This window comes from Balaenoptera borealis (genome assembly GCF_965194805.1).
Source record: "Balaenoptera borealis genome assembly, chromosome: 20".
Lineage (NCBI taxonomy): Eukaryota > Metazoa > Chordata > Mammalia > Artiodactyla > Balaenopteridae > Balaenoptera > Balaenoptera borealis.
In genome coordinates this window covers 16,074,656-16,363,013 of record NC_138879.1, presented here as the reverse complement: position 1 = coordinate 16,363,013, position 288,358 = coordinate 16,074,656, and the positions used below count along the sequence as shown (strand labels likewise).

At 40.8% G+C, this 288,358-nt stretch overlaps 5 protein-coding genes and 1 pseudogene across 25 annotated transcripts in view; 4 read left to right on the top strand and 2 right to left on the bottom strand.

Annotated features, from left to right (window-relative positions):
* KANSL1 (KAT8 regulatory NSL complex subunit 1) overlaps window positions 1-33,713 on the bottom strand; it is a 191,422-nt gene extending 157,709 nt beyond the window's left edge. For 4 of the 7 annotated variants that reach the window (XM_082373770.1, XM_082373772.1, XM_082373769.1 and 1 more), the window contains exons 1-2: window positions 32,900-33,100; window positions 31,636-31,774 (exon numbers count right to left, since the gene is read on the bottom strand). The gene's annotated coding sequence lies outside the window, so the exon portion shown is untranslated. Of the gene's footprint in view, window positions 1-4,875; window positions 5,060-31,635; window positions 31,775-32,899; window positions 33,101-33,152; window positions 33,384-33,692 lie in introns of those variants that run through there. The other 3 variants (XM_082373766.1, XM_082373768.1, XM_082373767.1) reach the window with 3 other exon arrangements.
* LOC309619073 (protein farnesyltransferase/geranylgeranyltransferase type-1 subunit alpha pseudogene) overlaps window positions 1-52,040 on the top strand; it is a 127,478-nt pseudogene extending 75,438 nt beyond the window's left edge. Inside the window, exon 2 of the transcript XR_014249840.1 lies at window positions 48,661-52,040. The product of XR_014249840.1 is annotated as a protein farnesyltransferase/geranylgeranyltransferase type-1 subunit alpha pseudogene (transcript). The remainder of the gene's footprint in view (window positions 1-48,660) is intronic.
* A 6,962-nt stretch (window positions 52,041-59,002) lies between these two features.
* On the bottom strand, window positions 59,003-116,456 carry CDC27 (cell division cycle 27). 13 transcript variants are annotated; one of them, XM_082373811.1, is made up of 19 exons: window positions 116,175-116,456; window positions 104,686-104,761; window positions 96,131-96,278; window positions 94,457-94,582; window positions 88,770-88,867; window positions 87,848-88,002; window positions 87,531-87,742; window positions 86,457-86,571; window positions 84,009-84,142; window positions 77,966-78,065; window positions 76,528-76,735; window positions 76,149-76,321; window positions 73,198-73,350; window positions 72,088-72,296; window positions 70,115-70,232; window positions 67,744-67,872; window positions 64,239-64,313; window positions 63,265-63,421; window positions 59,003-62,061 (listed from the first exon to the last, which is right to left on the bottom strand). In XM_082373811.1, exons 1-19 carry the CDS (start codon window positions 116,199-116,201, stop codon window positions 61,979-61,981), a joined length of 2,496 nt encoding a protein of 831 aa, XP_082229937.1. In that variant the 5' UTR covers window positions 116,202-116,456; the 3' UTR covers window positions 59,003-61,978. The 13 variants fall into 13 exon arrangements, 11 of the variants coding, with proteins under 11 accessions (XP_082229937.1, XP_082229938.1, XP_082229940.1 ...); XM_082373812.1 differs by having other exon boundaries at window positions 84,009-84,124; window positions 116,175-116,454; XM_082373814.1 differs by having other exon boundaries at window positions 76,149-76,318; window positions 84,009-84,124; window positions 116,175-116,454.
* An 18,792-nt stretch (window positions 116,457-135,248) lies between these two features.
* MYL4 (myosin light chain 4) lies at window positions 135,249-147,031 on the top strand. 2 transcript variants are annotated; one of them, XM_082373874.1, is made up of 7 exons: window positions 135,249-135,454; window positions 138,665-138,692; window positions 143,442-143,591; window positions 145,052-145,225; window positions 145,711-145,788; window positions 146,360-146,404; window positions 146,845-147,031. In XM_082373874.1, exons 1-6 carry the CDS (start codon window positions 135,332-135,334, stop codon window positions 146,386-146,388), a joined length of 582 nt encoding a protein of 193 aa, XP_082230000.1. In that variant the 5' UTR covers window positions 135,249-135,331; the 3' UTR covers window positions 146,389-146,404; window positions 146,845-147,031. The 2 variants fall into 2 exon arrangements, with proteins under 2 accessions (XP_082230000.1, XP_082229999.1); XM_082373873.1 differs by having other exon boundaries at window positions 135,298-135,454; window positions 146,858-147,031.
* Window positions 147,032-163,822: 16,791 nt separating this feature from the next.
* Window positions 163,823-219,420, top strand: ITGB3 (integrin subunit beta 3). Its single transcript, XM_082370980.1, is given in 16 exon segments — window positions 163,823-168,643; window positions 168,645-168,972; window positions 184,220-184,305; window positions 191,948-192,143; window positions 193,467-193,719; window positions 194,932-195,094; window positions 195,726-195,887; window positions 197,729-197,824; window positions 198,236-198,325; window positions 199,049-199,188; window positions 200,457-200,881; window positions 206,629-206,851; window positions 207,791-207,891; window positions 209,971-210,090; window positions 214,900-215,066; window positions 216,551-219,420. Coding segments are annotated over 16 exon segments (2,643 nt in total). The 5' UTR covers window positions 163,823-168,616; the 3' UTR covers window positions 216,617-219,420.
* Window positions 219,421-226,815: 7,395 nt separating this feature from the next.
* On the top strand, window positions 226,816-282,403 carry EFCAB13 (EF-hand calcium binding domain 13). The gene is given in 7 exon segments (XM_082374471.1): window positions 226,816-232,863; window positions 237,010-237,170; window positions 252,314-252,364; window positions 252,366-252,429; window positions 254,968-255,089; window positions 255,879-255,961; window positions 281,779-282,403. Coding segments are annotated over 7 exon segments (765 nt in total). The 5' UTR covers window positions 226,816-232,833; the 3' UTR covers window positions 282,033-282,403.
* Window positions 282,404-288,358: the final 5,955 nt, after the last annotated feature.

Sequence of the window (288,358 nt, the reverse complement as noted above, 5' to 3'; positions counted from 1 at the left end):
GCCGGCACACCACAACGAAGAGTAGCCCCTGCTTCTCCACAACTAGAGGAAACCCACATGCAGCAACGAAGACCCAACACAGCCAAAAATAAATAAATAAATGTATTGAAAAAAATATATATAAAGAAATTAAAAGGTCAGGGACTCTATTAAGTTTGATGCCACTCAAGCAACTTTTTTTCCAAACAAGGGTGGAATCTGCTGTACTTAAAATTCAGAGTGAGATCTCATTTGGGATTCCTGGTTCAAGTAACAAGAACCAAAGTTTTTGATAACATTCAGATAAAACTGCACTGAATTTACCTCCACCTTACATTTCCTCACTCTCAAAAGCTTGGGGAGAAACTATTTTTAAAAAGTTAGAACTGGAGGAAAAAAAGGAAAGTTTACAGTCAACAACAATATATAGCTAAATAATTCCCTAGGGGGCTAGGGCATGCAAATGTTACAATTTTATAGAGCTAGTTTAAAATCTTAGAAAAGCAAGGCTTGCAGAAGGTAACATTTATTAAGCAGCTAACCGTTGCCAGAGACCACTACCCAACAGAGAAACAAGAATTTAAAAGGTATCTACCTTGAAGGGCCTCTCTTGACATAATGGTTTAAAATCTTCATATACAATCCTTAAGTTTTTCTTTCAGACTACCCAAGTTTGCTTTTCATTCATAAATATGAACTGTGCTCTCTACTTTGAAGTCGGTTTCCTCACACCCTACATTTTTGCTTTACTTTTATTTGATTAAAGACAAGAAAAGCTTAACACACAAAGAGAAAAAACATCTACTTCAGTTCTTTTTGGAGACCAGGCTTTTTGGTAAATCATACCTATCAGCTTATTTTCTCCTATACATTTTACCCTACATCCTAAAAGACAGGCACAGGGCATAATGCAGGAACAAATGATAACCGAACTAATAAATAATAGTGACCCTCCCAATCATATATACTGGTCTTTTCCTATGAGCCACAATTCTCTCCACAACCTGCAAGTGACCCAAGGACACCACTTTCTTATCTCTTCTTGTGGCCTTCAAATATTAGTGACCTCTATCACAGTGTAATATTTGTCTTTTTAAATTCATATTGTCTTTTCTAAGCATTACTGCGGTTCACTGAGTTTTGATCTCACATTTCAGGGAATGGGAAGTACTGATGAAAGTGTCTTGTTTTGTGTCATGAATTATCACTCTGGCAGGAATATTTTTGCACGGCTTTTAGTATGCCCAGAGACTAACATGCAATTTATTATGATAGAAACTATAATTTAAACATACATCTTCAGAAGCAACATGAAGACTCAAAATCCAGACTTAATATAGGTTTCCAAGAAATAGTTAAAGTCCTTTTTAGGGAAAGGACGTGGTCCAAGTACTCTCTGCACTGTCACAGTAAAAAGGCCAGGTGTTTGGGGCCATTTTATTTGAGTCACCTGCACCTGTACTTTTTTATAAAGTGATCAAGTAAAAAGGCACTAATGTAAAATATGCTTTCTGAGACCCAGAACAATCTAACCAATCAAGGCAGAAACTTACTTAAAATAGAGAAAGAGGGCAAAGAAAAGGTGCTTTGAAACTCTAAATAAACTACTCAATAATGAGATTTGCTCTGGGGCAATCAACCAAAGACCACATACTTGGTCTGCACTAGTTCCTCCTTTCCAAACTCAAGGGGATGGAAAGATGCTTGGGGTTAAAAACAAAAAAACAACAAAAAAAAACAATTAATTAAAAAAAAAAAAAGTCTCTCTCTCTCCAGGAAGGAAATCACTTAATTTCTGTGTCTAATGACCTCGCCAAGAAGAAAAAAATAACCCCTACCAAACCCCCCGCCCAAGGAAGATGACAATATAAGAGGAATAAGCAATATTCTTTAAACACAGTACTTTCAATGACTATTATTTAAAATATCCAACATGGATTACTAAGTTTTTTCACATTTTAAAATTGCTTTTCTAGTACTATAACAAGGTAACTAAGCTTTACTCAAAAAAGTTTCTAACTAGAACCACTCAATAGTAAAATACCCTCTCAAATCAGCATCATCAACCACAATGGCCCTATGTTTACAGAACATGAGTCAGGTTATATCAAACAGAACAAATCTATAACTTGTAACTCACTTTAAAATACAATTAAAATCTGTGATCAATCCAATAAAATCCAGAATAGTAGAGACACTGGTTACAGTGTAGCATGACTAGAAATGGAAAGGTACCAGCAGTGCTTGAAGAAGAAAAATAGTTACTTTCCTTTCTTCTCACCTTGATAAAAGTTAAAAGTAAACTAAGGCTTACTCATTTTCTAGCTTCCAGAATTTTCCTCAACAGGATAATGATAAGTCACCTAACAATCAATGTGTGCTCTGCAGGTTTAACCATAGGAATAACGTGTGTAGGCAGGAAGAAAATCATACAAAGATTTAACATCTCACTTTGGTAAAGCACAAAAGTCAAACACTGAAATTCTGAATAAGGCTTTCAGGAAAGATGCAGCAACACTTCTAAATACTTCACTTAAGTAGATTCACAAAGATAAAAGGACCAAAACCCCACCATACCTCAAGGCTCTATCAATACTTAATTGATCACTCTTTTAACTGTCTACAGACGTAAATCAAAAATACTTTTTATATACTTAAATTAGGCAGTCATCAGAGACCAATCATCTTTTACCATAATACAGATGTTAAGAATCTTTGTCACATCTATGTTTCCCTCCAAATGGTATACACTTGAAAATTTAAAAATTGACCACCTCAAATCATGAGATCACTAACAAATACATCAAATATGCTAAAGGTCAAAGGAACTGCATACTTTGTAGGATAAACCTAGCAGAAATCGAAATCAGAATTCCATGACTGAGGATAGTTATCCCACATTTATAATACATTTTTTAGATTCCCAAGGGATGAGCATTTTTACCTTGCCTTATTTTTAGAACTACACATCACACTGCACATATCACATGACATGATGTAACTGTTAGCAAAGAAAATGGCCCAAAACCATTGAAAATATACATGGTAGAGGAAACGAATCAATGCACACAAGAATCACTATATTTCATATTTACTTTTTGAAATTTTTTGAACTCAGAACAGACCTTTTTTCAAATTGGAAACGCGGTTAGTAAGCTCTGTAGAAACAACACAGAAATGTATTCGGTATTTTATAAAATAGGAATTTACCCAACTATGGGGAAAACTGATACGAAGAAACATAATAGAACAACATTCTTCTAAATCTACAGGATTAGTAGTAAAAATTCTCTGGATCAAAAACGCAACAGAAACATAATGAAATACCTTCAGGTAGAAAACAATTATTACTCAAAACTGTTCAGTGTTGTTGCGAGAAAAAAAAAATAGTTTTAAATGACAAGCATGTAGACAATTGAAAATTTCTAAATTGGTCAGACAGTATGCTAGAAAAAGAACTAAGTATAGCCTGTAGAAGGGGGGAGGGGAAAACACACCCACTTAAGCCCTTGTAAATAGTGGTTAAAGGACCCAAAAAGCAGGGAAAATACTACAGACTATTCTGAGAAATGGAAAACATATTCCAATGTTCTACTTTCCATACTTGAAAGTGCTTTAGAAACGAAGTTCAGTAACAACCTATAACTATATCATGATTATGCAAGGCAAAGATTATGTAATTTTATCGTTTATTATAAATGTTCTCCGATTTTAAAACTAAAAAAACTAAAACGTTTTGATCTCTGTAATAGGGAGGAGAGAAGTTCTTCTGGGCTACAATTTAAAAATATAAACACACACCCCAAAACAAACAAAAAAACACAATGATTGCTAGCCACGTGACAAAGGAGATGGCAACACCAGGATTGTGAATGGAGGGGAGGGAGGCGAGGCAGGAGGACTAGGAAGATTTCTCGGAACTTTGGGGACCTCGGGATTCGGGTCTCCCGACGCTTAAGGTACCAAACTCTAGCCCGACTAGTTGTACTGTTAACATTCTCAAGTAGTTTATTAATAGGTCACGAAAAATGCTCCAGTGACCTCCAGAATAAAGGGGGGAAAATCGGAGGAGGAGGAAAGAGAGCAATTTAAAGTGGCGCCATCATGTCACCCCTTCTCCCCTGAGGCAATCAATAAGCAATAGTTAAGTAACGTGTTTCTCCAAAAAAACCACACTGGGATCCCGACAACGGAAAACAAAAGGATTTTTAAGTAAAACATGAGGGTAAGGCTGTTTATCCTATGGAAAACAATCAAATTATTTGCTGAGAATCAAAAGACAGTCAGCCGGAAAACAGGCCCCCCAAACTCACTTAAAAGCAAATAAATGTCTCTTCCTCTTTAGTTTAAAAAAAAAAACAAACACGTCTGCCTGAGGGAGACTAGATCTGAAAACGTAAGTGACCTCAATTTACAGGCAACAAAAATAATAAATAAATGAAACAAATAATCATCTCACTAAACAATCAGAGTTGTGATACACACCGTGAAACGCGCAAGACGTGTGTTTCGGCCAGAGAAAGGCCTTTTGCAGTCAAGAGAAGTTCAAGGCGAGAGCAAGAGTTTGTTTGGGTTTTTTTTTTTTTTTTAACCGGAATAAATCGTGTTCTTAAGGCCGCATTTTTAAATAGAACGCCAAAGGAAAAGCTGGCGAACGAGGCGGCAGCTGGTGGGGAAGGGCCCCCGCACACCCCCGCCCTTGGGGCGACTCCCAGCCTCGGACCCGCAGCGGGGAAGCCCGGAGAGGCCATTTAAAGTTCCGGGGATTTTTCCTGCCCTGCCCTGCCTTTCTAGTTACAACTAACAAAGAGAGGGAGAAATGGGAGCCACAGGGAGAGCGAGGAGAAGGAGAAAGGGCAGCGGGAGGAGGAGAGCAGCAGCAGCAGCAGCACCTACCACGTGATGGAAGAGCGTTGCCCGGGCGGATTCAGCCCCACAAAATGGGCGCAGTTTGCAAACAGCCCCCGGCCTGGGCGCCGAGGGCCGGCGGCGGCGGCGGCGGCGGGCGGGGGCGCGCGGCGGCGGCTCCGGCCCGGGCCCGCCGCTCTCCTCCCCCCCGGCGCCCGGAGCCGCCCTGACTTTCCGGGCGGGGGGGCGAGGCGGAGGGGGAGGGGAAGGCGGCGGCGGCGGGGAGCGGCCGCTTTTTCTTCTCTTTCGGGCTCTTTCTCCGGCCTTCCTCGGCTCCGGCGGGGCCTGGGCACGGCCGGGGACCACAGCCCGGCCGGGAGGACGGGCGGGCGGGGGCAGAGAGTGAAGCCGCCCCCCCGCCCCGCACAAACAAGCGCCGCCGTCTGCAGCCCAAGCCCGCACCCCGGCCGCCGCCCCCGGACGCCTCTTCCCGGCCGGGGAGAGCGCTCCGGCCGCCCCCCGCACCGCCGCGGCGAGACGAGTCGGCTTCGCTAAGGTGCTCGGTTCTCCCGCCGGCTCGGCGAGCGGTGGCGGCGGTGGCGGCGGCACTGGGAAAATGGCGGCCGAGCTTCTTTTCCCTCCCCCCCTTTAATCTGAAGCGGAGGGAGAATGGAGCGAGCGAGCGAGCGGGCGAGCGCCGGGGACACGGGGAGGAGGGACAGCAGCGCCTCCGCCGGCTGCGGCTGCGGCGGCGAAGGGCCGCTCCGCCCCGGCGCGCCGCCAGGGGGCGCCCACCGCGCCGCCCCCGCGAGCCTCCAGGAGGCGCGGCCGCCGCCGCCGCCTCAGTCATGGCTCCTCGCCGCGGCCGCTGTTTCTGCACCTCCAGCTGCGGAGGCCGCGGCGCCGGGACCCAGCCGCTCCCAGACGTGCGGCGGCGGCACGCGGCACTGCGGCAGGCGGGAGCGGACCCTCGCTCCGGCTGGGGTGAGGCTAACCTGAGGCACTGACGCCGTCACATTCCTTCCGCGCTTGGGCTGACAAGGCCGCGCGCCGGCTATGAGGGGCAAGGCAGGCTGGGGCGAGAGAGCAAGAGGACGTGAGCGAGGAACTGTTTGTACTGGGTAGTAAATAGGCTAATGCCGTCGGTACCACATTATTCCAGGGCTAAACGTGCGCTGAATCAAGTGGGGAGCTCCCTGACCAGTGAACCGCTTCCTGCCGCCCTTTGTCCTAGCAGCCTGCCTCCGTACACTGCAGCACGCCTGGGCACTAGCCCCAGTGCCGCGATCCGCAGCCGCCAGGGTTAAAAAAAAAAAAAAAGCGCACGTCTTCATTGCGCAGGCGCGGGCCAGGGCCCGCGCCGGGCCAGCCCGGGAAGGGACAGCCGGGAGCAAGAGGGGAAGTGATGGCCCACCAGCGCCAGGCCCGCTGGGAACTGTAGTTTTCGTTAAGAAACACGCGTCTGGTTTTGGGTGTCACGGCTTGGCGGATCCACCAAAGCAGGCAAATGGCATTACACAATGAGTATTTATGCTTCCTGTCTCCACCAAAAGGAAGTTCACTGCTATGCTAAAAGTTTAACAAAGAACTCCATAGAGAAACCCAAATCTCACAACAAAAAGCAAACTTCCACTTTCCTACCAGAGTTGGTTTAAAGTGGTGGCACTTTATCATTTCTCATGACCAGTTTGTCAGTACAATATCTTATTCCTTTTCCAAAATAGGGCCTTAAAATAATGGAAGATTTTCTAGATTAAAAAAATTCAGCAATATAATGCAAAGTGTCACATTTACATAAATTATAATCCACTATCCTTTAAAACTAAAGAAAAAGTTGCCAAAAGATGAATCCAGTGCTTAGAGGCTTAAAAAAGGAACTCTGGTATTCATCAAAATATTACTTTAAATTACAGAACAACAACAACAAAAAATGTTTCCAACAATTAAATCATCAAATGCAGCAGATGAGAAAGATATGCTCTACTACCAAAAAGGAAGATGAGAAACGCTCAATACTTTTTTGTGGCTTACCAAAACCAATATCCGGTGGTATGCGTCACTTCTGTTAGGCCAAAAAACAGCCCAACAGCTTGTCCTCCCACAAACTTTAACTCACTAGCTCCTACAGCATCTACACCTATATTTCCATTTGTACCCTTAAAATCACACTCTCAATCATAGTCATGGTTCTCAAATATCAAAAGAAAGTCACAGGGTCAAATTACACAAGAATAAAAAAAATATGTATACATATTTGTATACACATCCAAAAGAGATCCTAGTCTTGGCTTTTTAAATTATAATCCTGGGGGGGTGGATTTAGTTGATTGAAAAATGTATACACACATCTCCACATAGTTATTCCACAAAATACAGCAGATAGTGTTGAACACAATTCTAAAACCAATAGATGGCGAACTAGAGCCCTAATGTGAGGATTCTGAAATCCAAATGAGCAGAATGAAAATACCAAATAAGGCATAGCCCTTTGCAGTGTATACTTAAATATTATGTTCAAAGACACTCACCACAAAATAATTAATTTTACTACTGCTTCGATTCTTAAAACTCAACTGTCAGATTTAATTAGGCCCCCAAATAACCAAGGTTATAAAATACATTCTTTTCAAATGATTAAGAAAGAGGTGGAAATGCTCATTTTTAAATATGCATTTTGGGTAAAAATAAATCCCCACTTTCCCCTTTTCTCACTGCTTAGCCCAAGAGTAGGGAGTTCACAGTGTTTATGGCACTTAAATCAATTTGTTTTACATTGTTATCTCGAATCAGATGTCTTTCTGCTCAGACACCAATTTTTCCAAATAAGGACATTCAAAGGTGAGCTACTACAGACACAAAAATCTTAGACAAATACATTTTCTTAAAATTTCCCCCCAAAACACAGTGGATGTCAAGGCTGATTAACACACACACACACACACACACACACACACACACACACACACACACACACACACACACACACGCTTCCCTGGTGGCGCAGTGGTTAAGAATCCGCCTGCCAATGCAGGGGACACGGGTTCGAGCCCTGGTCCGGGAAGATCCCACATGCCGCTGAGCAATGAAGCCCATGCGCCACAACTACTGAGCCTGCGCTCTAGAGCCCGCGTACCACAACTGCTGAAGCCCACGCGCCTAGAGCCCGTGCTCCGCAACAAGAGAAGCCACCTCAGTGAGAAGCCCGCGCACTGCAACCGAGAGTAGCCCCCGCTCGCCACAACTAGAGAAAGCCCACACACAGCAACAAAGACCCAATGAAGCCTAAATAAATAAATAAATTTATTTTTTTAAAAAAAACATACTACTCATTTTCCTAATCATTCTTGGAATAGTCATTGTGATTGACTGTCCTCCAATATCCACTCTATCCTAGTAGATTAGTTTCAACCCATTCTCTTTGCCAGTGATTGGTTGGGAATGGGCATGAAATGTAATCCTGGCCAATGTGACACAAGTGGAAGCCCACTGGAAGGCCTCCAGGAGAGAATTGTGAGAAAAGATTCTTCAGTCCTAAAGATGAGATGAGGAAGAAACAGTCCCTTTTCAGGTAATGCTGAACATGACACTTCACACTGCTACAGTCACCTTAACAGCAAGCCTGAAGATGCCACCAACATCAAAGAGAGCAGAATGGAGAACTGGCAAGTACCTTGATCCTTGGTGACAGCATTAAATGATTATATCAAACAATCCTGACATCTGCAAGACTTCTGGACTTCCAGCTACATGAGACCAAGGTAACAACAAATATTTCTTTATTGTTTAAGCCAATTTGAATTAGGTTCCTATACCTGAAGTCAAAAACATACTGATTATTTTCTCATATTTTAGAGTATTTGTATACTCTAAAATACTTTATGGATAATTTATATTGTCATATTTTATATAACCTATAGACCAGTCCTTTCCTCATATACACAACTCTGTACCCATCCATGTCTTTATGTGTTCTTTCTGCCCTGAAAAAGAGGACCATCCCTCCTCACCACCAATCCTTGTTCATTCCTCTCCCCCAATCCACCTCTAATTTACTTTTCCTGCAAGAAACAGTAATAAGAGAATTCCCTGGCAGTCCAGTGGTTAGTACTTGGCACTTTCACTGCCATGGGCCCGGGTTCGACCCCTGGTTGGGGAACTAAGATTCCACAAGCCGAATAAATAATAGAATAGGAAAGAAAGAAAAAGAAAACAGTAATAATAACAATAATGTAGATAATTGGCACCGTATTACCCTGCTCTTGGTTAAATGCTCTCTGTAATTCCTCTGAGGTTGTTTTCATATACCAATCTTGCCTCCTGAAGCCAGCCTCAAAGCTCTTAAAAGCAGGAACTATGATTATTCCAACTTCTCTGATTTATTACCCTGGTCTATATAATAAACATACTCCAAAAAGGCACTTTAACTTCTTCACCATATATCTTCTAACAACCCAGAAATTCCTAAGCAGAATATTCTATCACAAATTCAGTATTTCATATGTCCGAACCAATCTCAAAAGGACAAGGGATTATTCTGTGTTGTACTTAAAAAAAAAAAAAAAAAAAAAAAAAAAGCAATTATTAAAGTAACTCAGGAGAGAAAGTCCTAAAGCCTAAACCATTTAGTTTCAAAAGGACAGGGACCCAGTTTTTCTTATTTGCCATTGCATCCCAGGGACCTAGTCCAGATATCAGAGAAATGAACACATCAATCTATATAAGACAATTATTAAAATTATATCATGGAAGAAACATCTTTAAACTGAAATTGGTGCACGCTCTCATGTTAATATTCAGCCAGCTAAATATTAAGTAGAAAGCCAGGATAAACTGAACCAAAACTGGGAAATTTAAATAAAAGAATTTTGGATATTAGAAGGAATACAGAAGGCCATCTAATAAAAACCTCCAGATTTTATTATCAGGAAAATGAAACCAAGAGAAAATAGTTAGGAGACTGGCCAAAGCTAAAGCTGGAACACATGCTGGAATCCAGGTGTCAGTCTCCAATTCTCACTTTCCCCACTGTATCACCTGCCTTCCAGAGTTAGAGCCTCCCAACAGAAACATGCTACTCACCTGGAGAGTAAGAAGTGCAAACATGACAAAGGTATTAAACCTGAACAATACTACCAATTCAGTTTCATCAGTATCAAGACTTGGTCAAAGGTAAGTAGGAGAAAATCCTCACATTGATTACAATAAAGCGCCTCACATTGTTTACAATAAAGCACAAAGATCAAGATTTTTTTTCACTAAATGGAGGTCTCAACTAATTCACAATATCATATATTCTTATGTATTCAGTCCAATAGCAACAAACTTGCAGTAAGATTAAACAATTTAAGGCATTTGAAAAACTTGTCAATGACAAAGTATTATAAGAATGCATGGTATTCCTTAGTTTCAATCCCACCCAAAAACAAGATAATATTCTTCCTCATACTAAAGATATATAGGCTCTGGAATTTAGAGAAAGATATTATCTTACCATCTCACCACAGAAGTGATCCAATAACTCATTGAAAAGAAAAACTAATCTTTAGGCAGACTCATGATTTAACCGTGTTAGTACTGAGAATAGTAACTAAAGTTACAGATTAACCCTGAAAGCACTCCTCAATCTAGAAATAATTTATTTGGGGATATTTAAGAAGACAATACTAAAATTCAACTGAATACAACTGTATCACTTAAAGAAACAAGTCAGGTTCTCCCAGGCCATCAGCTATGTTAAGACTTAACAAACAGGATTGATGGTTTTCTCCTCTGCAGTCCCAGATTTCAAAGTAGCTACACAAGCACTGACTTCTAATACACGCAGTTTAACCAGAACTTTACATGAATATTTTAATAAAGTTTCTCAAGGAGTTAAATTAAACAAACATACAAAAAACTACTGATTAAATTAACTGATTATTTAGGTGGATTTTAATAAATTCTAATGCTTTGAACTTTAGTATAGAACGTTTTAAAATTCTCCAATAATTAGAATTAACCAAAAAAGTTAATTGACCAAACGTAACAGGAGTATTTTAATATACTGATTTTGCAGATAAGGCAATGTCAAATAAAGGAATCTGCCTAAGACCTAAACACTGTATCAGATAATAAATGTCAGAACATGCCCCAAATTTACCAAAAAACTGCCTGGCTTCTTTTCCAAATGATACGTAAAGGTAAACATGGAGAACTTCAAGGCAGCTGTGAGCACCCAAGTTGTGGAGGGCCTGATAGAGAGTCAGAAGGGGAAAAAATGTTCACAGAGAAAAGGAGGCAACAAGTGCACAAGGCAAAAGGCATTCTAAAAAAAATTTTTAAGTGAGTTGCTGAGTCCAAAGTTAAGATGCAACTTCTAAAATCTTGCTCTGATGGCACAGTGAACCTAGGGATTATGGAGATAGCACATCACACCTGTTCCCTCCAATAGAGAGGCACACCATTCTTGGAAAGGACATTACTTTTTAATCCACTGATTCCTGGATTCCTGAACTGGGTTCTCATGTACAGTGTGCAGCATACAGCTATGGACTAGGAAGTAACTGAAGCCACTCAACAGACAGGAGACATCTTGCTGGAGTGTCGATTTAATCAAAGATTATAGTAAAATCGGATACACTTTTGTTAAAATAAACACATATATTACAGAACAAAATGCAAAATTCTCATTTTTTCAAGATAGAGAAGGAGTCTTCAGAGAAATGCTCTTTTTGTGACAAGCTGCTTTGGACAACCCCAGATCTTGACAGTACTTTAGGAGAAGCATTTGTAGATAAATATGCATGCCCAAAAACCCTGAATGTAGTCCCTTTATACAGATGATGAAACCTGAAAACATCTAATGTAAAAATTGTTGTGGGTACAATATTATAAATGAGACCATAAGCTACTGAGAGAACATGACTGGAATTCAGGAAATGCTGAAGTCCCTGTCTTATCTCTGTCACTCATTTACTAAGAAATCATATATAATTTTCTTAACGGCAATCTTTTTTCATTTCTGGATTAGACTGACAAAAATAATAGAACATAATATTCAGTATTTTCAGCCATATTCCAAATTAATTCTCACAATCAAATTTAGAAACAAATTTATCTAACAAAATTGTCTCAAATGATCTAGCTCTAGCTTCAACTAATAGAACAACAACAACAAAAAATAGCCTAATGAAACTGTATCTTTTATGGTATAAAGAAGAAAAAAATCCTTCTGTGTAGAGGAGGAGAAAACCTACTCACACGTCCTAGAATTTCTATGGTGGCAATGTCAAAATGTGATCTTGCTGGTAACATTTAGGCTAGGGCATTGAATTTTTATAACATGACAACAGTAATACTTGTATTCCTGCCTTGAATGACTTTCTTTGATTTTTCAATAAAACTAGATATCCCCTTAAAGCCCTATTATTAATTCCCAATCATTCATAAACATTTACTGAGTGTCTACTGGATGCTAAACACTATAGTACCTCTGGAAAAAAATGCTAAGTCACCATCATAAACTATGTGGTAGCCAAAAAAAAAAAAATCCTTTCTATTCGCTGATATTTTAAACAGTAATTCAAAGCCAAGAAGTAGTAAGAGAACAATCAGCAAAATTTTAGTGCTTTATGCTTCCAATTCAACTCTCTTCTGGCCCTTTTGGGAAGCTTTTGTAGACTACCCTAAGAATGCTAAAATTAGGTGTTATTTATGGCATAACTAGAATGAGGTAACAAAACAAGTACCTCAAAAATAAAACTAAGAGAAGAGGTTAAGGGAACCAAGTAGGAGACAAGGATCTGAAGTGCCAGACTTGGAACCTCTACCCTGAATGTCTCAAGATAGGGAAAAGGTCAAGAAAAGGAAAATTTGTGACCTAGTCCAATTGTATTTAATTCTACATCTTTGTTTTTATTTTTTTAATTTTATTTATTTATTTTGGCTGCGTTGTGTCTTCGTTGCTGCACGTGGGCTTTCTCTAGTTGTGGTGAGCGGGAGCTGCTCTTTGTTGCAGTGCGCGGGCTTCTCATTGAGGTGGCTTCTCTTGTCGCGGAGCACGGGCTCTAGGCCACAGGCTTCAGTAGCCGTGGCACGCGGGCTCAGTAGTTGTGGCACATGGGCCCTAGAGCATAGGCTCAGTAGTTGTGGTGCATGGGCTTAGTTGCTCCGCGGCATGTGGGATCTTCCCGGACCAGGGCTCGAACCCATGTCCCCTGCACTGGCAGGCGGATTCTTAACCACTGCGCCACCAGGGAAGCCCTACGTCTTTCTTTCATTCTCAAATATTTGCTCTTGCCCCGTGGGAAGGCTTCTAGATTTCTTGTGATTGCCACAAATTTAATAACTCATAATTTCTTAAACATTAGTTGTATTAACTATTATCTTCATTCAGTAATTAGGCAATTAGAATTTACTATTGCTAAATGAATGTCCAAAATTAAACCAAAATTATTTCAAGATGAAGTCAGAATACATCTCAACTCATTTGATAAGGCTGTTATTACCCTGACACCAAAACCAGACAAAGACATCACAAGAAAACTACAGACCAATATCGTTCATGGATATAGATGTAAAAACTCCTCAACAAAACACCAGCAAGTGAATCCATCAACATAAGAAGGATTGTACACCTTTGCTAAGTGTGATTAATTCAAGGAATTCAAGGTTGGTTTAATATCTGAAAGTCAATTAATGTAATACATCATATTAATAAGGAAAAAAAACCACATGATCATCTCAATTGATGCAAAAAAAGCGTCTGACAAAATCCAATACCCTTTCTTGATAAAAACACACAGGAAATGAAGGAAACTTTCTTAACCTGAGAAAAGGCATCTATGAAAAACCCACAGCTAACATCATACTTAATGGAGAAAGACTGAATACTTTCTCCTTAAAACCAGGAACAAAACAAGGATGTCTGCTCTCAACACTTCTATTCAACATTGTACTAGAGGGCTTCCCTGGTGGCACAGTGGTTAAGAATCTGCCTGTCAGTGCAGGGGACACGGGTTTGAGCCCTGGTCCAGGAAGATCCCACATGCTGCAAAGCAACTAAGCCCATGCTCCACAACTACTGAGCCTGTGCTGTAGAGGCCACAAGCCACAACTACTGAGCCCATGTGCCACAACTATGGAAGCCCGTGTGCCTAGAGCCCATGCTCTGCAACAAGAGAAGCCACTGCAATGAGAAGCCCACACACTGCAACGAAGAGTAGCCCCTGCTCCCTGCAACTAGAGAAAACCCCACGCGCAGCAATGAAGACCCAATGCAGCCAAACATAAATGAATAAATAAAATTTTTAAAGAAATATTGTACTAGAGATTCTAGCCAGGACAATTAGGCAAAAAAAAAAAAGAAATTAAAAGCTTTCAGGTTACAAAGGAACAAGTAAAACTAGTACAATTTGTACATGACATAATCTTGTATATAAAAAATCCTAAGGAACCCACAAATAAACTATTAGAGCTAATAAACATATCCATCAATGTTACAGAATTCAAGATCACTATACAAATAAATACCAATTGTATTTTGATACAATAGCAACAATCTGAAATGAAATTAAGAAAACTCCATTTATAATAGCATCAAAAAGAATAAAATACTTAGAAATAAATTTAACAAAGAAAGTATAAACCTTATAATTTGAAAACTACAAAAACTGTCACAAGAAGTTAAAGAAGTCCTAATTAAGTGGAAAGGCATCCCATGTTCATGGATCAGAAGATGTAAATTTGTTAAGATGGCAATACTCCCTAAATTGATCTATATATTAATTCAATTCCAGAATATCCAAAACAATCTTGAAAAGGAAGAACAAAGTTGAAGGACTCACACTTCTTGATTTCAAAACTTAATTCAAGGCTATAGAAATCAAAACAGTGTGGTACTGGCATAAGGATAGACATATAAATCAATGGAATATAGTTTAACAGTCCAGAAACAAACACTCACATTCACAGTCAATTGACTTTTGGCAAGGGTGCCAAGACAATTCAATGGGAGGCAAGTGAGGTAGGAGTAGGGGTTGGATAGTCTTTTCAGCAAAAGGTCGTGGGGCAACTGGATATTCACATGCAGTAGAATAAAGTTGGACCCCTATCTCACACCATGCACAAAAATTAACTCAAAATGTATCATAGACTTAAATATAAGAGTTAAAACCATAAAATTCCTAGAAGAAAACAAGAATAAATCTTCATTATCTTGGATTACACAATGGTTTTTAGACATGGTACCAAAAGCACAAATGACAAGAAAAAATAAGTAGACTGAACTTCAAAATTATAAAATTTTGTGCATTAAAGGACACCATCAAGGGACTTCCCTGGTGGCACAGTGGTTAAGAATCCCCCTGCTAATGCAGGGGACACAGGTTCAAGCCCTGGTCCAGGAAGATCCCACATGCCACAGAGCAGCTAAGCCCGCAAGCCACAACTACTGAGCCTGCGTACCACAACTACTGAAGCCCATGAGCCTAGAGCCCATGCTCCACAACAAGAGAAGCCACCACGATGAGAAGTCCGTGCACCAAAACAAAGAGTAGCCCCTGCTCGCCACAACTAGAGAAAGCCCATGCACAGTAACAAAGACCCAACACAACCAAAAATAAATAAATTAATTTTTTAAAAAAAGGACCCCATCAAGAAAGTGAAAACAGCCCATGAAATGAGAGAAAATATTTAAAATTCATGTGTGACAAGGGACTTGTATCCAGAATATATAAAGAACTCTTAGGACTCAACAATAAAAAGACAATGGAGTTTAAAAATGGCAATGAGGGCTTCCCTGGTGGCGCAGTGGTTGAAGGTCTGCCTGCCAATGCAGGGGACATGGGTTCGAGCCCTGGTCTGGGAAGATCCCACATGCCGCGGAGCGACTGAGCCCGTGAGCCACAATTGCTGAGCCTGCACGTCTGGAGCCTGTGCTCCGCAACGGGAGAGGCCATGATAGTGAGAGGCCCGCGCACCACGACGAAGAGTGGCCCCCGCTTGCCGCAACTAGAGAAAGCCCTCACACAGAAACGAAGACCCAACACAGCCATAAATAAATAAATTTAAAAAATTTAAAAAAAAAATGGCAATGAATGTGACAGAAATAGACATTTCTCTGAAGATACACAAATGGCTAATAAGCATATGAAAAGGGCCCATCATCATTTGCTATCAGAAAAATTAATTCAAAACCACAATGAGATACCCCTTCACACCCACTAGCATGGCTATAATCAAAACGATAGACAATTACAAGTGTTGACAGGATGTGGAGAAACTGGAACCCTCACAATGGGGTATATCCATACAATGGAATATTACTCAGCCATAAAAGGAATGAAAAGCTGATATATGATACAACGCAGATGAACCTTGAAAACATGCTAAGTGAAAGAAGCTAGTCACAAAACAGCTCATACTGTATGATTCCATTTATATGAAATGTCCAGCAAGGACAAATCATAGAGACAGAAACTAGATTAGTGGCTGCCAGGGGCTAGGGGACAAAAGGAAATAGAGAGTGACTACTAATAGATATAGGGTTTCTTTTGAGGGTGTTGAAAATGTTCTAAAATTAGTTTGTGGTGATGGATGCACAACTCTGTGAATACACTAAAAAAAAATTGTATGTTTTAAATGGGTAAATTTTATGATATGTGAAATGAATATCAGTAAAGCTATTAAAAAAAAAAAGATGAAGCCAAAATAATACTTAATTTCTAAACAACTTCACTGTGCAAAAAAAATGTTAAACTACTTGTAAAAATATCAGAAGACAAGCGTAATTCTGCAATTTATTTCCACTTGAGAGATTACCTCAGAGCACTAATATGCTTTCATGTTACACTTGCAACCTCATTGCAAGCAGTATATATAAGCAAAAATTAGGTCCTCGTCAAACTCAAGTTATTCAACTTACTCAAGTAAATTATTCTAAATTACTTTATGTAAGAATGAAATGAGGAAGATACAACACGTCATAGATAAAATCAGTCATCTATAGGAATGATACAAACTAGGACATCAATAAGCCAGTGAAGAGTTTAAAGAACACAAAATCCTATTCCTGGAAGGGTTATCTTCAGTGAGATAGGATTGGAATGTATTATTATTTTAAAAGCTTAAACAAAAGTAGCAATATTATACTCTGCCCAAAGAATATTATAACAGATGGTTGGCAAGGCTTCTGTAAAAGGGTAGTTCAAAGAGAAAAAACTTGGCATTGTCATTCCCAGTTCTACCTGGAGTATAAAGAAAACTGCCCTGGTTCACAAATACAGGATCTGAGAGGAAGAGTATGTGCTGAACAGGAAAGAGTATGCTGATCAGTCAACTCATTTCTGAGCCAGATTGATCATTTTATTTTTGCCCCTATAAATCAACAATTTATTTTTGTTTCATGGTCCAATCAATATAGATGTGATTAGCAGATGAATCTATCCCCTAGCAATCAACAGACTGATGTGATTAATGCTGGACTGGCATTCAAGTTCTAGTTCTACCACCAAGCAGCGACGTGACTTAGGGCAAATGACTTCACTGCTCTCAGTTTCCTCATGTAGAAAACAAGACAGCCTGACTAACTTAAAACCAAGGTTTCTTTTCAACTCTAAAGCTCAATGATTCAGAAACCTGAAAACTACAATAGTAACAATGATGTGTGGGGTTCAAGAATCTGTGTGTTCAACACTACAAAACTTCTTTGAAGGGAACTGATATAAAAATTTAAATAACACAATAAATGCTTTCTCAAAAAAAAAAAAATTAGAATCTACTAAGACATACACATATAACAGAACTTGGTTCTAAATTATAATCAGAAACTGACATATATGACTCACTAGTAATAGAGATAAGAAACACACTTAACCAATATTCTGTAAAGTCAGGAAAAACTAAAAATGTATTATATGGTTACCCAATTTTAGAAGGAAGATCTAGACTTTGGCTAGATAAAACTAAAGTTATGTTTAAAAGGCAAATGTGTAATACAAAGCATAGAGATGGACTTTAAAAATACTTGACTATAAGAAAGCAAAAAAGTCAGATGCTCAAACAAAATGTTTAAATTGCTAAGTAGTGTGGGGGGAGCGGAGGAGAGTAGGAGTGGGGAGAGGAAAAGGAAAATAACTTTTCTCAAAATAGACAATAAAAATGAGGGACTTCCCTGGTGGCACGGTGGTTGAGAGTCCGCCTGCCAATGCAGGGGATACGGGTTCGATCCCTGGTCCAGGAAGATCCCACATGCCGTGGAGCAACTAGGCCTGTGTGCCACGGCTGCTGAGCCTGTGCTCTAGAGCCCGTGAGCCCGCATGCTGCAACTACTGAAGCCCGTGCACCTAGAGTCCATGCTCCACAACAGGAGAAGCCCCCGCTCTCTGCAGCTAGAGAGAGCCTGCACGCAGCAATGAGGACCCAACGCAACCAAAACACACATAAAATAAAAATTTAAAAAAAAAAAAAATGAGGAAAAGCAATAAAATACCATAAATTATAGCAGATCAGGAGAACTAAGGCCTATGTAGGCAAAACAACAATTAAAACCTTGCAAGAGGGACTTCCCTGGTGGTCCAGTGGTTAAGACTCTGAGCTCCCAATGCAGGGGGCCCAGGTTTGATCCCTGGTCGGGGAACTAGATCCCGCATGCATGCTGCAACTAAGAGTTCGCATGCTGCAACCAAAGAGTCCGTGTACCACAACTAAAAGATCCCGCATGCCAGCAACGAAGATCCCGCATGCCGCAACTAAGACGCAGCGCAGCCTAAATAAAATAAATAAATAAATGTTTTTAAAAATATAATAAATAAATAAATAAACCTTGCAAGAAAATGCAAAGCCACAGAGAGGTGGTTTAAATATATAAAAAGCCAGATGCTGAATAAAGACTGGATGGAGCACTTGATAAACAGGGTATAAACAGTGACAAGAGCAAGACAACTGACAGGCCTAACTGTAATTTGCTTCAATACTTACTGAAGAAGATATAAGGAAGAAATCTATTTCTACTTTAAAGCATATGAGTCACTGACAGTGAATTAAATTCATCATTAAACAAACAAGATGCTTCCAAACTAATATATCACATGTTAGGTAGTCATGAAGTCCCAAAGTACTCGCATTTAAAAAGAATTTATGTATAAAATTATAAAATTGCAAGGAAGAACCTACTGACAGTCATCTGAGAGAAGTGACATCCAATAAGACCCAAGAGGATGGAATCGAGATCTCTTTCCTTTATCAACAAAATTTACCCAGCCCCTTGCTCAACTCCTGGCATATTTTGGCACTCAATAAATATTCGCTGAACAAAAATGAACAAAAACATGCCATCAATATAACTCCCATCTATTCAAGAGAAAGGCTCTGGCTGTGAGCTTCAAATCGGTCAAACTGGCAAACCTCTACTAGAGGATGAGATCAGAAAACATATCAGCATAAATAACCTTCTGAGGAAAAGACAAACATGGCTTCTAAAAGAAGAAATCACACCACACCAGTCTACCCAAACTCTCTGAGGAGAAAGTATGTGAATATAACTTATTTAGGCTTTTATAAAAGTCTTGACAAGAGTCTAAATAAAAGGCTATTTTTAAAAAGCCTGAGTGGCCACAGAGTTGAGAATATTTCCCGTGGATGGGGTGTGGTTTATGAGACTGACACACTGTGTACTGCGCAAAGGGGGCAGGTTTACACAGGGCATGACACATAGAAAACTATGGGTGGACGGACGCTGAGGTACTTCCCCGGGAAGTATAAGCAGACGATTGATCTTAGGTAATGTTTCAGAAATGCTATATTTAACATTTTCATAAATTATATGAAAGGTATACAGAGAATTCCCCATTTTGCAGATGGAATGATGAGCTTCCTGACAGTGAAATATTGCACTAAATTGGAAAAATAAGGGAACTGAGAGGTGGAGAAAAATTTTAAGTATATCAAATGAGAAACATTTGCAAAAACTAGGATGTATTTTCAGTTTAGAGAATACTTTGCAAGCATGAAAGGTGTCTAAATATCTGCAGGGCTGTCCAGCAGAAGAGAAACTAGAGTTGCTCCAGGCAGTTCCTGTGTAGACAAAATTAGGCCCAAAGTGGAAACTGCAGACGGACACATTTCAACTAACATAAGGTCAAGCTTTCTAAGCACCAGACCAGACCTAACTGAAAGGGTGATTCTTACTCTGAATTATCTCTTAAGAGCCCACTGAGATTACAAGCTCCTAAAGTACTGCAGGCAGGAAAACAGCAGGTATTAACAGCATGCAGCATGGAAAAATGAAAAGTAAAGCATTTACAGGAAAAAAATCTAAGTTGTACCTAAAGGATGCATGGCTTCTAGTTAAAAAAGAAATTTTTGAATAATTACAGAATGTTACTTAAAGACAATGTGATTTTTGTATGCAAAGCGGGGAGGGATTGCAAATTCTACTGCCAACAAGGAAAAGACTGTGAATAGAACATATTTTCCTATCCTTCTAACAAATCATAATTTAGCTGTATCTGAAATGCAGTTATGATTGGTTACCATAAATCCAGAAAGGCAAAGCAGTGCTGACAAAGATCCAGAGAAGTATACGTAAATGGAATGACTAAGAGGCTGAAGGAGATGTCACTGGAGATTACATTTTAAAGTCAATCATCTTCAACTGAGAAACATGAAAGCCAAGGGGCACTATGATCAAAATCAGAAAATGTATCAATATGGTAAATACTAATTTATTCACCAAATCTTGGTACAATACATTAAGCTTTTAAACTTGAAAAGATAGATCTTTTTTTCCACAAAAGATAAAAAGAAAGTTGTAGAACGTGTTATCACCAAGCAGTATTTAGGGTTAAGAATACTCAAGAAGTATACAAATTTATGTATATTAAGTCCATTCTGGGCTCCTATAGGATAGAAGTGACATCTGAGGTGAGGCCTTAAGTTTCTGAGGTTAACATCTTATAATTGCCTCACATCAAAACATTCCTTGGTGCCATCTGAGACATGACAATTGGCTGACAGCTCCCTAACAGACTCAGTAAGGCTTGCTGGTATAGTTCTTGTTATTTTTATTATAATTTTTAAAATTTATTTATTTTTATTTTTATTTATTTTTGGCTGCGTTGGGTCTTTGTTACTGCGCGCGGGCTTTCTCTAGTTGCGCGGAGCAGTGGTTTCTCTTGTTGCAGAGCACGGGCTCTAGGCTCGCGGGCTCAACAGTTGTGGCTCGCAGGCTCTAGAGCACTGGTCAGTAGTTATGGCGCATGGGCTTAGTTGCTCCACGGCATGTGGGATCTTCCCGGACCAGGGCTCGAACCCGTGTCCCCTGCATTGGCAGGCGGATTCTTAACCACTGCGCCACCAGGGAAGCCCTATAGTTCTTTTTAGTCCTTTATCTATGTATGTACAGTTGTCCCTTGAACAACACAGGTTTGAACTGGTCCACTTATACTCGGATTTTTTCCAATCAATACATACTACGCAATGCTCAATTGAATCCCTGGATGTGGAACTGCAGATACAGAGGGCCTACTGTAAAGTTATATGTGGATTTTCTACTGCACAGAGGTCAGCGCCCCCAATTCTTGCATTGTTCCATGTGTGTAATATATATATATATGTATATATATATATATATATATATGTGTGTGTGTATCTTCTTTATCTTTTATATATTTAGAATCCTTATATATCTCTATATCCTGAATTTTTCATTTATCATATACTCAACATTCTAAAACATTAAAAGTTCTTTAAAAATATTGTTTTATGGCTGTATAATAATTCACCATTAAATACGCCATAATTTACCCATTAATCTCACTGCTCATTCAAGTTTATTCCCAATTCTCACTTGTATAATGCTACAATGAATATCTTTAGTCACAAATCTTTCTATATATCTCTATATTTTCCCCCTTAAGATAAATTCCTAGAAGTGGAATTACTGAGTTAAAAGACAGTTTAAGGTTTTTTGATATATGTTGCCAAAATACCTTCCAGAAAAATTGGGCCCAATGCACACTTCCACTAGCAGTTTTAGAGACTGCCCCCTCACTACCTTTGACCATACAGTTCAATTGACAATTTGATAGGCTAAAAAAAAGTAGTATATCATTTTTATCTGAATTCCTTTGACTACTTATCAGAATAAAAATGTTTCTTATATGTTTCTTGGTCATTTGTGTTTCTTCTTTGTGAACTCTGATCATGACCTTTGTCAATAAGGCATTTTTACTTTCTTTCGGCCTTGACAAACTGAAAACCAGCTGAGATGGAGTCACATATCAGTGACTTCAGCTCCCCCTGCTGGCCAAAAAATTACTACCATGATCAAGACCTAGATTAAAGTACCACGTAGACTACACTTAAAAGCTTGCCATTTTCTGGGCTGTTGCTACAAACGCAATTTATACACGGTGATAAAAGATAAAACATTATGTGTCTAAACCCATACTTAACAGAGCTGTGATGGGAAAGGAGAAAGGGGATACCTGATCACTAATGTTTAATGATTAGTGTCACAAAAAATGTTTAAATTATAATCAGTTCACTGCCAAATTACTACCTGGATGGAACATTACAAGCATAAAATTCATTTCTCTATACTTTATTTTATTTTATTTTATTTTATTTTATTATTATTATTTTTTTTAATTTATTTGGCTGTGTTGGGTCTTCGTTTCTGTGCGAGGGCTTCCTCTAGTTGCGGCAAACGGGGGCCACTCTTCATCGCCGTGCGCGGGCCTCTCACTATCGTGGCCTCTCTTGGTGCGGAGCACAGGCTCCAGACACACAGGCTCAGTAGTTGTGGCTCACGGGCCCAGTTGCTCCGCGGCATGTGGGATCTTCCCAGACCAGGGCTCGAACCCTTTCCCCCTGCATTAGCAGGCAGATTCTCAACCACTGCGCCACCAGGGAAGCCCTCTATACTTTATTTTTATTACTGTTATTTTTTTTTATGGCCGCACCGCGTGGGCGCTTTCTGTATCTTAGTTCCCTGACCAAGGATTGAACCCAGGGCCACAGCAATGAAAGGGCCAAGTCCTAACCACTGGACCACCAGGGAAGTCCCTATACTTTATTCCAACAATGTAAAAACATTCTAGTTGCCAGATGACACTGGGTTGTCAGCACACTGGTTCTCTTTTTTAAAAGGAAAAATAAGAAAACAAAAACACCTATGCGCCCTTCATCATTCAATGAACGATTTAAAAACAAAAAACAAAACCCTCTTTGTAACCCTTATTCCAAAGCTACAAAGCTGCTCACACTAAACAGATTGGGTCCTATAGTTCCAAAGGGTAAGGCCAGGATTGGCAAATGGATGTAACTAACTCAGCTTTCCCACTGATACCCTCTTAAAGATGCATTTCACAGGTTGGGCAGTGCAGTGCTCAGACCATTCATTCATTCAACACATTTACTACATGTCATCACTTTGCAAGCAGTGATGATGGAAGACAGGACACAGCCCCTACTCTCAAAGAACTTGGAGACGAGCTGCGTGGAGAAGCAAACCTGCAATCACTGTACAACAGAAGTGCTAGGGATGCACACACAAAGGCAAAGCCTGGGTGCACAGGAAGCTCTCCACGTCAGTTACTGCTGTTACTACACCTCACTGTTATTCAAGAACTAGGACAAGTATGTTTCTAGAACAGGGCAGGAGGTCACTTTAAACAGTGGCAACTGCTTGTGTGAAGGCCCAGGGGCAAAGGAGCAACAAGGTGTACAGAAGGAACTACAAACAGCAGCTCAACGCTGCTGAGCGCAGAGAGCTCAGGAAGGAGCAGAGGAAGTGATCTGGGCCAAGGGCCTGTGTGCTTGGCAAAAGCGTGTGAACTTCACCTCGAAAGCCAGGTAAGCCATGGGGAGGAAACATATGGTCATATGAGGAGACCATTTAGCGCTGGGAAAAACACATTTGCAGATCATCAGTATATGGATGTGGGACTCATACAGAGTGAGACACAAACTTATCTAAGATGTCACTCAGGAATTACACAGGCTGGGAGGAGAGAAGGCCAAGGCAAGGCAAACACTGATTGAAAGAGAAAAAATGTCTGCAAAGAAAACTGAGAAGGAAGAGCCAGAGACGACAGCGACGACAGAAAGAGGCAGCGCTCAGACCACCTGTACTGCACTGTGCGCCAGGCACTCACCTATGTGCTTTTCATGTATTAACGCATTGCCTCCTCACAACAGTCCTGTAATGTTCAGTGCCATTATTTTTAATATTATTTTTCTCATTTTTCAGGTGAGGTAACTGAGGCACAGAGAGGCACACAGTAAGTGCAGAGCTGAAATCTGAATCTAGGAGACTCACTGCAGAGTCCACGTTCTGTATCATGACTCTACAGTGCCTTTCAGAAAGGACGACAGGAAGCCAGGAGGGACCACTACCACCACAGCCGGGGAGGACGGTCAAAGACCACAAGGAGGCCTCAGAAGATAAGGGCAGAAAGGGCAGGTACAGTAGAACACATAGGAAGAAGCTACAAATACTTCATTGGCAAAGGGACCAGTGGTCGCAGTTTAAGCGTTTTGCGTTCGTAAAGCGAGAGACTTGAGTGTGTTTATAAGCTGAGGGACAAGAGCCAACAGGGAATGGGAGGGTGAAAATGGGTTGGGAAAAGGTACAAATGACAGTCAGAGGTCCCTAACAAGGAGGAAGAAAACAGCTCAAGAGACCAGAGAGGTGGCCTAGTATAAGAAGAAACAAATACAGGGACAGTGTTGGGCCCAAGAAGAGTCCCTTCCCTGACAGGCTCTGTGCTCTATGACCGAAGAGGCAAAGTCACTGGGGGAAAGAGGTTTTCTTTGTAAGCAAGGCAGATGTTCCACTTCTGAAGAAGCCCCCACAGTCAGATGCTTTTAGAGGGACTACCCTGGTGGTGCAGTAGGTAAGGCTCTGCGCTCCCAATGCAGGGGGCCCAGATTCGATCCCTGGTCAGGGAACTAGATCCCAAGTGCATGCCACAACTAAGGAGCCCGTGTGCCACAAACAAGGAGCTGGCAAGCCGCAACTAAGGAACCCACAAGCTGCAACTAAAGAGCCCGCCTGCCACACCTAAGGAGCCCGCCTGCAGCAGCTAAGACCCAGTGCAACCAAATAAATAAATAATTTTTTTAAAGATGCTTTTAGAATTATAACATTAATTTATATTCTTTATTTGATTCTTTTACTCCTGTTTTCACTCTTATCTAGCTGTCTCATTAAATTATGATCTAGGTTGCAAACATTTCACAAGATGATTTCTAAGCAAGAAAAAAATCTAGCAAAAACTAAAATCACTAGACTGTTCAGAATAGAAAGATAATTTTTTAAAAAGATAATATTTTTCCATTTCTTCAAGTCAAGTACGTGAATATACTCTCTGAGCTTCCAGAACTTACTATGGCTACTCCCATTGTCCTCTGGAGCAAACCAGCCAACAATGCCCAGAGCTGCTCTCCCGCTCACGGCTTGACTTCTCTCCCCAGTTCTGCCTCAGCCTGGTCAGCACTCTCTCTGGCCTAGTCAAATGGCCCCTCGGCCCACAGTCCAAACAGTTATCCAATACCATGAACTCCTTCACTTCAGGATAGGGACACAGGAAAAGGAATTTGGGAACTAGCCTCTGATGACAACTAACAAAGCAATTTCATGACACATATTTATCTAAAGCAGTTCCAGACCACTGTAAAAATCGGATGAAAGCAATGGACCCTTCCTCTCCGTAAAATGCACACAGGCAAAACCACATCATTTTGCATCAGACTGTCAAAAAGCTGTCATCTTCATGTTATCCTATCCACAGAAAAGTCCCTCCAGCCATCGTTAAAGATCTATTTACTCTTCCTTGGCAAATAATTTATATAAGCTTAGTTTGCTGATATCCTAACCTACCACAGAAAGAAGGCATTAAAATAAAGGGGAGAGTTTCTGGAGGCTGGAACAAGGCCAGTAACAGCCGGATACTAAGGTAGGAAATCAGGAAAGTAGATAATCACAGACTAAAGAAAATGAAGACTAGCCCGAGAGTATGTAATACGTGCACACTACTCCATGAATACAGTTTATTTTACGGCCTCCAAAGGCACGTTACATTTCAGCACAGTACAATAAGTGGTGGGCATAGTGTAGATCTTCCATAATTTTGAATTATTATTAAAAAATAAAATTTTGTTCAGAGCACTTTTTTTTTTTTTTTTTTAATTTGGCTGCGTGGCTTGTGGGATCTTAGTTCCCCAACCAGGGATCGAACCCAGGCCCTCCGCAGTGACAGCAAGGAATCCTAACCACTGGACCACCAGGGAATTCCCCAGAGTGCCTCTTAAAGAGGCAGAAAAGCATGTAAAAGCACCTTTTAGAAAATTTTTCACCTAAGTAAACTTTTAAAGTTGTAACACTAGTTTCAGGAGAGGAAACCATCAAACAAAGGTACATACAGGCCAGTTGAGAAAGGTAAGATTTTAAAACAAAACAGAAAGGTCAGCAGCAGCCAGATTATCATGTGTCTATATGCTACATCAAAAAGGTTGAACTTTACCCTAAAGGCAAATAGGAGGGGAATGGAGGCAGAGGGCGGGCCAAATCAGTCAGGCCAGAGAAGGAACTTCCTCAAGGTCCTGCTATTTCTGGAATGACCCATACTGTCAACCCCCCAAAGAAGCTAAATGCTGGAGGATAACCATGCCGGCTTCTTCAAGTACGGCACCTGACTGAACATAAAACATCTCTTTATTCACACAGAGAATGTGTTAATTCCACATTACTGAGTATCCTTAGCTCCCAAACCCCTCGAGAGAGATACCTGGGCTTAATTCTTACGTAGTGAGGAAATCCCAAGGTTTCATCAATTTCCACAAAGGATGAGACATGGAGAACAGCCTGTAATCCTGACCTTAATTTTTCAAATCAGAATTTTACTGATAGCTAAAAGAAAAAGAATATTACCACCTTCTAAAGTTTCAATTTTATATAAATCTAAAGCTTCAATAACAAAATCTATATATTAAAGACAATTGAGATAAACAAGGCCCTACTGTATAGCGCAGGGAACTATAGTCAATATCTTGTAATAAACAATAATGGAAAAGCATCTGAAAAAGTGATTCAGTTATATATCACTTTGCTGTACACCAGAAACTAATACAACATTGTAAATCAACTATACTTCAATAAAAATTAATTAAAAAAATTAAGAAGACAAATGCATGAGACACCTAAAGAAATAATCTACTTCTTTAAATCATATGACCAATTTGCACCAAAATTTTCATTTCCTATGTGTAGGTGTTGACGGTCTGCTACCCATGATGAGTAACATTAGTCTATAGGGCTGATGAGGCTAATGGATGTTGTCATGGGTTGAATTTTGTCCCCCACGAAGAAGATATTTTGTACCACTAACCCCTAGTACCTCAGAATGTGACCTTATTTGGAGAAAGAGTCTTTACAGAGGTAATCAAGTTAAAATGAGCTCATTAGGATGGGCCCTAATCCAGTACGACTGCTGTCCTTTTAAAAAGGAGAATTTTTGAACAAAAAAGACACATACACAGAGAGAACTCTGTGTACAGATTGGAGTTATGCTGCCACAAGCCAAGGACCTACCAGATGCTAGAGGAGAGACCTGGAAGAGATCCTGCCCCAGCACCTTCAGATGGAGCATGCCCCTGCCCTCAGACTTCTAGCCTCCAGAACTGAGAGACAATACATTTCTGTTGTTTAAGCCACTTAGTTTGTGGCACTTTGTTATGGCAGCCCTAGCAAACAGATGTCATGAAGAAAATTAGCAGCTTGTGTTTGTTGAGCACATACCAAGTGTTATTCTAAGCACTTCGCATCAACAAACTCATTTAGTCCTTACAAAATCCACCATAGGATCTAGGTACTACAATTATACACTTTTCACAGGTAAGGACACCAAGTCTCTAAGAGGATGAGACACTTGCCCAACATCAGGCAGAGCCCCCCACTATGACCACTAGCTACAAGGAACTATTATTTTTAGTAATTACTTTAATAACAGTAGTAGTTCACTAAGCCAAATCGCAGATATAATATACACAAAGATCCTCTGAAGTAAATGTTAATTTCATTTCCAGTACAAAGGAGGACCCTGAACCTCGGAGAGATTTTTAAATTTCTTAAAATTGCCCCACATCACATAACCAAGAATGTGATAGTGTATCTAATTGCCAACTGGAGGGAATAAACAATGAAAATCTTTTTTTTACTAACTTTAAGAGCAAGTGAAATTTTTTAATGCCTGACCTTGCAATTCAATACTAGAAATATAAACCTACAAATTTGAAATTCTTCAAGATCCCAGGAGAAAATGTGCCCTAGATTACAGTACCCTTTGTATATGCACCCCTTCAACCACTGTTCAAGAGCTATTGCCCTCTCATTTGTGGCTCCTTGACATTTCTCTGACTTCCAGACACAGAAGAAGAAAAGATGTAAGGATTGGAAGTTTTTAAAAACTTTTTTGTATTTTTTGATTTTGATACAAACATCGGAAAGTGTGAAAAAAAAATATAATACAGCGAGAAGTCTCCTTCCCACTATGTCCTCTACCTGACCAGTTTCTAGACTTAACAGGTAACTGATGTCACCATTTTCTTGTTTATTCTTCTGAAGTGTTTTTTAATGCATATACAACAAGCCAATACAAATTTTCTTTTCTCCCTTCTTTTTTTTCAAAAAACACAAAGGGTAACATATCATACACACTTTTCTGCATCTTGCTTTTATTGCCTAAACGTTTATCCTGGAGATCTTTCCATATCCTATTGAATCATATTTTAATTATGTCCTTTTGTTTGTCAAGAATACTTTTTACTTGCTTTCATCATAGTTCAGTCTAGCACACAAGGCACTAGCACACAGGCAACCAGCAGTCCCTGAGAGCTACCTGAGACAACTGATGGTGGCACCATATCACACACCAAAGACCTTGTTATCTCTTCTCTCCATCTCATCTTCACTTTGATCTTTTCTCCAACTCACCCAATTCTCCTCCTCCTCCTCCCTGTTCTTCTCCCATCTCACACATACCCTAACCCTGACAACTGTACATAAAAACACCAAACATCACTGATACTGCTTAGTCATGGCTAGCAATAAAGAAGCTGCAGACCCCTGATATAGAGAAAGGGGTAAATAACTCCATGGGAACTAATTAACAAGAGTGCCTTAGGGACTTCCCTGGTGGTCCAGAGGATAAGACTCCTCACTCCCAATGCAGGGGGCCCAGGTTCGATCCCTGGTCGGGGAACTAGATCCTGCAGGCATGCCACAACTAAGACCCGGAGCAACCGAAATAAATAAATAAATAAATGTTTTTTTGTTTTTTTGTTTTTTTAAAAGAGTGCCTTGGGCTTCCCTGGTGGCGCAGTGGTTGAGAATCTGCCTGCCAATGCAGGGGACACGGGTTCGAGCCCTGGTCTGGGAAGATCCCACATGCCGCGGAGCAACCAGGCCTGTGTGCCACAATTACTGACCCTGCGCATCTGGAGCCTGTGCTCCGCAACACGAGAGGCCGCGATAGTGAGAGGCCCGCGCACCGCGATGAAGAATGGCCCCCACTTGCCGCAACTAGAGGAAGCCCTCGCACAGAAACGAAGACCCAACACAGCCAAAAATAAAATAAATAAGTAAATAAATAAATAAATTTTAAAAATGCAAAAAAAAAAAGAGTGCCTTAAATTGAGGAGCTTTTGTTTGGAGTTATTTTTCCTTTGTTATTTATGTTTCTTTTTGTACTTTCATTCTTGGAAAGGGTGAGTATTGGTACTATTTTCTATAAGCCTGGGAAAAGAAATAAGCACATAATGAGGTCTGACGTTTAAGTAATGCCTTATAGAACTAGAGTTCATGCTGAAATAAGATAATCAGAAACAAAGTGTAAGAACTATAGAAAATAAATATTTTGGCTCCAAAGTATACATTTTAATTAGCCTACCTTTTTTTTTTTGACTTAAAAATAAGCAGTTGCAATCTGAAAACACATCTCAGAAACATTTTAAAGGTATTCACAAATGAAAAAGAGAATAAAGTTCCCTCTCTCTTTTTTATTTTCCATCCTGCAAGTTCAGTTATCCTTTTCCCATCCCCCCGCAAAAAAGTGCCTTTTTCCCCTGCCCAGATCACACTACAGTTTTTAAGGGTTTTTCTTAAGTCATAAAAGGAGGAGGAAAATGTTAGCAAATAAAAAATTTGTTTAGACTCAGAAGAGGTCTTCCATTGAGCAAAGGGTTAAATTAAGGCAGTCACATAACTACATTCTTAAGTAGTTAACAGGTGGTAACACACAGTATGGAGTACTGACTTCACTCTGTATTCCTGTCATTCCAGAGGGCTTTGGTGCAACTTCAAGGGTTAGTGTAGAACTTGCCCAGGTTCAGAGATTTAGAGGTAAAATGTCATATATATAGATATATAGATATCTAATCTATATCTATAGATCTTAAAAAGCAGGTCTCTATGTATCTAATCCATTAGTTAAAACTGTAAAATAAAAATCTAATATATTGATCCCCAGTTCCTTGGGTTTCTACGGAACTAGAACCTGTGGATATCCCCTTGCCTGCTTCCTAAAGACAACAAATGCCACCAGGTCGTGGCACTAAACACTCAATACCAAAGAGAAATATTCTTGTACAAGGTCCTCCAGTTCCTATAGGTTCAGGACTTCTGGCTGGGTTTCCCATGCAACCCCTCCAACTCTACAGGGAGACTGGCTAGAAAAACTGTGTCTCTCTGGCTTCCTTTATACTAATATAAGCACTCCTCATCCAACAATAGCAGCTGCAACATAAATGAAGATGAGAACTCAGTCTACATTTACCTAAAGATTTCCCACAATCCAAATATTTAGTTTACACAGACTGCATTAATATCTGATTTATTCACTGCATTAATTTGGAATTCCACAGGACAGATTACCAGACAACAATCTTAACTACACTAGTATTTAGCTCTGAAGGAAGCAACCTGTGCCACCCCATGAAGCTGGTGGGGGTCTTCCATCACTCCTTATCTTTCCCCATCCTTCCTCCCATTTTCCTCCCTACGTGTATCTGAAGCTTTGTCCTCTGCTTAGTCCTAATGGAGACATATATGTACAAGAACTTGAAGTAGCCAAGAGACTGGAGAACCACCACATCACTGAAAGCTTTTTAATGTAAAGATCATCTGCCCACACTGCCCCCAAAGAGGCGCATCTTGTGAGATGAAACATGGCACAAAGTGCTACCTGTTGAGAAAAATGGTGTAAATTCGCATGCAAAGGACCAGGGAATAGCAGGAGAACTCTCCAACAGAGCTATACACATAAACGAACAGGTCTTAGAATGTTCTAACATACTAAATGAAGTTTCGGAGTAAATAAATGGCTAGTGACACATCTTTTGTAACACATGAATCAGCTACAGATTTGCAAGAGTGGGACACACCCTAGCACCTATGACACTAAAGTACCTGTTTGAAAGTGGACCTGGCTGTCTGAATTGCCAATCCATCCTACTGAGATTGGAACAGAATTTTACAACTATGTGGGTTGTCATAATTTAAAATTAAAAAATAAACACATCATTTTCATGGAAATTAATTTGAGAACTTCATTAATATTTTAACACCAATGATTAAGAACAGTAGCAATACAAAGTAAGGAGTAACTAATCAGTCCTAGGAAGCAAACACAACAGTTTTTTTGAGGGGAAAGGAATGTCGGGTAAGAGGGTTGACGAACTGCAAATTCAAGAACTAGAAAATCCTCAATTGTAAAGAAAAAGAAATAATATGAGGCCTTTAATTAAAAAAAAAAATAAAACACATCTTACCTTAAGAAGCATCCAAATAGCATTCATAGTGTCAGGAATAGTTCAGACAATACTCAGAAATGAGCAAGAAGGGAGTCTTAGTAATCCCCCAGTCACCAAGTATGAGCAGGAAGGAAAATCTTTTGTTTCAAGAAGGTATCTGAAAGAGAGGACTTTCATTTAGATTTAAAATAATCAAGAATAAGCAAATAAAAAAGAATAAGCAAATAGTTTAAGCTATCTGGACAGAGATTTGAAGTACTGTTTGCCTCACCATCTTGAAAAGATGTAGAAAATACCATCCCCTTTGGAAAAGGACAAATGTGTGTGGTATAGGTATCTCCGTATGTATGTAGAAATATATTTTTCCATAAAATTGGATTAAATGTATAACACATATTTTAGATAATATAAAATTGCTTATCAAATAATTAGAAAGCCAAAACCATTTTTCCCAGATAGAAAAATGATTATCCAGGGTACTTCATAAACACTATTAAAAAATGATTTGTTAACTGATCACCTAAAAAAGCCCCTTACGGGGACTTCCCTGGTGGCCCAGGGGTTAAGAATCCACCTGCCAATGCAGGGGACATGGGTTTGAGCCCTAGTCCGGGAAGATCCCACATGCTGCGGAGCAACTAAGCCCGTGTGCCACAACTACTGAGTCTGTGCTCTAGAGCCCATGAGCCACAACTACTGAGCCTGCGTGCCACAACTACTGAAGCCTACACGCCTAGAGCCCATGCTCTGCAACAAGAGAAGCCACCGCAATGAGAAGCCCGTGTACCACAACGAAGACCCAACACAGCCAAAAATAAGTAAATAAAATAAATTTTTTTAAAAAGCCCCTTGCCACGTTTAGTTTTATTTAATAAATTAAAACCTCTCTGATCATTCTGATTGTCCTAAATTTTCTTGAGTTTAAGTTGCAGAGCCCATTCTACATGAAAAGTAAAATCCATTCTTGACTAAAGTGCTACAAACAAAAGACTCTTCTTTCTTAGAGATCTTTAAAAGCAAACCAAACAACTTAATTTTGAGGATGGGAGGGAGGCAAGTTTGTCTGGAAGTAGGAGGATGGATTAAATGACCTCTTGTAGGATCCTTGCCCACGTCCCAGGCCTGAATGAAAATTCCAGCTTAACCAGTTACTGCTTCGCTTAAAATGGAGGCTTGCCCGAGTAGGGACAAAAATAACAGCACCCACCTCTGTAAAATAAATTTCAAAAAATTCAAAGAATATACAGTACCCTCATTTTTAAGAAAAATTAAAAATAAAAACCTCTGGAGTGGATTTGTTCTTCCTATGCGTTTGTCACTTCGGCTTCAAAGACTTGGCATCACTTTCCTTACCGCTCGTCGGATTTTTTTTTGAGGGGGGGGAAGGTAGGGGGGAGTTTGACTCTTGACCCAAGTCTCGGGAGGGCTTAAGAGCCCCTCCATGATCCCCACCGCAAAAGCCAAGGGGCGAAGAGAAAGGGGAGAGCCCGAGTTCCCACCCCTCCCCCCACCCTGGACCCCAGTCCCAAACCTACCCCCCTTCCCACAGTGGTGCGACTCCTTCTGCCCCAAACCCATTGTTAGGGAGGGGGCGAAAGGGAGAGTGGGCTCAAGCAGGGGCGCCTGCGGCCGTTGCCCCGGCTCGCTTCAGGAGGGGGCGGCCCGAGGGATGCAGCTTCCCTTCCTCTCCGCGTCGGTCCGTCCCACCTCGGCTCGGCCTGGCGCCCCGGGCTCTGCTCGGCGCCCCCGGCCCCGGGCCCGGCCCAGCCCGCCCCCAGAGCAACAGGCCCCCAGCCCCTCTGCCCGCAACCTGGGGCCCAGGCCTGCGGGTGGGCGCGGGGCGGGGGTCCCTGTGCCCCACACACGCGTCCCCGCTCCCCCAGCCCAGCCGCTTCCAGGGCCCTCGGCGGCGCCCGCTCCCCGGGCCCGTCGGCCCCCCGCCTCCCGGCCGGGCCGCCCCCCCAGGTTCCCGCGGTCGGGGCCGCCTACCCTTCCCCACCATCACCCCTACCGACTCGTGCCCCCACCCCCTCGGGCACCAGTGCCAACGGCGGCTCCCCCAGCCCCGGACCTACCTGCACGGCTCAACCAAGCCTAGAAGTGGGGGCGGGGAATCTTCCGCCCTCCTATGTCTCTCATTGGCCCTTCCGAGGAACATCGGGAGCGCCATTGGCTGATGGAGGATGTCCGTCAGAGCGGTGGGGCGGGACAGAAGCGGAGAGGGATGCTGGTGCCTCGGCGTCTCTGTCTCTGGGTATCTCTCTGTCTCTGTCTCAGCTCCTGGAAATGAGAGACATTTGGATGAGAGGACTGGAAAGGGGCCTCAGGTGGAAGGAATAGAAATAGGAACCCTGGCAGAGCTTCCCACCAGTCTGCCACTCCGAACCCCCTACCTAAGTCCCCTTGAGATCCTCTTACCCATCACCCCCAACCCCGGCCCCTCACCCTTGTAGGTTCTTCATCCAGGAAGCGATGTGATGAAAACTCGAGGCCGGAAGGCCACAGAGGGAGATTTTATATAGGTATATAAAATATACACATACAAATACTTATATATAAAGTCAACCAGATATAAGGTCACTAGGGCCTGGAGAGGGAAGGGCACACATCTCACAGGCAAGGAAGGACTTGAGATATAGCCAAAATAAGAAAGAATCAAAAATCACTCTAAGAGCTGAGAACAGTGGTTTCTTCCTAGGAGGGGAGCTGAGACGACCGGGTGGGAGGAAGACTTACATTTCACTGTATATCCTTTTGTATCTTTTGATTTTAGTACCGTTCACAAAGATTCCCATTTTTTGAATTTAATTAGCTTAAATTTTAAAATAATTCTAAGGTTTCAAAACCAGGGGGACAGATAAGATGGTCGTCCAGGCAAAGCGGGACAACATGCAGATTTAGAGAGGAATTTTAGTTTTTAATATGTTCAGTTCCAGATACCAGTGGTAAACCAAGTAGAGGTGTCCCAGAGGCAAGTGGAGTTAGGAAACTTGGGAGAGGGTGGATAATCTGGACTAGGGGAGATTTGGAGTTCTCCGCCTAAATATGGTGATAAGTGACATGCTAAAGGATAAAATCCCCATAGAAATGGAAAGAGACACCCATAGTAAGGTCAGGAGCATGAAAAGAAACAGAAAGAGGGTCAGTGAGACAAGAACAAGAGAGTGAAAAGGTATGAAAGTTAAGGGAGGAAGGGTCTCTGGAAAAATAAAATAGTAAAACTATGAGAACCTCACAGGTCTTACGACTCACTTCAGAGACCCTCTTTAGCCTCATTCAATAAGAATGAAAACTTGCTGTACACCTGAAACTAACACAACATTGTAAATCAATTATACTTCAATTTTTAAAAAGCTTTTTAATTAAAAAACAAAAAGAATGAAAGCCAAGAGAATACTCAAAAAGCAGAGTTCTTAACTTTTTCATACATGCACCCTTCTCAGAATGTTTTTAAATGCGTGACAAATATACACAGAAATTCAAAGGAAACCAATTACATTAAAATACAATTTTCAAGATATTTTTTAAAGTGTAACATAGCAATATATGTGCTTTGTATTAAATCTATTAAATAATAAGATCTAGTGGCAGGCCTAATGACCACCATAATTTTGAGGTGGTAAATGAGTAAAAATAATATTTCAAGATACCCACAACTGTCATATAATAAGAAAATACCTGTGATTTCTATTGGTGACAAGATCACAGGTACTGCTAATACTACTTGGTTTGTTATCTCCATTCATAATTGAAGGAAATACTAATTTCCTGTTTTTAATTTTCTGTTAGACTTTTGCAAAAATACAGGCATATTACCTTTTCCTGATCCAAGTTCATGGATTTCCTAATCTATGGACCCCAGGTTAAGAAATCCTATCGGAAAGAAATCATTCTTCCCCTACCCACATAGAGGTGTGACCGTGCTTCCCCCACCCCCATCTCTGTCTCTCTCTTACCCTTCCCCACTTGCTCCAAGCACCCTCTGGTCCCCAGTCCTGCCTGCAGATGTTTGATGGCTCTGTGACACTAAGAACAGGGGTGATGAATGAGGGTTGGAGGAAAGATATATATACACCTTATCTGTCTTCAAAGAAAAAAGAGAAAGCTCTGAGGTGTATTGCAGATCCGAAAAGATGAGGAAGAGGAGCCCAGGATGGGGTATCATTCACTACCAAGAGGGAAAAAAAATTATAAAAAGAAAACATCTTTATCAGTTAAGAAAGAATCTTTTCTCTGAGTTTATTAATATTGCTCAAATTAGCCCTAGAGAACATCTGCAATTCAGTATCTTATTTCATAAATCTGTAAAATTGGGCAAAAAATAGTAACTACCTCCTAGGGGTTTTGTGAGGATTAAATTAGTTAATACATATAATGGATTTAAAATAGTGCCTGACACAGGCTAAACACTCAGTTTTTTGTTTTTTGTTTTCTTTTTTTTAAACATCTTTATTGAAGTATAATTGCCTTACAATGGTGTGTTAGCTTCTGCTTTATAACAAAGTGAATCAGTTATACATATACAATATGTTCCCATTTCTCTTCCCTCTTGCATCTCCCTCCCTCCCACCCTCCCCATCCCACCCCTCTAGGTGGTCACAAAGCACCGAGCTGATCTCCCTGTGCTATGCGGCTGCTTCCCACTAGCTATCTATTTTACATTTGGTAGTGTATATATGTCCATGACACTCTCTTACCCTGTCACATCTCACCCCACCCCCTCCCCATATCCTCAAGTCCATTCTCTAGTAGGTCTGTGTCTTTATTCCCGTCTTGCCACTAGGTTCTTCATGGCCTTTTTTTTTTCCCTTAGATTCCGTATATATGTGTTAGCATACTGTATTTGTTTTTCTCTTTCTGACTTACTTCACTCTGTATGACAGACTCTAACTCCATCCACCTCATTACAAATACCTCCATTTCATTTCTTTTTATGGCTGAGTAATATTCCATTGTATATATATGCCACATCTTCTTTATCCATTCATCTGTCGATGGACATTTAGGTTGCTTCCATGTCCTGGCTATTGTAAATAGAGCTGCAATGAACATTTTGGTACATGACTCTTTTTGACCTATGTAAACACTCAGTTTTTAACTATCTTTATTATTATATTTGGCATGCTGCTTTCCGGCGCATTCCATGAAAATTTCTGGTAAGATTATTTGTATTAATGACATATATAGTAGCAAATTGAGTGCTAAGAAGGTTAGCCCAGAACTCTTGCTTTTCATTTAAATCCTTCAAAATTAGAATACTCCATTTTTTCCAGGTACATTTTCATTCCTCTAGTGGGGAATAATATCAGTGTCTCTTTAAAGTGATTGTAAACTTGGAAAAAAATGTCTGGCTACTCATATTACAAAGGACTAATTTCCATAATGCTGTATATAAAGACCTCCTACAAATCAATAAATAAAGCCCAGCAATCCTTGTACACTGCTGGTGGGAGTGTAAACTGGTAGAGCCACTTTGGAAATGACTTTGATATAATCCAATAAAAGTTAAGATATACATACTCTATCAGAGCAGTCCCACTACTACATATACATTATTAGGGAATGCAGAATTTCAAGTGTCAGGATGACTATACAAGAATATTCATAGCAGCGTTGTTCCTCAGTGACCCAGAAAGGAAACAGCCCAAATGTCTACCAAGCATAAATGGTTAAATTGTGATATATTTGTACAGTGAAAATTAATAAATGATGGTTATATTCAACAACATGAGTACCTTTTTGCAAAGGTAATATTGAACACAAAAGAAAGCAAGATACAAAAAAATATATCTAGTATTATTCCATTTATATAGAGTTTAAAAGCAGGCAAAAGTAAACTATATTCTTTAGGGATGCTTAGATAGGAGGTAAAATAAGGAAAAAGAAGGAAATGAACACAATAAAAGTCAGGAGAGCCGGTCGGGGGCAGAAGGAGTTTTGTTTGATTGGGAGTAGGGGTTGTTCTTAGGGGCTGGCAGTGTTATACTTTTGATCAAGTGACGGGTACACAAGTATTTGCTCTGTAACTATTTATTAAAATGTACCCCAAAATGTATATATTTTTTCTGTATGTATGTTATATTTCACAAAGAAAATATTTTTTTAAAAAATCTCTGTAGAAAAAAATGGACAAAAGATACGACAGAAATTTCACATAAAAGGAAAATAAGAATTGTTCTTAAACAAATGAAAAGATGCTAAACTTTACTAAAAGACGTGCATTTAAAACTCCACTGAGGGAATTCCCTGGCGGTCCAGTGGTTAGGACTCCGTGATTTCACTGCTGAGGGTGAGGGTTCGATCCCTGGTCAGGGGACTAAGATCACATGAGGCATGACCAAAAAAAACGAAAAACAAAAAAAACTCCACTGAGATACTAACAGGTCATGAAGATAACGCTTGCTAACACATTGTGTTGGCAATGGAGAAGGGAATAGCCATTTTTTGCATCACTGGTGAAAATATAAGTTGTTCCAACATCTATGGAGGGCAATTAGGTAATAGCCATCAAAATTATAAATGCAAATAACCTTTAATTTAGCAATTCCATCCTTAGGGATTTATTCATTCATTCAAATATTTATTTAGCACCAACTATGTGGCAGGCACTGTTTTATGCTCTAGAATTTATCATATATTCTATGAAAAGTCTGGGAACATGGGGCTGTTTATTATTATCATAGAGTTGCTCACAAGAAAGAAGGCTTGAATCTCAACCAGAGAATACAATTAAGATTATATCAGAGCACATTAAATAAAATGAAAAAAGTGTAATAAATGTTTCCCTACTTACAAATCTTTAGATAATCTGTGTATACACGGCTATTGGTTTGTTTTTGAAACATTGTAAACGATGAGGAGAATAAAATTTAAATGCACTTCATTACAGGAGTGGTTAAATAAATTATGATTTGCATCCTGCTCTGTCACCAGGGCTGTCTTCATGGGCATGTGAGCTATGCAGTCACACAGGGTCCCACACTCAGAAGGGCCTCATGATTTGCTGTTGCCTCTTGAAGCAGAGGAGCTATGAACAAATTGGGTGTCACCATTCCTTGCCACCTCATTCGCAAATAGCATCTGTGATGTTCCATGAGCACAGAATTCTGGTGGACTCGTGATACGTGGGAAATTCAGCAAATTTGTACAAGGTAAGTGTGTTACATGTATGACTGACTAAGCATTGAGAGGCCATGCTTTCCTTTTGAACTAGAACTTGCTCTGAAGCCAGAAAGAAGACAGTTTTCTAAGAAACATGGAAGACCAAGGAGCCATATCATATCATTTCTTACTTGCATTACTTCTCCGTGTTAGCCAATCACTTATGCTGAAAATGATGACATAGAAGGCGACAAGGCAACCCAGAGTTCCTTTTCCTTTCAGTCCTTCCTTGCTTATCAGGAAGCTGAAAGTAAAGTGTTGGTAGAATGTGCACATATCAAGAAGTGAAATCAAAACATTTGAGTTCATTTATCTAGAGTTCCCATTGTTCTGGTAAGAATAAATTAGACGTGCGAGTACAAGTTACAAAATACAAATTGTATAATTTCGGTGATTCAACATAGGAGTTAAATGCTCTTTAAAACTGGCATTGCACAATATAAAGAAGGATGGTAAATTTCATAATAACGATTTAAATTTAAAATTTCTCTTTACTTAGATGACATTGAATAGCAAATAAAAAGCACCATGGTGAGACAAGTTAGAGACCATGAAAGAATGGAAAAAGCTTTATATTTTAGTGCCTTTAATGGTACTTTCCCCCTGCTTTTTGAATAAGGGACCCACATTTTCACTTTACACTGAGCCCCTCAAATTAGATAGCTTGTCCTGTTCATCACTTATGAATTTTGTGACATTGGGCAAGTTATTTAAACACTCACCTCTGCAAAGTGGGAAGAACAATCATACCTATCTAATAGTATTGTTGAGAGGATTAAATATGCTAATAAGTAAAACTCTTAAAGTTTAGCTATTTTATATTTAATATTATTATCATTATAGCTGTGTTGCTATTATCAAATAGACCATAGAAGAGTATCCAGTCTTAAAAAAGAAAGAGGAAGTCTTTCTTTTACTACATGTACTGCTAGAGAGTGATCTCCAAAATATATTAAGTGAAAAAACAAAAAAAGGTGTCAAACAATGTTTTTGACATGCTTCCATTTGTGTAAGGAAGGAGACAAAAAAAAATGTCTTACATATGTACTTGCATACACTTAAAACGTGTTTCTGGGAGAGGTCACAATTAAATAACACTGGTTGCTTTCAGGGAGGGGAACCGAGCAGCTGGAAGATGAGGTGAGAGGGGAATTTTTCTCTCTTCAAACTTTTGAACCATGTCAAAGTATCACTTATCAAAAAATAAATTAAACATTTTAAACATCTTCTATATTTTATTTTACACAATGCGCTGCCAGGCACAGAAGCCTAAATAAATAACTGTTGGCTAAAATATTTCTTTAGAATTTAAAATGGGGGCTTCCCTGGTGGGGCAGTGGTTAAGAATCCGCCTGCCAATGCACGGGACACAGGTTCAAGCCCTGGTCCAGGAAGATCCCACATGCCGCGGAGCAACTAAGCCCGTGCGCCACAACTACTGAGCCTGCGCTCTAGAGCCCGTGAGCCACAACTACTGAGCCTGCGCGCCACAACAACTGAAGCCCACGCACCTAGAGCCCGTGCTCCGCAGCAAGAGAAGCCACCGCGATGAGAAGCCCGCGCACCGCAATGAAGAGTAGCCCCCACTCTCCGCAACTAGAGAAAGCCCGCACGCAGCAACGAAGACCCAACACAGCCAAAAATAAATATAAATAAAATAAATAAATTGAAAACTATATATTTTAAAAAATTTTTAAAGGGGTAAGATCAGTTATAAGCTCTTTTTTTCTCAGTCAGACACAAAGGCGTCTGATGTGACATTCCAAAGTAAAGACAGTAACTACAGTATCTAAAGTAAGCTTGTACTTTTCATCCTTGTTTGTCCATACATAGAACCCTGTGTGACACTTTACAGAGAAACTAGAGAAAATCTTGGTGATTAGACAGACCAGGCGAGGTTAAGGAGCTTGTGCTAGTCCCAGATGGGCTTGGTTGGTGATAGATTGGGGTGCTTTCCACCTACCAGGTGCTGTACTGGAGGGGCAGCAGTGAAGAGGAAAACCAAATTTCATTTTCACCAAGTAATTACGATACCCTGTGATGAGAGTTAGGGTAATGGAGGTTCCTGTGACCATGGGTGCACATATTAGGGGGACAAGCAAATTCTGTCCCTCAGTTTTATTTCCCCAACAACTGCATTGAGATCTTATAATAACAGCTCATGTGTTCTAGTCAAAGATGATACACCAAACCATTATCCAAAAGCCATGTTCCTTAAGTCTGGGTGATCCGTTCACCCGCACCTATGGGCCTCATTGTACACAATTGATCTGTGAAGATCAGGGGTGGGGATGTAATTTGGGGCCATGTGACTCATGAACAGGAAGTACCAATAACAGTGGTTTTACCATGTAGGATCTTAGGCAAATATTTAATGACTTGATTTCTCAGTTTTCTCAAAATAATACCTACCTCCTAGGGTTGTTGTCAATATTAACACAGGTAAAGCCTTGCACAGAGTAGATGCTCAGTAAAGGTGGCCTGATGCTATTGCTGTTACTGTTCAGTCCTTAGGACTCTGGTCTTCTGGTTTAAAATATGAGAAGAGATGAGATCCTGAGTTGTATGCACTACTCTCACATCCTTTCACTTGTGTTGATTTTCCTTCACAGTATCACATATTTACCACTTCCTTTCCTTCCCACTGTCATCAGCTTAGTTAAGAGATCACTGGATGGTGATATTCAGTAGGACTGGAGTAAAATGCAAGTAGGTATATGTTGACTCTATTTATTCCTAAGTAATAGCACAAGACACTGGGCTGTCCCTCATGAACCCCAGCAGCTGGTTGCTGACTGCTGTTAGCAATTAGGTTTCTGTACATCTAAATCTCTATAGTCATTAAGAAAATAGTTATTGAGCACCTGCCAAGGTGCTAAAGATGCAATGATGATTAAGATGGTGTCCCTGCCTTCAAAGTTTACATGGAAGTGGGGAAAACAGCCAAAAACAGACAAAAGCCTTACAATGGAATAAATGCTGAGATAGAAGGAAGCATGGGCGTGAGGTGGGCAAGCAGGGAACAGAGGGAACAGCATGTGCAAAGCCCAGAAGGTGAGAGACAGCAACCACTTTCCAGAAACTGATAGTTCAGTATGGCTGAAGCATGGCGTTCAAGAAAGAAAATTAATTAATCTGGAATAGTGGTCTCAAACTTCAATATGCATTGAAACCACCCTTGTTAAAAGAGCCTCCTGGGCTCCATCCCTGGAGATTCTGATTTAGTGGGTAGGAGTGAGGTCTACTGACCAGAGTGGCCAGTCTGAGGGCCACATTCTGAGAACCACTGATCTATAGAAGATGAGGGGTAGGATCAACCTGCAGAGAGCCTTGAATATTATGCTGAGAGGTGTATGCTCCACACTTGGGGGCATGGAGAACTTTTTAAAAAAATTTATTTTATTGACGTATAGTTGATTTACAATGTTGTGTTAGTTTCTGCTGTACAGCAAAGTGATTCAGTTATGCATATATATATTCTTTTTAAAAAATATGGAACGCTTTGCGAATTTGTGCGTCATCCTTGCATAGGGGCCTGCAGGGAGAGCTTTTGAGGAGTTTAAGCCTTCAAGAAATACAGTCACATTTACTTTTTAGAAAAATCACTCTGGATGCAATATGAAAAATTGTTCAGAGAGGATAAGACTGGAGTCCAGGAAAGCAGTTAGGAGGCTGCTGCAGAACCCAGTTGAGAAATCACAAGGACCTGAAATAAGACAATTTGACCTGGGTTATCATTTGACCTGGGTGGCAGCAGCTAATCCATTTGCCTTTAAATGTTTTTGGCTAATGTCTCCTAGGTAGCAGCTTCCACTTTGGGAGAGTTCTGAGTTAGGGAAATAAAGGCAAGTCCTTTGAGCTAGTCCTTCAGGGAGCCACTGGGCAATCAAAACAAACAACCAAGTAGAGTTATACATGTAGTAAACAATCTTATGGTTACCAGGGGGGAAGGGGGGGAGGAATAATTTGGGAGATTGGGATTGACATATACACACTACTATATATAAAATAGATAACTAATAAGGACCTACTGTATAGCACAGGGAACTCTACTCAATACTCTGTAGTGGCCTGCATGGGAAAGGAATCTAAAAAAGGAGTGAATATATGTATATGTATAACTGATTCCCTTTGCTGTACAGCAGAAACTAACACAACATTTTAAATCAGTTATACTCCAATAAAAAACAAACAAACAAACAAGTACAGTTCTTTGAGAATAAGGTCCATTCTTCTTCCTTTGGTACTAGGAGATTATACTGGGAATGCAAGCCGTTGTCTTCTAGATCAACGCTGAGCTGGAGAGAGAAAAATGGGGCTAGACTAAGTTAAAATACCACAAAACTCTCTTACCAAGATCCAGCTGTTTTTTTCTTGATTACTCATTCCCTGGGTTGCTGTAAACTTTTGATTCGTTTTCAGAGTCCCAGTGAGGTTGATTCTGACAGTTTTTGTCAGGTTATTCATTGCTTTTGTGGAGGGACAGACTTTTAGAGTTTGCTACTCTGCCATTTTTGCTGATATTTTTTAGTCTCCAATGAACAAATCTAACACTTCTTTGGTTAAATTTATTCCCTAAGATTCATTGTTGTTGTTTGCTGCTATTGTAAATGGAATTGTTTTCTTAATTTCATTTTCAGGTTGTTCATTGCTAGTGCATAGAAATAGAATTGATTTTTGTATATAGATCTGATATCCTACCACGTTGCTAAACTTGTTTATTAGTTCTAGCAGCTTTAGGATTTCCTCCATGTCATCTGCAAATAAAAATAATTTTACTTCCTCCTTTCCAACTTGGATGCCTTTTCATTCTCTTTCATGTTAATTGCCCTAACTGGGAATTCCAGTACAACGTTGAATAGAAGTGGTGAGAGTGGGCAGCTTTGTTTTGTTCCTGGTTTTAGGAGAAAAACGTTTAGTTAGTATTTCACCACTAAGTATGCTGTTAGCTGTGAGGTTTTCATTAGATGCCCTTTACTGGGTTGAGGAAACTTTCTTCTATTCAGAATTTGTTGAGTGTACATGCTTTTATTTTATGTATGTATTTATTTAAAAGTATTTTAGAGGGGAGGGATAAATTGGGAGACTGGGATTGACATATACATACTACTATATATAAAATAGATAACTAATAAGGACCTATTGACCAGCACAGGGAACTCTACTCAATGCTCTGTAATGGCCTATATGGGAAAAGAATCTAAAAAAGAGTGGATATATGTATTTGTATAACTGATTCACTTTGTTGTACAGCAGAAACTAATAACATTATAAATCAGCTCTACTCCAATAAAAATTTTTAAAAATATTTTATGCATTTAAAATGTTATTTTAAGAAGTGGTTCATAGGCCTTGTGAGATTGTCAAAGCATTCCATGGCATGATTATTGTAAAGGACCTCTGCTATACGGCAACATCTTCTGGGGATGAGTGGCAGCTCTAGAGCAGGCTTATGCTTCTCTAGTTTGTCATGGTCCCTACCATCCCCTGTAACATTTTTAATACCTGGGTGCTATGGATTGAATTGTGTGTGTCCCTCCAAAATTCATATTGAAGCCCTAAACCCCAAGGTGACTGTATTTAGAGACAGGGTCTCTTTGGAAATAATTAAGGTTAAATGAGGTCATAAAGTTAGGTCCCTGATCCAATAGGTTTAGAGTCCTTATAAGAAGAGACACTGGGACTTACCTGGCAGTCCAGTGGTTAAGACTCTGTGCTTCCATTGCAGGGGGCAATGGTTCGATCCCTGGTTGGGGAACTAAGATCCCGAATGCCTCTCGGCCAAAAAAAACACAAATAAAAACAAAAAGAAGAAGAGACATCAGAGTGCCCCCTCACTCTCTCCCTCTCTCTCTCTTTCTCTTAATTTCCCTCCCCTGCCATGTGAGGACATAGCAGGAAGGTGGCCAGGAAGGTGGCCATCTACAGGCCAGGAAGAGAGTCCTCACCAGAAACCAAACACTATCAGAATCTTGATCTTGGATTTTCCAGCCTCTGGAACTGTGAGAAAATACACTTCTGTTGTTTAAGCCATCCACTCTATGGTATTTTGTTATGGCAGCCTGAGCAGACTAAGACACTGGGTCTGCATCACTCAATTTGTATTCTAGTTTGTGACACCGCCCCCAACCCCACCTGGATTAAATGATCGTGAAGGCAAGATCCAAGATTAGTTAGGAAGGAAGCAAAATCAGGATGGGTTTTTAGGGCTTCCCTGGTGGTGCAGTGGTTAAGAATCCGCCTGCCAATGAGGGGGACACGGGTTTGAGCCCCGGTCCGGGAAGATCCCACATGCCGTGGAGCAACTAAGCCCGTGCACCACAACTACTGAGCCTGCTCTCTAGAGCCCGCATGCCACAACTGCTGAGCCCGCAAGCCACAACTACTGAGCCCACGTGCCATAACTACTGAAGCCCGTGCACTTAGAGCCTGTGCTCCACAACAAGAGAAGCCACTGCGATGAGAAGCCTGAGCACTGCGACAGAGAGTAGCCCCCGCTCGCCGCAACTAGAGAACGCCCACGTGCAGCAACAAAGACCCAACGCAGCCAAAACTAAAATAAATAAGTTTTTAAAAAACCTTAGGGCTTCCCTGGTGGCTCAGTGGTTGAGAATCTGCCTGCTAATTCAGAGGATACGTGTTCGAGCCCTGGTCTGGGAAGATCCCACATGCCGCGGAGCAACTAGGCCCATGAGCCACAACTGAGCCTGCGCGTCTGGAGCCTGTGCTCCGCAACAAGAGAGGCCACGATAGTGAGAGGCCCGCGCACCGCGATGAAGAGTGGCCCCCGCTTGCCGCAACTAGAGGAAGCCCTCGCACAGAAACGAAGGCCCAACACAGCCAAATAAATAAATAAATAAATAAATAATAATTAAAAAAAAAAAAACCTTAAAAAAAAAAGATGGGTTTTTAAAAAGATTAATAGGATTTTGCCTCTATAAGATGGAAGAACTGAGGACAATGGAAAGAAGTAAGAAAGTTGGAAAGGGTTAAAGTTATGGGTCAGAGAGCTGAATCCTGGAATGGGACTTTCAGAGATGGAACAGGTCCACGGCCTGGCAAGTTCCCTTGCATGGTCGTGGGTGGAAGCTGCTATAGATTTGAAGGTCATTCGAGTTGAAGAAATTGAGGGAAGATGAGGCATACATGTTTAAGCTAGCCAGGATGATGGAAAGGAAGATACAAACCTAGGTGACCAAACTATAAGTTAACATGGAGGAATGGCTGGAATGATGGATGATGAGTTGAGGTGGAGAAGCGGGTCTCCTGGCTGGATGACATGAACCTCAAAAGGAAGAGACTGTGCATGGAGGTGGAGGAGCGAAGGTGGAGGGCAGCAGGGGAAGCTATGGGAATTCTACCCTCCTTTAGTGTTCTCTCCATCCACACAAATCTCATCATCTAATAAATAGTGTCCCCTAAAGCGAGTACAACTTGTCTTGATCTCTTTTGTGTGTTTACACATACGTTGCTAATCACAGTCTTGATCTGTGTGCTTCATCACTCATTTTATTGTTCTTTAATCTGCACAGAAGGAGAAAGATATGAAGCAGAGAATAAAATGTGGCTTCGTACAACTGTGACCATCAAATATCCCTTTTTTTGTTGTTGTTTTTTTGTTTTAATCTTTTTAAAAATTTTATTTTATTTTTTCAAATATCCCATGTCTTTAAGAACAGTCCATATTTCAGCTATTTGGTGTCTTGTTAAAGGCATGTACTATGGAATACGTCCTGAAGTTTTGATTTGCATATATGGTTATTATTTTATCTGGAGTGATCCACTAGGGATGGAGCCTGTGTTTTTAAAATTTGGGTTAGAAACTCTAGAGTTTCCAAAGGGCGATCCTGGATGCCTTCCCCATTCTAAAATGTCTATTGCTAATCAGTGGCTAAGGGGGACCTAGGCCATTCTGAGATGTACTTAAGATAGGAGGCAGCTGGGAGGAAAGCCCCCTGGAAAAAAGGTAGGGCCTGTGGATCTGGGGGTCAGACCATTCTTGAAAGGAGTGTGTCAGCATTAAAAATAAAGTCAGAAAAATAAAGATCAATAGCCACTATAGTCCGCCCTGGGAGGTGTTGTAGACACAGGTCAGATTTTCAGGGAAGTCCTGTTAGAGTCAGGGCAGAAACTGAAGAAAGGAACTACTAGTTCGAGGAACAGGGACCATTTAGAGCAGAACTAGTCTAAGAGACTTGTTGGGGTTTGCAAGAAGATGTAGTTTTCTAGAAGCTGAACAGGGCAGTGTCAGACTAGGGGGTCTTGTCTCAGCTGTGCTTGACGCAGGTTTTCTCTTTATGCCCCTTCCTAATAAAGGTAACGGATGCCTCTGGCACTGCAGTTGCCTTTTACTTTGGTCTCCTGGATGACCGTGACTTTTATTCCCACTCATGTCTGGTTCTAGGTTAACTCTCTAGATGAACAAAAAGCTGACTGACCAATTAACCTAATTATCAATTCACCAAAATCTTTTTTTAAAATGAAATATAATTGACACGTACCATTTATATTAGTCATAACATAATATTACAAATATATTCATTTTATAAAATTAATAAATTAAAATGTAATAATTTTATAAATTAAAGGTATATTTATAAACATATTATTTATAAATAATAAAAATATTTTTATTAATAACATATATTTTAAGGCAATTCCTGTTTTGATGAAGCTGCTAAATGTTCAAAACATTTTGAAACAGAAACATTTTTAGGGGAATTCCCCGGTGATCCAGTGGTTGGGACTCCGCGCTTTCACTGCCGAGTGCGAGGGTTCAATCCCTGATCAGGGAACTAAGATCCCGCAAGGCGCGAGGTGCAGCCAAAAAAAAAAAAATTTTTTTTTAATATATTATAATTTTTTGTCTCCTCAGGGTTATTCTCTTCTTTTTTAAACATTTATTTGAAATATAATACATGTGCAGAAAAGAATTATATGTACAGTTTAACAGATAGTGATAAAGCAAACACCTGTATAACCAACACCATTACTAGCATCATGAAAGGCCCTTTGACTCTTCTGGATCACAGTACACTCCCCTCTCCTAGGGTTACAACTCTCATGACTTTTGTAGTAAATACTTTTCTTGCTTTTCTTTATACTTCCACCAACTGTGCATGTATCCCTAAACATAGTTTAGTTTTGTCTTTTAAAATTGTTATATAAATAGAATTATATATGTATTATTATTATTTTTTTTTAAATTTATTTTTATATTTATTTTTGGCTGTGTTGGGTCTTTGTTTCTGTGCGAGGGCTTTCTCTAGTTGCGGCAAGCGGGGGCCACTCTTCATCGCGGTGCGCGGGCCTCTCACTATCGCGGCCTCTCTTGTTGCGGAGCACAGGCTCCAGACGCGCAGGCTCAGTAGTTGTGGCTCACGGGCCCAGTTGCTCCGCAGCATGTGGGATCTTCCCAGACCAGGGCTCGAACCCGTGTCCCCTGCATTGGCAGGCAGATTCTCAACCACTGCGCCACCAGGGAAGCCCCTGTAAAACTTATTTTTGAATAGATTTTTGAGAAAAGTTTCTGAAAGATGGAAAATATGTTTTTACCTGGAAATTGAGTAAACAAGGCGTTTGTGTTCCTAAGAGAGCCTATGGAATTACTCATAGGATCTATGCTAAGACTCATGGCTACTGAAACTCCACAGCTCCCCTAGTCAATGTTTTAGTACAAATGCCTGGCCTCCAGAGAGTTTTCCAGCATTGAGCAAAGCATCAGGCTCCCATGGGAGGGTGTCAAGTTGAGTTTTCTGCAGAAAACTGCAACATCCATACCAGATTGTTAGGTGGCTCCAACCTTCTCGTGCAGAATGGAGGAAGAAAATTTTGCTAGCAGAGGCCACAGACATACAGTACTGGGCTACTGTACTTTTCAAGGTACTGTACTGTAAGATTAAAAATGTTTTCTTTATTTTTTGTTTGTTTTATGTGTTATTTGTGTGAAAAGTATTATAAACCTATTACAGTACGGTACTATATAGCTGATTGTGTTAGTTGGGTACCTAGGCTGACTTCGCTGGACTTAATAAATAAATTGGACTTACGAATGCGCTCTTGGAATGGAACTCATTCGTATGTAGGGGACTTACTGTATTGGCTAGGAGTCTGCAGTGGCTGAGATAGAGAGGGACTGGATCTTCAGATAAGATTATATGTCCCTTTCATCCATGCCCTTCTCTATTGTTTTGCTCCCTGCTTAACTTGCTGAAGGAAAAAGGATGTCAATTTGCATTAAACAAGTGTGGTGCTTTCAGTAACTTCTCTTGTTTTGCCTACCTTTTGACATTATGAACCCAAGAGTCTCAGGTTTAACCTTGAGTCAATACTCCTAAAATATCTAGCTTCAGAACTGCCCAGTCAGCTGAGGCTCTCACTGAGACTTCATCATAGCTCAACGTCTCCCTCTGCTCAACCTGCTTCCTTTCCTTCTCTTCCGTAGATGTTGATCCCAAGAACATTCCCTAATAAAAGCTTTGTACATTAATTTTTGTTTCAGAGTCTCCTTCCTGGGGACCTCAGCCTGCGACACTTCACTTCAACCATTTCTCGGGAAGCCCCACCGAAGTGAGGGCATAAATGAAGAGGAAGGCATTGGATACAGGAAACAGGAGAACCATCATAAAGGAAGAGCAAAGGGAATCTCTAGGATGATGGTAAAGAGAAAGCTAAGGATGCAACTAACAGAAGGCAACCAGTCCAGATAGAAGCAGTTCTGAAAGCTACAGAAGATACTTCAAGATGATGAAATCGATAGCATAACTGATACAGTTGAACACGTTGAGAGGAGATTTGGACAAATGGTAAAGAGTTTGGAGTTAAATTAATTATAAGTATTTAAAAGTTAACAATGAGAAACAAGGCAAATAATCTAGGGAAAACAAAAAAATTGTACAGGGAAGGAAATCACAGTGTTACATTGGCTCAGTTGCGAACAGGGTTTAAAAAGTGATGAAATTGTAAACCTTGAATATTGCTCTAGCCACAATTATAATTATATTGAAGGCAGACTAGGAAGATTATTTATGTAGGGAGAAACGATGTAGGAAATATAAATCTTCATTCTCCTCAGTGGCAGTCAGTAGATAACTCCTAAAATTGAAAAATCAAACGTTGCATTCGGAGAATACAGATAAATACTAAGAGAATCTGGTAAAGGAGATGAAAGTGATTCCCTCTGGGGAAGAGACTGCTCTTTTTTACAAGTGTGAAAACCTTTTTCACTATTCAAACCATAGGAATGTCTGCCTTTGATAAGAATGAATGGAATAGGGGCGGGGCCTCCGCCGCCTCCTCCGCGGCGGGCAGAGGAGAGATGGCGGCCGCCGACAGCGTCGGGGCGGCTGCGCGGGGCGGGGAGCCTGGTCAGCCCGACACGCAGCCGCCCCAGCCGCATCCCTCGCCGCCCCAGCCGCCGCAAGAAGAGGCGGCGGCGTCCCCTATGGACGAAGGGTTCCTGAGCCTGGACTCGCCCACCTATGTCCTGTACAGGGACAAGGCAGAAGGGGCTGATAGAGATCCAGTGCTGCAGAATGATGGCCCCAATGCAGCGGTCCAGATCATTTATAGTGAAAAATTTCAAGATGTTTATGATTATTTCCGGACTGTCCTGCAGCGTGACGAGAGAAGTGAACGGGCTTTTAAACTAACCAGAGATGCTATCGAGTTAAATGCAGCCAATTACACAGTGTGGTATTTTCGGAGAGTTCTCTTAAAGTCACTTCAAAAGGATCTACATGAGGAAATGAACTACATCACGGCAATAATTGAGGAACAGCCCCCAAAACTATCAAGTTTGGCAGCACAGGCGAGTGCTCATGGAATGGCTGAGAGACCCATCTCAGGAGCTTAAGTTTATTGCTGATATTCTTAATCAGGATGCAAAGAATTATCACACCTGGCAACATCGACAATGGGTTATTCAGGACTTTAACTTCTGTGATAATGAGCTGCAGTATGTAGACCAACTTCTCAAAGAGGATGTGAGAAATAACTGTCTGGAACCAAAGATAGTTCGTAATTTCTAGCACCACGGGCTACAATGATCGTGCTGTATTGAAGAGAGAGGTCCAGTACACTCTGGAAACGATCAAACTAGTACCACATAATGAAAGTGCATGCAACTATTTGAAAGGGATTTTGCAGGATCGTTGTCTTTCCAAGTATCCCAACCTGTTAAATCAATTACTTGATTTACAAACAAGTCACAGTTCCCCCTAATTGCCTTTCTCGTGGACATCTATGAAGACATGCTAGAAAACCAATGCGACAACAAGGAGGACATTCTTAATAAAGCATTAGAGTTATGTGAAATCCTAGCTAAAGAAAAGGACACTATAAGAAAGGAATATTGGAGATATATTGGAAGATCCCTTCAAAGCAAACACAGCACAGAAAGTGACCCATCTACAAATGTACAGCAATAACACCATCTAGAAGACTTGATGGGATGCTTTTATTTTTCTAAGAGACTCTAATGCAGGAGTTAAAAACCAGAGCGATCATTCCCTTTGCCTGTGGTGTAAAACGTACATTACCCAGGTACTGCTTTTTAACATGAACTCAGTGTGATGCTCCTTGGGTGCTGCTGCTATTCAGACTAGTTCTAAGTAATTTGATTCTGGTTAAGCAGAGTAATTCAGGGGAGGGAGGAGAAACAGGAAGTCCCCAAAGGAACTTCTGTAGCCTTTCAACATTTACTGCAACCCCTTAGCATCAACTCCCCCTAAACGGTGTATGTCAAGATTTGCAGGGTTAATGTTTGCAGGTAATGCATATGTAAAGGATATGTGTCACTTACATTTCGGTTCAGAAAGCAGGGAATGCAATTGTTACATTAGAGCTGCTCTGCTACACTCACAGTATCTTGCTATCACTGTAACCAACTAATGCCAAAAGAATGGTTTTGTAATAAAATTATGGCTGTATCCTAAAAAAAAAAAAAAAAGAATAAATGGAATACAATGGACTACTGCGCAGCCATAAAAAAAAATGAAATAATGCCATTTGCAGCAACATGGACGCAACTAGAGATTCTCATACTAAGTGAAGTAAGTTAGAAAGAGAAAGACAACTACCACATGATATCACTTATATGTGGAATCTAAAATATGTCACAGGTGAACCTATCTATGAAACAGAAAGAGACTCACAGACATAGAGAACAGGCTTGTGGTTACCAAGGGGGAGGGATGGACCCGGAGTTTGGGGTTAGTAGATGCAAACTATTACATGTAGAATGGATAAACAACAAGGTCCTACCGTATAGCACAGGGAACTACATTCAATATCCTGGGATAAACCCTAATGAAAAAGAATATAAGAAAGAATGTATATATGTGTATAACTGAGTCACTTTGCTGTGCAGCAGAAATTAACACATTGTAAATCAACTATACTTCAATAAAAAATAAATTAAAAAAGTAAAAATACATTTTTTAAAAAGGAAAACATCATACCTATCTTAGGAGTGTTTATACCACATATGCAGGATAGTTGGAATCTAAAAAATCTAGCAATGTCATTTACCACAGTTACAGAGTAAAGAACAAAGACTACATGGTCAAAAAAACTTATTCGGAAATAATTTCAAACTTTCAAGAGTTGCAAAACTAAAAATAATACAGAGAATACTCTTTACACAGATTCACCTCTTATTATTTACCTTATTTGCTCTCCTCTCTCTCTTTATATGTATATATGTGTATATATATATGTATACAAATATGTACATACACATATACTTATATATGCATGTGTCTTTATATTTAATTATATATCTATGTATAGAATTATATATGTGAAACTTTTTCTGAAACTTTCATGGGTCAATTTTAAATATCATGGTCCTTTACCACTTAAATACTTCAGTGGTTATTTCCTAAAAATAGGAATATTCTCTTACATAACAACAGCACATACATTTACAGTTCATAAATTTATAATACTTTAATCTACCATCCATATTCCAAACTAGTCAGCTGACTTAGTGATGTTCTTTATAGCCTTTTTTTCTCTCCAAGACAGGATCCAGTCTACAGTCAGGTATTCAATTGTCATGTCTTCAACCTCCTTTAATTTGGAATATTTCCACAGACAACTTTTATGACATTAACATTCTTGAAGAGTGTATTGCCCCACTCCGATGCTTTGTATTTGTTTTTAACATAGAATATTCTTTATTTTGTATTTGTTCAATGCTTCCTTTTTTTAAACTTAAGTTATGCATTCTTGGCTGGAATACTGTATAGCTGAGGTTGTGTCTCTCTCAGGATATCCCATCTGGAGGCACACAATAATAGTCTGTCTTTCATTAGTGATGTAATTTTGGCTATCCAGTAGAGGTGTTGTCTAATTTCTCCAATACTAATTCTTTTTTCTCCTTTGCAATTAATAAGATGTATATGGGGAGACAATTTAAAACCACGCAAATATAGTACTTCTCATCCAAATCTCCCACTAGATTTAGCATTCATTGTTGATTCTTGCCTGATTCAATCTTTACTGTATAATGGTTACAGAATGAGTCCAGCATTGCCTCTGCATCTACAACCTTCGGCCATGCGCCTGTCATTGCGAACCCAGTGGGTCCAGAAGGCAGAACATGGAGCCAAAGGGGATTATTCTCAAGCCTTAAGGTCTAATGAAATTTGCCCCATTAAGTTTTGGACTTACTTGGGACATATCACTCTTTCTTTTTTCCTGTTTCTCCCTTTTGGAATGAGAATATCTGTCCTATGCCTGTCTCAGTATTGTATCTTGGAAACACATAACTTGTTTGGTTTCACAGGTTCACAGATGGAGAGGAATCTGCCTCAAGGTGAATTGTACCTTGGGACTTCCCTGGAGGTCCAGTGGTTGAGATTTCGCCTTCCAATGCAGGGGGTGCGGGTTCAATCCCTGGTCAGGGAGCTGGGATCTCACATGCCTCTCAGCTAAAAAGCCAAGGCATAGTACAGAAGCAATGTTGTAACAAATTCAATAGAGACTTTAAAAATGGTCCACATCAAAAATAAAAAAGTTAAAAAAAAAAAAAGGATGAACTGTACCTCAGGTCTCACCCATATCTGATTTAGATGATATTTGGATGAGACTTTGGAGTTGATGCCAGAACCAGTTTAGACTTTTGGGCTGTTGGGATGGAATAAATGTATTTTGCAAGTGAGAAGGACATGAATTTTGGGGGGAAAGAGGGAGAATCCAGTGGACTGAATGTTTATGTCCTCTCAAAATTCATGTGTTGAGATACTAACCCCCAATGTGATGGTATTAAGAGGTGGGGCCTTAGGAAGTGATTAGGGCATGAGGGCAGAACCCTCATGAAAGGAATTAGTTCACTTATAGAAGAGACCCTAGAGAGGTCCTTTTCCTCTTCTGCCATGTGAGGACATACCTAGAAGACCCCCATTTATGAACCAGGAAGTGGGCCTTCATCAGACACCGAATCTGCTAGCACCTTGATCTTGGACTCCACAACCTCCAGAACTGTGAGAATGTTGTTTAAGCCACCCAGTCTGATATTTTAGTTACAGCAGACTGTATGCCCTACCTTTCCTCCTTTCTTTGCTCTTTATTTATTTTATTAATTATTTATTAATTATTGATATGGGCTCATGAATTCCTATTTTCTCCAATAGCATTATTGTACTTGATTTTGGGAGGATCAAATCTATCAAGTTTGGCCAGTCAAGTTGGCTCCTGTGTCCTTGTGACATGCCTCCAACTCCAACTGAATATTGTCAAGTTTTGAATTTTTGCCCATCTGTTCGGTGAGAAATTGTATCTCTATGTAGTTTTTTTTTTTTTAATATTTATTTATTTTGGCTACGCCAGATCTTCGTTGTGGCATGCGGGCTTCTTAGTTGCGGCATGCAAACTCTTAGTTGCTGCATGCATGCGGGATCTAGTTCCCTGACCAGGGACTGAACCCGGGCCCCCTGCATTGGGAGCGTGGAGTCTTACTCACTGGACCACCAGGGAAGTCTCTGTATCTCTATGTAGTTTTAATTTGCATGTATCTTACTGAGTGAATTTGAACTTTTCATGTTTAAGGGGCATTTTTTTTTTTTTAATTAATTATTTTTTTTTCTTTCTTTCTTTTTTTTTTTAGAAATTCACGTTCTTTTATTTATTTATTTATGACTGTATTGGGTCTTCGTTTCTGTGCGAGGGCTTTCTCTAGTTGTGGCAAGTGGGGACCACTCTTCATCGCGGTGCACGGGCCTCTCACCATCACGGCCTCTCTTGTTGTGGAGCACAGGCTCCAGACACGCAGGCTCAGTAATTGTGGCTCACGGGCCCAGTTGCTCCGTGGTATGTGGGATCTTCCCAGACCAGGGCTCGAACCCGTGTCCCCTGCATTGGCAGGCAGATTCTCAACCACTGCGCCACCAGGGAAGCCCTAAGGGGCATTTTTTAAATCTTTTCGTGTATTGTATTGTTCATGTCTTTCCCTCTCTCAAAATTAAAAAAATTATTTTTTTACACATTAGGGGAATTATCCCTTTATCTGTGACATACAGGCAAATATTTCTTCCCAGTGTGTCATTTGTCTTTTTTTTGGTCATGCAAAATGTTTTTAATGTAGTCAAATTTATCAATGCTTTTTGTTAATTTTTTTTTTCCAATTTAAGGTGACATTTCACTTCCTCATATGCTTTTAAAAGGATATTTTTCTTTAGCTTTGCAGTTGTTTGGGGGAGTCTTTTTTATCAGCAGAAAGCCTTTAATTTACATTTGCTGGCTTTTTGCAATAGTTTTGTATGGACGGGGATCGCTTTGCTCTATTCCCAATCATTTCATGGGCAGGATTCCTAGTTTGAGAGCTTTTTTGCAGTTTCAGCATCTTGCTGGTAGGGGTGGGAAGAATGATGTGCTTTCTCTTTTCTGCCAGTCTTTTATTTCCCCTTTTTCCTTTCAATGCCTCTTTTTCATACCTTATTCTCCTGCAGAAACACTGCTTGTATGAGGCTGCCACTCTGGTCCCAGACATTTTCAAACCTTTCCCTGAAGTGAGGGCTATAATCTACCAAGTCCCAACCTGTGTTAGGTATTTTACATTTGTTTCATTTTTTCCCCCGAAGATTCTGGGCTTCCTGTAATAAGTCTTCTACTCCATTCTGCTCTGTCCATGGAGAGATTTAGCCTTTTTCCTCACTTTCTGTGACCACAGGCTAATGGTGATAGCAGGATCCCTACTGGAAAATTTCCCCTCTACTTACAGGTAATTTGAAATTATAGTATTCTCTTAATAATGAAGGCATGAACCATGTACAGTTTTGTTCTACTTGATTTTATGGTTGTCTTGGGAGAGGGACAGATTTGTAATCAGGTTAAGTGCCATTGTTTTCCAGCCCTAGGAGTCTCAATATGCTTTTTTCTTATCAGACATACATTTCAGCACCCAGTCACGATGTAAACCATTGAAAACTAGCGATGGAAAGGAGGTATCTTAATTATCAGTGGTTATAAATGGTAGTTGAAGTGAGAGATGTGTTGGAATTGGCAATGCGATTAACAAAGGGAACATATTGCACATTAGTGGTTTTAGATTATGTCAAGTCGAAAGTTTGAGAAAATTAAGATGCGTTTTCTTTAAGACTCGGAATAAAACAATGAGTGCTTGATATTATGGCTGCTACTGCTCAGTATAATATTGGTGATCCCAGCCATAGCAATTAAAAAGAAAAAAGAAACGAGGTATTTTACACAAGGATTAAAAAGGAATTAATGTCAGGAATTCCCTGCTCAAATAGAAACCCTACAAATTCTTAGAATAAGAAAGTTCACTAAGTTTTTAGGATCAACTGACAAAAAGCGTTACCCTCTCTACAGCAGTGTGGTAGGTGCTCTTGGCTGCTAAGCCAACAGCCATTCCCCCTTCTTCGCTAACAAAATCTCTGGGTCCAAACACAGATCACAGTGTATCTAAACCAGTCATGGCAAACCCAGTCCCTTTTACCAGATTCTAAAATTTACCAAGTATCCCTTGCAGCTAAGGATGATTATTTGACCCAGTCCTGGCCAAAAATAACGTAAGCAAATGTGTGCCAAGCTGTTCCTGGGAAAGATTTTCCTCTTTTTGCAAATGCTTTGGTTTCTCTAAGACTTAGTTTCCTCTTGTATAAAACAGGTAATACACGCCTTACCTTATAAGGCTGTAAAGATGAAATGAGATTATTCTTATATCAAAGTGATCCATAAATCCTAAATAAAAAGCAGATAAATGCTAGCATTTTTCAAGATATACAAATGATTATGGGCACAGATTTATAGCATCGACTGGTATAAGGGCTGCAAACTGGCATAAGTTTAAGGAGTGCTGTTATATACAAAGAAATCCCTTTACCCAATCAAGTCTTTTCATTATTAGGAAACTAAGAACTGATGAATTTTTATTCTTGTGTAGCACCTTGCCCAGTGATGTATTAACTCACAAAGTATTGAGAAAAATCTAACACCTCAGACTACATGTTATTTGGGGTGATTTGCAGATAGTTATGCCAGTATAGCTGTAAGTTCTCGTTCAGGGGTTGCAGGATATAAAATGTCAGATTATAGGTATAGTATATAGTATATGTGTATCTATGTGTTTCTATTTGTGATGTTTCTATAACATCACCTCCACCCTGATAATACCACAGTGTATTTGTACAGTGCTTTAGTTTGACAAAGCACTTCCATGCTTTAACACATGTGATCCTCAGTCCTCTCTGGGATAAGAAGGGTAGATCTGATATTCTTTGTATTGATGAGAAAAAAAGTTTAATTGTTCAGGGTCACACAGCAACTAAGGGGCAAAGTATACATTCCCTAGATATCAGTCTAGTGCTTTTTAAAAATACATGATTAGAAACCTTAATTCTACTTCATTGTTCTTCTTTGCTCCCACTGTTACTTACTCTTTTTCTTATTCCAACTCCAGTGATGCATTATGCATTTGAATTTTCTTCTCAAATATAGCTTTTAGCCTCAAATTGAAAATTCCATTTTGAGGGTATTGAATAAAAAGAATGCTTGTGTTAAGGGAAATTGGTAATAAAAAAAAAAAAGTAAGAATGGAAGGAAAATCAAGGACTTAAAATTTCCTACTTTAAAGCAAATTCTAGTTACTCAAGAAAGGGATACCGCTTTCAGTTTCAGTGTGAAAAGTACAGAGGCAGGATACACGTAAAAGCCCCTTCAAAGGACTAAGCATATAATAGATTTAAATCTACAGTTAGTAATAAAGTTTCCTTTGTAAAACCCGAACTTCTGTGATACTCAATGTCAAAATGCTAGGGAGGACACTTGAGAGTTAACATTAGATATGATCTGAAACTTCCAGAGAAGTCCAAAACTAAGTAAAAGGTTTTGAACATACACAAAAGCCAAAAGTGTCCAGCTCTATCATTTAATAGTTGAGTCTTGGTTTTCTCTTTTGTAAAATGCAGTAGCACCTACCTTATAGGGTTGAGGACTGAAAATACTGTACACAAGGTAAGTAACACGGTACACATGGCAAGAACTCACTAAACATATTTAGCAAAGTTTGCCCTTCTGAACCTTCATGAACCATTAATTAGAGGCTAAACAAACCAAAGAATACTTCCTACCTACACTTCTAGTTATCCCTGCCCTGCTGACAGCAAATGGCCAGTCCTAGGGAAGGTTACGGTCTGAGTCATTCCTTCTCACCTGCCCAGCGCACCTCACTTTGTGTCTTTTTCCCTATTGCTACCCTTTCTTCAAGTCTGAACAAAACCCTTCAGCTCTCTACCCTTTTTCCAAGATATCAAACTAGAGTAAAATTTGGTTTCTATATTCTACTTCTTTCAGATCTTGATATTTAAAATTGATTCTGATTAGAACAAAAAAGCTGTGTGTCCCTTTCAAAGGAATTTCAGAAATCACATGATTAAAGAATAATAAGCAGTTGACTCGCAAAGTAGCAGCTGCTGGCAAGGGACTTTTGTAGTTTGGGAAAAATACATTCTAAAAGTTACCATTTTTTGGTCACAATATTTATTTTGACATTCCAAATAATACTAAAAAAAGGTGTGAGTTAAAAAAAAAAATATATATATATATATTAGAAGAGGGTGTAAGTTAAAAAAAAAATAGAGAAACACTGCCCTAGACTTTTGTGGAACATAAAACTGTAATCTTTCACTATTTTGCTGTGCCTTACTATAAAAATACAGATGGCACAGCTCTTATATAGCTTTAATGACTTGATTATAAATTTGCTTTCAAAAGTAATTTATTTGGATTTTCCATATCCTTTAATGAATTGCAAATATATTAACAGAAAAGACTTTCCCCCCCAAGACTGTACAATTTCCGAAATAAGTCAGGAAAAGCAAAAAGAAGACACAAAATTACATTGTTTCAATGCAAATAGAACACACACATCACACCCACACTTGCATTTTCCTAGGTTTTCACAAAGAAAACAGGTCACCATATTTCTTGTGAAGACCCATACTATACTCTGGCTAAACAGAGACTTGCAAACTTTTTTCTTCAAAAAGAGCATTTTTAATAGACTAAATACTGGTTATCACTGAGTTTTTGTTTAAGGTACAACAGCAGCATGGTTCAAATGTCACTTGCAGTTCTTGGAAAAAATAAAAATTTTAAAGTAATGAAATACAGAAAAAGTAGGACCACCTTTCATTATTTTGAGTACCATTGTTCTCTTGAAAAAATATTTCCAAACTTCTAAAATCCCAGAGTTAAGAACCATTTCCAATGGGGAAAATATCCAATGCCACAACATAACTTCTGAACAAGAGAGAGTGTGTGTGTGTGTGTGTGTGTGTGTGTGTGTGTATGTATATATATATACACACACACGTGTGAAAAGCTTAAAGAGAAACAAGGCCGTCAAAGTACTTAGTATTTCTGATTTCCTTCAAAATAACTTCTGAAATTTGAAGCAAACATTTTGCTTGATCAAAACGCACATCTTCTTCTGGTTGTTTGATCTCCATTCCAAGCAAAAAAGAAAGAAGAAAAGAGAAAGCCAGAAACAGTAAATAGGTGGGAAATAAGGCTTCAAATACCTAAATGACTTTGAAAGTAGAGGTGTGAGGAAAATGCAATCAGGTCAAGCTTAGGCTGATTATCCCTCAGCCAACCATTGCCATGCTGTGCCTTCCACAACTATCCTTTTATCCTTGGTCTCAAAATTAGTACCAGAAAGACTTACTTCTGGCACAGGACATAAATTCCTACTACAAAAAATAACTAATTATACATCAGCAAATTGTTTTCTGAGCATAGCTTTCTCTAAGCTTTGTAACAAAGAGCTCAGTTCAAAGCTTTCTATGAAACTCTATATTTGATACTGTTATACAGCTGGCTTATGATTTGCCAATTAAAAAAATAAAATAATATAAAATTAAATATTACAGAACTAATGGATAAAAATGGAATATTTGTTAGAATCCAAGTGCTAGCCTTTAGGAATTTTTAATGATACTCGTTTACTCACAACCTTTCCCTTTTCTTATAAATTATTTTTTTTTAGGCAGCACATATATAGATTTAGGTAGAAAATTTTGTTAAATACCTCTCTGGCACCCAATACCTAATCTAAGACTCTGACTTGAATTAGTTTGTAACAGTATCTAAGCCACATTCAAATCAGCAGATTAACAGTAAATGATAAAAATTACTGAGTCTACAGGCTAAAATTTTTTTCTTATCTTCTGTAATCCACCTTATTTTCACAGCTTGACTAACAAATACAGGTAACCAGTAGATAAGTTTGTCCTTCATCAAATAATCCAAAACAATAACTGTAGGCCTGTCATTCATAAGAAACTATAAATTTGTTATATTCTGACATTGGCACTTAATAAAATGTTAACTAAAGTTTCTCTAAAAATTTCAGTACATTACAATAAAGGAGATACACAATTTAAGACTTTAAATTGGTTACTGTGAAATTCCAATAATTCCCATTTCATTATGCATAATTAGATCTTTAAAATTATGGTCATTCCCCAAGGACATCAACCTATATTATGACAAACTCAAAAGAGAACTCCTCTCCTTCGTAAGAGCGGGGGTTTTTTTTCAGCTAAGAATTTCTAATATCCTAAACCCAATCACTCTCAGTAAATGTTTTGGTGACTCACACTATTGAAAATAATTTGAAGCAGAGGGCTGAAAAGAATGGAAATGACCTCAACTGAAGGTAACCACACATTCTTGCACCCTGCTTAAACATTTAGAAAAGTCAGAGGGATACTGTCTTGAACAAATATAGATTCAAGGTTATGGTAGGATTCTGATTTTATTAAGGCTTTCACTATCATGATCTCTTAAAGTCTTTCCATTTAGTGTTCTCATTTTGATTCTTCTGGTGAACTTAAATGGTTATTAAGAGCCTTTTTTTGGCTTTTCAGTGGGCAACCCTTCTATCATCTCTGAATGTTAAAGGTGATCCCACAGAGCTCAAAGAGAGGAGGCAATATGGTAAGGACCAATTTTAAAGTTTGTAATACCTAGACAACAATGATCAACACTTTGAAGCAAGATGAATAAATTAAAATTCTTGGTTAGACATTAAAGTATTCTTGCCAAGAATAAGTGTACACTGTATGGAGGGATACTGATTCCTACATATGAGTTCCAATATGCCCATTATATTTGTTTACGGGAGATACTGCAATTTTAAGGTAATTTACATTCCTTGGCAATCAAGTTACTCTGTTATAGGCAATGTCTTTTATTGTTCCATCTGGCACTTGCTAACACCATTCCTGAAGAACCTAGAAATGAAGGTCAGTCACTCTGTTTATCAGGAACAGAACCAAGTAAAAACAAATTTTTGGAAAAACGACCAAGAGATTCTGGTTCATCACCATTTTCCATATCTAATGGTTCCTTCAAGATAAAACAAAACTCTTCCTTCCATGATAGCTTTCCAACAAAGGGAGATTAAAGAAAAAAAAAGAAAAGAAAGTTTCCCACCCTACCCTCTAAATTGTCATTCATACTGGTGAAAGAGCCAGTCTTGTTAGCAGCTAAATATTGCACTGCCTTTCATTCTGTGTACAGTCAGGGTCCAATGAAAGGGGCACACTCAGGGTATAAGTGATGGATGATGACACTGCTGGCTCAAGAGTGAAGACTCAGTACATGGAAGGACAAGAAACACGTCAGCACTAGTCACACATCCAGTTGCAAAAGTCTTGATTTCCAGAAGTTAAAATTCATCACTTTCAGCTGCATGAAGTTGTGTGTCATCCGCATCTGTCATGCTGCTCTCCTGGGATTCATCTGTTCCCACTTTAAAAATAAAACAAAAGTCTACAGTAAGATATCTGACAAATATTTTTTGTTGGTTCATGAAAACTATTATATTCAGAGAGATGAGACCTTAAATAAAAGCCCTTAAAAATCCTGATATCCTTCAATAAAATGCAATTCAAGTTCCTTATTTTATAGCATGTCTAAGATTATTTTATTGCATTTAACCTTTAAGAGCTTTAACTAGTAAAACTGCCTCTCCCTAACGAATTCCTATTCCTAACCTAAGAATCAAAACTATTCTCTGACATTCCGTCCAATTGTTGACTCCACTTTGGGGACAGTCCCCGATAGTTCACAAAAATATAGAATATAAATATACTTCTGGAACAAAGCCATCTTAGTTTATCTCATCAGAGGTCTCTCAATTCTCTTATTAAAAAATATTAATATATTAAGTCTTGGCTCTCACTAATTATTTTAAGACATACTCTCAATTAAGGGATAGAGTATATATATTTTTTGCTTTTTAATTAATTGATGTATAGCTGATTTACAATATTATATTAGTTTCAGGTGTACAATATAGTGATTCAATATAGGGATAGAGTATTTACTGCCTTAAATTATCAATCAAATTCTTTGCTCCTTCCTCTTTTCTTGACCTCTCCATTTAAATATATTTGCCACATATTTAGATTTTAGATTTGTGAGAGCTACATAGAATTTGAATAGCTACTACAGATCTGTCAGTACTTTAAAATGTGCACAAATTTATTATTCATTCACTTAGCACTTACAATGTTTTCAACACAGTCACACCTATCATCTTTTCTCCCCCTACCACGTTCCTATGAAGCAGATAAGGCAGGCATTAATTAGTTACACAGATTGAAGCTTAGGTAAAAATCAGCAATGGATTTGACAAAAATCACACAGCAAACTAGATCTGAGCTGAAACTAGTTACCTGGCTCCATATGCATGCTGTTATTATACTACCCTGTTCAACTTCCCTAAAATTTCATTTGGGATAAAGAATCTATCATGGTTAGAGATAAAATAAAAAAGCAGTCCCTAAATCCTTATACAAAAGGTAGCTTTCTGAATACTCCAAAAAATTTCCATGTTTATTCCGTGCCATAAAGAAATATGTTTCATCTTACCAACTCTGATGTGGTGTTTCACTAGCTTTCTGCTTTGAATAACCACATATAAACCTAATTTACATGGATGATACTCACTGATCTGTTCCTCTTGGGTTATTGGCTCCTCATCATCTGGAAGGTAGCGCTTATCAATCGCCTCTTTAATCTGGTTATTGGCTCCTTTAGGATCTAAATCCATAGCCCAAGAGAAATTCATCAGGGCGAGGTGCGTTTGACCTAACTTCTTGTAAACCTAAAAATAAACAGCAGCACTACATTTTTCATTAAGTTGTAAGCTTCAGCTATAAAATCCTAAGCATTTTAAATTTAAATTAGGCTCTTGATTATGTGCTATAAATTCATTCTGAGTAGGACATTTTCATCCTATCGAAGAATTCATACCAACTTTTGAGTTCCTTTTAATATATTCAGCTATTATTTTCAGAATTCCTTGCCTGTATCTCTCAGGTAGTGAGCTTCCAATAAATCTCACTCTGTCTGGAACAATGATAATGGAAAGAAATGGACTATAAGCTGCTTGATTAGCATTCACTTACACTGACTTTAAACGGAGTTACATCAACTCTCAGCACCTGTCCACTGTCCTCAGCTACCTTAACCAACTGGCATCTAGGGGCCCAGTGTGTAAAATCCTGACTAGTCTGGCCTTGGAAATTTTGCAAGCCATTTTTTCAAACTAAAGAACACAGCGGCATTACTTTTCTTCTTTTGGGGGATGTTTGAGTATTTTATTGATAATTGGAAGCTAAGGGCTTTCCTTGAGGTAGCCTCAGTTATGAACTCATTACTGGCCATTGGCTGCAAGTGCTAATACACTTCCAAAACTATAGAAGGATTAGGGTTATAGGGTGTGTGTTCTTGCTTCTTCATTAGGATATCATCTTCTTAAATGTTAAAACTAAATCCATTCTTTATTTCCAGAGCAATTAGTTCAGAGCTCTAGTTGAATTTGCTCAATAGATACTGCACAATAAAATATTATATTTATTCTTCAAAAATTAATATTTGTTATGAAAGTCACAGTTTAGAACCAGGGCCCCAATCTTTACCTTTCCTATTAAGAAGTAAACGAGGGATTCTTTGGGAACAATTTGTTTCAATTCTTCAAGTTCTTGTAAAGCAGACTGAAAAAAGCAAAGAAAAACACAGTAGCAAAATTGTCCAGTTTTGACTAAGCAAGTGTTTTTATTTAATTTCCCAAATCATCTTAACTAAAGCTTACTAGATCTTAATCAGTGTACTTCCTTGTTGCATTAATTCTTGTTGTGAAAATAAAATGCAAGGAAAATACTTATGACAACAGGAACTAAGAAGTGGCAGGAATTCACCAAAATTCACTGAAAAACACATACAATTCTTTGTGAAATATGGAGGTGACAACCCTTGTTTTTGTCACCATTTTGTTTAAAATAACTAAACTCCATCACACTGTATATGAAAGTGTTTTAAAAACTAAGTTGCAGAACAACTCTTAAGTTCTGTTAATTTACCTTCTCCCTGACACCAGCACTAAGCTTTGAATACCAACCTGCCATTTTTTTTTTAAATTTTATTTATTTATGACTGTGTTGGGTCTTTGTTTCTCTGTGAGGGCTTTCTCTAGTTGTGGCAAGCGGGGGCCACTCTTCATCGCAGTGTGCGGGCCTCTCACTATCGTGGCCTCTCTTGTTGCGGAGCACAGGCTCCAGACGCACAGGCTCAGTAGTTGTGGCTCACGGGCCCAGTTGCTCCACGGCATGTGGGATCTTCCCAGACCAGGGCTCGAACCCGTGTCCCCTGCATTGGCAGGCAGATTCTCAACCACTGCGCCACCAGGGAAGCCCCCAACCTGCCATTTTAACTAATGATGAAGAGCCTAAAATTTAACCCTCTGAATTGAGTTAAAATTATCTAGCGATTTTCTGACCACTGCTAAAGGGTTCAGGAGATTGAAAAGACAGATAGGAACATTGCATTTGTATTTAAAAGGAAGATATGATGATTAAAAATAAAAACTGGGGCTTCCCTGGTGGCGAAGTGGTTGGGAGTCTGCCTGCCAATGCAGGGGACATGGGTTCGAGCCCTGGTCTGGGAAGATCCCACATGCCGCGGAGCAACTAAGCCTGTGTGCCACAACTGCTGAGCCTGCACTCTAGAGTCCGCGAGCCGCAGCTGCTGAGCCCAAGTGCTGCAACTACTGAAGCCCACGTGCCTGGAGCCCATGCTCCACAACGAGAAGCCCGCACACCACAACGAAGAGTGGCCCCGCTCGCCACAACTAGAGAAAGCCCGAGGGCAGCAGCGAAGACCCAACGCAGCCAAAAATAAAAAACAAAAAAACTGGCTCCCCAAATGAGATACTGTCAATTTTTCACCTAGTAAATGGACAAAAATAAAAAGTTTGATGTTACATAAAGTTACCATGAGTGAGGGAAATCAGGTATTCTCATCACTGAGGGCAGAACTGTAAATTGATGCAACCTCTGTGTGAGGACAACTTAGCATTATCTATTAAGTTAAAAACTGCATGTAAACATTGATTCAGCAATCCCACTGTTAGGAATCTGGCCTAGTTATGTTAACTAACATAATATTTTTCTAATCAGAACAATAAAAAATCAGTGAGAAGAGTGACATCGCTTAACATTTTTGCAAATCTCTGGTTAACAGAAGACAGCTGGACTCTCTTATCTGCTTCTGCATTCAATCTCTTATGATATCACATCAAGTAGTTTTTGAAACATTCCACTGTACACTGGGGAGAAAATGAAAGTGAAAAAGGCAAATAACATCTAAATATTATTATGAAAATAGTTTTGACCTTGTGGACTTCTTGAAAGGGTTTCTGGGACCCCCCCAACAGAAGTTCCCAGACCATACTTTGGGAATCACTGCTTTAAAGAAAATTTAATCAAGATAACGTACCCCAAAACTTCTTTACTTCTACACCACACACAGTTCACACAGTTCAGAATCGATGTGTGTTTTTTCCTCTGACTGTACGTTACAACTGTTATCAAAATTTCATGTATCTATCATGCCTCCCCCCCGATAATCTACTTGCAAATAGAAAAATAGTGAGAAATATTGAGAAATAGTGTCTAACACAGCACCAGAGTTCTCATTTTTGCCCTAAAAGACTTAAGACTTACACAACTAGATATCAACACAACACATTAAATAGGGTGGTGCCTAGTAATGTTTTTGCCACAGAGAGACTGAGGTGGCCCTCTAACACAATTTGATTTTCATTTTGGAGGCAAGACATTTCAGAAGCAATCAGTAACTGTTCCTTATGCCCTTTTTCTACCTGTATCTAATCCATGCATCAAAGTAGGCCTATAATTCAGCCAAGCCCCAAGCTGGTACTCAAAAATGACTATAACCATTACGGCCTGGACAGTGGGTCAGATTAGAACATGAGCTTCTTGAAGCAAGTATAGGGCTGATTTACATGGCATTCCTGGTAAGTGTGGTGGCATTAAAATGGCTTTAAGAACAATAAATTGAATAAAATCCTTCAACAGAAAAACCTGACCACATATCTAGAAAAGTACAGTGAAGCAAAAAAATGAAAACAAATGCTGAATTACAATTATAGTACGTCAAAGAGCAAGTTAAAAGTGTTTATCAGATTTAAAAGAAGTTTTAAAAGGACAGAACAGTAGGATTAGACATCCACTTCTTCATAAAGAAAACCAGAGCAAGACTAGAAGAATTACTGAATAAATGACAAAGAATAAATTATACATTTAATCCCTTTATATATCTTTCTCAGTCTTGTAAAAAGTTAAGGGCTTACCACCAAGTTTGTATTTTTCGATTTCAGCAAATTTCAATGCATACTGGAAGAACAGATTTCTAGGGAAAGAGTCTACTAAAATGGATTATTTAGCCCAAGTTTTTCCGTGCACTTAAATTTCGGGTATTTTTTTGGTAAGTTTTTAACTGTTTTTAGTAGAAAGAGCCTGAATTTATTTAAAAAGTAACCTGAACTTAAAATCAAAACTTTGGATTCATAGTTTATGATTACCTAGTCTCCCTGTTACAAGATCTCATAACTCACTATGTATACTTTTCCTTTATGTATTATTCTTGTGATTATTTGATTAATGTCTGTTCTCCCTCTAGAAGGGTACTAGATGGTAAACTATTCAAAGGCAGGAAATATGGTTGCTTCACTTGCCACTATATTCCTAGTGCCTGACATATAACAGATACTCAAATAAATACTTATTGAAAAATGCACACATTCATTTGTCATCTGTTCACATATTTTGGTCCTAACAGGATGGTTTAGGTTTTACATTTAAGATAACTGCCTTTCCACATAGGAAATCTTTTCAAGGGATAACCATATATTCCTAAATATCCATACACCCATCCTTCCCATGAGAACTTCTCATGAAGAAATAAAATCACACAGGCACAAAAAAGAAATTAATAGCTTTTAAAAATGGGGAAAATAGACTAAGATAAAAATTCAAGTATAAATAACTTTTAGTTTATTAAAAAAGGGGTAAAACTTAAGCAGTACAATGTTGGAGACGATTAAGATACATATATATATCTTACCTTATATTTTTCATTTGCAAATAAAACTGAGGCTCTGTGAAATTTGCATAGAGGGTTCTTAGGATCAATAACAATGGCTTTGTTTAGGGTATCCAAAGCCTTCTCAGATTTTTTCAGCGCGTGCTGAACCTGTAAGAAATAAAGATCCTATTTTTCCTTTTGAAAACCAAAAGGTGAAAACCAAATAGTGTGACTCAAAACCAACATAGCTCCCAATTCACCATTACCCTACATAATGATAATCAAGATTCTATCTTTAGAGTAGATAGTTGGTTACCTTTAAGCCTAAAAGATAAGAAAAAACTTTGTCTTCCTTCTCAAGAAAATCTGTACTATTTAGCTAGATAATACTCACATTTTAACAGATTTATTATGGTCCTCTAAATATTAGACTTTTCGAAACTTTCCAAGAACCCCTAGAGGATTTGGCTCTAAAACTTACCAACCCTGTTTCACTCGGAACAATTACACTTTTACCTATTTTAGGAATTTGTTTTAAAAATGGTCCTCTGCTTTACATATTTGAAAACCATTGATCTGTAATTCTGGGTAGTAAATAATTTATTTTAAATAGCTTAAAAGAAAACCAACCAAGTCTCACTATTTATTCATGTGTACTCATATTCTGCTCTGTTCCTCCTTAGATGAATTATATGTTAAAAATGAAGTGGAACAGACTCACAGACATAGAAAACAAACTTACGGTTACCAAAGGGAAAGGGGTGGGGGAGGGATAAATTAGGAGTTTGGGACTAACAGATACAGACTACTATATACAAAATACATAAACAGCAAGGACCTACTGTATAGCACAGGGAACTATATTCAATATCTCATAATAACCTATAATGGGAAAGAATCTGAAAAAGAATATATATATAACTGAATCATCTTGCTGAAAACCTGAAACTAACACAACATTGTAAATCAACTATACTTCAAAAAAAAAACAAAAACAGGGAAACTATAGCAAAGATAAGTGACCTTTCTAGGTCTTAGAACCCAAAGATCACACAATGCTGGACTATGGGCTTTAGAAACTGGCCAGTGGGGGGTGTTCAACCATCACACTTTGTCTGTTTTATATCGTATAATTATGAAACCGTGACCCAGTCTCTTAGCTGGAACTTGAGTGTGATTGGAAAGTGGGATTAAAACTGAAATTACGTTCCTTGAAAATCTCAATAAAAATAAATAAGTTAATAAAATAAAATAAAGTGGAGTGAATGGATGTGATTGTGGAACTTTAACAAACAAGAATGTGAGAGTAGGTACTACCAACATCTGGTGCTAAATTCATCTATGCAATGATCTTTGCAGAAGGTTATTACTACATGTGGCCAAATATTCTGCTCACAGAACTGAAATCCTAAATACTAGGTTCCCTAACAGAGGAGCATACTCTTTTATCTAAAAACTTCAAATAAACCACTCAAAATTATAAAACAATCTGTTCCACAATAACTTTAGAAGCAAGCCTACTTTAAAAAATGTTCAACTTCACTAAAAGGTATCAAGAGATAATCAACTTTGGTTTATCTTAAGTAAAGTGATAGAAAAAAAAATCTTTAATTTGACATACTTTATATTTTTTGCACATTATCTAACTATAAAAGAAGTTACCATGTCAATTTTTAAGAAATTATAAAGAACTAAAATTCTTCCCCCAAAATGAATAGTGAAATTCCAAACTAATATAATTTTCCTCATATTGTACGCTTGTTCACACAAAAGCCAAACTTGCTGAGAGAAAGAAAAAGGGGCAGGGGAAGGAAAGAGGGAGAGGGGAAGCGGGTGAGAGGGCAAGAAAAAGAACTTAAGGTACCATGCTTGCAGAGAAACTAGTAAATGAGATTTTAAAAAGCAAACATACCTCTTCTCCTATCTTATCAAAGTACAACTTATTATCAGATACATTAAAAAAATATAAATATAAAATTGGCAATCCACACTGCCTTATAAGAATTTTAATTAGTCCTGACATATCTACATCACTCAGAGGCTAAAATACAAGAAATCATTTGCCTTAAGTTATTAATTACTTAATTTAGGCGCTAAATATTAATATAGAAAACTGCTTTCAAAAATATGAAGTATCTCATATGAGTGTTATAATAACCCTATGAGGTATGCAAGGTGGTATTACTTGTCATTCATAAAATAGAACCTCAGAGAAATTAAGTAACTTGCCCAAGGAATGAGGGTACTCCAGTGATTTCTCTTTATGCCAAGCAAAAAGGCAATATTTTTGGCTGTAAAAGAATCCAGGATATTGTTTCAAGAATAACAATAACAAAAAGCCCTAATTTTCACTATAGCAATTAAGTCAATAAAAAGGGATTAACTGAACAATACTTAGAAAGCTACTTACTACTCCAATGTGGCAAAGCAAAACCGAACTTTGAGGGTTGATGTCAAGTGCTTTCTGGAAATGCATTTCTGCAAGGCTGAATTTTTCTTGCTTGTAATAAATCATTCCTAAACCATACCTGAGAGTTTAAAATAAAGTACAATTTTAGGGATATGAACTGCTAATTTAGTTCAACTAATAAAAGGATATATATGGAATGTGGCATTTTAATAAACCAGTAGAAAAATACTGATGGTCTTAGGATAGGCAAAAACTATCAGTCATGATAAAAAATTGTCAAAGCATTCTAGACAAGTCACTTTTACAGGTGAAAACAATAAATCCAATCCAGTTAATCAATCAATCAAATAAAACTATAACAACGAGGGAAAAAAGAAACCACATCCTTAGACCCACCACTACAATCTAGATTTAGTAACTAATTTTTACTGAGTGGTTATCATGTGTGTATGCCAATAATTTTGTTAAATTCTTTGTGTGATTTATCTCATTTAATCCTAGATGGAACCAAGGAGATAGGTACTGTTACCAATCACATTTTTAAATAAAGAAACTGAGGCTTAGAGAAGTTAAATAACTTGCCCAAAGTTATACAGCTAATAAGGATTCTAATCAGTTCCTTCCTTTATGATTCTAGACCCTAAACTCCTAACAATGCTACTTCCATGTTATTTGTCCAAATGCATATATATTTTATACTATAATTAGAATATGCATAGTGTCATGTTCTGCTTCCATCCCGTCTCCCCACTCACTGTGTCAAAAATATGCTCCTACAGATTTCAAAATTTATAGACTTCAAAATTATATTTTTTAAAGGCTTCAAATAGACTTCAAAATTATACATTTTAAAGACTATGTAACAGTACATTAACTTAATATACAGGTATTTTTCCTGAATTTTCAAAACATCAAATGAACACATTATGACTGATTTACATTAAGGATCCCTCTTGGCTAAACTAGCTAATGATGATGGGGAATAAACACCAAATAATTAAGAAAAAAAGCACAATAGTATATCTGCTTTATTTGTGTGGTTTTGTTTATAATTATAATTGTGTTAGAGGTGAACAAAAGGTATGAAAAGTTCTGTGCTAATAATGGTGAAAGTGGAGATAACTGAAGAAAGACTACTTACCTTGGAGTTGGAAAAACAAATTTGCTTAATGTTTAGTTAAATACTTATATAGTTACCTAAATAACTCAATATTGAAATTCTTCCCAGTAAAAGCTTGCTAGTCTAAATACTCCTCCTTTTCTCTAACTGAAACAATTATTTTTATAGCATAATATTTGATATGGTAAAGTTTTTTTAAGAATGCAACTATTGCAATATAGCAGAACAGATAGTACACATTTAAAAAACAACAGAAGTCCTATTAAGAACTGAGCTCTGAAAATATCACAGAGAACTTTATGTGAATGTTGGCAAGCCTGACTGTTTAATAGGTCAGCAGAAGCTAGTGCTTATCAGGCCATCTTTCAGGCAATGTAACTGCTTAGAAATGAGATATCCATTAAAAAACACATATACACAAATGAAAAAATATATTTCAATAATCTAGTGCTTCAGATTTAGTGACAAATAGAAAATTGCTATAATGATTAACCCGAAAGATTAACCTTCCACAGTCCCAACCACTTTCTATTTTAATCACCATTTTAGTGTTCTAAAAAAAGTAGCAAATCAAAGTAACAAAACCACCTATTTGCAAAAATTTGGCAGGAGAAAAGGTTGAAACTGTTGAACATAAGGATCTGGAATTCTATTGGCATTAGCTAAGAGTTTGTTAAAGGTATAAATTTCACATAAAAAACCATTTTGGTTAGAAGTTATCAACTAGTATGTACCATTCTTAAGTATTAGTTAGTAATCAAATTCATGACAACGAAGAGATATCTAACAAGAAAAATTACTGAGTATCAGCCCCATCAATAAGACACTGCCTTCGCACTTTGTTAGCACTTACCATGCATTATAATGTCTAGGATTGACTCTGATAGCATTTCGAAAACAAGCTAATGCTTTGTCTAATTCTTCAGTTAACACAAACTCATGCCCTAATAGAGTATAGGCATAAGCATAATTTGGATCAACCTGGATAGCTCTCTGGAAGAATTTAATCGCAATATCATGTTCCCGTTGCAAACTGAAACAGTTCCCTGCAGCACACCAGGCCTTAAAAAAATGGAAACAAGAACCAAATGCACAATTAAAATTTTGTTTTATTTTTTTCTAACAAAAGCAATCTATAACTAAAATCAAGACTCAGATGTTAGAACAGAAAGACAACAATTGAAAGAGTTTTAATATAGTCAATCCTCATTCATGGATTCCATATTGGCAAATTTGTCTACTTTCTAAAATTTATTTGTAAAACCAAAATCAATACTTGCAGTGCTTTAGTGATCACTGGTGGATCCAAGTGTGATGTGTGTGTGTATATTTCCCCTAGGAGCAATGGTTCAGTATTTGCCAATTCAGTGTTCATGGAGACTACAGAAGCTTAAATATGTTACAGAAGTACCACCCAGTATTCTTGAGATGCACGGAAATAAAATCCTTATAGGACTGAAACATGTAAACTGTGCCTATGTCTTAAAATGACAGTTAAAATTATTATTTTAATTTAAAATGAGCATTTTAAAAAAATCTCTATTTCTGTTTAATGAACTCTACTCTTGGTGACAACAGCAATTATAACAAAACCAAATCTTGATTAACCCTGAATGAGATATCTGCTTTATGATTTTTCTATTTGTGAATCTGCACCATATACTCTAGGATTTCCCCTTCTTCTCTGAGTCCCTGCCTATACAGAAGAATACGAAAATAAGTGTGGGTGATACTAAATGAATGATTTGGGTCATTTCCGTTTGGTAAAGATGATCAAAAGATAGCTACAGGGAATTCCCTGGTGGTTCAGTGGTTAGGACTCTGCACTGTCACTGCCTAGGGCCCGTGTTCACTCCCTGGTCAGGGAACTAAAATCCCACAAGCTGCGCTGGTGAGGCAAAGAAAAAAAAAAAAAAAATTAAAAAAAGATAGCCACATAAGCAAAGTGTTTCAGTTAATTTACCTCTGGTGAATTTTTATCCATATCTGTTAAGTCTTTTGAAAGAACTGAAAGAGCAACATCCTTTTGAAGATGCCAAAGTGTTGTAGAGTAGATCTCCATGCCTTCCACTCTGTAATTCTCAATTCTTCTAACCTCTGAAAATATTCTTTCAGCCTGAAATATAAAAACTAGTAAGGGGAAAACAAGTTGATACAATTTACATATATAGAGGGAGAGTGCTGGGCACTGTTCTCATAGGACCTAAATGCTGCCTTGTTTTACAGTGTTTATGTGAACTAGTATTGATACTAACACATGGCCAAATTGAGGAAGCTTCCATGGTAGGTCAAATACTGATGTAATCATATTCACACTTAACCTAGTTTTTATAAACAAGTCATGGCAGGAACATGAATTCTGAAAAGAAAATTTGTTTCCACCAAAAAGACAGAAGAGAGATCTATACAAAGTTAATAATTTAAAAAGAAGTCAATTATTTTATTCTCAAAAAACACTATTCCATGTTTTAATTATGGCTTTATAGAATAACTCTCAGGAAAGGTGAGAGAAGAATGACCTCTGTAATACAAAACCTATTTTTGTACTGATTATTAAGAGGTTGAGTTGAAAACTTTAGGGGAAAAACACGCTTGGCTGGCCGCCAACCCTATGGCATGTTGAGCACTGAATATTTCCACCAATGTCTTACCTGCTAGGAACTATAGTCCCTGCCTAGTATAATTCCCTTTTCTTCTGCAGCACTCTCTTGACTTTAGGGTCCCTTCTCAGCTACCAGGTCAAAGTTTTTCCTCACCACACTCAAAGCTTCCAGAACTGTGCTTCTCTCCCCTGAAGTTTGAGGCTTTGGGTTATGTAGCTCCCCAGTTTATCAATTCAGTAAGTTAAAAATTCTGAAATTCAAGTTTAGTTTAGAATAAGGAATATCTGGTTTACTCTTAATGAAATGAAGATGACAAAATATGGAAACAGAATTTATAAAACTAGAAAAATAGGAACAATTCTTAGATATGGCCATATACTATCTAAAATTAGCTTAGATTTGTGACTTCCCTGAAATCCCTTAAAAGTTATACAGATAAGTTTTTCAAATGGGCATTTTTCAAACATGCATTGGTTAAGAGAAGACAGACCTAACCACCTGCCAAATACAGGTTTTGGAAACCTTCTGGTTTAAAATTTTTCAGAATCTATTGCTTCCTCTGAAAAGTGACTGTGACATAGACAAAAAGGAAAATGAAAAAAACAACTTATTAAATTAAGTTGAAACAAAGGCTTTCTTTAGTTAAATATCTGGGTCTACATCTGCTCTATAATTAGGGGTAACAATAAAATTCATGTAAAGTACCTGTGAAACAATAAATAAGAAATAATCCAAACAAAGCTTTTACCTGTGTACCAATTAAAAAAATCACAATCCAGAAATGAAAAAGTCTTTCTGTCTACAACTCTTTTTTCTTTAGTACTCAAAATTACAAGAATAGGTATATTCTGCATTTATTCTCTACCTGGAAGTACACTTCACCCCTAGAGCTTTGCATGGCTCATTAAGGGAGAAGTAACCTTTTTCTGAGCATGTTTTTTAAAAATAGCACCATACTTCACTGTCTCCCAATCTCCTTACCATGCTTCATTTTTCTTTCATATGACTTATTGCTACGTCATATGCTTATTGCTATTATTATTGCTTATTGCTATGACTTATTGCTATTTCTTTCATATGCTTATTGCCTGTCCTTATATATTTATTGGCTTACAATATGTCTCTTACTAGAAAGTAAGCTCTCTGAAGGCAAGCAATTATCTGTCTAGCTATATTACAGTACAGAAGAGAGTCTAGGATACAACATGCACTCAAATATATGCTGAAAGTAATCAGGGCAAATAAGTGACCTTATTATCAACTTTAAATAATTTATGTTAGAGAAATTTTACTAATATATAGGTTTCTTAAAGTTTTTTTTAAATGTTTTTCTAATTTTAAGTTTAGGGGCGGGGGATGAAGTGCTTTGAAAGAAGAAATGGGGAGTAAATTAGAATTTTCTTTGGCTTTAGGCTAATCATCCTCTCCTTTCCTGATTTAAACAGATAACTTAAGCAACAAATATAATTAAAATTAAAATGATAAAAGCCTTGCAATACAGACATTATGTTCTCGATTACATACAACTTTCTTCATAGTATTAAATTTATAAAACATACTAAATGCCAAAAAGTCATCCCAGTAAGAACTCTATATATATAGTAGAAAGAATTGATTATAAATATCTATTACATGGTAAATACATATTTTCAGATCCAACTAAGTAGAGTACAAATGTTTCACATAAGAATGTATGGATGGGGACTCCCCTGGTGGTCCAGTGGTAAAGAACCCACCTTTCAAGCAGAGGACGCGGGTTCGATCTCTGGTCGAGAACTAAGATCCCACATGCTGTGGGGCAACTAAGCCCAAGTGCCACAACTATTGAGCTCGTGCCTCAAGGAGAGAGCCCGCATGCCACAAACTACAGAGCCCGCGCGCCACAACTAGAGAGAGAATACCTGCCCGCCACAACTAGAGAGAAGCCCGAGCAGCACAACTAGAGAGAAACCCAAGCAGACCGTGTGCTGTAACAAAAAGATCCTGCATGCCTCAACAAAGATCCTGTGTGCCCCAACTAAGACCCGACACAAGCCAAAAAAAAAAAAAAAAGGAAAAATAAATTAAAAAAAAAAAAGAATGTATGGATGACTTGGGTTCTCTACAAATCTATCTCAAGTAATCCCAAAGAATTTAAACTACCCTTTAACACAGAAAGAATTGTGCTGATAAATTATAAATAGTGACAAAATAAATATAGACATTACATAATAAATACTGACCCTTTAGATCTAGTCTTCTCAAGCATAAGCATTTTAATTAAATTTAAATTATCTCTAGAAAGGCATATATAACTATTTTTCATACTTACTTGCAGGTACTCTGAAAGTTCAAAATAGGCCCTTCCAATCTGGCACAGGACCCAACCAGTATTGTAGTGGTGAGACGGTAGGTGGCTCAAGATATTTATAGCTTCTTTGCAGTTGTATGAGCACAAAGCTAAATAACCTTTCCCCATTTCACGAAGAAGGCTCATCAAACCTTCTAGGAGAAAACAATGTAGTAAACAAAGGAGAAAAACACAGTAAAGCAGTCTGGTTTTCTAGAAAGGCTAATTACAAAATAATTCACTAAAAATTCCACATCTATCCAGAAAAAAATGGAAAGCACTTTAATGAACATAAATAAATTTACTTAAAATAAGTGAATAAAATAAAATACAAAGAAGATATTAAGCATTTAAAACAGACCTGCTGCTGCTTTCTGTAGATTAAATGCCTGGATCTGAGGTGTGATTGTGGAGATTTTCCCTTCTGAAATGATTGCAGAGTCTAATTTTGTTATTTCTAGGCTATCATTTATGTTAGGTTGAGTTATTCCTCCTTTATTAGTTTTACTTTTTGTTTTTCTGTTTGGGATTTTAGGTGGAAACTTCATTTTTAATTTTTTGCTATTCTCCTGTAACAAGAAGGAAAATCCCACACTTGTTATACTCATTTATTTTAGACATCCTCCCAACCCTTTTTCTCAAGTATTAGATATAAAATAAACAGTTTTGATTGATCTGTATTTTTCTCAGAAAACAAAAGTCATCAAAGTCATTTAATTTCAAATGCAACAATTCTGAAAATAAATCATATTAACTAGCTAGTGTTTAAGGTACATTAGCTTTAAGCATTTCTCTTTATTGAAAGTATATCACTTTTGGGACTTCCCCGGTGGTCCAATGGTTAAGAATCTGCCTTCCAATGCAGGGGACGTGGGTTCAATCCCTGGCTGGGGAACTAAGATCCCACATGCCATGGGGCAACTAAGCCCAAGCACCACAACTAGAGAGAAGCCCGCGCGCCGCAACGAAGAGCCCATGTGCCGCAACTACGACCCGACGCAGCCAAATAAATAAAGAAACAAACAAACATTAAAAAAAACCCATCACTTTCATTTATTATTTAAAAATAAGAAAGTAAGTAGATACAACAACTATCTAATTGTCTCAGAGCATTGTAATTTATAAGGTATAAAATTGCTGATCTATATATGTCAGAGTTAAAGACTGTCCATAATATTTGTCAATGGATGAAGAAAATTTACCAAAGGTATAAGTTCCTCCAATTGTGCAAAGAAACGTGCAAAGAAAACACAGAAAATTTCCATTTACTCTTCCCACAATTTTTCCCAATGATAACATTTGACATAACCGTAGTACACCATCAAATCCAGGAAATTGGAATTGGTACAACACTAGCACCAAAACTATAGATCTTATTTGGATTTCATCAGTTTTCACATGCACCTTTTAAAAAATTTTGGTGTATATAGTTCAGTATAATTTTGTCACATGTATGGATTTGTGTAATCAACTACCACAATAAAGATATAGGACTGCTCTACCACTACACAAAGAAATTCCCTTGTGCTATGCTGTAAAAGTCACATCCTCCCCTCAGTTCTAACTCCTAATAACCACTGACCTGCTCTCCATCACTATAATTTTGTAATTTCTACAATGTTATATTTATTAAAGGACCAAGAAAATTTACAAATGTTACCGATGGTCCTCCAAATTAAAAAACATTAAAAAATTTTTAAATAGTATAATTTATTCATCAGACATTGAGTCATCGATGAACAGAAATTTTAGAGGAGGAAGCATTAAGTAAATGTGACATACAGAAATCTTTAAATTACCTTGGTTGTAGAGCTGTCACTAGTAAAAAGTCGTGAACTTCTTCGAGGCAGTGCATTTGGGGGAGATGTGATAGTGGGGCTCAATACCTGAGGTGTTGTACTAAAAAATTATAAAAGTAGACATTAAAAAAAAAAACTCAGTTTATGACCATTAACTATTGTTTCAATTCAAGTATATTAAAAAATATGCATTCAATATGTTTGCATTCTAAAATTGATGAGATCAGTCCTTTTCTCATCCCCCTATGAAAACTCTTATTTAAAAAATGATTCTTGTTACGATAAAATGATAAAAATTATAGCACAGATCTTCACTCTATCTGAAATTGCTAATTTGAACTTAAAACAATCCACATAAAAATTATGGGTCAATAAATAGTAAACACATCTATAAACCAATTATCTCTAGCCCTCGTTTGCAACTATAGCAAGTTAGAGAAAAAGAAACTAGAACAATTGATACCTGGGAAGTTATTACCCTGTAAATTCAAACAGCCACACCAAGGGATTATTCTGTTTAGAGCAAAAGGAATCTAATAATCACTTGGATAGATTTTTTTTTTTTTACTTTAAAGGCAAATCTTAAGAGATAAGAATTTTATTCTTGATACACACCACTATACATAAAATAAACAAGGATTTATTGTACAGCACAGGGAACTATATTCAGTATCTTATAATAGCCTACAATGGAAAAGAATCTGAAAAAGAATATATGTAAATGTATGTATATATATATATATATATGTATGTATAACAAATCATTTTGCTGTACACCTGAAACTAATACAATTTTGTAAATCAACTATAGTTCAATTAAAAAAAAAGAATTCCATTGTTAGAAAGCAAGCAGATTTAAACCTCAAATTATCTAATTGACAGTAAGTCTATGGACTAAACTATTTACAGTTTATACAGCTTATGGGAAATCCTACTAATTACCTGAGTCTGGGTCAAAGAAGCTTCTGAAAATAAAAGAGAAGCTGACCAGTGAATAAAGAATGCACAGGCTTTCAAAGACACAATCTCAATGTAGAGATTTCAGCAAGTGAGGTCATTTGGGTTGACCAATTTACTTTTTAATGATAATTTTTTAATTAATACTATTTTTCTTTTTTAGCACAGTTTAAGGTTCACAGCAAAACTGAGGGGAAGGTACAGAGAATTTCTATATACTCCCTGCCCCCGCACATGCACAGCCTCCCCCATTATCAGCATCCCCCACCAAAGTGGTACAATGTTACAGTTAATGAATCTACAGTGACTATCACATTGTCACTCATTGATAATCACCCAAAGCCCATAGTTTACCTTAGAGGTCACTCTTGGTTTTGTATATTCTATGGGTTTGGAAAAATGTATTATGACATGCATCCATCATTATGTTATCATACAGAATGTTTTCACCTTGGGCTGGGAATGGCTCATATTTTCAATAGCCAGAGTGAAAAAACCTCATACTAAACAGGTCATTGAGTAGAGTACTCAAAGTGGGGCAAAATTAATCCAGACTAAAGGCTGCTCTTGTCCCACCAAACAAATTAAAAAGCAAAACCTGAAAGGATCAAGCTGTTAACAAGTAATTTAAGTGCATCCCACATATCCCACCTTATCTTTGATAAAGGAGGCAAGAATATACAATGGAGAAAAGACAGCCTCTTCAATAAGTGGTGCTGGGAAAACTGGACAGCTACATGTAAAAGAGTGAAATTAGAACACTCCCTAACACCATACACAAAAATAAACTCAAAATGGATTAAAGACCTAAATGTAAGGCCAAACACTATAAAACTCTTAGAGGAAAACATAGGCAGAACACTCTATGACATAAATCACAGCAAGATCCTTTTTGACCCACCTCCTAGAGAAATGGAAATAAAACCAAAAATAAACAAATGGGACCTAATTAAACTTAAAAGCACAGCAAAGGAAACCATAAACAAGACGAAAAGACAACCCTCAGAATGGGAGAAAATATTTGCAAACAAAGCAACTGACCAATTAATCTCCAAAATATACAAGCAGCTCATGCAGCTCAATATCAAAAAAACAAACAACCCAATCCAAAAATGGGCAGAAGACCTAAATAGACATTTCTCCAAAGAAGATACACACATTGCCAACAAACACAGGAAAGGATGCTCAACATCACTAATCATTAGAAAAATGCAAATCAAAACTACAATGAGGTGTCACCTCACACCGTCAGAATGGCCATCATCAAAAAATCTACAAAAAATAAATGCTGGAGAGGGTGTGGAGAAAAGGGAACCCTCTTGCACTGTTGGTGGGAATGTAAACTGATACAGCCACTATGGAGAACAGTATGGAGGTTCCTTAAAAAACTAAAAATAGAACTACCATATGACACAGCAATCCCACTACTGGGCATATATATACCCTGAGAAAACCATAATTCAAGAAGAGTCATGTACCACAATGTTCATTGCAGCACTATTTACAAGAGTCAGGACATGGAAGCAACCTAAGCGTCCAATGACAGATGAATGGATAAAGAAGAAGTGGCACATATATACAATGGAATATTACTCAGCCATAAAAAGAAACGAAACTGAGTTATTTGTAGTGAGGTGGATGGACCTAGAGTCTGTCGTACAGAGTGAAGTAAGTCAGAAAGAGAAAAACAAATACCATATGCTAACACATATATATGGAATCTAAAAATAAAAGTGGTTCTGAAGAACTTAGGGGCAGGACAGGAATAAAGATGCAGACATAGAGAATGGACTTGAGGTCAGGGGGAGGGGGAAGGGTAAGCTGAGACGAAGTGAGAGAGTGGCATTGACATATATACAAATGTAAAATAGATAGCTAGTGAGAAGCAGCTGCATAGCACAAGGAGTTCAGCTCGGTGCTTTGTGACCACCTAGAGGGGTGGCATAGGGAGGGTGGGAGGGAGACGCACGAGGGAGGGGATATGGGGATATGTGTATACATATAGCTGATTTCACTTTGTTATACAGCAGCGACTAACACAACAATGTAAAGCAATTATACTCCAATAAAGATATTAAAAAAAAATTTGAGTGCATCCCAGAACAAAACTTGAAAAATACTTAAAAGGATACAAAAAGTCCAGCACTCAACCACGTAAAATTTCCAATAACCGGCATACAAAAAAACCTTGGCATGCAAAGAAGCAGAAAAATATAACCTATACTGAAGAGAAAAACCAATCAATAAAAAACAGACACAGTAAGACTTAGTAGTTAAGATCACTAAAAGAGCTACTATAAATGTAGTTCCATATGTTAAAAAAGGTAGAAGAAAGCATAGGCATGTTAAGGAGAGAACAAAATCAAACTTCTAGAGATGAAAAACAGAATGCCTAAGATAAAATACACACACACACACACACACACACACACACACACACACACACACACTGAATGGGATTAACAGCAGATTAGACACTGCAGAAGAAAAGATTCGTTAGCTTGACGACACAGTAGTAAACCCTATCCAAAATGAAAGAGAAGAAAAAGACTGGAAACAAAAAAGAACAGAGTATTAGTGAACTGTGGGACAACTTTAAACAGTCTAATATACATGTACTTGAAGTCCCAGAATGAGAGAGAGGGACATGGACAGAAAGTTTTTGAAGAAATAATGGCCCAAAATTAGCTAAATTTGATGAAAACTATCAACTTACAGATCCAAGGAGCTCAATGAATTTGAAGGCCAAGAAAGGAGAAAACACACTACAGCACATCATAATCAAATGGCTTAATTATCAGTGATAAAGAAAAAATCTTAAGAGTCAGAGAAAAGAGACAGATTACATACATAGAGAAACAAAAATGATGGCAACAGGCTTCTTGCCACAAACAATGCAAGCCAGTAGACAGTAAAGCAACATCTTTAAAGAAAAAAAAAAACCTGTCAACTAGAATTCCATATCCAGGACTTCCCTGGTGGTCCAATGGGTAAGACTCCGTGCTCCCAATACATGGGGCCCGGGTTCGATCCCTGGTCGGGGAACTGTTAGATCCTGCATGCATGCCACAACCAAGGGTCCACATGCTGAAACTAAGAAGCCCACATGCTGCAACTAAGAAGTCCGCATGCCACAACTAAAGATTCCGCATGCCTCAACGAAGATTCTGCATGCCACAACTAAGACCCAGTGCAGCCAAAATAAATAAATAAATAAATAATAAATAAATATTTTTAAAAAAGAATTCAATACCCAGTGAAAATATCTTTCAAAAATAAAAACAAAGGTGAACTTAAAACTTTCTTCTGACATACAAAGGCTGAAAAAAAATTCATTACCAACAGACCTAGACTACAAGAAATGTTAAAAGAAGTCCTTCAAGATGAAGGAAAAAAAATACCGAATTGAAATCTGGATCTACAGAAAGAAACAGCGCCAGAAACAGTAAATATGTGGGTATCTATAAAACAGACTTCTTTTTCTTATTAAAAAAAAAAACTCTGTTAAAGATAACTATTTAAGGCAGAAACTACAACAATCACTCTATAGAAGTAAAATATATGACAGCAATAGCATACAGACTGAGAGAGGAGCATGAAAATATACCGTGATAAGGTTTTATACTGTATGTGACATGGTATAGTATTATGTGAAGGTAGACTTTGATAAGTTAAAATGTGTAATATAAACCCTAAAACGACCTCTAAAAAGACAAAATAAAGAGTAAGTGTTAATAAGGCAATGTTATGGGTTGAATTGTATCTCCAAAAGGATATGTTGAAGCCCTAACCCCCAGTACTGCTAATGTGAACTTTTTGGGAAATATGGTCTTTGTAGATGTAATCAAGTTAAGATGAGGTCATCAGAGTGGGCCCTAATTCAGTATGACTGATGTCCTAATAAGAAAAAGGAAATCTGAATACAGAGGCACACAGGGAAGATGGCTATGTGGAGACAGAGGCAAATACTGAGTTGTGCTACCACAAAATAAGGAATGCCTGGGGCTACTAGAAGCTAGAAGAGATAAGGATCCTCTCCTAGTGGCTTCAGAAGAAGCACGGTCCTGTCTATACCTTGATTTTGGAATATAGCTTCTAGAACTGTGAGTAAATAAATTTCTGTTGTTTTAAGCCACCCAGTTTGTGGTACTTTGTTACAGTAGCTGTAGGAAACTAAAACAAGCAGTAAAGAAGATAAAGTGGTGTATATCAACTATACCTTAAAAAAAGAGAAGATAAAATGGAATAATACAAAGAACACAAAATCATTATAGTTGATGCATATTACAGTTAGTATATTTGTTTACAGTGAAATGTATAATTCAGTAAATTATGTTTATGTAGTCTTCAAGACTAGCATATACTTGGCCTGATTAATGATGCTCTGCAGGAGGCCTCAGGCTCCTTCTCATAACCGAGCCTGAGGCAATCACTGTCACCTGCCTGAGAGCTGGCCCTCATGATGAGACTTACCATCCTGGCATTTTAGAAATATTGAGGCCTTTTATATAGTCAAGGTATATGCACACGTATGTCTGTTTTAAGACTTATGGTACATGTTCATTATTTTAGGAGACAAAGTTGGAGCTTTCTCTTAAAATATTAGCTATAATTTATTTTTGAGTCCTTGAACAAGAAGAGAGATCCTATTTAACACCACTTCTGTGTGGAAATGGATTCATTATTTGAAGATTTATTGGAAGATTAGTATTATGATCTATTTACAGAAATGCATAATAGGGGAAGGTGAGAATAATCTATCTGTACTTGACCAGTGGAGAAGATCATATAAAAAAAGAAGAAAATTATTTTGGAGGACTGCTCAGAATATCTAGTTTAAACAAATTCATGAGGCAATTAGAGTAAAAAGGTATTTTAGCTAACTCCTGTCTTGATTTGCATTATAATACTCAACTAAAAATTAAACTCGTTTTTCAGTAAGTTAGAAATTTCAAATTTAACATATTCAAAATTTACAATAGTCATTCTAGAATTCTTGGGACAGTCAAAACCCGCCTAAACGGAAAGATTACAATCATGTTTCACAATAAGAAACAATATCAAATAATGACACCATAATAAATACCTTGTTTGTGGGCCAGAACTTTGTGTTTGTGCAACAAGAATTGGAGTTACCTCTCGACTGTTTCCACTCTGTGAGAAGACAGACTTTGTTCCAGTTTGGCCGATTCTGGCAACAGACTGTAAAACACAAAAAGTCTAAGGTTTGTGAATTATAAATTGCACTGTAAATGATAAAAGACATCATGATGTGCCCATCTACGTTTTCCCAATACAAGATTTCATATTATATACTATCATCTGAAAACACAAACTATTAATGTCATTATTTATGTCATTTTAGGTTAATTTAATGTTATATTAGAATGAACATCAGCCTATTTCCCCATATTAACCTCAGTATTTTTACCCTTATACTATCCTTTCATCTTTCAACTTTAGTTTCCAGAGAAAGGCTCAAAATTCCTAGAAGACTTTCCCAGTTGGGCTAAATGCTAAAGAATTTTAAGACAGCTACTATTCTCAAGATTTATGATCTAACTTAGTATACATAAAGAAATAATAATACAGTAAGATTTTATATCCCTTCTTTGGCACTTAGTAAAAACAGTTCTAGAGTAATTCAGAGGAGTAGATTAAAAAAAAATCATCCAATTATTTTCCAAATTCTAAGAATATTGCTCTTAGAATTAGCATTTCTTTCTGGTGTGTTCAATCTTCTATTAACTGGTCTCTGCTTGCCCCTTCTCTTTTCTCTAATTTATTACCTTATTTCTATTTATTTTCATCACTTAACCTTTTTTTTTTTTCTTTTTTGGCTGCGCCACACGTAATGAGGGATCTTAGTTCCCCGACCAGGGATGAACCCATGTCCCCCTGCAGTGGAAGCATGGAGTCTTAACCACTGGACCACCAGGGAAGTCCTCACTTAACTTCTTTATAAAGTGATCTCTGGCTACCGTGTCAGTGGATACTAAAAAATTTTTTTTACTACCAAATTAAGATCTTTAGCTACTCTCTCTTTCCCTAGGAGAGCCTGGCCATTTTAACCCTTCAATTATTATTTCTATCACTTGGCCATAGTCTTTCCTCTATAACTAACTATCCACTGAATATCTTCACCTAATCTACCACTCCCTTACAATAAAACTTTTATAACACTTCCTCCTCTTCCTTCCCCAGATTTGGACCTCTACATTCACCCAAGGGACAAAACTTAGTCAACTTTGGTCCTTATTTAGCAAAGAACTATCTACTGAACTCACTACTCGGTTTGATATTTTTAGTTGATACTGCAGGCAGACCTAGAAGTATAGCTTTTCCAGGAATGTCTTGTAATAGAACAGAGGCAGAAGAGGTTGAGACAGGAAGAGGTTGAGACTGGGCAATGAAATCATGTACCTGTTCATTGCCTAACTTGTCCTTAATTACTCTGACTCACATGGTTTTGGCCTACTTCACCTGGCATGCTAACCACCATCCTACTATGCCTTCTCATAACTGTAATAAACTAATTTCCACACTTATATTTCACTCCCATAATAATACAACAGCAGGTAGTTGCCAACTTTAAAAAAATCTTATTTAAAATAATCCACATATTAACTACTTTATAGACCCTGTTTACCACTCTTGGAGTTCCTATTATCACTCATTAAGAAGCTATCGTAGAAAAAAATTTTGCTGACTCTAAGGAAGTTCAGGAGTAAAAGAGTAAAAACAAAACAAGAAGAAACATGTCTCTCTAGGAGGGTAAAAGGGCTATATCAGTCATTCACATACCAGTTTGACTCATTTAGCTTCCATTTCTTAAACATCTATTAAGCACGGCAATAGGCATTTTACATATAACTAATTTAATTCTCACATAAGATACCGTGCACCACAGATATGTTTTAAATAAACAGCACTTTGGCTTCTACTGCCACAGACTTTAATAAAAGAACATTATAAAAAGAGTCGCAGTTGCAACTCGGTCTTGTTGCAGTGTTTACTATAAGGATACTGTGAAATATTTTTCATTTTACTACACATTTACTACATATTTACTCCACCTGTATGAGGATCCACTATAAAAATTTTATTATCAGAAATAGCTGGCTTTATCATGTTAATTAGTATAATTAAAAAACAAACATAGTGGTGGGGACAAGAAAAAACTATGGCAGGTGTAATTTCCATTATTTACATTCAAAGTGATAGAAACAATCTTAATTTTGTTTTTTAAAAAAAGGAAATAAAAAGTAAAAATCTGAATATGTTTATTTAGCTATATGCTGAAATAAACTATACTTGTGAGTTACAAACTTACGTGGCCAAAAGAGCAACCAGCTTTGTGTCTCCTACTATGACCGGAGGCTATGATAATGACGACCTTCTTTTACATTTAGATAAACTCTTCTAAAGCAACGGCAATTAAAGAAAGTTGGATTCTGAAATTGCCTTTAACAGATTGGAATTTTAAATGAATTTCCTTCATCAATACCAAAACTGTATTTTACATGGAAAATACCTTTTTTGAAGGGGCTCCGGTGGATGGCACGTCAATTACAGAAGATGTATTAGTGTAGTTTTGTAAATAGGATCCATCTCCAGGACTTGGGGTTTCTAATGGCAAAATCCCAAAACTGAGAAGAGGTTGAAATCAAGGTGTCAAAAAGTCATCAAGGCATATATAAAGCAGCAGTATACTTAAATTAGAAGGTCTAAAAGGAAGAGAATGGTAAATCAGTCTTGGGGGCATTGAGGATCTGAGGGGCAGATTAAAAATAAGCTGTGAATGTAGACTATTCCACCCACCATAACTAAAATTAAAAAAAAAAAAAAATCAAGAAACTAAATTGAGCAGCAACTACTGACTCAGGAGATTTATTAGAAACAAAGAAGAGTGGCTTTGTAAAAGCTAAGATCCAAATTATCAAATTACTTCAAATTCTTGGAATTTATGGGATTTAGACCCTATTACAGAGAAAATGTCTCCAGAAACCAATGAACACATCTGTGGATTCAATGAGTTTTGTAATCTCATGGTCATACTATTTTAGTAGCTCCCTGGCCCTGGGACCCAACTCATAGTCTGTTTTAACATATAATTTTTTATTTTGATTCTTTTGGATATGTATCCTCTGGGCTGGGTTCCTATATTTATACATACATATATTTCTGATAATTTGACAAAATATTTCATATCAATAGGTGTCAATTCTTCCTTCCCATTTTGGAATACAGCACTTTAACAATAACCACTGCTGTCACTCTGATTATTATCATAAGCATTCCAACATTTTAAGAGGTTCACTGATGCACAGCCATAAACACAATATTTTTTAAATTCATACACCAGCTGAATAAGGCATGCTTTAAAATTTTCTCCAATATTTAAGAAGGAATTTTTATCACAGGTACTGTATTTCTATTACTTCATTTTCTGAAAATGGAATAGGTTCATTATTGACTTATTAAATACCTCTATTTCCATAATGATTTATAAGTTGCTGTTCATATTAATTTATATTACCAATACAGGAATTACTATATGATCGTTTAATATTACAGCACATTTTAAAGTATCTTTTATTTGTCTTACCTTGGGGTTAATGGGCTAAGAGCAGCTGGTCCTCCTAACAAACTTCGACCAGTTTTTGGTTTATTTTGAACTTGTTTAGATAATATGGAAGTTCCTGTTCCAAGAGGGACAGTATCTGGTGAAATTACAGCTGAATCAATATAAGACACTGAAGAATCTGTATTCAATGAGTACTTTGAATTGGAAGATTCTAAATTCAGTCTGTTTAATTCCTGAAACAGAAAATTTCTACCATGTCATTTATGATACATTATTTAGTTCAGATCATTGTTTTTCATTTTCACAATATTTTGAACACTAGTGTATAATATACTTACAATTGTGTCCTGGGGTGTTTCTGTAAGAACTGTCTCAGGCTGTCTGTGAGATAAAGTATGATTAGATACTAGTGTTGTGCAAGAGTTGGGCAGACAGCTGCTAAAGTTCTGTAAAGATGTTAATTTAAATGTTTGGTCAGGATCTGGCTTTTCACCTGTGAAGGGGAAAAAAAAAAAGTTTGCCTCTGAGGAAAGGAAGGTTAAATTTTTTTTTCAAGCATGCATAAATCAGTGGAAATAAGGCCTTATCCAGAGTTTTAAAGTTCTTCTGTCTGTTTCAGTGAATCAGATTTATCTCCCAAAAGCCCATCCATCAATTTATTGTAAAAGTTTACCCCTAAGATAAAGCTGTAAATTCAGGAAATAAACTAAACCACAATGACACTGACTTTAAATATAATAAATCACAGGAAAATGCAGATTTCTGTGTTTGTTTTAAAGCAGAAAGCAACTAGATCTCATTTTGCTCAAGGTAAGGAGTGAGGGTGGAGAGGTGAAACCCTGTAGAAATCATAGTAAAGTTTTGAGCACTTCCATGTAAAGACACAGCAATGTTTTAAAATGATCCTTCATGCATCCTGGAACATATATACTGAGACACTCTCCCCCCATATTATCCAGGTCTTATTTATAGAACAGTTTCTGCTCTAGGCATTCTATTAATTTCTTTTCTTACTCAGAATGCTATTTTGGCTAGTGTTATGCTCACAATACAACTCATTCTAGAGGACACAAGAAAGGGCACATTACTCCTGAAACATATGATTCTACCTTATTTCTTGTTCTCAATTTTAAAAGCCCTTAGCTTTGAAAAATACTTTTCTTGTGGATAATTTGTATCACTCTCCAAAAATTAAGCAGGGTAAAAAAAAGAGGAAGAAGAAATGGGAGAACCCTCCCGTAGCCACCTCTACAAGCTTACCTATTTCACATAATGATTCAAAGGGGGACCAGAGGAAAGGATTTAAACTAAGGCTCTTTTGGTAACATTCTGATCCTTTGGCAAGCCGATCTGTCTTGCTGTAAAGACAAACAAATAGATTAGACAAGCTATAAAACCTAAAACATCTATTACAAACAAACTTTTCATACAGAAAATTAGGTAAATCTTATACAAGTTCTGAGAGTACTCTTCTAGATTCTTTCTTAAATTATCAATTTCTCCTTCTTACCATCCTCCAATCTCTATTATTTAGGGCAGTTCAAGTCAAAAGTCAGGTGAAAGCAAACAGAACATGAATTGAAAGGAATGTTAACAAAATAAACAAGCTATCATAGCCTTCTTAAATACTATATTGCTTTTAATTTCCTGTTGGATATTAGAATTACTGAGGACATATGGAAAAACACCCAAATATTTCAGTCTTATTGTTGATTTTAAATATAAATCCCAGTGGTAATTTTGAAAGTGACTTAAATGCTTTAAATATAGCATATATAAATGATCAGATTTTTTAACAAAGTAAAGGTGGTAGCTCTTAACTTAAAGGAAAATTCATGTTTCTTTCTAAATTGGGTATATAAAGGCTTACATTTAGAATATAAACAACATTCTTGGGACCCTATATACTTGAAACAATCTGGAAATTATCAGAACAGCATTGTTGCCTCCCTAGCTTTTATTTTATTTTATTCTTAATTAATTAATTTTATTTTATTTTTGGCTGCGCTGAGTCTTCATTGCTGTGCACGGGCTTTCTCTAGTTGCAGCGAGCAGGGCTACTCTTTGTTGTGGTGCACGGGCTTCTCATTGCGGTGGCTTCTCTTGTTGTGGAGCACGGGCTCTAGGCGCTCGAGCTTCAATAGTTGTGGCACGTGGGCTCAGTAGTTGTGGCTCACGGGCTCTGGGGCGCAGGCTCAGTAGTTGTGGCACACGGGCTCAGTTGCTCCGCGGCATGTGGGATCTTCCCAGACCAGGGCTTGAACCTGTGTCCCCTGCATTGGCAGACAGATTCTTAACCACTGCGCCACCAGGGAAGCCCCTCCCTAGCTTTTAAATGGGGGAAGATGGGATTGAGGGTTAGTGAGACTTGTTGGAGCTTTCAGGTTAAAAAATACTATTCACCTGGTCTAAGGTTGAAATTCTTCATTATCTAATGGAAAAAAATTAAGATACAGCAATTTTTCCAAAACCCTAAGGTTTTATAAAGGACCAGATGGCATCTAACCAAGATTTTCAAAACAACCCTCAAATGAAACTATCAGTTAAAACATAATCTGTTTATGTGCTGTCAGTGTTTCTCAGAGAACTTAAAAGAAGACCCCCTTGGGTAACTATATATTGGTGTGCCTTACTTTCAAATTTTGCAAGTGAATAGAAACTAGAATAAATGATGTAATAAAGACAAGAAAATACCACTAGTTGAAGACTATCTAGCTTCCCACATTTGCCTAATTTGACCCAATAAACACACTGACAAAGAAGGAAGCAGGAGCAGGAGGCAGACTTTCAGAAAACTTAAGTTTTATCAGTCTACATCTAGGATTGCTTAGATGAAATTTCTTAAAGGAAAAATAGTTGTAACAAGAATGATATAATCATTTACCATGGATAGAGGGGTAACTTAAAAATAGGAAACAAAGGGCTTCCCAGGTGGCGCGGTGGTTGAGAATCTGCCTGCCAATGCAGGGGACACGGGTTCGAGCCCTGGTCTGGGAAGATCCCACATGCCGCGGAACAGCTGGGTCTGTGAGCCACAACTCCTGAGCCTGCGCGTCTGGAGCCTGTGCCCCACAACACGAGAGGCCGCAATAGTGAGAGGCCCGCGCACCGTGATGAAGAGTGGCCCCCGCTTGCCGCAACTAGAGAAGGCCCTCGCACAGAAACGAAGACCCAACACACCCAAAAATAAATAAATAAATAAATAATTTATAAAAATAGGAAACAAAGCAAAGACATAAAAAGAGTATTTTTTGGGCTTCCCTGGTGGCGCAGTGGTTGAGAAACTGCCTGCCAATGCAGGGGACACGGGTTCGAGCCCTGGTCTGGGAAGATCCCACATGCCGCGGAGCAACTAGGCCCGTGAGCCACAACTACTGAGCCTGCGCGTCTGGAGCCCGTGATCTGCAACAAGAGAGGCCGCAACAGTGAGAGGCCCACGCACCGCGATGAAGAGTGGCCCCCGCTTGCCGCAACTAGAGAAAGCCCTCGCACAGAAACGAAGACCCAACACAGCCAAAAATAAATAAATTAATTAATTAATTTTAAAAAAAAAAGAGTATTTTTTGAAAGTAATAATTAGGAGTGGAAAGTGTCAAATCAATGCTCAGGAACTTTTAACATAAGGCCATGAAAAGAAAAGTACAGTGAAATCTCAATGTTTGATCTAAACTAACTCATGTTATAGTCCCCTCATTGCTTATATAACTAATTATGGTTTGTCTATTTCTTTACAGATTTTTTTTTTTTGATGTGGACCATTTTTAAAGTCTTTATTGAATTTGTTATGATACTGCTTCTGTTTTTGTTTTGGTTTTTTGGCCAGGAGGCATGTGAGATCTCAGCTCCCCGACTAGGGATTGACCCCGCACTCCCTGCACTGGAAGGCGAAATCTTAACCAACGGACCACCAGGGAAGTCCTCAATTTATTTATCTTTCATGTGTGCTCTCTTGCAATTGATTATAAGCTTTCCGAGGATAGGAAATTAGATTTCTCATTTTTATATTACCTCTTTCCTGTTTTCAATAGCCTCGCCCCCTTGCTTTGCTTGTACAATATATCATAAAATACTTTTACTAATAATTTTTAAAGTTGCATTGAGCGGGCTGTATGAATTACTTAAATGGCCAGAAAAGTGGTGGACAAACTGATTAAGCAAAGATAAAATAATCTATTCAAGAAAAAATATTATGAAAATGTAAGAGGTGATCATTTGTGATGAAAATCCTCTTCTCCAGTATTATGTAAATTATATTTTCTTTTTACATTAGCAAAAGGTAAATTTTCTTAAACCTTTGATAAGTTGCCAAGGCTGATTTTTATAATAAGCCATGATCTGATTAATAGACCATAAATGTTAAACTAAATGTCTGCTAAGAAGAGATTAGATATACACACACATGCACACACATGGATAGATACTGGTATGTATAAATATTGGGTTGGCCAAAAAGTTCATTTGGGATGTTACGGAAAAACCTGAACAAACTTTCTGGCCAACCCAATAACATAAAAGTTAACTGGGGAAGAAGCCAGATGTGGACTTACAATAATCAAATCTGGGAGACAGATCTCTCTATTCAATAGAGAGATAAAAAGGGGGAAAGATTTAATAAAATTAAGCTGCCTGCAGTGCCCCAACTTTAGACGGAATTTTTTAAAAACTAAAACTCTGAAAGAAGTTTCCCAAAGAACTGGGGTTAGAAAAAACTACTTAAATGGCATTGGGAGGAAATAGGTTAATCTAAGAACCAAACTTAGTATCAGTTGTGTCCTAAAGATGCAAGTCTCATGTGCTATTGTAGACAAAAAGACCAATGAATTGTCTACATCAAAATACTGGAGATAAAAGATAAGCTAACAAGCTGTAGCTTCAAAACAATAACACATGGGTTTCTAGATTATGGGGTGCAACTTTGGTCACAAGACAGGTGTATGATGACTGAAATGAAGCGCCAGTTTTTGAAGCAGGGTTGTGCCCCATTGGATACTAAACCCTTTAAACTTTATGATGAATAAAAATAACCCACCCTTATTCTCTGAGGAAGGGGAAAAACCTTCCTTCTTCATGGTTAGGACTTGATAAAACTGCACCTTCAAAAACTTTTAAACAAGTGAACTTGTTTTAAAATAATTAGTAATATATATAGCACTTTTGTGATTTAACACTTTCCCTTACTTTGTTTTATTAAATAATGTTATATAAATGGTATCACAGAGTATGTAAAATTTTGAAATTGGCTTTTTTCACTTGCCATAATGCCCTTGAAATCCAAGTTATTATGTTTATCAATAGTTCGTTCCTCTTTATTGCTGAGTAGTAGTTCATTGTATGGATGCAGTTATTTTTATTCATTCACCCACTGAATTTGAGTTGATTCTATTTTTGGGCTTTAATAAATAAATCTGCTATGAACATTCAGTACAAGTACCATTTTACATTCTCACCAGCAATGTATGAGAAATCCCATTGCTCTGCATCCCCATTAGCACTTGATATTGTCAGTACTTTTAATTTTAGCCATTTTAATAGGCATGTAATAGCTTCTAATGGCAGTTTTTATTTGCTTTTCCTTAATGGCTAATGATTTGGTACATCTTTTCATATGCTTATTTACCATTCACATACCCTCTCCGGTGAACTGTCCATTCAAGTATTTTGCCCATTTTCTAATTTCTAATTTTCTTATTATTGAGAAGTTAAAAGAAACAAAAAAGACTCTTCTATCAAGTCTTTCCTAGTTACCATCTTACCTCTCTTCTTAACTGTGTAGAACTGATTATTCCCTCATTGGAACAGAATACCGCTCAAATTTTATCATAGCACTTAAATTGTGATGAAAAAATTTATTAACTTTTGTTTACTACTTCTTTCCTCCTACACTTTATTATAAACCTTTGGGGGATGGAGAGGAGGACAGGGAGTTATTTATCTTTACATTCCTAGTGCCAAGTATGGTGTGTAGCCATAATAGGGGATGGATCTCAAAGTGTTTTGAACAAATGGCAAGAATCATAGTTGCATGAACTAAATCCATTACTACAAGTCCTTCTATTAAGACAAATGAAGATATTGGTATTATATCTTTACTTACTCCTGTTCTCAAAAGAGTGGTGCCATCTGAAAATGAGCCCCAAATTTCAGCCAAATAATTTATTCTGTTCAAAAAGATATTTTCAAGGTTTTTAAAAAAACTGCTATTCAAACTAGCCTCAATTTATCTTAAAACAGATGCTAACCTAATTCTTTAGATAAGCAATCCTCAATCATTTCTCCCACGTGCAACAGATGACATTTACACATGAAATGCCCTCCCATGGGCAGTTGAACAATTCCTGTTACCTAATTACTCCCCAACTCACAGTATTTCAGAATAAAAATCAGTGAGAACAATATTATCATAGTGATAACTCTGAATTCATTCTCACTTGCTTTTAAGAGACTTAATTTAAAATAAATGTAAATAAATTTTAAAAAATAAAATAAAATCACTATCATTTCAGCTACCATCATAGGAAATTTGTCAAATTCATTATGACATACCAGATGGGAACTGTATTCTTTATTACTGAAACATGACTTCATGCCTCTTTCTAAGGAGCAGTGGTGATATTTAATATTACAGAAAAAACTTCACTCTTTGCTTCTTTTTCCTCGGTAGGTCACATGAAGATATTCTCCTCACCCAAGGTAAAAAAAAACCCACATGTGCACTCAATTGTTAGGTAGTGCTGCTGTAGCTGTTTATCATTAAAGCAAAGTGGACAGTCATAGACAGGATCGAAATCTCTGTTTTACAGGTTTAACAAGATCATGGAACTACAAGACTGTGTACTACTCAACCAAATGCTATTTGATAAACACAGATCAACATAGTGTTTTTTTAAACCACAAAGCATTCTAGTACTGGAAACAAATTTCTGGTAATTTGAATCATTCTTACTTACCAATATACATGTCCCAACAATGAAAGAGTAAAGCAAGCTGAATCACCAAACTCAGTAACAATATCATCATGGCTTTTCTGCTTATTAAACACTCCACCAGATAAGATCTGTTCCCCTTCTGCAAGCCTTTAAAACACAAATTTACAGATTAAAAAAAAAAAGTCAATATAAAAAGCAGTGTGTGTAAAGACATTCTTCATTACTAATGTACCTCTTACTATGGAGACAAAGTGTATCTTAAAATTTCAGTCTTACTTCTAAAAATAGAAACAGTTACCTTTAGTCTCTGTATGTACAAATCTAGTCTGAGCAACATACACATTACTCACGTCAAAAGAAACGGCAGACCATTATACTGGGGGAAAAATATGAATGGTTCTTCATTAACAGATGTGGTGGTCCTTCTTAGTTCTATAATTCCTTGAAGTAGGAATTTGCAAGCAGGTTAAACAAGACTAACATATTAATTAAAAACTGCATACTTAATGGCCTCAGTTATTTTTAGGTTTACAAAATAAAACTTGAATAGCACTTCATCTCTATTTATCAATTATGTTTTCTTGATATAGAAAATTACAAATGTTCCCCAAAGGGAAAAGAAATTTGCCTGATTTCACTATATATTTTTGGCATATCAGAGTTTGTAATGGTTTGTGTTTTAAAGTTTTTTCCAAATCATCATGTGGAAACTCTCAAGTAAGCGTACATAGTATATCCTAAACATAAAACTTGGTATCTAAAATTCTGTTACTATCAGTGGGACTTTTTAAAAACTATAAATATTTATAAATGGGATAAGAATGTCTAATGTAAGAACTGGCTTAAGAAACTGGTAAATTAAATAAGTACATTTTTAAGAATTTAACATTAGCATCTTTGGAGTAGAAATAATTCAATAACAAATGTCTCAGAAATTTTATATATATTTTAGCTAGCTTTAATTTAAAAGTCATCAATTAGACATTGGACAAATAAAATATTTAGCAGACTATGGAGACTTTATGAGGTTTATTTGTATTCTCTCACTGTAAATCTACAGACTAAATACAAAGGCTTTTACAATTATCTGTTTAGTCACCTTTACCATTATTCCATTTCTCACAGCACAGAAAACAGTTTGACAGAATACAACTAGCTAAATCTCTAGCTGCCTCCAGATTCAGAATATGGACAGCTGACTTGGTTGAACTGTACTGTGCAAAAGAAATGTTCTCCTGAATCTGCCTCCTTGCTTCAAAGGAGTAATGGTTCCCAAACAGAATGATCTTGAAAGGCAAATAATTACACAACTATCTAGACACAAGGAAGCATTAATCTCAGATGAACTGGTAAGTTAGGTTTTCAGGCTTATTCCAACTGGTCTAGCAATGAAAGCAAAGGAAAAGAAATAACACTTAAGATCATTTTAGAAAATGACTGGAATTAGTTATAACTTAGGTTTCTCCAGAGTTAAATTCTATTATTTATACCATAACAATGAAATCTCTCCATAACAAAATAATAATGCCATAAGCAGCAGTGTAAACATTTCAAAAGTTACTGAAATAGACAAACCTCTACTATTAAAAGAGGGGAGAAAGGGAGTCAGTCAGAGTTTAATCCATCAAAAGAATTTTATCTAGAATTCTACAGTGTAAGTAGAACAAATTAGATAGAAAAGATTTAGAAACTTACTTGCTGAGATCAACACAACATTTTGCAAGCAGGTATTTACATTGCGGTGTAGTACAACTGTGTCCTTTCAAGAGTCTATATGCTTTATATGCCTTTCCTGAGCGGTAGTAACAGGTTGCCAGTAAAAACAAGGCTTCTTCTGAGTGTACTAAGAACACACACACAAAAAAATTGTCTATTATTCAGTATGTTGAATGGTAATCATTTTTATCTACCAATAGGTAAACAAGTTTAGCAACAACAAAAAAAATCAGGCATGTTATTTAATACAAAAAACAATTTATTAATTCAAATTTGAATTAAGGAGAAATACTTTTCTGATAGAAAAGTTAGTTCCCCAAGGAACCAAGGAAATAATATTCTGATAGAAAAGTTAGTTCCCCAAGGAACCAAGGAAATAATACAATGAAGAAAATCGTAGTATTCTCTGTAAATCTTTAAGAAAAGCAAACACATGCACACAACTACCCTTAAATAGACTACCAGAAAAGCATCTTGTTTTTATGTAGTATTTTTCTAATAGACTCTTTGAGAGGACAGAAGTCAAATTTCATGAGAGGGAAACTCAGGGTTATAAACCTAATTATCAATCTGTACATTAAAAAAAGACCAGATTGGAACACAAGTAAACAAACAAAAAAAACAACCCACTTATTTCTAACACCAAATATACACTAGAGTATATTCAAGATAATTTAAGAAAAAGGAAAAGAATTTCTAAATTGTGAATACCCACACTATTTAAACACTCAATTGACAGACTTGACACTTGTCCAGTAACAATAATTAAACTGCTCTTTAATGGCAAGAGCTGAATTATTTATCAACCTCTTTCCTTTTCTTTACATTAGAAAATGCCTTAGTTAATGAAATGTGGCAGTTTTCCCCTTATTTACTCTCTTCCAAACTGACCATCACCTCACTTCTATCCTCACAACCTCCCAACCAATCCAGATAAGAGTTTTTTTTTTCTTTTTGGCCACGCCACGTGGCATGTGGGATCTTAGTTCCCCAATGGACCAGGGATCGAACCCGCGCCCCCTGCAGTAGAAGCGCAGAGTCCTAACCACTGGACCGCCAGGGAAGTCCCCAGATGAGAGTCTAGAAAGGTAACAATAAAGGGGATAGAAAGAAAGAGGGAAAAATCTGTTCTGTGCTTCTAAAAATGGGTTATGTAATAATATCACAGCACTGAGGGATCATGTAAGCCAGTGGTTCCCGAAGTGTGGTCCCTATACCAGCATCAGAATGACTTTGGAGCTTGCTAGAAATGGAAGTTCTTGGGCTCCATAATAGCTCAGACCCACTAAAATCAGTAATTCTGGAAGTGGGGACCAGCAATCTGTGTTGTAATAAACCCTTCAGGTGATTTTGATGCATGCTAAAGTTTGAGAATCACTGTTTTAAAGTACAGATAAACTTGCCACATCTTCCTGAAAAGTTAACTCAAAGATGTGGGATAAAAAAGTAATTTGAAATTTTCCTGTTATAAAGATTTTCCTTTTTCTTTTCTTTTCTTTCTTTCTTTTTTTTTGCTGTTGTTGTTGTTGTATGTCATGTATGTGCAAGCAAAACCCAACAGAACCTTTCTTCTCTGGTCCACTGTATTTTTCACGAAACCCTAGTATAAAAAACAGTGTACAATAAATGACATGTAGTAAGTGATAAGAAATTTTGGCATATATGTGTTAATAGGATCTACAGTAGTATCTGTGATTCAGAAGCAAAAACATGAATGAGGAGCTCTATTGCAGTGGGAACAAACTGTTAATTTCATTGAAATACAAGTGCTAATTTACATAAGTTAGAAAGTGTGATTTCTTATAGATTTTGCAAAGGCCTAGTTTCTTGTCATCTAAAAAATTAAGCCTTTAAAAACTAGTTATTATACCAATAAACAATGGCTCCCAAAAACTAGTTCAACTTTCAGCTATAAAAATGCTTTATTAAATGTTTGTTTACAAACACTTGATTATGTTTAGGCCCATTTTTCACTGTAGTAAAATTCCCTAATACTGAAACTCCTCTTCTTACAAACAGGTTAGGCTTCAAATATAGGTTAGGTCATCTATTATAAGCCCAAAATAAGAGGAGCTTAAGCTTGCATCCTTCAGGGACATTTCCATCAAATGGGAAGATGAATTAGTCCCTCAGTGCTTTTAAACCATAAAGATACCAAATATTGTGTGTGTGATTTTAGTGTCATACTGCAACTACTTTTTTGAAGTGTGATGACTTAAAAACTATATGTTTAAGTGAGATTATAGATTGGAAGTTTAAACAAATCTTAAGCTTAATGAAACTATAAGATAGTGAAGTAAATCCAGAACAACTTGAAGGGTTGTGAAACACATGGAGAGACATGCGTGGTTTTTGAGGCTTCCCAGAAATAACTTGACAGCCCCAAACATAGCTAGTGAACCAGCAGTAAGTGGCTATAATAAATCTAAAAAAGGTAGAGTACTGACAAATAGATTTCATCTGGAACAGTAACACCAACTGACTGACAGTGGCTGCCTCAAGTGCTAAACTCAGAAAAATTCTAAGGTTGATCATGGCTTTGCCAGTAAGTGTGCAGAGATCAAAATAACAGGATCTGGAAATAGTTATAGATGTCTGCATGACATTTATTTGCCATCCTTTATTAACAGTCTTAATTAAAATATGTGATTGGGAATTATATAGTGCATAATATACAACTGGCCCTCTGTAGCTGCAGGTTCTGCATCTGCAGTTGGTTGAATCTGCAGATGCAGAACCCATGGGTGGTCCTGAGATGGCTGTGTTTTATAAACAGGAATAAAGTAAACACTGATTCCACAAAGTCACTCTTAAAGTAATACTGATAATCAATCATGTACGAGTTAAATTAAGGTACATCCATGCGATTAAACACTCTACAGCTGTCAAAAAAAAAACTGACAAAGATTTCCAGGATGCATTGTTAGGTGAAAAAACAAACAGGAAGTTACAGAACAATACTGAAAGCCCTCTTCTTACAAACAGGTTAGGCTTCAAATATAGGTTAGGTCATTTAATATAAGCCCAAAATAATTAAGAGGAGCTTAAAGCCTGCATCCTTCAGATACATTTCCATCAAATGGGAAGATGAATTAGTCCCTCAGTGCTTTTAAACAAGATAGACACCTCTTCTTCATGTTGGCTTATAATCTAAACGAGCAGCCTTTTCCAAAATGGACCAGTTTTGGTAAGACTTAAAAGTCTGTTGAGGTGAGTGTTCTCTATCTAGCCTTGATAAACTCTACAAATACCACAGAGAACTCCTTAGAGGTTAGAGTACTCTGCTTGCCACCCTGTCAAAAACTCTGATGTTGTAAGTATTCAAAGGGCATAAAACCTATGGAATCATCTATGATTTGTGATACACATTTCATCTTTTTTTTTTTTTTTAAGATTTTTTTGCTGTGGACCATTTTTTAAAGTCTTTATTGAATTTTGTTACAATATCACTTCTGTGTTTTGTTTTTAATGTTTTGTTTTTTTTGGCTTCAAGGCATGTGGGATCTTAACTCCCCCACCAGGGATCGAACCCGCACCCCTTGCATTGGAAGGCAAAGTCTTAACCACTGGACCACCAGGGAAGTCCCTACACATTTCATCTGAATTATCTTTTAAGTTCTCACATCACCTACAGACAGTACAGCACATGGATTAGAGTAATGACCCTAGAGCCAAACTGCTTGAGTTCGGATTTTCACACTATCACTTATTAGCTATGTGACTTATTAGGGCAAGTTAACTTCTCTGACCCTCTGTTTTTTCATCTGTAAAGTAAGGATATAGTGATACCTACTTCTAAGTACTTAGTGCTGTTAGAATTAAATGAGTTAATATATAAGTACTTTGGATAGCACCTGACACACAGTAAGAGCTCTAGGTGCCATTATTAAATTATTATTATTGACCTTCTCCTAAATTTGCAATACCTGAGTAGTCATCTGACGTTCATGTGGGGTATATATACATGACATTGAGCCACAAACTCAAGTAATTCCGTTTTCTCACTTTTTTTGCTGTTTCCAAATGCCTGGGTGCTGTACTTTACATACATGATTTGTTCCACCCTTCAGAGTCATTTCTGTTGTTGAACACTTCACCTACATATACAACTTCAGTATTTTAATACTATTCTTAATTTTTATTTTCTCTATATTTGTTCACATCCTAAACTTCAGTACTAACTGGTTTTATACTTGTTGTACATGATGGGGGTTAATATTTTTAAATACTTTGAAAATATGCTTGCAGTAAATGCACCACAGATAAGAGGGCTGGAGGAACTTTTAAAAGGCTCCTTAGTGTTTGAGGGGGAAATGGCAATACACAGGGAGAAAGCAGACAGCCAGATTGTGCAGGGCTTTGCAAGCTGTGTAAAGATTTAGGGATAAATGATTATAGCTATTATAGATCTCTAAAGGGTTTTGAGAAGGAAAGTAAAGAGAATGGGTTGATTTGGGAGGGGGAAAGGGAAGCGGCAGGAAAGAGTAAATATGGGAAAATCAGTTAGGAAGTTTTTCTACTAAGACTTATTGGTGTCAGATTACAGTGGGAACATTATGAATCCAGTTTTGCATGAATTGAGTTTGATGTATGTGATGCTTGTGTGAAACATGTAAGTTAATGCATTGAAATAGTTGAGTCTTGGATTTAAAAAGTTCGTTGGGAAGACCAGAGTCTTAATTCACTAACACCTAATGAAAATAAAAACTATGAAGATTAAAAAAAATAGCATTGGGAGTTCCCTGGTGGCCTAGTGGTCAGGATTCCGGGCTTTCATGGCCGTGGTCTGGGTTCAATCCCTGGTCGGGGAACTGAGATCCCGCAAGCTGCATGGCACGGCAAATGAACGAATGAGTGAATGAATGAATTGAATAAATAAATAAATAAAGAGAATATTAAAAATAAAAAGATCATCTTTTTCATCAGTAAGAATTTAACGATGACAGTAAAAGAGCAGGCCAATGGGCCAGATATCCTTTCTGTCCCCCCATATGACAAAGTGACTTGAATTTTTAGCAACAAGATAACATTTATCAAATTTTCCACAAGTAATGGCCTAAAAATGATACAATATGCCATAACTTTAGAAGTATTTGGAAAACTTCCCTCAATGATGACCTTAACATAACTGTGTAAGTAATTTTTTTTAAATGTTGCCATTTGCAGTCACATATTTCTGTGAGTTTGGGCTCTCAATATCATGGTTAAGACAGAGAAGAGAACCAGAAGCTGAACCTTTTACTCTGATTCAGTTCTCTTCAACTAAGCCCAATTTATGGAAATCACTATACTCAACGCAATTTCTACATCTGGCCCATTAATCACTAAGACAGGTAGAAACCTGGTGAACAATTCTTAGTTCCTTCATTTCTAAAATGGTAATAGCAATGTCTATGTTATAGGATTGTTGAAGACTAAATAAGGAATTAATATTAAGTACTCAGAGTCCTACTACACAGTAAGAAATCAATAAATGGTAGAATTACTGTTATTATTATTGAGCTGGGATAGTATCTGCTCCCATTGAACTTAAATTCTAAAATCTTCCCTCATAGAAATATAGTCAAACAGAGTAGTTAGGTTCTATATTGAGAGAAACTAACAATGAGCAGCTTTCCAAGTGTTAAGCACTGTTATCAGACACAGGTAGAAAAAGGATTAAACAGCTTTTTGTGGATTAATTTGGAATCCTGCCTCAATTCTATGGGAAAACCTGATCATCTAAATTTGAAACCACTAATTTGCAATCTTTTGGAACCTAACTATAATAAACTAGAAACTGCCTACCCTTTAATAAACAAATTAAAAAAAAGAAAGAAGTATAAGTCAGCAAAACATGGGGGCTGCCTAGGTATCAATGAAAATATATATAAGTAGATTATCCACAATCAACCTTGCTTTTACATAATCGAGCAGAATAGGGCAATCTATTATATTACCTTCTTTCTAAGCCTCTCACTCTTCTAAATCTTTTCATTTGGACCTCAGACTTCTGCTCAACAGATCTTCCCTCACTTTCCTCAATGAACTCCTGTTCTCCCCTGAGGACCTGACAGCACTCCCAAAGGGATGCTAATTCCCTCCTATCCCACGGTAAGGTTGGTTTCCTCCTTGCTTCTCACAACTTTTTCCAAGCATTACCCTTTGTCCTTTTGTGAAATCCCTTCCTCCTGAGATTCATACCTTCTCCTTATAACTCTCAGTTACTAAATTCAAGACATTCTGCTTCATTAACGAAAGAATTCTGCACCTCATTCACGGTCTTCCTCTCCTAAGTTATTCTCATATATCTCCCAATTCAACTTCATCTGGACTTCCAGTACCTCTCTAAAACCTCTTATTTACCAATCCCTTCCTGTGTTAACTTTCCTATGTAGTTTACATTTCCTGGTCCACATCTTGTCTGTATTCTTAATGTTCTTATCCCTTGTCCCTTTTTGACACATGCCTAGCAAACCCCTAATATCTACGTTCTATGCCTGCAGTTGGGTTACTAAGCACTTTATTAGAGTAAAATCATATAACTGAGCAGAAAGGTTCCACTACTAGTTCATGCAGACACACAAAAATAAAACTTACCTACAATCATAAAAAAAATTAAAAATTTTGGTAAGTAATCCAATGGGAGGTTACTCATAAAGTGGGAAAACTGAGTTAAACACTGGAGTAAAAAGAAGGCAGCACTGTTTCTGGTTAAGAAGGCTTTAAGATAGTAAGATATCAGTACTTCCTAAATTAATTCATAGACTTATATAGGTCAGCACTGATCAAAATATTTGTGAAATTTCAAAGCAGTAGTAAAATACACATGAAAAAATTAAAGAATTTAAAAAAGGGTAAAGACTTCTTAGCAAAGAAAGAATTGGAAAAAAAATGATGGGAGATAGGCGTTATTAGATATTAAAAGACAATATAAAGTGTTAATAATAAAACAGTATGATACTGAGTTAAAAACAGAAAATTAACTGATGAAAGAGAGGCGAGGTTCTGGGGACAGAGCAAAACATTTTTTAAAAATCTAATACATGAGAACCTGTAGTATAGCCCAGGGAACTCCACTTCGCTTTACAGCAGAAACACAACAATGTAAAACAACTATACCTCAATAAAAAAATAAAAAAATAAAAATTTAATATAAAACCAAGTAAGATACCATGTGGGGTGGGGTGGGGGGAATTATTTAATAAATAACATGGACTAAATTAAGTAATAATACTATGATAAAATTTTTAAAGATATTTTATTTATTTATTTATTTGGTTACATTGGATCTTAGTTGTGGCAGAAATTTTTAAAAACTTTTTTTAAACTACCAAGAACTATATGTTTATTGAGTTCAGAAAGATGACAATTTTCCAGCTACTGGAGCAATAGGAGAAAGTTTAAATGACAAAGCTGATGAGTTCAACTACATAACAATTTAAAATATCAGATTAATAAAAATCAATAGAATTAAGATTAAAAGGCAAAGAATCTGGAGCAAATATGCAATAAACAAAGATACAGCCACAGAAATAGGAATAAAATTAAAACAAACACTTGAGAAAATACCCAGAATCCTTCACAGTTATAAACATGCAAGACAAAATACCTCACAATTTTCCAGTAAGCAAAAATACATTATAATGGTAAATCTGATATTGATAGGACTATGAAGGAAGTCTTACACTATTGGTGACACCTTGATTATCACACCTCTCTCTGCTGGGTTATCAACTGGGCAAAAAGTAATTTGTTGTAGAACTGATCACATCTTTTGACTCATAAATTCCATTTTAGAGTATATAACCCAAGGAAATGACTTAAAAGAAAAGCTGTACATAATCATCTATCTTAGCATCTTAGAAAGAGGATTATAATAATTAATGACAGAAACAAAACACACATTACCAGCTAATGTTTACTGAGCATTTATTACCATGCCAGAAGGCTGTGCCAAGTGCTTTAAATATACCACTTCATTCTTCAATTCTATGAGACAGTTACTATTATCTTTATTTTATACATGAGAAATCTGAAATAATCAGACATTAAGTAACTTGCCCACAGTATACTACTGCATGTTTAAGTGACAGGGTTAGGGTTTGTACTAAGGCTGTAGGCTCAAAACCCATGCTCTAAGCCACAGAATATAGACTCTAATAAAAAACCTGGGAAAAAATACCTAAAGACTGGAACATGATTAAGTAAACCATAGCATAAAACCCAAAGCAACCCTACACAGTTATTAAAAGTAGCATATAAGGAGCTACACAGATACTCGGAAATATTTTTATGAACTAGTGTCAACCATAAAGATAAAACAAAAGTGATACCCAGGGGACTTCCCTGGTGGTCCAGTGGTTAAGACTCCGTGCTTCCAATACAGGGGCCACGGGTTCTATTCCTGGTCGGGGAACTAAGATCCCACATGCCGCGTGGCGTGGCCAAAAAAAAAAAAGGAATACCCAGAATCTTGTTACAGTCATAAAAAGTGATGGAATTCTATATATTTTATTCTTTTACAGTTCTATAGAAATGAATAGATTACAAACCTTCTGCATATAGTCGCTCTGCAAGGAAAACTGCATCTCTGAAAGCATAGTGGTTTAGTGCTTGCCATATAGCAGCCTGTAAGTGGAGGAAAAAGAACATAAATATACAAACATAGAGAGTTTCAAGGTAACTCTTAGCACAGAGCCTTGCATATAATACTCAAATTAACATGTCTAATTTAAGTAATAAAACCTCACTGCCCACAGTGCAAACTCCATAACGTATTAGATAAGGCTCTTCACTGTATGGCTCCTAACATATCTGAATTTACTCCCTCAACTCCCCATGAACTTTTAGACCTCTGTGTCTCTGTACTTCCTTTTCCTTCACTGGGGAATGTGGGCTCCTTCACCTACCTCCTCTTATAAATTGCTCATCCCTATAGACCCAGCTTAAATAATATCTACTTCATAAAGCTTTCTTCCTCATCCCTATAGACCCCGCTTAAATAATATCTATTTCATAAAGCTTTCCTCCTCATCCCTATAGACCCAGCTTAAATAATATCTACTTCATAAAGCTTTCTTCCTCATCCCTATAGACCCCGCTTAAATAATATCTATTTCATAAAGCTTTCTTCACTGGAGAGCTCTAATATTCATTCATTCAATAAATATTTACTGAGTGTCTACTGTGTGCCAGCACGTTCTAGACTCTAGGCACACAATAAATAACATAGTTTCTGTTCTCATAGAGTGCATTTTAGTGTTACTCCTGTCTAGATCAGTGGCTATCAACCCCTTCTTGTGGTGCTCTACCTCAAATCCACTGAATCACAATCTCTGGAAGCTGGGATTGAGTTTAGATATCCTTATTTTTAAACCTTTTTACTGGTAAGCATTCAGGGTTCAGAACGATTCTTCTACTTTCTAGGTAAGCAGTTCTCTCTCCTTTTATAGTATACTCTTTTGAAAAACTTATAAAAGCTATGGACCTCCTCCCCAGAAAAAAGCACATGGACATATATACAGAAAATGTGTATACAGTGTTTGGGGTTCACAAATATCTTGGTTCACTAAGAATCACTGGTCTAGCTGATGGGAGACAGTATTAGAGCCCAATACATAAAAGGTGTTCAATAAATATTTATGGAATTCAATTCAGATACTTGAAAGGGGAAGAGACAAGTTACTGACCTAGACACGTGCTTTCTCTTTTGCATATTAGAGACTACAGCAGTACTAGTGCCTTGAGGAGCACTGCTGCTGCCAGGACTAGGAGAGGTACTCCTCGTTTGAAACTCAAAAAGTCCTTCACCATACAAGGTCAGAAACGTTGAGTAAGTATACATGAAATAACAATTGTACTGGTAAATCAATTTGCGTAAGTTATGGATTTAAAAGATTTTAATGGGCTGGTTAGTGAATCTAACCATCATTTGTAGAACTGCACATAAGGAAAAGTACCTAGGGTCTATCCCCTCTTTCCTAGTCCCAGTCTGTAACAGAATCTTCCTTCCTGTAAACTTTTAGTTTCCTAAGTGGTCTTTCTACCTACAGGCTATAATGTAATCCATCCTGTCCCAGAATTCCTCAAACAAAAACATCATCACTGCTAAACATGAGACAATAGTGAGAGGTTTGGGTTCAAATTCATGTTCCATGACTTACTAGTTCCGTGTCTCGGGCAAGTAACAATGTCTCTTAAGACTCAGTCTCTTAATTTAAAACATGAGACTCCAATAAAGTACACAATGGTTCCTAGCACATAGCTAATAATTACTCAATAAATTTTAGCTGCTGCCCTCATCGTTATCACTATCATGTCTTCTTCCCTGATCAAAACTTGCTAATGATTCCTCTTGGATAGCCCCACAAAGTTTACACAATAAACATCTACAGAATAAAGCTCCATCAGGCCCTAAACATCAGCTGTATTTTCATATTTCAGAGTCTTCACCTCTGTTTGGGCTGTCCTTTGTCTTTAACTTCTATCTCCTGAAATTTGTCATCCTTTCTTCAAAATTCAGCTTACATGGTCTCTTCCTTTCATGAAGCCTTCACTGATCTATCCCACGCAATATTAATTACTCCATCCTATGAGGTCCTAGACAATTTTGTTTATACTTTTAAAAAAAAAATCAGGCTTTTTATTAGATTTGGTTATATTATTTGGTTAACTAGGTTGCAACTTGTTGCGGGCAAAAGCCAGATTCTATTTTTCTCTATAATTCCCTGGTTATTCTACTTAACTAAGTTATTTCCCTAGTTATCCTAGATAACTGTCTTTAAACATAGTGAATGCTCAATAAAGTTTGTTGAATTAATGTTTTAAAACTCTGAATCTATTTTCCACTTCCTGACCTATAAACTTTTAGTAACCCAATCTGGAGGTAAAATATAAGATATTCTTATAAACATGATTAAAACATTAATGTTGGCAATATAAAAAAATACAGGGCTTCCCTGGTGGCACAGTGGTTGAGAATCTGCCTGCCAATGCAGGGGACACGGGTTCGAGCCCTGGTCTGGGAAGATCCCACATGCCGCGGAGCAACTAGGCCCGTGAGCCACAACTACTGAGCCTGCGCGTCTGGAGCCTGTGCTCCGCAACAAGAGAGGCCGCGATAGTGAAAGGACCGCGCACCGCGATGAAGAGTGGCCCCCGCTCGCCGCAACTAGAGAAAGCCCTCACACGAAACGAAGACCCAACACAGCCAAAAATAAATTAATTAATTAATTAAAAAAAAATACAGAATAACATCCAGCTGTTTCTTCCTTGATACAATAAGCAAAACATTATAAAGGAACCAAGAATCTGGTAAGGAGATAAGGGTCAGTCTGACCGAGGGGTTGGAATACATCAGGTTTTGGGGCAATAAAATCTCTCAGTGGTGTGATCTATAAATACCTGGAAGATAACCAGATTTTTCTGGTAAATGGCAGCTGAGATCATGTCTCCGTACTACTTAGATCATTTTCCTTATCATCTTATTCAATATGCCTACCACCTCTGAAACACATCATTCATCCATTTGGTAAATATTTATTGAGCATCTACTTTGTTTGCTATATGATCCTGATTGCAGTAAAAAAAAAAAAAAAAAAAAAAAAAACCATAAAAAACTGAACGAATTTGAGAAAATCAAGTTCTTCAGGTAGGCTGCACAAAGCCTTCACATTTTGAATTTTCAGGTCTTTACTGACAATGAGAAATTATAAGTCAGGTATTATTCTACAGGCACCTATCTGGTCATTGTCACTGTGCTCACTGTGGTTTTGTTTTCTTATCAGTCAGGAAGCTGAACCTTTGAACAAAAATATGTGGTGTTAGCAAGGAGTGAATATAATAGCAGGTTTTAAACATACTACAGAATCACTGCTATCTAATCTATATTTCCTCTATACTACAACACAGCAAAGAGATAGATAAAAGGTAATGCGATAAACTGTGTTTTCCTCAGAGAATTTCAACATTTGGATAGAATAACTCAAAAAAACAGTCATTCAGAAAACAACAGATAAAGGGTATTCAAACCTAATTTGACTCAATTATTTCTTGAATACTTAATATGATCTCCACACCTCAATCCAAGGCAGATAAAGATCCCTCGGACACTAATCTAGATGACCAAGTCAATTCTCTGAGCTTTAGCTTTAATCATCTGTAAAATAAGGATAAAAATACTTACCTCTGAGATAAGCCTAGCACAGTGCCTGGCTAAATTCTAAACCCCCAAAAGAACTGATCTGGCCTTCTGGTGTTCTACCAGATCATATACGACCTAGGGTTCTGAAACTATGCCTATAGGTATCTTTCAAAATGATACTCATTTATTTCATTTTATTAAAAAAAATTTTTTTTAATTAATTTATTTATTGGCTGCGATCGGTCTTCGTTGCTGCACATGGGCTTTCTCTAGTTGCAGCAAGCGGGGTCTACTCTTCGTTGTGGTGTGCAGGCTGCTCATTGCAGTGGCTTCTCTTTTTGCAGAGCATGGCCTCTAGGTGCGTGGGTTTCAGTAGTTGTGGCGCACGGGCTTAGTTGCTCCGAGGCATGTGGGATCTTCCCGGACCGGGGCTCGAACCCCTGTCCCCTGCATTGGCAGGGGGATTCTTAACCACTGCGCCACCAGGGAAGCCCAAAATGATACTCATTTAAATTAGGCAACTGCAGTAATAATGAAAGGAAGAAACTTAATAAACATTTACTTTTTTTTTTTTTTTTTTTTTTTTGGTGTGGCATGTGGGATCTTTGTTCCCCGACCAGGGATCGAACCTGTGCCTCCTGCATTGGAAGCACAGAGTCGTAACCACTGGACTGCCAGGGAAGTCCCCTAAACATTTACTTTTAAAGGCAGACCATTTTTTTCCCTGGATTACTTTAAGAGTGTCTTACTTAGCCCCTCTGAATTCTTTTCTACCCTATGATCCATTCTCTCCCTATGAGCTTTTCACAAGTCAGATCTGATCATATTACCCCTTTGCTTAAAATCCTTCAGTGGCTTCTCATTGTTCTTAATGATAAAAGCAAAAGCCACAAAACTAGGCAGTGTGGTATAGTCTGTACCTACCTCTTCTGTTCATCTTGTATCATATTTTCTCATGCTTTCCATGCTACCACAACGACCTTCTTTCAGCTCCTCAAATCTGCCATGTTATCCTTCTGCCACAGGTCCTTTAAACATACCGTTCATTTTGCCTGGCACACCCCCTCCTTTCCTTCAAAATATGCAAATTCTAGTCATTCTTTGGACTTCTTTCCCAGGGAAGGCTTTTTTAGGACACCCAGATGAGGTTAGGCATCCTTATACACTCTGATGACACCAAGTACCTTTCCTTTGCAATACTTCTCACTGTTTTAATTTTACACATATTTAGGAGAGTATGTGAGTAATGTCTTCCTCACTATAATATAAACTCTAGAAAGGTAGGGACTACATCTGTTTTTGCTCACTATATACTCCCAGCATTTATTACGTACTTTTTAAGTAGGTGCTTAACTAATGTATGGTGGATGAATAAACAAATGGCCTTTACCTCTGGCAGTCCTCCCACTGTTAGCATTTTATGTTAGTCTTAGTCTTAAGTTTTTCTGTATTATTATATGTCCAATAGTTAAGGATCTCTGGAAATCTCGAAAGAAACTCCATGGTACATAGAATTATTTTTGTAATGCAAATAATTACCACCTAATTACTCCTTTATAAAATATGGGGATTTCCTAAGAACCTACTAAAAGAACATGGTGAGTAGGAAGAATATACCCAGGATTTGATGTTGGAGACCTGTGTTCAAATGTGTGTGCCAGCACTTTCAGCAGTGTGACTCTGGGGAATTATTTAACTTTTCTCAGCCTCAATTTCCTCATGTGAAAAATGGAACTCTATTTTTGGACTTGTGTGGATTAAATGAAATGATATGGTGCTCCTAGTATACTGACTGGCACGCATTAGGCACTTAAAACCTTTTGCTTTTCTAGCTCTTAATATAAACAAATTCAATAAATATAATTTATAGTTTGTATTAGGTAACATCTCTCATCATATCTGCCACAGTTGTTTATTTTGTAACATATAAGCCACAAAAGACCAAATGATTGATTCACCAGCTACATTAGTGATATTGATCACCAGGAAAATTTGGCACATAAATATTATGGCCAAAAACTCCTAGAACTTTTACTTTCTTTCTGTCTTTTTAAAATTAAATAAATGAAAGAGAAAAAAAGTATCATATTCAAGAGTTCTATCCATTCCTGATTTAAAATCAAGTTTTGCTCAGAACAATGTCATTCCTTTATCACCAATTCTTAAGAGGGTCAGAAAGGGATAGTGAAGGCAGGCAACAAAAACTCCCATACATCCCAGAAGTAAAACTTGCCACATACAGCTTCCATCACCACTCTGCTCAAGCATCTGAGTGACGCTATGTATCTCTTTTGGGGGAATGGAGTGGGGAATAAACTATTTTCTAAAGCATTACAAATTGGTAGCTCATGACAGACAGGGCTAAGATTAGCCCCCTTGTTATTCATCTACTGCTCAACTGCTGGTGTAAACCTGCCCCTAAAAGAATGTCACTCAGTGAATCACTTCAGGAGTTCTACAAAGTAAAGCCAGATGGACGAAATGCTGCGAAAGGTTATGAAGCCAAACAGAGCAACACCACCACTGACCCCAAAAAAAAGTTTAAAAGAGAAGTCCTACTGATTAAATTAATGGGTCAGTCCTAGGCTACACTGATTTTAAAGATAATTAAATCAACACCACAGAAATTAAATGGCAAAGTTCCTTACTTGCTTGCTCTTCTTAAATATAAAATATTATTTTAAATATACACAAGCCTCTGTAAGTTGTACCACTAATTCAGACTTAAATGTGACCACATAGATTGTTTTGTGTTGTTCTTGTTTTTGTCAAAAAAGAAAATAGTTTTCTTTTAGATCATAAAAGATCTTTTTTTAGATCATAAAAGAAATGAACAATATAAGAAGGTATGAAGAAAAAAAATCCCCGTGGAATTTTCCTATTATACATTACAATCTAATTTCTAGAACTCTAATTTAGTTCAGGTCTACATCAGTGGTTCTCAGTCTGGGCAATTTTGCCCCCCAAAAGGACATGTAGTAATGTCTGGGGGGCATCTTTGGTTGTCACAAACGGAGGGGACATCTAGTGGGTAGAGGCCAGGGATGCTGCAAAACACTCTACAATACACAGGAGAGTACCCTTACAACAAAAAATTAGCTTGCTCAAAACATCAATAGTGCCAAGATTGAGAAACCCTGATGTACATTACCATGTAACTGGATTTCTCTACTAGCATTTATGTCTCCTTAAATCTTGTCTCGTCCCTCCTTCCCAATAGCATCAGATTAATTTTTCCAAAGCAGTGCTTTCATTACATAATTTTTCTGCTGAAAAACCTATAATGGCTATTTATTACCAACAAATTAAATCTAAACTCCTCAGCCTGGATGTTAAGTCCCCTGTAACCTGATTCTACCTGGCTAGCAAAACCTTACCTTTTCCTCCTCTATTTCCATTCTAGCCAATGCTATAGTTTTATTGTTTTCCTGTTCCTAAACACCATTCTCAACTTTGGGCTCTTGCTCATGCCATTCCATGCCAAGAATATTCTCTCTTCCCTACCAAACCCTTTCCACCTTCTAAAGCTTTAAGTTCTACTCCTTCAAGAAACCGTTCCCATTTTTCCAGTCTACCAGGATCTCTCTTTCCTGTATTTATTGTTATCTGTGCAATCACATATGGACTTGTAACATTATCCAGTTGTTCCTGTTAAGTATACTTATCTTCCCAACAAGACTAGACCCCTCTGGGCTTCCCGGGTGGTGCAGTGGTTGAGAATTCGCCTGCCAATTCAGGGGACACGGGTTCGAGCCCTGGTCTGGGAAGATCCCACATGCCACGGAGCAACTGGGCCCGTGAGCCACAACTACTGAGCCTGCGCGGCTGGAGCCTGTGCTCCGCAACAAGAGAGGCCGCGATAGTGAGAGGCCCGCGCACCGCGATGAAGAGTGACCCCCGCTCGCCGCAACTAGAGAAAGCCCTCGCACCGAAACTAAGATCCAACACAGCCATAAATAAATAAATAAATTTAAAATGACCTTTCTCTAAAAAAAAAAAAAAAGACTAGACCCCTCAAAAGATTAGAGGTTATATATCCACATTTCTACTGGTTGGTTTCACAAATATCTCCAACTCAATTTGTTCACAACAGAATTCTTAATTGTCCTCCTTCAAATTTGTCTCCTCTCAAAGAATTCTCCATTTATTAAATGGTGCCCCCCAAAATGAAATCCAGGTAGCTGTTCTTGATCCCCCCATAAACAATCAATTTCCATGTCTCATTGGTTCTTCCTCTAAAACATCTCTTGAATTTATCTACTTCTTTCCTGCTCCACTGCTACCACTTTAGTCTAGGTTACCTTCATCCTAAGATTGTGTTTACTCTTGCCTCCTTCCTCCCTGACCTTTCACATACAGTTGCCAGAGAGATCTTAAGATCTATATCAGATAGTGTCAACCCACGGCTGAAAATCCTTCAGTGATTCCCCATTACACTTAGAATGAAAACTGAACTCCTTATAATGGCCTTCCATTACTATGCAACTCCAGCCACACTGGCCCTCTTTCAGTTCTTCCAATGCCAAGTTCTGCTGTGTCTTAGGCACTTTGCACATGCTGTTTTCTCTGCTTGTAATGCTCTTCAAACTACTGTTTCCTTCTCAAACTTTGAACTCAGCTTCAATGTTATTTGCTCAAAAGGAACTATCCTAACATACTTTTTAGAGAAGGTTTTAGAATGTCTTTTATCTGTGCTTGGCACATAGCAGGTGCATAACAGTCTTCCCAATTTGATTTTTATCATTGAGGCTGCTTCTGAACATTGATGGTCCAATTGCAAATCTGACTTAGGTCAGGACCCTCCTATTAGGTCTCTCTCCTAACACCCTATTTATAGTGCCCTTCTTATCACAGTTTATAATTATTAATTTGTGATTATTTGTCTCATGCTTTCTCTATATATAAGCACAAAGGCTATATCGGGACACTAGTCCATAAAGGAATTACTACATATTTGTAATGACTTCCCCCTCTACCTCCCCATCCCAAAGTTTATTCTCTCAGTTCAGGTACTATGTAGCACTGTCTTCAAGACACTATATTGGACCTAAATATAATGTAATCTGTTTTCCAAAAGAAAATTTTATAAGCAAAATGTTTCAGCTAACTTGAATATATCGATTTTTTCAATGAAGATCAAATAGTCAAATGCCTATTGATTTATCAATTTAGTTACATACATATATTTTTTTAAAGCATAAAATATATTTAGGGATTTCATTTTTTTCTACTCTCGTTGGATAAAACAGTTTTATTGAAAAGCCATTACGGGGGGTGGTGGAAATCATCTAACACAATTTTCCTGAATATACTACCTTCAATTCTATTATTTGAAAATGGTACCTTTTGAATCCACGTTAGATGCTGTCCCTGTTCATCTTATCCCAAGCCAAAAGTATTCCTTCACTACCTAATAATCTCTAAAACAATATTATATGTGTAAAGCACCCACTTACTATACTGCTTACTAAGGTGATTTTTACAACTTCATCCAACACTTCTGTGAAGTCCTACCCCCAGGAATAATTGATAAATCTATATAAAATGTCTTTTTAAAAATCAATTTCATCAGGTGAATTTTATAAACATGCAAATTAGCATTGATTCAAGTCACTTAGGCTAGTGTGGCTTCCCTAAATAGTTATTTTAAAAATAAAATAATTGACAGAATTTCTGCCTCATAATAGGAGAGATTTTTTGCAAAGACTCAAAAGTAACAATTTCCTATAAGAGATAATTTGGAGGAAGCACTTATATAGGCTTATGTGACATATCAACCTGGGTATTCCATGTTAAAACTTTAAAAAAAGAAAAAGCAAAAAACAGTTGCTCATCTTTTCTCTCAACTTTTCCCTATGCCTAGTAACACCTCAAACCTTGAGGCATCCCTAGAAAGGAAACGCTTTTCCAACTTACTCTCATTCCTCTACAAATACATGCAATTGCTTATCATAGTTTAAAAAAAAAAGTATCTTATTTAGTTCTATTTTTATTTTCTTCCTTACTCTTCCTTCCTGTTTTCAGCACTATCCCTGATCAGTTTATCTTTATCATCGTAGCCAAAGGTGCCTGTTCCTCCTACTGCTCCAGATCCCTTCTTGAATGACTTCTTATCCTAAAAATTACAACCAAAATTCTCACCTAGCTATATCCTAAAACTTCTTACCTCTGTCCCCAAATCTAATAAACAAAGGTAGTGTGCGTGGGCGGGGGGGGGAGGGGGGCGGAGGAGACAAATTTGACTCTTAAGCTTTAAAAATACCTAAATGCATTACTGCTAAGAGTACTTTAAGGAAAAAGAGAAAACCTGATGGGTACTATCAAGGAGTTGGCTACATATTTCTTTTCTTCTCCATGTTTTTATGCAAGTTGAAATTGTTATTAAAAAGTGGTTATAGGCTAGCAATAAAACTAGTTTATCATTTTAGAAGCTGTACCTATAGGGCAACTGTATCATTAATTATTAAGACAAAATAACAAAAATATGAAACAGAAATTAAACAACTTGAGTGATCTGCTTATCCATTTAAGAGGGTATAGACAGCAACTTCTAATTTCATGTTAGGCCTCAAAAAAAAAAAAATCTTAAAAAAGAGACTCTTTACTAGTAAGAGAAATTTGGATGGAAAGAAGTAGCTTTGAAAGCACCAGTGAAATAGCTTTGAAAGCACCAGTATAATGTACAAACAGGTAAACTTCCTAAGACAGAATCCCACATTACATTAATTAAAAAACGAATAGCTGCTATAGGTAAAGAGCTGGAGAAGGAGCCAACTAGGAGAAGTTGATATTTCATCCTGTGAAGAAAAATTAAGGAAATATGGAAGGAGTGATGGATTAACATATTTACTATTTGACATCACAGGTCTTTAAGGGCAATATGAAGCAATTTCTAAAATCGGTTTGCTTTATAACTTCAAAATAAAGAAAGTCCATGACTCAATGACAGCAGTTGATAGAGGTCAACTCTTCTAATTAAGTCAAAGATCACAGGATAGGGTGAAAGTCTCACAGACCTGGTCCATCACCAAGGGACAAAAGATTCAGTTTCTCCAGATGGCGGGAGGGAAATGACTTGGCACTGCTGCACACACTTAAAAATCCAATAGTGTTTCTTCCATGACAACAGAGCACTGTGCGTCAAAGCATACCTTGGTGTGGTATGGATGGAAAAACCATCATTTGTCTTTCACTTCCTGCACGCCCTGTACACAGGCACAATAAAACACTCCTCATCCCCCTCACAGGTCATGGAAAAAACCCAATTCGCCGTTTCCACCCTCTCCCCTTGTATAGGTGCTTGCGCCTCGGCACTGGGCCTTGGGGTTCTCTTCGCAGATCATTGTCCAGAGGGAAATTTACTGAGCGAGAAAAGCAACGTGGGCTACAAAGTCTGTTACCAAAATAGAAATTAGTATTAAAAACACCGATCCTACCCTCCTTCCACCTTCTCACACAAAACAAAAACAAAACCAACACTCGTCCTGCAAACTTGCCCCACCGTTATGAAGATCGTACAATCGCTGATCAAACGTGCCTCCCAAACATCCTTAGGCAAGAGAGCACCTGGGGCGAGTTGTCGACCCCTCATCCCTCACGCCGGCCGGGGACCGGCCGCTGGGCTGACAGGAGGGGCTCGCCGGACGCTGGCCCGGGGGTAAAGGAGGTATTATTGCCGAACTCCGCTCACACCAAGGGGAAGAAGTAACGTAGGGCCAGAGGTAACACGGCTGAGGTTGCGGGCAAGGCCTCGGAACTGACGAGAAGACAGGCAGGAGCCGGCGTGAGGGGAGGCGGGAGAAGCAGCTGGGCCTAGGCCGCACCAGGCCGCGGAGTGGCCATACGCTGCTTCCCGACCGGGGCTGAGAGCCAAGCCTCAGAGAAGACGGTTACCATTACCTGGACAGGTTCCTGCAGCACCGTCATCCTGGAGGCTCAGGCCCACTTTCTGCAGTGCCTCAAGCCCCCCCCGTAGCGGCTCCGGCCCGGCCAGCCCCGGCTCATTTAAACTCACCAGCGACCGTTACCGGGGGATGGGGGAAGCCGAGCGATTGCCGAGTGCCTCCGAGCGGGACACGGAAAAACCCGAAGTGGAGAGACCCGCGCGGGAGCCAGACGAAAAGGCCCGAAGGAGACCGGAAATGCCCGAGGTGAATCAGCGGAGGAGGAGACCTTTGCCGGAAGTTGTCGAGGACTACCGGAGACTACCGAGTGTGATCCAGAGCGTAGGTTCCTCTTCTCGGCCACGCCTTCACTCACGCACGCCACGCCCCATCGGCCACCCTAGGCTGGGGCACGCCTAATCGGCAACCAATAGGCTGGGCGTGGCGTGCGGGAGTCCGCTGGGAGCGTTACGTGGCCGGGCTGAGGTCTCGGTTCGCCATTCAACCTTGCTGGATTAACTGGTGCGCGGTAGATTAAGCAAAGGGTTAAACTCGAGAGTTTGGGGCTGACTTTAATTAATCAAGAAGTATCTGTCTGTTGAGTTTAGGTCGCGTTCATCCATTCCAGAACTACCTATTCATGGCTCAAAGGGAAATAGGAAATTGGAAAGATTGCCATTCTTCAAAGATTTAGTATTGACCTCTGTCCTCAAAGAGATTACGGTCTATTTAACGAAAAGTAATGTAACAAAGAATGCTACATTATGTGGTGCCCATTATAAGTGACGTTAAAATTCAGAGGAGAGGAAAGGGAAATTAATTAGCATTGGGATGAGGAAAGTTTCAGACTTAAACTGGGTTTTGAAGGATGGGTAGACTTAGAAGAAATGAAAGGAGAAAGTGAAAGGATGTAGAATGAGATCAATCCGGTAAGAGTTAAGACATTAACTGGAAATGAGTATTTAGGTGGCCAGATCACGGAAAATCTCAGGAGAGCAGAAATTTTTCTTCTTGTTAAGAGAGGTATTGTGGTGTGTTGGGAAATCTGGAGGTTGGATTTGAATTTTATCTCTGCACTAATTTAGCTTTAGGTCCTTAGCAAGTCACAACCTCTCCGAACTTCTATTTCCTTAGTCTGAAAAAAAACCATTAAGAGAACTACGTGCATTAATGTATGTGACTGTGTCTAACACACGTAAGAGGCTCTCAGATTTCCTTCCTGCTCCCTCTACCTCCGAAATGTGTGAACAGGGAACGATTAAAATTTTGGTTTTTGGTAGATGAGAAAAACAGTCTTTGCAATATTTTTTTAATTGAAGTATAGTTGATTTACAGTATGGTGTTGGTTTCAGGTGTACAGCAAAGTGATTCATATATATATTTTTTTCAGATTATTTTTCCACTATGGGTTATTACAAGATACTGAATATAGCTCCCTGTGATATACAGTAAATCCTTGTTGTTTGTTTTGTGCATAGTAGTTTGTATCTACTAATCCCACACACCTAATTTCTCCCTCTCTTCCTCCCTTTCCCCTTTGGTAACCATATGGTTGAAGAAAACAGTTTTTAAAGGTTGATGTCCTAATCAGGACATCTCTAGGGTAGATGTGGGACTCAATGGTATATTCCATTTGTGTGGAAATTCCCCTTTCTGTTTCTCACATTTTATTCAGATAAAATCAGGTTAGAATGGGTCACTCCCTTCCTTTGGGTGATGTTGTGGGGGAGTGTTTTGTTTTGTTTTAAACACCAGTTGGCACTGCTTCACACACTTAACAGAGCTATAACCTTTACCACCAGCCATCTCTAGTCACTGCTTGTGTACTTACAGCCCCATAAAGGGTAGGTGCTAAACTGATTTTATGCTGCCATATGCCCTGTTCTGTTAGCAGGATTATGCTGGATGAATTAGAGTGGAGATAGTGTTCTACACTGTCCAGTGTGGTAGCCACTAGCTAAAGTTTAGTTAAATTCAAGTGAAATTAAAAATGAAGCTCTTCAGATGCCCTAGCCACATTCCAAGGACTCAATACACGTATGTGGCTAGCGACTCCCATACTGGATAGCATAGATACAGAATATTACCATCGTTGGCTTGATTAGGGCTGGAAGATCCAAGATGGCTTCACTCACATGTTTGGGGCCTTGGTGCTGGCTGTTGGCTGAGCCCCTCATTTCTCCTCCACATGACCTCTCATCAGTCAGTAGTCTAATCCCAGCTTCTTGACTTGGCGGCTGGCAACCAAGAAGGCAAAAACAGAAGCTGTGAGACCCCTTAAGGCCTAGGTCTGTAAGTCAAACCCCATCACTTCTTATTGGTCAGATTAAGACACAGGGGCAGCCTGTGTCTCAACAGGAGGAGATGGGAGGAATGGCAAAGTGACACTGCAAAAGGCATGTGCCATGGGAGGGATTGACCATCTTTGGAAACACTCTACAAGGTGTGAGATGAGAGACTCTGGCAGTGGGAATGGAAAGACAGGGGTGGGTAAGCGATATTACTCTTAAAATGTGATGCTTTAACTGAACACAGCACTCCAGATTTAGTCAAATGAACTCAGAAGGCAATATGACTATTGCTTTTACTATCTGGATGACTTCTATCAAAGTGGACTAAAGTTGTATGTGCATAACAGTCACATGACTGCTCATGCTAAGCTTTTGGTTATTTTACACACGTAGCGCTGTTTCACACAACATGCTGCCATGTCTTGTACCTGCGCATTTGATTCCTGTAAATTTAAATGTAGAAACTCACAACACAGGATATATAAAGATGATACTTTTTGTGTGAAAATGTGTGTCTAGGCTTAGCATTTAAAGACTCTGTGATGCTTAGCACTCTGGCTCTTAAGCTTAGAATTTGCCTAAAATTCACCCCCCCCCCGCCCTTTTTTTCTTTTTTCTAAAAAAGAGCATCTCTTTTCTGACCATTGTTCACTGGGCTAACACATCTGTTGCGGTTTTGTGCCCATTCAGACCACATTGTTTGAAGTTGTGCTTTGATGGACTCTTTTAGAGCATTTTTACTTCCTTTTCTGTTCCTGATTGACCTACTTAAACTCACCGTGAGGTGAGGCAACCACTTGAGCATCCTGCCATCACCCATTATCAACATATCTTTAGCTGGCAGGTGGAGTTAGGTTACAATAAGCATTATTCCAAACATGATAAATTATCCTTTTCCTTAGCCTGCCTCTTGGTCTGTTTCATATTCAATCAGATTTGGAAACCAGGGTTTAGGGAACTATTCAAGAAGCTAGACATGGTATCATTGGCAAGGTGCAGGCCCACTGGTATAGCCAGAGTAAGCTTATTCTTCTGAATTCCTTCAGTCCCCCTTATCTGTACGCTTCTCTTGTCCCTGTTGCACGCTGCCTCTTATCCTCTTTATACTACCTGACCGTGAAGCTTCCCCCCCCATCTTTGCTCCTCTCTCTTCATCAAATCATCCCCTTCCTTTGGCATCTCTGATCACACAGTCTCCTGATTTTCCTCCTACTGCTCTGTTCTTTATCAGTTTCCTTTACAGAACCCCTAACATTAGAATGCTTCAGGGGTCAGTTCTAGGCCTTCTCATCTTACACATTCTTCTTAGGCAAACTCGTTCATTCTCATGGCCTCAATTTTTTATCTAAAATTGTTCCAAAATCTGTATCTCCAGCCAGACTCTTTTTAGAACTCCAGACCTAAATGCCTAGCTGTCAACGGGATGTCTCACAAATACTTTGTTCAGAATGGAACTCCTCGTTCCTCATACTTAAAATATTACCTTCCTTGAAGTATTACCTTTCCCAGTTTCTCCATCGCCCAAACCTGAAACCACTCTCTTTTTTTAGCCCTAACATCCAGTCTCAAAGCCCTACTAATTTTACCTCCTAAATATACACCTTCATGTCTCTTCCTGCCTGAAGTCTCACCTACCTCCAAAAACAAGTTTAATCATGTCAGGACCCCCCTCGCTAAGCCTCCCCACTGTTGACCTAAAACAAATAGACTGGGACTTCCCTGGTGGCACAGTGGTTAAGAATCCGCCTGCCAATGCAGGGGACAGATTTGAGCCCTGGTCTGAGCAGATCCCACATGCTGTGGAGCAACTAAGCTCGTGCACCACAACTACTGAGCCTGAGCTCTAGAGCCCGCAAGCCACAGCTACTGAGCCCACGTGCCACAGTTACTGAAGCCGGCGCGCGTAGAGCCTGCGCTCCACAACAAGAAGCCACCGCAATGAGAAGTCCGCGAACCGCAACAAAGAGTAGCCCCCGCTCTCCGCAACTGGAGAAAGCCCGCGCACAGCTATGAAGACCCCAACGCAGCCAAAATATAAATAAATAAATAAATTTTAAAAAATTAAAAATAAAAATAAAAAAATAGACTGCCAGTTATTTCTTCAGCAAAAAAATGGTTTTTGGGGGATCAGCAAAGAAGTTCAATTCAGGATCTGCAACTATGGTGAGCCACATGAAAGTCCCCAGCAAAAATAGAGAAGAAGAACTCTTTTATAGAGGGGAAAAGGAAGTCAGGAGGGCTATAGTAAACAAAAAGTCCATGGCTCTTCCTTGGCTGAGTTGTGACAGTCTCTCATTGGCTGAGCTCTTGCCAAGAAAGAAGAGGAAGTCTTTCTTCTTCCTGTTGGGCTCTGCTATTGCTCTCACGCCCTCTTCTGGTCTCCCAACTCCTTTTTTTTTTTTTTTTAATTATTTATTTATTTATTTAATTATTTATTTTTGGCTGTGTTGGGTCTTCGTTTCTGTGCGAGGGCTTTCTCTAGTTGCGGCGAGCGGGGGCCACTCTTCATCGCAGTGCGCGGGCCTCTCACTGTCGCGGCCTCTCTTGTTGCGGAACACAGGCTCCAGACGCGCAGGCTCAGTAATTGTGGCTCACGGGCTTAGTTGCTCCGTGGCATGTGGGATCCTCCCAGACCAGGGCTCGAACCCGTGTCTCCTGCATTGGCAGACAGATTCTCAACCACTGCGCCACCAGGGAAGCCCTCCCAACTCCATTTTAATTGAAGTTTCAGTTTATTAACTTTTTACATGCCCCAATTTAGGATTTCCCATTGTTCTCAGGATATAGTCCAAACCTTTTAACTAGTCTTACAAGGCTGTCCAAGGTCTAGTCTCTGCCTCCTCATTCAGCCTTAAGTCGCCTGTCTCCCTCTTATACTATATATTCCAGCGAAGGGGATCAGAAAATGCCACTTTGGCATGAGGATTATTTTGAACTGAAAGCAGTTAAGGCAGCAAACATAAATCTTTTTGCCCTCCCCCTATCTGCCTAAAAGCACGACATAAATTCCCCTTTGTGAAGGTGTATCCTCTCCCCTCTCCTATAAAAGGAGCAGGAAAACAACCATTATCACTGGAGACAGAGGGTTGGCACTGAGCTGGCTCTGTACCAAAAACCCTTACTAAAATAACCTTTATCTTCCATTCATTTCCCCATCTATTTACCTTTCCACAATTTACCACCCCTAGAGGCCCAAACCCTGTTTCTTTGTCTTGTTACTTCTCCACAAATATATTGCCCTTTGCTAAGGTGATAGGTAGGCCCCAAATTCTAACCACCTCTTTGAGTCACTTATCACTGAATTCTCCCATGTATATGCATGTTGCATGTGTAAATAAAATGTTGTTTTTTAAAATTCTGTTAACCCGTCTTTTGTCAGTTTAATTTGCAAGGCCCCAGACCCTGAAAATAAGAGGGTAGAGGGAAAAGGTTTTTTTCTCTCCCCTACACCAGCTACATGGAACTTCTTGACCCACTTTCTTGCCCCAGAGTCTTTGTATATACTGCTCTCTCTGTCCAGAACACTCTAATTCCACTCTTCACTTGGCTATCTCTGCCCATCCTCCAAATATACTTCCTTAGATTTTGTTCTGATGTATTGGAATACAGGGATAGGTTGCCTATCCCTGCTACTGCTCGAGTGCTAACATACTTGTCATTACTCTTACCACCCTTTACTGTGATTACTTCCTACCTAGCCTATAAGCTCCATGATAGAAGCCTTGTTTGCCTGTTGCAGGATGTATTCTCCACCCTTAATACAGCATCTGGTACAGGCATACCTTGCAGATATTGTGAGTTGTATTCAAGACCATCACAATAAAGCAAATATCAAAACACAGTAAGTCACATGAATTTTTTGTCTTCCCAGTACTTATAAAAGTTATGTTTATAGTGTACTGTAGTCTATTAAGTGTGCAATAGTATTATGTCTAAAAAAATGTACATACCTTAATTTAAAAATACTTCAGCAAGTAATAGTAGTAACATCAAAGATCACTGGACACAGATCACCATAACAAATATAATAATAATGAAAAAGTTTGAAATATTGTGAGAATTACCAAAATGTGACACAGAGACACAAAGTGAGCAAATGCTGTTGGAAAAATAGTACCAATAGATTTGCTTGATGCAGGGTTACCACAACCTTCAATTTGTAGACGGTAACAAAGCAAAATGTAATAAAACAAGATATGCCTGTACATGATGGGTATTCATTCTTATTTGTTTAATGAATGAATAGAATAAACTCATTCTGTTCCTATTATTATTTTTAAAAAATTTTTATTGGAGTATAGTTGCTTTACAATGTTGTGTTAGTTTCTGCTGTACAACAAGGTGAATCAGATATATATATATATATAATCTCCACTCTTTTTTTAGATTTCCTTCCCATTTAGGTCACCACAGAGCACTGAGTAGTTTCCTGTGCTATACCTGTTCCTATTATTATTTTTTGTTTACTGATTGATGTTATGTACTGAATATTTGTGTCCCCCTCCCCTCCCAATTCATATGTTGAAGCCCTAACCCCCAGTGTGGCTGTATTTGCAGATGGAGCCTCTAAGGTTAATGAGATCATAAGGGTGGAGCCCTGATCCAATAGGATTAGTGTCCTTATAAGAAGAGACACCAGAGAGCTCACTCTCTTTCTCTACTGCCCTCCCTTGTACATGCACATCACCATGGAAATGTCATATGAGGGCATAACGAGAAGGCAGTCAACTACAAGCTAGGAAGAGAGCTCTTACCAGAAACCAAATTTGCTAGCATCTTGATCATGAACTTCTAGCCTCCAAACTATGAGAAAATAAATTTCTGTTGTTTAAGGCACCCAATCTGTGGTATTTTGTTATAGCATCCTGAGCAGACTAATACAATTGGTTATTCTATTTATGTCTTGTCTCGCTAAGGGAAGGCCAAGTCTTATATTTCTCTATATTGTTCTTTGAAAAGCATTACATATTTAGTAGATGTTTAAAAAATATTGACTGAGTGATTAAAGTGTAAGCCTTGACAAATATTACTTCTTCTTCCTAAAGTACTTTTCCCTTTCTCTTTGACTGGTTAAATTCTACTCATCCTTCAGGCCTCAGCCTTAATATCACCTCCTCAGAATATTCCGTGTGCTACCTAATCTAAATTATTAGCTTCATCCTTTTTCTTTTTTTATAAAATTGAAGTATTGTTGATTTACAATATTGCGTTAGTTTCAGGTGTACAGCAAAGAGATTCAGATATATATATCTATATTTATATATATATATCTTTCCAGATTCTTTTTTTTCAACTTTCTTTTTTTTATATATAAATTTATTTATTTTATTTATTTATTTTTGGCTGCATTGGGTCTTCGTTGCTGTGCGTGGGCTTTCTCTAGTTGCGGTGAGCGGGGGCTACTCTTCGTTGTGGTACGTGGTCTTCTCACTGTGGTGGCTTCTCTTGTTGCAGAGCACGGGCTCTAGGCGTGCGGGCTTCAGTAGCTGTGGCTTGCAGGCTCTAGAGTGCAGGCTCAGTAGTTGTGGCGCACGGGCTTAGTTACTCCTCAGCATGTGGGATCTTCCCAGACCAGGGCTTGAACCCATGTCCCCTGCATTGGCAGGTGGATTCTTAACCACTGCGCCACCAGGAAAGCCTTTTCCAGATTCTTTTCCATCGTAGGTTATTATAAGATAATGAATATAGTTCCCTGTGCTATACAGTAAATTCTTGTTGTTTGTCTATTTTATATGTAGTAGTGTGCATCTGTTAATCCCATACTCCTAATTTATCCCTTCCCTCCCCTTTCACTTTTGATAGCCATAAGTTTGTGTTCTACACCTTGTGAGTCTGTTTCTATTTTGTAAATAAATTCATCTGTATTATTTTTTAGATTCCACATATAAGTGATATCATATAATATTTGTCTCTCTGTCTTACTTCACTTAGTATCCTCTAGGTCCATCCATGTTGCTGCAAATGGTAATATTTCATTCTTTTTTATGGCCAAGTAATATTCCTTTATATATTTTATATATATATATATACATATACATACATATACACACACATATCTTTTTATCCATTCATCTGTTGATGGACACTTAAGTAGCTTCCATGTCTTGGCTATTGTAAATTGTGCTGCTATGAACACTGGGGTGCATGTATCTTTTCAAATTAGCTCCATCCTATTGTTCTCTCTCACAGAGTCGTCATTCTTTTCCTTCATAGTATGTATGGTAATTTTAATTATATTTGTTTACTGTAAGTTCCTTGAAGGCAGGGACTTTGACTTTCCATGATATCCCCACCACCTAGCACAGTGCGCTGTACAAATATGAAGATATATTAAAATATCATAAATTTTTGGAATATCTGATGATTGAATGATTTGACCACTTAACTTATCTCTTATTGGTCATCACTTGATGCTTTTTTGACTCCCCCTCTCTGGACCCAGAGAGCATGCTGGCCTTGCCCACACGTCCTTGAGGGGTTTAAAGTCTAGGCAGTGTCTGAAGTGTTGAGGCTAATCAGAAGATGCATCTTGGCTAGGAAGGCTATGCAGACTCAAAGGTAAAGAGATCAATGGTAAGCAAATTAGCTTGTTTGGAGCGGAGGCTGTATAAACTTTGTTGAAATGATGGTGTTGGGGACAGTTGATAAGCTTTGGGTTCCAGGCTGATGACTTTAGACTGATAAAATAGACCAAGGGAGCTGCTGGTGGTGACTGAGCTGGGGAGTGACCTCATGAGAATGGAATTTGAGAAAGATTATGCTAACAGCTGAGGATTGTGTGAATTGGAGGAGAGAGCAGGGACCAGGGATGCAGCAGAGAGGCTGCTAGGGAATCTAGGCAACTCTAAATTTCTGTTATGATAGGATCCTAGATGGTTGAATCTGAAAAAAAGACGGAAAATGGAAATGGTTCCGAATTACTCATTTACAGTAAGAAATATTCTTATCCAATTCCTTCTCCTGAGGGCATTAAGATTCTAACCTTCTAACCAGAAGGCAGCTTGGTGACTATAGACTTCAAACCAAAAGAGCTAATTGAATGATCTTACTGGCTATTATCTACTTTTCCTCAGAAGGGACATATATGTCTGACGGCTAGACAAAAAATATCTGTATCATTTGGAGAGGACACCAACCAAATAATAGATTCTTTATTTCTCCCTTTTCTAGTTTCTAGAGAGACTTTCATTGTTCTCTAAATAAATTGCACAGCAATGGATTAAACACAGACTTGATTTATTCCAGTCTTGAGTATACACCATAGTGGTCTTAAATAGACTTTGTTATTATTCTTGGTTTGTTTTTGTGTCACAAATATATGATTTGGGAGATAGGTGATAAGCTAGGTTTAAAACATACTGAGTTTGAAATGCCTCAGGTGAGAAATGTCCAAAGGTCAATTGAAAATGTGAAGCTTGAACAATTTAAGAAAGAAGCTGGCACTGGAGATATAGATTTTTCAGGTAGAACTAAATGCTTTCTTTTTGGGGTTATGTTATACCTTGTAAAACCTTTGTGAGACTATTTATCATTATATTGAAACTCTGTTTATATATCTGCATCCTCCACACCAGACAGTGAGCTCCTTGGGGCCAGCGGAGGCCTCTCACTCATCTTAGTAAATGTACATGCACACTGTGGGTGCTTATTAGGTGCTGGTTGAATGAGTGAATGAGAGTAATGTAGATAAAGGAGATAAAGGAGAGGAGGGTCAGTGACATCTTTGGTGTTGTAAGTACAGCAGAGAAGGCCTAGAGATACCTAAGACCACAGATCTAGCCACAGACAAGTCACCAGTGGAGTGCTAGGGGGGAAGTCAGAATTCAAGAAGTAAAAGAAGAAGCTGGTGGAAAGGGAAAACGAGAAAAGAGAATCATCTTTAGCATTGAAAGCACATCCCCAAATGCTGAGAACAAGTGCCTGCTAGGAGTTTGAATCACCTCCTCCTTACTGAGAGCCATCCATGCTGTAGGCGCCAGGCCAGCTCTTTCATTGATGCCTTCTTGCTTCCATGATCCCTTGGGGGCCAGGCCTCTCCCAGAGGGAACCCCTATCAGCAATTCCAGCTCCCACTGTCACCTTAGAGTAGTGTCCTGGGCTCTTGTCCCAGGTCTGCCGTGACTCACAGTGTGACCTCGGGCAAGTCACCCCCTCTTCTCTGGGTCTCTAAAGCTCCTTGCAGCTGTCAGGATGTCTGGGAGAATGCAGTTTGGATGACTGGTGAGGATTCCAGCTTGCTCTCTGCTGCTTTTCATCTGTAAATCGCTTTGCCAAACACCAGCTGTCCTGTGCTCTGCTTTCGGTCCTCGGGCGGGCTCTAACCCACCTGTCGTTGGGCCCCCCCAGCATCCTCCTCCCACAGTTCAGTTGGCAGATACGTCTCCAGGCGGCACTGCCTTGATCTCAGCACAGAAAATAGCTTCAGCCATTTAGGCTGACTGTTGAGTGATGAGGCCAAGCACATGTAGCTCTCTCCACCTGAACTAAAACAGCCAAGGAAACGAAGTTTGAGGACCTGATTTAAGTGCTCTGAGAGCCGGTGCTACCATGGTCCTTGAAATTTTGATTTTAGACACCTTTCTACTCCTTTTCTGCCTTTACCTTGGGTGCTCTGGGCCTTAAGGGTCTCTGACACTTCAGGTGACTCATTGCTTTTTTCCTCCTTCCTTGGTGGCAAGGAATCTTAGATACAGAGGACTCTGGGTTAATCACGCTCCTTGATTTATAGCCTTCTTTCATCAATGGTTCATGCAAGGCCTCTCTTGTTTAATTGTTTATTTTTTCCCTTTTATCTCATTACCCTTCCCATCTAAACTATGCTCGACATTACAACGTTAGGCAACCATCAGATATTTTTAATGTGTATTTCTTTTGTTTGTATGTGTTCTTGAATAACAGGTAATGTTTCTAGTATGCATTTATTTTAAGATTTTTAATATATTTTATTCTACCTAGTTGTACCCAAAATGTTATTTCAAGATGTAATCAATAAAAAATTACTAAGGAGATATATTACATTCTTTTTTTTTTTTTGGTCCTAAGTCTTCAAAATCCAGTGTGTGTTTTACTCTTATAGCATTATCTCAATTTGGATGCTAAATTTTCATCATAAATATTTGATCTGTATTTAGATTTCATAAAATTCACAGTTGAAAAGTAGATTCATGTACATGAGTTGTTCCAAACATACTTTAAAATTTTCCAGTAACTGAATCAAATACCAAAAAAATCATTTTCTTTTAATATTTGCATCCAAATTGAAAAAATTGCTTCATTTTGGAATTGATTTGACTTTGAAGCAAAAGCATGTCAGTTTCACAACTATGTGCAAGTTAAGTAAATTTACCAATTCTTGTGTCAATCAGTATTATTAACATGAAATTCAAAGAGATATTGCATAAATTGGAAAGCAACTCTAAGATTTATTAACACCAGCAAAACATTTAAACTTTTCTTGTTGTTTTTGCAGCCAATTTACATAGAACTGTTGATTATAATTAAAATATTCTGTGTGTTTATGTTAGAAAAATGTGTATTGATTTGCGTTATGAGAAGTTTCAGTTTTAGCATAAATTCTTGCACCTATCTAGCTAAGTCACAAATAAGCATTTTCTTTCCTTGGAGCTTCAATTTTAGCTCGTTCATATACAATACGATATCAGTGAGATTGTGTGCATATATTTTTAATTTATAGAAATGTTATCGTGGCTTATACCTCATTCAATTTCTTACTTGTCACTATGTTTCTTCTGTGTATGCATCTAATCCTTTGCTTCTAACTGCTACACACTCTTTCATGGTGCATGGTGCATCTTACCCAGGGATTCCCAGTGATGGAGACCCAGATTGCTTCCAACTCCTGCTTGATTGCCCTTCTAAATCATAAAGCAGTACTCCTTCTATCCCCCATATTTCTTAGCTTTTCTATTTTTTCTTTTTTTCTTTATTATTTTTTGGCTGCATCAGGTCTTAGTTGCAGCATGAGGGGTCTTTGTTGAGGCGTGCGGGATCTTCCGTTGCGGTGCGGGCTCTTCACTATGGCGCGTGGGCTTCTCTCTAGTTGTGCCGTGTGGGGTTTTTTTCTCTCTCTAGTTGTGGCGTGAGGGCTCCAGAGTGCATGGGCTCTTTAGTTTGCAGCACGTGGGCTCTCTTGTTGAGGAGCACGAACTCAGTAGTTGTGGCACACGGGCTTAGTTGCCCCGTGGCATGTGGGATCTTAGTTCCCCGACCAGGGATCGAACACATGTCCCCTGCATTGGAAGGCAGATTCTTTACCACTGGACCACCAGGGAAGTCCCAACTTTTCTATTTCTTTGTCTTTCTTTTTTCCTTCTGGGAGACATTCTCTCTTTTGTCTTTCAATTCCCTAATATGTTTCCCAGCTGTGTCCATTCTGCTACTTTTCATATCTATTGTGTGCTCTATTTTAGTTATTTTTATACCTAACATATTGCTTGTTTTACTAAAGTTGTTTTTCTTATTTCAACTATTTTTTTTTAATTTATTTATTTATTTTTGGCTGTATTGGGTCTTCGTTGCTGTGCACGGGCTTTCTCTAGTTGTGGCGAGTGGGGGCTACTCTTCGTTGCGGTGCGCGGGCTTCTCATTGCAGTGGCTTCTCTTGTTGCGGAGCATGGGCTCTAGGCACGTGGGCTTCAGTAGTTGTGGCACGCAGGCTCAGTAGTTGTGGCTCGCGGGCTCCAGAGTGCAGGCTCAGCAGTTGTGGCGCTCGGGCTTAGTTGCTCTGCTGCATGTGGGATCTTCCCGGACAAGGGTTCGAACCCATGTCCCCTGCACTGGTCTGCGGACCCTTAACCACTGCGCCACCAGGGAAGTCCCTCTTATTTCAACTATTATAATTTTCTGTATGTGATGTTTCTGTTTGGTTCTTCTTTATGTTTTCTTGTTCTGGTGTCGTATTGGTAATATGTTCCTTTATCTCTTTTAGCATGTTTATTATGCTACTTTTAAAATCTTGGTCTATCTGTTGTCATCTTTCTACTTAAGGTACAATCTGTAATCAAGTGGGTTGTATCCATCTGAATTAGTTGTGCTCCTCACCTGTCTTGTTATTTGGCCCATGGGCATGTAGGTTGCTCTGTTCAGCAATGTGTACCAGTGCCATTTAGCTCAGGGGATGAGGGTCAGGGTTGAATGAGCCGTAAGACTGAGAACCCCAAGCACCAAAACTCCCAAGTCAGTCAGACCCAACCTCACTAAATAACTCCTCATGTCAGGGCTTCACCTTTTGCCCCCACCTTCCAAGGGAGAAGCAACCTTAGGGGAAGTACTTCTTAGATTGCAGCTCTCCTGCTATGAGAGTTTAGGGGATGAGGAAGGGAAACAACTGTCCAAAGTTCAGTTTCCCCTCCTATTTTTTATTGGCTCCTCACAAGCACAGTGCATCTTCAGTGCCCTGATGTTACTCTTACCAGCACCTGGATCAGTGGTTTGAGTCATGAAGGTGATGGCACATGACTGTTTGTTCTAAGACACTGGCGGAGGAAAAGACAGATGAGAACCCCAGAGATCCTCTTCTCTTTTTTTTTTTTCTTTTTTTTATTAATTAATTTATTTTGACTGTGTTGGGTCTTCGTTTCTGTGTGAGGGCTTTCTCTAGTTGCGGCAAGCGGGGGCCACTCTTCATCGCGGTGCGCGGGCCTCTCACTATCGCGGTCTCTCTTGTGCGGAGCACAGGCTCCAGACGCGCAGGCTCAGTAGTTGTGGCTCACGGGCCTAGTTGCTCCGTGGCATGTGGGATCTTCCCAGACCAGGGCTCGAACCCGTGTCCCCTGCATTGGCAGGCAGACTCTCAACCACTACGCCACCAGGGAAGCCCCCTCTTCTTTTTTTTATCATTCCACAGCCATGCCGGGCCACCTCCTGCCGTAAACCAAAGCCACCCCTTTACCACACACCACACCAGTTCAAAACAGGGCCCCCCCTTCACCCAAGGGGTATCTCACAGTTTTCTTCATTTCTTGGTGTTTTCTGTTTATAATTCTTTCGCCGTTGACCTTGGGAGAGGGAGCAGCCATCACACCGGTTCAGTCAAGCTTAAGGATTTTGATTACTTGCTTTGTGCTAGACACTGCTCTAAGTGTAGCATCTGTATTAACTCATTTAATCCTTACAATCACCCTGTGAGGTTATATTAGCAGCCCCATTTTACAGACGGGAAAACTGAGACAGAAAGAAGTTAACTAGCTTGCCTAATGGACAAATCAATCAGGACTCTAACCCAGAACTCTTAACTCCTGAGTGGGCCCTCTTAACCTCTGCCTTGTGGCAGAGCCCGATTTACCCAGTGTCCTCTACAGAGACATATACATGTAGTGTTGGCCAGAGCTTTGCCCCATTATGTCTAGCTTATGAGACACTGGCCGGAAGAGGTGGGGGGAGGTGAAGAGAACAAAGCATTAACAGCCAGGCATGCTGTCAGCATCATTTGATCCCAGGCAGGCAGGACACAGGCCCTACATGGTTAGAGGTGAAGGGAGGAGGACGTGTGAGTGTGTGGAAGCCCAGCCCAAAGGAGGGCTGATGTCAGTTCTCTTCTGTGCGTTTGTCCAGATTTGACATGTGGTATAAGCTGATTGGTGTGAATTTCTGTTCTGTGTTTTCCATCTACTGAGTGTGAGGTTCTTCCAGTGGCAGCATTCAAGTGGCTGGAGCAGCTCTGGCTGGGGACCACTCAATGCCTCCCCAGAGGTAGTAGTTAGGCTACCAGTACCTGCTACTATGCTTGCCTCTTTATACTTCTGCCTCTTCCTTCCGTCTCTCTACCTTTCCTTTGCTCTGATTGGTCAACCCTGCCCTAGGTCCTGTGAAGGGTACTCTAGGTGGATGAAATTGGAAGGTGAAAGTCAGTGGCCGTGAAGCAGAGAGTGAAAGTGAAAGCTCTGACTCCAGTTCTTGGGGGTCTCATGAACTGTGGGCATCATGGGTTTTAGTAATAACAAGGCTAGTGTCAGGTATCTTGATTCTCGACACAGCTCCTTCAGGGAAACCACAGCTCTCCTCTAGTAGCTTCTGAAGTGCCAGCCACTTTCTTAGCTGGGGTTGCTTAAAGAGAATCAGAAACTGATTTGAGGAGCATCTCCTCCCCCACTGAGGTTTCAGGCAGGCAGGTTCCTCGTCTGAGTGTCGCTGACAGGCAGGCTGCTGGGCCCCAGGGACCAGTTACATGCTTTCTGAGCCACAAATATTTCACACTGTGGGTACCCAGCGGCCGCCCTTCCCCTCCCCCGTTCCCTTCCACCTCTTTCTCCTTCCTAAACCCACACCTTACAGTCAAGTTAGCCACGGCCACCTTACTCGTCCCTCCCTCCTGCGGGCCCCTCTCCTGGTGTTCCTTCCGGGAAACCTGAGACACCAGAGCACACCTCTAGTTTCCTCTGGCTCGGAAAACAAAGTGAAATTGACAGCTATGTTTGTTTCCTATATGCCAGAGATGGTTTGTGGTGTCTAACTAACATTATTTCATACAAATCTCACAACTTGAGAAGGAAATGTGTACTGTTAAAGGTCCTGAGGGTCCTGGGCCCAAGATTTAGAAATGGCAAAACCAGGATTCAGACCTATGCTTGTCTGCCTCTAAAGTCCACACTCTTTCCATGTTTTCAGATCCCCAGCCCCATTCTGCGTTCCCAGTTTTCTAACCTCAGAGCTCTGTTCCCAAGCAGTCTGGATATTTTGTTTTGCCTTAGAATTAAAAAAAAAAAAAGAGGAGAAAGAAGAAAGAAAGAAAAAGAAAAGAAAGGAAAGGACAGAGTTACAGCTGCCTGTCTTTTGGGGATCATATTTCTTCACAGAATGATTAGAATACCTTGTTTTTCTATTCAACATCTCATTCACTGGTTATTTTTGAACTTTTAAACCATGGAACTATTTCTTACGAAATGACCATGGGACCTCCAGTATATAAAACACCTAGGAGTGGTGCTGTTTGAAGTGGCAGGGGATGGGGGAGCCCCAAGACCTGGCCCCTCTGTGTCCCTGACAGCCAGAAGCAAGCTAAGGAAGCCTTAGGTGTCTGTTGAACACACTGAAAGCTCCTGATTATCTCTCTTTAGAGATGAGGAAGCTGGGGCCCAGAGAGGGGAAGCGACTGACAGTCAGAACTAGTAGTGTCTGGCTCTCGCAGCTTCTGGCCTGCAGCTTTCTACACTGTGGGTATCTCTGCACCTCGTCCAGGAAGGGGATGCGGGTGGGGGTAGAGAAAGAGGAGAGGCTGGGCTTCCTCTTTCCTCCTTCCTCATCACCAACATACTGAGCTCCCAACCCCCTTGGGGAAGGAGGTAGTACTTCCCCAGGAAGAATACTGAAGGGTGGAAGCAGAGGCACGCGGGAGCAGGGGACGAGGAGTCAGAAGGAAGAGAAGGCTGGAGAGGGGAAGGGGGAAGGGGAAAAGAGCCAAGGAGCTGCCGGACCAGCCCAGGACCAGGACTGGCCTAGGGTTTGCGTCCTGGTCTTGCTCTAGGGTCCCCTTGGGCAAGACCTGCCCCCCTTTCCTGCCTCAGTTTTCTTTGAAGGCTTCTCTGCTCGCCAGCGGTGAGAGCACGTATAGGGTCCAGGACGGGCAGGGTGGGGTAGGAGCACCGCACACTAGCAGTCGGGCTTAGCTGGCGCAGCTCCGCCTGTGAAGAGCTGAACGTCTCGCGGTAGCTCCGAAGTCTCCTGGGCCTTAGATTCCTCACCTGTCACACCAGACGGGATGAGACGATCTCTAAGGGCCCTTTTGGCTCTGAAAGATGTGGGACCTGGAGCCTGTGCTTAGGGAACCCAGAGAATGGGCAGATGTGGGCTCCACGGCACCAGGCGTTCTGTGGTCTAGCAATCTTGGGGTTTTTTTGGGTTTTTTTTTAATGTATATTTTTAAGTCTTTATTGACTTTGTTACAATATTGCTTCTGTTTTATGTTTTGTGTTTTTGGCTGCGAGGCATGTGGGATCTTAGTTCGCCCACCAGGGATGGAACCCTGCACTCCTTGCATTGGAAGCTGAAGTCTTAACCACTGGACGGCCAGGGAAGTCCCTAGCAATCTTGTTTTATGGGAGAGGAAAGTGAACCTAGAAAGGCAAAGTGACTTTTCTGCTTCTCTCAGCTTTATTTCTCTTCAACCTCTGAAACGTAGAGCCATACAATTCAGTTCAAAGCAATTCTGTGCAGTGGAGAAGCTTTTTGTTGTTGTTTTTCTGAACATTTTTTTTTGACTTTCAACTTTTTTTTAGAAAAATAAAAACAGTACATGCTCGTTGTAAAGACTTCCATTAATACAGGAAGTGAAAAAAGTAAAAACTGCAAATTGCTGTCATCCTCCTGTCCTTACCCTTTGTGTCCTTAGGGGTGTTTCCTGTTAACATTTTAATGGTATTCATCCTGACCTATCTGATGAACCCACAAATATATATGTGTCCCCACCCCCCCCATGGGATTATAATATCAATGATTCAGGCACAAACTTTAGAATCAGACACACCTGGGTTCTAATCCCAGTTTATAGCTAATTAGCTGAGTGGCCTTGTTACTTGACCAGTTTTAGTCTCAATTTCCTCATGTGTAAAATGGGAGTAATAATATCTACCTTATAGGACTGCAGTGAAGATTTAAGGAGATTTTGTGTGAATGGCACTTAACTACCAGTGCCTGATACACAGTAAGTACTATACACACACACACACACACACACACACACACACACACACACATCCAGGGGGCACAGAATGAGTTAGAGGTACAGTATATAAAAATGAGACCCAGGGGCTTCCCTGGTGGTGCAGTGGTTGAGAATCCGCCTGCCAATGCAGGGGACACGGGTTCGAGCCCTGGTCTGGGAAGATCCCACATGCCACGGAGCAACTAGGACCGTGAGCCACAATTACTGAGCCTGCGCGTCTGGAGCCTGTGCTCCGCAACAAGAGAGGCCGCGATAGTGAGAGGCCCGCGCACCGCGATGAAGAGTGGCCCCTGCTTGCCGCAACTGGAGAAAGCCCTCGCACAGAAATGAAGACCCAACACAGCCAAAAATAAATAAATAAATTAAAAAAAAAAAAAAAAAAAAAAAGAGACCCAAGTTTCCTGACCTTCAGTCTCATCGACTTTCAGCCAACCTCTCTGCTTCTCACCCTGGCTCCACTGGGCACAAGTTATGTGCTCAGTATTTGCTGAATGAACGAAGCTGTGGGGGGACCCAGGGATCTGAGGTCTGTGGAGTTCCCGGGGAGCCTGCTCTGGGAGATGCAGGGCTTTACCCGGTGGACTGGGAGGGTGTGGGACAGTGTGAGCTGTCCGGACCAGCTGTTGCTTCAGGGTGCCAGGCTGGAGAGTTGAACCTCAGGGCAGAGCTGAGGCCCCAGAGTGGCTCTCAGCTTAAAGGATCTTGGCTTAAAAGGAATGTGCAGTGGGCTGCCTCTGTTCAGGAGGGACTAAAAAAAGCCTCACCCTCCCCTGGGCTTTGTGTGAGGATTATCAACTGCTCAAGTCAGCTCATCTCTCTGGCTGGACTCTGGCATTTTTGAGAGGGTCTGTTTCCCTGGCCCCTCTGGGTGTCCACTGATTGGCAGGAAGGGGTCAGCCTGACCCAGAGGTGGAGGTCATGAGGAGTGTGAGGTGTGGGGGGAGGGGGAGGGGGAGGGGGGGGGAGGGGGCCGGTAGCCCCAAACCTGGTGACAATGCACAGTTGTCAGCTGTACCCTCCTGGTGTTTCTTCCTTTTATAGTCAGCAGCAGTTGCTCTTGCGATCACCCAGCCCCTCCGTGGGGGCTCCTGCCCAGGATAAAAGGGGCGGGAGGCAGCCCAGTCTCCCGTCTCATCTCCTGGGCGCCGCATCTCTTGATTCCTTCCTAGGTCCCAGCTCTGCGGAAGAGCCCAACAAGACAACATGCCTCCCAAGAAGCCTGAGCCTAAGAAGGAAGCGGCCAAGGTGGCCTCAGCCCCAGCCCTGGCCTCTGCCCCACCTCCTGAGCCCCGCAAGGAACCTGCCTTTGATCCCAAGAGTATAAAGGTAAGTGAGCCTCAGCCCCTGGGATGGGGGTGGGCATGACATTCAGGGTCCTCTTTGCCCTGGAGCTCAGAGATCTCCTTCATGGAGGCTGGACCGCGGTGAGGGCTGCGGTGTCCATCCCCCACTCACAGTCCCGTGGGGCGTGGAGCAGGTGCTGGGGCTGGTGAGGGCTATTTTGGATTGCAGGCTTTTCTGCTCTGTCTGAGGAAGCCCTGCTCTGTCATCCCAAATTTGCCCAGCAAAGTTGGAAATGTCAGGGGGGTACAACCAACCAACCACCTAAACTTTCTTTAAGGCACTGTGGGGACCACCATAGTGAAGTAAAAAAGACTGTGTGATTTCTTATGGAGAACAGACACAGAATGATAACTTCCGGTGTAACTGGGAGTAGGTGATATAAAGAGCGAGGGAGCCCTGCTCTCTGGGTGCTGGGGTCTGGGGAAGGCTTCACCTGCAAAGACCCTTGCACTGGGTGGGTGGTGAGGGCAGGGAGGCCCTAGATAAGATGAGAAGAGCCTGCTTCTCTCTCCTCTTCCCCACCCAGGTGGACCCCTCCTTCTGTGCCGTTGGCCTGGGCTCCTATCTGGAGCATGCAGTGGCCTAGCCTAGCCCAGGCCGAGACCCTCTCTCTAACCTGGTGTGGGAGCTGGGCCAGGCTCCCACTGCCGCCGCAGCCCTATTCCCTCTCTGCCCCACCGCGCTCCCCTCGCCCTGAAAGGCTCCTCTCCTTGGAGCTGGTGTAGACCCTGCCTGCTGACTCAGTCATTTTAGGCCTCCCAGCTATCTGGCCCAGCTGCTTAAGGAATGGAACGGGGAGGGGATGGGCCAATGAAGGAGGGGGTCAGAGGCCTCTGGAGACTGAAGCAGTTTTAAGCTTTGGCACCAGAATGTAAGAGGTCAAGTGGCTACTGGTATGAAGGGCTATTAATAGCAGGTTGGGAGTGGTGGGCCCTTGGGTATATCAGCCTCAGGGCAGGGCTGGGGGTGGTGAGGAATCAGATCAAAATTAGAGCTCAGGACCTGGTTCTGTGACAAAGAGGAAGAGAAACTAGCCCTCAGAGCTCTAACTGGATGACCCTCCCTGGCTCTCTCAGGACACTTCCTGGTACCCACAGCCCTGGGAGACCCTGCCACTGTGCCCAGAACCCTGGGGTTGATCTATGGTAGTCCCTACAAGGGGCGGAATTTAAGCAGAACTGGCTTGGCCAAGAGATGGGACATTCTGGGGAAACTGAGGCACAGGGTAAGACCTTGAAAGTACCTGAAGGTTTTCTAGGTCATACATTGCTCCCTCTCTGGGCAAAGCCTAGCAAGAAAAGCTGACGATCTCCCCCTTCAGGAAACCTGGATTTCTGATTTGTTCTGATAACGCACTGTTCCCGTCGGACAGCCTAGTCTGGACAAGAGCTGCCTAGTGGTATCATCCGAGTTCCTTCTCTTTGGCCTCTCACTTCCCTCCATCCACCCACCTTCCCCAATTTCTCACATCTGGTTGCAATTCTCTTTTCCATGTCTGGATTTTCCGGTTCTGGGAGTTGTTGAAATTGCTTTAAAGTGGAAAAAAAAATTAGGTATTTTTCATGAAGACTATTTTCACTATTATTATACTTTACCCAGTTCCTTTGCTTAGAAGATTCTTTGCTCAAAAATAGAGCAGGGGAGGGAGGGAGGGAAGAAAAAAAAAAAATAGAGCAAAAGTAAACTTAAGCCCAATGTGTGTGGTTATGACCATATATTCAGATGTTATGTTGTTATACTAATTTCTCTTACAATGTTTAATCCTGGGGCTTAAAGCATCGCAAAGTAAGGCAAACTGCACCGTTCCCCAGAGGGTTCATTCAAAGCATCCTTTACCCCATTTAGGGGGTTTATTTAACTTTCTGACGAACCCTCCCCTACTCCTTCGGCAAAGTCCATTCCTGGGCACAGCCAGTTCTCTTCCCAACACGGTGTAACCCCTCTCCTGCTCTCCTAGCTCGTTCCGGCCACCTCCAGTGGTCCTCATTAACGAGGTCAGCCTCGGATGGGCACAGAGCAGCAGAATCAAGACTAGGAATGGGGGCTTCCCTGGTGGCGCAGTGGTTGAGAATCTGCCTGCCAATGCAGGGGACACGGGTTCGAGCCCTGGTCTGGGAAGACCCACATGCTGCGGAGCAACTGGGCCCGTGAGCCACAATTACTGAGCCTGCGCGTCTGGAGCCTGTGCCCCGCAACAAGAGAGGCCGCGATAGTGAGAGGCCCGCGCACCGCGATGAGGAGTGGTCCCCACTTGCCGCAACTAGAGAAAGCCCTCGCACAGAAACGAAGACTCAACACAGTCATAAAATAAATAAATAAATAAATAAAAGAACGTGAATTTCTAAAAAAAAAAAAGACTAGGAATGGTGGCACACAAAGAAGATGCTCCAGGATTGGTTACCACCACCAGCGGAGAGGGGATTTGAGGAGGTGGTGGTGGTAGATAAGGACCATGAAGTAACATGCAAGATCCTAAATTAAAATAATGACTCATGCTTGTTCATTGTCATTCATCTTCAGAGCCTTCCACCTTCTTCTTCTGTACTCAGATTTGAATTTAGGGGGGAAAACCCAAACTTTACTCCTCTCAACAAATATATTTGGAGTGCCTACTCTATGCCAGGCATTTTCTGGCAAATCCCCTGCCCTGCCAGGACCCTGGCTTCACGGAGTCACAGTACACATAAAGGCATGACAGGAAAACAGGAAGCATCCAGGGCCTGCCTGAGAGGGATGTGTGCCGAAGGAGGGGCTAGGATGGAGGGAGTGAGGGAAGGCTTTGTTGAAGGAGGTGGGTTGAAAGTCAGCATCAAGTAGAAAGGGGAGAGACTGAAGGGGTGGATGTGAGGGCTGTTTACAGCCGCTGGGATGGAATTTACATTCGACCCAAAGGAATTATAATAGGGAGTCAGTGTGGGGTCTAGAGTTATTCAGAGTGTTTCTCTTTCCCTCTCATTTGGAGCCATCACTTAACAAGTGGTGCTGAGAGAGCTTTGGAGCCTGCATTATTTGACAGCCTGTCAGTTGTGGCCTAGTTGTCAGGAGGCCGGTGTTTGACTCTCAGCCCGTAGTCTCCTTCCGTCCTCATCAGTGTCTGCTGGAGGTGACCTGATTGCTGTGGAAGCCGCTTCTGCTTCCCTTTGGAAGGCTTTAGCAGTCCCAGCCCTCATTCCTCTGTGTTTCTCTCCACAGATAGACTTCACTGCTGACCAGATCGAAGGTGAGTACTAGCAACCCCACCTATCCCACCACACTCTCTCTGTTGCGCTTCCTGGGGAGGAGTTGTTGTCACCACCATAATAGTAATCACCACCATCACAATCACCATCATCACTGTCACCACCATCACCATCACCATCATCACCACCCTCATTATCACCACCATCACAATCACCATCATCACTGTCACCACCATCACTATCACCATCATCACCATCACCACCCTCATTATCACCACCATCACAATCACCATCATCACCACCCTCATTATCACCACCATCACAATCACCATCATCACTGTCACCACCATCACCATCACCATCATCATCATCGTCATTGCAAACCCGTATTTGGGTCAGGGTACACAAAGGCGTGACTGGAAAACAGTTATGCAAAATAGCAAGTATAGGTGTGTTCTCTGCTCACTTTCACCTACTACATGTTATTAGTTAAGCACTTTACATGGATTAGTTTTTTTAATTCTCACTGCAACCCTGTGAGGTAGGAACTATCACCACCCCACTTTACAGGTGATAAAACTGAGGCACAGAAAGGTTGGGTGGCTTGCCCAGTCTCACACAGACAGTTGGTGGTGGAGCCAGGATTCTAACTCAGGCAATCTGATTCCAGACTTGAGTTCTGAACTACTCTGCCAGACTGCCTGGAACATAATAGATGCACAGCAAAAATGCTTTTTTTTCCTCCATTCTATAATCTCCTATCTAAGATATTTAGAAGCCCTCATTTCTGGTTTGTTATTGGAAAGCCCTCCTTAGGTTACCAGCTCTCTCTCCCTGCATCCTGAACTCTGCCAAGATGCTCACCCCCTAATGATGGCAGGACCAGCGGTGACTTGAGGGTGCCCTAGTGCACCTGTGATCTCCATCAGCCCTTCTCCATCTTTGATGAAGACAATTTGTTTTCTCAACTTAATATAAGTATTATTAAGGTAGCTTCAAGACAAGCCTCGAAACCTCCCGCCCTCCAACTTAATTGTTGCCCCTCAGCCCTATCTTTTGATAAAAAAATATATAATGTTAAACCAGTATGTATGTATGTATGTGTAAAGTTTATACAAATTGAGTCATGTGATGCATACTGTCCTGCATCTTTTATTTAATATACATTTGGGTTTAACAATGTATAACATAGTACATATTATTTAATAATATATTTAAATATCTTTTTATATTTAACACCAACAGTTCTACCTCATTCTTTTAATTTAATTTAATTTTATTTATTTATTTTTGGCTGTGCTGGGTCTTCATTTCTGTGCGAGGGCTTTCTCTAGTTGCGGCAAGTGGGGGCCACTCTTCATCGCGGTGCGCGGGCCTCTCACTATCGCGGCCTCTCTTGTTGTGGAGCACAGGCTCCAGACGCGCAGGCTCAGTAATTGTGGCTCACGGGCCTAGTTGCTCCGTGGCATGTGGGATCTTCCCAGACCAGGGCTCGAACCCGTGTCCCCTGCATTGGCAGGCAGATTCTCAACCACTGCGCCACCAGGGAAGCCCCCTCATTCTTTTAAACAGTTATATAGATTCTCACACGTGGATGCACCTTTTAATCCCATCAGGCCCACATTGATAGACCTTCAGGTTGTTTCCAGTTGGGGGAAATAATGCTTTCCCCAGGGGATCTACCTAGCAATGAGTCAAAGGATATGTGCATTTTAATAGTTATTGCCAAGTTTCCCTCCAAAAAAGTGATGCCAGTTACCCACCAATAGGGCATGAGAGATGGCAGATGCAATTTGAAACAAGTGAACTGAGTCCGACTCCATTTTTGCAATACCCTGTGGACGCTCACTTTCCATCAATACTTTGTAGTGCTGTGAAATTCTTAAAATAAATTTTAATGCATTTTAGTTAAATATATACTCAGTGTATATACAAACACAGTGGTACCCATGAGGACTAGAAAATCAACTAATGATAAAAAATTTTCATTTCCCAAATGGGAATCCTGGTCAAAGCCAACTGAGACAGCTGGTTGCCTCTTTTCTCTGTGAAGATTTTCAGGGCTGGGGCCTAACTCATTCCAGCCTTTCATCCCTCTGACTTTGAAGGCATTGTTCCTTAGGTTGGATTGGAATTGTTTTTGCTTTAATTTTATCCCTATCTCTTCATTTGCTCTTTGGTGAAACTGAAGATGGTTTTCTCCTGCTTTGCTGGAAAGAACGTTATCTGCAACCAGGAGACTTTGATATTAGCCCTAAATCTGCCACTGTTGGCCATGAGACTTAGAGCAAGTCACTTTTTTAAACCTGGATTTTCTTATCTGCAAAGTGAGGGTATTTGGTTCTTTTCAATTCAGAAATTCTGTGACTCTATTCAGCATCTTCTAGATACTCTCCATCTATTTGAAGATAGTTATCAAATCCCTTCCTAGCTTTATGATCTCCAGGTGATATGGCTCCAATTTCTTTTATTTATTTATTTATTTATTTATTTATTTTCTCATAGGAATTAGTTTCTAAGTTATTTTCTCATAGGAATTAGTTTCTAAGTCCTGACTTCCTTCTCTGGTCCATATTTCCATATCCTTCTGGAAAGGGATCACCACCATTGTTCACTGCTCTAGCAGGCAGCTCCCTACTACAGATCTTTCAGAAGTTTCTTCTGGGACAATGAACTTCATCTCTCATATACCTCGAGATCACACTGGCCTTGTTTTCCTCCTAGTAGCTAGCCTAGACTTCAGTGTTTGGTTTTTATGTGCATACCAGCCTTCCCAGCAGTCGGGAACATTAGCTGGTATAGCAGCCCTCTTCCTCCTCCTCCTCTTCCTCACTTGGTTTCCTTAATAGTTGGCTGGAAGGCACATCTGCAGTGGCCTATAAATGAGGATAATAATAGCTATAGCATAAAGTCTTTGTAAAGATGAAAGGGATAACTCATGCAAAGTTATCAGCTCAGAGCCTGGCCCACAGTAAGTGCTCAAATCGTAGGTCATTATTCTTGTTATTTCCCTCCTGTTCCATCCTTCTATTAAATATCATTCTTCTTTTAAGTAGAGACTCCTATTTTTATTAAGTTTGCCCTCACTCTTCTGAATGAATTAGGAGAAGATCAAAAAGTCTGAGTTCAGATTCAACTACCATATTTATTGAACAATGAATTTGTGCCAGAAGCCATGCTAATTGCTTTAAAAGTTAAAAAAAAATTAAATTGTTCTAACAAAGCTGTGAGGTCAATGCTATTCCTTTTGACAGAGGACAAAGTTCAGTGAGGTTATGTGACTTGGCCAAGATCACACAGTTAAGTGGTAATATTGGGATTAAACTCAGTAAGAGATTACTAACAGCATTGTTGGAGAATTTACTCTGTGTTAAGACACAGAGTTAAGGTTTTTTACGTACATTATTGTATTGTATTTGAATGAAATTTAAGGACCCTATGAGGTAGGTGCCATTTATAGAAGAGACGAGGTTTACAGAGGTTAAATATTTACTTGCCCAAGGTCACACAGCTACTAAGCAATGGAAACAGAATTTGAACTCAATTATTTAGTAATTTGAAAGACATGCAGTTTTATATCTTTGAAATTCATACAAAGCCTAATAAAGAGTGGCAGGTAAATGTCTTGGGGAACCTGCTTTGATATGTGGAATGATTTGTAAATAATCCATATGCAGCATCAAAGGAAATAAGTGTTTCTAAAGTGCTTAGAGAGGATTAAAAGCAGCTTTTCTCCTAAGTAGTTCACACATTCTTCTTAGGTTTATATTGTTAATCTGCTTAGTAAACCGTTTCTTCGAGGGTAGCATAAGGTAATTTCAATACCGTACCCAGTCCATATTATTCTCAGTGAGGAGTTGGTTGAATCCAAATTGATTAGGAATTAAGGTTCTTTGCAAAGGGCCCAGGAGTGCCTTCATTCAGCCTTGCCCCTTGGACAGCTGCCATGGAACCTTCTGGGAGTCTGGCTCCAGAACTAGGAAATATAATAATAACCAGCATTTGTTGATTCCCTGACCGCATGCTAGACACCATGCTTGCAGTGCTTTGTAATCCCCCAAGCCGCCCACACAGGTGGACACTGTATCCTTACTTAGAGCTAAGAAACAGAGGGCCCATGGGAGTTAGGAGTTTGCCCGAGGCCACCTGCGGGTCAGTGGTAGCGCTGGGGCGGGCTGACTGTTTCCACGAGGTCACCTTGTCCCGCCTGGGAGCCCCCTCTCAGCCTGGAACAGGCAGTGCTGATATTAGCTGACTTTTGAACAGGTCTTTTCACTTTGCAAAGTGCCTCCACACACTGCCACCTCCTTTGACACTCCTAGTAACTGGGAGGTGGGGTGGGGGGGTTGGTGGTGGAGCCTTACTTTCTGTGCGTGCGCAAGGAAACTGAGACCCAGCCCTGGGCTGCTTGGCAGAGTCGAGAGGAGAACCCAGGAATCCTGACTCCTCAGCCACCGCTCTTTTCACTTCCCTGCCTCTTTCAACAGTCAGCCACCTCACCTGCAAAGGGAAGGATGGGTGGATGGGAGGGGCGGGGGCAGGGGAGACTTCAAATGATGTGACAAGGGATCGATGGAAGAGATCCCAGGCCCAGCGCTGGAACAGGTCGTGGGGCTCCAGGATGCTTCTTTAGTTGTCAGAAGATGGGGTGGGGATGGGTTACAGGGAGCGGCTGGGATGATGGCTGCAGGGAAATTCTGAAATATTTTATCAACCACGCTGAGGCGGATCAGCCCCCAGCCACCGCCTTCGCTTGGCCCCGGGGGCTGCAGCCAGTCTTTTCTCTGCAGAGTTCAAAGAGGCCTTTTCGTTGTTTGACCGGACCCCGACTGGAGAGCTGAAGATCACCTACGGGCAGTGCGGGGACGTGCTGCGGGCCCTGGGCCAGAACCCCACCAACGCCGAGGTGCTGCGTGTCCTGGGCAAGCCCAAGCCGGAAGGTCAGCGTGGGCCTCGTGGTGCCTCCCCGCCGGCCCTGGGGCTCTCTCCCTTCAAGACCAACCTACCCTCCCCAGGTTACCCTCCTCCCATTGCTAGAATTACCTGGAAGCGCCTGGCACTTAGTTGACCCTCGAAAAGTGTGACTTGGGCTTGTTCTTGTTTTCCCCATGAGGGCGGGAGCTCCTGGGGAACAGAAGCGACGTTCTACTTCTTCAGTGTCTTCCTCTGACACCGAGGGTGCCAGGGACATGGGGCAGGGAAGCTTGGAGGGAAGCTGATAACTGGCCAGCGCCCCCCTCTTCCCCACCAGCAAATTGTGGTCGAGGTGTCACAGCACTGAGCTGTCCTGTTTCTAATGATGGTTAGATCATTGAAGATTGCAAATTATTCATTTAATATAAATTAGAGCAGACTCAAGATTAGCTCTATAACGATGCTTCTTTCACTCGTTTGCATTTGATAGATTTTGGTGAATGAGAGTTTAGAAAGTGGTGCAAGTGGCAACATTTGTGAATGTCACCTGTCACCATGGCAGTCAAGTTAACAGCTGCCCTAACACACATGTCCTTCTGAGAGGACGGGGCCAGGCAGACCTGGGCAGGAGCCCCCAGCCAGGGTGGGCCATCTCTGGAAGCTTCCTGGGCCCCATTTTGGCTCTACCCCCTTCCTTGGTTCTGGCCCCTTCCCCTCCTGCTCTTGCTGGTGAAGACACCGATGGGGGGTGAAGGATGTGGGCCAGAAGGGCCAGAGGACCAGGAGTCTACCGGTGTCAGCAGGGCTTCTCAGAGGTCGAAAGATATCTGGGCACTTCCACTGTGGGAGGTTCCTGGGTTATAAAAGAAAGCAATGCCAACATTTGGGGTATTTAAAAATAGTTTACCTCTATTAAATTAAAGCTTTTAACACATGACAATGTGGGAGAAGGGTGCTAGTCACACAAGAATCACACATTTTTTTAAAATGATTGATTCAGAGTTGCTCCAGGCAGTGTGGTCTAGTGATGGGACCCAAATTTGGAGTTATGCAGAATTTTCTTTTTGCAATTTTGTCAGTTTACCCTTGTGACTGGGAGTCTGTCACGTGTCAGAAGTCTAAGTTGTGAATGTGAGGCCTGCGCTGTGTGGCCCTTGGGGCCCCTCGAATTCTACTGCTGCCACCTCAGCTCCCTGCCCCGCTGGCCACCTGGAGCTCAGAGGTCTGGGTGGAGCCACGGTCCCTCTTCCCTCCTGCCCTAGTCCTTTCACTGAGAAGAGTGCCCAGAGCCAGCTCCTGCCTGGCTCCTGGGCCTCTGAGCCCTCCGGGATTGCTGAGGGGGTGCCCCACCCAGAAGTGGCGGCGGCTGAGCTCTGGGTGCTGCCAGGGACGGGCTAGCCTGGCAGAGCCGGGTGAGACCCCTCCTGACCCTCTGCTCCCTCGAGCTCACGTCGAATCCCCTTTCCTTCCCCGTCCCCGCCGCAAGAGATGAATGCCAAGATGCTGGACTTTGAGACGTTCCTGCCCATCCTGCAGCACATCTCCCGCAACAAGGAGCAGGGCACCTACGAGGACTTCGTGGAGGGGCTGCGCGTGTTTGATAAGGAGAGCAACGGCACGGTCATGGGCGCCGAGCTTCGCCACGTCCTCGCCACCCTGGGTATGCCAGCTGGGCACAGGTGGAGCCCAAGGGCAGGGGGAACAGAGGCGTGGGAAGTGCCCGAGTGGCATATGTTGGGGAGACACGGGGGTCCCTGCGTCCTGAGGATCACATCCTGATCCAGGCCTGTCTTGCTTCCCCAACTGGGTTTGCTCAGCAGGGTGGGAAGGAGAGGAGAGCAGGTTGGCCGAGCAGGGGTGAAGCCTGAGAGGTGGGACCCAGGGCTCCTGTCCTTGTCTTTGCCTCAGTCACTGGGGCCCTGGTCTGCTCACCCACTGGTGGCTGTAGCCAGAGGGAGAGACCTTGGGAACTAGGAAGGGCCTTAAGACCCTTGGCTCCACCCTCCAAAGACTCTGGGGGAGTTTTGGTATGGCCACTTCATACATCCAGGAAGTCCTGAGCCATCAGACTCAAGGGGGTGCTTGGGTTTGGCCTGTGCCTCCTTTGCCCATCTGTAATTAAGTGCCCACTGCCTCCCGCCCCAGGAGAGAAGATGACTGAGGCTGAAGTGGAGCAGCTGTTAGCAGGGCAGGAGGATGCCAATGGCTGCATCAATTACGAAGGTATCGGCTCATGCTGCGCTTCCCCGGTCACACAGGGATGGGGGGTTGGGTACAGTTTGGGCTGGGCTGGGCTGCAGAACAGAACAGATGCAGGAGCTAGGGAATATGTGCACCCCATTGGGCTTCGGTGAGCTCCCAGTGGATATTGCTCTTTTTCTATCCTGGGAGTGAACATCATGGCGTAATGGAAGGGGCATGGATTTCGGAGATAGCTCTGTGATATACCAGCTGTGTGACCTTGAGCAAGTCACTTACCTTCTCTGAGCCTTGGTTTTCTCATCTGAGCAATGGGGTGATGCTGGCCCCTTTCCCAAGGTTGCGGGGATTGGCAGAGATAATGTAGCTCATTTCATCTGTGTCAAGTACCAGCACAGAGAGTGGACACAGAGCAGTGGTTATGTCTCTTCCTTCCTTCCACCTTCTCCCCATCAACCCCAAATGGGGGAAAGAACCATGGTCTGAAGAAAGGGTATTGGGAGGGTTTGAGGTCAGGCGGTATAGAGCAGGGAGAAGAGGTTTAAGGGGCTGAGAGGGGCCAAGTGCAGTGGCTGATTTCCGTCTTCTTTCCCAGCCTTTGTCAAGCACATCATGTCTGGGTGAAGCAGACCCCTCCAGGGTGAGTGCAACCTCTCCTTCGGGGTCCTTCTGGGGCCCCACAGGGCACTGCAGGGGGCGGAGAACAGCCTGGCCCCGCCCATCAGTCCCCTGCCCTCTTAGTGCTCCTGTCACCTCCTGCCCTGCCCCCTGCCCTCCCTGGTCTTTGCACCTGACCTTGACCTTCATCAGTCACATCCTCCTGCCTCTTCTGGGGTCTCTCAAGGCAAGACCATTCCCTCAGGAGGGGCCTCCTGTATAGGCTCCTGTGTGTGAGGAGCCAGGTCCCAGGTGCCCTTGACCCTGTTCCTCTTTTCTCCCTTCCCTGACCACCCCCTGCGCCCTCCTGCCCAGGTTTGGTGCCATCCTGGTAGGGATGGGGTCTGTGATCAGGGGCTGGGGTATAGAGAGTGAGGTAGAGCCCTCTAGTATATCTAGAGTATATCTCACTAGTATATCTAGTGCTTTCTTTCAGGTGCCTGGCCCACGGCCTTAGCCCAGGTGAGTTAACGAGAGGCCCAGAGTGACTGAGCTGGAGTTGGAGTCTTGGACTCTCCACTGCACCGCAGCCCCGAAGACCTCATGGGCCCATAGCCCTCCCCGTAAATAAACAGCTCTGGCAAGGCTGTGCCGAGTTGCCTGATTCCAACCAGTCTCTGAGTTGCTTTTTTTTTTTTTTTAATTTTATTTATTTATTTATGGCTGTGTTGGGTCCTCGTTTCTGTGCGAGGGCTTTCTCCAGTTGTGGCAAGCGGGGGCCACTCTTCATCGCGGTGTGCGGGCCTCTCACCACCGTGGCCTCACTTGTTGCGGAGCACAGGCTCCAGACGCGCAGGCTCAGTAACTGTGGCTCACGGGCCCAGCCGCTCCGCAGCACGTGGGATCCTCCCAGACCAGGGCTCGAACGCGTGTCCCCTGCATTGGCAGGCAGACTCTCAACCACGGCGCCACCAGGGAAGCCCTCTGAGTTGCTTTTTTAAATGAATTAACTAGTTGAGTTGGGTTTTTGTGAGTGTGTGTGATAATGTCACCTGAGGCCTCATGCATATTCGTCAGAGAAATGAACAGTATCTGGGAGCTGGGGGACAAGGGCCAGAGCCCAGAGATCTAGAAACATGAGGGCCAGACCATGAGCAGAGAGCTCAGGAAGGGCCTGCAGTTTGAGGAGCTGTAATCAGGAGGAGTTTCATTTCCTTCCAAGGCTCACTCTCCGCCTTATGTCCCGTCCAGGTGACAAATAGGAAGAGGGCCACCTGAGCCCTGGGGATACCAGGGACTCCTCAAATAGTCCTTGCTTCATCTTCTTTTTTAAAAAATTGTGGTAAACAGGGGGAAGGGTTGGGGGGAGGGATAGTTAAGGAGTTTGGGATTGACATGTACACAATGCCATACTTAAAATGGATAACCAGGGACCTACCTGGCGGTCTAGTGGTTAAGACTCTGCCCTTCCACTGCAAGGGGCGCGGGTTCGATCCCTAGGGAACTAGGATATTCTGCATGCCGTGCAGCTCAGCCAAAAAAGAGAAAAAGATAACCAACAAGGACCTAGTGTACAGCACAGGGAACTCTGCTCAATATTATGTAACAACCTAAATGGGAAAAGAATTTGAAAAAGAATAGATACATGTATATGTATAACTGAATCACTTTGCTGTACACCTGAAACTAACACAACATTGTTAATCAACTATACTCTGATAGAAAAAAAGTTTTTTTAAAAAAAAGAAAAAAATTGTGGTAAAATACACATAATATAAAATTTTCCATCTTAACCATTTTTAAGTGTACAGTTCTGTAGTGTTAAGTATATTTACATTGTTGTGTAACCAATCTCCAGAACTTTCTCATCTTATGAAACTGTAACTCTATATCCATTAAACAATAAATCCCCATTTCCCCCTCTCCCCTGTCCCTGGCAACCGCCACTCTACTTCCTGTCTCTATGCATGCATTTGACTACTCTAGACAGCTTATATAAGTGGAACCATACAGTATTTGTCTTTTTGCAACTGGCTTATTTCACTTTGATAACGTCTTCAAGGTTGATCCGTGTTGTAGCAAGTGTCAGAATTCCCTTCCGTTCTAAGGAGGAATAGTATTCTACTGTATGTGTGCAGGTACCACATTTTGTTTAGGGTCCTTGTATCTTTTTTTTTTTTTGGCCACGCCACATGGCACGCGGGGTCCTAGTTCCCCAACCAGAGATCGAACCCACGCCCCCTGCATCGGAAGCTCGGAATCTTAACTGCTGGACCACCAGGGAAGTCCCAGTCCTTGTATCTTGATGTGGGCCCTTTAGGTGTCTCTTCCCCTAAGAGCAAAGCTCCTGGTGCCTGATTCAGCCCTGCTTGTTCTGGGCATCTCACCGACTCCCTGCTCAAACCTAGGACTCCGTACCCAGGACTCTGGGAAAGTGTCAGGGCTTCAGAGAGAGCACAGACCTCAGGCTGGGAGGGCAGGGGAGTGCGGGGAGGCAAGTGGGAAAAGGAGAAAGACAAGAAACCAGAGGCTGGGAAGAAGGAGAAAGAGCATGTAATAAAATTAAAGACACACATATGAGGGGACTTCCCTAGTGACACAGTGGTTAAGAATCCGCCTGCCAATTCAGGGGACACGGGTTCGAGCCCTGGCCAGGGAAGATCCCACATGCCGTGGAACTAAACCCGTGCGCCACAACTACTGAGCCTGCGCTCTAGAGCTGGCGAGCCACAGCTACTGAGCCCGCGTGCCACAACTACTGAAGCCCGCGCACCTAAAGCCCGCGCTCCACAGCAAGAGAAGCCACTGCAACGAGAAGCCTGCGCACCACAACGAAGACCCAACACAGACAAAAATTTAAAAAAAAAATTAAATAAAAAAAATTAAATAAAATAATTAAATAAAATAATTAAATTAAAAAAATTACATGTGCATGAACCTTTGAAAAAAAAATTAAAAAAATAAAGACACACATGTGAGCAGAACACATACCAGAGCTCAGGGGCCCAGTCACCCCTGGATGGGCGTCCCTTACAACCCTGAGAACTACCCAAGGTGGATTAGACGCTCCTTCTCACAACCTTTCTGCTACCCTGTCAAGGCATCCAGCCACAGAATTTTGTGAAACATCTTTTATTGATAAAGATCCAGCCAAGGCTGAGATTCCATGAGCCCAAACAGGAAGTTGTCATGGGAAGCTGAGAACCCTGAGCCCAAATTCAGTCTTCTCAGAATCTAAAGTCTGGCTGGGAAGATGAGACCAAGGCCCATGTGTACCTTTTCTTCCTTGAGGAGGGGCTCCAGCTTTGGGAGAGAACTGTTGAACCATAAAACCTGAGATCTTTATGTAGTTGTGAGCGGGGTTGTTGACACCAGTGGTTTTCAGACTTTGTTTTAGCTCTGTAGTCTTTTGCTCAAACTAAATTCTGTGCAGAAGCCAATGCATGAATCTGAAGGGAGCAGAGCTCCTCTGGCTGAGGAGGTGAGGGCCAGATGCCAGCGTCTTGGAGCCTCTACCTGGGCTCCTTGGAGCACAGCCAGAAGACCACTGATTGAGTCAGACCTGCTAATTGTAACAGTGAGGAAATGGATCTTTAGAGGAGAATTGACTTACCCAAGGTCACAGCTAATGACTGATGAGCCCAGGTCCCCAGAATCCCACATTTTCCCATTTTTTGACACACAGCAACCTGCCTTTGAAATTTTTTCCAAGTTAAGCTCCTGGGAGTCTTCTCTCTTGTTTGCATCCTACCATTCTGCCTGCTCCTTTTTGACCTTACTTATTTCTCCTTTTTATTTTTATTTCATTTCATTTATTTTATTTTTTTGGCCGTGCCGTGTGGCTTGCAGGATTTCAGTTTCCCAACCAGGGATTGAACCCGGGCCATGGTAGTGAAAGCCCAGAATCCTAACCACTAGGCCACCAGGGAACTCCCCATTATTTCTCCTTTTTAAAAGTCACCCTCCACAACTTGAAATGCTAGCATTCGTCCTCAGTGTTGGGGCCTTGTCAGGTTTTCCCCCCTCCTTCCCTTCCTCCCTCCCTCTCTCCCTCCTTTCCTCCCTTTCTCCACAAAGTATTTATTGTCCCCTGTATACATTTAGGAGGAATTGGGGTTAAGCTCCCAATGATTAAAAAATGAAAGTGTTTCCCCTGCCAAAGTAGCTTATCATCCAGTTAAGCAAGGACATAAGCATCAGGGCACTAACTAGAGAATGATCATCACAACAACAGCAGGACAACTTCATCTACGCAACACAGTGTAAGTTCCAAGGGACCTGCACGAAGCAGAAGGAAGTGAGGTGTGACAGGGATGATTTTCCTTGGTGGGCTTTAAGTGAGACCTTAAAGGAGAAGATGCCCCAAGTCTGCTGCTCAGGCTCAGGGGGTTACTGACTCATTGGACAGACACTGATTCAGTGCCTGCCATGTGTATAGCACTGGTTTGGGCCTTGAGGATACACTGAACCAGACAGATATGGTCCCTGCCCTCATGGAGCTTACAATCTAGTGGGAAGACAGACATTAAATAATTGTATCATGTGACAGATAACAGCCAACATTTATTGAAGGCAGTATCAGTTATGAGTATATTGATATTTGGCTGTGGGTTATGGAGACCAAAAGACAGCAGCTTATAAGACATGAAAGTGCGTTTTCCCCCCCCACCGAAGTCCAGAGGTTGGCAGTCTAGGGCTGGTATGGCAGCCGCTCTGCACGAAGTCCTCAGGACCTAGGCTCCTTTTATCTTGTGACACTGATGTGTGGCCTCTATTCATGGTCCATGATGGCTGCTCCAGCTCAGCCACCTCGTCTCCTGAGGGAATAGCTCACCAGGTTTCCTACTTGGTGAACCTCCTCAGGAACTGGCATGACTTATTGGCCTCCTTATGGTGTTGGGTTTATTTATTTGAAGACCGAAGAACTCCTTTCCTCCTTGTTACCTTTTCTCTCCCCCAGCCTCTTCCTGCCCGGCCCATCAGTAAGGCTCAGCACCGCCCCATCTGGGAAGAGGTATGGGTAAAAGGTGAGCTATTTCCAAGATTTTCTTTGACTGGACTGACTTCCAGTATTTCAAACCAGGACTCAGACCATGTCTTAGTCTGCTTGAGTTGCTATGACAAAACGCCATAGACCAGGTGGTTTCAATAACAGACTTTTATTTCTCACAGTTCTGGAGGCTGGATGTCTGAGATCAGGGTGCCAGCATAACTGAGTTCTGGTAAGAACTCTTCTTGGCTTCCAGATGACTACCTTCCTGCGGTATCCTCACAGAGAGAAAAAAGAGGAGAGAGAAAAAGAGAGACAGACAGACAGACTAATCCCATTTTGAGGGCTCCACCCTCATGACTTCACCAAAACATGATTACCAAAGTCTTTAGCTCCAAGTACCATCACATTGGAGATTGGGGGCTAGGGCTTTAACATATGAATTTTGGGGGACACCATTCAGTCCCATAGCTGACCATGTAACTTATAGGAATAGGGCTGCTCCCACTGTGGTCCCTTCCACCACCCTGTGGGGTGACTGACTGTGGACCTGAGAGGATAGCACTATAGGAGGTTGAGTAAGGGCGGGAGGAGGAGGCGAAGGGGTGTCCCAGCTCTTGGGTGGATTGAAGGAGGGCTCCAGCCTGGAGCTAAAGATGGCGTGAGTCCTGACAGGGTGATGGCAAGTGATGGGACATGAGACAGCTGCTTTTGTGGGGGGAAGATGACTGAACGTGCCCATAGGCTGAGCTTCCTGCCTCCCCGGGATGGGTATAGTAAACATGGGCCCTGGTGCAGCTGCCTTCCCACCCTAAACCCTGCGGTCAAATGTCGCGGAGAGTTTTCTGCTCCATGTCAGAGAGGATGGGTAGTTTCCTTTAAAGTTCCCATTGTCAGAGGGAATGAGCCAAGGCAGGAATAGGGAGGAGACTTACGCTCTCCCCACTCAGCTCCTTTCCTTTGCAACATTTAGCTAAGTGCCGTCAGGTGTTTGGCGTCCTCTACAAGCTCTCTTTGGTAGCTAGGGCTTTTAAGGTAGAATGTATGCTGGTGACTGCTGGTGGTGCAATATCTGCCTCATACCACTGGATGGTACAATTGCAGCATCATGCTTGCAAAGGACACCCAGGAGTGGGAATTAGAGAAAAACTGATTCCCAGCCTGGGTTGGAAGGAACCTTCGGAAGTCACTTGGTCCATCTCTATGCCTTCAGAAAAATGGAGGTTTTATTCACTTTCAAAGACTCGCAACTATTAGTGAGCTTGCTTCAGTGCCTCCACAAAGGTTTTGCAGTGAGGGGTCAGAGAGAGGACACCGTCTGGACACGTGGAAACCTGGCATATGGACCAGCTGTGCTCCTAAGCCACATCACACTCAGCTTCCGATCCACAGGTTGAAAAATAAGGAAGTTGATTAGATCATCTTTAATATCCTTCCCAGCTCTCTGATATGGGTCATTTAGCACTCAACTAACTACTCGCTGTACTCAGCTCTAGTCCATTTGTTTTATTTTCACCCTGCGTTTATGTGTTTAGAATATTAAGTGGTAGAAAGCATTCATTCAAAATAACTATGGTGTGCACAGTCGTAGGTACTTTGGGAGATAAAAAGCAAAGTCGGGCTTCTCTGGCGGTGCAGTGGTTAAGAATCTGCCTCCCAATGCAGCGGACATGAGTTCGAGCCCTGGTCTGGGAAGATTCCACATGCCGCGGAGCAACTAATCCCGTGCGCCACAACTACTGAGCCTGCACTCTAGAGCCCGTGAGCCACAACTACTGAGCCCATGTGCCGCAACTACTGAAGCCCGTGTGCTTAGAGCCCGTGCTCTGCAACAAGAGAAGCCACCGCAATGAGAAACCCTTGCACCACAACGAAGAGTAGCCCCTGCTCGCCACAACTAGAGAAAGCCCGCGCGCAACAATGAAGACCCAACGCAGCCAAAGATAAATAAATAAATAAATAAATAAATATTTTTTTAAAAAGTTGAAAAAAAAAAGAAAGGAAAGTCACTCATGGTCTTTCACTCCATGAGTTTATACTCTATGGAAGTAAGAATGATCTACAGGTGAAAAGTTAAACTATGTTATAAGGCAAAATAGAAGAAAGGACACCAGGCAGGTGTCTAAGAATTGAGGGAGAGGTGTGTGTGGGATCATAGCCCTCAGATATCAGGGAATGGCCAGGGAGGGCTTCATGGAAGAGGAGTGGGATATAAATGAGATGGGATAGAAACAGACAAGAACCCGGAGAGTGTGATTCCTGACAGGAAGCACAGGGTGCCTTCTTCTTTGCCAACTGTAATCAGTCTCTGCCTTTTAGGATTTACATAAAAAGAAATAAAGAGGAATAAAAGAAGAGTGAGAAAAGTAACTGGAGAATGGGACAAGAGGCAAGGAGAAGGGAAGAATGACAGAGAGAGGATGGAAGGGATAGCACTCTGGAGTGAGGTGCTACCAATTCAGAGGTAGAGAAGCAAAGTTTAAAAATTCAGTGTAAGCTGGGAAAGTACTCATTCTTTTCTCCCCTAATCTTGTTGAGCCACAGAATCACAGGCTTTCAGGGTTGGAAGAGATCTCTAATTCAAACCCTTCCATAAAAGCCCTGTAAAATGATTGTCCAGTGTTCACTTGAATACCTACCATGACACAAGACTCACTACCTCCCAAGATAGCCCACTCCATTTGGGAAAAACTATCATTTCTATTCTTCTTAGTAGGAATCTGACATTTACATCCCTGAAATTTCCATCCACTGGTCCTGGATTTGTCTTCCAAAGTGACCCAGAAAAGACCTAAGTCCATTCCCCGTGATAGAAGTTGACGTTTCCTCTTTTCTCAGCTCAGCACCTCCCAGCCGGTGCTTGTTCCACACTGAGATTCTTGAATCCATTTCATGTGGCCGGCTGCTGTCTAACGCATTCTATCTTGGGGCTCAGTTCCCTCTTAGCAATGTAGTTTGCCACGTTAGAGTCTGGAAAGTAATCTTCTTGACAGAAAAGACAGAACTGAGGTCAAAGAGAGGTTGGAGAGTTCTGCAAATGTCACACATGTAGCACTGAGGACTGTGCCTTTTCTGTATTCCTTGCTCTGAACCTTAGTGCAGCCGATTTTGGTTAATTTTAACATTAAAAAAATTTCACTTAGCTTGGGACTCACGCCTTATTGGCCTTGTTCTCACAGCCCCATGTCACAGCTTTATGTTCATAATAAGCCCTTGGCTGCCCCTCCTTCCGTTTATTCTGGATAAGAACGCTGTTGAACTCTCTTTCCTCAGCTCCACCAGCCTCTTCAGAGCCCCTTCCCCACCTGTTTCCTTATTGAATTGTTTGCATTTCACTTTTGAATACCATCCATTCCTCTGGTGATAGGAACAGAGATTCTTTTTTTTTAAGCTGTTAATGTGATATATTTTTTTCATTTTAATGACACATTGTTTTCTTTCTAATTTTACAAGCAATACACGTTCACTTCAGACAGCTAGAAAATACATAAAAGCATAAAGTAAAAAATAAGTCACCCATAATCCCCACCCCTCAGAGAAACTACCATTAGCATTTTGATGCATTTCATTCCAGTTTATATATATATGTATATACATACATACATATATATATACATATGGCAAGTGCTTATCTATCTATCTAACTATAATTTAGATATAATTGACTTACAGCACTATGTTAAGGAACAGAGATTCTTAACCGTAAAAGTCCCTCATGAGTACATTTATGCTCTTTTTCCAAGAAGAGAATTTGTACTTTTCATCATATTTTCAAAAACGTCAGAGACCCAAAAAAGGTTAAGGACTGCTATTTGAGAGCCTTTGTGGGATTCTGTTTATCTTTCCTCTGAATGTTTTGACATTGCATCTGCTGTGGCCAGCCTTCCTCCGGGTTACCACGATCTCTAAAATAGCACATCGCCTTCTCTCAGGACCCTCTTCACTTCCCCCTCTCCCACAGCCATTCCTTGGGTCACACTTAGGTTTAGAGAGGCAGTTCCACCTTTTACTTTTACTCCCTCTGTGGCCCTGCTTTTAGCTGAATAAGCATTGCTACCACACCCCTCTGAGTCTTGCTCCAGACTCTGCTGAACCCACGTGGGTGTGCACCCCCCAGCTGGAGCCGTGGGCGCACAGGCTCACCACATCCCCGTGGTCCCTTTGGCTCCTCTCTCCTTGATCCGACTCCGATGGCCTCCGCTGGGCTTCCTCCCTCAGACGGGTGGGTTCCCTGTGGATATGAATCTTCTTGATGGTCTGCACTCACATGCCCGCTCTCCTACCAGTTTTTTGTTTTTTGTTTTTTTAAAATTTATTTTATTTTTGGCTGCATGGGGTCTTCCCTGTTGCGCGCGGGCTCTTTCTAGTCGCGGCGAGCGGGGGCAACTCTTTATTGCAGTGCGCAGGCCTCCCATTGCAGTGGCCTCTCTTTGTTGCTGAGCACGGGCTCTAGGCGTCCGGGCTGCAGTAGCTGCGGCATGCGGGCTCTAGAGCGCAGGCTCAGCAGCTGTGGCCCATGGGCTCAGTTGCTCCGCGGCACGTGGGATCCTCCTGGACCAGGGCTCGAACCCGTGTCTCCTGCCTTGGCAGGCAGATTCTCAACCATTGTGCCACCAGGGAAGACCTCTCCTACCAGTTTTATCTTTCTTAGAACAGAGTCCGTTGTCAAATAGTGATGATTCCCATCTCACAAATTTTTGGTCATACCCAAAAGAGTATGTAAAAATTCTTCATCATTTTGCATTTCCAGTTAGGAGATCATAGAAGGCTCTTTGGAGGAGGAGGGGCTGGCACTGAAACCGTGGAGAATGGGGGTGATTTTGATACACACTCATAGAAGAGAGCCATAGTTAAGAGTGTAGTCTCAGGGTCAGGATGGGTCTACACTCATGAGCTGTGTGACCCTGGGCAAGGTCTCCAAGCCTCAATTTCCTAATTTACAAAATGGGGATAATAGTATTACTGACCTCATTTGGTTATTACAAGGATCCAATGCGTTAATCAATGTAAAGCACTTAAAACAGCACCTGTATATGTATAACTGATTCACTTTGCTGTACACCTGAAACTAACACAACATTGTAAATCAGCTATACTCCAATAAAAGTTTTTTAAAAATCTAAAAAAAACCCCAAAACCAAAACAGCATCTATAACATAGTAAGGACTCAGTTATTAACTCTGCAGGGGAGAAGGGTATTCTAGGCAGTGGGTACAGCTCTAGCAAAAGAAGGAAAATGAAAGAACTATTATTCTTTTGGGAAATCCCCCAATGATAGAAATACCCAGGAAACAGTGGAGAGAGAAATAACACTCATCATAATAGCAACTCCCTGTGCTGCATAATTACTCTGTGCTTAACACTCTTCCAAGTGCTTCATGTGCTTTGTATGGTTACTCTTCCCAGTGACTCTTCAAGGGGCAGATGCAATTATTTCCATTCTACAGGTGAGGAAACTGAGGCTGGTGGAGGCTAAGTAACTCCCATAAGGACACTCAGTGAGTGGGCAGAAGCTTCAGACCCACGTCTGCTCGTAAGCACCAGCTACGGTGCGCTTGCCTTCCTCGGCCCCTCCAGGCTCTGCCCCATGCCCAGTCAAACCCATGCCCCCTGCAGTGGAAGTGCAGAGTCTTAACCACTGGACCACCAGGGAAGTCGCTTAGTTTCCTTTTGAAGTAAAGGACTCAAGGATACTCTGGAAGTCCCTCTCTTCTCTAAGGAGTCTGATTTCTTTTTCTCCCTTCTCCTCAAAACTTATCTTTATTTGGCTGTTGTGTATCATTCCAGCCACCAAATGTCCCCATGACAGGAGTGCACAAGGAAGTAGAAAGCCAAGCACCCAGGTTCCTTGGTGCAAACCTGCTAGCAGGTTAAAAGGAAAAAAAAAAAATCAAACCAGCATGTAATAAAATCAAGGCAGAAAAACCGAGGTGATTTGGAATAAGGAAGTGACCAGAGATAGGAAGTCAGTGAGAGACCCTTCCCAGGGAACAGGAGTTTAAAATCTGACCTCAGAAAGAATGGGGAAGGCTGCTTTGGGCTCCAGCTGGTAAGGTGGAATGAGGGGCTGTTCCCCAGTGACCCCGGCCTCTGGTCCTCTCTTTGTGGTATCTGGGACATCTGACTGAGATGAAGCTTGAGGGTTGTTGTGGGGAGAGGTGGAGCACGAAGATCGTATTTGAGGGCAGAAAGGGGAGGCAGTGAGTCACTTGCGTGACATGACTTGCCGTTAAGGAGGACATGTTACTAAATTTCTTTTTTTCTGGGAATTTGGACTTGTTAGGAGTAGTCTTGCACTATAATCACTCATATTTTTTATTTGGTTTCATTTTCTAGCTTGATAAAGAATACAATTGAAAAATTGCCACACATAAATAGGGCAGGGACTTACGCTTTTTAACCCATGTAACTAATTTCATGTACCTTTGGCAGTTCTACCATGTGCTTCTCCTCCATCTTCTGCCATGCTACAATTAGTTTTTGAAGGACTTTGAGAGTTCTGTCCCCCTGCCTTAAAGGACACTCACGGTCACCTGCCACAGTGTCCCAAATGTCCATTATTAACCACCAGGCTCCTGATTATTGAGGGTTTGGGCTCTGAAACCAGAATGCCAGGGTTTGGAACTGAGGACTACAGTACACCAGGGAGTGACCTTGGGCAAAGGACTCTCCCTCTCTGCACCTCAGTGTCTTCATCTGTAAAATGGGGATAAAAACAACACCCATTTCATTCAGGGGTATTGTGGGGATTTTACAAGGTAATATTTATGAAGCATTTAGTACAGCACCTGGCACATAATAAACCCTCGATAAATGTTAGCTATGAGTTTGTCACCACTCTGTCATCTGAGCTTAATGGATTGCCCAGTAGAATTCTGAGGCAGTAGGAAATAGAGGTTCATTCTGTGATCTGGGCAAAGGAAACAGGGCATTCATTAACTAGGATGGTCCCAGTCAGAAGGTTTTACCATAGGCAAAATCCTCTGAACATTTAGGAGATGGCTAGAGTGTAGCGTTCCCAGGGAAGGACCAAAGACACAGGGCCAGGAAGACAGGTGAGAGGTGGTTGCAAGTAACTGTCCGGGGATGGGGAACGCGACCCTTGGGGTAGTCACAGGTGACTGAGCTCCTGAGGGGAGGAGACTGGAGCAAGAGGGGAGAAGGGTGGGGAGCCTGAGAGGTCGAGGTGCTCTCCTGCCAGGGGTTCTGGTTGGAGGGCACAAGCTGTGGGCTCTCCACTTCCACTCCTGCCTCAGACCTTGGGGCTTCCCAGTCAGGGCTGGGGATTGCAGGCCTTACTGGGTTGGAAGCAGCCAGAGCCTTGGGGAAGTGAGGCACGCTGCCGATCATACTCGAGCTCACAGTCACCCCACTCTGTGTCATCCTTTCAGGGAAAAGCTGAATCCCAGGGGCCCTCTGTTTGCCCCAGACCTTGGTCTAATGACCAGGTTCTTCCGGCGTAGTTGTCATATCTCAGGAGTCAGCTGGTCATGGCTGGTAACTTCTTGTAATCGTTAAGACAGGAAGTGGTCGGGACCTGGAAATAGAGCAGCACTAGGGGGTAGGAGAGCAGGGAAAAGGCTTTTTCTGGAGGAAAGGCTCTGTCTGCCTTCTTAGGCTATGTGTGCAGAATTCCTGGACTTGGCCTGGGCTGCAGGGACCCTAGGGAAAACTTCTTTATGGACTTCCCAATTTAATCTCTTCCTTTATTCCAATAGGAATTTCTCCCACGAACATAGCAGTGCCCACTTGAAACATTTGGGGGTGTCTGGCAACCTATAGCCCCACTTATAGCAAGGGAGACAGTGGGTTGTAAAGTCTGACCGACCTGTTTCTCAATCCCTGCTTTGCCACTTACTACCTAGGTGCTCTTGAGCTAATTATCGCATTTCTCGGAGCCTCTGTTTCTTCACTTGTAAAATCAGGATTCCCATGCCTATTTTGTGCTGACTAAATAAAGTATGAAAAGATTCTTAACATAGTATTTTGTATGTAAAAATTACAAAATAAATGGCAGCTAATATAACAACAACAACAAAGATAATAATTGTCCCATCACCCCATCTAACCTCAGTTCCTACCTCTGTAAAATGAGTTATTATGAGGATTAAGGGAGATGATCAATATTTGTAAAGAAGGCGGTATACAAAAAGAAGGATATTTATTTTACTTTTTTTTTTAAAAGGAATTCCTTTATTTTTATTATTTATTTATTTATTTTTGGCTGAGTTGGGTCTTCGTTTCTGTGCAAGGGCTTTCTCTAGCTGCGGCAAGCGGGGGCCACTCTTCATCGCGGTGCGCGGGCCTCTCACTATCGCGGCCTCTCTTGTTGCGGAGCACAGGCTCCAGACGCGCAGGCTCAGTAGTTGTGGCTCACGGGCCTAGTTGCTCCGCGGCATGTGGGATCCTCCCAGACCAGGGCTCGAACCCGTGTCCCCTGCATTGGCAGGCAGATTCTCAACCACTGCGCCACCAGGGAAGCCCAGGATGTTTACTTTAAAGAAGGGAGGTAGGTGATCTCTGCGTCTTACTCTTCCGCCATCTTGAAGCTCCTCCCAGGAACACGACTTCTGTAAACTTTATTTCTGTCAGAACCTATCTCGCCGAGCCGTGGCTGGAAGAAGCTCTGGATACAGATCAGGGGCAGAGAAGGCGCTCTCAAATCCTAGTTCTCTCCCTCAGAAGGAAATCACACTCGGGAGGAAAAGGACCTGGGTCAGCAGCTCATCACAGTGAGGGGAAGTGGGGGTGAGGGGGAAGGGAGGTCATTTTCTGGCTGGAGGAGACCTGGGGAGCTAACCTTCCCTGTTGGGCAGAACTGGGCTGAGGGATTGGGGAATGGATTCAGGCAGATTTGGGGGCCCATTGACTGGCCCCTGTTTCTACAGAGAAGCTGGAGTGGTGGCAGGGAACTGTGGATACTGCTGACACTGGCTGCACTGGGGGCCTCTCTGAGTCCTCAGAGGCCCAGAAGAAGGCCTCCCAGCCTCATGGGGTTCTAGACTCTAGGATTCCCCCAAAGCGATGGTTCTTAACGTGTGGGATCACAGACCAGTTTAAGAAGCTAGTGAAAACTAAGGACTATTTCTCTAGAAACATATATCACACAAACTTTTGCCTATTAGAGGGGGTTCACAGATCCCTTGAAACTTATCCAAGGTCTTGGGGTGAAGAAACTCTGTCCCTGGCTTCAGAAGAGCCCTGATGCTTTAGGTGTTGGCAAGAAGAGGGGTCCACGAGCTTGGGACAATCTGGTATTTGTCCCAGCAGCACTGATTATGCCAAGGATCAGCCGTGGGTTGGTACAGGGGCAGGGGACCTGACCCAGGAGCTATAGCAGAGGATGGTCAGTTTGACCAGCAAGGACCATGCCCATAGCCTATAACATCCTCCTGCCTCAATTCAGCTCACCTCAACTAGCCCAGGGGGCTAGTGATAGGCAGCAACTATGAAGCAGTGGGTATCTTTGACTTGTAGGCAGAATGTGGGGATAGACTAGGAATACAGCATAGATGAGTTGATCCTAAGGGGGAAAAAAAAAGTTCACATTTATTGAATACTTATTACATGCCGGTCACTGTGCTAAGTGGTTTGCATTAATTCTTTCCAGTGAACCCCGATTTTACAGATGGGGAAACTGAGGCTTAGTGCAGTTAAGCAATTTGCCCAGGGTCACTGAGCTAATGAATAGTGGGGCTAGGATTCAATTCTTGGCCACCTGACTCTTGTGCAGGCAATCCTTACTTTACTCTGTCTCTTAGGAAGGCAAGGAGGGTCTGAGAAGTCTAAAATACATGTCTGGAGGGGGAATTCCCTGGTGGTTCAGTGGTTAGGACTCTGAGCTTTCACTGCCGTGGCCTGGGTTCGATCCCTGGTTGAGGAACTAAAATCCTGCAAGCCATGTGGTGCACCACACCGCCCCCCACAAACAAACAAACAACAAACAAACAAAAAAACATGTCTGGAGCCCAGCTGCAAGTTTGGATTCACTGAAGCAGGGCCCCAAGGAGGGTGACTGGGAATTTAGAAAGATGCCAGAGCAGGTATTTGGGTCCAGAAGCCAAGCAGCAGCTCTGTTATTAGAACGAGGCATCACCGTGGCTTGGGGGTTGGATGGGGAGGGTGTCTGGATTGGTCTGAGATGGGGTGTGAGCAGTCATGTGATGCCTTCAGTGGGCACAGAGCTTGGATCCAGCCTTGGCCAGGCAGTACTTTGTATGCTGAGCTGGGATGGAGAGTCCACGGGCTCTTACGTTTTCTTCTCAGCAGAGAAAGGTCTGGCTCACTTGAGGATGCACTCCCAGACAGAACTTGATTGTCTCAGGCCCAACTGGGCTCAAGCTCTAGGAGGGCAGGGCCTGGGGCTCTTCACTACCACATTCTCAGTATGCTGAGAATCACCTGGCACACAGCAGGTGCCCAATACATACTTGTGAATGAATGTGAAATGCCAAGGCTGAGCTCATCCCTCCACAACGTTGATAAAAATCTAGGGGTACTTTCTCAGACAGCTCCAAGCTATATCATTGTTTATTTTGTATTTTTTTATTATTATTATTTTTTAAATTTATTTATTTTATTTAGTTTTGGCTGCATTGGGTCTTCGTTGCTGCGCGCAGGCTTTCTCTAGTTGTGGTGAGCGGGGGCTACTCTTTGTTGCGGTGCGCAGGCTTCTCATTGCAGTGGTTTCTCTTGTTGCGGAGCACAGGCTCTAGGCACGCAGGCTTCAGTAGTTGTGGCACGCAGGCTCAGTAGTTGAGGCTCATGGGCTCTAGAGCGCAGGCTCAGTAGTTGTGGTGCACGGGCTTAGTTGCTCCATGGCATGTGGGATCTTCCCGGACCAGGGCTCGAACCCGTGTCCCCTGCATTGGCAGGCAGATCCTTAACCACTGTGCCACCAGGGAAGCCCTATATCATTGTTAAGTCAGTGTGGACTCTGAAAAGCCCATTTCCTTTAAGCCAAAGGAACAGTTCTATCATCTCTCTTTCTCAATGGACAGAAGAGCCGCTGACAAATGTGTAGGAGGAGAAGATTCTGAGCCAATATACTTACTCTACACTCAGTCTCCTTCACTAGGAGAATGAATTTGCATTGATAGACCTACAATCGCTCCACAAATAATAACAATAATAAGAATACATTCCTCTGTGTTTTTCAGATTCCAAAGGCTTTCATATCCATGGTTTCTAGAACCTCATAAACATGTGTGTGTGTGTGTGTGTGTGTGTGTGTGTGTGTGTGTGTTGGGAGGGCGTAGAGTGGGTTTGGGGGTGAGGAAAAGAGCAGGGAACAGATAGTTACTTTTACAGATAAGGAAAATGTGTATAGAGAGGATTTGGAAACTTTTTTTTTTTTTAAACAAGCTGATCGTGTTGTTGTTTTTTTAACTTTTTATTTTATATTGGAGTATAGTTGATTAACAATGCTGTATTAGTTTTAGGTATAAAGCAAAGTGATTCAGTTATACATATACATGTATCTATTCTTTTTCAAATTCTTTTCCCATTTAGGTTGTTACGTAATATTCAGCAGAGTTCTCTGTGCTATACAGTAGGTCCTTGTTGGTTATCCATTTTTAATATAGCAGTGTGTACATGTCAGTCCCAAACTCCCTAACTCTCCCTTCCCCCCGGTACCCATAAGTTCATTCTCTAAGTCTGTGAGTCTGTTTTGTAAATAAGTTCATTAGTATCATTTTTTTAGATTCCACAGATAAACGATATCATATGATATTTCTCTTTCTCTGTCTGGCTTCACTCAGTATGACAATCTCTAAGTCCATCCATGTTGCTGCAAATGGCGTTATTTCATTCTTTTTAATGGCTGAGTAATATTCCCTTGTATATATATACCATATCTTCTTTATCCATTCCTCTGTTGATGGACATTTAGGTTGCTTCCGTATCTTGGCTACTGTAAATAGTGCTGCAATGAACATTGGGGTGCATGTGTCCTTTCGGACCATGTTTTTCTCCAGATATATGCCCAGGAGTGGGATTGAAGGATCATATGGTAGCTCTATTTTTAGTTTTTTAAGGAACCTCCATACTGTTCTCCACAGTGGCTGTACCAATTTACATTCCCACCAACAGTGTAGGAGGGTTCCCTTCTTGGAGACTTTTTCAAGATCACCTAACTAGTAAGAGGTGGGGCAGGGACCTGAATCCAGGGACCTTCTGACTCTTAGTACAAAGGGGAAATAAGCACGACCTTGAAGGCAAGAGGTCCAGGAAGTGCCCACAAAAGTGTTTCCTCCAACTTATAGTGGTGACAATGAGGAACTGGATAAAAGTGAGGCTTCCCCAAGAGGGCAGACTATTGATGAGAGCACAGGGAAAGGATTCCTATCTTGGGGTCAGCCTGGCCAAGGTCAATCAAGGAGCCAGATACTGTGAGTCTTGTATTATTATTTTTTTTTAATTTTCCTGTTTCTACTGTCTCATCGTAGACATTTATTTTTATTTTTTATTTTTTGGCCACACTGTGCAGCTTGCGGGATCGTAGTTTCCCAACCAGGGACAAACCCGGGCCCTGTCAGTGAAAGCACCAAGTCCTAACCACTGGACCACAAGGGAATTCCCTCTTGCATCTTAAATGGATCTTGGAGAAGATCTATCTGTCATGCTTTGGATACCCCTCCATAGTCCTGTCACCTGGGGAGAATGGTACTTGGGCAAATCACAGAATAGACACTCAGATCCCCCAACATCATTGTTCAATTAATATTTTATTAAAATTAACTATCAAGGGCTACTAAGAAGGTAAAAATAGGAAGAAATTCTTTTTTTTACTGAGCGCCTACTGGGGAATATAAAGATAATAAGCACTCAAGGATCTCACTGTCTACCACAGAGAGGTGACGGTGGAAGAGGTGGAGTTGGATAAGTAAATAATCACAGAACTTCTGCTTCTGACTGTGACAAAGTGACTGGTATGGGACTTGCCCTTCCACAGTAAACAACAGTACATTTAGATAAAATATTTGAGAAACTGCTTTAGACATTGCATATGGCAAAGCAGAATTATAATCCTTGAGGGAAGAGAGACACATGAGATGAGCCCTACATCTGCCGAGCTTTCTGCCTGGGGGATCTTGCAGTGCAAGAAGGTGGAGCCTAATAAGTGCATGATGGTCTCACTGAGGTGAAGTGCATAGATTACGGTTCAGGGCTGCTGAGGAAGCTGTGATTTGTGGGAAAGGCTTTTAGAGAGGAGGGAGTTGAACAGAGAGGTGCCCCCAGAAGTCTGCATGGGTGAGCTCCATGGTCTTTGGATAAGGGATGAGACTGCATCTGCACATGCACATGATGAGACTCTGTAAGGCTTAGCAGAGAGCAGCTGAGAGCTGACGAGAACACTAGAGGTTGCACGTGGCTTAGAGATGTTGGAGTTTTAGCTCAGTCAGAATGAAAAGATCTCACTAAACAACTTGGGTACTTAGGTGATACAGAAAGTCCACACCTTAGGAGTAAGGACCATGTTCTACAGTAAAAAAAAAAAAAAAAAAAAAAAACACACCCTAAGACTAAGGATAAAATTTAAAATGACCAGCCCTGAAAAAGAATAAAACCGACCTGTCAAGATAACCTGCCAGTAATTTAATTGCCTAATAGAACAAAACTCAATAATCTCCTAGGTAAGACAATATACACTCTGAAATGAATAATTCACAATGTTTAGTATATAATCTAATATTACTATACATATGAAGAAGCAGGAAATTGGGACCCACCATTTAAAAAAAAAGCAATAAAGAGATACATTTCCTGAGATGAGTCAGAATTAGCAGACTGAAATTTTAGTATAGTGGTTGTAAACATGTTTAAGGGCTTAAAGGAAAATATAGACATAATTATTGAAGATATGGGGAATCTCTGCAGAGAAACTGAAACTATGAAAGACAAGCACAGGGAAATTCTAGAACTTAAAACACAATGTCTGAAAAATTTCATGGCTAGGCTTAACAGCATATTAGAGACTGCCAAAGAAAGGGTTTGGAAACTTAAAGAGAGATTACTATTTAACTGAAAAACAAACAAAATAAATGATTTAAAAAACCTGGAGCCTCAGTGGCCTGTGGGACAATTTATTTTAGATAACATCTAAAATATGGGTAATTGGAGTTTCAGAAGGTAAGGAGAGAGAGAATGGGCAGAAGAAGTATTGGAAGAAATAATGGCTAAGGAGTTCCTATATTTGGTGAAAAATAAACCACTTATATATCCAAGAGTCTCACCAACCTCAAGCAGGATAAATATGAAGAAAACCACCTATTCATCTTACAGTCAAGCTGCTAAAAAACCAAAGATAAAGAGTAAATTAAAAGCAGCTAGAATCAAACTGAGACAGTTTGAGCAACAAAATAAATCATAGTATTGGATTATAACTCATAGAATAAAATAAATATCCAAGAATTCATACTGATATAAATAAGTAACTGAATTTTAAAAATGAGGAAGAAGGGGGCAGGTCTTCCTTACTATGGAATACCAATTAATAGCTGTAGAAGGAAAAATGGAAGTGGAAAATCACTATTAACCAAACATCACACTAGCTAATTGCAATCAAGAACCGCTGATGGATGCTAAAATTAGTGGGTGAAAGTATGAAGAGAAACAGGATATTTGCATAGAATTGCAGTATTATATTCTCATAAAGTATTTACTAATTACAGAGAGCAAGAGCAAAATAGTTATTTTATAGTGAAGAAACCTGGCAGACACCACCTTAACCGTGTGACCAAAGTTAACACTGTAAGTAATAAGTTGTATTGTCCTCATGTACCCCTTGGTATAATGTAATGACAAGGCACATACTTTTTGTGATATTCTTGTTTAGAACGCCTCAATACAGTCATGAGAAAACATCAGACAAACCCAAACTGAGGCTCATACTATACCATAACTTGCCTAATAATTGACACAAAAGTGTCAAGGTGATGAGAAGAAAAGGAAGACTGAGAAAATGTCATAGATTGAAGGAGACTAAGGAGACATGATAATACAATATGGGATCCTGGATTGGATCTTACACCAAAAAAAGGACATTAGTGGAATACTGGCAAAATTCAAATATTGTGTCTAGATTAGTTGATAGTATCATATCGATGTTAACTTCCTGTGTTCAATAATTACAATATGGTAATCCAAAATGTTAATAGTAGGGGAAACAGTGAAGAATAAAAGGGAACTCTCTCTAATATTTTTAAACTTTTCTGTAAGTGTAAATGATTAAAAAAAAAAAGCCAGAGGGAAAAGACAAGGGAACAAGAATGTAAATGATGGGAATTCCCTGGCAGTCCAATGGTTAGGACCCTGTGCTTTTACTGCCGAGGGCCAGGGTTCGATCCCTGGTCAGGGAACTAAGATACCAAAAGCTGCGTGTCGCGGCCAAAAATAAATAAATAATTAAATAAAATACAATAAATGATGGCTGACTTCTTATCAGAAACAGTGGAGGCCAGATAACAGTGGGACAACATCTTTAAAGTACTGAAAGAAAAAAAAAAACCTTGTTAACCTAGAAATCGCTATATAAGAAATATCACTGAAAATGAGAATGAAACAAATGAAAGTTGAGCACATCTGTTGCCAGTGAACCTTAATTACAAGATCTGCTAAAGAGAGTTCTTCAGGCTGAAGGGGTTGGAAATTTGGATGACATGTTTGCTGGGCCAGTGCCCACCCCAAGTGGTTGGCACCAGCAGAGCTAGGCTGAGGAGACACCTAGGTGAATGGGACACTGGTTATATATATATATATGGGAATTAAACACATAAGTAAATATTGAGGCAGAGATGTAACCAGGCTGTGTGATGTGGATTTTGCACCAGGGCAATGGCAACACTGTTGAAATGGCTAGTGACCTAGAGGCCTTCCAGCAGCTAGAAGAGGCATATTGTGCTCAGGTCAGGAAGCCCATCTACCCATTGTGGGCTGGCTCCTCCGCTGCCTCCTTGCAAATTGCTAGTGACACTTCTGCTGCTGTGTGCTATTCTTTTGGTGTATCCTAGTGTTTGGGAGGTCTGAGGAGGGAATGCCCATCTCTGCTGAGGGTGGGGCAGAAGGAAGGGGGATATCAGATAAGGTTACATGGAAGAAGTGACATCTGAGTTTTTTTGAAAGAGAAGTGGAATTTTCCAGGTGGAAAAAGGAAGTAAGATCAGTCAGACAGAGAGGCATGGAGTGTTCGGGAATGCTAAGTATCTTCTTGGGCTAGGATGGGAGATGAGGCTGGACATCTGAGGCAGGGCCAGTTCTCAGGTATCTCGTGTGTCTCAGGAGAGGGCTTAGGGAAGCCCGGGGGCAGCCTGAAAGCCTTTAGGGGAGCCCAAGAGCTGGAGAGATGTCCAAATCCTGCCTGATCCCTCAGGCCTTATTTTTTTTTTTTATAAATTTATTTATTCATTTATTTATTTTGGGCTGTGTTGGGTCTTCGTTGCGGTGCACGGGCTTCTCATTGCGGTGGCTTCTCTTGTTGTGGAACACAGGCTCTAGGCGCACGGGCTTCAGTAGTTGTGGCACATGGGCTCAGTAGTTGTGGCGCATGGACTTAGTTGCTCTGCGGCATGTGGGACCAGGGCTCGAACCCGTGTTCCCTGCACTGGCAGGCGGATTCTTAACCGCTGCGCCACCAGGGAAGCCCTCAGGCCTTGTTTTAAATCATCGTAGAGTTTCCCATTGAGGCAGCCTGAACCAGCCCCTGCCACTGGTGGCCTCCTGCTCATAGCCCTAGCATTTTGCCCCTTTGAGCCTCCTGAAGTTTCTAGTTTGGGGAGGACCCAGAGAGCAATAGGTAGGATTCGGCGGAGGCAGGAGGCCTTTGAAGAGAGTAACATAAAGCTCCAAAGCCTGTGAGTTTGAGTGGAGGTAGTATATTGACTGTGTCTTGAAACGTTTATCAGATACTTATCCTGTGCAAGCAAGTATTTGTAGAGAAAGGCCCTTTCTGGACATCAAGTGCTTACACAGCTTGAGATGTGGTCCTGTCCTCAAGAGGTTTACAGTTTACCTGAAAACCGAACCAACCGAAGATAAAAATTAGTGAATAATAAAGGACTAAACCGGTGCCTGGCACAGAGTAGGCATTCAACAGGTTTGTCAATTAAGTGAATGTGTGAATGACCAAAACTCAAGGTACAGAGGGCAAGTGCCCAAGGAATTCAGGGGAAAGAGAAAGCCGCGTGGGTGTCTCCAGGGAGAAGTGCCACAGGCTCCTGGCTTTTCTAAGTATTCCAAGTGCCCAGCGCGCACCCTGGGACTAGGATGTCTGCGGAAGACGCGACCTCGACCCCCTCTCCGGTCCCAGTCTTGCCTTGCGTACCGGCTGGCCGAAGTGGCGAGAAACGCGCGGCGGTTTCTCACTTCCCCCCATGCGGTGGAGGGTCCAGAAAAGTGCCAGAGGGGAGGAAGCGCAAGTCCACGGCCCGCCCCGTTGCGTCCCACCCCCTGCGTCCCCTCCCCTTCGGCCACGGGAAAAGCGGCCGCGGGCGCCGCTGCGAGCTGTGGGGCTGGAGGACGCGGCCGAGGCGGAGCGCGGCGGCCAGCGGACGAGATGCGAGCGCGGCCGCTGTGGGCCGCTGTGCTGGTGCTGGGGGCGCTGGCGGGCGTCGGCGTCGGAGGTGAGTGAGGCTCCCGCGCGGCGGGGACGCAGCTTTCCCGTGAGCCGCGCCGCGCGTCTTTCCGCAGCCAAGTGTGCAGACTTCGAGCGGGGAAACCGGGCGGGCGGGTCCTGCGCGGCTGCGCTCCGAGTGCGCGGGACCAGCCTGGGGCTGTCGGAGCCCGGAGCTGGGCACCTTCCGGGCCCCGCTGTGGGAAAGGCGAGAGGCTACCTAGGGGCGGGTGCTCCGGGACACCGAAGCCCTTAGCCAGGTTAGGCGCCCGCTCCGGGCGGTCTCAACGTGCGCGGTGAGGTGGGCGCATCTCTGAGCCCCGAGTTCATGCCCCGGCTGCGCGCATCGCAGGTCGTCCCGGCCCTCCGAAGGCGGACTGGCTCTGGAAGCCAAGGCGAGCTGGGGCTTCCCGGGGCTGTTCCCGCGCATTGGCAGAGGGATGCGGTTGTAGCTTCTCGGATGAGAGTGTGTGCGCCCCCGGGTTTGCCGCTTACTCGACATTCCCCTTTCTCTTTGTGTACACTTTCTCCCAAGTTTCTGTTTGGGTTTTGCTTGGTGGCTCCCCGCGGGAACGATTCGGAGGAGGATGAGGGCTCTGCCTCCTACAGTGTCCCCGGGTGGCAGCGGTGCCTCTGCTTCCGGGACAAACCCAGCATCCGAAAACTCTCCACTGTATGCGAGCTGCTACGCCAGGGGTCCCTGGAGCTGGCTTGGCTCCCTGGCTTTGTCTCTCCTGCTGCTTCACACATTATCAGCTGCCAAGGCAGTTGGCATTCGGCCTCCTTGGTGCTGGGAGGGGCAGAGCAGAGCACAGCCCAAGGGTTGCTGCCCGTGATCTTTCCGAAGCCTGTGTGACCTTCCCAAGGAAAACTCTGGCTCCTGGTCGGCTGTGTTTCCCTGCAGAGGACGCACAAGTGTGCATATACCTACTTTTAGTGAAAAGAGTAGTACTCATTGTAAGGCAATTTAGTTCCTGCAGAAGCTATTTTTTAAAAAGTAAGATTTATTGCTAAGGCCATTTCGAAGATAGCTATTCAGAAATACTTGATGACTTCCTTCAAGACTCGTGCATGTATAAGAGATTGTGCAGGCCAGGGCAACAGCATCATTTAAAAAAAACACTTTATTGAGATATGATTGATGTACAAAACGCTGTGTATATTTAATGTATATGACTTGAATTTGGAGATAAGTATACATTCATGAAATCATCACCACAATTTATGACCCATAACTTGATGAAGGAGTTAGAGATAATATATAGGGGGCTGTTTAAGTTAGTACTGCTGAAGCTTCCCATGTGACAGATGCTCAAACAGGTCAGCTGATGTCTTTAGCCTGCAGTGAGCAGCCTGATGACCATGGCATGGAATTATGAATCTCCAGCATTCAGCCCTGGGAGAGGTTAGAGCCTTGGTTCAGATGCTGTCTGAATGAAGAAATCCAGAGGCAATTCAGCTGTCTCCTACGGAGATGCCTGCTTCTATGAACTTAAAACATTTTTGCTTTTTTTTTTTTTTTAATTTATTTATGGCTGTGTTAGGTCCTCATCTCTGTGCGAGGGCCCTCCCCAGCCGCGGCAAGCGGGGGCCACTCTTCATCGCGGTGCGCGGGCCTCTCACTGTCGCGACCTCTCTTGTTGCGGAGCACAGGCTCCAGATGCGCAGGCCCAGCAATTGCGGCCCATGGGCCCAGCCGCTCCGCGGCACGTGGGATCCCCCCAGACCAGGGCTCGAACCCGCGCCCCCTGCACTGGCAGGCAGACTCCCAACCACTGCGCCACCAGGGAAGCCCCCCCTTTTTTTTTTTACACATCTACAGCTTCCTGAATTTCAGAATGATTTCTGAATCTAATCATTATATTTTCTTACAGTTTTAGAAGTAAGTAAGGTAACACAAGATAGAGCCTAGCATGGTGCTTGGATCAATTAGTGAAAATGAAGAGTGTATTTGTTATTTTGGTGTCTCTCTCTCCACCCCTGAGTATACCTTTTGTCGATCCGGTTTTTTTCAATAATCTGTAGAGATTTCCACTGCACTGACATACCTAAGTTTGCATGAAATATCCTCTTGGGGATCTGTTCATAGGTTCATTGTTGTGATTGGGGTGATTCCACAAGTGTGATGGGTTGTACTGAGCTAGCCTCAGACTCCCTCTGAGAGGCAGGGTAGAGTCATATTTAAGAGCATGGGCTCTAGAGAAGACCTCCAGAGTAATAAGCCCCCAGTAAAAGCAGTTTCAACTGTAGTTAAATCCCCCATCTCAGTGTTGGGGGCTGGCTGGCAGGTAACATCAGATCCCTGGGAAGCAGATGCAGGATGAGAGTCGGAGAGCTATATTGGGATACACAGTGTTGAAGGGACAGAGATAGAACTGGGTGGGGGTGGCACAGAGAGGCCTCCCCAGAGTGGGAGAGTCTCGTATGGGGAATAGAGAGGTTGTCTGAGCGTAGACTTGAGTTTTGGAATTTATGTGCAAAGGTGATCTTTTTAGCTTCACTCAAGAACTCTTGGGTCTTGTGGCTTCCCCAAATATGGTTCTTTTTTTTTTTATATAAATTTATTAATTTTATTTATTTATTTTTGGCTGCATTGGGTCTTCGTTGCTGCACGCGGACTTTCTGTAGTTGCAGCGAGCAGGGGCTACTCTTTGTTGAGGTGCGCGGGCTTCTTACTGCGGTGGCTTCTCTTGTTGCAAAACACGGGCTCTAGGCGCGCAGGCTTCAGTAGTTGCAGCATGCGGGCTTCAGTAGTTGTGGCTCGCGGGCTCTAGAGCGCAGGCTCAGTAGTTGTAGTGCACGGGCTTAGTTGCTCCTCGGCATGTGGGATCTTCCCGGACCAGGGCTCGAACCCACGTCCTCTGCATTAGCAGGCGGATTCTCAACCACTGCAGCACCAGGGAAGCCCCCAAATATGGTTCTTTATTCTAATCTGAGACCTACTGAGTAACAAGTTTTGTTTGCTATCACCATCTAAATTGATTAGTTCTGAGCTGAGGTGCTGATTTCTCCTCCTGATTTATATCCTGGAAACTCTCCAGCTGAAACCCTCTGCAGCAACCCTCGGAGCCTGGAGAGACATAGGAGGAAGCCTTGTTGGCTGGGGCAAGGGACAGCTATGATTTAAAGCCAATCAGATGTGGGTTTAATTCTTGATTTTGCCTCTTATTATCTGTCTTACTTTGGGCAAGTGACTTAGTCTCTTGGGTCCTCAGTTTCCTCATCTGTAAAGTGGAGGAAATAATACTCCTGTGATTGTGCCAATTAAATGAGATAAAGGCACAAAAAATGTTTTCAATAAATGGCATTATTCTTCCTGTCCTTGCTATGAATGTCATTATTCTTCCTATCCTTGGTAACTACAATGTATTGGAGGTAAGGCTGCTACTGCTTCGTGCATGAATACAATCCAGGTTCCCAAATGAGACCCATGGGATCCCTTTTCCCATGCCTGTGTGACAGGGGACTCCTCCTTATTTCAACCCATTCTGCATTTGTGGCTTGGCATATCTCAGCCACTCCGTCGCAATAAGAATTCACAGAAGAGTCCCAGAGGAAGAGAGGCCCATACATTTGCTTTATCCATGAGAAAACCTTAAGTCCTGTCCCTGGGAAAAGAGGAAAGTAAAATACATTCACAGGTTTTGAGAAGAAGGACATGTCTATTTTGTTCAACACTCTATGCCCAGTGGCTGACACATAGGTGGGAAAATACATACCTATGGAAAGCTATGAAAAGGCATCTAGAGGAGATGTGCCCCACCTTAAGATACCCAATATTTGAATATCTGTATTCATTCATAGACGATCCTCAAGTGCTCCATCTGGGCATTCTGGAGGATATTAGAATACAGTCAAGACCATGAGTCCTTTGGGCATTTGGACCTCTATACTTTTGCACCATTTAGATCTCTGCTCTGAGGGTACTGGAAACTCAGGGGATCCTCTGTGAAGTGTCTGCTTTTTTCCCCACCTCCTGGGAGAACATACACAGAAGGGCAGCATTCTTCTTTACCTCCTTCAAAATTGTGAGTGTGAGTGGCCGAGGTCTCCTGGGCACAGCATAATTGGGGCAAGGAGGCAACAGTGAGGGGGGGGGGAGTCTGGATATGACTCTGGAATTTCCTAGTAGAAATTCCCCCTCTACAACTCCCCACTCAGGATCTCTGGTTATCATCCCCTCCCAGCCCTAAGACTCCTTCTGCCCTTGTTGGCAGGGATAGCCAGGAAACATGCCCGCAGGAACCACAGCTCATGAATCAGCAGACAGATAATTAACTGGGGGAATGACTGAGCGGCTTCAGGGATCAACCATTTGGCTTGACCCAGCCCCCTCTGCTGCCCACAGAGCTGGCCTGCTGCTTCACCCCATCGTCTCTTCTCTCTTCTCCTGACCCCTGGCCCTTTCTGAGTGGGACAATCATTGTGGCTGATGGAGCTCAGGTCACAAGTGGAAATGCAGGTGGAAGCAGGGAAATGACACTGCCTGTTCTCCCTGTGTGAACTGCTGGTGTTTATTTAAATGGGAGACTCTGCAGCAAAAATTTATAAAATCTGCCTTTCTCTGCATGCACACAGTATCACCAGGAACACTCTTTTCTTTATAGTTAGTTTATTTATGTATAATTTATGTACTGTAAAATTCATCCTTTTTAGGTGTACAGTTCTATGAATTTTGACAAATGCTCACAGTCAAGTAACCATCAGCATAATCAAGATACAGAATATTTCCGTCAACCCTAAAGAGTTGTCTTGAGCTCCTTGTCAACAATTTCCTTTCCCCACCTTTATTTCCTGGCAGATCTGTTTCCTGTCCCTACAATTCTTCCTTTTACAGAATGTCATATCAATGAAATCATACAGTGTGTAGCCTTTCAAGTCTGGCTTTTTTCACTTAGCATAATGTGTTTGAGACTCATTCATGTTGTTGCGTATATCAGAATGCTAAGAGGTTATCCCAGGCTACTCTGTCTTCCTCAGGTTCTGAGACAGTTACCCTGAAAGCAGGGGGCTATATCTGTTAAACCCAGATCCAGCTTTCAATTTCTAAATTTTGAAATTGGATAGATGCATTTGCAACCAGCACTTTTATTATCCTTGGTCCTAAAAGCAAATGTGGTCAAATATGGTATGTCACAATCTTTGGAGCTAGAAGCTAAGTAAACTGGGGCTATTCTACCTTTTAAAATTTGGGGTAGCATCTCTGAAAAAAACAACCCACCCTAAGTCTTCCTTTCTGGTTTTCTTTCATGTTCCCACAAAAAGACTTCTCTTCCTCTCTGCCAGCATTTCTTAGTTCAGTTAGTAAAGCTATTTAAACATTCACGGGGTGAATGAGGTGATATATGCTCATTATATGAAAGCCACATATTGGATAGTAAATGGCTGGTTCCCCTCTAATTCTGTTCCCCCCTAATGTTCACTGTTAATTAGATGGTGTGTTCTATTCATATTTTTTGTAAAATCTTGCATATGTAATAATTCTTGCATATGTAATAATGCAAGAATTATTGCATTATGTAATAATGTATGTAATAATTCTCATGGGTATGTGTATTCCTTTACCTAAACTTGCATATGTAATATGCATATGTAATAATTCTCATGGGTATGTATATATGTAATAATTCTCATGTGTATGTCTATTCTTTTACCTAAACTTGTGTTACATTTTTTCAACTTACAAAACCCACTTTTTTTGTTCATATAGAGAAAAACCCCTCAGGGTGAAAAGAACTGTGGGTCTGGAATTGAGAAACCAATATGCGATTCATGGCTCTGCAGGCTTTTCTGTCAATTTGCTGGGTGATTTTGAACAAGTCATCTTACCTCTGGGCCTCAGGCTCTTGGGGTCTCAAGGGCTGCAAATGGGTGAATGTGTCAGAGGGAGAGACGTCGGTTTGCTCTTGCCCTTCGCCACCACCAATTGGAGAAGTTTTTCCTTTAGCTGATTAATAATGTGGAAGTCCATGTAAGGATTTCTTTGGGGGGGGGGGGAAAGGGAGGTCTGCAGTTAAAAACAAGATTGAAAAACTTTGCCCTGGAAGAAAGCTCCAGAAGTTTGGCAAAAGGCACATTCAGTAGCCACTTTGAAAGTCCCTGTCGTCAACCCTAAATCTGTTTGCTGATGGGATTCTTGGATAGAGGGAACCCAGGTCTGTGAGAAGCACTGATGATTCCAAACCCCTGCTTTAGCCACTGCACGTGATAAACTCCTCCAGGTTCAACCTGGGCTGGAGCCACCTGCAAGGGGCAGGTTTGACCAACTCCTTGGGGAGGTGGAAGAGGAGGGGAGTGTGGTGCCTCCATTCTGGGACTCCTACAAATTGAGAATAGACCACACTCTCCTGGGAGAGTCCTGAAGGCTGTGGGAGTGGGCTGGACCAAGTTTCTTCTGGAGTTCCCCTTGAGCTTTGGGATTCCAAGAGGTTACCGGGTTTTGGTGCTGAAGGTGCTTGCTTGTAGAGAGCCTGGCATGCCCTGGGGAGCTTACATTTAAATGAATGCAAATGTAGAGACTGAGGCAGAAGAGAAGACATTTAAAATTAGCTTTAATTTGTTTTTTTAGCTTATAAAACGAATTCAGCTTTTTGTGGGGGAAAAAAAAAAAATCAAGGACATTCCCTGGCCATCCAGTGGTTAGGACTCAGCGCTTTCACTGCAGTGGCCAAGGTTCAATCCCTGGTCAGGGAACTAAGATCCCACAAGCTGCATGGCACGGCTGGAAAAAAAAAAAAAAGTCAAGCAGTACAGAAATAGAATAATGTAGAAAGTACAAGTCCCTTGTAGTCTTGTACTTAAAGATAACCACTGTTGACAGTTACTCCAGAATTTTTTTCCTATGTATTTGTCACCGTATATAATGATTTATCATTATTGTTGTTTCTCAAGCAGAATCATCCACAATAGGATCATTGTCACTTAATATACCGTGGGCATCTTTTTATATCAGTGCATGGCCTTCCATTACTATTTATGCCAAGAGCTGTAATTCTAGCCAGAAGGCATATTGCTATATGGATATACCTGAATTTTCTTAACCAATTCCCTGTTGGTAGACATTGGGATCACCCCCAATTATCTACTACTACAGATAAAGTGGCAGGGGACATCCTTGTTCATTATTATGCACCTTTGTTCAAGTGTTTCTGCAGGCTGAATTTCTTAAACTAAAGCTGCTGGGTCAAAGGACATGAATATTTTAAATTTAAATTTTAATAGGCTTTCCAAATTGTCCTCCAAAATGGTGGGACCAATTTGCCTTCCTACCAAGACAGGCTGGAAGCAAGGGCTGGTGACAGCACCACCGCCTGCTGTTTATACCCACAAGATATGAGCTGCAGGAGAAAAGTAGCAGAATTGGACAGTTGAATGCCAAGGAGGTCACCAAAAGCGTGCTGCTGGGCTGGGCCTCAAACAGAGCTTGGTGTGGGCTTGCCTCTTTTCTATACTGAATGAGTCAGATGGGAGGTGGGGCCTGTGCTGATAAAATTTTCCAGAACTTGAGATGCAACATTTGAATCAAATTATTAGTTAGGCCATTAGGAAGAAATGGACATGTGTGCAATATTTGAGGGGTCTTGGGCCCTGGGATGTTAGGCTTCCTAGAGTATTAGTCAGCTTGTTGATGCTTTCTGCTTGGAATATATACTTCCAGGGCTGGCGGCAGCTTGAAAATCATCTAATCTAATACCGTTTGTTTTACAGAGAAGCAAAAAGGGAGATCCTGAGAGGTGAAGTGACTTGCCCAAGATAACACAACTAGTTTAGTGGCATTGGTGGGGTCTAGCCCTGGGGGCTCCCGTCTCCTGGCCAGTGATTCTTCACTGTATGTATCCTGTAGAGACCAAGGACCCTCTCTCATCTGACCCTGAGGCGGGTAGGGGTATGGGGGGGACGGGCATCCTAGTGCAGGAAGTGATTTGCATGAAGGTAAGGAGGAAGGAAACCAGCATTTACTGAGCATCCGCTATGCCATCCGTGGTTCTTTCATCTATGTTATCTCATTTAATCCTAACAACTGCTGAGGTAAGTATTCCGCCCATATTTGGGAGCATGGGGGGAAGGAAGGTCTCCAGCGCTTGGCTGATGTGGCTGGGTTACACCTGTTAAATAGGAGGGAACAATTATAAGTTCTCGAATAGGGATGTGACAGAGACTCAAAGAGTCACTGGACCTTAGAGAGAGCACCAGAGAGATGAAGGGATGTGCCTGAGGTCACACAGCCAGTGGAGCCGTAAAAGTGGTTTTAGACCTGAGGTCTCCTGTCTGCTGTCCCACCACCATGCTTCCCCCACCACATCCACCGTTACACAATAATAGTGTTCATCGTTTTACTCCCCCTGCCCTCAGGGTGTTTTCCAGGGGCTGGGTGTTAATTTTAGATAATAACTACACAGAAGACAGGACTCTGTCCTTTTTCTGCAGTGTTCAGCATAAAACATGGCGACTTAATTATCCCAGCTGGAGATGATAACAAGACATGATCTGGCTTCACTTACAAGGGCAGGGCCTACTGGCTGAGGAAAGGTCAGTGAAAGGGCATGGCCCGTGGTCAGTACATTTGAGCTTTGTCCAAGGGGATCCACTTGCTCAGGGCGAAATCCTTCCTGCCTTTCGGTCACGTCCCTCATGCCAGTGGGTCAGCAAGCCCTCAGAGAACATCTAGGGTCTAACCATGCCACGGATACCACTACCATCCAAATCCAACCCCCTGCCCTCTGCTGCCTGGATGGTTGTAACGCTTCCTAACTGGTCTCTTTCTGGTCTTGTTCCCCTACTGTCTGCCCTCCTCTCGTGGCCAGGATGATCTGCTTCTGCTCACCTCTGCTTACAGCCCACCAGCGGCTTCCCACCACATGGAGAATGACAGCCACACTCCCTACCATGGCTACTGCTTCCCAGTATTATGGTCTCTGACTGCGTTTCCAACCGCCTCTCTCTATCTCCCTCCTCTTCCCTCTCTCTTCCTGCTGTTTCTTTAAGAGGCTGAGGACCATCTAGCTGTTGTGGATTCTTTCCGGAATACTCGTCCCCTAGATCTTCCCATGACTCACTCCTTCATATCATTTTGAAATGTCACTCAGAGAGGCCTTTCTTTAAAGGAGACACCCTCCCCTTACCGATGCTTTGTCCTGCTTTATATTCTTAATGCCTTTGCCACTGTTTGAAATGGTACTTGTTCGTTGTGTATGTTTTGGCTTTCTGTTGAGCATGTTTGATTTTCACTAAACTCTCTGCTCCACAAGAGTAAGGGGGTTGTTTAGTTCATCAGTGTGTCTCCAGTGCTTAGCAGAGTGCCAGACACAGGTAGGTACTCAGTGAATATTTGTTGAGTAAGTGAGTGGATGAATGAATGCCAACACCATTGATATACGTTAGTAGAAAAGTATAAAAGAAAAGTAAACACTTTTCTGTTATCCATAGGTGGGTTAACCATTACAAAATGGTTAGGCTGGCTTTTTTCAATCATGCAGAGTATTTCAGAGCAATGTTCCTCAAAATCATGTCATATATGCTATGGAAATGCAAATTCATTTTGTATTATTAGCTTCTCAGGGCTGCTGTAACTGGGTGGCTTAAAACAACAGAAATTTATTCTCTCTGGAAGCTAGAAATCTGAAATCAGGGTGTCAACGGGCCGTGCTCCCTCTGAGACGCTGGATGGACTCCTTCCTCATATCTTCTAGCTTCTGCTGGTAGCTGGCAACTCTTGGCGTTCCTTGTGTTCCAGCTGCATCACTCCAATCTCTGCCTCTGTCTTTATACGGCAGCGTTCTCGCTGTCTGTCTTCACGTGGTGTTTTCCTCTTATGAGGACATCAATCATATTGGATTAGCACCCACCCTAATGACCCCATCTTGATTACATCTGCAAAGACCCTATTTCCAAATAAGGTCATAGTTGTAGGTACTGGGGGTTAGGACTTCAGCATCTCTTTCTGGGGGACACAGTTCAACCCGTAACACATTTTAATATTGGTCGAGGCAAATTGTACACAAACGGCTTCTGATGTTAATTAAGTACCATATTTAATTGGCTCTGATGCACTTCTTTTTTAAAACATTTGAAAATCCCTGAAATCAGCATGCCTCCTGTACGGTAGCTTGGACTCCCTACTGCTTTGGGCGATGGTTACTGAAGCTTTCTGCTCAGAGCACAGAGGTATGTGTTACCTTGAATCCCACCTTCCTGTCTTCTTCCCCCTCCTTGGATTACTGAGCTGCTGCTGCATGTAAATGAAAGAACAAAAATAAAATAAACTTTCTTAACAGCTTGTTCTAGAGAAACCACTTGTTGCATCCATAGCACAGTTAGCCTATGTTTTGTTCTTGGATGACTCACCCAGCCAGGTGACTGCAATGGAAGATCAGGCACTGCCTGAGTCACCCAGTGTCCCCATGGACCTATTTGAGAAGTCACTAGTCAAAGGTCAGTGGCGGGGCTGGAGACCCAGGCCAGAACTCCTCCCTGCAGATAGTAAGAGAGATGTGCATGGTGTTTGCGGTATGCATACTCCTCCCTCCCCACTGAACACCTTTCCCTCTGACTGAGCCCTCTCCTGGAGTCCCCTGGCCTCACTAGGGTGGCCCGTTCCTGTGTTCTGACATCCTGTCTAATTGGACAGCATATCCTCAAAATAGCTCTCATTGACGCATCATGACTTCCACTGGTTCCAACTCCCTTCCTTGTTCCCTTTTTTTTCTCCATTTTCCCCACCCTTTGTCTCTCTTCTGGTTCTGTGAATTGGGCTGATGTGTCAAACCACAGCCTTCTACTTCTACTTTCCAGGCAAAGTTCTTTTCTGGTCTTGTCTATGTTTTCTAATCGGCCTTCTCTTCTTGGCCATCCCTCCTAGATTATATTTTTGATCCCCTGCCTTCAACTGCTTGGGCCTCAGGATAAAAACAGCAACAATAAAAACAATAGCAACCATAGCAGCAGCAGCCTTTATTGAGAACTTTCTGTCTTGCCAGCTGTTGTGCTCAGAGTGTGACAGGGATTGGTTGCTTTATAACTACACTGGGAGGACCAGGGCCAGTCCTCCTGTTGCCTCGCTCTGGCTAAGCTGTCCAAGAAAATGGGTGGTAGGGGTTGTTAATTTGTTTCAGTGGCAAAGTTCTGATGAAGATCCTTGATTCTCCAGCAGAGCCGAGTCTGGGCTTCCGAGGCTGAGCAGGAACATAGGCCTTATGAATGACTGGAAACAGAGGCCCAAACTCCTTCCACATGTTTGGGGGGAGGGGTGGCCTCGGAGCAACGGCTCATTGCATCAGCATGGCCCAGGAGCAGAGACTTCTGATGAGTCAGTCGCTTTCAGCCACTGCATTCTGGGAACCTGCCCTTGGTCGCAGGTCTTGGTGGGGAGCATCCCAGGAAGCGGGGGGGTGGGGGGAATCATTGGTGCTCATGAAATCAACCTGTGATTCATTAAAAAGGAGAGGTAAGGGGAGCTGGGTAACCGTGACTCTCCAGCCATGACTTCCTAAAGAACAAGTCCCAGCAGCTCATATCATCTTCTGGGGTCAGGGACTGCCCGTTCACTGCGGGGGCGGGGGGGGGGGGGGGCCTGCTGTTGTTTATTTCACATCTGGTAAGGCTTTCTTTTGTGGCTATGAGTCAGGGACTCTTGGGGAAATGCTAATTTGAGAATGAATGGATGGCTAAATGGATAGACTGGGAAAAGTTTTCAGAAAATAATTAGACAGCGCCCACACCTCCCACGGCCCTCTTCTCTCTTCTGACTCTTCCCGCGATCTCGTGCTTCTCCTCTCCCTACCGAAAATCCATGTCACTTAGGTCCAGAATTACTCCCCTGGATGTAGATTCTCATGGAAACTTCAAGAAGGGATGCCTAAAATAGTGCAGGCTATGCTTCTCTCAGAACTCTTCCAATAAGGCAGTAAAGGGGGGATGAGTTCCCGTCTGGCTGAGAAAAGAGCAGTTGTGAGATAACAGATGGCCAGGCAGCCCATGTAGGCAGAGGCCTTCTGGATGCATCGCTGCTTCTGAACAGTCAGGCATTCTGAATCTGGCAGCTCTGGGAAGATTGGCTACTTTTCTTCCATTAAAGACAGTACATGGCTGAGGGCCACCCCAACTCAGAGGTGGCCTTGGTGCCTTAGGGCCAGGTCTGGAACCACTGCCGTAATTTCCACCTCGCAGTCCTTGTATCACGCGCCTAGGTTGGAGTCAGTCAGAGGCTGGAGCCCCAGAGGTTACTCAGGGACTTACAGTAGCATATCACCTGCAGAATTTTAGGGTTGGGAAAGGCCTTTTTTAAAATAAATTTATTTATTTATTTTTGGCTGCATTGGGTCTTTGTTGCTGCGCCCGGGCTTTCTCTAATTGCGGCGAGCAGGGGCTATTCTTCGTGGCAGTGCGCGGGCTTCTCAATGCGGTGGATTCTCTTGTTGCAGAACACGGGCTCTAGGCGTGCGGGCTTCAGTAGTTGTGGCACATGGGCTTAGTTGCTCCGCGGCATGTGGGATCTTCCCGGACCAGGGATCGAACCCATGTCCCCTTCATTGGCAGGCGGATTCTTGACCACTGCGCCACCAGGGAAGTCCTGGGAAAGGCCTTTGAAGTTAGACAGACTCAGGGCTCTGAAGAAATGTGGGGCTTCCAGAAGGTGCTTCAAGAATTCCACGTATAATCTAGTGTTTTGTGGAGAACAATGAAAATTTAAATTGCCCAAGGAACAGTTTCAACACATTTGCGTGTTTCATATTGGAATTCTATGCATAATTTGGAGAAATGAGCTCAGTTGCTTAAAAAACAAAACAAAGTTGATCTAGTCCAATACCTCTCAATTTGCTCTAATATATATTTATTGAGCATCTCCTTTGAGCAAGGACTGAGGCTGGGCTGGGCAGGACAGGCCTCAAGAGGCTTAAAATCTATTGAGTGGCAGTGCTGTTAAGGCAGATACACAAATAATTATAAGTTGGGAATATTGGAGTGAAGAAACGGAGGCTGAGAGGAATTAAATGAATCATCCAAGGCTATATTATTAGTGGGTGACTCAGTTAGGACCACAGTCTACTGACTGTGTGTGTACCTTTTCTGTTAGGTCACTCTGCCCTGAGATGGATACTGTTAAAGTGCAATTTTCAAAGAGTTAAAAGTATGATTCTCATACAACTATAAAATGAACATGTGTCAAAGATTTCATCCAACTTAATCAGGGAACCAGTAAGATGTTGACTAGTTCAAAAGAGAATTCACGTAAGGGAGTTATAGTCGGTCAGTCAAAGGAATGCTGAAATCAGTTACCTAACAGATTCAAAATTGGTTAATGTTCTACAAGGCAATAAACCTTAACCTTTGGGGGTTACCTTTTCTACCGGACAGAAATCATTTATGTTGCTGTTGGATAAGAATCATATACGTTGTTCTCCACTGTTGTTGGTTTTCTACAGGTCAACCTCTATTCTTACAGAATCATAAGATAGAAGTCAAACAAAGGTACACATCCCTGGAAAATCAGATAATCCCTAAGCATGGTGGGTCTACTAGTCAACCCTTTGCATTACCTTGAAAGGACACCCGGTACTCCCTTTGCCTATTTCCACATTTTAGATAATTTTTCTTAACAATATTTTGTGTACGTGTGTACACATGCATTTGCTGGGTGGTTGTTTTTTTGTTTTTGTTTTTTTTGCCCCAGATGTTGAAAGGGAGTTCAGCCAAGCTGTTATAAAAGAGACTGAGACAGCTCTGTAAGAAGTTTCAGGGACACTGGGAAAACATCCCAGTGATGAGGGTTGATTTCCCCCAAATATATTTGCTGGTCTTACGAACTGGGGGCAAGGGACCACTTTAGAAAATTGGATAAAGTAATTGTCAGGATAATTGGGTCATAGTAGGAATGGTTCTCCCTCATTCTGCTCTTTGCACAGTCGTCCCTCGGGATCTGTGGGAGATTGATTCCAGGCTTCCCTGACCACCAAAATCCAAGGATGCTCAAGTCCCTTATAGAAATAGTTTAGTGTTTGCATATAACCTTTGCACATCCTCTTGTATTCTATAAATCATCTCTAGATTACTTACAATACAATGTGAATGCTATGTAAATAGTTGTAAATCCAATGTAAATGCTATGTAAATAGTTGCTGGCACGTGGCAAATTCAACTTTTGCTTTTTGGAACTTTCTGGAATTTTTTTTCCTGAATATTTCCAACCCGTGGTTGTTTGAATCTGCAGATGCAGAACCCACGGATATGGAGGGCTGACTGTACTGCAAAAGGCCTTCCTAGGGCACTGGAGGTTTACCTGACTGAGGCCAGGAAGGCTAAGCTGGGGGAAGGAGGGAGGATGGGGGCTTCTGTCCAGGCAAATGTCTGGGCTTTGCTTCCTGGTTGGGCTTCTCAGGGCTCTTTTCATGCCTCTGGTTGTCTCTGCTCCTCCCTGCAGCTTTTTCTCTGTCCTTTGACAGTATGAAGACTGTTCACACTTGAGTGGCATTTTGTAGTGTACCCAGTGCTTCTCCTTTATCTCACTGACTTCTTTGCACAAATCCTGTGAGACAGATATTATCACTTCATGGAGATAAACTAACTTGACCAAGGTCATGACACCTAGTAAGAAGCGCATTCAGAATTCAAATACAGGTCTTCCAGCTCCAGAATTCCATGTTCTTCCAGCTTATATCAGTCAACTTTTTCTAATATTTCTGCGGTTTTCCCTAAAGCATTCTATATACTTGGATCCCAAGATATATGTATTGGGAAGCTTGAGAAGATTTCAGAAGATTTGCTTTCCCCTGGCAGGCCAGTAGGACACTGCCCTGGCGGTCACCCCCCACCCCCATATTTAGACTGTGTGTTAATGTTAGTGCATCCGGGCTCTGAATTCCCTGTGTAGCGGCTGTGACTAAGTCACTAGAATAATTGGAGAGAGGGTACGTTGCCATGGCTCTGGGCCTGAGATTTTCATTTGTACAATGTAGGTGTCAAATCAGTTGTTAATTAAAGCCTTTCCATCATTTATGATCTGACACTTGCTCCATCACTTGCCGTCACAGTGACCTCATCAGTTGAGGGCTGTGACGAGTTTCTCCCGACCTTCCTCATTCTCCTTCTCCCTTACCAAACAGCCTGTGTTTGGTAAATGTCTATGGGATGGTTAAGGTGTATTTTGTGTGCATCTGAGAGCTGTAAACCTGGGCATTTGGGAAAGCTGGGAAAGGATGGGGGCAGACCAGGTACTTGGTCATGTCAAATGAGATACTAATGCCTCTGTCTCTCTGTTGCAGGGCCCAACATCTGTGCCACACGAGGCGTGAGCTCCTGCCAGCAATGTCTGGCTGTGAGTCCCATGTGTGCCTGGTGCTCAGACGAGGTAAGGAGCAGATATCTGACTTTATTTCTTCCCTAGACTTAGCTGCTTTTGTGTAGAGACAGACCCATGGGGATATCTCCTTCCTCCTAAGTATACAAGCCCCTTGTCCCTTCTGAGCAAAACTAGGGAGAAGCCTTCCCATTGATGGGCATCGAAGGGAGCTGTCAGGGGCTGTTGCTGGGAATGCCATCCAGAGTGTATCGCGTGGCCCCGGCCTTAGGCAGAGTGGTTAGGCCTGCTGGCCTCTCTGTAGCCATTGCCATCCTTTACCACACTTTGCTTGATTTTTGTTGGGGTGCAACACCCCGAGAAGCAGGGCCTCGGGTCTCAAAAAGGGAGGCACGAGAGGGTTATAGATACAGAGGGGATGCTGGCTTATGAATATTCCAGAAGTTTTAAAAGGCAAATAAGAGAGGGATCTTGCACTTGTGTGGGGGGCTGTTTAGACAGAGGATCTTTTCTCTTCCCTTTTCCTGTCTGATGACTGGACCCCCATGGCTTTACATTTTCCCCTTTCTTTCTCCTCTTCCTCTCCTTCCTTCCTTCTCTTGGGAAAGTATCAATGAAAGAAAGAGCTGGGCCAATTTGGTGAGGCTGGGAGGGTGACAGGAAAGGGTTAGCTGTGTCTAGGCAGAGGATTTGTTGTGTCTGGGGCCCTAGGGAATGAGTGTGTCTGAGGGAATGGCTGTGTTTGTGGCTGGGATGGGAGTTTGGAGCTGGCAAGAGCTGGGGGGTGAGTGTGGCTGGAGAAGGTCCAGTGCTTACGGAGTCTGGGGCTGAGCCATGGGCCTGGTCCCCGGCAGGTGGTTACCTGAACTCCTGGCCTGGCTGTGTGTCAGCTACCTGAGGCGCCCTCTCTGTCCCTGCCCTCCGCAGCTCTGTGACTGCTCTAACTCATTCTCTCTGCTTCTCTTCCCAATCTGCTGAGTTTCCTAAAAAGGCAACCTCCCTGGAAGGCTGGTGCGGGGTGGGAGAGGGGGGAGTGGGAGCCGAGAGGCTGTGTTTATCCCTCAACGAGAGGACAGCCAGAATGACAGAGGCCAGCCCAGCACACTGCTTTGGCCTCTGAGCAGTTCAGCACGAGAACTGCTTCCAGAGGCAGCTGCCCAACATCTGGGCCACATTGACTTCATTTAGCAAATGAAATATTCCCTGGGGCTGGGAGTTGGGGGTGGGGCTGGGTTGAGTGAGCCCTTCCCCTCCACCCCCGCGGGTTCTCCACCCCTCTGGGCTGAACTGGCTGCTCAAGTGTGATGTGGCCTCCTCCCTTCTCATTTGCCGTATGCGCCTTCCCTTGGTCACCATCATGATATTATTAAGCTTCTTTTACGAGGAAGTTGGAATTCTGCAGCTGAATCCTCGAAGAAGGGAGAGCTGGATGGGGAGGGAGCCTCATTGGATTGGATGGCCTGTAGCTGGTTGGGGCAGAGGGGTGGCCAGGGCAGAAGCCCTAGTATCACTCAAAAGATGCCCCCCCCCCTCTTCAACCCAAAGCAAGACAAAATGGAGAAACTGTGGTTCAGAGGAGTCTGGGATTCTTGGAATGTCTGTCACCTGTCTTGATCTGCATAGGAACAAGCCAGGTAGCTGGCCTGCTGAGGCCATGCTGAGGCCTGACCAGACAAAGCCCTTAGGTCATGTGACCAGAATTTGGAGATATATGTAGAATATTTATTGATGGCCATGGTGAATTTTTTCCCATGGGGCATACCAAGGTGGGAGGAGGGAAGAAGGAGGGTGGGAAAGGTACCAGGTAGGATCAAAATATAATGTAGGACTAGCCTAGGGATGAGGGATGGAGTCAGAGAGAAGATGGGTGTATCCAGGACCAAAGAAAACTAATGAGAGGAGATAGATGGTCCAATGAGATATTTTCTAGGAGGATGGAACTTAAAAAGGAAAGTGGTTTTTTTGTTTGTTTTTGGTTTTTTTGAGTGATAAAGTCAGATTTATTGCTCTGGATTGGATCAGTGGACAGGACCTAGGGAGGGGGAGGGGGACACAGGAAGTTAGTGAAGCATCCTCCTGGCCTTTGCTGAGTTCTCAGCACCCTGGGGAAGCGGGAGGGCCAAGGGCTTAGTGAATGACTACAATTATCTCTCTAAGGGGGGAGGAGGGGTAGCAGAGGAGACCAGTGTGGGTTATCATTTGTCAACCAGGGAGAAATGGGAGGTGGGAATCCCGGACTGAAACTTGAACAGGACTGCTGTTTTTTTCCTGAGGGCTTCCCCTGCACTGACCAAGTTTAACTGCTGAAAGTGTCTTGGCTGTTGATCTTAAAAACCAAAAGTGAACCATCTGGGCCGTTTTGCATGTGATTTGTTGAATAATCAACCCTGGAGAGCCCTCTTCTCCTGCCTCTCCTACCTTGGCTGTTACAGGCAGAGTTGGCAGTGCTTGGAAAAACAACTGGTTGGGCTCAGCTTTCCCTGGTCCTGGAGGACAGCAGCTCTGGGTGTGGATAGCAAGCCCTTGGCTGGGTAATAGGAAAACATAGCCAATGCGGATGAGCGCAGAGTTTTGGGCTCATCTGCATAGGGTGTGTTCTTGGGGGACTGGATACTGTTACGGGTTGGGGTGGTGTGCTGTCTCTGGACTGTGAATCTAGCAGAGAGGCTGGCTTCACAGAGAGGTTCAACTTGTGGTCTTGGCGTTGGTGGCATCATGTTGGGATCTAGAACCTTCCAAATTTGCCTTCTGGTAAGAATCACCTAGGGTGCTTGTTAAATACAAAGGTTTCCAGGATGGACCCTGAACCTATTGCATCAGAATGGGTTGTTACAATAGCAAGTTTGGCAAATATTGTTAATTGAAGGGGCTGATCATTGGGGTCATGATGGGTGAAGCTGGAGTTAAGGTTGCCAGATAAAATACAGGACACCCCAGTTAAATTTGAATCAAACAACAAATACTTTTAGTATAAGTATATCCTAAATATTTACCAAATTTGGCAACCCTAATGTGGAGAGAAATACTAGGAATTCTTCTATAGTCCTGAGTGCACATCAGAAGGTAGACCTGCTCACACTCAGCCTGACATCCATGGATAAAACAAGAAGAATGGGTTTGGATCCCACAAAGAAGAAGACTCTAATAGGACTTACTTCTCATTTTCTTCTCTGCCTTTTTGGTGGGGGGAGGTTTAGGCCGCTGTTTAATTCCTTTTTAGTCACTAATATAATTTCATTCTCACTTCTCTGCTGCTTTTTCTTTCTTCCTATTTTTTTTCTTAATCTGGAGGGCAAACTCTCATCTTGAGTGTTTTGCCCCAATTTGTTATCATAAAAAAAAGGTATAATATTAAAAGTGCTCCTCCCTCTGTAAACAGTGGGGTGTGAGTATCAATAACCATAAACTAAAATGCTTTCCTTTTCCTCTCCTTTCTGTCCCCTCCACACCTCTCTTTCTGTATGTTCAAGTGATTTCTTGTCCTTACCAGATGTCAATCAAGAGAGCAATCTTAATTTTTTTGGATTGGAGGCATTTGTTAGCACTTGGGGGAAAAAAAATGTACCACGACCTATTGTTCCTTGTCCTCCAAGAAAGAGTATGCAATAATAGCAGTAGTCAGAATGGTAATAGTAGAAAAGAGTCACCTATTTGAATTTATTTGTTTATATCAGATCAAAAGGATTTGAGTATTTTTGACTTTCGTTGAGATTTTTATATTTTGAAAGCATTTCCCATTCACAGTGTTATTTTTATCCCCTGACCAACCCTGTGAAGTAAGTAGAATAATGACAGTTATTCATGCTGTACTTTCCCAGTTTCTAAAATGGGATTAATGGAGAATGGGACTAGGCGCTGAATTCCCGCCAGGAGAGGGCGGGAATTCAGCTCACACCGCACGTGGGTTGGGACCTCCCGCTGCTGTGCTCTGGCTCTTCCCCTGGGTCTTGGTTATCTTTGCCCTTTTTGTGTAACATCTGGTTTCACTGGGAACTTGAACACTCCTCCCCCACCTCCTTCCAGCTTTCTCTCTGAGTAACCTGGACACATTCCTTTTACCTTCTCAGCTTGGGTTATTAAGAAAGGAACGTGGCCCAGATGTGTTGAGGTCAGTGCCTTGGTTTCCTTCTGGGACAGCAGGCTCTCAGGGAGAGAGTGGCTGAGGAGCAGGCCTGTTATATTCCTGACCCCTGATGTCAGCGACCAGAGAGGGAGGGAAGGAGATAGTTTTTGTTTCTTAGTGTTTAGATTTCTTCAGAAATTCGTAACAAACCATAAGCTCTGTCAGCAAGGCTTGGCACTTCAAACTTTCTTCTAATAAACACCGCCACGTTAGGAAACGGGGGTCAGGAAACCCCCTCCAAGATATTCTCTCCCTTCACCGATGCAGCCTGAAGATACATGATGGCCTTGCTGTTCTCCTTGTTTCCTGGTCTCCCCCTTCCCTCTCTCTCCTTCAGCATCTGTCTTAGTCCTGGAAAGGATCAGCAACTCAGGGCATCTCGATCCATCCAATCATTGCCTTTTTTGGAAGGTTTTCTCTCCGGGGTTTTGTGGGACCCTGGAATCAGAGATACAGTAGGGAGTTTTTTGAGCAAGAAGGAGACTGCTTCCTGAGAGAGAAGGGTTGGGAGAGATGGACAGAAGCAGCAAGAATTGGGGCACAAAAACGTTAAGTGTTCGTGAGTTCTCTCTTCTGCCATTCTGTCCCTGGCAGAGGGGCCTGGCTGGGTGAGGGGAGGGGATTTTCATCTCTCTGAGGAGTTCTGATGTCCTGTTGGGATCTTCTGAACCAGGAAGATTAAGTCTCATGTACCATTTCCCATTGCTGATGCCGTTTCTCTACCTCAGACCTGTGAAGAGGAAGAAGGAAGCTGCTGGCTTCTGGAAGCTCTTTCCACATCTTGCCTGGGCTAGGGTGGTCCTCATGCCATTTGTCTTAGCCCGTTCAGGCTGCTGTAGCAAAAATACCACAGACAGGGTGGCTAAACAACAAACATTTATTTCTTACAGTTCTGGAGGCTAGTAAGTCCAAGATCAAGGTAGCAGCAAATTCAGTGTCATAGATGGCCATTTCCTCACCGTGTCCTCCCATGGTGGAAGGGGCCAGGGAGGTGTCTGGGGCCTTCTTTTAAAATAAGGGCACAATCCCATTCATGAGGGCTCCACCTCATGACCTGTCACCTCCCAAGACCCCACCTCCTAATACCACCACCTTGGAGATTAGGGTTTAATATATGAATTCTGGGGGGACACACATTTAGTCTGTAGTACTGTTGGTGTTGTTCATGGTCCCATCCACATGGGGAAGCCTTTCCGCCTATCAGAGGAGGGCTGGGCAGGAGTGGGAGAGGGACTTCGAGCATCCGGAGGGGTTTAAGCTACAGAGTCCTGATTTTTTGAGTATGGATGTCTCCTTGTGGCCCAATGCCTCTCCTGGAAACATGGCTTCCAGTCACCTGAGGGGCTGAGGAGGCAGAATGTTATCTATCCTTCCCACACCTCCCGTATCCCCATCTTGCATCCTGTTCCCTAGCTGGTGCATTCTCAGGTGTGGCTCTTCCCGGGGCTGTTTCTTCTACATTCCTGCTTCTCTGCCTTGATTCCCACTCTACACAGAATGTAATACAACTTACCGTTTTATGAGGATAATTACAGTCAGACCATCCAGTCAACGTCTCACTTCTGCCACTTCTTAGCTCTGTAGCTTTGGGCAAAATACTTAATTTCTCCAAACCTTCAATTTCTTACTTGTAAGATTGGGTTCCTCATTTGTGAAACCTCCAAGCCTCAGGTTTGTAATTTGTAAAATAATAATAATTCCAGCGTTACAGAACTGTAATCAGGAGGATTGCAATGATCCATGTAAAGTGCTTCCTATGGTGCCTGACATGCAGTGAGTACTCCATAAATGTTAACACTAGTTGTTCTGCGATATCGGTGTGGGTTATTCAGCTGACTTCTGGAAGTGGTTGTGAGAGGGGGTGGGTAGGGATGCGGGGGATTGTGGGGTTGAAGGCCTAGATATTTCGAAATAGGTCCAAGGAGGGGTTTTCTAGCTTTCCAGGCAGTTCCCCCAGCCTGGCAAGAAGCCCTTATGGGCTTGCGCCCACGCGGTGCTGGCTAAGTTTGCTGAATGTCAGAGCAGGAAGGGACTGAAAACACCATGTCATCTAACCTCTTTAACAGGGGTGAACAGGTGAGGAAACTGAGGCTCAGTGGAGTGAAATGACTTATCTGAGGTCACAGGCTAGTTAGTGGCAGACCTAGGATTGAACCCATTTCCTGATTTCTAGTGTTCATTCCAATGCAGCATGTCCCCCGTTCAATACTCAGGTGGAAACACACACCGAGCCCCAGAGGGCTGTGGGATACACATGGGGGTGTTTGGAAGGGCACTCAGTCTGCCATTTGGCCAGGGTGAGGGAGGAAGCTGAAAGTGATAGGACAGGCTCTGGTTAGTGGCTTGACATCATGGGATTTGCCTAAGCTTGTGAAGTTTATTCATAATTAATTTATCCAGGAACTATTTATAGAACATCTTACAATAACAGCTAAGATTTATTGAGCACTTACCCTATGGCAGGCACCGTGCTATGTGTTTTACATGCACTGTCTTATATGGTCCTGCAGAACATTCCTGTGAAGGTGGGGCTATTATTATTTTCATGTTATAGATGAGGAAACGAAGCCTGGAGAGTTTAGGTGACTCGCCCTAGTAACCAGCTAGTAAGAGGCAATGCTGAGATATAGTCTCAGCCAATCTGTGCTCTTAGCCCCTAGTCTCTGCTGCTTCCCCATATCCTCCCCCCATCACTTAGTCGTCAGTCTCACGTTGTGTGCTGGGAATAGAGGGGAGATGAGACACACACAGTCCCTGCCCTCCTGGATCTCACACCCCAGCCATTGTTTTAACACAGTGCCTTCCAAACTGTTTTGACCCTGACCGACAGAAAGACATACATTGTGTATCATTATTTATTATACATATTATACCCTACTCCCCAACATATAAACCTTTCCCGGGACTTCCCTGGTGGTCCAGTGGGTAAGACTCCACGCTCCCGACGCAGGGGGCCCGGGGTTTGATCCATGGTGGGGGAACTAGATCCCGCATGTTGCAACTAAGAAGCCCACCTGCCGCAATGAAGATCCCTTGTGCCGCAACTAAGACCTGGCGCAGCCAAAATAAATGAATAAAATAAATAAAAACTAAATATTAAAAAAAAGAAGCTTAACAAAGATTTAAACTTAAAAGCTTAAAAAATAAATAAATAAACCTTTCCCAAAACAATATTTACTTTTACCACTTATATACTTTGATACTTTCTATTCTATCATGTTGCATTTTAATAAATTGGTGGTTGAGACCTACTACATTGATTTTTGAGACCCACAGGTGGGTTGCATTTTACAGTTTGAAGAACACTGGTCCAACAGGCATCTTATTGTACTGCCCCTCTTCCTACCTACCAATCCATGAACAGGCACTCACCCAACCTTTCTGATGCCTCAGTCTCCCCCTTCTGTACAACAGGCCTAGGGGCTATGTTAGGAAGGACCACACGAGTTCATTTATGTTGGTTTAGCTCCAAAGCGCTGGGTGAGCTTTAGGCTGCTGGGATGTGGCAGAGCCTGCAGGAAGCAGAGAACCACCGTAGCTCTGATCACAGGACTTCCTCTCGTCTTACAGGCTCTGCCTCCGGGCTCGCCCCGCTGTAACCTGAAGGAGAATCTGCTGAAGGATGACTGCGCCCTGGAGTCCATCGAGTTCCCCATCAGCGAGGCCAGAATCCTGGAGGCCAGGTCCCTCAGTGACAAGGGCTCTGGAGACAGCTCCCAGATCACTCAAGTCAGTCCCCAGAGGATTGCGCTCCGGCTACGGCCAGGTAGGGATCCTGCAGAAGTAGCTCACAGTGGAATTGGGGTGGGAAGAGAAGGATGTGGAGGGAAGTGTGGGCAGGAGAATGGAAGAAAGTGGAAGGTTTTGGGACTTGAAGTCAGAAGATCTGAGTTTGAATCTTGACTCTTCCATATATTAGCTATTTGACCTTGGGCAAGTTACTCAACCCTTCTAACTTAGTAGGTACACAAAAAATGTTTGTTTCTTCTTTCCCCCAATGCCTGTTTTACCCAGCATATAGCTTTCTATTGAGGCTCAAGTGAGTATAAGATGAGAAAGCAACTGTAAGCTCCTTTTCCATGTAAGATTGGGACAGGGCATGCATGGGGGCAGAGAAAATAGAGGCAGGAGACCTTCAGAGGGAGGAAGGATTAGGCTAAGAGACAGGCTTTTTAAAAAAAATTTATTTTTGGCTCCGTTGGGTCTTTGTGCTGCGTGCGGGCTTTCTCTAGTTGCGGCGAGCGGGGTCTACTCTTCGTTGCAGTGCGCGGGTTTCTCATTGCGGTGGCTTTTCTTGTTGCAGAGCATGGGCTCTCGACATGCGGGCTTCAGTAGTTGTGGCACATGGGCTCAGTAGTTGTGGCTTACCAGCTCTAGAGCGCAGGCTCAGTAGTTGTGGCTCACGGGCTTAGTTGCTCCGCGGCATGTGGGATCGGCCCGGACCAGGGATTGAACCTGTCCGTGTCCCCTGCAGTGACAGGCGGATTTTTAACCACTGCACCACCAGGGAAGTCCAGAGACAGGCTTTTCTGAAGCACTCATTTTGACTTTTCAATTAAGTCAAGAATTTAAGAAAGTACCTTCTACGTGCAAGGCGTGTATTGGTTACTATGGGGTTCAGAAAAGGGTGGGACATAGTTCCTGCCTTTTACAGAGTCTGAAGTGTAATAACTGCCAACACTTCTGTGATTCAGGGTGGTAGACCCTTGGGACCCAGAGGATTAGACAGATGAGGATTTAGAGAGGGTGGAGACTTTTAGAATGGAAAAGAAGAGGTTAAAAATGGGAGGATCAAGAGGTTGAAAGAGGAATAGAATTGCAAGGAGAGAGGAAAAGGGACCAGGGCTTTCAAGTTTGGTTTGATTAAAAAGTTACTTCAGGGAATTCCCTGGAGGTCCAGTGGTTAAGACTTGACGCTTTCACTGCCGGGTCCCGGGTTCAATCCCTGGTCGGGGAACTAAGATCCCGCAAGACGAGTGGCGCGGCCAAAAAAAAAAAAAAAAAAAGTTACTTCATCCCAGCTGTGTCCAAATCTACTTAAGTCTTAGAGGGAAAAGAGGAGAAGAATTAACGTCCTTCTGCCTTGCAGATGATTCGAAGAACTTCTCCGTCCAAGTTCGGCAGGTGGAGGATTACCCTGTGGACATCTACTACTTAATGGACCTGTCTTATTCCATGAAGGACGATCTGTGGAGCATCCAGAACCTGGGGACCAAGCTGGCCTCCCAGATGCGTAAGCTCACCAGTAACCTGCGGATTGGCTTCGGGGCCTTTGTGGACAAGCCCGTTTCACCATACATGTACATCTCCCCACCAGAAGCCCTCAAAAACCCCTGCTATGAGTAAGTCTCTCTTCTAGAAGCCAGGGCAGCATCTCTCCCCATTGCCCCAGACAAATCCAAGTCCTGCTTCCCCTTTCTAGTCTAGGGTAGCTTTGTTGGCTGCCTTCTGGCCAAATCATATCTCTTCTCTACCGTGGTCTCCCTATCTGGCAAGTGGGCCAACCCATTGATCTGGAGTGTTGTATTAATAGAGCCCAAGGCTGTTTGGAGACCTAGAAAGGAAATCCATCAGCTTCTTGGTCTAGGCCACGAATAAATAGTATAAGTAGATAGAGGAGTTATGATTTCAGAATGATTGATTCCATTGCTGTCGTCATCATTGTCCTCGTTATCCAGAATATGAGTCCTGCAGGGTTAAAATGCAAGGAATTAAGTCCTAGAGGAATAGGAAAGAGTGGAAATGACATTTGTTGGACCCTCTAATAGCATAAATTGATGTGTCCCTCTGTTGAGAGTTTGACTTATAACTGAATGGCTTATTTATTTGTTAGAGACTGTGCAAATCCATGGATTATAATTTAAAATGATGGTTACCGAGCCTGACAAGGTATGAATTTACATTTTAGATTCGAGAGTTATATGATGTGCCTTTTTAACCTTCTGTCTGGATTGTAAGGTTCCCCAGAAATTGTGTCAGCCATCAATTAAACAAATAAACCACTGGGCTGGGGACAGAAATGCTCCTGTTTGGCACAGATCTATCAATTTATTGATAGTTCAGGGACATGAAGTTATTGATGAACTTTTGCTTTGTTGTTGTGTTAATGTTACTTTAGAGAAGTGCTAAGTATAAAGTGATAGCAACAACAACTAGAGCCTCACTCTGATCTAAAAGCTTTACATCTATTAACTCATTTAAGCCTCACAACAACTCTTATGAGATATGTGTTATCATGTTCCCATTTCTTTATAGGTTAGGTATAGAGAAGCTTGCCTAGGGTTCCATGACTAGTAAGTCAAGGAGCTGGAATTTGAACCCAGGCAGTCTGGTTCCACAGTTCACTCCCTTATCCTCTGATCTAGCTGAAGATTAGGTCAATGTGATGCCTAGGTACTTTGAAGGGTTTGGAGTCTAAACTGTCTGGGTAATAGTAGTTGTATAGAACTCGCCTGGGCATTCCACTGTCTATATCTGTCCCCCTCTTTTCCCTCCCACTCCCCATGCAGCCTTTTCCATCAGATGTCTGCTTAAATTATTCCTTCCCTCCCCAGTATGAAGACCACCTGTTTGCCTATGTTTGGCTACAAACATGTGCTGACGCTAACTGACCAGGTGACCCGTTTCAATGAGGAGGTGAAGAAGCAGAGTGTGTCACGAAACCGAGATGCCCCAGAGGGTGGCTTTGATGCCATCATGCAGGCTACCGTCTGTGATGTGAGTTTGGAGGGCATGGAGTGCCAGGTGTGGGTGGTGCAGATCAAAATGGGGCAGGAAGTGGCTCAACTGTGGGGATTTCTATGTGAAATACGAGATAGGAACTAAGCAGAACTTTGTACAATATGAGCAATAAGTTGCTCCTGATAAGCAACCTCTGCTTGTATCCACTCCCTGGCCAGAGCTGATACTTTTTTGAACCTCAGTGGTTCCAGATGTTTTCTGGGGAGAGGATCTTCTCTGGAAGTGTATCAGAGTCAAGGCTGGGTTCACCTAACCTCAGCAAAGTGGGCAGATGTCCAGATGGGATTTCTTCTAGCCCAACCCAGCTCTGCAGATGCAGATGGGTTTCTAGATGGGCCATGTGATTATCATTGAAGAAGTTCTATTTGGAGTTGAAGTAGGTGTCTTTCAGCTGCTTGAACTAATGAGCCCTGAGACTGTTTTCCTAAGAGAACAGAAACCCCTGAGTTGGAAAACTCCAGCTTATGTTCCAAGGACTAGGACTGAGGCCCTTCTCCAAGACAACTTGTCTAGCCCTTCAGATGGGGAGCTCCTTGGGTCTTTGTTTTGTACCAGTGACATGGCTAAAGTCGCTGTCTCTTTTGCCTTTTTTTTTTTTTTTTAACAGGAGAAGATTGGCTGGAGGAATGATGCCTCCCACTTGCTGGTGTTTACCACTGATGCCAAGACCCATATAGCGCTGGATGGAAGGCTGGCAGGCATTGTCCAGCCCAATGATGGGCAGTGTCATGTGGGCAGTGACAACCATTATGCTGCCTCCACTACCATGGTGAGATTCTCGGTACCACCTATGGTTCCTATTCACTATGGCCAGGACTGCCCTAACCCAGGCAGAGTCTTTGTGTGAATATGAAAATGGCAGCCCTTCCTCTGGGCAAGGCTCAGGGCTCTTTTCAGCTCGCCCTCACCTTTCCCACCTACTGGACACCCTCATCCAGGGTACCACCTGTACAGCCATTAGCGATGGTCCTGACTGTGGTCGGTGTTACCTCTGCCTCCAGCACCAGCAGCATCATCATGGCATCCAGAATGGACCCAGAGGACTTTTGCAGGTCCAGCTGGAAAGCAGGCCATCCTGTCGACTGTGCATGGATTAGCCCCTTCTTGGAATATCATGCTCTCTTGTGGTTATTGGAAGAAGACAGAGGAAAAAGAGACAAAGATCATCAAAATCATAGAAAGCCAGTCCTGTGAGGAAACGATAAAGGGCTCAGAGTCATTTAGCTGGAATAAAAGAAGGCTAAAGGATGGTTTAGCTGATACATGAGAAGACTTTTTTTTTAATTTATTTTTTATTGAGGTAACATTGGTTTATAACATTATATAAGTCTCATGGGTACAACATAATATTTCTACTTTGGTGTACGCTACAGCATGCTCACCACCAAAAATTTAGTTTCCATCTGTCACCATACAGTTGATCCCCTTTACCCATTTCTCCCTCTCCCTCACCCCTTCCCCTCTGGTAATCACTGCTCTGTATGAGAAGACTTCTTATAAGTTGTTTTCTGTATAAGTTGTTTTTATTTAACCGTAGAAGGTTAAATAAGAGGAGAGGAGTTTACATTGAAACAGGAGAAATTGCAGTAAACCATAAAGAAAACGTAGAGCCCTGCAGAATGCTGATACTCTGAGTATCTAGAGGGAGGTGTGAACTCTTCATTCCTTAAAGACAATATAGCAACTACCTCATCTAGGTGGCTTAAAGGTACATCTGTGAAAAGGAACCTGAGTTGCATGATCTCATGAGCTCCCTGAAAGGTCTAGGATTCCAGGGACATGTTCATAATTTACCATCACCCCCATTTTGGCTTGAATTCTTTGGTGTCAGCCATATACAGGTTGAGCACTACCAGGCAATGGGCGCGTCTGTAACGATTGACACCTAGTCTACGCAGGGCCTTACCAGGGGCCAAGGGAGATAACAAGACTATATAAGGTCCCACCCTTAGGGAGATTTTGGTTTAGTCAAGGAGGTGTGGTACCAATAACAGAAGATGCATGATTACTGCTAACTGGATAGAATAGTTGATGAGGATTTTAGGTATTCAAAAGAGGAAAGCTCATCATGAACTGGGATGATCAGGGAAGGCCTCCTGGAGAAGGTGGGACCTGAGCTGGGTCCTAAGGAAGGAGGAGGATTACCAAAAAGAAGTCCACTCGAGGTGGGAGAAAGACAGTGGGCCAGCTCAGTGGTAAGTAGAAGGGGAAGAGAGGTGAATGATTGGAAAGGAAGGTTGAGACCACATGGTGAAGGATTGCAAGCAACAACCCAAGGCATTTGTCAGTAGCTGCAAAATGAGAGGAAGCTTCAAAACAATGAGGTCTGGCAGTACCTGACCCATGGAAGCTGCTCCTTGGTATGAATGCATTGAATTTGAGTAGGAAGACAGAGGTGCTTAGTTTTGACACTACCAGCCTGTACCTCTTTATCTATCCTTAGAGTTCACAACTGGGTTTGGGTTTGCCTCACATTGTCATGGGGTGAAAAGGTTTAAATCCCACTACTGTCAGGGCCATGCCCCAAATCACCCAAGTCCTAAGGCTTAGAATCCATGGATGTATGTGAATAGACTTCTTAACTAACCTCCACATCCTCTCTTTTCATAGGATTATCCCTCTCTGGGGCTGATGACCGAGAAGCTGTCCCAGAAAAACATCAATTTGATCTTTGCAGTGACTGAAAATGTAGTCAATCTCTACCAGGTGACTATGCCTTTGGGGCTTCCTGGAGTGGGAGTGGGGCCTGTGATGGGTGGCCTTGTCTCAGGGAACCAGCCCACACCAGCTTTGGCCATGGTCCCTAACTGGGAAAGACCCAGGAGCTAATGATTCCTCTCGACGGTCTCTCTCCTCCAACCTTGAACCTAGCAGGATGGGTGTGTTGATGCTTGCAGTAGTGGAGGGGAGTAATTCAGTGGGGAGAGGGGTGTGAGAGGTTCTCTATAATTTTGCTCAGTGCTGAAAAAGTGCTAGATGTATTCCTGGCAGTGACAAGTAAAATACCCCATCCTTCCCTCAAGTTTCATTTCAAGACCCTCAGTCTGATTTGGGGAGGGCTTTTGGAGACCACCAGCTTCATCAGTCATCCCCGGACATCTTTGTCTTCCTTTCTAGAACTATAGTGAGCTCATCCCTGGAACCACAGTGGGGGTTCTGTCTACTGATTCCAGCAATGTCCTCCAGCTCATTGTTGATGCTTACGGGGTAAGTGTCTTACACTGGGAATGGGCCTGCTAAGAGTCCACTTCACTTGGCATTACCCAGGAGGGCTCAGACTTGGGAGTCCTGGCTGCAAGTCCACCATGCAGCTTTCACTGCCTTCCTCTTATTCTTCCAGAGGCCAGGAAGTGATAGCCAGCCCTGGGAGGAACGCAGCCTTCTGAGATAGAAATGGCTCAGAAAGGAATGCCAAGGAGGCTTAGGAACAATGGGGGAAGAGCTTAGAGAAGGTGGAAGAGAAAGAGAGGATGGGGATGGTGATGAGGAAGAGCAGGGCCCTGAAATTGAGGGGGGGGCGGGTGCAGAGTGACAGAGATCTGGGCTCCAAGAATAGAGAAAAGAGGGAGCTGAACCACGGCGAATGTGAGGTTGATGAAAAATCAGGTAGAAAGTGCTACTAGCCAAGGTGACCAGTATTAGCACTCCCTTCTTGCACGTCCATGAGGCCTGCAGGAGGGCGTAGCTGGTTTAGATTTTACCCAGACTCACCTAGAAGCAAGTGGAGAAAGAGAGAGAGCAGGTCTTGGGCTGGAAATATAGCAGGAAACAGGCTCCTAGGGATGCTCTGGCAGCTTGCAGGTGGACCTCAGCATCTGGCACTGCAGGTGAGTCCAGGACCATCTGGGAGGTTTTGCTTGGGATGTAATTGGCTCCTACTCATTTCCTCTCAGCCCATTTTCTTATCTTCTCTTGCCCTTTTCTGCTCAGAAAATCCGCTCTAAAGTAGAGCTGGAAGTGCGTGACCTCCCTGAGGAGTTGTCCTTATCCTTCAACGCCACCTGTCTCAACAACGAGGTCATCCCAGGCCTTAAGTCTTGTGTCGGACTCAAGATTGGAGACACGGTGAGGTGGGCTGGGCAGGGACTGAAGCTGCAGCTCTGACCTTAGCCTGTGCCCCAGAGCGTCTGTGGGCACCCACCCCTTCCTTCCCTGTACCTTCTTTCTGAACGTCCTTACAAGTTAGATGTAATGGTTAGAGCTGCCAGGCTTTTCCTCTGAGGCTTCTGTTGCCTAAACCTTCTCTATCTGTTAAGTAACTTCACTATCAGGATTTTTAAAAACTTGCATTTAGGTTACCTCTGTTTATGCACAGTTGATTGCAAATGAAAATATTTCTTACCTTCAGCCCCTAACTGGTCTCCAGCCTCCCCTAAGGTAATGCCTTTCTTTGCTTCACAAGGTAAAACGGCAGTGTCATCTATAAATATTTATTGACCACCGACTTTGTGCCAGGCATTGTTCCAGCTGCTGAAGATTTGGCAGCAAACAGAATAGGCAAAAATAGCCACCCTCGAAACTAACACAACATTTTAAATCAATTATACCCCAATAAAAATTAAAAGGAAAAAAAAATAAACACATACACACACAAAATACCCACCCTCCTGGAACGTCAGAATGCAAATGTTCATTTTGCCTCTCCAGTCCGTCTATGGTTTTCCTTCCTTAGTGGCTGGTTCTTCTCTGCTTCTGCCTTAGGGGAGAGGGGTTGGTGAAAGGGGTGGGAAAAAAGCGGGGATATCTATAGCTATATCATCTATATCTACATCATCTATGTCTATATATCTGTTTCCATCCATCCATCTCTCTATCTTCTAGGCACATGTGCACATACCCTATGTAAAAAATATTGGCCTGAAACATGTTTGATTGCATAAGCGATGAAATGTTTTGTGGAAATTGCACAGTAGACTCTGAGCCTGTGGTTGGCCACTGTGTGGTGTGAAATAGTGCTTTGTATATCTTGATGATATTATGTAATCAGTCCCGCTAGCTTATTTGGCCACGGCAGAGCGTTTGTAAGATCAAAGGTTCTTTTCTGCTTGAGCTGGTTTATTTTCACGGGTGGAATTTTAGAAAAAAGCTATCTCGTGATTGTAAACCATGTCTACACCCAGCCAGATATGTCCCAACTGCACAACTATCCCCAGGCTCTTGCTTTGGCTTTGCAGACCGTGGTGGTGGGAAGGCTGAGGAACTCCAGCTTGCTGGGGGACAGGACACCCAGTTTGGGTATTCCTGGGCAGGGCAGGGAACAGCTTCTTTCCCCCCAGGGCTGGAGTGTCAACAGGGTCCACCTGGGTCCGAATGCGATCTTACTTTCCATCCAGGTGAGCTTCAGCATTGAGGCCAAGGTGCGTGGCTGCCCCCAGGAGAAGGAGAAGTCCTTCACCATCAAGCCTGTGGGCTTCAAAGACAGCCTCACCGTCCAGGTCACCTTCGACTGTGACTGTGCCTGCCAGGCCCAGGCTGAGCCTCACAGCCACCACTGCAACAACGGCAACGGGACCTTTGAGTGTGGGGTGTGCCGCTGCGGGCCTGGCTGGCTGGGGTCCCAGTGTGAGTGCTCAGAAGAGGACTACCGTCCCTCCCAGCAGGACGAGTGTAGCCCCCGGGAGGGCCAGCCCATCTGCAGCCAGCGGGGCGAGTGTCTCTGTGGCCAGTGCGTCTGCCACAGCAGTGACTTTGGCAAGATCACGGGCAAGTACTGCGAGTGTGATGACTTCTCCTGTGTCCGCTACAAGGGGGAGATGTGCTCAGGTGAGTAGAACTGCACACCCCTCCCTTCCTGGTACCCACACACACTCACACATCTGCAGCCTCTGGAAATGGATGCAGGCCAGGGCTTGAGGTGGGCACAGGAAGGCCCGGGGGCAGAGCGAGTAGATGGTGTGCCACTCCAATGGCAGGAAACAGAAATGAGTTTCTCTTTAATCCTCTCAGCTCCCTCTGCCCTTGCTCGAGGGGCCCAAGGAAGAAAAATGAGCATCTGCTTCCGGGGACTTCTCTCCTAGAAGAGGGTGGGAAGATGTAGGGAAACTTGAAAGTGAAGATAGTTTTTTTTCTTTTCCTTCATCTGCCCTTCTGCTAGTATTTTGTCACTGGTTCCTAATCTTTTCGAGGATATGGACCAACCCCTTTTTAAGTTTAAAAAAAATCACTGACTGATGGTAATTAAATTTTTAGTATATATAGGTTTGGAAACTACATGATGTCAGAATATGTAGTGAAGTTAGTAACATTTATTTATTTATTTATTTTCAGACAATTATTTTACGTGAATTTATTTTTTCATCACAAAAGACGTGGAAAATCGTAGTGTATATGCAAAATATTGGAGCACATTTTTTTTTTAATTTTTATTTATTTATTTATTTTATTTTTAGCTGTGTTGGGTCTTCGTTTTTGCCGAGGGCTTTCTCTAGTTGCGGCAAGCGGGGGCTACTCTTCATCGCGGTGCGCGGGCCTCTCATCATCGCGGCCTCTCTTGCTGCGGAGCACAGGCTCCAGACGCGCAGGCTCAGTAGTTGTGGCTCACGGGCCTAGTTGCTCCGCGGCATGTGGGATCTTCCCAGACCAGGGCTCGAACCCGTGTCCCCTGCATTGGCAGGCAGATTCTCAACCACTGCGCCACCAGGGAAGCCCTGGAGCACATTTAATGTGCCAGTATATTTAGGACAATGATTGGAAAATAGTGAGCTCTTATTAAATGTCGGTACTATTTTGTTATCACTATTGATATACTATTACTTTTTGTACTCTAGATCGCTGTTGTCCAATATGGTGGTTATTTACACTTAAATTAATCAAGAGTAAAGTTTAAGTACATTTAAATCTAAATCAAATTCAATAAAAAATAAAAAATTTCATTTCTCTGTCGCTCAGGAGCCACATGTGGCTAGCAGCTGCCCTGTTGGACAGCACAGATGTTTACTGGATAGCACTGCCATAGAGAGTCCCAGCCTGCAGATTGGGGATTATGAATTTGAGTCCTTCTCCCTGCAGGGTACTGAGTTTTGTCCTTCTCATTACAAAATTCAGTAAAATTTGAGGCCCACTGGTAATCTGAAGCTGGTTTCACCTTGCCCCAAAGCCCACTCCTGGGGTACTTCCCCAGCTGGAAGAAGTCCAGCTAACGTTAATGTAGTCTTTATCTGCAGGCACACTGACAACACTCCCAGAGGCAGTTAGGCAGTCTGAGTTGTTCCTGGGCACTGGGGATACATTTCTGCTGGGTTGTAGTCACTGTGGCTTAATCCCTCTTGTGAGAGATAGATTGGAGATATTTGTAAATTGGTTGGGACCAGTTTGTGGGTGTATTGTGTGGCCAATCAAAGAGAGATTATAATTGGCTTCTGGGGTGATCAAATCCATGACCCAGATTGGCTTCACTTGCATTGGGGTTCTAACCAGCTGAGCTAATTTACCCAGATGTTCACTTTAACATCAGCCTTTCAAAAAGCTTGATGAAGAAAGTAAATGTGTGTCATACTAAAGCATGCCCAAGTAATACAAAAATGGCTCCTATTTATTATCTGCAACATTGTTTCCTTTACTCATTTTTTAAAATTAATTTTTATTGGAGTATGGTTGCTTTACAATGTAGTGTTAGCCTCCGCTGCACAGCAAAATGAATCAGCCACACACACACACAGATATCCCCTCCCTTTTGGACTCCCTCCCATTTAGGTTACCACAGTGCGTTAGGTAGAGCTCCCTGTGCTATACAGTTGTTTCCTTTAATCATGCCAACAAAATTTGAGAGAGAGATTGGAGAAAAATGATATCAGAGAGATTATGGGAAAGAGAGATCAGATACGCACAGACACACACACACACACACACACACATACACACAGATCAATCTGAATTAGGGTGTGAGGCAGAAATTTCAGTTCCTTCTAATATTTAATAGTATTTACATCATATTCTAGTTTCCAAAGGGAATGGTTAAGTTTGACATGGGAGACCCATGAGGAGAAGTTTGGGGTTGAGGGGAAGAGGGTTACCCTAGGAGAGGCTACACATAGCCTACGGGGGCACCAGGGATGGAGGGAGGTCCACTGCTCCTCCGTGGCCTGATTGTTCCTGGTCTGATTGAGGCATGTGGGAGGGACCCCGGCCAGAGTGTGTTTCCTTTGGCTGCCGGCCACACTGAAGCCACAAAACAAAGCTGCCAGGGTCAGCAGCGCTGGTTCCTGCCCCCCAGCAGTGCCAGAACAGCCGTCCTCAGTGTGCTCCTGCCAATTACACGAGGGAACCCCAGACAGCCGCTGCAGCTTCTCAGAGGCCTCCCTCTCCCTTCCTGCCAGGACGTTGGGTGCCCACTGGCCTCAGGTCTGGACCCTGTGGCGCCATCATCACATTCTCCATTGACAGATACTCAGGAACACCTGCTCCTTGAGCACCTGCTCTGGGCCAGTCACTCGGTCCATAGGGGTGAACGGGGGTCATGCATGATTCCTGACCTGGCCAGGCTCATGGCCCAGCTCGCCATTGTCCCTGCCCAGAGCTGCTGGCCTGGTCTGTCCTTTGCTCAAGCAGGGGCTCAGGAGGCAGGAACACTGTGCCTCGGCCATTGTTCCAGCCCCTGGCCGTCCCTGTCCTCTCCTCCCCACCGGAGGCATGGCCTTCGTGGTCGCACGGTATCAGCACCCCTCAAACGTCAGGGCGTGCATCCTCGTCCTCAAGGGACTCTTCCACCTGCCACATCCATGAACATAGATTGATCAGGCGCCCACGTGAGCCAGGTTCTGTGCTGTGTGCCGCAGTGTTGTGGGATAAAGAGGCATGAATAAGACAGTTTTGCTCTCCATTAACTTACCTAAGGAGAATTCACAGCACGAGGCAGAACCTCCCAGATCCTGGACGTGGGTGTTATAGGAGTCCTCCGGAGAGAGACTCACTGTGGACAGGGGAGGCCTGGGCGGCTTCACGGAGGAGGTGGGAAGTCAGAGGAAGGGCTGGCTGATAAAGGAGGGCGGTGGAGTGAGGCGTCAGCCCAGAAGGTCAAGCTATACGGGGAGAGTGACTTCATTCCTTCTGACCTGGAACACCTGCTCCTCCCTTTCCTCCTGCCTCCCCCACCCCTCCCCTGCTGCCTTCTTCCCTACCTCCCTCCTCTTTCTTACACTTTCTCTTCATTTCCCACCCTCCTCCCCTGACTTTCCTGTGAACCCCTTTTTCTGGAGGGGTGCCAGTCCTGTGACATTACCACACTGTGGCTTCCTTTTAAGGGTTGACCCTGCCGGGGCCTTTTGGAGTCAGCCTGCTGGCACTGGTCTGCCACTTCCACTCCCAACCTCACTCCCTGGCTGGCCTGCAGACGTCTTCTCAAATATCGCTTTGTTTAGCCTCACAAAGGAAACACTATGGGACGAGCGTTTCAGAGGAGACTGAGGCCTCTGAGTGCTGCCAGGCCCTGTGATGTCTTTTCCCTATCCGAGAGGTGTGGCCAAAAGCTGGGTGTAGTGGACACTGTGGGGTCCCACTCTGCTGGCTGGCCCACCCATCCCCCAGCTGCTGGTAGGGCTACTGATTTAATACCTCACAGCTGCCCCTTGTCTGGAGAATTATATTCAGCTGACAGGAGCTGGATTGCTCTCAGAGCTTGGCTAGTGACTGATGGACGATGGGGTTACACAAAGCCAGTCCCTTTGCCTCAAGGTTATTGTGGTGCCGTTCATGCTCCTGAGCCCACCGTGGGATCAGGCTGAGGGGAGTCTCCGGATGAGACCGCATTCCTGCCAGCTTTTGCCTCCTGCCCTGTCCTGCTTCCCTCCTTCCCTTCTGCTTCCCCAGTAAGTCACTGGAACGAGAATCCTCACCACAAGCTATACTACTAGGGAACCCAACCTCAGAATGCAGTCTTTCTTCTTTCTCCACCCTTCTGCCAGCCCGGTAGCTCTACTCTCTAGATGTCCTTGGCAGCTGGTGCAGATGAGGTTGTATTTCCCTTCCTTCTTGGGAAGCAGACACACACACAGTGAAGGTGTGTCTGAGTCTTTTAATTTATTATTATTTATTTATTATTATTATTATTATTATTATTTTTTTGGCTGTGTTGGGTCTTAGTTTCTGTGCGAGGGCTTTCTCTAGTTGTGGCAAGCGGGGGCCACTCTTCATCGCGGTGCGCGGGGCTCTCACTATCGCGGCCTCTCTTGTTGCGGAGCACAGGCTCCAGATGCGCAGGCTCAGTAATTGTGGCTCACGGGCCTAGTTGCTCCGCGGCATGTGGGATCTTCCCAGACCAGGGCTCGAACCCGTGTCCCCTGCACTGGCAGGCAGGCTCTCAACCACTGCGCCACCAGGGAAGCCCGGTGTGTCTGAGTCTTGAATGCCAGTGTGGTTCCTAGAGGATTATGCTGGTATCACTCATCCTTTAGTGGGTGATACCCATCCAGGGGACCCATAGTGGCCAAGAGACATTTGTCAGACCCACTGGGGTCACCGGGGACAGGGCTGCCAGCTAGTTGCTATTTGAGCTTGGCTGTGTACCACCCTCTCCTCCACCATCTTGGGGCCCATCTGCTCACACAATGGCATGGTTTTCAGACCAATTCAGGTTACTTCTCCCTTGCTCCCTGCCTTTCCTGTGATTAACAATCAGATTTCTATTATTCACCCACTTCTTCCTGATTCAGAATCCTGCAGAATGAGTCACCTTACTGCAGGGTTTAGGAGCCAAGTTTTAAAGCCTTGGTAAATGAATATTAGGGGAATATAGTGTTGAGAGTTAATGCCTACATTTAAGCAGTCCAACCCCCGACCCTAGTCTCTCTGTCCCATTCCTATACTCATGTAGGAAAGTGAATAGGTCTTTCCTACTAGGGCTGACGGCTCTTTGCAATACTATGATAATACAACCCAGAGCACATGTTGGTGGAGGTTTGTGTGAATCTCCAGGAATTTAACTAGGATGTAAGCTCCATGATAGTAGGTACCTTGCCTGTCTTGTTCACTGCTGAGTCTCCAGTGCTCAGGTTGTGGTATGAGCTCAGTAAATATTTGTTGAATGGATGGATAAATAAACATTAATGGCATGCCTACTCTGTACCAGATGTTATGCTAATCACTATTGTTGGAAAAATGAATATGATATGTGCTCCTCCATCAGGGAGCTCACAATCCAGAAAGAGAAACAGATAAGCAAGCAAATGGGTTGAACATCAGGGTTGAAATAGAGGTATTTATAAGTGCTGGGAGAGCACATGGGCAGACAGTTGATTTGGCCTGGGGAGGTCAGGAAAAGTTATGGAGGAAAAGGAACATTTGGGTTGGGCTTTGAAGGGTGAGTAGGAGTTTGGTAGTGGTCACAGGATGAAAGGGCATCTAGACAGAGGGAATAGCATGCAGAGAAGCATGAGGCTATGAGGACAGTGTAGAAGATGATTAACGGCTCAGTGTGGGGGTGAAAGTGTGGCAATGTGAGGAGGGGTAAAGCCACGATGCTGTCCTGGGGTGGGGCCTCACTGGCTGGTCTGCCCCCTTGGGCTGTGTGTTTTCAGGCCATGGCCAGTGCAGCTGTGGGGACTGCCTGTGTGACTCCGACTGGACCGGCTACTACTGCAACTGTACCACACGCACGGACACCTGCATGTCCAGCAATGGGCTGCTGTGCAGCGGGCGGGGCAAGTGTGAATGCGGCAGCTGCGTCTGCATCCAGCCGGGCTCCTACGGGGACACCTGTGAGAAGTGTCCCACCTGCCCTGATGCCTGCACCTTTAAGAAGTGAGTGGGCAGAGGAGTGAGTTGGAGAGAGTTGAGTGTCTGGGGGTCCCCCAGACTATGCAGGTTCTCTCTGACTCACCAAAGCTTTAGGGAGAGGAGACTGTCACAGCAAATGACTAGCTTTCCTCTTTCCATTGAAAACTTGGGGGAAAACTGGAGGTAGAGCCAAGCGTGAAGGGGACAGAGTAGTACCGGCTGGACTGCTGTTGGAGAAACCTCTCTTTTAGGCTGGATCCTGAATCCCTGAGTTGGGAGGAAGGCTAAAGCAGGTGACTCCTGGGGAATGTTCCAGTGCTGATGTTCTGATTCTGTGCGGGATGCGGGGCTGGGGTTACGGAGGACACTGTGTGAAACAGGAGAAGTTCACCGCTGCAAATGTCCCTCATCTGGGCGTCAGAGGAAGTCCCTGCTAGCCCAGGCCTGTGGCACTGCTGTTTCTCTTACTATTTTAAGCAGAGCTGGATTCATGGGCGTGCAACCTGCACATTTGTACAGAACCCCGTGCTTGGAAGGGCTCTACACTTCGTTTAATGTTCTGCTGTCACTGTTTTGAAATTCCTACTAAGTTTTGAATGAGGAACCTGACATTTTCATTTTGCACCGGGCCCCCAAATTATGAGACCATTTCTGACTTTAAGGCTCCCAGAAGTGGCGTAGGGTTCGCCCTCCTGTCACAGTCTTGGATGGGACATAAAGAAGTTTAATGAAGTTACCGGGGGCCTCTGCCTACCTGGCCTTACCTATAGGTGAGGAGGGCACTCCCACCCCGAACTCCAGACGTGACTATCTGGGACCCCAGGATTGTCTTACAGATGTTTTTGTTTGTGTTTGTTTTCTGGGGTGGAACAGTTTTCCTGGTGTATGGCAGGCAGAGCCAGGCTGAAACACATTTAGGTTTGTTCCTTCCCTGCCTTCATCCGTATATCCTCTCTCCTTTAGAGAGTGTGTGGAGTGTAAGAAGTTTAACCGAGGAGCCCTATACGAGGAGAATACCTGCAGCCGTTACTGTCGTGATGAGATTGAGCCTGTGAAGGAGCTTAGTAAGTTCGGCATGTCATACAGTTGCACACACCCACGTTCTAAATTTTTCCGATTTAATCCCATAACCTATCCAAGTCTCATCTGTAAAAGGGAAGAGTAATTCCTACCTCAAAGGCATGTTGTGAAGGCCTGATGTACAGTAGGCACTTAAAAGCTGGCTTTCTTGGGAGTCCTCCTGCATCTTTACTAATCTGTTCAGCAGTCCCTTCCCCTTCTGCTTCCCAGAGCCCACGGGCTCAGCAAAATCCTGCAAATAACCTTTAAAGTATGTATAAATCAGGCAACCCTAACTTTACCACCCCAAGGAAAGGAAGATAACGTACCCCATTTTACAGATGAAGAAACTGAGGCACAGAGTGAGGAAGTGGTTGCCCATGATAATCTTAGCTTAGTAGGCTAGTAATCATTTACTAAGTTTATCTAACTAAGAGTGTTAAGCAATGCCCAGGCATACAGCTTTGCTGGTTTAGAGGGAAACCTTCGCCCTTATGGATTTGTAGCCAAAATCATTAGCCTGAAGCCCTTTTGGCTCTCCAGAGCCCCTCCTGGAGTAAGACAGATAGAAACATGATGGAGAGCAAAACTCTTGCCTGCAATTATTCTGGTTTGTATTTCATCTTGACTTAAAAGGAGATGATCTTTGCTGCTGTCACATACCTGACGTGGTTATCTGGGCCAGCTAGGCATTGGGTGGTGCCAGGAGATGGCAATCTCTCTGGAGATGGTGATCTCCCATGAAGGCAAGAAACACATTTTCCGTGAGAGCCACAGTAATACACAGCTAGCCAGCCAGCTTCTGGGTGGGGTGTTATGGGAAAGAGTTAGATCTCTGGACCCTTTGGCTAATATCAAAAGTGGGGCTGGAGTGAGGGTAGTGATTTGGGGATTGAGTTTGAAGAGACAGTTTTTCCTCTGGAGGAGACCAGGCTTCCTATGATTAGCTTAGATGGAACAGGCTGCTGAGATAGGAGATATTTTTATCATCTAGACCAGATGGGTATTCCAAGTTAGTCGGTAAGTACCCCAGCCCCCCACCATGATAACCATAAAAATAAATGCTTCTTTGTATGGAATTTTATAACTCATACAAATTATAAAAGTATCTTTTCATGCACATTATCTTATTCTTCTCCCAACAACCTAGTAAAGTCGAACTTAGTACTATTGTTATCTTCATTTTGAGGATAAGGAAATTGAATCTCAAGAAAGTTAAGTAACTTGCCCAAGCAAATTAGTGGTGAGTTAAGATCAGAACTAAATCCTGAAACCCTTACTCTTTCCACTGTCCTATAATACTACTGGTTTACTGAAGGCATATTGAGTTAAAGTCCGTAGGATGTGCTTTGAGACTCATGTCCTAGTCCTACTCCATCACTTATTTGCTGTGTGACCTTGGTACATTTGCTTAATCTTGTAGGGCATAGTGCAGCTGGTGGAGGGTAAGCCATAGTTTCACAGTCAGAATAACAGGTTTTAGAATTAGAAGGGATGAAGCCAACAAAACATGATGGGAGTCAGAGAAGAGGAGATGTCTCTGGAGAGGAACACTGGATTGGAAGCAGAAATAGAAGAAATATAAGGGCTGAGTAAACAAACTATTGAGACTCATTGAGCAAGCAGAGAAAGGAAAGAGGGGAAAGGGAAAGCCCACTGTGTGTTAGGTAGTTTACTTCATGCTGTTTGATTCTCAACCATCCCTGTGAGTGAGGGTATCTTTTCTTCGATTAGAAGAAGAGAGAGATTCGATGAGGTCAAGTAACTTAGCCAAGATCACATAGCTGGTAGGTGATAGAGCCAGGTTTTGAATCAGCTTATTTAATACTTTTATGTCATGTCCCTTCCAGAGGAAAGAATAAGAACCGAAAAGGGCCTGTGAGGGACAAAGTACATCAGCGAGGATCATCTAGAGGCAATTGCCAGGCACCACAGCCCTGTCAAATCTAGGCATCTTGCCTAATGTCAGGCATACGGTTTCCTGTCACGTGCGTTCCCAGACGTCCCATGACTGGCTTTGGAGGTGGCTCCATCTTTCCGGAATTGACTTGTTTTTCATTCTCCCATCTTTCCACCTCCCCCAGAGGACACTGGAAAGGATGCTGTGAATTGTACCTACAAGAATGAAGAGGACTGTGTCGTCAGATTCCAGTACTATGAAGACTCCAGTGGGAAGTCCATCCTGTATGTGGTAGAAGAGCCCGGTGAGTGAACCCTGAGGGTCCCGACCCTGCCCCACAGGGAGAGGGAGACCAATATCAGACAGTTATTTCCACCCATCACTCCTCTTAAACAGAGCAGCCAGATTAAACCTGACCTTACAAGTGATAAGTCAGGGCCTGTTATCTGGGTGTGGGGGTATATAAATACAAATATTAGCAAGAAATGACTTGCTAATTTAGGAGATAGAAAAATAAGAAGGTGGGTAAGGAGAGGAAGAAGGGAGGTATGGAGCTCATCAAGGAACAGAGTATATATAGCATGGTGTTTTTTGAGGTGATAATGTTAAGAAGTAGGGAATTTCAATTCTAGCACTTTCCAGCACAAGGCATCTGCTCTTCTAAAAGTTAAATGGTTGCCAAGAGCAACCTGCTTGCCGCTTCAGAGGAAGGCCTGAGGTTTGAGGGCAAGCTGCCCTTGCCAGCTTCACCACAAGATGTGGTTAAGGGTTTGAGGCACCAGCCCAAGGCTGCCTTGAACGCTGAAAAGTTACCTCTTGTTCTCAAGACCCTCTGGAAGCAGGAGAGCTCATCCCGTCATACACAGACCCACCACAGGTTTGTCACCATCCAGCATGGTAGATTTGCTTGCTTCCCCTTATTTCCTTCATCTCCTTTCATTCCCTTAAACAACGGACTAAGTGATGAATCATTTGACAATATTTTTGAGTACTTATTATATATCAGGCAGTGGGCTAGGTGCTGGGGATATAACAGTAAATAAGGCGGATGTGGTACTCACAGACCACGGGGGAGAGAGGCATGTAAATCGGTAATGACACTGCAGAGGGATAAAGGCTACAGTATGACGGCCGTTGGGGATGGGAGGGGTGGGCAAGAACTTTCGGGAGTGAAGAAACAATTTCTGAAGGCAGAGGGTAAATCAATTGGTCACTGGACATTCTTTACAGCCGTAGGAATTTCTTCAAATCATTCTTTAGACCAGTGGCTAGCAAACTTTTTCTGTAAAGGGCCAGATATTAAATATTTTAGGCTTTGTGGGCCAGATGGTCTCTGCTGTGACTACTCAACTCTGACACAGTAGCAGGAAAGCAGCCATAGACTATATGCAAATGAAGGGGTCTGGCTGCGTTTACAAAAATAGGTGGCCAGCTGCATTTGGCTTACTGGCTGTCGTTTGCTGGCCCCTGCTTTAGGGCAGTGGTTCTCAAACTTTTGTATGTTCCCTTGTTAAAAAATCCAGAGTCCTGAGCCCTGTCTTACTTCCACAAGCCTATGCCTCTGTGTTCTTTGTTAATGCTCCTGGTAATTGTGATAAATTCCCCAGTGTTTGAATGCCTCTGCTTTAGATATATCACGTCCCCTGATGAGCCATCTCAGACCTCCTTCAGCCTCCATTCCGATGACTAGATTTGGTGACCTGTTTGATTCTCACAGCAGCTGTGCTTCCCTTTAGATGGGCCTTCATCACACTATCAAATTGCTTCTTTAATCACCTGTCTCCCTCAGCTGATCATAAGTTCCATGAACACGGGAATGGTGTCGGTCTTATCTACTGTTATATCCCCATACTTGGCTCAGTCATTTACAGAGAAGATACTTAATACACAGTTTTTGAATGAATTAATAGGACTGATTATTCCTAGGAGACAGACAGACTTATATACATCTTAATGTCTGTTGGGAGAATTTTAGCTGCTTAAAGAAGGGAGGGGTTGAAGGTGGGAAGAGGGCTACATCTATGTCACCCAGGGTGTTGCTGTCCCCGTGGGTAGAGGAAAGCATGGGGTCCCCATTTGTGGTATTGTTCATCAGCCTTTCCAGAACTCTCATCCTTTATAAGGGAGAAGGAAGGTAAGGAAAGGGCATCACCTTAGTTTTATTTTGTGACTCAGGGAAGGCTGGCGTGGGGAAGTGGAGAGGGAAGAGTCTGGGTATATCTCTCTGGGGGAGCAGATGTAGGTTAGTTTGGCCATGACTTCCTCACACTTTCCCATCCACCTGTGTTAACACATTAAATGGATTTTTCCACAACCTCCTGATCTGTACCATTGTCCCTTCTCATTACAGAAGGACAGTGTGTTCTTGCTTTGGGGTTTAACATTACTTCATCTCTTTGTTATAACAATCCGGCTGGTGCTCCTGCTGTATCACTTACCAAAATCATTTGACCTGGTATTCTGAGAGTGGAATCTACTGCCTGGAGTTGTGGGGAACGAAGATGACAACTGGGATGGTAACACGTAACTAGTTAACAGAGCGGAGGGTAACTTTTTAGGCTTACTGCCAGTAGACCCCTTCCTCCACATTAGGATATGGGACCCTAGACCTACGTTTCCTACCTTGCCGTCCTGGAATTCCAAGTTCTGCCTCTCCTCTCACCCCAACCTCCAATCATTTTCAGGGTCTCTGGCTTTTAGAAGAAGGCAGCGTCTGGGGCCCTGAGTGTAGGAGGAGATTATTCTCATTCTCTTCCCTGACTCATGCCCTTGCAGATGTCCTTTTTGAAGGGCTGAGCCACTGCAGGGCAGTGAAGAGGGCACCACCAGAGTTTGGCATTGGCCAAGTGGTGTTCAGCCCTCAGGGTATGAGCTCCCCTGAGCTGAGCCCTCATCACTTCCAGATAGTGTTGCCTGATAAAATACAATATGTCCCATGCAATATGTGGTACATACTTAAAAAGTTATTTGTTATTTATCTGAAATTCAAATTTAACTGGACTTCCTGTACTTTTGTTTGTCAAGTCTGCTAACCCTACCCTGTCTTCCCTGACCTTGGGTCATCACCCGCCGTGGGTCATCATCACTGTGGCTGGGAGGACCCTCCAGAGACCACCTGATCTTGTGTCTGCTTCCAGGAAGCCTGCCATCCACCCCCTTCAGGACAGACGGTTAAGAGATTTAATTTTTCCCCTGAAGATCTGGCATTCTACCTGTCCTGCCTGTACTGACATGTAACATTGAAGAGATTCCACTTTGAGGTCTGAGGGTCAGCCCTACCTCAGTCTTCCAGAGAATTCGTAACTGCTTTTCCCAGAAGAACAGGGGCCCTTCACTCCTAGGACCTCAGACACTGGAACCTCACAACCTCTCTCCAGACATTTCTTTAATTATAGACAGGTTGTAATTTGGTGGGATGGGAAATAGCCAGCTTGGATTCTGGTGGTGGCTGTTTTTGGGTAGTGTGTGGTGAGCATGGTGTATATGTTTAGAGAAGAAGGTGGGAGACACTGTGGAAAGTAGGTGTGACTCCTGTCCAGGCCCATCAATACTCACATATACAAACACCTAATTACATAACACCTGGGAAGTTACCGGAGCGAGGTCACTCATCAGACGTCTGTGGTTGATGGGAAGCAGAGCTGTTCAGAGCAAGCTCGTCTTGGCCCTCAGAGGGGTGACGTGCCTCTGTTTTTGTTGGTTGTTGACTGGGATTGAACAGGAAGTTGGTTCTCAATAGGGTTAGGATTTTGGATGACTAAATATTTTGGGAAGAAACCCAAAATATTGTCTTGGCTGGCAGACCTCCTAGTCTCAAAGTATGCTAAAATGGTCATTGGTTCCCAGCCCTCGGGGCTGTTAAATATCTCAACTAGGGCAACTAACTCAAATGCCTACAGGAGCTGGGTAAGTAAATTAGGGAAAACAGGGACACCAGTAATAATGGTAGCTGATATTTATTGAGCACTGACTCTGCCAGGCACTCTTCTGAGTTCTTTCAATATATTTAACTTAATTATTCCTCATAATAAATTTTGAAGTCAGGGCTATTACTGTTAGAGATGGAGAAATGGGAAACAGACACCCAGAAAGGTTAAATAATTTATCAAAGGTCACATAGCAGAGTAAGTGGAAAGCCAGGATTCACACCCAGGCAGTCTGGCTCCAGAGCCCACAGTGGCACAGACTCAATGACAAGTCACACTTTGCCTCTGTTTAGTGGAGAAAAGAGAGAGTAGTGAGGAGTCTGGCAAACTAAAAAACATGTCCCATCTCAAAGGGGCAGCTGCTCCTCAGCCCTAGCCATTTACAACCCTATAAAAATATAGGTTCAGTGTTTCTAGGTCTTTTGACTTTTTTTTTTTAAAGAGAAGAAGAAGAATCTGAAATTCTAAGGGGAGAATCTCCTGATTATTCAATGTTGCCCACAAAATCAAATTTTTAATAAACGATTGTGTGGGTCTTCCCTGGTGGTGCAGTGGTTAAGAATCCGCCTGCCAATGCAGGGGACACGGGTTCGAGACCTGGTCTGGGAAGATCCCACATGCCGCGGGGCAACTAAGTCCGCGCGCCACAACTACTGAGCCCGCGCGCCTAGAGCCTGTGCTCCACAACAAGAGAAGCCACTGCAATGAGAAGTCCGCGCGCCGCAACGAAGAGTAGCCCCCGCTTGCGCAACTGGAGAAAGCCCGCGCACAGCAACAAAGACCCCACGCAGCCAAAAATAAATAAATTTATTTTAAAAAATTAAAAAACAAAAACCAATTGTGTGAACTCACACAGAGTAGGCTAGATTCCGCCTGTGGGTGACCAACTAACAACCTCTGATTTAAAACAATCAGGACAGATTATTGCTGCTCTAAAGCTTGCACCCCCCCTCCTTTAAAAACTTAATTGGCTTATTTTATAAGTCCTGTTCCCTTCAGGTAACTTTCTAGTGTGAGTTGGCCAAAAAGTTCGGTCGGGTTTTTCATACGATCCACCAGAAGAACCCGAACGAACTTTTTGGCCAACCCAATACTTTATTACTTTGTCCAGAAGATCTTATTTATAGCCAATTCGAATGATCCCTGTTCCATTGCCAACCACCCTGCTCTGTGCTCTCTCCTGACAGAGTGTCCCAAGGGTCCCGACATCCTGGTGGTCCTGCTTTCAGTGATGGGGGCCATTCTGCTCATCGGCCTTGCTACTCTGCTCATCTGGAAGCTCCTCATCACCATCCATGACCGGAAGGAGTTTGCTAAATTTGAGGAAGAGAGAGCCAGAGCCAAATGGGACACAGTAAGAGGCTGGGCTGAGCTGGGCATTTTCTTGAGTCGCTGGTTCCAGAGTCTCAAGAGGAAGCAGCAGATGCTTATTTCGGGTGGCCAGCTTCAGCCAGCACCATAGTTTCCCAGTTAACCTCTGTTCTGGAAACTGAGAGATGGTCTAACTGTCCTGTTGTCCTTATGCTTCTTGGAAACCACCTGATTCTCTCTCTGCCGCATCAGTGAGTACCAACTGAGCACAGATAGGGCTCAGCTCTGCTCTGGACACTGCGAAGTGATGAAAAGGAAACTTATTCTCTGAGTGAGGGAGACAGAACAAACTTGAGAATCCTACACTGAGGACATATAGTAATACATTATATACTGATGAAAGCATTAAACACAAACAGAGACAGATAATAATAACTAACATTTACTGAGGATTTACCATGTACCAGGAACTGTTCTAATTGCTTTTTATGTATTCATTTATTTCATCTCTGTAACAGCCCTGTGTGGTAGGTGACATTATTATTCCCATTTTATAGACAAAGAAACTGAGTATAGAGAAGTTAAGCAGCTTCCCTGATTGTGGGAGGGAGTTAGGTTATGATAGGAATTATTTGGGGTCAGCCTTTTAAAAGTATGCTCCCTGAAGTTTATCCTAATTGAATCCAATCAAACAAGCATTTATTGAGAACCTTCTATATACTTAAGTTTACTCTGTTCTCCTTTGGCTCATGTTCCACATTTTAACTTTTTTCCAGACCTTCCAAATGACCGACTCCCTGAATATCTGAGGTTAGGCTGAAAGTTTGTTCCCATTGGATGGTGACCTCAGGCCATCGTACTCAAGGGTCCCAAGAAACTGCGATGTTTCTGTTCGGATGATGTAGAAATCCTGACTCTCTGAGGCACATGAGAATGTGCTCTGTTTCTTGAGGCTACCACTAAGGACTACTAGACCTAATGGGATTTGTCACTTTTTGTTAGAAAATAATTTGGGAAACCAAATTATTGTGAGGACCTTTTTCCTGAAAACATGACAGTTTGTGGGTAGTGCTTGAGGGATGAGATGAAAACAGATTAAGAATTATTTGAGCAAATGTGGTCCTATATGTTCCAACCACCGCCTGCTACATTTCTCTTCTCTGCCCACACAGTCACAACAAAGAAAAAAGGGGAGAAGGGCAAAAGAGAGAGTTCATAGGGAGGGAGGAAATAGGAAATACTGGCTAAAAGCTATCTTGAAGTGTTTTGGTTTCACCAAAAGTGATGGGCTGAATTTAACCCCTTAGGCATGGTGGCAGGATAGCATTCCACTTTCTCTCTCCTCTTACTTCCTATCCATTCCCTCCTTAAGAGCAAATGTGTGAGTACTATGAGCGTCAAGCTGTCCATCGATGGTGTATCCCAGAGAAGAGTGTCTTGGGTAAACATCTCAGATGACATGTAAACCCTGAGGGTAGGGGAGAATTGAGGAATTCACTGTAAGACATTTTTCTGTTCTCTCCGCAGGCCAACAACCCACTGTATAAAGGGGCCACGTCCACCTTCACCAACATCACCTATCGGGGCACTTAATGACAAGCAGTCAACCTCAGATCACTATCAGACTGTCCCAGGATTGTGGGTGTCTCTGCTGTCGTGTTTACAGGGGCAATACCTGTGGGGCGGAATTGGGGGCTTGGAGTGGGGTGGGTTGGAAGAATGTGGGTCTCTGTGTGTGTGTGTGCGTGTGAGTGTGCTGCGTGTGGGAGAGTGTGTAACTTAAAACTTGTGATGTGTCCCAGATAAGCAGAGCTCCTCAGCCTTTGTCCTCAGAACGCCTCCTTCAGGGAGTCTTCCTGCTTAACCTGAGGGTGACCTACGTACCTGAGCAGGTATTCTTCATTACCTCAGTGGGAAGCCAGCTTTCCTTCTCAGGCCATTCTCTTAAAGAGGAGGGCAGGGCCAAGGCCTCTCATTTCAGAGGAAGGGACCTTGGTTTACCCTGTGTTCATGGTTCCTGGGCCTGACTCTCAGCAGCTCTGGTAGGAACTTCCAGGCTTTGCAGCCTTGCTGTGTCATCCATGTCCCTAGCTCCTCTCCCTTCCCTCAGGCAGAAGGAGAAATCCGGGGAGAGCTGAACCATCAGAGCTGCCTGTCTTGGCCATCACCTCAATCCAGCATGGTTCTCTCCTAAAGGAAGTCCTTGCTACCTATTCTTCAGTCTGTTGGGAGTGAGGATGGCAGGGTCACCCACGGGTCATGCATGGCCTGGGGTTAAGGTGCCCGAGTTCCCCAGTTCATAATCATAACCCTTCAGATTTGCCTCATTGACAGCTCTACCCTAGTGATTCGTGTAGAAAAAGTGTGTCACCCTTAGACCAGCAACACCTCTTTACCTCCTATTCCACCCTCTCACTACTATAGACATTTGCTACATACTGGGAATTTCTCTCATGACCAGAAGCTTTTCCTTCCAGGGAGAGTGCTATGGTTAGAGCCAGAGGTCTGGCCTCACCCTTCAGGCCTTCTGTCTCGTGTCCAAGGCACCTCCACACACCCAACCCTGTGCTTCTGTGTGCTACATCCACCCATGGGGCTGATTGCATTTATCTACCTCTTGGGTGTCTTGTGAAGGAGTCATTCCCATGGGTCTTTGAGTCTGCTGGGCATAAGTGCCAGGGTGGAATGATGGGCCAGTCGTATCAGCATGTGTGGCCCATTCTCCTATGGACCGGGCAACCTCATTTTAACTCAGTCTTTAATCTGAGAGGCCACAAGTGCAATTTTGTTTTATTTTTCTCATTGGGGCACCTGAAACCATGATGAGGCTTGTTTAATCTAAAGGAGCATAGGTATAAACACACTTGCATTATATTTGTGATTTGATGATGAAGAAGAAAAGGGTGAAAAGCCACACAGACTTGGGCTGGATGCAGACACTCCCACTTGGCATCATTCATAGCAAGTTGCTGCCCAGTTGCTGGGTCTGTAAGGACTCTCTCATCCCTGAAGCCTGTGGGGATGGACACATGGACATGCTGGACCTTTCCCAAGCAGGAGGAGGTAAAGGGGCTGTTCTTTTTTTCTAGCAAAAGCAGAAAAACTCCATTGGTGTTTACATTCGTTCAGCGTTAACCACCACCACCACTCCCCAAGAAAAAGGGAAGGGCCTAAAAACAGTGGTCTGATGGTCAGAAAATCTAAGTCCTGGCCTCAGTGTTGCAGCTAAGGAACTTTAACCTTAATTAAAGCAAGTTACTTTCTTTTCCCTGGGGCTCAGTTTTCTAGTTTGAAAAATGATGGGTTTGGACCAGCCAGTCTAGGAGGTATCTTTCAGTATCAACAGTCTGTGATGCTGGGACTTACTGTGGCATCAAACATGCAGTCAGGATTCTGTGGGATGTTGATACTGTTTGTTTTTTCAGTTGGGAGACCTGGCTCTGGCAAGAGCAGATGTCATCGCATATCACCTTTCTCAATGAAAAAGCTTCATTCTATCGTCTCACAGAACCCCTTTTCCAACTTTTGTTGGTAGTTATGTCTTCTGATGTAGCACTTAAGCTCCACTTAGTTATTATTTCTTTGTTCACTTTGCACATGGTTTCATCCACGAATTGGGGAAGAGGACTCCATAAGAACTAGCTGAAATGTGTCTTCTGTATCCATGTGTTAACATTGAGAATAAGCCTTGGGATTAGGAACAGGACAGATGACCGAGCCCTGCCTCACTCATGGATTACACCTTCCTGTTGAGGATGGTTATGTTGTAGAGGGATAAATGGGGAGGGATGATCATGAATCCAAGAAGTTTAGAATCTAACTATAACCTTTGGCTACTGAGAAAAGACTCCACTGGAGTAACAGTTGGTCACTTTCTTTAGATAAAATGGTTTATATGAAGAAACTGTATCAAAGGAGGAGGAACATGTATTCAAAGGATGAAACAAACAGTAAGAATCTTGTCTGAGCTTCTGGAATGAGGCTCATAGTCTTTGAAGATCAGTACTGTTTGTATGAGGGGAGAAGCTGTAGCTGTGTTCCCGAGATAGCAAACAGCAGTCAGTTTTGGCATTGTGTAGGGTCAACATCAAAATAGTATTTTAGCCTCAGACAAAACAGCCCGAAGAAGTTATTTGTGCCTAGCTCTTTTGGAGATATTTTACATTCAATCTCAGGGTCTGTGGACAATAATGGGAAATTTTGAACATTCCTGACAAGTTGTCACATAAGAAGTCAGTTCTTTACCTCTCAGATATTCCTAGACCATCCATGATTTCAAGATACTTCTCTTTGTTAAATATTCCTGGTTGAAATTACCTACGTGACTTCCTGACTTACTAACCACCTCCTCTGTTTGAGTTGTGCAACGGTGAATTAAATGTGCTTTCCAAAAAGAATTGGCTTAAGGCTGCCCAGTGCTTCCTGTGTTGTTATTTCTGTTTCCTTTGGGTGAATAAGAGTAAGTGTCACTGCCTTACAAATGATTATTTTAGAACAAGCGTGCTTCCAAATGTAACAGAATGATGACGATTCTGGGAACTGAAGTTAGTTTTGGAACCTAGAGCTTTTCTTTAGACTTTAGTAACAAAATGAGTACATTTTTACTGTTATGAGAGTCAGAGTTGTTTTTTTTTTTTTAATTGGAGATTTTTTAGGAACTTGTATAATCTCAACAGACCAGGCTGTCAATTTAGTCTAGGTTTTGTTTGCAGGAAGCATAACTTAGTAAAATAAAGGCTTAATGGCAAATTACTTACAGGACCATTTAAATGCCCAACTTTTATTTAAGGCAGTGGGTTTCAAAGTGTTGGCCCTAGGACCAGATGATCTAAGTCCCCCTGGTGATTTTTTTGCATGCTCAGGTTTGAGAACCACTGATTTAAGGAATCACATACCTATTCTTTCTGGCTTAGAAAGAAGTTTACAATAAGTCAGCTCAGTTACTAAAAGATTAAGAGCATACCTTGGCTGATAGATTAAGAAAACCAAATATCTACCCACACAAAATGAAAGTCTACTGTCAATCCATTTTCCAAGTTAAGTAATCACAGGCTTGTTGGGTTCACTCACAGCCACAAATTCCCATGAAAAACTAAAAGAAGTAATACATCAGAATCACAGGGGAAAAAAACCGCTAACAGGATACTTGGCCGGCATAGAAGAAAACCTTTTGTGTGTACCAAGCTGAAGCAAGAAAATACTCTTACTGCGTTAATTCACAGGAGATAGGATCAAAATCTTAATTATTAACAGTATCATCCAATAGGATGCCAGAATAAGACTTTAGAATTTGTAACTTCACTTTTTGCTATTTAAAATTTATTAAGCACTGACAGTGTGGCATTGAAGTACTTTATAGAACATTTATTATCTTTGCCTGAATTTGTAACTTCACTTTTTGCTATTTAAAACTTATTAAGCACTGACAGTGTGGCATTGAAGTACTTTATAGAACATCTATTATCTTTGCCTTTGAGTCTTACATTCCTTACATAATGTACATTTTTAAAAACACAATACAGTACATGACATCGTAAAAAGATTATGTGAACCTAGACTGAGTCCTTATATGGTGAAATTTTGTAAGATTCAGTGTTTTATTTACGTCATGGTAACTGATGACTAAATGGATGAAAATGGAGGACTTTATGTGAAAAAGAAATGGAAAGCAATATGTCAAGTATATGTGTAATCCTTTAACTCTTGACCTCTGTAGTTTGAATTCTATTATAATAGACATCTAATGACCACTGGGACCAATTATAAGTGGATTCTCTTGGAATTACAATGCCCTCATTTTTCACAATGATGTAAGGAAACAATAATATATGCTTTGCAGATTAGCTATTTAATACTTGTTGAAAAATAATTTCTATTTGGTTTTGTAATATAATATATTCTGGAAATACATTTTCCTAATTTGTTTTAGTTTGATTAAAGCACACAAGGAGGCAGTTTTAAACCTTTTGATCGGGGTTAACCATACTGTTAAATAAAATTTTTAAAATCCACTTACTGTGGGTATCCAAGAATGGATTGTGTGTGAAAGGAAAAGTATAGATCAGGAACGTGACCATGTTCCTTGCAGCTGCTAATGTCATAGTGATGTCTCTCCAACCTCTTGCATAGAGGAAATAGTTTTCATTAGCTGTGTATTTTCTGACAGTATACCAAAGAATGCACACGGAATGTAAGTATCTAGAAAGCAAAATTTAGGAAATTTAAGAGACTTTAGGCAAAACCTCCATTGTAAATTATTCTTTAACAGTGTCCCTGAAAATATCTTTGAAAGGAAAAAGTTTCACAATTCATTGTGTTTTACCTAATATATTAGTTTTTTTGTGACTCAAGCACAATAGGCATGATTCTTTGGAGAGGTCAGAGTGATGCCTGTATAAATATCATGTGATGGCCGATGGAAATATTTTGTTCAGAAAAAGGAAAAATGTTGATGGATGGATGCCAGACTTTACTTTTCCTTAGCCTTATAATCACCCACTGTGGGCTTCCCTGGTGGCGCAGTAGTTGAGAATCTGCCTGCCAATGCAGCGGACACGGGTTCGAGCCCTGGTCTGGGAAGATCCCACATGCCGCGGAGCAACTAGGCCCGTGAGCCACAACTACTGAGCCTGCGCGTCTGGAGCCTGTGCTCCGCAACAAGAGAGGCCGCGATAGTGAGAGGCCCGTGCACCGCGATGAAGAGTGGCCCCCGCTTGCCGCAAGTAGAGAAAGCCCTCGCACAGAAACGAAGACCCAACACAGCCAAAAATAAATAAATAAAATTAAAAAAATAATAATAATAATCACCCACTGTGACAGAGATGGCTAATTGTGCTCCAGTATCTGTTTTCACCACCTCACATAGTATTAGAACTCCTAATTTTTAGCTGGCCACATGGCTGCTCAGAATAAATACTGTTTCCTAGCCTCTCTTGAAGCTAGGTGTGTGATGGCCATCTGTTGACAGATGTTAATGAAAGAGGTGCACACAACTTCCAGTAAGTGCCACTTAAGGGAGGGAGCATGACTTTCTTCTCCCCTTCCTTCTTCCTGCAGGCTGGAATGTAGAGATGATGGCTAGACTGTAAGCAGACATCATGGATCAAGATGTGACCTAGGGGATTACTGGTGTATGACAAATTACCACACAATTTTAGCAGCTTAAAACAACAAACACTATCTTGCAGTTTCTGTGTTCAGGAATTCAGGAATGGCTTAGCTGGGTGGTTCTGTCTCAGAGTCTCTCGAGAGGTTGTAGTCAAGCTGTTGGCCAGAGCTGCAGTCAACGGAAGGCTCAAAGGAGCTGGAGGATCCTCTCCCAGGATGGTTTATTCACATGGCTGTTGGCAGGAGGCATCAGTTCCATGCTGGCTATTGACAATAGGACATTTCCATAGGACTGCTTGAGTGTTCACGTGGCATGTCATCTGGCTTTTCCACAAGTGAGTAATCCAAGAGAGAGCAAGGAGAAAGCTGCAATGTCTTTTATTACTTAGGTTTTTTAAGTGTCACATCATCACTCTGCCATACTCTTTACTATAAATAGCTCACTAAATCTAGCCCACATTCAAGGGGAGGGAACTAGATGCCACTTCTTGAAAAGAAGAACTTTGTGGTAGACAAAATCATTGCCTGTGACCACTCCCACCCCCGGCCAAAAATATCCATATCTTAATCCCCAGAACCAGTGAATATGCTACCTTACATGGAATAAAGAACTTTGCTGATGTAATTAAGTATCTTGAGATAGGGAAATTATCATGGATTATCTGGGTAGGATTAATTTAATCACAAGAGTCCTTATAAGAGGAAGGCAAGAGGATCAGAATGAGAGTAGTAAATGTAATGATGGAAGCAGGTCAGAGTGATATGGCCATGTGTCAAGGAATGAACACAGCCTTTAGATGCTGGCAAAGGTAAGAATGGATTTTCCTCTAGAGCCTCCAGAAGGAATGCAGCCTTTGATTTTAGCCCTGTACGACCCATTTAGGACTTCTGACCTCCATAAATGTAAGGTAAAAAATTGCTGCTTTTTACCACAAACCATGATGTTTGTGGTAATTTGCTACAGTAGCAATGGAAAACTAATACAAGCATCAAAGTATTTGTGGACATATTTTAAAATCATCACGGTCCACCCTCTGGTCACAAGTTATTATTTTTTAAAATTATTTATTTATTTATTTATTTATTTATTTATTTATTTATTTATTTATTTATTTTGGCTGTGCCGGGTCTTAGCTGCAGCATTCGGGCTCTTTGCTGCAGCAGCATGCAGACTTCTTAGTTGTTCATGCGGACTTCTTAGTTGCGGCATGTGGACTCAGTTGCGGCATGTGGTCTCTTAGTTGTGGCATGCATGCGGGATCTAGTTCCCCGACCAGGGATCAAACCCGGGCCCCCTGCATTGGGAGCACGGAGTCTTACGCACTGGACCAGCAGGGAAGTCCCATGGTCACAAATTTATAGTCCTCCCACATGCAAAATAAACTCACCCCTTCCAAGCCCCCCAAGTCTTACCCTATTACAGCATTGTTGGAGGAGGTAATCAAGAAGATGAGACTGCTGGATGACCCACAAGCTGAACCTGGCCAACTGGAGCTTCCTTACTTCCTCGCCTGTCCTTGGCATATACATTTTGCCTACTGTACTGTTTCCACAGTGGGAACTTTCTCAAGGACGTAGCCTTGAGACAGTAAGGTGTTGTTGAGACTGTCTGGATGTTATATATGACTGAACCTAGTTAAAACCTCTATATAAACTTAAAATTAAAAAAAAATTTTATTGAAGTATAGTTGATGTACAATATTATATAAGTTACAATAGAGTGATTCACAATTTTTAAAGGTTATACTCCATTTATAGTTATTTTAAAATGTTGGCTATATTCCCTGTGCTGTACTTTTACTTTATACATAATAGTTTGTACTTCTTAATCCTCTACCCCTATACTGCCCCTTCCTACTTCCCAGAGCCTCTATATAAACTTTCAGGGTTCTGGTGGGTGGGTGCAGAGATCTACTTGTCTTGCAGCCTCCCAAGACAAGCCTCGTATGTAAGTTCCCTTGCTTATTAAACCTGCCACCTACCAATGTGGAGTGGTCTGCCTCTTTCTTTCTTTGGTCTCTCCCTGCCCTTCATGTGGGGGGCTGGTTTCAGATTTCACCCCGGGAAGCTCCCAAGGTCGCAAACTAACAAGCATCAGCTCAAAGTCCAGAGTCTTATCCTCTAAATATATCCAGGGGTATATAGGCTTCTTGGGTGAATTCCTCATATACAGCTACTTGAGTACCTCTCAACCTGAAGTCCTGTGAACTAAAGAAAAAAGCTATATGCTTCCTTCCTACAACAACCAATGTAAAATGGTGGGATAGATGGGATAACTACTACAGACACTCCTGTTCCAACAGACAGAAAACAGGAGGTGCACAGAAGTTCCTGGTCCATTGCAATTCTCAAATTTACTCAGGTACAGGTTTGCAGTTCCACCTTCAAGGCCTCAGAATAATTCTCCATGGCTCTAGGTTCTACCCTGTAGGCTCTTTGTTACACCCTCTAAGTCATCCTTTTTTCATGAAAGGTAGCCCGTGTTTGCACCTAAATAGTTTTCTCAGCCTGCTCCCTGCTCATAGAACATGAGGGTCCAAAGGCCTCTTTTCTTTCTGTACTCTGTCTCTTTAAGGCCAAGCTGGCAGTGTTTCTGACAGTACAATTCTCTTTTAAAATTGTGAATTTCCTGTGAATCTTACTGGGGTTCAGTCCATGAGATAAAAGCCATATCCATAAATATCTTTGAGATAAATCTTTCTCTACCTTGAGCTCCTGCCGAAGGAAAAAAGCCTTCAGCTTTTTAGAAGCCCTATTGTTTAAATGAGAAGATCTGAGAAGCATAACCTTAAAATTTTTAGAGTCTTTAGTTTGATTGAAAGATACCCTGAGGTAGCTCCATTAAATCACCCCTGGAACAGAAACCATTGGAACAATACAATAGAAGAAGCCTATGTACCTGCAACTATGGTACACATTAGCCCTGGAGTGACTATCTCTGAACCTCTTGAATGTGAGAGAGAAACAAAATTCTGTCTCGCTTAGTCAACTATTATTTAGGAATTTTCTGTTACCGGCAAAAGAATCTAATCCTAACTAATATATACTTGGTGCTATTTGGGGGGGGGGGGCGGTCTATGACTAATACAGTACCTAACTAGCTCATGAATAGATTCAGTGCTAAAAAAACTACAAGTGTTCAAGATTTTTAAAGCATTCATAGTCTGTTGATCAGCATACAGACTGCAGCCATTAGAGTCCTTACACATTTGAAATTGATGCTTTATGAATTGGTGGAAAATGGGATGAGTCATTAATAGAGGTGACTGTAAACAAGGTGGGGGGCGTGGGGAAGTAGGGAATGGAGAGTGGGGTGTTTACAGAAATAAAAGACATGGTCTCAGCACTCAGATTACATATAGACTATTTAGGGAGATAAACTGTATACATTTTGAACGTACTAAAGAATGTCTACAGAGCAGGGTTTAAGGTACAAATGATCATAGCAGTATCCCTGAAGGAATTAACTATGGTAACATATTGAGTACTATACATACAGTTTTGAATTATCACAATCCAGGGAAAATTGAGGCTTAGATAGCATGGGTAATTTGCCCCACCAGGTGCAATGAATAAACAGGATTTGAATTTGGATTCATCTGTCTCTAAAGCACATGCTGTTCACCACATGTAAATAATGGAGAGCTCAGGTTGGATCGATCAATGTGAACAATTTTACCTGTATGTTTGTAAAGAAAAGATACTTTAAATCGTGGGCTATTTTCAAAACACTCTGCTTGACCGAGCATTTACAACTTTAGTTTAACAAGCCTTAAAGACGATTAATTTCATCGAATTGGATTCATACGACGTTTTAGGGACTCCTGCGGAAAGCCATGAACAATTGCTTTGTGTATTTTCTTTCACCAATATCATTTCATCTGCATGATGCATGAAAAGAAAAGTTGATTTTCAGCAAAAAAACAAAGTATCTGTTCCAAAAGTAGAGTTAGTCCTCTGAAGGGCAGCCTAGAACAAATCTCAGTAAGGTTGTGGGACAAACGGCTTGGAGCCACTGTCCATTACTAAGTAATAGTAGCGAAGCAGGATGGAATGTTTTAGGAGATAGGGAGGGCGGGAGGTGTTCAAACGATGGATAGAAGATAACATTGAAATGGGATCAGATGGGGAAGGACAGCGGACCAGAGAATGAACACAGCTACCAGAAGAGCAGAGAGCGCGTAGGATGCAGGGAGAAATCGAGGTCCAGGGTGCAAGAAGGAAAGCTCGGAGATGAGCCCCGCCACTCGTGTCCAGGCCGTCGACCCCCGGCCGGGTGAGGTCACAGGCCCTTATGAGGTGGGGCAGACAGGTGCGGCCGCAGCGCTGTCTAGTCCGGGCGGAGGCGGCGGCGACCTCAGCCGCTGCCCGGAACCCCGAAGCCCCTGCAAGGCGGCCGTGGCGGCGGCATCCGAGGAAGGCTGGGCCCCGCGATCGCCCAGCGCCGGCTGCTCAGTGGGCGGAGCATCAGGGCGGTCAGGTGACCCGGGGGCGGGGCCTCGTTGCGCCGGAGCCTGGGAAGGAGGTGGAGTGAGAGCGTCGCGCCGAGCGAGGGGTCGAGGGGCTGAAGCACCTGCGTGAGGATCCGCTCCTGAGGGAGCGAGGGACAGATTGGGGAGCCGTAGGGGGCCGACGGTGGTACCTTCAGGGGACAGAGGTGGGTAGGGGAGACCTGCTAAGGCGATGGGGAGGAACAGCCTCCGAGGCTGAGGGAGAGAGGACGGCCACGCGGTGTGAGATACAAAGTAGAACAGTTCCGGAGATGAGTGAAGGTTCCAGAAAGGACAGTGAGGTAACGAGGCGGACAGTCAAGGGGCAGAGTGAGGGATGACTGGGCCGGAGCCGGCGGTCCCTCAGAAATGGTGGTGGTTCTCGGAGGGTGGCGGTCACTGTGGCGGGGAGACTTCCCTGCTCCTTCGCATACAGTTAGACCTCCGTTAGAGCACTTGTTGCCACCTTCGCGGGTGGTTTTCTTGTCTACTTGTCTACTTGCTTTTGTTCCCAAAGAAGTCGTAAGCTTCACAAGAGCAGGGCCCCTTGGAATCCTTCACAGCGCGGGGTTTTGCATGAAGTGGATGTTCACTTAATATTTGTTAAACAAAGGTGGCGATTGTGGGTAATCAGTAGATGCAGTGACGTGGTTATACAGCTGCATTTAATGGACGTGTGCCGTCAACAAAAGTGGAGAAGAGTGAGTGAGTGAGGCAGCTCGTGAGGGAAGCGGTGTGAAAGGAAAGAGTGGAAGGTACTTTGTGAGGGGATGTCACTCTGAGAAGCAGTCAGTTATTCTGTGGAGGTGATGATAATTCACCAAGGGAGAAGGTACAACTGTGGAAGCACAATGTAAACCTTAAGGCCCTAAACAAAATTAAGTCTTATTTTGGGCTTTTGGAGTCAGAAGCTCTTTGTTTTCTGCCTCAGCTCTGCCTCTCGGTTTACTAGGAAGCAATGGAGTTTTACTGAACTATCCCTGAATTCAGGAGTCAGAGACCTGAATTTTGCTGCTATGTATTTTCTTGTGTACTTTGTGTGCGTAAATCACAATCTCTTTGTGCATCAATTTCCTCATGTGTAATTAATAATTAAGGGGTTAGACTGGAAAGATTTCTAAGATCATTCTATTTCTGTTATGGATTCTGTGATGTCATGTAACATCAAACAAGGAGTCCCCGCCCCCCCACCCCCCAGCCCTTGACATATATCTTTTTTTTTTAAGATTTATTATTATTTATTTATTTTTGGTTGCGTCGGGTCTTAGTTGCGGCACTCGGGATCTTCGTTGGGGCATGCGGGCTCTTCGTCGTGATGCATGAGCTTCTCTCTAGTTGCCGCACGCGGGCTTCTCTCTAGTTGTGGCCTGTGGGTTTTCTCTCTCTAGTTGTGGCGCGTGGGCTCCAGGTCGCGTGGGCTCTGTAGTTTGCGGCATGCAGGCTCTCTAATTGAGGTACGTGAGCTCAGTAGTTGTGACACGCGGGCTTAGTTTACCCGTGGCATGTGGGATCTTAGTTCCCTGACCAGGAATCGAACCCCCGTCCCCTGCATTGTAAGGCAGATTCTTTGCCACTGAACCACCAGGGAAGTCCCTAACATATATCTTTTAAGTTACAAAATTTTGAAAATTCTATACTTTGCCAAGGACTGGAAAACCATTTAGTAACAAATACAACAGCTTGATCTACATAGGGAATGAATCAATCATGATATTAAAAAAATACCTTTGATGTATCAGAGGGTTTTGAATTTTCTCACTTCTTTTTGGTAGTTTTTGATGAGTCAGATGATGACTACCAAGAAGTAAAGGAAAATGAGAAGGGATGGTGTGTGTGTGGGAGTGTGGTGGGCAGAATACAGGATATGGCTGCTGGTGGCTGTTTTGTCTCTTACTCTTCTAGTACCACTGGGACCTTTGCTGGAATAGATGCCCTTCGTGCTTCTCATAGCTGTTTCTAGACTTTTCTTCCTCCCATTCTCAAAACTTTCAGTTTTGCACCTCACATCAGATTATACCATACACTACTACTCCTTGTTGCAGTCAAATTTCAGCTCCAGGCCTTCTACCACTCTAGCAATACTTCTGTCATAATTCTTGTGATTTTAGTATTCACATAGATGATCCTTTGAATATCTGGTCTCTCAGTTCTTGCCCTCCTCTCCTACAATAATTTCACCTTTCCTCAGTCACTTGCTCCCTTCATAGCTTCTGTCTTATATTACCAATAACTGCAACTCTGTTATCTCAATACGCTGCACTCTCCAGCCATCACATTCCTACTTTTATTTAAAAAAAATTTTTTTTAAATGTCACCCATTCTCTCTTGTCCTTACTTCCCACCCACCTACTCAGTTTGTTTCATGGTCAGTAATTAAAACCACTCCCTTTCATTTCCCCCCAGTTCCCTTACCACCTTTTCAGTTCATTTTACTTTCTTGGCTAAATCATAACCCTAGATTTAATCTAGATCTCTGCCTACTGAGTTTCAGCATTTTTGCAATGAACATGGTTGGAGGAAAACACACAACCATGATTACTCTTCACTTTAAATTCATGATCACTTACCTAAAGGGACCCTTCAAGCTGTCCAGCAATCATATCAGATTCCCCTGGGCTATTAATTCTTTTTTTTTTTTAATTTATATTACCATTTATTAGTTTTACCCGTTCCTTAAATTTTTTTATTTTATTATTTTATTTATTGAAGTATAGTTGATTATATGACAGTATTATATTAGTTTCAGGTGTACAACATAACAATTCAATATTTTTATAGGTTATACTCCATTTAAAGTTACTACAAAATAATGGCTATATTTCCCTGTACTGTACAATATATCCTTGTTGCTTATTTATTTTATACATAGTTGTTTGTGTCTCTTAATCCCATAACACTATTTTACCCCTCCCCACTTCCCTCTCCCTACTGGTAACCAGGAGTTTGTTCTCTGTTTCTGTTTTGTTACATACATTCATTTGTTTTCTTTTTAGATCCACATATAGGTGATAATATAAAGTATTTGTGTTTCTCTGTCTGACCTATTTCACTAAGCCTAATACCCTCTAGGTTCATCCATGTTGTTGCAAATGTCAGAATATCATTCTTTTTTATGGCTCAGTAATATTCCATATCACACACACACACACACACACACACACACACACACACATATCATATCACATCATCTTTATCCATTTGTCTTTTTTTTAATAGATTTATTTATTTATTTATTTTTGGCTGCATTGGGTCTTTGTGCTGCGCACGGGCTTCTCTTTGTGGTGGCTTCTCTTGTTGCGGAGCATGGGCTCTAGGCACATGGGCTTCAGTAGTTGTGGCTCACTGGCTTCAGTAGTTGTGGCTCACGGGCTCTAAAGCACAGGCTCAGTAGTTGTGGCATATGGGCTTAGTTGCTCTGCAGCATATGGGCTCTTCCCAGACCAGGGATCGAACCCATGTCCCCTGCATTGGCAGGCGGATTCTTAACCACTGCGCCACCAGGGAAGCCCTATCCATTCATCTTTTGATGGACACTTAGGTTGCTTCCATGTCTTGGCTATTGTAAGTAGTGCTGCTATGAACATTGGGGTGCATGTATCTTTTTGAATTAGTGTTTTCATTTTCTTAGGATACATACCCAGGAGTGGAATTGCTGGATCATGTTCTATTTTTAGTTTTTTTTAGGAACCTCCATATTGTTTTCCATAGCGGGTGCACCGATTTACAATCCTACCAACAGTGTACTTGGGTTCCCTTTTCTCTACATCCTCGCCAACATTTGTTATTTGTAGACTTTTTGATGATAGCCATTCCAACAGGTGTGAGTTGATTGGACTATTACTTCTTCCACTCTCCTAGGTGACTATTTTATTACAATGCTTCTCTCCTCAAACCTCCAGCTCCTCCTCTCAAATCCTCATTCTCTGTTGATTACTTTGCTTCCTGTTTCACTAAGAAGACTAAAGCAATCAGAGATGATTTCCACTAGCTCCCACGATCACACCTACTCACCTACTCTACATGTAATTATGCCCAGTTACTCCGCCATGTCTCTTACTACTGTGAATATGTGCTTAGCTAAGGCCGGACCCTCCCCTTCTGCCCTAAATCCCATTTCCTTTCTCCTACTTGAGAATATTGTTCCAGTAGCTCTCCCCTCCTATATGATCAATTTTTGCTCTTCCACTACATTATATCTATCAGCATATGAACATTTCTTTATCTTTCCCCATCTTAAAACCTCATAACTGCTCTGACCCCTCAGCTACTACCTCATTTCTCTTTCCCTTTATAGAATAACTCCTTGAGTCATCTCTTCTGGCTGTCTCCAATTTCTGTCCCCCATTCTCTCTTAAACTCACTCCAAGGACATTATTTCTGTATCATAACACCCAAGTGGCTCCTGTTAGGGTAGTTGGTGTCCTCCATGTTGCAATATATATGTGTTGAATTCATGGATGGAGGGATGAATGGATTGGAGAAAAGGGATACGACTCTTTTTACTTTCCTTGGTTTGCCCTTGCAAGTTCGCATATATGTCGTAGGATTAAAAGAGTTAAGAAACAATTCTGTTGTCAGAGTTATGGGAAAGAGACTTCCTGTGCTATTTTTTCTCTTAGCTTGCAGAGACTTATGTGGTATCTGATTTATCCAGCAGATTGAGCCCTACCAACTTTTTGATAATCTGATCAATAATTATGAAACAGGTCTCCCTTTCAAAGTTTATTTAAATCGTGCTTACTCTGCTTAATTAAGTACTTTGATGACCTAAGAACTCTTGGTGAGTAAGCTCAGTAGGGACAGAATTCCTTCCTCCCTTCCTCCCTCTTCCCTCCCCCTCCCTCCCTCCTTCTCTGCCTCTCTCCTTCCCTCTCTTCTTTCTTTCCTTCTTTTACAGTATGTCTATAGCACTGTGCTTTGTTCTGTGAGAAATAATTCAAAGAATGATGAGATACCAGCCCATTCCTTAGAAATTGGTGTAAGAGCTATACATGTGATAATTAAATAAAAATACAAGGCAAATGATTAATGCCAGTTGAATAATGAAGACAATAAGAAAAATGAAGACAGTAAGTGCTATGCCAAGAAGTTTAGAGGTGAAGATTGAACTGGTTAGAGAAGCTTTCGAAGAGGTTATATAGAGTGGGTTGCTGGGGAAACCTGTACAGCCTTCTAATGTCTTCTGAGATAGGTATTTTTAATGTGGTTTCATTTTATTTTTAACATGTTTTGAATTCCAGGAATGTTGGGCATACCACATTCAACAGTAATTACAATAACATTTACAGAAATAAATTATTTTAAAGTACTGTCTCTCTATTAGACAGAATATTAATACTTGCAGTTAAACTTCACAATATGAAAAAGATACTAATAATTGCAACTAACAATGTAATGTCGCTAGCAATGTAATAAACCACTCATCAAATGTGACTCAGATATAAGTAAAAGATATTGTGAAAAATTTGGGAAATTCTAAATTTCTAAAGTTGGTTATCACGTTTACATAGTGTAGAACTGGCTAAAACATTTTTTGTTTGCAATAGTATTGTTTTGAGAGGCAATGTTGTGTGGTGCTGAAGACCACAGGCTCTTGAGTTAGGATGCCTGAATTCAAAATCTGACTCCACTGTTCGTTGGCTGTGGAATCTTGGGCAATTTGATCTAACTTTTTATTTTCCTCATCTGTAAAATAGAATGATAATTCCTTGAAAGGTAGTTTTCAGGAATAAATGAAATAATGCAGGTCAAAGTGTTTATCATAATGTCTCACAATAAGTATTTAATAGCATTAGCAATTACTGGCTATGTTAGTAGTTCTGCTTAACTGGGCTTATTTGAATAAGTACCTATAACAACTTTCTGCTTTTCATGACATTTGAATTTGGGTTTCTATTCTCCTCCTTATACCACAAAGGTAAAGTTAAAGGACTGGATGATCTCCTGTGATTTATGATCTATTAACTGCCTTTTCTAGCTTTTGTATATATATGTGAGTTGGGAAATGTCTGTTAGGTATTGTGCTATAAGTGAGTGTTACATTGAAAGAATAACTTAAGGTAGTTAAATATAATTACTTATGTCTCCTAAACAGGGATATGATTTTTTATTTTTCTCTTTTTGGCAGGAAATCATTTTGTGCTACTGTTCATTCACACTTGTTCATCAAGTTCTTTGAGTCCTCAAGGGCAGAATTTACCTCTAAACAGAAAGATGGAAACTAAAGTACATTTATTTTGCCAGGTATTTTTCAAAACAGTTTCTAAAGTTTCCTTCCTTTTCTTTCTTAAAAATTAGTTTACATTACCTCACACCCATAATCAGTAAGCAGATTCATAGCAACATAGTCATATGATCTTGCTTAATAACTGAGGTGACCTTTGAACTCTTTTAGTGGATATATGTTGAACTCTCATCCCAGCAACCCATGTAGTATCGAGAGATCTGTGATGTGTGATGAGAGTATTTTTGGGGAAAGGGACAGGGACAATTTTTCAGGAGACCAAAGGATTTAAACCTACATGAGAGGTTGTAGACAATGTAATTAATATGGCAGTCTAATCAAAAGGTAATTTAAAAGATACCAAGTTTCTCTAGCCCTCTTATCTGTGATTCAGGGGATATTCTTATGTATTGGCCAGTATTGTGTCAATAAAAACAAATCTGGACTTAGTATGGAGAGACTTTTTTCAAAAGGATTATTGTAAGGGAGGAAAGAAACTATAGAAATAGGAGGAGGGGGGGACTATTGCAATAGGGAGAACACTGTGACCATAAGATCTGCAAGCATATCCAAGGTTTAGGGAAAAAGGGTTTTCTTTTCTTTCCTTTTTGTTTTTTTTAAAATTTTACTTTATTATTATTTTTAAATTTTTATTTTATATTGGAGTATAGTTGATTAACAATGTTGTGTTAGTTTCAGGTGTACAGCAAAGTGATTAAAAGGGTTTTCTTTTATAGAGAGGAGTAAACAAGGCTAGGAAGAGCTGGGTATGGGGAAATGGGATGTTAGAGTGGCATGATCGGATAAATAGATCAGAGAATATTTTACTGAGAGGCCAGCCTATTTTCTGGAGGGGTTGCATGCTAACTGGCTCAGGCTGAGGGTGGGCCAAAGTTCAGGGGCTTGGAGAAGGAGAGAAGCTTAACCAAAGCCTAGTTAATAAGCATTTTGTCCTGATTAATTGGTGAGGATAAAACAGTTCAGCTAACCATTTATGAGGCAAAGAAAGGAAAATTTGAAGGTGTTTGGCCTTGTCATAGGTAAACAAGAGGGGTATGTGGTAAGTCTTATCTAAATCATTTGAGGAAGGGTGGTTCTTTGCAGTCAGCCATTATCCAGAACACAAAAGAATGAGGGAATTCTTCTTTCACTGTTTTTCAGGAGCACAAGACTCAGGTAGAATTTAACATTGTCAGTTGAGAGTCTTAATCTTTTTTTTTTTTTTTTCATATCTGAATATGGACTTTCTAAATTATTTTATTTTATTTTATTTTTTAACATCTTTATTGGAGCATAATTGCTTTACAATGGTGTGTTAGTTTCTGCTTTATAACAAAGTGAATCAGTTATACATATACATATATCCCCATATCTCTTCCCTCTTGCATCTCCCTCCCTCCCACCCTCCCTATCCCACCCCTCTAGGTAGACACAAAGCACCGAGCTGATCTCCCTGTGCTATGTGGCTGCTTCCCACTAGCTATCTATTTTACATTTGGTAGTATATATAAGTCCATACCACTCTCTCACTTTGTCCCAACTTACCCTTCCCCCTCCCCGTGTCCTCAAGTCCATTCTCTACATCTGCGTCTTTATTCCTGTCCTGCCCCTAGGTTCTTCAGAACCATTTTTTTTTTTTTTTTTAGATTCCATGTATATGTGTTAGCATACTGTATTTATTTTTCTCTTTCTGACTTACTTCACTCTGTATGACAGACTCTAGGTCCATCCACCTCACTACAAATAACTCAATTTCGTTTCTTTTTATGGCTGAGCAATATTCCATGAGAGTCTTAATCTTTAAATTTATTCTTTTAGCGGATCTGGTGCCACCATATGAGACATGTACCTATACTGTAATTCCAAAAAACAATTTCAGGGGCTTCTTGCCAAGTACTGAGACATGTAATATATATGTATATATTAACCTGTTCCATCTTTTTATATGTAATACTTTATTGATTGTACCCTTATAAACTGATTTTGAAGATGAATTCTTAAATATTAAAAAAGTTAACAATATTAATATATCATACCAATTTATTCCCTTAAACTATATAGTTTGTATTTTACAGATGGTTCACCTTTATCCGTAGAGTTTTAGAAATTCTTTTCTTCCTTTTCTGTGTTGTTAAAGTTTCTATTCACTATTTGTTTCTGTTTATCAGGCCTTTGATAACAGGTTTTTGTGCCCCTCTGTCTTTTTAGATCCCCTTCTTCTTCTTTTAATGGTTTCGATTTTGGGTCATTTTTCTTAACCTCTCTGCTAATTCTTTCATCATTTGTAATAAACATCTCATCAGGACAGCAAATCAGATTGCCTTTTAGAAACAAGTTTTTAAAGGTGTGTCTCTGTTGTAAGATAAATGTGTGCAAATTCTAAAAGTCACTGAAATAGTTCTCTTAATTTCTATCTAATGCAGAAATAGAGGTCTCTCTAAACTCCCATGGTAATCTGCATTATAAATTGCCTGTGTAATCTGTTCAGGGATTAAAAACTAATGTACCTTTGATCAACTAGACGCAGTCCAAACTGCAAACTGCCGTATTTCAAGAAAGAGAATATTTCCAACTTCATTCCTCTTTTTCTAAACATGTTAATTGCTCTTGGGCTCTAGTTGTTTGTTTGTTTGTTTTTTGGGGGGGTTTCTATTTAGAAGGAATATAGCTTTTTTTTTTTAATAGACTTTATTTTTTAAGAGCAGTTTTAGATTCACAGCAAAATTGAGTGGATGTGTTTTAGATTCACAGCAAAATTGAGTGGATAGTACAGGTTACTATATACCCTGTGCCCCACAGCCTCCTCCACTATCAATACCCTTCATCACTGTGGTCCATTTGTTATAACTGATGAACCTGTATTGACACATCATTATCACCCAAAGTCCATAGTTTGTATTAGAGTTGACTCTTGATGTTGTACATTCTATGGGTTTGGACAAATGTGTGATGACATGTAGCCACTATTAAAATGTTATATAGAATAGTTTCACTGCCCTGAAATCCTCTGTGCTCTTCTCAGCCCCCACCTACCACTAGTAACCACTGATCTTTTTATTATTTCAATAGTTTTGCCTTTTCCAGAATGTCATATAGTTGGAATCATACAGTATGTAGCTTTTACAGAATGGCTGCTTTCACTTAGCAGTATACATTTAAGTTTCCTCCATGTCTTTTCATGGCTTGATAGCTCATTTCTTTTTAGCACTGAATAGTCTTCCACGGTCTGAATGTATCACAGTTTATCCCCTGTTCTACTGAAGAACATCTTGGTTTTTTACAAGTTTTGGCAATCATGAATAAAGCTATAAACGTCCGTGTTCAGGTTTTTGTGTGGATATACTTTTTCAACTCCTTTGGGTAAACATGGAGAAGTGCAATTGCTGGATTGTATGCTAAGAGTATGTTTAGTTTTGTAAGAGGCTGTGAAATTGTCTTACAAAACAGCTATACCATTTTGCATTCCCACCAGCAATGAATGAGAGTTCCTCTTGCTTCACATTCTTGCCAGCATTTGGTGTTGTCTGTGTTTTGGATTTGGCTATTCTAAGAGACGTGTGGTGGTATCTTGATATTTTAATTTGTAATTCCCTAATGACATGATGTTGAACATCTTTTCATGTGCTTGTTTGCCATTCGTATATCTTCTTTGGTGAGGTGTCTGTTAAGATCTTTTGCCCATTTTTTAATTGGGTTGTTCTTTTTCTTATTGTTGAGTTTTAAGAGTTCCTTGTATAGTTTTGAATATACAAAATAAAGATACATTGCATACAGTCCCTTATCAGATATGTCTTTTGCAAATATTTTCTCCCAGTCTATGAGTTGTCCTCTCATCTGCTTGACAGTGTCTTTCACAAAGCAGAAATTTTTAATTAATGAAGTTAAGTTTAATGATGCCTTGAGAACTAGATTTAATAAGTGTTAGATATATTCATGAATGCTGTGCATTTGTAGCTGCATAATGCACTAAGGAAAGTTGGAGTCATTTAGAATATATACCTAATCCAGACTAATGCATTAACTAACTCTTTTCAACAAAATTCTTTTCGATAGCACCATTTTAGAGAGAATATTGATCTAAAATGAATGATTTGACCCAGTATGTCATATTTAATTTATGTGTGCAAAGAGAACATGGCTGACTGTGGCTTTTGATTGCTCCCCAGGGAGAAGAAAATACTGATTTATCAGATGATGACTATAATTCTTTTGCAACTGATTTGCCATCAAGAAATATTGACAGCAAGAAATACATCAAGTTTTCTAAAACAACAGAGAAGAGAATTTCACCTGAAGTTACGGGTTTGAGCCCAGAACACACTAAAAAGTAAGTTAAACTGTGAGGTTACTTAATTGAATTATGCTTTTGCCAGTTTAAGAGAACCAAAAATGTAACTCATGTGTTCTCATAATGTACTAAGTATGGTGGATCATGCATATTGGTGGCCATTCTTTTAGGGGCATGGTTTTAATTCCTAGATAACCATTCTCATATTTTTCTCACTTCTCTCACAGCCATGTGGAAGCCTGTAAGTTATCATAGGTTTCCAGTTATAAGAAAGTCATTATCCATATGTCTGTCCTTTTTTTTTTTTTGATGAATAATATTGTAATTTATTAAAATGTACAATGTGGTGATTTGATGTATGTATTCATTGAGAAATGATTACCACCATCAAGTTAAGTAACATATTCATCACCCCACATATTTACATCATCATCATCATCATTATTATTCATTTGGTGAGAACACAAGTTCTACTCTCAGCAAATTTCAGTTATACAGTACAGGATTATTAACTATAGTCACCTTGTGGCTTGGCTTTTTTAAAAAAATCATGTGTAAGTGATATCCTATAGTATTTGTCTTTCTCTGTTTGACTTATTTCACTTTGCATAATGCCATCAAGGTCCATCCATGTTGTTCCCTTCTTTCTCATGGCTAAATATATTGTATTCCATTGTATATATTTACCACATCTTCTTTAACTATTCATCTGTTGACAGACACTTATATAGTTTCCATATCTTGGCTATTTTGAATAATGCTGCAATGAACATGGGAGTGCAGATACCTCTTTGAGATCCTGTTTTCATTTCCTTGGATATATACCCAGAAGTGGATTCCTGGATCATATGGTAGTTCTGTTTTTAATTGTTTTGAGGAACCTCTCCATACTGTTTTCCATGGTGACTGTACCAACTTATATTCCCACCAACAGTGTATAAGCGTTCTCGTTTCTCCACATTCTTGCCAACACTTGTTATCTCCTGTCTTCTTTTTTTTTTTTTTAACATCTTTATTGGAGTATAATTGCTTTACGATGGTGTGTTAGTTTCTGCTTTATAACAAAGTGAATCAGTTATACATATACATATATACCCATATCTCTTCCCTGTTGCATCTCCCTCCCTCCCACCCTCCCTATCCCATCCCTCTAGGTGGTCACAAAGCACCGAGCTGATCTCCCTGTGCTATGTGGCTGTTTCCCACTAGCTATCTATTTTACATTTGGTAGTGTATATATGTCCATGCCACTCTCTCACTTTGTCCCAGCTTACCCTTCCCCCTCCCCGTGTCCTCAAGTCCATTCTCTAGTAGGTCTGCGTCTTTATTTCCATCTTGCCCCTAGGTTCTTCATGACCATTTTTTTTTTTTTTTTAGATTCCATATATATGTGTTAATATATGGTATTTGTTTTTCTCTTTCTGACTTACTTCGCTCTGTATGACAAACTCTAGGTCCATCCACCTCACTACAAATAACTCAGTTTCGTTTCTTTTTATGGCTGAGTAATATTCCATTGTATATATGTGCCACATCTTCTTTATCCATTCATCTGTTGATGGACACTTAGATTGCTTCCATGTCCTGGCTATTGTAAATAGAGCTGCAATGAACATTGTGGTACATGTTTCTTTTTGAATTATGTTTTTCTCAGGGTATATGCCCAGTAGTGGGATTGCTGGGTCATATGGTAGTTCTATTTTTAGTTTTTTAAGGAACCTCCACACTGTTCTCCATAGTGGCTGTATCAATTTACATTCCCACCAACAGTGCAAGAGGGTTCCCTTTTCTCCACACCCTCTCCAGAATTTACTGTTTGTAGATTTTTTGATGATGGCCATTCTGACCGGTGTGAGATGATATCTCATTGTAGTTTTGATTTGCATTTTCTAATGATTAATGATGTTGAGCATTCTTTCATGTGTTTGTTGGCAATCTGTATATCTTCTTTGGAGAAATGTCTATTTGGGTCTTCTGCCCATTTTTGGATTGGGTTGTTTGTTTTTTTGTTACGGAGCTGCATGAGCTGCTTGTAAATTTTGGAGATTAATCCTTTGTCAGTTGCTTCGTTTGCAAATATTTTCTCCCATTCTGAGGGTTGTCTTTTCGTCTTGTTTATGGTTTCCTTTGCTGTGCAAAAGCTTTGAAGTTTCCTTAGGTCCCATTTGTTTATTTTTGTTTTTATTTCCATTTCTCTAGGAGGTGGGTCAAAAAGGAGCTTGCTGTGATTTATGTCATAGAGTGCTCTGCCTATGTTTTCACCTGAGAGTTTGATAGTGTCTGGCCTTACATTTAGGTCTTTCATCCATTTTGAGTTTATTTTTGTGTATGGTGTTAGGGAGTGTTCTAATTTCATTCTTTCACATGTAGCTGTCCAGTTTTCCCAGCACCACTTATTGAAGAGGCTGTCTTTTCTCCACTGTATATTCTTGCCCCCTTTATCAAAGATAAGGTGACCATATGTGCGTGGGTTTATCTCTGGGCTTTCTCTCCTGTTCCATTGATCTATATTTCTGTTTTTGTGCCAGTACCATACTGTCTTGATGACTGTAGCTTTGTACTGTAGTGTGAAGTCAGGGAGCCTGATTCCTCAAGCTCTGTTTTTCTTTCTCAAGATTGCCTTGGCTCTTCAGGGTCTTTTGTGTTTCCATACAAATTGTGAAATTTTTTGTTCTAGTTCTGTGAAAAATGCCAGTGGTAGTTTCATAGGGATTGCATTGAATCTGTAGATTGCTTTGGGTAGTATAGTCATTTTCACAATATTGATTCTTCCAATCCAAGAACATGGTATATCTCTCCATCTGTTTGTATCATCTTCAATTTCTTTCATCAGTGTCTTATAATTTTCTGCATACAGGTCTTTTGTCTCCTTAGGTAGGTTTATTCCTAGATATTTTATTTTATTTTTTGCAATGGTAAATGGGAATGTTTTCTTAATTTCCCTTTCAGGTTTTTCATCATTAGTGTATAGGAATGCAAGAGATTTCTGTACATTAATTTTGTATCCTGCTACTTTACCAAATTCATTGATTAGCTCTAGTAGTTTTCTGGTAACATCTTTAGGATTCTCTATGTATAGTATCATGTCATCTGCAAACAGTGACAGCTTTACTTCTTCTTTTCTGATTTGGATTCCCTTTATTTCTTTTTCTTCTCTGATTGCTGTGGCTAAAACTTCCAAAACTGTTGAATAATAGTGGTGAGAGTGGGCAACCTTGTCTTGTTCCTGATCTTAGTGGAAATGGTTTCAGTTTTTCACCATTGAGGACGATGTTGGCTGTGGGTTTGTCATATATGGCCTTTATTATGTTGAAGTAAGTTCCCTCTATGCCTACTTTCTGGAAAGTTTTTATCATAAATGTGTGTTGAATTTTGTCAAAAGCTTTCTCTGCATCTGTTGAGATGATCATATGTTTTTTCTCCTTCAATTTGTTAATATGGTGTATCGCATTGATTGATTTGTGTATATTGAAGAATCCTTGCATTCCTGGGATAAACCCCACTTGATCATGGTATGTGATCCTTTTAATGTGCTGTTGGATTCTGTTTGCTAGTATTTTCTTGAGGATTTTTGCATCTATGTTCATCAGTGATATTGGCCTGTATTTTTCTTTTTTTGTGACATCTTTGTCTGGTTTTGGTATCAGGGTGATGGTGGCCTCATAGAATGAGTTTGGGAGTGTTCCTCCCTGTGTTATATTTTGGAAGAGTTTGAGAAGGATGGGTGTTAGCTCTTCTCTAAATGTTTGATAGAATTCGCCTTTGAAGCCATCTGGTCCTAGGCTTTTGTTTGTTAGAAGATTTTTTTTTTTAATTATTTATTTATTTATTTATTTATGGCTGTGTTGGGTCTTTGTTTCTGTGCGAGGGCTTCCTCTAGTTGCAGCAAGTGGGGGCCACTCCTCATCGCGGTGTGCGGGCCTCTATCACGGCCTCTCTTGTTGTGGAGCACAGGCTCCAGATGCGCAGGCTCAGTAACCGTGGCTCACGGGCCTAATTGCTCCGCGGCATGTGGGATCTTCCCAGACCAGGGCTCGAACCCGTGTCCCCTGCATTGGCGGGCAGACTCTCAACCACTGCGCCACCAGGGAAGCCCCCGTTAGAAGATTTTTAATCACAGTTTCAATTTCAGTGCTTGTGATTGGTCTGTTTCTATTTTCTATTTCTTCCTGGTTCAGTCTTGGAAGGTTGTGCTTTTCTAAGAATTTTTCTATTTCTTACAGGTTGTCCATTTTATTGGCATATAGTTGCTTGTAGTAATCTCTCATGATCCTTTGTATTTCTGCAGTGGCAGTTGTTACTTCTCCTTTTTCATTGCTAAAAGTCATCTCCCTTTTTTTCTTGATGAGTCTGGCTAATGGTTTATCAATTTTGTTTATCTTCTCAGCTTTTAGTTTTATTGACCTTTGCTATCATTTCCTTCATTTCTTTCTGATCTGACCTTTATGATTTTTTTCCTTCTGCTAACTTTGGGGTTTTTTGGTTCTTCTTTCTCTAATTGCTTTAGGTGTAAGGTGAGGTTGTTTATTTGAGATGCTTCTTGTTTCTTAAGGTAGGATTGTATTGCTGTAAACTTCCCTCTTAGAACTGCTTTTGCTGCCTCCCATAGGTTTTGGGTCGTCGTGTTTTCATAGTCATTTGTTTCTAGGTATTTTTTGATTTCCTCTTTGATTTCTTCAGTGATCTCTTGGTTATTATTAAGTAGTGTATTGTTTAGCCTCCATGTGTTTGTATTTTTTTTACAGATTTTTCCTTTAACTGATATCTAGATTCATAGCTTTGTGGTCGGAAAAGATATTTGATACAATTTCAATTTTCTTAAATTTACCAAGGTTTGATTTTTGACCCAAACTATGATCTATCCTGGAGAATGTTCCGTGAGCACTTGAGAAGAAAGTGTATTCTGTTGTTTTGGATGGAATGTCCTATAAATATCAATTACGTCCATCTTGTTTAATGTGTCATTTAAAGCTTGTGTTTCCTTATTTATTTTCATTTCGGATGATCTGTCCATTGGTGAAATTGTGGTGTTAAAGTCCTCTACTATTGTTGTGTTACTGTCGATTTCCCCTTTTATGGCGGTTAGCATTTGCCTTATGTATTGAGGTGCTCCTATGTTGCGTACATAAATATTTACAATTGTTATATCTTCTTGGATTGATCCTTTGATCATTATGTAGTGTCCTTCTTTGTCTCTTGTAGTAGTCTTTGTTTTAAAGTCTATTTTGCCTGATATTAGAATTGCTACTCCAGCTTTCTTTTGATTTCCATTTGCATGGAATATCTTTCTCCATCCCCTCACTTTCAGTCTGTATGTGTCCCTAGGTCTGAGGTGGGTCTCTTGTATATATACAGCATATATACGGGTCTTATTTTTGTATCCATTCAGCCAGTCTATGTCTTTTGGTTGGAGCATTTAATCCATTTATATTTAAGGTAATTATCGATATGTATGTTCCTATTACCATATTCTTAATTGTTTTGGGTTTGTTATTGTAGGTCTTTTCCTTCTCTTGTGTTTCCTGCTTAAAGAAGTTCCTTTAGCATTTGTTGTAAAGCTGGTTTGGTGGTGTTGAATTCTCTTAGCTTTTGCTTGTCTGTAAAGGTTTTAATTTCTCCATCAAATCTCAGTGAGATCCTTGGTGGGTAGAGTAATCTTGGTTGTAGGTTTTTCCCCTTCATCACTTTAAATATGTCCTGCCACTCCCTTCTGGCTTGCAGAGTTTCTGCTGAAAGATCAGCTGTTAACCTTGTGGGGATTCCCTTGTGTGTTATTTGGTTTTTTTCCCTCGCTGCTTTTAATATTTTTTCTTTGTATTTAATTTTTGATACTTTGATTAATATGTGTCTTGGCTTGTTTCTCCTTGGATTTATCCTGTATGGGGCTCTCTGTGCTTCCTGGACTTGATTATTTCCTTTCCCATATTAGGGAAGTTTTCAACTATAATCTCTTTAAATATTTTCTCAGTCCCTTTCTTTTTCTCTTCGTCTTCTGGGACCCCTATAATTCGAATGTTGGTGTGTTTAATGTTGTCCCAGAGGTCTCTGAGGCTGTCCTCAATTCTTTTCATTCTTTTTTCTTTATTCTGCTCTGCAGTAGTTATTTCCACTATTTTATCTTCCAGGTCACTTATCCCTTCTTCTGCCTCAGTTATTCTGCTATTCATCCCTTCTAGAGAATTTTTAATTTCATTTATTGTGTTGTTCATCAGTGTTTATTTGCTCTTAAGTTCTTCTAGGTTCTTGTTAAACGTTTCTTTTATTTTCTCCATTCTATTTCCAAGATTTTGGATCATCTTTAGTATCATTATTCTGAATTCATTTTCAGGTAGACTGCCTATTTCCTCTTCATTTGTTATGTCTGGTGAGTTTTTACCTTGCTCCTTCATCTGCTGTGTGTTTCTCTGTCTTCTCATTTTGCTTAACTTACTGTGTTTGGGGTCTCCTTTTCACAGGCTGCAGGTTTGTAGTTCCTGGTGTTTTTGGTGTCTGCCCCCAGTGGCTAAGGTTGGTTCAGTGGGTTTTGTAGGTTTGCTGGTGGAGGGGACTTAGTGCCTGTGTTCTGGTGGATGAGGCTGGATCTTGTCTTTCTGGTGGGCAGATCCATGTCTGGTGGTGTGTTTTGCAGTGTCTGTGGCCTTATTATGATTTTAGGCAGCCTCTCTGCTAATGGGTGGGGTTGTGTTCCTGTCTTGCCAGTTGTTTGGCATACGGTGTCCAGCCCTGTAGCTTGCTCATCATTGAGTGGAGCTGGGTCTTGGCGTTGAGATGGAGATCTCTGGGAGGTTTTCCCTGTTTGAAAATATGTGGAGCTGGGAGGTCTCTTGTGGACCAATGTCCTGAACTTGGCTCTCCCACCTCAGAGGCACAGCCCTGATGCCTGGCTGGAGCACCAAGAGCCTGTCATCCACATGGCTCAGAATAGAAGGGAGAAAAAAAAAAGAAAGAAAGAAGAAAATAAAGTAAAATAAAAAAAATTAAAAAGTTATTAAAATAAAAATAAAAAATAATTATTAAAAAAAAATTTTTTTAAAGTAATAAAAAAAAAAGAAAGAAGAGAGCAACCAAACCAAAAAACAAATCCACCAATGACAACAAGTGCTAAAAACTATACTAAAAAAAAAAACAGAAACAAAAAAAAAACCAGACAGACAGAACCCTAGGACAAATGGTAAAAGCAAATCTATACACAAAATCACACACAGAAGCATACACATACACACTCACAAAAAGAGAAAAAGGGAAAAAAATATATATATCGTTGCTCCCAAAGTCCACCTCCTCAATTTGGGATGATTCGTTGTCTATTCAGGTATTTCACAGATGCAGGGTACATCAAGTTGATTGTGGAGATTTAATCCGCTGCTCCTGAGGCTGCTGGGAGAAATTTCCCTTTCTCTTCTTTGTTCGCACAGCTCCTGGGTTTAAGCTTTGGATATGGCCCTGCCTCTGCATGTACGTCGCCTGAGGGCGTCTGTTCTTTGCCCAGACAGGACGGGGTTAAAGGAGCAGGAGCAGCTGATTCGGGGGCTCTGGCTCACTCAGGCCAGGGGGAGGGCGGGGTATGGAATGCGGGGCAATCCTGTGGTGGCAGAGGCCGGCGTGACGTTGCAACAGCCTGAGGTGCGCCATGTGTTCTCCCGGGGAAGTTGTCCCTGGATCACGGGACCCTGGCAGTGGCGAGCTGCACAGGCTCCTGGGAGGGGAGGTGTGGACAGTGACCTGTGCTTGCACACAGGCTTCTTGGTGGCTGCAGCGGCAGTCTTAGCGTCTCATGCCTGTCTCTGGGGTCTGCGCTGATAGCCGCGGCTCGTGCCCATCTCTGGAGCTCCTTTAAGCAGTGCTCTTAATCCCCTCTCTTCGTGCACCAGGAGTCAAAGAGGCAAGAAAAAGTCTCTTGCCTCTTCAGCAGCTCCAGACTTTTTCCCGGACTCCCTCCTGGCTAGCTGTGGTGCACTAGTCCCCTTCAGGCTGTGTTCACGCAGCCAACCCCAGTTCTCTCCCTGAGGTCTGACCTCCGAAGCCCGAGCCTCAGCTCCCAGCCCCCGCCCACCCCGGCGGGTGAGCAGACAAGCCTCTCGGGCTGGTGAGTGCTGGTCAGCACCAGTCCTCTGTGCAGGAATCTCTCCGCTTTGCCCTCCGCACCCCTGTTGCTGCACTCTCCTCCATGGCTCCGAACCTTCCCCGCTCCGCCACCCGCAGTCTCCACCCGCAAAGGGCCCTCCTAGTGTGTGGAAACCTTTCCTCCTTCACAGCTCCCTCCCACTGGTGCAGGTCCCGTCCCTATTCTTTTGCCTCTGTTTTTTCTTTTTTCTTTTGCCCTACCCAGGTATGTGGGGAGTTTCTTGCCTTTTGGGAGCGTTCAGTAGGTGTTCTGTAGGAGTTGTTCCACATGTAGATGTATTTCTGATGTATTTGTGGGGAGGAAGGTGATCTCCACGTCTTACTCTTCAGCCATCTGGAAGCTCCCTCTCTCCTGTCTTCCTGATGATAGCAGTTCTAACAGGTGTGAGATGGTATCTCACAGTGATTTTGATTTGCATTTCCCTGATCATGAGTGATGTTGAGCACCTTTTCATGTACTTGTTGGCCATTGGTATGTCTCCTTTGGAGAAATGTCTATTCAGGTCCTTTACCCATTTTTAATTGGGTTATTTCTTTATTTGCTGTTGGGTTGTATGAGTTGCTTGTGTATTTTGAACATTAACTCATCAGACATAAGGTTTGCAAATATTTTGTCTTATTCCCTAGGTTAGCTTTTCATTTTGCTGATAGTTTTCTTTGCTGAGGAGAAACTTTTTGGTTTGATATAGTCCCACTTGTTTATTTTTGTTTCTTTTGCCTTTGCTTTTGGTGTCAATTAAAAAAATCATTGCTAAGACTGATGTCAAAGACATTTGTTTTCTTCTAGGAGTTCTTTGGTTTCTTTATGAAGATTGTTTCAGCTCTTTGAGGTCTTTTGTGGTTCCATACAAATTTTAGGATTGTTTGTTTTATTTTTGTGAAAAATGCCATTGGAATTTGGATGGGGATTGCATCGAATCCAGAGTTCACTTTAGGTAGTATGGACATTTTAAGAATATTAATACTTCCAAACCGTGAACACAGAATATCTTGCCATTTATTTGTGTCTTCTTCAATATCTTTCATCAATGTTTTATAGTTTTCAGTGTACATATCTTTCACCTCCTTGGCTAAATTTATTCCTGAGTATTTTATTCCTTTTGATGATATTGTAAATGGGGCTGTTTTCTTAATTTCTCCTTCTGATAGTTCATTGTTAGTGAATAAAAATGCAACTGATTTTTGTATATTGATTTTGTATTCTGCAACTACTGAATTTGTTTATTAGTTATAACAGTTTTTTTGGTGGAGTCTTTAAGGTTTTCTGTATATAAGATCATGCCATCTGGAAACAGACAATTTAACTTTCTTTTCTGATTTGAATGTCTTTTTTTTTTCTTGCCTAATTGCTCTGGCTAGGACTTCCAGTAATATGCTGAATAAAAGTAGTGAGAGTGGGCACTCTTGTCTTGTTTCTGATCTTAGAGCAAAAGCTTTCAACTTTTCATTAGTACGATGTTAGCTCTGGGCTTGTCATATATGGCCTTTATTATGTTGAGGTACATTCCTTCTATACCCACTTTGTTGAGAGTTTTTATCATGAGTAAATGCTGAATTTTGTCAAATTCCTTTTCTGCGTCCATTGAGATGATCATATAATTGTTATTCTTCACTTTATTAATTGAAATTTAATTATTTACTTATTTAATTATTTAATTCATTTAATTATTGTGTTAAGTAAAACCTAAGTTCTCCTCCTGTTTATCTCCTTTACTCTCACACTACTACCACACTCATACTTCTGACACCAGATGTGTGGGTTTTCCCCACACCAAGCAATTCTGTGACACCAGCTACAATTTAACTCAGTTCTGACACTATCTACCTGGAGATAGTGCCAGATCCTACAGGTTAAGGGTTCATACCCATGAGACTGTCCCCCCCACTTCATCTTCCAATCTCAAGTGGTCAGTCCTCAGGTTACTTCTGTCTGACTTGGCTACAAATCAGAGGTTCCTATGACCCCTACTGAGGTTCAATTCATTTCTAGAATGGCTCACAGAGCTCAGGAAAACACTTACTTACAGTTACCAGTTTATTAAAAAACATGATAGAAGATATAGATGAACAGCTAGATGAAGAGATACATTGAGAGAGGTCTGTGAGGGTCTCAGGTGCAGGAGCTTCTGTCCTTATGGAGTTGGGGTGCATCACCCTCCCAGTATATGGACATGTTCAAACAACCTAGAAGCTCTCCAGAGAGGGCAGAGGGGCTGGAAATGGAGTTAATAATTGATCATGCCTACATAAGGAAGCCTCTATAAAAAATCCCAATATTGTGGGGTTCAGAGATCTTTCAGGTTGGTGAACACATCCACATACCAGAAGGGTAATGCACCCTAACTCCATGGGGACATAATTTCCTGCACCTAGGATCCTCCGAGACCTCACCTTATATATCTCTTCATCTGGCTGTTCATCTGTATCATTTTTCACATCCTTTAATAAACTGGTAAGCATAAGTAACTATTCTGAGTTCTGGAGTCACTCTAGCAAAATAATCAAACCCAAGTAGGGGCTTGTGGGAACCTCTGATTTATAGCCAATTGGTCAGAAGCACAGGTGACAAACTGGGCTTGCAGTTGACATCTGAGGTGGGGTGGGGCAGTCTTGCGGAACTGAGCCTTTACCCTGTGGAATCTGAAAGTATCTCCAGGTAGATAGTGTCAGAATTGAGTTAAATTGTAGGATACCCAGCTGGTGTTGCAGAGAGTTGCTGGTGTCAGATGTGAGTGTGGTTGTGTGAGAGTAAAGGAGAAACAGGAGGAAGACTGGGTTTTTCCCTACATAGTTGTGTATCACATTTATTGATTTGCCTGTGTTCAGCCATCCTTGCATCCTGGGAATAAATCCCACTTGATCGTGGTATATGATCCTTTTAATGTACAGCTGAATTTGGTTTGCTAATATTTCATTGAGAGTTTTTGCATCTGTGTTCACCAGGAATATTAGCCTGATATTCTCTTCTTGTAGTGTCCTTGTCTGGCTTTGTTATGGGTAATGCTGTCCTTGTAAGAATGAGTTTGGAAGTGTCCCCTTTTCTTCAGTTTTTGGAAAGAGTTTGAGAAGGATTGGCATTAATTCTTCTTTAAATCTTTAGTAGAATGTGCCAGTGAAGCTATCTGATTCTGGACTTTGTTGAAAGGTTTTTTGATTACTGATTCAGTCTCCTTACTAATAATTGGTCTGTTCAGATTTTGTACTTCTTCATGATTCAGTCTTGGTAGGCTATATGTTTTTAGGAATTTATCCGTTTCTTCTAGGTTATCTAATTTGTTGGTATATAATTGTTCATAGTAGTTTCTTATGATCGTTAGTATTTGTCTGTTATCAGTTGTAATGTCTCCTCTTTCATTTCTAATTTTACTTATTTGAGGTATCTCTCAACACCCCCCACCCCATTTTGTTTTTGATGTCACAGTTTACATCTTTTTATATTGTATATCCATTAACAAATTGTTGTTGTTATAGTTATTAATACTTTTGTCTTTTAACCTTTATACTAGAGTTCTGTGTGATTTACCTACCACCATTACAATATTAGAGTATTCTGAATTTAACTATATATTTACCTTTACCAGTGAGGTGTATATTTTAATATGTTTTCATCTTACTAATTAGCATACTTTCATATTAGCTTGAAGAATTCCCTTTAACATTTCTTATAAGGTCAGTCTAGTGGTGATGAACTCCTTCAGCTTTTGTTTGTCTAGAAAACTCTTTATCTCTCCTTCAATTCTGAACACAACTTTGCGGGGTAGAGTATTCTTGGTTCTTGGTTTTTTTCCTTTCAGCACTTTGAATGTATCACCCCACTCCCTCCTGGCCTGCAAGGTTTCTGCTGACAAATCTGCTGAGAGTCATGTGGGGGTTCCCACTATTCCTTTGAGTTATATGACAAAAGGCAAGGCAATTATTTCTAGGCCACCACAATAAAGCTTGTTACCTAGGAAGAAATGGGAGGTAGTAGGAATGTTTCTTTAAAATAGTTAACACCTGGGGAGACACAATGCACCAAAGGAATAGAATACAAAACAAATGTTTTTAGTTATTCGTTATTTATATCAAATCATCCCTATTCCATAAAATATTTGAGGCATCTCATAATTAAAAGAACACTATTATACTTTTAAAAATGATAAAAGATTAAAAAATGATGTAATGAGGTAGAAGTCAAAATTATTCTAGAAATATGAAGATCAATTTCAGTGAGGATATATGGAGGGGGTTAGGGGATATAAAGTAGCGGTACACTGTAGGTTGTGATTCATTCATGTGTCATGAAATCAACTTAAGAGGTAGCTACTGGTTGTTTTTTTTTTTTTGAGAGAAATAAAAAGGCATTCATTGAAATTAAATCATCTGCTCACAAATAGTACATTTTTTCCCAGTCTGAAAGATTTGAAAAGAAAACAAAAACACTGGATGTGTATGCAGTCGACAGGGGCAAATGCTAATCAGTCTTAAGTAATATATATATAACAAAATTTTAGAAATAAGATGTGTAGAGTAGTAGGTATGTGATTTATTTTTTAAAGTGAATGTAATGAAGTTAATATCACTGAGGAAAGATAAAAGATTATTTCTCTTCTCTAGCCATCATTCAGTAAATGAAGGGGAAAAAAGAGTATGTAAAAACTGCATCTGAACATAAAATTTCAGGACAGCTAAACATAACTAAACTACCCCACAACTGAACTAGCTACTAGTATTTTGTTTTAAAAAAAGAAATTAGAATAGAATTGAAGACATTATAGTGCTTTTCATATAATAAGGATAAGTATTATTTTATGAAATAGTTTCAGTTCTCTCTGTCTCTCTCTCTCTGTCTCTTTGTATATGTGTACCGCATCTCAATAGAAAATGTATTTTATGCTCTGTGACATAATAAAAATAAAGTCATTGCCTTTGTGAGGGGAGGACTGTAGAGGGGACTGACTGTAGGGCAGCTTCAGGGAGGATGAGAGCAAGGTAATAGGGCTCTCAGGGTAGGAATTTGGGGGTTGGATTTAAAGGGATATAATGTCAAAAGGGCAAGGTACCTACTAAAAAAGGGGAGTGAGGTGCATGATAAAAAATTCCCTTATTTCACAATTTTGCTTAGGGTTAAGTTTATCTAGAGATGTTATAGACTCAATCTAGTCTTTTTTTTTTTTTTTTTTTTTTTTTAATGTATCACCTAAGCAGCCCTTGCATAGCAGGTTATTCTAAGAGGAAGGAACCATTTCTGCTAAAGAGCTTTTAGTTTTACATACAAGGAAGAATAAGGTGTTACTTCTAAAGTACTAAGTTACAGCCCAGTGAGTTCTGGGTAGAATCAAGTCTATGGGGTATTGCCATAGTGATCCTCAATTTGTGTGTTAGAATCACCTGGCTATCTTTAAAAAATTCCAAATATCAGCTCAGTCCCCAAAATAATTAAATCACAATTTGGGAGGATGGGACACAGGCATCAGCATTTTTTGAAGCTCTCAGGTGATTCCAGTGTGCAGACAAGTTTGGGATCTAGTTTATCTCAGAATCATTCCTAGTCTACAGGATCTCAGAGCACAAAATAATTTTAGGGTTGTCCTTGAAATTTAGGTCTACACTAGATTACTTGAAACAAAGTATGAAATCTCCAAGAGATCTTCTTTTTCAAATTTATTTCAGGCTTATTGTACTGATCTCATTGTTGTATAGTTTATGGAATGTTTGTGTTAGAAAAGTTCTTGACAGTCCAATAAGAAGAGGAGGGAAAAGAAGCATAAAAAGAGAAAACCAAGAAATAAGAAAGCAGGATAATTGTTAAAAAACAGTTCAGAGTCTAGCCTAGACTTTAGTCTTAAAGTACCATTTCTTATTAAAAGGAACCATTTCCTTGGAGAAATGGCTGATTGAAGGTCTGGGAAAGGAAGTGTACAGATGAGCCTGGAGCATCTTGTCTTCAGACTGCTACCAGAGATGCATCAAGAGCCCACTTGAAGAGGCTTCCACCCCTTCCTACGCCACATGAGAAAATTAGAGCATCAATAAGGATAATCATTGCAGGGAATAAAAATGAATTTAATATATTTAAATCAATGTGTTCAAAATGATATAAAAACTATTTTGTCACTGTTGAAGGTTACAAGTGAGCCAAGTCATTGTTATGAAAAGGGAAAGAATAAGGGAAAGAATAAGGCAATTATCCTGCTTTTCTATATGAACTATATCAAAGGGTAAGCAAATGGTACACGAGAGGAATTTTCTCTTTATGGAAATATTCTGAGTGAAGAAGGAATGATAGATTTAGAATACAACCATTTTGCAGATCCTTATGATTTACTGGATCTAGTTATTATGTATTAGTACCTGCTAATATCGCAAATAGAGAGCCACTTGCACATTATATGCCTCCTCATGGGAAAACGCCACCACCTACCTGGTTTTGAACCACCCCTCCCCCACACCCCAAAAGTAGAATGTTAATCTGATCAAGTCTTTAGACTCCTACAACCTTGGTGACACAATCAGCAAAATCTTGACTGTGAAAAATCTATAGGACAACTGGCAATAATGATGATAGTGGTGATGATGATAATGATAATAATAATAAAAAAACATGGAGGAAGAACCTATAGGTGAAAAGAGATCTAAAAGACATATCAACCAACTGTAATGTGGGGACCTTATTGAATCCTGATGTAAAGTGTTAAAAAATTTTGACATTTATGAGAGAATTGGAAATTTGAACATAGGTTGTGTGTTTGATGATATTAAGAAATTACTGTTTTTTTGGTGTTATAACTGCATTTTAAATATGATTTTTAAAAGAAAAACACCTTGTAGAAATGCATGTTAAAATCCTTACACATGAAGTAATATGATACTGGAACTTGCCTTAAAGTAATAAGGAATGAGAGCAGGGATAAGAATATAGATGAAATAAGATTGTCCATTATTGAAGCTGGGGAGATCATCACATTATTCTGTCTACTTTTGTCTATGTTTGAAAATTTCCATAAATAAAAGACGAAAAGAAGAAGAATCAAGAAAAAACCAATTCAGGAATTATTCCAATTTTCTGTACAATTTAGGTATGAAACATCAATGTTCCTATTTGGAGAAGAAAAATCCTCTGATTTTTCAAGAGAAAAAAAAAGGCAAGAGAAAGAAGAGTTTACAAGTACAATTGCATACTAAAAGAACTGAGGTAAATAAAGATCTGGGAATATTTTTGCTTTCAAGTGTTGTCTTTAGCCCTCAAACATTCCATTCCATTTTCGTCCAAGTATTGAAATGTCACAATCTTAAATATTTATTCTTCTTCTTCCCCTTTCCCCTACTCTTCCTGTGCCATCCCCTCTTCCTTCTCCTCCTTTTATTTATTTATTTTTTGTTATACATTTATTTATTTATTTTTGGCTGCGTTTGGATCTTCATTGCTGTGCTGTGCACAGGCTTTCTCTAGTTGCAGTGAGCGGGGGCTACTCTTTGTTGTGGTGTTCAGGCTTCTCATTGCGATCGATGGCTTCTCTTGTTGTGGAGCACGGGCTCTAGGCGCGCAGGCTTCAGTAGTTGTGGCACGTGGGCTCAGTAGTTGTGCCTCATGGGCTCCAGAGTGCAGGCTCAGTAGTTGTGGCGCACGGGCTTAGTTGCTCCACGGCATGTGGGATCTTCCCGGACCAGAGCTCGAACCTGTGTCCCCTGCATTGGCAGGCGGATTCTTAACCACTGTGCAACCAGGGAAGCCCTCCTCCTCATTTTAAAAAAATAGAACATGGAACCCTTTCAGAAGAATATGAATTTTTCCCCTTCTTTCTCCATTAGACCAGTATTTTTATTATTATGCTCCCTGTTAAATTTCTGCTGTTGTAACAATGACTCTAGGCAATCCTTGGCTTTTGGCAGGGTAACTTCAATCTTGGCCTCCATCTTGCTCTTCATATGGCCTTCTCCCCTGTATCTATACTTCAAGATTCCCTCTACTTTTCTCTTATAAGCACATCATTGCATATCTCATCTTGAGATCTTTAACTTGATTACATCTGCAAAGACCATTTCTCCAAATAAGGTCACGTTCATAGGTTCCAGGGATTAGGATATGGACGTCTCTTTTGGTGGGGTTATGCAACCTACTACATTCACTATATATATACTTAAGTATATATTCCTTTGTTTTGATATTTGTGTGCTTCCTGAATCTGAGAATACATGTCTTTCTATGTCATGGAATTCTAATCCATTATCTTTTAGAGTATTTCCCCTCTCTCAATCTCTTCATTCTGTCCTTCTGGATCTTCTGTTAGATGTATGTTAGACCTTATCATTCTGTTTTCGATGTTCTTTAACATTGCTTCGTATTTTTCATCTTTTTCTCTCTATTTTGTTCTGGGTAATTTCTCCCATCTACTTTCTAGTTTACTTTTTCTTTCTCCAGCTGAATATAATCTGCAGTTTAACCTATCTATTGAAATTTTATTTCAGTGTTTATATATTTTACTTCTTGAAGTTTTATTTAGATCTTAAAATCTGCCTTATGTCATGTTATTTGCTCATGTCCCATTGTTATTTCATGATTGATACCTGATAAATCTAATATATGAAGTCCTTAGGGGAATCTAAATCTTCTGTTTGTTGTTTTGTCTGATTCTCACTCATTAACTCATATTAACTGATGTCCTTGGGTGCCTTATACTTTTTATTCATTCTTTCATGTATTATTGATCTAAATCTGTAGTAATCTTATGATGAGTCTGGGTTTAGAGAGTCCTCTTCCAAGAGAATTTGAATTTGCTTCTGCCATGCACTTCAGAGGTGTTATAAATATGGGATCACTTTAAATGAATTTTTGGTTTCAATTTTTGGGCCCATACATTTAGTATAGATTTGAATTAAACTCATGTGTGGGTAGAGCTAAGGCTATAAATAATCAAGAGGAGTACTCTCTTTTCTCTCTCTTTTTTTCCAACCTGGAGCTGAGACGAAGACAGATATTACTCTATGTACTCCTTCTGTTGGGGGATACAATTTTTTCTAGCCTACTCTTGCTGAGAACATTGCCTTTTGAAGATTTTTGGCTCTGTGTGGGATCTCAGTCCCAATTCCTGTCAATCTTGTATGGCTTGAGAATCCTCTTTACGTCCTGCATGGTCTTTAAAAGTCAAGGCTCTAGATTCCATAGAGCCATGTAAAATTGAAGACACCTATAATTCAGTTCTCATTTTCTAAAGTGACACTTTTCTGTCTACCTAGCTGCTTGCCACTTTTGAATCATGTTTATATGTGCAGTGTTAATTTTCATCAATGTTTGTGATAATTTTCTTAACCATAAAAATAATTTAAGGCAAAATTACCTGTATTATTTAAATAACTGTGTTGATTATCCACATTATTTTACTCATATAGTCAAAAGCTGTATATGTGGCCTAGAGTTTGATAGTCTTGTCTTCACTATACCATAGGTTTGCCATCCTTTGTAAGGTACATTACTATAAATTGACAGAATATTAATTAGATGATAAGTTGCATACTTAAGAAAAATGTAGCTTTGCAAAAGACTATGGTGTTGTTTATTTAAAATTTTAGTAGATTTAAACTGTAATTTAATTATAAAAAGCAATTTTACCTTAGAAGCATAGCTAAGTGCGGAGCCTTGGTATGATTAATTATCTTTTAAGGGGTTTATTGTCCAAGAATGCTGGTTTACCAATGTGATCTGAGGCACGAACATTCTTGCATTTGGTTCTAGATTGCTTCTTCGTCTGTGAAGGACAAGATGACTAGAAAAGAAAGCTCTTTATGCGAGTTGTCAAGTCAGTACAGCGTTCACAAGACTTTATCACCCCTTGGTACATCTTCCTCAGTTATTCGGTGTTTAAACCATTGTATTCTCTTCTTTAAATGTTGGATTCAGATTTGAGATTTTTCTTCAAGATTCATCTATCCCTTCTACAGAAAGTATGCCACGTAGTTTGTGCTAACTAAGAGACTCTGCTTTTAGGAAGGATGGTGTGGAGCTAAGAGCATTGCATGTGGAATTGAAAGACTTAGAGTTGAGTCCTAATTGACTTCACATGCTGGCTTAGGCTCTTGTACAATTTACTTTATACTTCTGGGCCTCAGTTTCCACATCTGTACAAGAATCTTATACTAGGTGGACTCTTAAAATTTCTTCCAACATTAACATTCTATGGTTTCAGTTATTTTCATGTTATGGAATCAGATGAATCATCTTTTTAAGATGTTTTTATTAACAGGTTATGGGATCTGAGATTCTTTGGCTATTTAAAGATATTCTTGTTTATCTTATTATAGTAACTTTCTGTAAAATTTGCTGTAAGTTGAATTAGGAGTAGGAAAAATTGGACCACAGCCAAAGGATAGTGGGTCATGGGCACTACTTACTGCCTAAGGTAAATCTGCTCCATAGAGAGACGCCTAAAAGAAACAAGGTGGGAATTCTAGGGTGAAGAGTATGTACTTGATTATCACTTGGACAGTTCTTTAAGAAAGGTTCTTATGAAGTATAAGGAACTGGAGAATCTCAGGCTAAATTTTAATGACAAAATATTATATATGGCAAAGTGACATAAATGTTTTGTGGGTTTTCTGTTTTTATTTTTGTTTTCCTGCTTTCTAATGTGGCTATTTCTTTGACAGCAAAGATGGAAAGCTTTCTAACCTTTACCAGACATTATATGATGAAGTACCTGAAGGACAGTTATACTCACAAGAATTAAGTGGTAATAATAGGTTCCAGAATTTCTTGAATAAATTTCTTGATTGTATGCTTTTAAAAAATTGTTTCAGTAGTTAGTGTCTCTTTCTTTATTCCCGATGAGTTATCAGCTAATATTACATGATATGGCAAATGCTGCATGCTGTGAGCAAGCATAAGTAATTTAATTCATAAATATCTTTGGTTGCATTAGTAAGATAGACAAAATATATATGCTTATTCTAGTTCAATTTTTTTGCAGAAAAAGTTTGGATATTACATATGATGAATAAATTAATAAACACTGATTTTATTGGAATCTAGTCCTTGGTACCTTAACATTAAGGCTCATAGTACCCTTCACTTCTTGACACTGAGCGCTCCCATATCTTGGGCCTCTCCTTTGTGTGTGTGTGTGTGTGTGTGTGTGTGTGTATACGTATATATTGTTTTTCCTCCTTTATATTTGTGGAGTCATTTGGCATATTTTTGCTCTCTACTTTTTTTTTTTTTTAAACATCTTTATTGGAGTATAATTGCTTTACAATGGTGTGTTAGTTTCTGCTTTATAACAAAGTGAATCAGTTATACATATACATATGTTCCCATATCTCTTCCCTCTTGCATCTCCCTCCCTCCCACCCTCCCTATCCCACCCCTCTAGGTGGTCACAAAGCACCGAGCTGATCTCCCTGTGCTATGCGGCTGCTTCCCACTAGCTATCTATTTTACATTTGGTAGTGTATATATGTCTATGCCACTTTCTCACCCTGTCACATCTTACCCCTCCCCCTCCCCATATCCTCAAGTCCATTCTCTAGTAGGTCTGTGTCTTTATTCCCGTCTTGCCACTAGGTTCTTCATGACCTTTTTTTTTTCTCCTTAGATTCCATATATATATGTTAGCATACTGTATTTGTTATTCTCTTTCTGACTTACTTCACTCTGTATGACAGACTCTAACTCCATCCACCTCACTACAAATACCTCCATTTCATTTCTTTTTATGGCTGAGTAATATTCCATTGTATATATGTGCCACATCTTCTTTATCCATTTTGCTCTCTACTTTAACTCTGGTTATTGTATTAAGCATCTCCCCCAATCCCCCAGTTTTATTGAGATATAATTGACATACAGCACTGCGTAAGTTTAAGGTGTACAGTGTAATGACTTGACTTACATATATTGTGAAGTGATTAACACAATGTTTAGTTAACATCCATCATCTAATAGAGATACAAAAAAATTTTTTCCTTATGATGAGAACTCTTAGGATCGGCTCTCTAAACAACTTTAAAATATACCATATAACAGTGTTAACTATAGTCATCATATTGTACCTCCACAGTACTTATTTATTTTACAACTGGAAGTTTGTACCGTTTGACCACCTCATCTAATTCACCCACTCCCCGCTCCCCAACTCTGGTAGCCACAAATCTGACCTCTTTTTCTATGAGTTATGTTTGTTTTTTTTAGATTCCATGTGTAAGTGAGATCATACAGTATTTTCTTTCTCCACCTGACTTATTTCGCCAGCATAATGCCCTCAAGGTCCACACATGTTGTCATGAATGACGTGATTTTCTCCTTTTTTAATGACTGAATAATATTATATTGTATATAATTATACAATTATACAATATACTTTTTCTTTACCTGTTCATCCTTAGATGGACACTTAAGTTATTTCCATGTCTTGGCTATTGTAAATAAAACTTCTATGAACATGGGGGTGCAGATATCTCGTTGACGTAGTGTTTTCATTTCCTTCAGATTTATACCTGGAAGTGGAATTGTTGGATTATATGGTAGTTCTGCTTTTAATTTTTTTGAGGGGCCTTTCCATTACTGTTTTCAATAGTGACTGCACCAATTTACATTCCCACCAACAGTGTACAAGGGTTCCCTTTTCTCCACATTCTTGACAACACTTGTTATCTCTTGTCTTCTTGATGATAGCCATTCTAACAGGTGTGAGGTGATACCTCATTGTGGTTTCAATTTGCATTTCCCTAGTGATGAGTGATACTGAGCAGCTTTTCATGTACCTGTTGATCATTCATATGTCTTCTTTGGAAAAATGTCTATTCAGGTCCTTTGCCCATTTTTTAAACTGGGTTATTTTATTTTATTATTATTTTTTTGCTATTGAGTTGTATGAGTTCTTTATATATTTTGGATATTAATCCCTTATCAGGTTAATGATTTGCAAATTTTTTCTCATTCCATAGTTTATCTTTTCTTTTTGTTGATTGTTTCGTTTGCTCTGCAGAAACATTTTAGTTTGATGTTTGTTGCTTATGTTTTAGGTGTAATAGAGAAAAAGATCATTGCCAAGACCCACATCAAGGATCTTTTTTCCTATGTTTTCTTCTACAAGTTTTATGGTTTCTGGTCTTACATTTAAGCCTTTAATCCATTTCGAGTTAGTTTTGTTTGTTTGTTTTATTGTATTGGTATTAGTAGCTCATTTATTAGTCAAAATGGGTATGAGCATTACCATATCCTTGGAAAGGCAGAAAAAGAGTGAAAGACAAATAAGAACAAAGAACAAGGGCAACAAATAGAAAACATCAACAAATAAGATAGATATTAATTCAACTATATCAATAATCATTTTGATCATCAAAGGTCTAAATGCACCAATTAAAAGACAGAACTCAATAGCCACAGACTACTGTATTCGAGTTAGTTTTTGTGAGTGGTGTAAGATAGGGGTCTCATTTCATTCTATTACATGTGAATATCCAATTTTCCCATCAACATTTATTGAAGAGACTCGTTTTTCCATGATTATTCTTGGCTTCCTTTCCAAATATTTGTTGACTATATACATGTGTTTATTTCTGGTCTCTCAATTCTTTTCCACTGGTCTGTATGTGTTGTTATTGCCAGTACCATACTGTTCTGATTACTATATCTTTGTAATATAGTTTGAAAACAAGAAATGCCATGCCTCCAGCTTTGTTGTTCTTTCTTAGGATTTCTTTGGCTATTTGGAGTCTTTCATGGTTCCATATGGATTAAAAAATTTTTTTCTATTTCTGTGAAAAATGTCATTAGAATCTTGATAAGGATTGCACTGAATCTATAGATGGCTTTGGGTAGTGTGGACCTTTTAACAATATTAGTTATTCTAATCTATGGACATGGGATACTTTGTATCTTCTTTGATTTTTTTTTTAATCCATGTTTTGTAGTTTTCAGTATAGAGGTCTTTCAACTCCTTGGTTAAATTTATTCCTAAGTACATTATCAGTTTGATGCTATTGTAAGTGGGAGTGCTTTCTTTATTTCTTTTTCAGGTAATTTGTTGTATTGTATAGAAATGCTACTGACTTTTGTATGTTAATTTTGTATCCTGATACTTTACAGAATTCATTGATTAGATCTAACAGTTTTTTGATGGAGTCTTTAAAATCATATCATCTGCAAAGAGACAATTTTTTTTTTTATTGAAGTATAGTTGATTTACAATGTTGTGTTAGTTTCTGGTGTATAGCAAAATGATTCAGTTATATATACAATATATTCTTTTTTATATTCTTTTCCATTATGGTTTATTACAGGATATTAAATATAGTTCCCTGTGCTATATACATTAGGACCTTGTTGTTTGTCTATTTTATATATAGTAGTTTTTACCTGCTAATGCCAAACCCCTTCCCCTGCTCCTTTCCCCTTTGGTAACCATAAGTTTGTTTTCTACTTCTGTGAGTCTGTTTCTGTTATGTAGATAAGTTCATTTGTATCATATTTTGGATTACACATATAAGTGATATCATATGATATTTGTCTTTCTCTGCTTACTTCACTTAGTATGATAATCTCTAGGTCCATCCATGTTGCTGCAAATAGCATTATTTAATTCTTTTTTTATGGCTGAGTAGTATTCCATTGTGTGTGTGTGTGTGTGTGTGTGTGTGTGTGTGTGTGTATGTATGTATATACCACATCTTCTTTATCCATTCATCTGTTGATGGACATTTAGGTTGCTTCCATGTCTTGGCTATTGTAAATAGTGCTGCTATGAACATTGGGGTGCATGTATCTTTTTGAATTAGAGTTTTCCTGGATGTATGCCCAGGAGTGGGATTGCTGGATCATATGGTAACTCTATTTTTAGTTTTTGAAGGAACTTCTATTCTGTTTTCCATAGTGACTGCACCAATTTACATTCCTACCAACAGTGTAGGAAGGTTCCCTTTCTCCACATCTTCTCCAGCATTTGTTATTTTTAGACTTTTTAATGATGGCCATTCTGCCCGCTGTGAGGTGACACCTCATTGTAGTCTTGATTTGCGTTTCTCTAATAATTAGTGATGTTGAGCAGCTTTTCATGTGCTCATTGGCCATCTGTACGTCTTTGAGGAAATGTCTATTTATGTCTTCTTCCCATTTTTTGATTGGGTTGTTTGTTTTTTTGTTATTGAGCTGTATGAGCTGTTTGTATATTTTGGAAATTAAGCCCTTGTTGGTTGCATCATTTGCAAATATTTTCTCCCAGTCCATAGGTTGTCTTTTTGTTTTGTTTATGGTTTCCTTTGCTGTGCAAAAGCTTGTAAGGTTGTTTAGGTCCCATTTGTTTACTTTTGCTTTTATTTCTATTGCCTTGAGAGACTGACCTAAGAAAACATTGCTATGATTTATGTCAGAGAATGTTTTGCCTATGTTCTCAAAGAAAGTTTAAATTCTTTCTTTCCAATTCTTATGCCTCTCTGAAGTACAGGTTTCCTGGGTATAGAATTCTTGCTTGACAGTTTTTATTTCTGGCAATATTTTGAATATATTGTCACATTCTCTCCTGGTCTGAAAAGTTTCTGTTGAATAATCTGCCTATGGTTTTATGGGATTCTCTTGTCTCTTTTCTCTTGCTGCTTTCAAAATTCTTTCTTTGTTTTTGATTTTTGACAATTATAAAGTGTCTTGCTGTGGCCTTATTTGGGTTCAACCTATTTCGGGATCCTTTCGGGCTTGTGGATCTGAATGTCCATTTCTCTCCCAGGTTTGGGATGTTTTCAGCCATTATCGCTTTAAATATACTTTCTGTTCCTTTCTCTTTCTCTTCTCTTTCTGGAATTCCTGTAATGCAGATATTGTTTCTTTTGATTATTTCCTATAACTTCCATAGGTTTTCTTTACTCTTTCTTCCTCTCTTTTTTAAAACTTCTCTGCCTGGCTAATTTTATTTTTTATTTTTTTAATAAATTTGTTTATTTTATTTATTTATTTTTGGCCGTGTTGGGTCTTTGTTGCTGTGCGCAGGTTTTCTCTAGTTGTGGAGAGTGGGGGCTACTCTTTGTTGTGGTGTGCGGGCTTCTCATTGTGCGGTGGCTTCTCTCGCTGCGGAGCACGGGCTCTAGGCGCATGGGCTTCAGTAGTTGCAGCACGCGGGCTCAGTAGTTGTGGCTCATGGGCTCTAGAGCACAGGCTCAGTAGTTGTGGCGCACAGGCTTAGTTGCTCTGTGGCATGTGGGATCTTCCCAGACCAGGGATTGAAACTGTGTCCCCTGCATTGGCAGGTGGATTCTCAACCACTGTGCCACCAGGGAAGCCCTGCCTGGCTAATTTTAAATGTCCTTTCTTCTAGGTCACTGATTCTTTCTTCTGCATGGTTGAGTCTGCTTTCAAAGCTCTCTATTGAATTTTCCAGTTCAGCCATTGTATTTTTCAGTTCTAGGATTTCTGGTTTTTGGTTGTTTGTTTGTTTGTTTTTGGTGTTTTCTATATCTTTGTTGAACTTCTTGTTTTGTTCATGTATTGTTTTTCTAATTTTGTTTAGTTGTTTGTGTGTTCTTGCAGTTCATTAAATTTCTTTAAGAGGATTCTTCTGAATTCTTTGGCTGACAGTTAATAGATCTCCATTTCTTTAGGGTCAGTTATTGAAACTATTAGTTTCTGTTGGTGGTGTCATGTTTACCTCATTTTTCATTATCCTCGATTCTTTATGTTGGCCTCTGTGCATTTGAGTAAGTGACCTCCTTTTCCAGACATTATTGGTTTGCTTTGGCAGAGAGAGTTTTTCACTAGTCAGCTTAGTTTCTGTATGTGTTAACTGGTAATGTCCATGGGAAGGTGGTTCTTGCTATCAGAGTCTATTTGGGGGCTAGGCCACTGCCCATACTCTTAAGATTGGGGAGGGGGTGTCACTGGTTGAGAACAGTTGGCTAGGACTGCTGGCTTTGTTCCCTAAGTGAGGCTGTAGAATAGGTTCTGTGGTTGCCTGGGTTCTCTGGTCAGTCTTCCTAGACAGTCTGGACTGGGTACTATACTCAGCAGTAGGTGGGGCTATGAATTAACTTCCCAGCTTTGAAGGGCAGTAGAACTGGTCCCAAGGCATGCACTGCTTATTGTTTGGGGATTCAAATCAGGCTAGACTGTGCACTGAATTTCCTGGCCAGATGCCCCAGTTTTGCTCTGCAGACAGGGAAAGCCCTGGGCTGTGCTATCTGTTGAAATGCCACTGTAAGGAGGGCTGTAGGATGGACTGTGCAGCTCCCTGTGTGCTCTGGTTAAGTCCCCTCGTTGGGCAGGCTGAAGGCTGTGTTCAGCAGTGGGTGGGACTATGAATTAGTTTCCCTGCCTAGGCAGGGCACCGTATAGGCCCTAAGACCTGCAAGGTTTGTTTGGGTATCAAATTAGGCAGAACTATACACCAAGTTTCCTGGCCTGATGATCCACCATCCTAACTCTGCAGAGAGGTAGGGCCACTGGCTGGATTCTCCGTTCAAGTGCCATTGTAATTGGAGTTGCAAGATGGGGTATACAGATTCTCCGGAGTTCTGCTTAGGTTTCTTGGTCAGATTGCACTGGAGGCTTTATTCAATTTTAGGCGGAGCTATAAATTGCCTTCCCTGCCTGGTTGGAGCTGCAGAATAGGCCCCAGGGCTGGCAAGGGTATTTGTTTGGGAATCAAATCAGACAGACCTCTGCACTAAGCTCCCTGGACAGACAGGGCCACCATCTTGGCTCTGCAGATGCAGAGATGCTGGTTGGGTTTTCTGCTCAAGTGCCACAGTAATAGGGGCTGCAGGATGGGCTACTGAGATTCCCAGGAGCTCTGGTTAGGTTTCCTAGTTAGTAGGATTGGAGGCTATATTCAGTAGAAAAGGCCCCAAGGCTGACAATACTCTTGTTTGGGTAGCTAATCAGGCAGATCTGTGCACCCTGGCCAGATGGAGTTGCTAGCTCGTTTCTGCAAACAGGCAGACCCACTGGCTGGGCTATCTGCTCAAGTACTGCTGGGCCAAGCCATTTCCCAGGTGCTCAGGCCAGGCTTCCTGGTCAGGCAGGGCCAGAAGCTACACTCAGCAGTGGATGGGGCTATGAATTACTTCCTTTCCCTGGATAGAGCAGGAGAACCAGCTCCAAGGCTGGAAAGGCTTTCTGTTTGTGGTTGTGACTCAAGCTGACCTGTGCCCGAAGTTCCCTGGCCGAGTGGGGCACTGACTTTGCTCTGAGGATGATCAGCTCTGCCTGCCAGACGCTCCGTTCAAGGATTGCTAGGCTACATAGCTTCTCAGGTGTTTTGGCCAGGCTTTCTGGTCAGGCAGAATCAGGAGCTACACTCAGCATTGAATGGTGCTGTGAATTTGCTCCCTTGCCTAGACGGAGCATTAGAGCTGGCCCCAAGCAGCTTCCCAGGTATTCCAGTCAGGCTTTCTGGACAGGCAGGGCCACATATCAGGCATCTTTAGTGTCCAAGTGGATGACTCGTATAATACTCTAGATGTACCCTTTTTAAAACCAGTAATTTTACCTCTGTTTCTCTCACCAACCCTGATGTCTGCAATTTGAACCTTGTCATAATGTTGAAATCTCAGACTTTAATGTCTTGTTCTCTTGTTCACAATCTCTTATACTTGCAATTCTTTTTATTTACAATTTTATTTCATTGACCTCCTCATTTGGTGCCCTGTGAGTATATGATTTCCAACCTCAGCTGCTCTTAGCACCAGTTGGCATTCCCTTTATGTTTAGATCAGATCCCTCTCCTGTTTCTTCTTGTGCCTATTTCAAACCTTCTTTACTCTCCTCAAATCCTCAGTCCTATCACCTAGTCCTTCAACTCTTAAGAGACGACATTGCTTTTTCATAGAGTTAATAAAGGCTGTTTGGCAGAATCTTCCTGAGCTCCCTGCCTATAAACAACATCCACATCCTTTCCTGTTGTCTCATTGGAAACGATCCCTTTCACAAGACCAATCCTGTCACTTCTCTTTTCTTCAATTTGAATTTCTTCTGCTTCCTCAGGGACTATGCTCAGCTTTATACTCTTTCAGTGAAGCTTCTTGAAAGAGCTGTTTTCATTAATTACTCTATTTATTTACTTCCTACTTCACTGAAATATGGTTTCCACCTCCAATACTCTAGTAAAACTCCTATTATTAAAGTCATTATTATCAATTTTTTAGTCTTTCTCTGGTATTTATCACTGTCATCTATTGCCTGTTTTTCTGAAAACAAGGTGACTTGAACTCAATTTAGTTCAACAGACATTTTTTAAGAATCTATTCTGAACTAGATGCTGGAACTTGAAGAATGAAAAATCTTGCCCTCTATGAGCTGACAGTTTAGTGAGGGTTATTGACGTGCAAACAATCAGAATACCAAGAGCTTTGATTGAGATACACACAAGTGATAAGGGAGCAAAAAGTTGTGGAAGCCTTTGCGTATGTGAGCCTTGCATGAGTTTTCTGACAGTTTCTGAGAGTTCTTTAGAAACTCGTAGCCTTAGAGGTCACTGGCTCCAGACATACCTAAATAAGTAACAAGACTGATGTTAAAGCAAAGAATTGGAGCACTAATATTTGCTCCTCTTTCTTCTTTTAGTGATTGTTCCCCCCGCCCCTTGGGAGGGAGTGGGGGGAATAAGGGTAATTATTCCCTTGAATTAATTAACTGTTTTGTTATGTGTGTTCAGCACTTCAGAAAACCTGTAAAATTTTCAGTAAAATTCGAGGTGGTAAGATTTATGTGAATGATCTGCCAATGATCCATCGCATCTTGAATATCTCTATAAGTGACTCAGAAATGAGAAAGGCACTGAAGACTATTGATATTGATGGTAAGTTTTTATGTTTTCAGTATTAGTTTAAGGGTCTACAATCATGGACATAAGTTATATGTTGGTCAGATTAATTACAAATGATAGAAAAGCTAAGCTTTAAAATGCTATAAAAACATCTTTGCGTGTTTACAATAATGATATTAAAAAATTGGGCCTCAGGTACATGTAACTGGATTGATTGATTACCAGATTGGATTATGACATGCTCTCATCAACATTTGGTATTTTTAGAGTTTTAATTTTTGCTGATTGCCTTAGTATGAAATGGTATGGGATAGGGAAACTTTCTTAAGGCAAAAAAAAATTTGAAATTAATGTATTTGATGTATTTATATTAAAATTAAGAGTGTTTATTTATCTAAAGACACCTAAAAGTAAAGACATGTTACAAACTTGGAGATATTTGCAATTCACACAATTGACAAAGGATTAGTTTTCAGAATGTGTAAAGAATTCATACAAATCAATAACAAATAATGGAATAGAAAAGTGGGCAAGACAAATGGACTAGTGTTTCACATAAAATATAACACATATAGCCAATAATTATATAGAAATATGTTCAACATCACTAGTGTCCAAGGAAATGTAAATAAAAACCCTAATAATGATATTTTAAGTACCTAGAAAAATATATATTTTTTGCAGTGTTTGTTACTTTAATCAAAGAGGTAAATAATAGAGGTAAATAAATAATAGAGAACACATTACATTTACAGACCATTCCAAGCCTGTTAAAAAGGGGAGACAAATTTAGAATAAAAATGATATGTTTTTCTCTTTCTGACGTACTTCACTCTGTATGACAGACTCTAGGAGTAAAAATGTAGACATAGAGAATGGACTTGAGGACACGGGGTGGGAGGGAGAAGCTGGGGCGAAGTGAGAGTAGCATCGACATATCTACACTACCGAGTGTAAAATAGTTAGCTAGTGGGAAGTTAGCTAGTGGGAAGCAGCAGCATAGCACAGGGAGATCAGCTCCGTGCTTTGCAATGACCTAGAGGGGTGGGATAGGGAGGGTGGGAGGGAGGCTCAAGAGGGAGGGGATATGGGGACATATGTATGCATATGGCTGATTCACTTTGGTGTACAACAGAAACTAATGCAGTATTGTGAAGCAATTATACTCCAATAAAGATCTATTAAAAAATGATATTAATAAGTTGAAGGAGGGGTCAGAAATTGAATAAATATAAGATGTGGATTTATCATTATTTTAAAAACCTTGTAGGATGGCCTAAAAGCATATGAAAAGATGCTCAACATCACTAATTATCAGAGAAATGTAAATCAAAACTATAATGAAGTATCACCTCACACCAGTCAGAATGGTCAACATCAAAAAGTCCACAAACAATAGGGACTTCCCTGGTGGTCCAGTGGGTAAGACTCTGCGCTACCAATGCAGGGGGCCCAGGTTCGATACCTGGTTAGGGAACTAGATCCCGCGTGCATGCCACAACTAAGAGTTCGCATGCTGCAACCGGGAAGTCAGCATGCCTCAGTGAAGATCCCACGTGCCGCAACTAAGAGTTCACATGCCGCAACCGGGAAGTCTGCACGCCTCAGTGAAGATCCCACGTGCTGCAACTAAGACCCAGCGAAGCCTAAATAAGTAAATAAATAAATATATTTTTTAAAAAGTCCACAAACAATAAATGCTGGAGAGAGTGTGGAGGAAAGGGAACCTTCCTATACTGTTGGTGGGAATGTAAATTGGTACAACCACTATGGAGAACAGTATGGAGGTTCTTTAAAAAACTAAAAATAGAACTACCATATGATCCAGCAATTCCACTCCTGGGCATATAACCAGAGAAAACCATAATCCGAAAAGAAACGTGCACCCCAATGTTCACTGCAACACTATTTACAATAGCCAAGACATGTAAGCAACCTAAATGTCCATCGACAGATGAATGGATAAAGAAGATATGGTACATATATACAATGGAATACTACTCAGCCATAAAAGAGAATGAAATAATGCCATTTGAGGCAACATGGATGAACCTAGAGATTATTATACTAAGTGAAGTAAATCAGACAAAGACAAATACCATGTGATATCACTCATGTGGAATCTAATTTAAAAATGATACAAATGAACTTATTTACAGAACAGAAACAGACTTACAGATATTGAAAACAAACTTATGGTTATAAAAGGGGAAACGTGGTGGTGGGAGAGGGATAAATCAGGAACTTGGGATGAACATACACACATTACTGTATGTAAGATAGATAGATAACCAACAAGGACATACTGTATAGCACAGGGAGCTCTACTCAATATTCTGTGACAACCTATAAAAGAAAAGAATCTAAAAAGAATGAATATGTGTATATGTATAACTGAATCACTTTTCTGTATACCTGAAACTAACAACATTGTAAATCAACTGTACTCCGATAAACTTAAAATTAAAAAGAAAACTTGGGGCTTCCCTGGTGGCGCAGTGGTTAAGAATTTGCCTGCCAATGCAAGGGACACGGGTTCGAGCCCTGGCCTGGGGAGATCCCACATGTGTGGAGCAACTAAGCCCGTGCACCACAACTACTGAGCCTGTGCTCTAGAGCCCATGAGCCACAACTGCTGAGCCCACGTGCCACAACTACTGAAGCCTGCATGCCTAGAGCCCGTGCTCCACAAGAGAAGCCACGACAATGAGAAGCCCGCACACCGCAACAAAGAGTAGCCCCCGCTCACCGCAACTACAGAAAGCCCATGCACAGCAACAAAGACCCAACACAGCCAAAAATAAATAAATAAATAAATAAATTTATTTTTTAAAAAAAGAAAACTTGTAGGTGGAAAATTCTAGAAGTCAAAATGGACCACCAATAAAATATTACTGAACAATCTAGTAGTAATTGACAAGTAGCACTAGTGTGCATGCATCCATCCATCTGTCCCTTTATCTAAGTCACCCCAACATTTTTGAGCATCTATGATATGACAGATTTCTGAGGGTTAAAAATAAATTAATAAATCCTAACTTTTAGAAAGCTTAAGAAGAAACTCTGTTTTTTCCTGACATGTTTATTTATCTACAGATTAATTTTCTTGACAAATGATATTTTGGAGATTTATATCAAAGTAATTCTCCAAAGTGGAAATAACTTTATTCTCTGAAAGCACAGAAAAATATAAAGGAGAAAGTCAAAATCATGTGTAATCCCACTACCCAGAGCCAAACTTTGGTATTTATATATACATATATAATATATACATATATTTTTTTCTAGGATTTTTCCAAACATATACATGTAAGTGTGTGTATATGTGTATATGCGTTTATAACTGTGGTGTATACACATGCATGAACACATAATTAAAAAAAAGCATATATGGATTCACATGGATAGTTTTGTTACCTTTTTCTATTAATATTATATGGTAGTCAACTCTGTGTAAATAAATACAGATACACACTGCCTTTTTAAATGGCTATGAGTTATTCTATGGAACTGATTAAAAAACAAATTAAAAAACAGTTTAAAAAATAACATGTAACAAATAACCTGTGTAAATATAGGTTACTTCTAATATTTTTGCTATTATAAACAGTGTTCTCTCTTTTTCTCTCATCAGACAAAGATAGATAACTAACGTTGAAATTGCTGGGTCAAAAAATGGGAACTTTTTAAGGCTTTTATACCGTTATTTGAAATTCAAAACAATAAATCTTTAGAATTTTATATACTCAAGACTTTAGATATTGTTTCTTCTAATCACTTGGATTTACTGTTGAGGAAAGTGAGGGATAGAAAGGAGAAGAGTCTACTCCAAAGCCATACAACCAATTTTATTTATTTTTATTTTAAAAAATATCTTTATTGGAGTATAATTGCTTTACAATGTTGTATTAGTTTCTGCTGTACAACAAAGTAAATCAGCTATATGTATATATATATATCCCCATATCCCCTCCCTCTTGAGCCTCCCTCCCACCCTCCCTACCCAACCCCTCTAGGTGGTCACATAGCATCAAGCTGATGTCCCTGTGCTATGCGGCTGCTTCCCACTAGCCATCCATTTTACATTTGATAGTGTATATATGTCAATGCTACTCCCTCACTTCGTCCCAGCTTCCCCTTCCCCCTCTGTGTCCTCAAGTCCATTCTCTACGTCTGCGTCTTTATTCCTGTCCTGCCACTAGGTTCATCAGTACCATTTTTTTAGTTTCCATATATGTGCCTTAGCATACGGTATTTGTTTTTCTCTTTCTGACTTACTTCCCTCGGTATGACAGACTCTAGGTCCATCCGCCTCATTACAAATAACTTAATTTTGTTCCTTTTTATGGCTGAGTAATATTCCATTGTATATATGTGCCACATCTTCATCCATTCATCTGTCAATGGACATTTAGTTTGCTTCCATGTCCTGGCTATGGTAAATAGTGCTGCAATGAACATTGTGGTACATGTATCTTTTTGAATTATGGTTTTCTCAGGGTATATGCCCAGTAGTGGGATTGCTGGATCATATGGTAGTTCTATTTTTAGTTTTTTAAGGAACCTCCTTACTGTTCTCCATAGTAGCTGTATCCATTTACTTACCCACCAACAGTGCAAGAGGGTTCCCTTTTCTCCACACCCTCTCCAGCATTTATTGTTTGTAGATTTTTTGATAATGACCATTCTGACCGGTGTGAGGTGATACCTCATTGTGGTTTTGATTTGCATTTCTCTAATGATTAGTGATGTTGAGCATCTTTTCATGTGTTTGTTGGCAATCTGTATGTCTTCTTTGGAGAAATGTCTATTTAGGTCTTCTGCCCATTTTTGGATTGGGTTGTTTGTTTTTTTGATATTGAACTGCATGAGCTGCTTGTATATTTTGGAGATTAATGCTTTGTCAGTTGCTTCGTTTGCAAATATTTTCTCCCATTCTGAGGGTTGTCTTTTTCGTCTTGTTTATGGTTTCCTTTGCTGTGCAAAAGCTTTTAAGTTTCATTAGGTCTTATTTGTTTATTTTTGGTTTTATTTCCATTACTCTAGGAGGTGGGTCAAAAAGGATCTTGCAGTGATTTATGTCATAGAGTGTTCTGCCTATGTTTTCCTCTAAGAGTTTGATAGTGTCTGGTCTTACACTTAGGTCTTTCATCCATTTTGAGTTTATTTTTGTGTATGGTGTTAGGGAGTGTTCTAATTTCATTCTTTCACATGTAGCTGTCCAGTTTTCCCAGCACCACTTATTGAAGAGACTGTCTTTTCTCCATTGTATATTCTTGCCTCCTTTGTCAAAGATAAGGTGACCATATGTGCCTGGGTTTATCTCTGGGCTTTCTCTCCTGTTCCATTGATCTATATTTCTGTTTTTGTGCCAGTACCATACTGTCTTGATTACTGTAGCTTCATACAACCAATTTTAGATGACATATGTTAGTTTAAACTTTTATTCATTAATTGTTACATTGAGAATAATGTACAATTATTGTACATTGAATGTCTTGATAATAAATGTAAATACAAGAAAAAGTTTAATAACTGAACATAGAACATGTCCTATAAAGAAGCTTTTTCTTAAAATTTAGTATTTTAAGGTTATAGAAGTTCATAAATTACAAAATGAAAATTATTTATTCACCCCAGTCTTTCTCTGTAATCCCTAGTGGTAAACACTGTTGATAATTTGTTGGGTATCCTTCATGTCCTTTGGTTTTATAGATATAATATATTGATATATATACATATATGTAATATATATATTTTAAATTGGTCTCATATTGATTACCGGTGAAGTTACCTTTAAAATTTTTGCTATTACAAATAGTTCTACAAAGAACATCCTTGCACATCAATTTTTGCACATTTGTGTAAATATTTCTATAGGATAGTGTTTTAGAAATGAAAAAGCTGGGTCAAAGAATATGCACATATCCATAGGAAAATGGTTTATGTTAAATGCTCTTTTTTCTAGCTTTATTGAGATATAATTGACAAATAGAAACTATATATTTAAGGTTACAACATGATCTGATATATGTATGCATTGTGAACTGATTACCACAATCAAGCTAAATAACACATACATCACCTCATATCTTCCCCCCTTCTTTTTTGTGGTGAGAACACTTAAGATTCACTTTCTTAGCAAATTTCAAGTATACAGCACATTATTATTAATTATAATCACCATGTTGTACATTAGATTCCTAGAACTTGTTCATCTGATATCTAAAGTCTGTATGCTTTGACCAATGTCTCCCCATTTCCACCAACCCCTAGACCCTGGCAACCATCATTCTACTCTCTGATTTTATCAGTTTAAGTTTTTTACATTCTACATATAAGTGAGATCATACAGTATATTTCTTTCTGTGTCTGGCTTATTTCACTTAGTGTATTGTCCTCCAGATTCATCCATGTTGTTGCAAATGGCAGAATTTCCCTTTTTTTAATGACTGAATAATATTCCATTGTATATGTATGTTTGTGTGTGTGTGTGTGTGTGTGTGTGTGTGTGTGTGTATTTTATCACATTTTCTTTATTAATTTATCCATCAACAGGCACTTAGGTTCTTTCCATATCTTGGCTGTTGTGAATAATTCTGCAATGAACATGATAGTGCAGATATCTCTTTAAGATCATGCTTTTATTTCCTTTGGATATATACCCAGAAGTGGAATTGCTGGATGATACCATAATTCTATTTTTAATTTTTTGAGGAACCTCTATACCGTTTTCTATAATGGCTGTACCAATGGATTTTAAAATTATTTGCATATTTTATAACATTATTGAGGTAAAATTGACATAACAATAAGCTGCACAGATTTAAAGTGTACAATTTGATAAATTTTGACATATGTATAAACTTGTGAAGCCTCAATACCTCTCATACCCCTTTGTAAGTCCTACTCCCTCTCCACAATGCCCCTCACCACTCCCAAGCAAACGCTAATCTACTCTGTCACATAGATTAGTTTGAATTGTATAGAATTTTATATAAATGGGATCATGCAGTAAGTACTCTTTTTTTTTTTTTTTGGTCTGCTTTCTTTCACTCAGCTAATTATATTGAGATTCACCCATGCTTTTGTGTATATCAAAAGTTAATTTCTTTTTATTGCTGAATAGTATTCCATTATATGACTGTGCCATAATTTGTTTATCCATTCACTAATTGATGGACATTTGGATAGTTTCCAGTTTTTGGCTATTACAGATAAAGCTGGCATAAGATTCATTTGTATGTCTCTGTGTGGTCATATGCTTTCATTTGTCTTGGGTAAATACCCAGTGGTAGATAATTGGGTCATATATAAGAAACTATTAAACTGTGTTTGCAAAGTGGTTGAACCATTATTTATTTATTTATTTTTTATTGTAGTATAATTGCTTTACAATGCTGTGTTAGTTTCTGCTGTACAATGAAGTGAATCAGCTATATGTATACATATATCCCCTCCCTCTTGGACCTCCCTCCCACCCCCTCCCCCATCCCACCCATCTAGCTCATCACAGAGCACTGAGCTGAGCTTCCTGTGCTTTACAGCAGGTTCCCACTAGCTGTTGAAACATTTTACATTGCCATAAGCAATATATGAGAGTTCCAGTTGCTCCTCATTCTTGCCAATCCTGAAATTGGTCAGCCTTTAAAAATTGTAGTCATTCTAACAGATGTATGGTATTATCTCACACTGTGATTTTAATTTGCATTTCCTGAATGATCAAATGATGCTAAACATTTTCATGTGCTTATTTGCTATCTGCTTATCTCCTTCCCATTAAAAATTTTTTTGTGTCCTTATTATTACATTTTGAAAGTTCTTTATATATTCTGAATACAAGTCCTTTATTGGACATGTGATTAGCACATATTTTCTTCTAGTGTATGGCTTGTCTTTTCATTCTTTTAAAATGTTTTTTGAAGAGCATAAGTCCATACTTTTTTTTTTTAATATGGAATGTTTCACAAATTTGCGTGTCATCCTTTCGCAGGGGCCATGCTAATCTTCTCTGTAACGTTCCAATTTTTAGTATATGTGCTGCCAAAGTGAGCCATAAGTTCATACTTTTGATGAAATCTAGTCTACAATTTTTTTTTATTCGTGGATTGTACTCTTGATGTTTTATCTAAAGTTTTGCTTAACCTAGTGTCACATAGAAGTCAGAAAACAAGTCAAAGTAGTTGACTGAAATTTGTGCAGACATTTTATTGTTTTTGAAGGAAAGGAGAAACCGCTTTCAAGTTGTTACACTGAAAAAGAATTTTTGAGGCAGACAACTTAATGAATTTTCCAAAATTGGAGACAGTGCTTCTGTTGTTTGGAAATGAGAACAACCAAGCCTTGTCAACTTCTCTGCAGGTAGAACCCTGCAGACCACTGGAAGCACTGAAGTGTTCTAAAGGTTACTTTGCTCAGATGACATTAAATTGAAATGTGGATTTATAATAATTTTCTTCTGGACATAGATAACATTGATGTAAATCCTTTCAAAGTTGGCCTCATTTACTTAAAGACAGAGGAAAATAACTTCATAGATATTTAACTTGAAGAATTTTGAAAAATTCAGAAGTTCCTTAACACAGATCTATGCTTGTCTAGAAAATGAGATTTAAGAACCCTGATTCTGTGGTTTGGCACAATTTGTAAGTCTGGATTTTCAGCTCTAGTTGCTATCAGAGATGACCTGTGCAATATCATTCAAAAGCCCACTACATAATTTCAACTTCTCATTCAAGCCAGACAAAAATTCTTACTGAAATTTTCATTTGTACAATTCAGATATTATTCTTTTAAGAAATAGCCATTACTTTTTGCATGAAAAATGAGACTTTTTTGGGGGTAAGGATTACTTTAATATTGTGCAATATTGTGTACATTTGTTTTAATGCATTGTGTGTGTGTGTGTGTGTGTGTGATGAGAGAGAGAGAGGGAAAGGCACAGAGAGAGAAAGGTGGAATGGTGTTAGGCAAAGCTTTCATTAGAATCTCAACAAGATCCATAATCTACCCCCAAACCACAGGTATAGAGGAGTTTTCTAGAACATGATGAAATCAGTCCTATCCTTTTAAGATAAAACCACTGTGTATATAAAATTGGCATGTTGCATGTATTTTTTGCACCTAATTACAAATATAAAAATTAGAGCCTTGAGCAAACAGAAGTATAATATCTCCAGTTCTAGTCTATATATCATTCTTATTATTGCTGCAGCACTATTTACTACATAATTATGATATGTAAATATTTTCTGGTAAGTTTTCTTTTTACATTCTATATTTAATGTTAACCTTGACTGCTTTTGTAGTATAGACTATAGTATTCTAATATCAGTTAATTCTAGTTACATTTTTAGTTTGCCCTTTTATATTCTTAGTGAGTTTGCTGATAAGTTTGCTAATGCAGTTTTTTTCTTTCTGTTTCTCAGTCATTCTTATAGTTAATGGAATGATGGATTTTTCAGATTACCTTAAGGCTGTGAATGAAGTTTGTTATTTGGTCTCTCAGGATCCAGGTAAAAAGATGTTTCTTCAAAATTATAGAAGAGAATGATTTTGATAGTAACTGATTTTAGGGTGGGGTGGTTATATGAATTTACTCTTTTTCAGAATCTCTTAACTCCTTTTTGCCCCAGTAGTCTAGGTTGAGAAAAATTAGACATGAGTTATTCTATAAAAAGCACTAAAAAACCTGGATCACTGCCATGTTATCCTAATTTTCTTTTGTTTCTTTTTAAATGAATTTATTTATTTATTTATTTATTTATTTATGGCTGTGTTGGGTCTTCATTGCTGCATGCAAGCTTGCTCTAGTCGTAGTAAGCAGGGGCTACTCTTCGTTGTGGTGTGCAGGCTTCTTGCAATGGCTTCTCTTGTTGTGGAGCATGGGCTGTAGGTGCGCGGGCTTCAGTAGTTGTGACACGCAGGCTCAGTATTTGTGGTTCACAGTCTCTAGAGTGCAGGCTCAGTAGTTGTGGCACACGGGCTTAGTTGCTCCGCAGCATGTGGGATCTTCCCAGACCAGGGCTTGAACCCATGTCCCCTGCATTGGCAGGCGGATTCTTAACCACTGCGCCACCAAGGAAGTCCTGTCCTAATTTTCTATCCTCAATCTCCACTTTTTCCTTTACACAATTGATAGACCAATTTTCTTAAAACAAAGTTTTTGTCATGTCATTATCTCAAAAATTTAGCTGCTCTTCTTAGTCCAAACTCTTATGCTTGATGTCCTCACTTCTTCATAATTTTGCTTGCTGCTCCTCCTTTCTCCATAAATCTTTCCCAGGCAAGAACCCCATGCTCCAGTGAATCATAAATCTCCATATATGCCAATTTCATTCTTACTTCCATGCCTTTGTTCATGTTTTTTTTTCCTCTGTTGAAAACTCACATCTGTTTTCTTCTCTACCCTTAACAGTACTTTTTTCACTGTCTAGAGTCTGCTTGAATTTCTCCCTAAAAATTTCAGATGCTGAAGGGTCTCCTAGTAACTTTTAGTTTACACTACATATAAATTGTAAAGAAAGTGGTTGGAGGGACTATTCATGTTAAAGATAGAAATAGTGCTTCCAAAAATCCGAGATCTCTAGTGTTCATGATCTAATTTTAGCAGTTCGTTGGTTTTTCCATTAGGCAAGATCAAGTTCCTATGTTCAGTCCTTGGGATTATGTATATTTATTGTCAACCAGACTATATTTTCTTAGAATCAAGGATATATGAATGTGATAGTCAATATTCCTGAATAAGCAAACAAGAGGCAAGAAAAACTCTTTAATGTTTACTTATTCATTAATGTAATAAATGTTATTAAATGCCTACCATATGCAGCAATGAACAATATAGATGTGATGCTTGGTTTGCTTTTCCTTTTTTAACTCCTTACTTCCTACTTGGCATTTTGATTAACTCCTGTGACACTGGGATTCTCCTTTATCTACTTGGTTTTTGACTTACAGCTTTTTCCTGACTATAGATTTATATGTTTGCTTGGACTCCTAAGTACTGCCTACTTGTTGAACCAGCTTATTTTCTCTCTTCCATTCCTTGGTTTTTCAACTCCTGGTTTCCTATTTTGACCTTATTTCTGTTCATGGCCATGTGTTCTGAGACCAATCAGGAAGTCCCAGGTTTCTTTATTTTTCCTTTTAAAGCAATACACATAATTCTTGAATATGTTATTTTTATAAAATATCCAAGCAATATTTAAGTGTATAAAGATGTGGAAGACACTCTTTAATTCCTCCTAGATTTTTATAGTTTAATGTTGACCTTAGAATCATTTTTATATGCAATTGTGAATATATATATGTTTCATAAGATGAAATAAGTTATCGATTTTTAGGCAGAGGACCTATATCTCACAGAAGCTAGTAAAAAGACCAAGCATACAGTTAGGAATCAAGAGACCCTCCAAAAATGGAAAAAATAGAAATATCTTATACTTTAAGAGAAAAGGATCATACTATATACATTATTTTTTAGTATTTTTTTTAAACTAAGTAATACGTCTTGGAAAGTTCTATGTCAGTAGATACAGGTCAGCCTTTTACTTTTTTTTTTTTAAATTAATTAATTAATTAATTAATTTTTGGCTCTGTTGGGTCTTCGTTGCTGTGCGTGGGCTTTCTCTAGTTGCAGTGAGTGAGGGCTACTCTTCGTTGCGGTGCGTGGGCTTCTCATTGTGGTGGCTTCTCTTGTCGCGGAGCACGGGCTCTAGGTGCACGGGTTTCAGTAGTTGCGGCATGCAGTCTCAGTAGTTGTGGCTTGCGGGCTCTAGAGCGCAGGCTGAGTAGCTGTGGTGCACGGGCTTAGTTGCTCCACGGCATGTGGGATCTTCCTGGACCAGGGATCGAACCCATGTCCCCTGCATTTGCAGGTGGATTCTTAACCACTGCACCACCAGGGAAGTCCCCAGCCTTTTACTTTTTAATAGCTACATGGTATCTGAAAAATGTAGATATACTATAATTTATTTAATCCCATATTGTTGAATATTTAATTCGTTTTAATTGTCTTACTATTGTAAACAATTCCACAGTGATTGTAACTTTTCTTATATTTTTATATTATATATATTTATTTGATGTTATATTTTATATTTATATGTGTGCATGTGTCTTTATCATACCTTTGTAAGGCAAAATGAGTTATAAATTATTAAGCAGAGGAGAAACTGTGTGCATTGGGACATGACTTCAACACCTAGCCAGATAGTTTTTTCAACTCTGCCTTAGTCTTCACTTCCTTCTTATGTGTATCCTTAAGGTAAGACAGTGGTGAGGGTATAGGACCTTCTCAAGTATTTCCTGAGCATCTTTACATCCTTGCCCTTGTGTGTGGCTATCTAGATTCCCAAGAATATGTTGGAGATTTTCAAAGCCCACTATGAAAATTTCATTTCCCAGATTTTCCTTTTAATCTTTTTGTTAGCCTACTGTTTGCTCTGTTATCTACCACTTCTGGCAGTTGTAATGTTAAACAATTGTCTCTGATTGTTTTTAATGAATTCCCCCCAGGAAAAGGCTGTTTGCACTGGGCAAGCTTTGAGTCATGTTATATAAGAACAGCTTTGCAAGTAGGGTCTTCCAGGGAACCACCAGACAGGTCTAATAATAACAGTTCTCAGGGAATGGGGCTTTGAAGAAGTTCCAACCTCATTCTTCTCCACTGGATTTCAGGCTGCTGGTTTTCTTTGTGATTTTAGGCTCTTGGTTTTTCAGGGCTCCTGGAAGCTCCTGATGGGGAGGTGGGAATATGGCAAGTTAAGAGGCCACAAAACTTAGTGTTCTTAAGCCATTTTTCTTGAAAAAACATTCCTTGTAAGCCTTTGGTTGATTTCCAGAGTTTTGAAGAAAGTTGATTTTGACGATTTTTGCCAGTGTTCTCATTGTTTTGTAGAGGAAAGGATTCTCAGAGGTCTTTCCTCTGCAACTTTTGCTCACTTGATTAATAACTACTAGTTGAATGAATAAATAGTGCCCAGTTTTTCCCCTTGGTTGTGCTTATCTAAGGACTTGTGGATCATTATGTTTACTATATCCTGAATTCCAGGAAAATCTAGCCTGACTACCAAGTGATTTGCACTCTGAAATTAATTATTTGAATTGTGTTTCCTTATCAAAGTAAATTAGGGATACAGTGGTCTGAGGAACACTTAAATGTAGCATTTGGACACAGATATCTTTAGGTTTTAAGGAAGACTTCTTTTGGGGGGGAATTATCTTCATTATTATGAATGTTTTCTTTTAACCATGTTCTTCCCAGTTCACTTATGATATAAAGGACTGTTAGCATAAACATGAAGTTTATATGGATAAATAGGAAACCTTTTAATAGTGGTTAAATCATCGCCAGATTCTTTGTAGTATATTAAAAATCTGAAGAGAAATTTTGTATCTACACCATTCTTCTTTCTTTTACAGTATCTTTCCTAAATTACATTTTAAAGTAATTAATAACTGCCCCCAATTTTGGATTAAGCTTCCCTGCTATTGTAGATTATACAAGTGGTAAGAAATTGTTATAGCTAAAAGTTTTAACTAAGAGGTGAGCATAGTATAATGATTAAGAGCAAACATTCTGGAATAGATTAGAATTCTGGCTTTTCTATTTGCTAGCTGTGTAATCAAAAGGGACTTTCTAATAGATAACTTGAACAGACCGATCACTGGAAGTGAAATAGAATCTGTGATTTTAAAAAAACTCCTTACAAACAAAAGTCCAGGATCAGATGGCTTCACAGGCGAGTTCTACCAAACATACAAAGAAGAAATTATATGATTCTTCTCAAACTCTTCCAAAAGATTGAAGAGGAGGGAACACTCCCAAAGACATTCTATGAAACCACAATCACCCTGATACCAAAACCAAAGATACCACCAAAAAAGAAAAGTACAGGCCAATATATTTGATGAATACAGATGCAAAAATTCTCAATAAAATATTAGGAAAACAAAAACAACAACACATAAAAAAGATCATACCACAACCAAGTGGGATTCATCCCAAGTTCCTGAGGCTGGTTCAATGTATGCAAATCAATCAAGGTAATAAAACACATTAACAAAATAAAAGTCAAAAATCACATGATCATCTCAGTAGATGCAGAAAAAGCATTTGACAGAATTCAACATCCACTCATGATAAAAACTCTTACCAAAATGGGTATCCAGGGAACATACCTCAACATAATAAAAGCTATTTATGACAAACCTACAGCCAATATAATACTCAGTGGTGAAAAGCTGAAACCCTTCCTCCTAAAATCTGGAACAAGACAAGAATGCCCACTCTCACCAGTTCTATTCAACATAGTATTAGAAGTCCTAGCCACAGCAGTCAGGCAAGAAAAAGAAATAAAAGGCATCCAAATTGGAAGGGAAGAGGTAAAATTGTCACCATATGCAAATAACATGATACTATATATAGAAAACCCTATTGACTCCACACAAAAACTACTAGATCTAATAAACGAATTCAGCAAAGTAGTAGGATACAAGATTAACATTCAGAAATCAGTTGCATTTCTTTACGCTAACAATGAAATGTCAGAAAGGGAATGTAAAAAAACAGTACCTTTTAAAATTGCACCAAAAAAAAAAAAAACCTATGAATAACCTGACCAAGGAGGTGAAAGACTTATATGCTGAGAACCATAAAACATTAATAAAGGAAATTAAAGAGGATTCAAAGAAATGGAAAGCTATCCCATGCTCTTGGGTTGGAAGAATTAACATTGTTAAAATGGCAGTGCTACCCAAAGCAATCTACAGATTTAATGCTATCCCTATCAAATTACCCATGACCTTTTTCACAGAACTAGAACAAATAATCCAAAAATGTATATGTTACTACAAAAGACCCAGAATTGCCAAAGCAATCCTGAGGGGGGGAAAAAAAGCAGGAGGCATAACTCTCCCAGACTTCAGACAATACTCCAAAGCTACAGTAATCAAAACAGTGTGGTATTGTTACAAAAACAGACACCTGGGTCAATGGAACAGAATAGAGAGCCCAGAAATAAATCCACACACCTACGGTCAATTAATCTTTGACAAAGGAGGCAAGAATATAAAATGGGAAAACGATAGTCTCTTCAGCAAGTGGTGCTGGGAAAGTTGGACAGCTGCATGTAAATCAATGAAGTTAGAACACACCCTCACACCATGCACAAAAATAAACTCAAAATGGCTTAAAGACTTAAACATAAGACATGACACCATAAAACTAGAAGAGAACATAGGTAAAACATTCTCTGACATAAATCATACCAATGTTTTCTTCGGTCAGTCTCACATGGCAATAGAAATAAAAACAAAATGAACAAATGGGATATAATCAAACTTACAGGCTTTTGCACAGTAAAGGAAATGATTAAAAAAGAAAAAACCCAAAAGACAACCTATGGAATGGGAGAAAACATTTGCAAGTAATGTGACTGACAGGGGCTTAGTCTCCAAAATATACAGACAGCTCATACAACTTAACAACAAGAGGGCAAACAACCCAGTCAAGGAATGGGCAGAAGACCTTAATAGACATTTCTCCAAAGAAGACATACAGTTGGCCAGTAGGCACATGAAAAGATGCTCAACATCACTACTTATTAGAGAAATGCAAATAAAAACTACAATGAGATACCACCTCACACCAACCAGAATGGCCATCGTTAAAAAATCTATAAATAACAAATGCCGGAGAGGGTGTGGAGAAAAGGGAACCCTCCTATACTGTTGGTGGGAATGTAAATTGGTGCAGCCACTATGGAAAACAGTATGGAGGTTCCCAGAAAACTAAAAATAGAATTACCATATGATCCAGCAATCCCACTCCTGGGCATATACCCAGATAAAACTAATTCAAAAAGATACATGCACTCCTTTGTTCATAGCAGCACTATTCACAATAGCCAAAACATGGAAACAAATGTCCATCGACAGATGAATGGATAAAGAAGATGTGGTACATATATACAATGGAATACTACTTAGCCATAAAAAAGAACAAAATAATGCCATTTGCAGCAACATGGATGCAACTAGAGATGATCATACTAAGTGAAGTAAGTCAGAAAGAGAAAGACCAATACCATATGATACCACTTATATGTGGACTAAAATATGGCACAAATGAACCTATCTACAAAACAAAAACAGATGCACAGACATAGAGATCAGACTTGTGGTTGCCAAGGTGGAGCAGGGGAGGGAGAGGGTTGGACTGTGAGTTTGGGGTTGGTAGTTGCAAACTGTTACATTTAGAATGGATAAACAGCAAGGTCCTACTGTATAGCACAGGGAACTATATCCAATCTCCTGGGATAAACCATAATGGAAAAGAATATAAATAAAAAGGATGTCTCTATGTGTATAACTGAGTCACTTTGCTGTACAGCAGAGATTGCCACAACATTGTAAATCAAATACACTTCAATTAAAAACAATTTAAAAACGGACCTTCTAAGCCTTAGTTTTCTTATCTGTAATGTAGGGATAATGATCATTTTTATTTTGTAGGCCAATTGTGATAATGGAATTATATAGCCCATAACTTTTAGCACAGTGCCTGGCGCATAAACAGCATTCAATAAAAACCAGCTATTATTATTAATATTATTTTAGTAGTATAATAGCAAAAGCTAGATTTTATACTAGGAATATGGCCAGAATTGGGCAAATGCCTACTTGCAGGGAAATTTTTAGAAAACCCTAAATTTATTTTTCCCTGGTCAAAATCAGCTCCTCCAAGAAAAGCTATTGATTCTCATGGTACAATAATTTCCTTGTTTGTTGTATTTTTGCAGCATTTCAGAAAGCCTTGAAGATTTTCTGTAGGATAAAAGGTGGTCGAGTTTCAACTTCTGAAGTGGGTGACGTTTTGGATAACATGGCTATCCTTGTAATCCCTGAAACTTTTCAGGAAGTGATAAAGCATGCTAGTATTGACAGTGAGTTATTTGAATTGATATGTACACGTATCTTTCTTGGCTACCAATTTTTCCGATTCATCCTTTGCTTCTTCTTCTTTTCCTTCTTGATTCTTGCCTTATGCCATTGACACTGCTTACTGGTGTCTATGGTAAAAGATAATCTAGAAAAATTAAGTGAGAAATTTCTCAAATGTGTTATATTTTAGTATGTTTGGTAAAATTATAAGAGAAAAATGGAATTTTTTCTTTTCAACCTTATCTCTCTTTTCCAATAGTCATTTCTTGTCTCTGTGGAGAGGTAGTTTCTGTAGTGTCAAGAGCATGGGCTATGCAACTTAGGAGACCTAAATTTCTTGAATTTTCAGCTTCATTTTGTAGCTTTGATTACAAAATCTTCCTATGCTATTCAGTTATACTCTCTTTAAACAGTATAATATATTTAGCAGATGTTTTGTATTGATGTTTACATGTGACCAGGGATGTCCTAAGTGATTGCTTGATTTATCCATTTATTTAATGAGTCAGATAGTCATTTAATATCTACTGTGCCTGTGACTATGGTAGGTGATACACAGATGAATAAAACATATTTATTGTTCTGAAGGAGCTCACATTCTGGTGCAGAAAGAGTCAAGTAAACTGAAAATTATAATATTATGTAACAAGTACTGTTATAGAGTTTATATAGGCTGCTAATGCATACTCGAAGCACTAGGGAAAGATTATTAGAGGAGGTGATGTCTGAGCTAAATCTTGAAGGATCAGTAGGAGTTAGTTCGTTGCAGATGGTGGTGGAGGGTGAAAGATTTTAGACTGAGGGAAGTTTGTGTAAATATGGCAGGAAAATAATCAGACATGGTATCCTTTCCAGTGGGCTTCTACTGGTTTTTGTCATTTGGTAGTGGTGGCTTTATAGTGAGTCTTTGGTTGCTGAAGTGTGGTCTGGAGATATAACCAGGCTGCATGCAGTTTTACTAGGTAATTTTTATGGTGGGCTCGGGGTGATAAACATAAGTGGAGAGATATGTACTGGAGCATGAAGATGTCTATAAATAGGGATTTTAAAGACTAACCTTAAGCCATGTTATTAAATAGCCTTTAGGACATGCTGTACCAGGAGCAACAGAAATCATATATGAAACTGCTGTAGTGCCTTGCTTTTTGGCTTATGGAATTCTGGTCTGGGCTTCCAGGTCTCCCACTTTATTTGGGGAGGTAGATTAGACAAATAATAATAATTTAATAGGATTATTGTAGGACTTAGATATAAAAATTTATCATTGTTTGGCACCTAGAACAGGCTCAAGAAATGTGAAGCAGAAACCTAAGAATCATCCTTGACAGGGGCATTATCTCTGTTCTCCTTGTGAAATCATTATGAACTACTATTATTTTAAACTCCTAGATATCTCTTCAGTCTTTCTGTTTTCCAGCATTACTACCTTAACCTAAATTACCATAATCTTTACTTAGGACAATTGGAAGTCTACCCATATTCTAACAAGTCTACCCATGTACAGTCTTATCCCCCTTCACACTGTAGCCAGAATGATCTTTTCAAAACAAACATCTGATCGCATTACCCTCAGTGCATAAAATCTAATAATACCTCTTGGGATAAAGAACTCTTTGATGTACAAGGCCTTGCAAAGTCTGGCCTTTACTTCAGCTTTATCTTCAGATCTTCAACTTTTATCTTCAGATCTTCTGCTTTATCTCAGACCACATTCTCCCTTACTCTCTGTGCCTTCTTAGAGTTTCAACTACATACCATTCTCCTCCTGCCATAGCCATTACACATGTTCTTTTCTTTTCCTGGAACATTCCTCTCTTCCTAGTTATTCCTACTTATACTTTAAATCTAAACTAAACTCTGTTCTTTAGGGATGTTTCCCTGACCTCTCTGACTAGGTCATATTCTCATATTGTACACTTTCACAGCATTAATCACAGTAGCAATTTGTATTTTTAACGGTTTGATTAAGGTTTGTATCTCAATTAAGACTAAGCAGGGCTTCCCTGGTGGCGCAGTTGTTAAGAATCTGCCTGCCAATGCAGGGGACACGGGTTTGAGCCCTGGTCTGGGAAGATCCCACATGCTGCGGAGCAACTAAGCCCGTGAGCCACAACTACTGAGCCTGTGCATCTGGAGCCTGTGCTCCACAACGGGAGAGGCCACGACAGTGAGAGGCCCGCGCACCGCGATGAAGAGTGGCCCCCACTCGCCGCAACTGGAGAAAGCCCTTGCACAGAAACGAGGACCCAACACAGCCAAAAATAAATAAATAAAATAAATTAAAATAAATTTTAAAAAAAAGACTAAGCAGCAGGAGAGCAGATATCATGTCTACTTTTGCTCAATATTATATCCTCAGTATGTAGCACAGTGCATATGGCACATATTAGCTGCTGAAACATGTTGAAAGAATTAATAATTCTTACCTGTTATTCTACCTCCCCCAGTCATGGGGAGCAAGATTTCTTCATCTTCTCATATTCATGAAGTCTTATGTTTCAGTGTGTACTGAAGTATTACTTCACAATTCCAGATATTGTTCAAAGCCCATAATAGCTGGCCCTCTATTCCTACTTCCACATATTTATGTGGTGTTTTAATTTTAGAACAGGATGGCAGTTGTATTTGTGTTCAAAAGGAAATACAGTATCTAAACTTATTTTTTCTATTATAGGTAACCAAATGGTGGATATTGGGGATATTATATTTACTTTGGCTGAATTACAGCAACAGTATGAGGATGTTTGTAAGTGATCTCTTATTGCTATAGCAAGTTTTGTTTATAAATAAACTGTCTTTAATAAGTAATAATTTATGGGTTTTATCATATGGGTTTTGAAAGCCTTCTCTGAACCCTTTACTCTCTTAAATCAGAGAGATAAAATTTAATATAATACCCTTAATATACCTAATTAATATTGATTATATAATATGACTGTCTCATAATTTTGCTACTTTTATCTTTCCCTTAATATTTTGCAACATAGTCAACTTTAAAACAAAATAGTAATACTATAAAAAGATAATATTTAATTTGCATTTGCAGGTCATTCTGACATCCTGACCTTGGCTTTTAAAAAAATTTTAGTATGTTTTTCTCTATCACTCATTATTAAGTTTAGTTTTTCTTCATTAAGTGCATTGTTTTTGATCTTTTCCTATTGCACATCATGTCACTCCTTACTCTTTCTCTCATTTGTCCAAATATCATTCAGTCAAGATTATCTATGTACATAATTTTAAGAATTATATAGTTCTATAAAGCTTGCTACAAAAAAAGCAGCCTCGAGATTGGTGTTTTTCAAACTGTGGAGTCGTGAAATTGATTTAGAGGGTCATCACCAAGCATTAAAAGAAAACAGGATAGAAACTTTCAGAGTGCATCCCACATAGTAAAGCCGTGTGGCTGACAGGGTTTTGGTGCTCTGGCCAGGCGTCAGACCTGAGCCTCTGAGGTGGGAGAGCTGAGTTGAGGACATTGGACCACCAGAGATGTCCTGACCCCACATAATATCAATCAGCGAGAGCTCTCCCAGAGATCTCCATCTCAACACTAAGACCCAGCTTCACTCAACAACCAGCAAGCTCCAGTCTGGACACCCCATGCCAAACAACTAGCAAGACAGGAACACAACCCCACCCATTAGCAGAGAGGCTGCCTAAAATCTTAATAAGTTCACAGACACCCCAAAACACACCACCGGATGTGGTTCTGCCCACCAAAAAGACAAGATCCAGCCTCATCCAGCAGAACACAGGCACCAGTCCCCTCCACCAGGAAGCCTACATAACCTACTGAACCAACCTTACCCACTGGGGGCAGACACCAAAAACAACGGGAACTATGAACCTGCAGCCTACGAAAAGGAGACCCCAAACACAGTAAAGCAAAATGAGAAGACAGAGAAACACATAGCAGATGAAGGAGCAAAGTAAAAACCCACCAGACCAAACAAATGAAGAAGAAATAATCAATCTACCTGAAAAAGAATTCAGAGTAATGATAGTAAAGATGATCCAAAATCTTGGAAATAGAATGGAGAAAATACAAGAAAATGTTTAACAAGGACCTAGAAGAACTAAAGAGCAAACAAACAATGATGAACAGCAAAATAAATGAAATTTAAAATTCTCTAGAAGGAATCAATAGCAGAATAACTGAGGCAGAAGAACGGATAAGTGACCTGGAAGATAAAATAGTGGAAATAACTACTACAGAGCAGAATAAAGAAAAAAGAATGAAAAGAATTGAGGACAGTCTCAGAGACCTCTGGGACAACATTAAACACACCAACATTCGAATTATAGGGGTCCCAGAAGACGAAGAGAAAAAGAAAGGGACTGAGAAAATATTTGAAGAGATTATAGTGGAAAACTTCCTTAATATGGGAAGGGAAATAGTCAATCAAGTCCAGGAAGTGCAGAGAGTCCCATGCAGGAAAATCCAAGGAGAAACACGTCAAGACACATACTAATCAAATTATCAAAAATTAAATACAAAGAAAAAATATTAAAAGCAGTAAGGGAAAAGCAACAAATAACATACAAGAGAATCCCCATAAGGTTAACAGCTGATCTTTCAGCAGAAACTCTGCAAGCCAGAAGGGAGTGGCAGGACATATTTAAAGTGATGAAAGGGAAAAACCTACAACCAAGATTACTCTACCTGACAAGGATCTCATTCAAATTTGCCAGAGAAATTAAAACCTTTACAGACAAGCAAAAGCTAAGAGAATTCAGCACCACCAAACCAGCTTTACAACAAATGCTAAAGGAACTTCTCTAGGCAGGAAACACAAGGGAAGGAAAGGACCTACAATAACAAACCCAAAACAATTAAGAAAATGGTAATAGGAACAAACATATCAATAATTACCTTAAATGTAAATGGATTAAATGCTTCAACCAAAAGACATAGACTGGCTGAATGGATACAAAAACAAGACCCATATATATGCTGTCTACAAGAGATCCACTTCAGACCTAGGGACACATACAGACTGAAAGTGAGGGAATGGAAAGAGATATTCCATGCAAATGGAAATCAAAAGAAAGCTGGAATAGCAATTCTCATATCAGACAAAATAGACTTTAAAGTAAAGACTATTACAAGAGACAAAGAAGGACACTACATAATGATCAAAGGATCAATCCAAGAAGAAGATATAACAATTGTAAATATTTATGCACCCAACATAGGAGCATCTCAATACATAAGGCAAATGCTACAGCCATAAAAGGGGAAATTAACCATAACACAATAGTAGTAAGGGACTTTAACACCCCACTTTCACCAATGGACAGATCATCCAAAATGAAAATAAATAAGAAAACACAAGCTTTAAATGACACATTAAACAAGATGGACTTAATTGATATTTATAGGACATTCCGTCCAAAACAACAGGATACACTTTCTTCTCAAGTGCTCATGGAACATTCTCCAGGAGAGATCATATCTTGGGTCACAAATCAAGCCTTGGTAAATTTAAGAAAATTGAAATTGTATCAAATATCTTTTCTGACCACAAAGCTATGAATCTAGATATCAGTTAAAGGAAAAATCTGTAAAAAAATACAAACACATGGAGGCTAAACAATGCACACTAAATAACCAAGAGATCACTGAAGAAATCAAAGAGGAAATCAAAAAATACCTAGAAACAAATGAAGATGAAAACATGACGACCCAAAACCTATGGGATGCAGCAAAAGCAGTTCTAAGAGGGAAGTTTAGAGCAATACAATCCTACCTCAAGAAACAAGAAGCATCTCAAATAAACAACCTAACCTTACACCTAAAGCAATTAGAGAAAGAAGAACAGAAAAACCCCAAAGCTAGTAGAAGGAAAGAAATCATAAAAATCATATCAGAAATAAATGAAAAAGAAATGAAGGAAGCAATAGCAAAAATCAATAAAACTAAAAGCTGGTTCTTTGAGAAGATAAACAAAATTGATAAACCATTAGCCAGACTCATCAAAAAAAAAAAAGGAGAAAGACTCAAATCAACAGAATTTGAAATGAAAAAGGAGAAGTAACAACTGCCAGTGCAGAAATACAAAGGATCATGAGAGATTACTACAAGCAACTCTATGCCAATAAAATGGACAACCTGGAAGAAATGGACAAATTCTTCGAAATGCACAACCTTCCGAGACTGAACCAGGAAGAAATAGAAAATATAAACAGACCAATCACAAGCACTGAAATTGAAACTGTGATTAAGAATCTTCCAACAAAAAAAAGCCCAGGACCAGATGGCTTCACAGGCGAATTCTACCAAACATTTAGAGAAGAGCTAACACCTAACCTTCTCAAACTCTTCCAAAATATAGCAGAGGGAGGAACACTCCCAAACTCATTCTACGAGGCCAACATCAGCCTGATACCAAAACCAGACAAAGATGTCACAAAAAAAGAAAAATACAGGCCAAT

Coding starts and splice junctions, on each gene's coding strand:
- CDC27 (XM_082373804.1), bottom strand. CDS start 115,866: ATGAGGGGTCGACAACTCGCCCCAGGTGCTCTCTTGCCTAAGGATGTT. Junction 70,233..72,087: donor CCTAGACATTATAATGCATG/GTAAGTGCTAAC, acceptor TTAAACTCTCAG/GTATGGTTTAGGAATGATTT. Junction 62,062..63,264: donor AACCCAAGAGGAACAGATCA/GTGAGTATCATC, acceptor TTATTTTTAAAG/TGGGAACAGATGAATCCCAG.
- MYL4 (XM_082373874.1), top strand. CDS start 135,332: ATGCCTCCCAAGAAGCCTGAGCCTAAGAAGGAAGCGGCCAAGGTGGCC. Junction 145,226..145,710: donor CCACGTCCTCGCCACCCTGG/GTATGCCAGCTG, acceptor CTCCCGCCCCAG/GAGAGAAGATGACTGAGGCT. Junction 145,789..146,359: donor TGGCTGCATCAATTACGAAG/GTATCGGCTCAT, acceptor CTTCTTTCCCAG/CCTTTGTCAAGCACATCATG.